Genomic DNA, 208,235 nt, shown 5'->3' with positions numbered 1-208,235 from the left:
ACCCAAAGGTTAAAAAATATAATAACAAGCTAATATATATGTATTAAATTAAAAGAAAACTACGTTAAAAAATAAAATAATCATCATAAAATAGCAAAACGATTAAAAACAAAACTTTAAATAAACTCTCGTAACACGGGAGGATCAAACTAGTTATCTATATAGTTTAGATTTTGTGTTCATGTACACAAGAAAAGTACTTGTTTTGATATTTAAAATTTATTAATATACTTTTTTAGTAACTTGTTTTTAAACAGGCTAGAGGTTAAGACTTTATAGCGGATGGTTACTGTATACAGGCTTGCAGGCTTCTTACTGTAAAAACGTACAAAGAAACCATCACCCTTTATCTCACTTAAATAAAAAACCTTATGACATCCATTTATGATTTGGCTTCAATTTGTGTGTTTTGACATACATTTTTGCGTTTTGGCTTCAATTTATGCGTTTTGTATCCGTTTGGCCTCCATTAATGCGTTTTGGCATTCATTTATGCATTTTGACCTTCACTTATGTAATTTAACACCCATTTACGTAACTTGACATCCATTTATGCGTTTTGGCCTCCATTTATGCATTTTAGGCCTCATTTATGCATTGTTGACCACCCCCTTTATGCATTTCGACATCAATTTATGAGCCTGACCCTCCATTTTTTGTATTATGACATCTATTTATGCGTGTTCATCGGGTTCTTTGTACCCTCGCTAAGGTCACCAAGTATGTCTTGTCATAAAAGAATATTATCTTGTGAGTCCTCATCTTTATAAGAAGCTCACAAGTTTATTTTTTAGCAATGTGAAACAAACCATTTTTCTATTCACAAATGTGGGATAACCCCACTTTTCCTTTGTTTACATTTTGGATTGTCATACCACATTTACGTAATTGTCGATTCATTTATTGTTGTGAAAAAAGTGGTTCGGTTCGTTTATTTTTGTTTGAAAAGTAGTTTGATTCGTTTGCTTTTGTTAACAAAAGTCGTTTGGTTCGTTTATTTTGGTTAGAAAAGTAGTTCGGTTCGCTTAATTTTTATTTCAAAAAGTGGTTCGATTTGTTTACTTTAGTTATAAAATTTTAATTTTAACTTTTTACCAAACAAACAGTCCACATCACTATTTTTGCTGCATCATTTTACACGTCATAAAAAACTAACGAAGTCTAACCCCGTTAATGAAAAGCTCGTTATGGACCAATATTTCGAAACTTGAGACTTTTATGATACGTCTTTTAAGTTTGGCTTAGAGCCGACCAATGGGGGATACTGATTTCTTTCCTGTAGAGGTAGGTCTTCACCAGGGGTCAGCGTTGAGCCCGTTTCTTTTTGCAGTAGTCTTGGATGAGTTGTCAAAGTCGATTCAGGGGACTCTCCCGTGGTGCATGATGTTCGCAGACGATATTGTGTTACTTGCTGAGAAAAAACAAGATCTAAACATGAGGCTTGAGGAGTGGCGAACAACCTTAGAGACAAAAGGTTTAAAGATTAGCCGATCTAAGACGGAGTACCTACACTGTGATTTTGGTGAGATAAACGACAGTGAAGACGCACACATCACAATTGAAGGGCAGGTGGTCCCGCAGGTAACGAAGTTCAAGTATTTAGGATCATTTGTACAGAGCGATGGGGAATTAGACAGTGATGTGACCCACCGAGTTCAGGTAGGATGGTGTAGATGGAAAACAGCCACAGGTATATTATGCGACAAGAGTTTCCCGACTAATCTGAAGGGAAAATTCTATAGGGTGGCAGTTAGACCTGCAATGCTATATGGAACAGATTGTTGGGCCATCAAGAAGGCACAAGTGCGGAAGATGGAGGTAGCAGAAATGAGAATGCTACGTTGGATGTGTGGGCACACAAGGCTAGACAGAATAAGAAACGTTGTGCTTCGCGAGAGATTAGGGGTGGCGAACATAGCAGACAAGATAAGAGAGTGGAGATTGAGATGGTTTGGACATGTAAAGAGAAGACAGACGACGAATCCTGTTAGATCCGTAGAAAACATTACTATAGAGGGGAGGAGGGGTAGAGGACGACCGAAATTGACTTGGGATGAGAGGATTAGGCATGATTTGATAGACCTAAACCTCTCTGAGGACATGGTTGAGGATAGGAATTCGTGGAGAAGTAGAATTAAAGTTAAGGATTTTTAGAGAGAATTGAATACCTTAGGGCTTAGACTTAACTTATTTAGGTCACATACCATAATGGTATTTCCCTTACATACTTTATTATTATTATTATTAGCTTTTATATTGCGGTTAAACTGTGACCTTTTTATTAATATTATTATAATTAGTAGTAGTTTTTTATATAACTGTTAAACTTTGATTTCCTTTTTTGCTTCATACACATGTTCTTAGAGCCGAGGGTCTCTCTGGAAGCCACCTCTTTATTCATTTGGATAGAGGTACGGTGTGCCTACATCCCACCCTCCCCAGACCTTACCTATAGCTCTGCTGTCGGTGGGATTTTACTGGGTATGATTGATTGATTGATTGATTTAGAGCCGACCAATGTGACAAAGTATGAATTATTAAAATTTAATATCCCATAATAAATTACAAATTACATAGACGACCTTGTTTGATAAAAACACACGTTCTCTTGGATTTTAACGTGCCACATATGTATTTCCAAAACTATGTAACTATAACTATTGACAATGTTAATAATTGTAACTACTTGACCTCCCTCACTTGGTATAATGGTCCAAAGAAAAAAAAACAAAGAAATATAGTTGTGATATGTCTAAAGGATATCTACACATGTTTACATGGTAAAAAAAGTTATAGAAACAAATAAGTTGTGATATATCCAGAAGGATAGTCACATGTCTTATACATCGATCAAAAGTGATATAAACAAATACCAGTGATGTCAGTTTCGGTTCAGCTCGTCACAAAATTTATACCAAAATGTCGAGAAAAAAACTTATAGACATATGTGTATTTAACTTTTTAAAGAGTCAAAATCGAAAAATAAATAATGAGGGCACAACAGTTTTTTAGCACGTATTTAGTAACGCTTTTAATGAACATCCATTTTATTGACCAAAGTGTTATTCGTGAGTGAATGGCTAGAATCGCAATATACTCAAAAGTAAAAAAAATTATTCATCTAATTAACTTATAATTAAACGATACACTCAATAACATATTATTTTTTATTTATTTTTATTTTTCATAACTACTCTAAATCTAGATCTATTTTACGATTTGAACTCTTAACCCTTTAAAAAAACTGAATGCACGTTAGTACGTTACCATAAGGAGATCTATTATGAATAAAATATTATTATTATTCAATATCAACTTTTACCTAATAATAGAAGTTTATAAGGCTTTGAGGTATACTTTAACCCCTACATAGGTTAAAGTGACATGACACTTTAAAGATGGATTAAACCACTTCCCACTTGTGTTAAGTGTGTTAAAAAGGCCCATGGGCCATGGGTTATGCTTTTAACGGGTTAAAAGGAACAATATATATTAATTATGTATTAATTACTAGTTGATTTGTTATATTAATTATGTGTTAAATGGGTTAAACCATTTCATTTAGATGACATAGAGTGAAAGAGAAAAAATAACGATGTGAAAGTTATGTGAAATTAAGATATGTTAGAGTATACTTCATAGCCTAACGTTGAAGATATCCAACAGCCGTCAACGGATTGACTCCAATGGGTTATAGCCCACTATACAATAGAATAAGACTATAGTGGGCTAAATATTCGTAATTGGTTGATGTAGTCAAAATTTCTTCACTTTAACATGTTAATTTAAGTGGTTTCAAACTTTCAATAAAAGAAACTTGATACTATTTCAAAATATTATTTCCAAAGTCCACCTAAATTGAAAAATAATTATCATTAAAAAAACACTAAAATAATAATGAAAGTCAATTAATCATTAATAAGGTGGTGGTCAATTGACAAAACCTTTTAACACTAGGTTTGATACGAAAACGTCTCGCGTTCAAGTTTCATGTATGGCTGTAAACGAACCGGACATCCGATGCATGTCCGTTCGGTGATAAGTTCATCTATTTTTTCCGTTTAATAAACGAACCGGACATGAAAATTTTTTTCGTTCGGTAAGCTTAACGGACGAACACAGACAGAAACCATGTTCGCTCACTATTGTTCGTGAACGTCCGATAATGATCCGTTTGAAATTAATATATACTCGCTTATGTTTGTTTGTTCATTAGAGTCGTTATTGTATAATTGTCCATTAATGTTCATTAGTGTCTGTTGGCGACCGCCTGTCCTTAGGGTCTATTAGTAGTGTTCGTTTGTCTTACAATATTAACGGACGACAGATAAATTCAATTTCTTAATTGACGGACACGGACACGAACTTTCGTTCAGTAGAGTGTTTATGAACCGTCCGTTTATCTGACGAAAGTTTAATGGTCTCGTCCGGTTCAGTTCAGTCCGTTTACGACTTTACGACCCTAGTTCCTAGTAAGACGAATATTAAAAAACAAGTGAATAAAAAACAATAAACAAATGAAGTCGGTGTAATTTTCTCACCCAACCGCCTGCTACAAGACGATGACTGCTCAGTCGGAAAACGACTACGAAGATAATTATTATAATTACGATGGATGTTTCCTGCACGTGCTACACGCTTTAAATGTAGCGATAGCAATAGCAGCAGCTGGCTGTCAATAATTCAGGTCTCATTGTCTTCATTCTTCAACATCAATGGCGTCAATGTGGCGTTTACTCGGTATAACTTCACGTTTCATTTATACTAATCGGTTTTCCTTATAACATTAGGCTTTAATGTTTTATGCATATTTTGACTCCACGTATAGTAATTGTTGATTAGTTTCTACACGATTGTGCGTTTGCGGTTTGCTGCCAGCTGGCATTGTAACGTGTACACATTTTAGGTTAATTGTAGCAAAATTTGACTCTATATATGTTGTAGTAATTGTTGATGATTAGTTTCTACACGATTGTGCGTTTGCGGTTTGCCGCCAGCTGGCATTGTAATGTGTACACATATTAGGTTAATTGTGGCTCAGTTTGACTCTATATAAGTATATATGTAGTAATTGTTGATGATTAGTTTCTACACAACTGTGCCGGCTTGTGGTTTGCTGCCATCTGTCATTGTGATGTGTACTCATTCTAGGTTTTATGTTGCACAATTTGACTCAACATGTAGTAATTGTTGACTGGTTTCTACGTGAATGTGCGTTTGCTGCCAGCTGCCAGTGTAATGTGTACACATTTTGGGTTAATTGTGGCAGAATTTGACGCTATATGTAGTAACTGTTGATTAGAATCAACAGTGCGTTTGCGGTTTGCTGTCATCCGGCATCGTAATTTGTACACATTCTAGGTTTTATGCTGCACAATTTGACTCCATAATCCATATGTAATAATTGTTGATGATTAGTTTCTACGTGCATTTGTCTTCATCTGTCATTGTAATTAATACGCATTCTATATTTTCTGTAACACAATTTGATGCCACGTGTAGTAATTGTTGATGATTAGTTTCTACGCTATTGTGTGTTTGCCGCCACCTGTCATCGTAATTTGTACTCATTCTAGGTTTTATGTTGCACAATTTGACTCCAACTGTCATTGTAATGTGTACACATTTTAGGTTAATTGTGGCTCAGTTTGACTCTGTATGTAGTAATTGTTGATTAGTTTCAACCAGAAATTCAATGTGTAATCTTAGCATTCAATGTGTATTCCCGAATAATATATTTCAATTATTGAATCATTTCATTTATCTGTAGCTTAATTTGATTACACGATTGTGCGTTTGCTGTTATCTGTCATTGTAATTTGTACATATTATAGGGTTACTATAGCACAATTTGACTCCATATGTAGTAATTATTGATTAGTTTCTACACGATTATGCGTTTGCCTTCGCTGTCATCGTAATTTGTACACATTCTAGGTTTTATGTAGCACAATTTGACTCCATGTGTAGTAATTGTTGATTGGTTTGTATACAACTGTGCGTTTGCAGGAGAATGCATCTGTGAGGATGCATGTGATTTAATTTCTCCACATGGTCAAAGGATTGTTCTGGATTTTTTAAATTTACTGTTTGTTGTTGTCTTCTATTTGATTTTATTAGTTGTTTACTTAATAAAATACAGGGTAAGTGAGAGTCATGTGAGGAGAAGCAATTGGATTTCAGTATCGGTTGCGGTTTGTTGTTTTGTAACGTGTGGTGGTTATGTTGGTGATTGTTTATGGGAGGTGATAGGTGGAACTAGAAAGTTCAGTTGTTTGGATTGGGGGTTGGATGTTGGTAGAGTAGTTATATGGATAACTTTGACCGTTTCATTGCTAGTAGAAAGGTCAAAATTGATCAAAATATTAGTTTCTGTTTGGTGGATGTTACTGTTTGTGACTCTATCCGTGATAGAAATCGAGAATTTAGTAGAGAAACACAGAGTAGCAATCTTGGAATTCATTGAATGGGTTGTCAGTTTCTTACTTTTCTTTTGTGCCCTAAGAAATGGCAAAGAATTTGTCACTCAACAGGCACCAGAGAGCTTATTAGATCCTCTATTGGCTGATAGAACTAAGGAAGAGAACACAAACCAAGTAGGCGAGCCTTCTTTCTTCAGCAAACTGGTGTTTTCTTGGGTAAATCCTTTGATTTCCTTAGGTTATAGAAAGCCACTAGTTCTTGAAGACATTCCCTCATTAGCACCTAAAGACCAAGCTGTTACTGCATATGAACAATTTAAAATAGCATGGGACTCGCTTCAAGGGGAGAAGACCTCAAACTATGGTAACATAGTCGGCAGGGCATTGAAAAAAGTATATTATAAAGAAATGGTACTGATAGGACTTTATGCCTTGATTAGGACTATTCCGTCATATTTGGTCCGGTGTTGCTCTATGCGTTTGTCAACTATTCGAATAGCGAGATAAAAGATTTTAAATATGGACTACTATTGATAGGATGCTTGATTGTAGTCAAGGTGTTTGAATCATTGTCTCAGAGACATTTTTTCTTTGACGCAAAAAGGTTAGGCATGAGGATGAGGTCAGCCTTAATGGTAGCGGTATATGATAAACAGCTCAAACTTTCTAGTTTAGGGAGAAAAAGGCATTCAACAGGAGAAGTTGTGAATTATATAGCTGTTGATGCTTACAGAATGGGTGAATTCCCTATGTGGATTCATGTGGGCTGGACTTCTTTTCTTCAGCTATTTCTTGCCATTGGTGTTCTTTTCTCTGTTGTAGGAGTTGCTGTTCTCCCTGGGTTGGTTCCTCTTATCTTGTGTGGGATTTTAAATGTGCCGTTTGCAATTTCACTTCAGGAATGTCAGTTACAGTTTATGATTGCACAAGATAAGAGACTTAGGTCCACTTCTGAAATTCTAAACAATATGAAGATTATCAAGTTACAATCATGGGAAGAGAAGTTCAAGAGTTTAATTGATTCTTTCAGAGAGAGTGAATTCAAATGGCTAAGTGAGTCTCAGTATCAAAAGGCTTACGGGTCGATTTTGTATTGGATGTCGCCAACCATTATTTCTTCAGCTATACTCTTTGGGTGTGCATTTTTCAATAATGATTCGTTAAACGCCGCCACAATTTTCACGATTTTGGCAACTTTAAGAACGATGTCTGAGCCAGTCAAATACTTTCCACAGGCTCTCTCAATGTTAATCCAGACTAAAGTGTCATTTGATAGGATTAATTCATTTCTGGTTGAGAATGAACTAGAAAATGAAGGGGTGACTGAAAGTAGAGAAAACAGAAATTCAGACATATGTGTCAGAATATAACATGGCAATTTCAGTTGGGATCCAGAATCTGCCTGTCCAACACTTAGAGACATACATATAGAGGTTACTAGAGGACAGAAAGTCGTGATTTGTGGGCCCGTTGGGGCTGGAAAATCATCACTACTGTATGCTATACTCCGGGAAATAACCAGAAATTCAGGAACTGTGAGTCCACAAACTACTTTTTTATTTTTATTTGGAAACCGTATGTATATTTGTAAATCTTATTGCTATTGCTTGCATCCAGGTGGATGTTTTTGGATCCATTGCTTATGTTAGTCAAGCTTCCTGGATTCAAAGTGGGACAATTCGGGATAACATACTCTATGGAAAGCCAATGGACGCAATCAGATATGAAAATGCAATTAAATCGTGTGCTTTGGATAAGGATATTAATGATTTTGACCATGGTGATCTAACAGAAATAGGTCAAAGAGGACTTAATATGAGTGGTGGTCAAAAGCAGAGGATTCAGCTTGCTAGAGCAGTCTACAATGATGCTGACATATATCTTCTTGATGACCCTTTTAGTGCTGTAGATGCACATACAGCAGCAACTCTTTTTAATGTTAGATTCTCTCAATTCAACTATTTTGGTTCTGGTTTCTTTATTGCGCATTACATGTGAATTATTAACTTCCAGGATTGTGTTATGACCTGTTTAAGGGAAAAAACAGTCATTCTTGTTACTCATCAAGTGGAGTTTCTCTCAGAGGTTGACCACATTCTGGTAATAAGACGGTTATCAGACTTACAATTCATGAGATTCTAGAATATTTTAGTTGTCTAATAATTTTTTAATTGAATAAAGGTGATGGAAGATGGTCAAATTACTCAATCTGGAATGTACAAGGATCTCATAATGGCAGGTACGGCTTTTGAGCAGCTTGTGAATGCTCACAAAAATGTTATAACAGATTTGGAGTCTTCATCTTGTAACAACAAAAATGGTCACTTAAAAGATAAAAATAATTTGAACCACAGAAATGAAATCAATGAGGAGATATCAAAGAAATCTGTTCAGTTAACTGAGCAAGAAGAGAAACCAATTGGTGATGTTGGGTGGAAGCCTTTTCTGGATTATATTGTTATCTCAGAAGGTGGATTTTATTTTTTTTCAAGTCTGTTAACCCAACTCGGGTTTTCTGCTCTTCAGGCTGCAGCCAGTTATTGGCTAGCTTTTGCTGTTAAAATTCCTAAATTCACCAGTGTCACTTTAATCAGTGTGTATGCAATGATTTCAGTCACAAGTGCATTTTTTGTTTTCTTAAGATCTTTATCCACTACCCTTTTGGGATTAAAAGCCTCTAAAGCCTTCTTTTCAAAGTTCACCGATTCGATTTCAGTGCACCCATGCTATTTTTTGACTCTACGCCAGTTGGACGAATTCTAACACGAGTAAGTTCCTTAAGACCATCACACCCCAAGATAACAAGGTGACTTTCTAAAATTACTAAGTTACCCATGCAGGCTTCGACAGATTTGAGCGTATTGGATTTTGACATATCCTTCTCATTTACTTTTGTGGTGACTTCGAGTATTGAACTGCTCACCATAATTACTGTTATGGCATCAGTGACATGGCAAGTCCTCATTGTAGGCATCTTTGCTCTAGTAGCTACTAAATATTTCCAGGTGAATTGAACGTCTTTTTTTAAAAAAAAACTTTTGCTCTACTTTTATTTTATTATTAAAACCTATTATCGCGTGCAGGGGTTATATCAGCCATCTGCAAGGGAACTTATCAGAATCAATGGAACGACAAAAGCACCTGTGGTAAATTATGCATCTGAAACATCACTTGGTGTAGCTACAATAAGGGTGTTTAAGAAAGAGGATCTTTTTTTTGAAACTTATTTAAAGTTAGTAGATATTGATGCACGTGCTTTCATTTTCACGAATGCCACATTGGAGTGGTTGGTTTTGAGAGCAGAAGCACTTCAAAGCCTGACACTGTTTACCGCTGCTATTCTTCTGGTTTTACTTCCAAATGCTTATATTCCTCCAGGTATACATGTTTCTATTTATTATATAAACTTTGTCATAAGTTTCATATGTCAGTTAACTTATCAAAATGATTTGATACTTGTGTAGGGTTAGTTGGGCTTTCACTTTCATATGCACTGGCTCTGACAAATGCTCATGTGTTCTTGACAAGATGGTATTGTAGTCTCTTAAATTACCTTATATCAGTAGAACGGATCAAACAATATATGCACATTCCACGAGAGCCTGCAGCAGTTGTGGAGGGCAATAGACCACCATCTTCTTGGCCTTCAAAGGGTAGAATTGAGCTCCATGATGTCAAGGTCAGTTAACATTTTCTCCTTTTGTTACTTGCATAAAGAGAGAACCAAGTTTGGCTAATTTCTGTTGGGCAACCAACTTATTTTTGTCTGGAAAAAGGGCGAACTGCAAGTAATAGAAACGAACTTTACAGTTTACACTTCTTCCTGATCTAGTACCAATTTTGGTAACAAACTCATTATAACTAAACTCACTTGTAAATTGCTAATATGGCACTGTTGATGCCATGCCGGCCGCCTCATCAGATGCCGCTTAGGCGCATATGCAAAAATAAAAAATAAAATTATATCTAATTACCAGATTGATAAATGATATTTTCTTTAAAGTTTATATATGAAAATAATGATTAAATCTACTATTAGACGCCACACGGCCTGTAAATACACCACCCAAAATTACAAATAAATGCCACATTAGCAATTTTTGAAAAATCAGCAAAAACACCGGAACATATCATATGTTGCTACAATCAATAATACAATGTAACATTTTTGTTAATATATTATCTTGTCTGCATGTTACAGATTAGGTATCGTCCCAATGCTCCACTAGTTCTGAAAGGAATTACTTGCACATTCAAAGAAGGGACCCGCATTGGCATTGTTGGAAGGACAGGAAGTGGGAAAACAACATTAATAACTACACTTTTCCGTTTGGTGGAACCCGATAGTGGAAAAATTCTTATAGATGGTTTGGACATTTGCTCTATAGGCCTAAAAGACCTCAGAATGAAACTAAGTGTCATCCCTCAAGAACCAACCCTTTTCAAGGGTAGCATAAGAACAAACTTGGACCCACTAGAACTTCACTCTGATGATGAAATATGGAAGGTAAGAGTAACAGTTTCATTAATATGCATTAAATGCTCTTAAAATGTGACCTTAGGGGATAAGTTACACAAATAAATGCTTAGGCCATGAGGTATACATTCACGCGCCTTAACTTCACGTAGACACCAAATCACATACTTTACCTAATTTCACTCCACCTCACCCTAAGAAAATTGTTTAACCCCCATTTACCTCTTTTTTTATCATGTAAAATTGATTCTTAAATTATTGTGTGTGTGTGTGTGTAGAGGATTTTAAAGCCCGTTAACATTTTAACCCACCTTGCATTTAACGCCTTTAACCCATGAAAGGAGTGGTATGCCACTCGTTAACCCTTGCCAACTCAGCTTTAATGCACTGGGCGTTAAGGTATAACCTTGGGCCTTATGTGCGTAAAATGTGACTATAAAAATTATATTAATTCAGGAACAATCATCATTTTTTAATAAAACAAATTAAGAAGTTTCTATTTGCATGCACTAAAATACACTTCAAGACTATATTTACCCATTCGACCTTTTTTATTTTACCTGTTTGACCCATTATAGATGAAACATAACCCAAATTAATTCATTTACCAGTAAATGAGCCGGTACACATGACACGTACAACTCAAAAGGGCTCTAAAGTTGATCTCTTTGCTTGCCAAACTTACTATGACTGATTCTTGCAGACATTGGAGAAATGCCAGCTTAGCAGTATTGTTAGCATTCTCCCAAACTGTTTAGATTCTCCGGGTGAGTCAATCGTTAGAAGATTGCAGTTAAATTCTGTTATCTGAATTATAATCATATTCATATCTGGACAAACTGCAAAAACTCGAAACGAATTATACACTTTTCCAACTTTTAGCAATCTACGATGAATCAGGCGTAACATTTCTACCAAGTTACATTAATCCGACTCTCAGCAAACTAAGTAATTTGACCGCCAATTAAAAGTATTTTAATTGAAAACTTAAGCAAGGATCATTTTGCAAAATTGGTTACTAAAAATCAGGACAATTTGTAAACTCTGTTTATATTTCATGCAGTTTGTCGTATAATACTTCAAATTTTAAAATCTAAGATCTTTGTGTTCTTTCGTGTACAATTAGTGAGTGATGGAGGGGAAGACTGGAGTATGGGTCAACGCCAGCTATTCTGTCTTGGAAGAGTGTTACTGAGAAGAAACAAGATTCTAGTTCTTGATGAAGCAACTGCATCCATTGATTCCGACACTGATGCCACTGTACAGAGGATTATAAGGCAAGAATTTTCAAGCTGCACTGTCGTTACCGTGGCCCACAGAATCCCAACCGTAATAGACAGTGACATGGTCGTGGTCATGGTCCTATCTTCTGGTATGCTTTTGCTGACTCAAATATAAAAATACGTTACTCTGATAAAACTGTAATACATTTTAGTTTTTAGTAAAAACATAATTTAGAAATTGTATGGTGTTGTCATGTGCGTGTGTGTATGATGAGCCCTCGAAGCTCATGCAATCGGATTCGTATTTCTCAAAGCTTGTTACCGAGTACTGGTCCAGCTGCAGGAGTAGCTCTGCACCATGATTGTAACTTCTTTTACTGTTACCGGTAACTTCCTCTCAAAGTTACAATTCTATGGCAAATGTCACTAAATAGGAAAACAATTAAGCCCATTTTTTATACATTCCTTTTGGTTTGGTAATTAAAACTTTTTAAACAGGGTATAATCCTTGTTTAAAATGTTAATTACTAAAAAAAAGTATACTTGTGTCACCATTTTTTATATGTACATTGTTTTGAGTGGCATTTGTCATAGTAAAAGTATTTATTATTTTTTTGTTAAGCAGCATACTTATAATTTAAGCTTTATTAGTTTGTACTTTGTAATAAACTTCACTGGTCAGCGCGTTATTCATTCTTATATTGTATGTATTTTTGTATTAAAACAATGTTCAATAACTCCCGTTAAATAAATATAAATCGGCATATGAGATTATGAGAGTTGCATGTAAATGAATTAAATGGGGCATGCTCGTGTACATTCAGTTAACATTAACCGAACAAAACGGACATGAATAAAGTAAACAGACATATTTTTTGGTTCATTTTCGTTTGTTATGGAATTGAACATTGTTTGTATTCATTCATTAAACTTTAATAGAAAAAAAGGCAACATGATAGCCTGATAGGTGGTTGCTATGTTTAATTTAGAATGGGCTCTTGGGCCGATACAAGAAATGGGCTTATTATTATGGCTGATACAGTTAAAATCCGTAAAAGTACAACGAATCTCACTCAATGCTAAGTGAGATACGTTGTACTATTACGAATTTTAACTGTCGTTTTTTGTGTGACATTACTAAACCTGGAATACTTAGTAAGACTCTTTGAATTATTGTGAATTTAAATTGTCGTTTTTTTGCCTTGCTTTGTTTTATTATGTTTCAGTTCTAAACCTGTGATGATTGACTCTTTGAATTATTGATTTAGAGAGATTCGCTTTTGTTTTGTTGGAACAAAAGTCCGACTTATGAGCCTTATTCTGAATACATCACTTGAAAAGTCGGTCTTGGGTACTTCGGCTTCCTTTTTTCTTGCTTAACTGATGCAGTTAGCAAAATTCAAGGCCTACAAACTCGAAGTTTAAAAAGTTTCTCCAAAAGCACTATTTTTCCAAGAAACAAAACGTGACTTGACATATATCTGCATGATTATTACACTTTTAAATTTTACTTTAATATGTAATATTGCTCACCGAAAAATAATTTTAATACAAAATAAAAATAACATTATGCATTAAGTATTCTTCAAGTTTTAAAGTTTTGTCACCTGTTAATAAATTTCATTTTTGTCTTCCTAACACTAAATTTGAAAGTGTAAACGTATATCAGTATATTAAAAAAATTGCATACTAAAACAATTTTGTATACTGATAATTTAGAAAAAAGAAAATAAAAGAAAAGACTATTTTATAATAAAATCCGAAAATAAAAATTGTGTGGGCCCAACAAAAGACAAAAATATAATATACAAAAACACAAAATACAAAATATATAACTAGATCGGTTTTCCATATATATTATTTTAATTAGATCCAACATTTTTGGATGAAATTTGAAATACAATAGTTATCAATTTATCATTATCATGGTACATAGACTGGCTTAGGCAAAACTTCGTGGGCAATTGTCTCAAACTTGCAATCAAACAATTGATTTGTGTTATCAACGTTATCATCGTTCGATATTATTGTCGTGATAAGTTGAATGAGAACTCTCTCGAGGTCTTCCCCATCGATCCATTCGTGAACGTTGGCTTGAAGAAGGTGACAGTTTTTGCATATCAACTCCCACACGGGAAAATCTTTCCTCGGCATCATGTAGTCTTCTTTTGTTAGCTTTAAGCTCGGGCAAAAATCGCCGGCTCCATCTCCCAAATATATGATCCTTTTATTCTCTAAAGTCGCTTCAATTCTTTCTATTATTTTACCCTGATAAAAAGAATTTTAATATTTAAAATTAATAAAAACTAATACACCAATAAAAAAAATAATAGAACATTAGTTATTTCAAATAACTAAAATTCACCTTGCACATGTTGGGTGGACAAAGGTTGCAACCATGAGAGAAGGAGTGGAAATCATGGTATGGTAAAATCCTCAACTTTCCTTCCTCATCAACGAAACCCGGGTTCGTGTTAATCTCAGAGAAACACTCTCGTATCCCGAGATGTTTTAGTATCGTCTCGATGTAGAACAAATTGGCATCACTCAACACCCTCAAATCGCACCTATAGCAAAGTTGTTAAAAGTCACAAACTAATCGCATGCACAAAAAAATATATTTGTGTACATAAAAATTGAAAAGTTGAGTTACCCTAAAGCATATGCAGCTTTAATGGCTGGTACAACACGAGGATGTATCGGGTTCCTTAATGTCTTCAATGCTCTTACCTTGCAAATACAACTCTTTCATCATCATGTCCTGTTTTCAAAATAAAATCATACATTAAAAAACGAACAACATTATATATGTATGAAATAAAATAAAAATCTAAAAAGTACCATGACGGAGTTCCAAGGCATGGTACGGAGAAGTTCGTTAAACAAATCGGTTCCACCCAACTCATCGACCACCCAATTGTCACTATCGATATCGATAATCGTCTTGTCAAAGTCGAAAACCACGACGATTCCCGTCATTTCTTTCGAAGAACAAGTACTTGATTTGATGTTAAGAGTAATGTATGTGCTTGTTGTGGACTATGTTACATAACTGAATCTATTTATAGGATGTAAAATGGAATATGGATTAAATATGCCAAAGGAATATTATTATTACATTAGTAGTGGGATTGAATCTGAGCCGTTGGTTTGGTGTCATGTGACAAGTATTAAGTGATCTAACGGTGGATGTATTTTTAAATGGTGTAAAGTTGATACACCTTTTTAGAATATGAATTGGAATATGACTACGAATATCCATTTATCCGAGAATTGGGTTCATAGACCATGAATTTGCGGATCTGGTTAATAATAATATTAATACCAACCACCAGATTCTAGTGACGTTCGAGTCCTCTCGGCCCACAACTTTCGTGGTGGGTAAGACGACACTAGCACTCTTTGATATAGTTTGTATTTCAGTTAGTTACACGGTGGAATCCGAAATAAAAACTAATATATTAAACATACGAGAGAATAACTAGAGTGATTATGTTATAAAATATAAAACAGTGTAATAATAATTAATTTAGTTCAAAAGTTATTGAGTAATAATAATTAGTATGGTGTTAATATAATTAAATTTAGTTATTTGTATTTGTATTTGATCAAAACTCTATTTTATATATCTTACCTTTTTTATTTGTATTTGACCATGATAATATCTATAGATAAAGGATATAATACAATAATCCTTAACGTACAAAAATACCTATATTCACGAAATTAATTCATGAAATTACATTCCAACGTCTCGGAATCATCAATACATATCCAATTAATCATCGATTCACCGAAAAAAAAACAGATTTGGATCGTTAATCGATTAATTTTTTACTTTTCTTCACGAAACCCGTTTTGAGTGTATTACGATTTTCTTGAGCGTTTTTGTAGTTTGGCTTGAGCATTTTTGTATTTTTGGCTTTGAGAGTTTTGTTTTTGTCTTGTATTTGCCTTTGAGTGTTTTGCTTTTGCCTTGAGCGTGATTCGCGTACGTTAATGTACATTAAGGAGTATTGTACGTTAACCTGACTCAATATCTATAAGTCATATATATAATATGTGTTAATGAGCTTTACTTTAATTGTTATGGTGGGGAAGTGAAGATTTTGGTTGTTAAGTTCGAATTTGATTTCAACCAGGTTTTGTTGGTGGACCTTTAGGAGATGAGTTTTCCCAATAACAGAATATGGTGAGCTTGGGTCACTCAGTGCTACCTACGATGGCAGGAATATGGGGTTGGCAAAAATTATGTATGAATTTCCCCATGTAGCAAGACATTATTCGTTGACCGTTAAGAAAAATCGTACAATTAACTGATTAAGTGTTTTTCTTTTGCGCCTTATCTATTCTAGAATTTAACTATAATTTTATTCTATATGAATGTGTTAGATTAAAATTTTTAGATTCATATTCATGTAACGTGAGAATATGACATCATATATCCTAGCTACTACTACATGCAATGGTTAAGTAGGAACCCCCCCCCCCCCCACCCCCAATTGGCAGTCATTTGAGCATGCACTCCACGCTATTTGTCACATAGACAAGAATAATGGGTGGACCGGTCACAAGTCATAACCCAAATTATCCTTATCATTTAGAGCTATCGGGTTATATCCGACCATGTATTGGTCGTTTAGCAACATACCTCTCCCATTATCTTTAAAAAAACAATACACTTAATTGTAATTGGGTTTTGATACAATAAATGAGAATACATGAGTTACTTAATTAGGTCCAATAAATTTATAATTAGTTTTGCATATAATAAATATAGGTATTTTAGAGAAGAGAGTATAACTAATGTAATTAATATGTTTCACTTAATTAGGTCAATAATTGCAAAGCAATTCATCCCTAAAATCATAAGGATGAAAAGCATATAAATATGATACAATCTTTTATCATTCATCGGCACACATTCAGCTAGACTACTACAATAAGATTAGGAAGACGATTATTAATAATCCGAAGATTCGTTACTGAGGAACATATAGAAATTTAGGCAAAGCTCCGAGAGAGATAGTCTCAAACTTGCAATCAAACATTTGACTTGTATTGTCGTCATTTTTTTTCATATCGTCAATCGAGATCAACGAAGTAATAATATGTAAAAGAATCCGCTCAAGATCCTCTCCATCGGTCCATTCGTGAACCTCGCTCTTAATAAGTTGTCGGTTTTTGCATATCAAGTCCCAAACAGGAAAATCTTTCCTTGGCATCATGTAATCCCCTTCCACAAGCTTCAAACTCGGGCAAAAATCACCCGCTCCATCTCCCAAATATATAATTCGTTTATTGTTTTCGGTCTTGAAAGTGGATTGAATCCTTTCTATGATTTTACCCTATATGAAAATAAAGTATTAATAAACAAAATACACAATTTGATGTATATTTATTATAGATTGGCTAGCAAACCACAACCTCATAGTACCCCAATTTAAAAGGTATTAATAAAAATTTCATAAACGGAAACCTACAAATTTTCATAGGTTTTAAAATCTTGTCACATTTTAATATTAGTGAAAAATCTTTTTTGATACAAATTAGCTAAAATAATAAATAGATATAATATAAATATTCTTATTTTTTTATATTATAAAATTCAAATAATGAAATAAAGATTCACCTTGCACATGTTAGGAGGACAAAGACTGCAACCATGCGGCGATTTGTTAAAATCATGGTATGGCAAGATCCATAACTTGCCTTCATCATCCACGAATCCTGGGTTCGTGTTGATCTCCGAAAAACATTCTCGGATCCCAAGATGGTTTAAAATAGTTTCAATGTAAAACGTATTCGCATCGCTAACTACCATTAGATCACATCTGAAATAATTTCGCACGTTAGATTATACAAACATCAAAAGACCACAAGACAAAAATTATAGAACAAATGAACAATATACTAGGTTAAATTAGTTACCCTAAAGCGTGAGCCGCCTTTATAGCCGGAACAATCCGAGGATGTTTCGGGACACGATTTAGTACTTGTTTGATGTCTTCGATTGTCTTGCCTTGTAAATGTAGTTCTTCCATCAACTTGTCCTGTTTTTTTTTTTAATTAAATTAGATATTGTTCATCTTAATTTAGTAAACCTTAAATATTCTTAAACTACAGGAACAAAACATGAAATGAATCGAAGGTCTAAAAAAACATGTTTGAGGAAACCTTAAACATTCTTAAATTCTAGGAAAACAAAACATGAAGTTAATCGAAGATCTAATAAAAACCATGTTGAAGAAACCTTAAACATGCTTAAATCTACAAAAACAATACATGAGATCTGAAACACAAAATAACTTGTCTAAGAAACCTTAAACTTTAAGAAAACAAAACATGAAATTAATCAAAGATCCGAGGAAAAAAAACATGTTTAAGGAAACCTTAAACATTCTTAAACTCTAAAAAAACAGAGCATGAAATTAATCTAAGATCTTAAAAACTAAAAAACATGTTTAAGAAACCTTAAACATCCTTAAACTGTCTGAAACCAAAAGCATGAAACTAATCAAAGAAACCTTAAACATTCTTAAATTAAGAAAACAGAGCATGAAATTAATCTAAGATCTTAAAAATTAAAAAACATGTTTAAGAAACCTTAAACATCCTTAAACTGTCCGAAAACAAAAACATGAAATTAATCAAAGAAACCTTAAACATTCTTAAACTAAGATAACAGAACATGAAATAAACCAAAGAATCTAAAAAAAACATGTTTAAGAAACCTTAAACATCCTTAACCTGTCCGAAAACAAAATCATGAAACTAATCAAAGAAACCTTAAACATTCTTAAACTAAGATAACAGAACATGAAATTAATCAAAGAATCTAAAAAAAACATGTTTAAGAAACCTTAACTGCCCGAAAACAAAAACATGAAACTAATCAAAGAAACCTTAAACATTATTAAACGACGAAAACAGAGCATGAAATTAATCAAAGAATATAAAAAAACATGTTTAGGAAACCTTAAACAACCTTAAACTGTCCGAAAACAAAAAAAACATGGAACTAATCAAAGAAACCTTAAACATTCTTAAACTACGAAAACAAAACATGAAATTAACCAAAGAACCTAAAAAAGACATGTTAAAGAAACCTTAAACTTTCCGAAAACAAAAAAACATGAAACTAATCAAAGAAACCTTAAACATTCTAATCTACAAAAACAGAACATTGAATTAATCAAAGATCTAAAACAACAAAAAAAAACATGTTTGAAAAACCTTAAACATCCTTAAACTGTCCGAAAACAAAAACGTGAAACTAATCAAAGAAACCTTAAACATTCTTAAACTTCGAAAACAGAACACGAAATTTATCAAAGATCTAAAAAAAACATGTTTAAGAAAACCTTAAACATCCTTAAACTCTACAAAAACTAATAAAAAAAACCTTAAAAAACATAGTACCATCATGGAGTTCCAAGGCATGTTTTGAACATGTTGGTTGAAGAGATCAGTAGCACCCAATTCATCCACCACCCAATTGTCACTATCAATATCAATGATCGTCTTGTCGAAGTCAAAAACCACAATAATTCCAGACATGTTCGCCGGAGTATTCGAATGTACGTTTGATGATCAGAAGTAGTTGTGTTTTGTTGTTGGAATTTCAGGAGTACGAGGAGGTATTTATATATGGTAAGAGAAATAGTGGATGCCAAACGAATATTACTTGGATCCATCCATATTAACTGCATAAGATGTGGTAAAATCTCAGCCGTTGGTTTGGGTCACGTGAGTGATGGTCAGTGATCTGACGGTTTTGGTAGTGGAGTTTAAAAGCAAAACGTAAATTGAAAAGCGCGGGAATATGGTAAAGAATATGCCTTACTAATATTCTTCTATTCTATTCTTTTGTATAGTAAAATAATAACGGTAGCTAGCTAGCCACCCTTTATCGACTTAAACCGAGGTTAAAAGCTAGCCATCCCATGTAATTGAATTCAACCAATAAATACTTTTTTTTTTGTTCGATTGGTTCATTTTATATATTTAAAAAAAAATTATATCTAAAAATTGTTTATTTGACCAAGAATTCAAAATAAGTCCGTTCTAAGGGTGACGACTCGTCATTTTTAATTATTAAATTCATAGTTTTTATAGCTACTCATTTTTCCACGTGTTCTAATATGAGAGTTTTCGTTTCTTATATTAACTGTAGTAGGCGTTTTGGTGGTTGGAAAAAGTCCCAAAACGCCATGGAACATCGCCCCCAAGCATTTTGGGTTAGGCGTGAATCGTTGGTTGGGGGGGGGGGGGTGAAGGGAGTAATGAACTAATGCTTGAAGCCTTGAACATCTTTTTTTTACCACCACAACACTTTTTACGAAAACCTCATTGTTGACTGAGACATCACGTGTCACAAATATTCAAGGTAGGGCTTTACCACTATATATGATCTTAATACTTTTACTTTAAGCTTCTTGAGCCGCTAGTTACTAAAAAATTGACGAACCACAATTATAAAACTAGTTTTCGCCCATATAAAACTATTTCCACCGATATAATACTGGTTTTTCCACCCATATAAAACCACTTGCCGCTTATATAATAAATAAACTAGCGACTCGCCGATGTTAAAACCCGTGTCAGATTTTGGCTGGCTAACAAAAGTCGATTAATAATTAGAAGTGACGGAACGACGGTTTTGGAATGGACCAAAGTAGACAAATTGTTGTGTTAAATTTGTCTACTAGACATTCTGTTCATTTACGCTTTTTAAATTTCAATCATAAAATAACAATGAATATGGCTCCAAATATGAGGTAAATATTGTTATGAACTAACCCGTGATACAACATTACAGCCACTTATGCTAACGTGTCCCGTACAACTATAATGTTTTTATCCGTTGATTCTGTTTACAAAATGTAATGCACAAGGTACAAGTCACTGGAAAAGTGGGAGCTTGAGGAAAGTGAGATACGTTTTCTAGAGACACTTAGGTGCTGTTTGTTTTTCCTCAGAAGCACTTCTCCACCTCTTTTGTCTGCACTGAGAAGAGGGCGCGCAGACGTTGGGCTCTGCAGTGTGTTTGTTTTTTCGAAGACGTTTCATTAAAAAACGTCTGCGCGCCCTCTTCTCCCAGAAGTGTTGGTATTGCTACTTCTCACCTCTTCTAACCCAATTTCTTTCCATCATTCTTCTTATTCCATCAGAACTCCCAAACCCTGATCCCCTCCTCTCTCCACTGCCGCCCAACTCCCCCACCGAACCCCGTCGCTCCACTGCCGCCCTACTCCCCCACCGCTGCAACCCCGTCGCTCCACTGCTTCAGCGCCGCCGCCCCAACGCTGCAACCCTGCCGCCGCCTTTCTACCTCCTCTGGTGCATTCCGACTGTATTCATACAGTAAGGACCAAATAGAAACATATAATAATAATAATAATAATAATAATAATAATAATAATTGTTTCTTCCAGTGCTGAATTGGAAGAAGTCAACGTCATCTTCTTCTTCGTTGACTTACCGGAACACAGTACCTGATGGAGATTGAATGCTTATTAATTGATTTATAGTTTATGTATTGATTTGTTATTCTTTTGATTCAGATTGAAGTTGTTTAATAATGTTGTTGATCAATTAATATGTATGTTTCACTCATGCCATTGCTAATTTGCTAACAAAAGAGAAATTATTATTATCAGCTTATTTTAGCAGTCTGCAGATGTTAAAAAACAAACAATCTTCTTGTTACAGACTGCAGAGTTTTGGTCCACATCTTCTGCTACAGATGTTGGCAGATGTGGTTTCGCAGTCTTCTGACATTTTACCTCTGAAAAACAAACAGCACCTTAGAATCCAAATTGTGTTAGGACATGTGAATTAGGAAAGTACCAAGTGATAACTAGTGGTGTTGGGCGGCTATTCCAGAAAAAAAAATTAATGATAAAGATTGCTTTAAAGGTTTATAATGTGTATTATTTAATGAAATAAAATTGGAATTGGAATTGAATTTGCATAGGATTATTTAGAATTTGAAATTTGGATTTGGAATCTGAACATTCTAGTAGGAATTGGAACTGGAATGAATTGAAATCCAATTTCATTCTTGATGTTTTCGTTTGACAAATGAATTGAAATCTATCACCACAAATGAATTAAAATATATTTTTTAACGAGGATAACGGCGAAAACATTTTATTTTTGTTAGATTTTTTGTCTTTTATATATATATTTTGCGTTGTGAGTTTTTTGAATTTTTTTATGGATTTTCTACTAAGATAAAAAAATCTCTCATAAAAATATTTAAAAATAATAATAAAAAATTCATAGCTCAGTATATAAATTAAAACCAAAAAAAGTAAAAAAAAAAAAAACTAAAACGTTTTATTCGTTTTCCTCGTAAAAAAACTCGAGAGAAGATTTTAATGAATTTTCTTGAATTTCTTCACATTTTTGGAATGATTTGGAATTCTTTTATTTAAAAGAATTTGAAGGAATTGAATTCCAATTCCAATTATTTGAACATAACACACCAAAATGGAATTAAGATTCCAATTTTAACGAAACGAACACGCTATGTTATAGGATTTTAATTACAATTCCTTTGCATTCCCACGAATTCTGTGAAAGGAACGCGTAAAGTATAAAAGAACTCGACGTGGAATTTGTTAAAATCAATTTATTTATTTATTTTATGCATTTTGCTGATTACTTGTCAATGTAATATGTATTGGAGAAAAAAACAGTTTGCATGTATATGGGAAAGGTAGCTTCCGGAACGAATGGAACATATTAATGTATTACTAGCAAATAATAATGGCCATCCACCAAAGACCAAGCCTCGTCACCTCCACCGCTTATTTTGTTGTTATCCTACTAAAAGTATTTTGGTGCCATCTTACTAAAAGTAATGTTTTTTATTATTTGTTTAAGTGTTTAACAGCTAATTTTGATAACTTATGGACATACTCACCCGCTCATCTCCATTTTACGAGCAGTGGCGGACCCAGGATTTTTTGCTAATCGGGTTCCAATTTTTTCGGTTTACAAAAATTTTCGGGGTCGGTCGTTATTCGGGTCGGGTCGAGACGAGGTGAGGAACATAATAAACATGGAAATATGATGTCATTGGAAACGAGTAAGTAGAAAGAATCTAGATTAGAAACTATATAGAACATAGACTTTTAACTCATTTTTATTCATATCCGAAAAACATAAACGTAAGCTATATATATTGTCATACATGCATAACCAAAACATAAATAACTAACTCTAACACAAATAAATAATTAATTATAATATACATACACAATTTAAATAATAAAAGAATAAGCAAAACTCATGTTGCCATTATATATGTTACATGGTGATAATGGCTATATGAAAACATATAGAAACTAAAGAAAAACACAAATACCATAACTAAATAACTAATATTGACTAGGATATAAAAAAAACAACAAAAACATAGTATGATGAGGCTTGAACATGTAACCTCTTAAAGAAAAACCAAAAAACTTTCCACCAAACCAGTTCAACATTAATAGTATGGGTTTCAAGCATTAACTTTTATGGGGTTCTTACAAAATTTAATATAGCGCCTCTAAGTAATTTTTAAAAAACATTGGTGTCCCGGAACCCCAGTCGGGTCTATGTGAGTCCGCCCCTGTTTACGAGTATCATAGACTATCATATATGAGAAAAGTCCTTTACTGAACCTCGTAACTTTTTATCACCTCAATCATTTGAGCTATATATAATTGACAAAATAATTTCTTTTATAATATTTTTTAATAACTTTAGCATTTGAAACTACCCAAATATCGATTTAGCCTAAAAATACATTTTTTTAATATTTAAATTGTGTAATAAACGCTTACATCTAAAAACATAGATAATATAAATTTATAGAAAAGAAAAGTCTATTTTGATTTAAAACACCTTATGGCATCTATTTAAATCTAATAATGTAACATACTAGCCATTGTAAAACTAGCTAACATAGTAAAGGTGCAAGCCTTTTTATGAGACATAAGTATTTTTATATTAAAGGGATGCGGTCCTAAATATTGTTAGTATTAAGTCTATGAGATCAAGAGTACTACTTTCGGATTCGGCTCATTATACACGGGTCATGGGGCTTAGTGACACACGTGACCATTCGGGCAAGTACTACGCTTAATCCCGGACGACATTGTGAATTTTTTACCCTACATCATGCTTCAAACGGAACTATAAGTACTCAAGAGTAATGAGAGGAGAAATCTTAGAACATATATCACCTAACTCTTATATTATATATTTATATGTGTCTTTTACAAACAAATACTTAGATTACCTCATGAACAAATATTCTCTTTTTTCATGTTGTGACGAGTCTAACGATGTTTGGTTTTACAAAAAATACAGCTGACGTGAGGTGTCCAAAGATCCGTACCCATAAGCTCATGGTTGGCTCTTGAGGTGTGCTTGTTGCACCCTCGACCGATGCACGTTTCTTTTGCGGACCAGATTTTTTTTATATATTATATAATATAATTGGATTTTGATCATCTTGAAAATATCGGGTCCAAATTTTTTTTATCCATTTGGTGAAGTTTAGGTTATCGAGCCCCAAAATCCATTTGGTAAGAATTTGGTATTAATGTTAGGAGAGCTTCACGGAAAATCGATTAGCGTTAACTATTATTGTATTTGATTTTATTACTATATTTTTGTTATATTTATTGTTACAATGTTAATGTCAATTTAAAAAGTAACTTATATATTTCGTCACTCATTAGATCAACATGCGGTTTTTTTGTTTGACTCGGCTTTGACATATAAATTGTTGGAAACGGCCCTCCATAAACTATACACTTGCAACCGTGAGTGGCCGTAATTTGTTTCAACATATGTAACTACCCATCGATTGCATGACGTGTCTATATAACAAGTTTGTGTGGTTGGTATCATTTAATGTAAAAAAGACATGGAACAAAACAAAGGTTTTGAAAGCTAGAGATCTATAAGACACGTATTAACAGATCATGGGATTATATCTAGGCTAAGGTCGATGTCCCTATAAAAAGCAGAATTGGCATATTCTTCCAAGTTCCAATTAAATCATGAACTCACCACAATTTGGGCACTTGTCACATTTTATGTGTTTTTTTTTCAAATATTAGATAAATAAACCCAATTTAGCAAATCTATTATTACATGGTTACATTACATGCATATTATCATCTGTGGTGGAGGTGCTAAAAACGTCTATTGTCATGTCAACGTTACTTGGATTCGAGAGCCTTTTCCACTTTTTTTGTGTCATGGTTGAAACGATTAAATTAATTAACCAAAAAAATAAATAAACAGGAAAAGATATGATTAGTCCATTGATCAACCTTTTTACCCCAACCGTTGTCGTGAAATAAACACGTAGGTTAAAAATGATCAAAAACGCCCTACGTGGTGGTGTTAGGGCGTTTACGGTATAAAAATGTGGGGTGATGAAGTCTCACTACGAATGTCCTTAGATAACCTCACTAATCAACAATAGGTTACTTCTATGGCAATATTGTTAAAAAAATGAGATTGTAATATAATCATTTAGAATGTTATAAGTATATTAATATTATGGTTATCAACTCATAATATAGATTAGCTTCTTCTCCAAGTTTTCCTATCCTATATATACATCTCTTTATACCTCTTTGTAAGACACACCATATTAATGAAATCTCCATCTTTCTCCCTACATCTCTTTCTCACATGTTTGGCTATTAGGCTTGTTTTCACAACACGTTATCAGCACGAAGCTGTTTACTAAGCTTTGGCGATCAAAGTTGCTATAAGAGATTCGTCCATCAAGTATGATCGTTTTCCAATTCATGGTGACAAAATCAACGTTGATGCTTTAATCATATAATCAGGTATTTATTTAATTTATGCTTAAATCATTGAAGTTAAATTTACAGATTGTTTTCTCATTAATGGTTGTCTTTAAGGTAATCTATAAAATCCTTTGTTTATTAAAAAAAATTAGAGTTCAATAAGATTTTAATTATTAAGCGCCAACTTTATGATTGGTAATACATTATGATATTGGTATTTAATGTTTGCAATATTAGAGAATTAATATTATTAACAGTTTGCAAATTACAAGTATAAATCAAAGTTTAATTTATTTAAAACGATGCATTCTTTAATTGATTATTTGATTCCTTTGATGTGTATTAAACCTTCTTTTATTATTTTTGACTATATAAATTATGGCTTAAAGTATTATGTAAATATATTATGTAGTTAATTATAGTATTGATATTTTAAAAGATGTACCATGATTATGGTATAAATATGATAGCTATTGTCTATTACAATGGTATTGTGTATCTTTGATAATGTATATTATAAAATAATATTGATATTTTTTGTATTAATTTTTGTTTTTCTAATAAAAGCAAAGAAAAAAAGGATAAATGTGCTAATTGTTCATTCATAAATAATATTGATTGAATTATTGTATTTAGATCATTGTATGTGTGTGGATCAGTTATGCTATTAATCTGTTTGATTAATATAACACTTAAAGAATTAGAAAGTATTTGGGGTATGATGATTTATATTTAAAGAATTAACAAGTATTTGCATATCTTTTCTATGAATGCTTAAATAATGAACAAAATAGTGATTTGAATAATAAGTTACATGAATATCGCTACCTTGTTACTTTTAAGTAAAGTAAAAGAAATTGAAAACCAGTTAAGAAAATAAACTTAACGAAAATCAGAAAAAAAAAATTTATCCGCTTATTTTCATTTCTATTGAATTACGCGTACGTGCATATAAAATTTGTCTATATGGCTATTTGTTTGTTTATTTGGTTTGTTATTATGTGAGCCAAGTTATTATGTGAGCCAAATAAAGATGAGTAGCTATATTCCGTTTAAATATAAAGTTTAAATAATGTATAAATTTTTTATTTGCGTGTTATAGATGAATCAAAGAACATCTCCTTTCATAAAGTTTTAAAATTTGTTTTATATGAAGACATGTTATAAGATCATGTATTATTTATTTTTAAAGTATGAAATATGTGTATGTTATCAATCTTTTATATGTGCAGTATTGAATGGAACAATTAACCAATGTTGTGGGTTATTTCCACTACCATAAAGTATAATAATCATTTTGGGTTATAGTAAAAGATATTTATTTAGAGTAATATAACACATGGAGTGTCATTCTTCCTAAATCTCATTATTAACGGTTATAAAATATCAGTATGATAAAACTTATATGGCTCATTCATGTAGTTACTTCTCAATATTTGTTATATGAAGAGAATATTTATTATGAGGAAAAAATGGACAAGACCATTTTTCTTTGACAAACCTCAAATATGCTCTTGAAGTAGCGTATCATTAAAAGTGCATGAAATGTTTGAAGTGATTATGAATAATCCATGGAAATGGTTTGGTTTTTATACCATTCTAGAAGTGAATTTTGACAAGTGTATTGATCATTACAATCATGAACATAATTGAGAATACTGTAACGATGATTATATTAATGACGAGATCAATCATCAAAAATTATAATGACGGCATACTAATAATGAGATCGACCATCGAAATTATAATGATGGTTATGCGAATAATGAGACCGGCCACAAGAAGTGGCAAAAAGGATTGTTCATATATGAGAACAAAATATGGAGATTTAAGGTGATAGAACGTAATCGTTCAAAATGATAGAAAATTGGTCTCTCATATTTTCTATCATGTGTTAAATAAGCATAACACATATACGATCATAAACCAGAAGTTTATGAGTCATGAGTATTCAATTAGTTGGCATGACGGGTTAGACCATACCGAGTCAATTATGATGTGAAATGTGTTAAAAAGTTAAAAGATTCTTCATAATGCTTAAACATGCATAGTTTGCCCTCAACGGAAATTACTTATTACCAACTAAAGTAGGTTGCGAATCCCTAAGTATACTGGAAATTATAAAGGACTTGAATATCCTAACATGATACCATTTAGTGTTATAAAATCGATGCATCGTCTAAATGGGTATCAAATTCACAACTTGAAGTTTGTGAGAAATGTGGCTTAGCTAATGAGATAGCAAGCATATTAGATTATGATATTTGTTTGGTAATAAGTTAAACATAATGATCATTGGAAAAAGTGTTGAAGTTCATAAAGAGAATTTTCTTACACGAATTGTTTTTGTAAAAGACGATCATTCAACGTCTATAATTTGTTGCAAAGGCAACATCACAAGAAAAAAGTTTCATGTTTGTATTTGAGTACATATGATTTTACTGTCTTATAATTAATTCACATCAAGCCAACATGTTATAACATTTACTCCCCACTAAAGTTGGTTTTGGTCAGAACCATATACCTCTCGTCATATATATTGGTTGTGTGATATGTAATGAAATTAATCCACCACAACACACAATGATGAAACCTTAAAGGAGGTTGAGAATTTATGTTGGGAATGAAACATTGATATACTATTGAATACAAAGAGCCATTAATGAAAATATGTTTATGACTCGTTGGTTTTCACTATAAGTGAATTAACATTCCCAAGGGGAAGATATAAAGCAGTTGAAAAAAGAAAAAAGTTGGAATGAATTATCACTAATCCTCAAATAAATGATGTGAACTAAAAGTTCAAAGGATAATTCATTTGAAAAGATTGTCGAATCAATTACCAGACAAGTTTACTGACCTAAATAGAGTGACTAATTAAGTCAAATAAATCAACTGCTTATGCTCCAATTAATATTATTGTCCAAGAAGGACAATCACGTATTAATAAGAGTCTAACGTACGCATGAAGTGTGGTAGACTAATCGGTTCCAAAGATAAAATTTCCTCGAAAATTGGAGCAAGTGATGAAGATGGTCAAGTCGAGGTGCAGTAAAAGGTCTCTTGAAAGATATTAGACATGATGGTTCTTGAAGAACCTTAGGTACCTGAAAACAAAGAGCTCTCAATAAATTATATTGTATTATGTCAAAGATATATAGAATCGAAATAAAGTCGACGTCGTTATAATTTTATTTATATATATAATTAGCGCTTGAGATGATGATGAGGATTAATATTCTAAATCTGCCTATAAAAAAATGATTGGCCAAAGTGGAAAAACGCAAACAGGGCAGAGTTGAATTCTCTAAATAACGGAAAGTTTGTTGGACCAGCAGTCCATACAACTAAAGTTGTAAAATGTGTTAGATACAAACGGGTCTTGTATATGAGTTATGAAAATTCATCAAGTGATATAAAGCAAAATTGATGAAACAAAATTTTTTGCAAAGACCCACGATTAATTATGAGGATTGAGGAGACTCATTATCCAACGGTGGAAGCAATGACTTTCCGATAACTAAAAAGTCTGACAATATAAAGAGAGAATTGATATACATCCAATAAATATTGTGATTCAGTTGATACTGAAAGTTTACAAGAAAGTTTTTGAAGGATTTGAATTAACAAATCATGTAAAGTAAGTTCTCGAGAACACAATGATTTTTGTGTATAGAGTCATATTTGAATATGTTGAGCATAAATGGGACTCCTGAAGAGTTTTCTAAGATAGTTGAATATTTGAAAGGTTAATTGATGCATCTTAACTATGGAATTCTTGTGCATCAATAAGCATACACTTAGAATAAAATGTACATGATGAGTACAATATCTCAATAAACAAATAAATTGTACAATATGGATTTTTGATATGTGATACAAAATGAAGTGTTAATGAGCAAGTTTATGCAACAAAAATCTTGGAAAAGTGAATGCGTATGCATAATTTTTCAAGTTGAAAAGAAGTCCATGATGGATTGGTAAATGCATGGATTTATGCTTATTAAGTTTGGATTAATCATATTGAGCTTGATACAAATCAAGAGATATTTTGATAAAGAGGGAGATAAGTTGAATATAAATCGCCATGCTTTTTATATAAATTTCACTCTTAAAAGTTTACTAAAAACATACACTGATGATGTAACACATCATCGAGAGAAACTTATGAGCTTTTAAAGAGAAAATTATTTCTCAAAGACCTTGACAAGGTGTGATTATTGCTCGACTTATAGTTCGAGTATATGTGTAATTATATGTTTATAAATCCATCGAAGATCTAAGAAATGTTGAGACATTTTACCATGGACAAATTTAATCATTTTAGCACGTTAAAGGATGTCAAACAATGACTCTATATCATTTCCGATATGAATATGAAATATTATTGGAAATATCATAATGCATATATGCATTATGTCATACTGTTAGCAATATAGGATTATTATTTTCTTGTTTATATTTATCAGCATGTGTCATGCTGGGAGACATCTGAATGAGTTAAAACACATATTTCAGGTATGAAAGATATGTGTTTATATTTTACTAATCCATCAAAACAAATTTGGTTAGTCTTGTTGATGCAGAGAAACACAAAAGGATCATAGTGTTTACCAGATGAAGCAATAGAAGTTTTCACGTGAAGATCATACAACATCATTCAACTTAAGGATTCAAACGTCAACGAACGAAGACGCAAATGATTGACTACAAAAGTTTTGGGCAACTTTCATAGAAGATCGATATTTACCATTTTAATGGATATATAAATCAGGGGAGACAATACGCGTTGCACTCTTTTTCCCTTAGCTATGGTTTTGTCCTATTGGGTTTTCCTAGCAAGATTTTTAATAAGGCAACATCTCCAAGCGTATTAAGTTGATAACCAAGGAGGAGTGTTATAAGTATATTAATATTATGGTTATCAACTCCTCTAATATAGATTAGCTTCTTCTCCAAGTTTTTCTATCCTATATATACATCTCTTTATACCTCTTTGTAAGACACACCATATTAATGAAATCTCCATCTTTCTCCCTACATCTCTTTCTCACATGTTTGGCTATTAGGCTTTTTTCACAGCATAGAACACTTAATGACATTCAATTACAAAACCAATAAAAACATGGGTTTAAGTGTTTAACTAAATAAACAATTATGGTATTGGGCTAAATTTGATTTAGAGCATCCACAGTAGTAACGACTTCAAAAACACAAAAAGAAAACATGCATAGTCATTCGTCACGTCAAAAAAACATAATTATTTAAAAACATCAAAAATACACCAATAAGAAATCTTAAAAACACCAATAAGATATCTTAAAAACACCAAAGAAACATTGTCACATAATTACCACCTTTTACACCCAAAACTCTCCACCCGACCCCACCGCTTGCAAAAGAGCCCACCTCCATCTCGTTTTTTCTAGTTCTTACCCAATAACTTATTCTAAAAATTAGTCCCAAAAATCTTGTCCACATTATAAAAAAACTGATAACGTGTAAAAACCCCAAAAACACAACCCTCAAAAACACCATATTGTGTATGCTCTTATTCCATTTGAGCAAAATGTTAGTGAAGTGGTAATGCCTGAACTCCTGAAGACCATATATGCTATTCTGCTGGGCTATTTACTTTTGTTTTGTTATGTTGGGCTGATTTAAAGGTCATGGTCCATCAGGTTATATGGGTTTAAGTGGACCGAATTTCTAAGCCGCTTTGGTATTTTGGTTGATAAGTCTTGATTCTAGTTTTTTAGACGTAGAAACTGAATGTTACTGAAATACAAATGTTGCAAATTCAAACAGATACATCTCACATGTGTTAACAATAAACTACATTTGAAACACATAGATTTGACTACGTGTATAGGGATAACAACCCCAAAATAACATACCAATAACAAAAAGATATAGTATACTCAAATAAAGACAAAAGGTGGTATTAAAATAGACATGTAACGACCATGATAAGTGAAACCTCAAAATCGTACCCATGGGGACCTCCTAAATAGCGATTATGGGGACCATTGTCAGAATAGTCAGAATTTATATTTTTACACGAAAACAAACATGGTTCGTGTTTGGGTTGAATAAATTAACACGACATAGTTTAAACATGTGTTATAGGCTCACTAAAAAGTGTCATGTTATTGTTACATAGGTAGTGGAGCTTTAACTAGCCCACCATTCCCAAGGTTGTTATGGTTGAACTAAAAGGATAAATAAAATTAAAAAAATTTTAAGAAAATTGGTGCTAGATCTGCAATTAAATCTTCGTTTCTTAACGAAACATCACGATTTTGGTATCAATGGATTCGGAATCCCAGCGCCAACAAACCCTATGTAACACGTTCCTTTACCCTCTTTAAATTTGGCTTAAAAATACTAACCTAGAAAGTACTGGGACCAAAAGTGCAAATTCTGAAAATTTGCACCCATCGCGGTACGCGACGGGGGTAACAGTCAACCCATCGCGTAGCGCGATGGGCTTGGTGAGTCACCGGACACGTGTCGAAAACCGTGTCAACACGTGGCGCAATGTGACAGGCCACGTGTCACCACCGCATAAGGCGGCGCAAAAAAGCGGGCCGCGGTACGCGACGGGTCCCAAGGAACCCATCTCGTTCCGCGATGGGGGTTCAAAAATGGCTATAAAAGGGGGGTGACGGGCATGAACCCCATTCATCCCAAACCACACCTCTCTTTACACACACGTAGCCTTGGGAAGCGTCCCCATTACCGTAACAAGCCGACGTGCTGTTTTTCTCGTAATTAGTGCAAGAAACGAAGTTGTAATCAAGCTAGCAATCGTATAAGCGAGTAGATCAAGATCCTGCTTTTTTCTTATTATCAATCTAAGTGTCCGCTTTAAGGTAGGGTTTACGTTTAAGTTATTTGAATTATAGCTTAGACTATCAATCGAGGCTATGGCCTTTAACCTTGATCATATTTTACAAACATTCATTCACAATCATGTTTTCATGGACGTTACTTTATGGTGAAGTAATGTTAAATAAAAAGATATATTTTGACGGACATGTAGTAACTGGAAGGGGGATATCACTAGTAGTAAGTTTCTTGCCTAAGGAAAAGTAATTCGCATAAATCCCAATCAACTGAGGGACCCGTTTACTTACCTGGAGAAACTTACCAACGTGATAGAACATATTAGGCCAAAGCATGCTATATCAAACGTCACATAAAACCAAGTGTTTTCAATCACAATCAAATATAAACGATTTCAAGGTTAAGCTTACAATCATAGCTTAATCATCATTAAAATCATTCATACAAACCTATTTATGTATAGGTTAAAATCATTCACAATCAATCAATCAATCAGTCAAGGGTTTTCAACACCGATGGTACAGGTGAATACGTTAACCTTTTCAATCAGTCAAAACATGTTTATACTCAATGAGACGAACGGGTGCTTGTCTTAACGAGTCAATCAATGTCTACATGAGATAATGAAATCTCTAAAACGTTATAATACAAAGTAGAGAATAATATCAACTCAGACCGAATACACATGTGTTTGGATCCAAACATAACTGTTAAAGCTCAATCAATCAATCAATCAAAGGCAATGAAGCCGCGAGCTTAAACGGTCATGACCAGTTCTCAGTTCAGGGCCGTTTGGCTCGGGGAATACCGTTGTGTGTGTAGAGCAGTGGTACATATACCGGAAGTAGAAATGCTTCCGCTGAGATTGTCAAGAAAACTACATTTGTATTGTAATGTCATTCAAAATGTTTTATTGAGTCATACGTGTTCACCAGAATATAGCTGACGTATTTTTCCAACCCATTGCAGGTAATTAAGCATAAGTAGCAATAGCAAAGATTGGAGTCTTATGATAATAGAAGCGCGTACAAGATGGCTCCGTTTTTTATAACTAAAATCCTTGTAATATGGAACATATGTTTATTAAACCGATACTCAGGTATTTAATTCCCGAGTAAGTTTTCAATGTAAATTAATATTATATTCAACCTAAAGTCTTCCGCTAAAAATTAACCTATAAACTCTGATATATTTACAAAACAAGTACCAACTTATGGTCACACTCCTAGACCCTAAGTAGCGGTGTGACACCCTAACCATCAAATCATTCATACATCGCTTTTTAGAGGGTGCGATCTTAGCATCTATATACGGGTTCTTTTAGGTTAACAATTAACTTATCATATGTTAATAAATTTCAATAGGACTTGTTGCTTTGGGTACATCTTTACCAAACTCAAACAGATATATGGCTTTTCTAAACGAATCCGAACCTAATGAACAAGTTCTCGTTATAAATGTACCTTAAACGAGTCGAACTACGAACACGAGCTGGTATTTGATGTTGCTTTGGTTCGTCACGACGATCTAGCACCAACAAGCTCGGGTTCTCGTCTTCGGATCTTGGCTCGGGTTATAGGATGGTGTTTGTGTGTGTTTTTGATGGTGTAGGCTAGAGTGTAGAGATAGATAAAAATGGAAAGGTTTAGGGTTTAAGGGGTATTTATACTCCCTTAAGCCCATGAACCTAATGCCCAATTCATCTCTTATTCCATCTTCTAAAGTCCAAGCCCACATTCCATTAGTTTATTTATTTAAACCAACACACGACACTTTATCGAATAAACAAAATGAAATTATTAAGAGGCTCCATGAACCATTAAAATGTGTTTTTAGTGAACAAAGTATACTTTAATCTTTTTACCATACATGTGCTTATTTTTGTACTTGAATTAGGGATAGAAACTACTCTACAAATAGACTAATAGTATGCCTCCACTAAACTTAATAAATCTAGTGAGACAATGTTGCAACAAATCCATAACCAATTTTAATTGTTCATTTATGGTGAGGATTGCTGTCTTACCTGATTAATCTCATGATCTAATTCTAATGTGGGACTAATCCATTAGTAGAGACAGCCGCCCGATGCCTCTTAGAGTTGAGCGCGCATATTTATTATCTTTTTATTGAATATCAATTTTATAATGAACTCTTATGCATACCATTTAATTTAGGAATCTTGTAGAAATATGTCATAAGTACATACTTAAAATCCAATCCAGCCCTACATTCAGCCTGACATTAAATTTCATATATTCATACATAATTCAAAGTCTATCTGATCTCATTCGATTAACCGACGAAAACACAAAGCTAGATCGCCGGTCGTCAGCTCATCACATGAATAAATCAAGCGCAATAATCCAACGTTGAGATTAACCGTTTCCCTTGCATGTATTTTAGCTTCAAGGTCGCCGTCAATCGACATGTTAAGTCCAGTGAAGTCTCCAATCTCGTAATAAACTAATAGTCACTATTCTATAACTTTCATGGACTACCAAGCAACAGTTTCATATCTGTTCATCAATAGAATATCTTATTCGAGAAAAAACAATCTTATTCTGAATGAACAATGTGTGATTTAAAGAGATCGTTCTCCACCCGCTCAAGCCACGTAGGACCACACGGGTTGAGGTGCAAAAAAAACCCGAACCCGAAACCGAACCTGAAATAAAAACCCGAACCGGTTTTTTAATACCTGAACCCGTACCCGACTTTACCCGTAGGGTACGGATAGGGTATGCATTTTGGTAGTAAAACCCGAACCCGAACCCGAACCGGATCCTATTTGTACCCGGTAATACCCGAAAACCCGGACCGTATCCATACCCGGAACCGGGTTTTTCCAATACCCGAAATCGGGTATTTCAAATACCCGATGTATACCGAAAAATACCCTAAAAAGTGCAACATTTTAGAAAATTCAATCAATACCAAAAAAAACACGAAAACCCCTGAAAATAGGGTTTTTTCAATACCCAGATTTAGAATACCCGTTCTATACCCGACAGAACCCGATGCAAAATGTATGGTTTATAGTGACAATACCCGGACCCGAACCCGATCCGGGTATTACAAATACCCGATCATATCCGAACCCAATTCAATACCCGAACTCGGATATTTGAAAAACCTGATCTGTACACCTATACACACGGAAAAAAAAGGAAGGATAAAAGTGTCATTTACACAACTTGACCATGTGTCATCAGTCATCACTAACTCAACCCCGGTCGTGCACAGCTCCTCGAAACCAATGTCCATCTAGTTTATTAACTTTCGGCTACAGTCACTGACTGTCACGCTTATCCCGTCACCCACACCCATCATTCACACACATCTTCCTAAACGACAAATCAACCAAATAAAATAAAAATTAAAAAATATATAAAAAAATGAGAAATGATCCGCTGTGACGCAACGAGTTATGTTGTGTGTGGTCTAGAGAGAGAAAATTAAATTAAATCTCAAAACTATGAATTAATCGATTCGGATGACGATGACGATGACGATGACGATTATTATTAATAGATGAATGAATAAATTCATCCAACGGTTCACAAGCTACGATCTCAACGAATAATAATAATAATTGCGTAAAAGCGATATGTTGATTTGATTTGATTTGATTTGATTTCAGTTACGACTCGATTAATTTGTTGTTCGCTAATTAATATAACGAAGGCGATTAGGTTTAGAAGAAGATTACGTACGAAGCAATGACCGGTGGTGATGTCGCCGGCGTTAAACCAGCTCCGGCGAGTCCTCCGCCGCCGCTTGACTGGAAGTTTTCACAGGTGTTCGGTGAACGTACCGCCGGTGAAGAGGTTCAGGAAGGTAAACCTAGGGTTTGTAGTTAATAATAAGTTTATTGGATTATTATTATTATTATTATTATTATATATTGTTTGTGTTTAGGTTAAGGTTAAGGTTAGGGCTTGATCTAGTTTTCGGATCGATACATTGCTGATTCATTGTTGATTTGTGAATAAGTTGAATAAGTTGTTGACCTAAAGTATTAGTTATTATGTAATGAGTTAGTGATGAAGTTGTTGTTTAGTTGGTTAGCTATATTGTTGAATTTAATTAGCTGCTTGAAATGGATAATTGAATATTTTGTTCTGGTGTTATTAATTGTGTGTGTGTGTGTGAAACTAATTTACTTTCATGTATGGAGAAATCTAACCAATAAAGTCAGGGTAAATCTGATCAAATAATAAATATTTTGTCATTGTGTCATGTATATGATTGTGTATTTAATAACTTACTGTTAATGTTGTATATGTAAATCTAGTTGTTGGTTGATATTTTGTAGATTTGTAGTATCTTTTGTTGAATGTTTGAATTTCATATATTCGTAGGTGAAGGTTTATAAGATATTTTCAAGTGAATAAATCAACGAGGCCTAGTGGAAGTTGCGTGGAGTTCTTGAGTTGTGTTTGAAATACTTACTTTTTTGTATATCAATGATCGTAAAATAAAGTCACCTTATTGTGATGAGAATATGAAATGATATCTATGTGAACAAAATATAGGTTACTATCAAACTTTATGGCATATCAAAGCACACAACTAAAGATATATAATTTAAGCAGGATGTGTGATTCATAACCTAGAAACTGGTAGTTGTTGCATCTTGTGCCGGTTTATGCCTTATTGGTGATTATATCGCGTGTAGTTTTTATTGTTTAAAATATCATAAAAGCTAAAGATATTGAATCTTGTAGGTGCTAACATGAAATCTATAATCGACATAATGACCCGAATCTTGTTGACATAATATTAGTGACAATGGCTAGTTATATGCATAATGTTTATTTAATAATTTACTGTTAATGTTATATATTGTAGGTATTATAGTTATAGGTTGATATGTTGTGGATTTGTAGTATCTTCTGTTGAATGTTTGAATTTTATATATTCATGAGTGAAGATTTATAAGATATTTTCAAATGAATAAAACCACGAGGCCTAGGGGAAGCTGTGTGGAGCTCTTGAGTTGTGTTTGAAATGCTTACTTTTTGTATTTTAATGATTGTAAAGAAAAGTCACCTTAGGTTAGTATTGTGAGGAGATGATATCCATGCAAATAAAATATAGGTTGCAGTCATTTTAAACTGCATATCAAAGGGAATTAATAAAGTTTTAGACTTTTAGTTTAAGTAAGAGGTCGAGGTGTGAGTCCTATAGTTGCTATAACCTAGAAATAGTTGCTATAACCTAGAAACAGAATTATTGCATGCTGATTATGTTGTGTCGGTTTATGCCTTGGTGATTATATCGCGTGTAGTTTTTATTGTTTAAACTTTAAAATATCATGGATGCTAAAAATATTGAATGCTGCAAGTGCTAACTTGTTTCTATAATCGACAAAATGACGTGAATCCTATTGACAAAATATTAGTGACAATGGCCAGTTATATGCGTAATGTTTATTTAACAGCCTTTTTGCACTTATTCTAAGCTGTCTGAGCCGTTTACAACTTGTGTGACAGTTGACATTATTTCGGCAATTGAGTTTGATAAAAGCGGTGACCATCTTGCTACTGGTGATCGTGGGGGAAGGGTGGTATTATTCGAGAGGACTGATACTAAGGAGGTTCGATATGATATGATTTCTTGAGATTTTTATTCCTCCTTTTTGTGTGTTTCATTTTTTTGTCATTTTTTGTATATTGCAATTTATAAATCTCATTTAATTATGTAGCAAGGTGGAAGTAGAAAGGATCTAGAGAAAACCGATTACCCGAGAACCAGGCATCCAGAATTTCGTTACAAAACCGAGTTCCAGAGTCATGAACCTGAGGTATTATTTCTGTTATATATCCAATTGTGTAGTGTGTCAATTTTGAGACATTTACCTATGAATGATTAATTTAGGTTATGTTTTATATCTAACGAAAGTTTGCTTAAAAACAGGTAAAACCGATCTAAAAGTTGCTTAAAGTGTAGTTTGTATGCACAAAACCTCGTGAATCGTTTTATTAAAGAAGTTAGATAACTATTGAAAATTGAAACAATATAGTTTTTGTAATCATATTTATCACACTAGCTGTTTTTTTAAAAGAATTAGGACAAGGAGTTGCTTATTATTGTATCTCAACTTTTGCTCTCAGTTTGATTATTTAAAGAGTTTGGAGATTGAGGAGAAAATTAACAAGATCAGGTGGTGCCAAACTGCCAACGGTGCCCTTTTTCTTCTGTCTACTAATGACAAAACCATCAAATACTGGAAGGTCCTAAGATTTACTTCAATATACTTTGTTTCTCGTTTGTTTCTTTTTGTGACATGCTCATTAATGAACAAAATTTGTTGACATTTCAGGTTCAAGAAAAAAAGATTAAGAAAGTTGCCGACTTGAATCTGGACCCTTTAAAAGCTGTTGGAAATGGAAGTATTGCAAGTTCTAGTATTTCTTCAGTTAGCAATTTGTCAAATACTGCAAATGGGGAGTACAAAGATAAATCTTCCACTAGTTTAAACAAGGACTTTTCTGCAGGGGCACCTCAGTCATTGCGCTTACCCGTGGTAGTTGTACTCAACTCGTGCTTTATATGTTTTACATGTGTTTTCAACTATAGCATTTACAGGTGAAAACGGGCTAGCTAGTGATCGTGATATCAGTCTCAGTCTTTTCATTGATTATAAAGATGTTCTTTAGGGAGTGTTTGGATGTGTGTTTTGAATATGATATGTGAATTTGAGACGGATAATTCAGCTGTAAAAAACAAGCTGAAGGATAAGTGTTTGTTTGGACGAGCTTTTTGTGGTTGGAATTGTAATTATCGGATAATTAGTTGTTTGGGAGTTCAAGAAATTCTGATTTTCTTAAAAATTAATTCATAAATAGACCAAAAAGGATATTCTTGTGAAAAAGGAGTCACATCTTATAAGATGTGAGTAAAAGTGTCCCTAATTAGGTAATTTGTATTATTGTTTGATAGTCAGTTTTGTTGTAGCTAAAATGAGACAGATTAGTATGCTTACAGGTTGCAAAAATCAGATAATCAGTTTCTAAATGCAAATCAATTTTAGCATTGTGATATTTTTTTTGCATGTCTTTTGCTTTATTTTATTTAACATAACACGAAGGTAAATTTTGTAGGTAACCAGTAATGAGACAAACCTTGTTGCAAGATGTAGAAGAGTGTATGCTCATGCTCATGATTATCATATCAATTCTATATCAAATAACAGGTTGGATATTCAGTTCCTTTTCATGTTATTGTCATGTTGATCTTATCATTATCCCAAACATTTTCATGAAGTAAATTTGGCATGTTTATCCCAGTAGTAACTAATAGTCATAGGCTAAGAACAAGCGAATTAGAGTCAATTAAGTACCCCTGATCTACTGACTGCTCATTGTATGAAAAGAACATTGGGCCTTTTCTTATCAGTAACACATAATTTGTAATACTATAGACTTATGGCTATTTACCTTTACATCAAATTATGAAGGAAAAAGGATGAAATGAGTTGTAGATTATTAGTCTTATAATTTGTTAATTATAGTTACTAGTAAATGTTGAAGAATCAAACTAACCTACCTTTTTATTCATCAAACTAACCTACCTTTTTATTCATTTACAAACAAGTGAATAGTAAATATTAAGTCATTCTCTTATATACTACCTAAATTAGTATAACTATATGAACAGGACCTTTAGAGTTTTTCTTTAATAATGATATGCATCATGCATATTAATTTTATGACTCGCCACCTACATAGGAGTAACTAAGACGTGGGCTTGTGAGAATTTCTTTCTGAATATTTACTAATTTTAGATGTGATGTTTATGGTCATATGAACTTAAATCAATTTGAAGATAGTTATCAAGTTTCTATGGAAGTTCAGGATATAATATCTGTTTTTGTATATGAATGGTTGCAAAGCTTGTTCCTATGAGGTCTTTTCATCAGGCATTCATCAATAGTTGTGTCTACTGGTTTTATAATTACTATTTGTTGTTTGCATTAGTGATGGTGAAACATTCATATCGGCTGATGATCTTCGGATAAACCTTTGGAATTTGGAAATTAGCAATCAAAGTTTCAACATTGTGGATGTGAAGCCTGCAAATATGGAGGACCTAACCGGTACATCTTTTAGCACCTAAACTTATTTACAAGCAATTTAAGTATAACTTTCTCTTATTATGAATGCATATGTTCATCAGTTTTTGTATTAATTAACCATTTATGACTTTATCGACTCTCATATTCATATTTTGGCTCACTTGCAGAGGTTATTACATCAGCAGAATTTCATCCTACTCACTGTAACACGCTAGCATATAGTAGTTCAAAAGGATCTATTCGTCTTATTGACCTGCGTCAATCTGCATTGTGTGATAGACATTCAAAATTGTAAGTATTTTGGTGGTTTTTTAATATTCTTTTTATGCAATTCTGGTTGGACAAACTGCCACGAAATAGAAACGCTAACATTACACATTTTTCTGATGTTTGCGACCAACTTTTATTTAGGCATATAATATAAACCAAATTACAGTTTGTTACTGATTTAGCAGCCAACCTCATATTTAGTGACGTGGCACAGTTTGATGCCATGCCGTCCTCCACATATAGTGCATATATTAAAAAAGGTAAAAAGAATAAATTTTGTTTACAAGTCTGGACAGTATTGTTTTATAACAATCACATTAAAAAGTTATTAAATGTCGCATCAAATACCATTGGCAATGTGGCATATTAAAGGCCTACTTGGTTATAAGTTGGATGTGGCTCAATGGTAGAGCACTCACTTTACTAGTGAGAGGTAGGGGGTTCAAACCTCACTATCACCAACTTATATGGGAGATATGAGGGATGACCCTGGCTTGCCAGGGTTCGAGTCCTGATCTCAACCGGTTTTACCGGCTCCTCGCCGTCGTGCCATTAGGCGGGTGTGGGGGTCGGGTTTTATCCGGTGAATTTCTCAATAGGGTGGACCGCTACGGGCTTCGTCCGTCCGGAATAGTGGCCGGCTCGGGCTACATTTGGCCAATGGGGGCCGCGTACGAAATACCCGGCGTTACTTAGTTGGTCGTTAAAAAAAAAGGCCTACTTGGTTGCTAAAATTGGTGATACATTTCAGTTGCCAATATCATGAAAAAGTGTGAAGTTCGTTTCTATTTCGTGTAATTTGCCCATTTTAGTTTCCTTTATTTTGTCATGACGATACTTCGTCCGTCCGGAATAGTGGCCGGCTCGGGCTACATTTGGCCAATGGGGGCCGCGTACGAAATACCCGGCGTTACTTAGTTGGTCGTTAAAAAAAAGGCCTACTTGGTTGCTAAAATTGGTGATACATTTCAGTTGCCAATATCATGAAAAAGTGTGAAGTTCGTTTCTATTTCGTGTAATTTGCCCATTTTAGTTTCCTTTATTTTGTCATGACGATACTTGTGTTTTGCAGGTTTGAGGAGCACGAGTCACCTGGTTCAAGATCATTTTTTACTGAGATAATAGCATCTATTTCAGATATTAAATTTTCAAGGGATGGACGATATATACTAAGCCGTGATTACATGACCCTAAAGGTTCGTAGTTCTATTATATATGTAATTCTGTTTACATATTTGTAACGAGTCAAAAGTTGTCTGGTGTGTATGCTATATTTTTTCCTTTTCTTTTAGACTTATATTAAACATAAATTAGTTATACCTTTGGAATCATCAACAGTTGATCACTAAAAATGTAACTGATTTACGTAGTTATGGGACATCAACATGGACTCGGGTCCAGTTTCAACGTTTCAGGTTCATGAATACTTAAGACCAAGGGTATATTCCTCCTGAATTCACCAAACTTTTTGAAGCTATTTTTATATGTTTTTGCACCGAGATTATTGATATTTTGCAAATGATAATCTCCAGCTTTGTGACTTATATGAAAACGATTCAATCTTTGACAAATTTGAGTGCTGTTTAAGCGGTGATGGTACGCGTGTAGCAACTGGTTCTTACAGGTAATTCTTGTACTGAATTTATAAAATGTTTTTTTGTTACCTTTGCTCACCTACTCACTCGTTAAACTAAATTCCAGTAATCTTTTCCGCGTATTTGGATTGAGTCCCAACAGTACTGAAGACACTACCCTTGAAGCTAGCAAAAACCCAATGAGGTATTATCTTCTATATATTTATATAAAATTGTTTATTTTTCTTATTTAACACGTTAAAAATAAATTACAACCGAATTGGACCAGGCGACAAGTGCAGCAGACTCCTGCAAGATCTTTAAGCAGCAGCCTAACCCGTGTGGTTAGACGAGGTTAGTCGTTTTTTTTATTTATTTGTCAATTAATAATCGAATCGATCGTTTCTGGTACAAAGTTTCATTAACGTGAGGTTCGATGATTATTATTAACTAGGGGGAGAGAGCCCGGGGAATGATACGACGTTAGATTTCACTACAAAGTTACTTCACTTAGCGTGGCATCCAACAGAAAACTCCATTGCTTGTGCTGCTGCAAACAGTTTGTACATGTACTATGCATAAATTACAAATCTACCCATGAAGAAAAGGTTCTAGAAGATTTTAGCATACACACATAAAGGTGTCAAAAAGGTTCTAGAAGATGTTGTCACAAATTCTGTCTTCTTTTTCATCCACAAATGTTGGGCCTTTTGTTAAATCCTGACCCTCCATTATTTCTTTTTGTTTTTTTGATAAAGAAGTTATATTTATAAATTGCAAAAGGGATGTTTTTTTGTTTGGTTGTTTTTGTGTTAAGAGAAACAGATTGGGATTGTAGTTGAGATGTAGTTTTAGTTGGGAAACAGCCATGCAACTAGCTTACTTGCATTGCAGGCTATTAAAGTTTATATATTATTTTCGGGATATTGAAGAATAATTTTGCATTTTTAGTTGGTTTTCTTATTGTTCAATCTTTTTGTACAATACTAAAATTTGAAATTCACATCACCTTTTGTTACACATTGAACATATATGAAACTATGATTTTGTATTAATTGCTAACCAGTATCCACGGTTATGGCTAGTAATAATAAAATTTGATACGGTTATGACTAGTAATAATAAATTAGTATGTGAAAATCTCATTTTTAATTATTGAGAATGAGAATGCGCCATATTAGTTAATTTAAACCATTCCCCCTCATTTGTTACGTTTGCGTCACGTCAATTTTAGCGTTCTCACTCTTCCTCACCCTTTAACTAAGGGTATGTGTCATTATACTCATTCTTCATTTTGTATTATTAATATATATATATATATATATATATATATATATATATATATTAATTTGGAATATAGTTGTTGGTCACAACGGTCACAAAGAATAGAATGATCCGCGTGACGGTGCATAGGGGCCTCCTGTCACTCGTGAGATGTGGGGGTGGGGTGGGGTTGTTCCAAAGCTTTACGCGAATGAGGGGATCTTCACGTAGGACCATCCGTTAGTGTGACGGTGCTTAGGGGCCTCCTGTCACTCGTGAGATGTGGGGGTGGGGTGGGGTTGTTCCAAAGCTTTACGCGAATGAGGGGATCTTCACGTAGGACCATCCGTTAGCCAAGAATAGAATGATCCGCGTGACGGTGCTTAGGGGCCTCCTATCACTCGTGAGATGTGGGGGTGGGGTGGGGTTGTTCCAAAGCTTTACGCGAATGAGGGGATCTTCACGTAGGACCATCCGTTAGCCCCTGAACTATACCCACCGGCCTTAGAAACAACTCAACAAGTAATTAGTATGTGTAAGAACATATAGAGGGTGAATATGCTATTATTTAAACAACATTTGGTCAACCTTTAGAAAATGTTTGAAGATTTGAAAGGAAGTAAATATAACATTTTTCAACCAACTAGAAGAGACGACACCATAGTTAGGATGGTTCACATAGATGTCACCAAATCCACTTTTCGATTTTTAACTAAGAGTTTGCCTTCACTCAAATCTTCTTTATAAGTTGGTAGAGATTACTATATTGACGTCTCACTAAAAAGAATATATCACATCTTCTTGTCTCACTAAATTTGGCCGTGATCACAACTGGTCTTATTACTAATGTTGGTAGCGATCATATCTTTATCTTCTTACAAACTATAAAAAAAATGTTCACGAGGTTTAGAATTTAGAGAACATAATGTCGAAGCACGAAATGAATCTAACCTGATCCATGACGATGTTTCCACGGATTTTCGAGATGAACGAACCACGTCTTGATCTTCTTCTTCTTCGGCAGCGCCGGTGACCTGCAATGTTGAAACCTGCAATGGTTTCGGGGGTGTGGAGGCGACTGCTAAGATATCCTGAGGATTTCTTGTTCACAGACACAAAAAGTGGTGGTGGCTCTTATTGAGCATGACCCTCTAACAAGAAGGTGGAGACCTCCTTATATAGAGAGCCTCATGGCCACCATCATGATACCCTAATGGGCCTAGCCCAGTTAGGGTTACCTCCACAAAACCCCCTCAGCCCAATAACATTGTATTAGTCCATGTAATAAAATAAGCCAACATAATAGATTTAGGGTCGTAGAACCGGGTTTTAGTACCATACCCCTACAAGCCCCCCAAGTCTAGCGTTGCTCCTGGGCGCGCAAGCGTCTAGGTGGAGCGCTGGACTTTATAAGGTGTGAGGCGGTTTTTTCCCTTTTCTTTGGCCTTGTCTTTATTGTCTTTTGAGTTTTGAGAGGTTTTCTTCATGATGGTGACATGTTGTAATAAAAGCCTGCGCGCGAGGCGACTTACGGGCTATATTAATAATGAAGCTTGCGCGTGAGGCGACTTACGAGCTATAATAATAACAGCTTGCGCGTGAGGCGACTTACGAGCTATAATAATGAAGCTGGCGCGAGAGGCGACTTACGAGCTATAATAATAATGAAGCCTGCGTGCATGGCGACTTATGAGCTGTAATAATAATGAAGCTGGCGCGAGAGGCGACTTACGAGCTATAATAATGAAGCTGGCGCGAGAGGCGACTTACGAGCTATAATAATAATGAAGCCTGCGCGCATGGCGACTTATGAGCTATAATAATAATGAAGCTGGCGCGAGAGGCGACTTACGAGCTATAATAACAATGAAGCCTGCGCGCATGGCGACTTATGAGCTGTAATAATAATGAAGCTAGCGCGAGAGGCGACTTACGAGCTATAATAATGAAGCTGGCGCGAGAGGCGACTTACGAGCTATAATAATAATGAAGCCTGCGCGCATGGCGACTTATGAGCTGTAATAATAATGAAGCTGGCGCGAGAGGCGACTTACGAGCTATAATAACAATGAAGCCTGCGCGCATGGCGACTTATGAGCTGTAATAATAATGAAGCTGGCGCGAGAGGCGACTTACGAGCTATAATAACAATGAAGCCTGCGCGCATGGCGACTTATGAGCTGTGAAAGTAATAAAGCTTGCGCGCGAGAGGCGTCTTATGAGCTTTGAGAATAATAATTGAGCTGGCGTGTGAGGCGACTTACGAGCTGTGAAAGTAATAAAGCTTGCGCGCGAGAGGCGTCTTATGAGCTTTGAGAATAATAATTGAGCTGGCGCGTGAGGCGACTTACGAGCTGTGAAAGTAAAGCTTACGCGCGAGAGGCGTCTTATGAGCTTTGAGAATAATAATTGAGCTGGCGCGTGAGGCGACTTACGAGCTGTGAAAGTAATAAAGCTTGCGCGCGAGAGGCGTCTTATGAGCTTTGAGAATAATAATTGAGCTGGCGCGTGAGGCGACTTACGAGCTGTGAAAGTAATAAAACTTGCGCGCGCGAGGCGTCTTATGAGCTTTGAGAATAATAATTGAGCTGGCGCGTGAGGCGACTTACGAGCTGTGAAAGTAATAAAGCTTGCGCGCGAGAGGCGTCTTATGAGCTTTGAGAATAATAATTGAGCTGGCGCGTGAGGCGACTTACGAGCTATGAAAGTAATAATAACAGCTTGCGCGCGAGGCGTCTTATGAGCTATGTGAATAATAAAGCCTGCGCGTGAGGCGACTTACGGGCTGTAAGAATAATAACAGCTTGCGCGCGAGGCGTCTTATGAGCTGTGTGAATAATAAAGCCTGCGCGTGCGGCGACTTACGGGCTGTAAGAATAATAACAGCTTGCGCGCGAGGCGTCTTATGAGCTTTGAGAATAATAATTGAGCTGGCGCGTGAGGCGACTTACGAGCTGTGAAAGTAATAAAGCTTGCGCGCGAGAGGCGTCTTATGAGCTTTGAGAATAATAATTGAACTGGCGCGTGAGGCGACTTACGAGCTGTGAAAGTAATAATAACAGCTTGCGCGCGAGGCGTCTTATGAGCTGTGTGAATAATAAAGCCTGCGCGTGAGGCGACTTACGGGCTGTAAGAATAATAACAGCTTGCGCGCGAGGCGTCTTATGAGCTACTTTAAGTCACGCGCCACGTGCAGATGTTGCATGCGCGTGCGCGTAGACTTTGGTTTTGTGTTATGCGCCACGCGCAGATGTTGCGTGCGCGTGCGTGTAGACTGTGACATGTGTGAGCATGTGATGCGTAATCATGTGTAATATGCGTGAGCATATGTGATGCGTGAGCATATGGTATGAGGATTCCCAACCCCTAAGTTTGGCGCGTAGCCATATGGGATATTATGAGGATTCCCAACCTTGAAGTTTGGCGCGTAGCCATATGGGATATTATGAGGATTCCCATCCTTGGCGCGTAGCCATATGGGATATTATGAGGATTCCCAACCTTGGCGCGTAGCCATATGGGATATTATGAGGATTCCCAACCTTGAAGTTTGGCGCGTAGCCATATGGGATATTATGAGGATTCCCATCCTTGGCGCGTAGCCATATGGGATATTATGAGGATTCCCAACCTTGGCGCGTAGCCATATGGGATATTATGAGGATTCCCAACCTTGAAGTTTGGCGCGTAGCCATATGGGATATTATGAGGATTCCCAACCTTGGCGCGTAGCCATATGGGATATTATGAGGATTCCCAACCTTGAAGTTTGGCGGGTAGCCATATGGGATATTATGAGGATTCCCAACCTTGGCGCGTAGCCATATGGGATATTATGAGGATTCCCAACCTTGAAGTTTGGCGCGTAGCCATATGGGATGTTATGAGGATTCCCAACCTTGGCGCGTAGCCATATGGGATATTAGGAGGATTCCCAACTTTGAAGTTTGGCGCGTAGCCTGATGCGCGCATGCACGGCGATAGAGTGGTGACTCGCGAGTGCGCGTGCATGGCGGAGGTCTCTTGCGCAAAACCCAGATGGTGGTTTCCGCGGCGGCACATGCACGGCTGCGGAGTGAGAACCCACGGGCGTGCGTACATGGCTGCGGAAGTCTGGTAATTTCTGGATCTGCAATTTTAGAGTTAGATCTGCAACTTTAGACCTAAAATCCAGGTCTGTAATCTAGACCTAGATCTGTAAATCAGATCTGGACAGATCTGAAGTCCGGAGCAGATTTAAAACCATCACAGATTCGGAGATCTGATCATTCGAATCACGGATTTTCCTTCTTGCCCAGATCTGGAAGCCTCTTTTTAGATCTATGGATCTTTTTGAGCTTTAATAGAACAAGCTTTGAAGCCTTTTTCTGTAAACTTCCAGATCTGTGTTTTTCTTGGGAGAGATCTGACAGCCGAGATGAAGATCGAAGGGCAGTTCGTTGCCGTCCCACGGATGGCGCCAATGTCGAAGCACGAAATGAATCTAACCTGATCCATGAAGATGTTTCCACGGATTTTCGAGATGAACGAACCACGTTTTGATCTTCTTCTTCTGCGGCAGCGCCGGTGACCTGCAATGTTGAAACCTGCAATGGTTTCGGGGGTGTGGAGGCGACTGCTAAGATATCCTGAGGATTTCTTGTTCACAGACACAAAAAGTGGTGGTGGCTCTTATTGAGCATGACCCTCTAACAAGGAGGTGGAGACCTCCTTATATAGAGAGCCTCATGGCCACCATCATGATACCCTAATGGGCCTAGCCCAGTTAGGGTTACCTCCACAAAACCCCCTCAGCCCAATAACATTGTATTAGTCCATGTAATAAAATAAGCCAAACATAATAGATTTAGGGTCGTAGAACCGGGTTTTAGTACCATACCCCTACACATAATAACACCTCTTCTTTTTTTACCTTTCTATTTTGATCTTATTCCAAATGTTGAAAATAAAAAAAAGTTTAAACACACTTTTAAATAAGAGAAATATGTGATTTTACTAGGTAGAAAAGCTATCAAAGTATTTAAACAATGTTTCTTAAATAAGTAATAGAAAAGAGAGAAGACGTGTGGAAATTTCGTCAAGACTTTTATAATTTATAACACGGTTAGACCGTGCATTGATCGCGATGCTTGTATAAGCTTTTCACTATCACAATTAATACGTTGCAATAGATTATAAACTGATTAACACACTTTTTCATATCTTAAATATCAATAAAATCCAGTAGAAATAAAAGAGTTTTGGCTAACAAAATAAAACAGGAGACATTTCCTCAAATGTAAAACGTCTTTTCCTTCTAACAACTTTTTAAATGTTTGTACTATTTTACTAATTTCCCCCTTTAGATTCTATTTTTCACAATGTTTTCAATTTGAAAAACTTTCCCCTATCATATATTGAACTCATATTTATAATTTTAGTTTTATAATTAAGTTTGGTTTAGCTTGTAGTGGGGTGGTAAAATAGAAACTTATCATTTCTTTTGACTCAGGTTCGATTCCTATGACTCAGGTTCGATTCCTACACCTAACATTTAGTTTCAGCGGCACTAGGTGATAATGGAAGACTATGCATGCAGGTGGCGTGTGATATTCATTAGATGAATCATTGAACTGAACAAGTTTTACCTTACCGCGCTATCGTGCATTCGGACGAGTGTTTACGTGCTTTGGTTTTCCTCGAACCAGAACACGAGTGTATCCCGATGTTATTAATTTTGTCAGGAGCTTATTTGGAAGATTCGTTTTCGGTTAATGAAAAAAATAAAAAAACAAATCAAAGAATTCTCAAATTCCTTCACATATTTTCCTTGTGACGGTATCCACGTTAACCACCACCGTACCAGATTACTCACTCCGTCGCAAAACCCTGACGTCCGGCGATGTACGGCGGTTCCAGCAAGCTCAACTGCGGCGGCGGTCCAATCAAACGGAACATCCACTCGGCCTTCCAACCGTCTTCCGTTCAACGCCGTCAATCCGGTCACCGTAACCCTAACAATAACACACCTACCGAATCCAATTCAGTATCCACAGCCGAAGAATCGTTTAGTTTAGTTCGTAATAATGCTCTCAACTTCGGTATGCTTATTCGGCTTTCGCCTGTTCTCGTTGAAGAGATCAAGCGATTTGAAGCCGATGGCGGTGTTGCGAGGATTAAGTTTGATTCCAGTGCGAATAATACTAATGGAAATGTAGGTTTAATTTATGCATAATAATTTTAATTTGATGCGTAATTAAACATAGATCAGTGAGAATTGGATGTTTAATATGTTAGTTGTTTGTGGAAATGAATAATTTGATGAATTTTAAGTTTACTGGTTTATAATTTAAGTTGCTTTGCCTAAATTCTCTTGCTAGGTAAAAGTATTAGTAATACTCATAATTGAAATTATCATGAGAATTGTGCACATAGAAGGAGAGGATCATGTACTGTATTACATAGAGTTCTAGTGTTATTTGATGAATTTTAGCTTTACTGGTTCACAATTTAAGTCGCTTTGTTAAGGTACCAATACACACAGCTTTTTTGAAATTATGAAATTATCATGAGAATTATGCACATAGAAGGAGAGGATCATGTACTGTAACAATAAACTGTCTGTTGCTTGTTTGTCTTTATTGATTATACTGCAGCATAGAGGTCTTGTGGAGAATTTTTGATGAATTTTAGGTGTACTGGTTCACAATTTAAGTTGCTTTACCTAAATTCCCTTGTTAGGTTAAAGTATGAAATTGTTAAATTACATTGATACAATAGCATTAGGTTTGCCACTAAACATAGCATTAGCTAATATTTCAAATAACACGAGAATTGTTCACATAGAAGGAGAGGGTGATGTACTGTAACAACAGTTCTGCAATTGCTTTATAGGACTTCTGATTACACAGATGGTGTATTTCTGTAAGCTTAGTCATCTCTATAGCATATTTTGATGGATTTTAGGTTTACTGGTTCACAAGTTAAGTTTCTTTGCGTAAATTCCCTTGCTAGGTTAAAATATTAGTACACACAGCGTTATTATATCTAGTTTGTAGGTTTGACGCTAAACTAAACATAATTGTATTTTTCATGAGAATTGTGCACATAGGAGAAGAGCATGTACTGTAACAACAATTCTGCAATTGCTTCATAGGTTTTCTGATCAAACAGATGGTTTTATGAAATTGCAGAAAGCATATATCTTGGTTAGAAACTGTATCTTTATGTTTTGCTCTTAAAATTTTAAATTTATTAGTTTTTTCCTACTCTTTCAGGTCATAAATGTAGGAGGAAAGGAGTTCAGATTTACATGGTCCCAAGAAACTGGTCACCTATGTGACATATATGAAGAACGCCAAAGTGGTGATGGAGATGGTTTACTTGTTGAATCAGGAAGTGCTTGGCGGAAGTTGAATGTTCAACGCGAATTAGACGATTCTGTTAAAAACCATGTTAAAATGCGGACAGTGGAGGCAGAACGCAAGCACAAATCACGAAAGTATGTTTTATGTTTGATATGACCACTATTATACCTGTGATCACTTACGTGCTGCAGTTTGCCCTGTGATTAATTGCTAGGTTATGTGTTTCTGCTGCATCTCACTCTTCATGCTTCTGTTTATGATCTGTTAACTAGCACTTCTGAAATGCTCGCCTACTGAATCTCCTTATATTGTTGCTTATACACACGTAATGGTCTCCTTAATGTTCTCCCATAGTTAAGTGTAAAAGATCCCTTTAGCTGTTCATGTGTAGAGTAATGTATTACTACCACTTGCCCTGTATATGCATGTACTTGTTGCATCTTCAACCTGCTTATCATGGTCAGCTGGTCACTAAAGTTGGAATTAATTTTTGGTCTGACCAAACCTTCAATCTTAGGGTTTAGATACATTCTTCATTTTTTCATAACTCTAGTATAATCATTAATAAACAAGTTATCATGTGGAAGAAGCATACACTACAATATTTACCATTTAAAGTCTTTAATCAGCCCACTCATAACTATTGTAAAAAAGTATTTCTTACAATTACAATCATCACATGATTGATGTCATTCAATAAAAGGGATATTATAAACTTATCTCTTAGGGCTACGGCTAATCGCAGTTTTTTCACAACCCTTTTTAGATTGTCAGTTATTGATAGTTAAAATCTGACACTTTGAGTATTGATAAATAACCGTTTTGAATTTTTTTTTGACAGAGCCATTGTTTTAGACCCAAATCCATCTATGAAGAATCAATTGAAGGCCGCTGCTGAAGGTATCATATCGGTTGCCACTAATTCTCCTTTGTGTGATACATATTTTGTACTTTATGCATGTATTTTGCTCTTTTAGTTTGCACCAATGCATAAAATAAGGTGGCTTGTCAGCCAGATGAGTCTTTGGAACTGAATGCATGGTTTAAGAATTCAGGAGTCCTGGTTCAACTTGTTTTGTTTTTTAATCCATCTCATACATTCGTAGTATGAGGAAACATATTTTATTCTTCACTTAATGTTATTTGTTAAAGAGTCTAATCCACAAAAAGTTTACATGTGTCACTGTCCTTTCTTTCAGGATTTTCTGTTGCCATTCTTATTTTACTATTTTGCTATTCGAAATGCTTGCATATATACGTATAACCAATTAATCATGTCTTAATTTCTGAAGTTTCAAACTTCACGTCTTAATATCTGAAATTTCAAACTTCATATCAAAATTTTGTATTATTAATTTATTGGTTTCAGTAAATAATGCATGGAGAGGGTCATACAAACAAAAGAAAGATCCCCCTTTCAAAAAGATGAAAGCTGAAACTTCTTCAGGTAAGAGATCTTATAATGATATACTAATGATAATGTATATCTACAAATATAAATATGTGTTTTATAGCGAATTTTTGCACTCTTTATAACTATCACATATCTATTATAGCAGTGATTCCTCCTAAATCTGGTGGAAAACCTGGATTCTCGTCAACTCCTTCCAAAATTAGGGCATCAGCTTCACCACTTCTATCGACACCTGATCAGTCTGGTGTACCATTGTCTCCGTTTAGAAGTAACAACCTTAATAAATTACATACAAACAGAGACGATGCTACTTTGACTCAATCTAGTAAAGAGAATGTTAGCACATTTGAGAGAGAAATGTTCAACAAAGTTCCTGCTGGTATTGTACAGAATAAACTAGGGAGCAATGAAAGATTTGGAAACCAACCTACTGATCTGCAAAGTTTGCTAGTTTCTCTTCTTATGGATAAACCACAAGGAATGAACCTCAAGGTAAGAACTCGGTCTCTTTCGTGTGTTTTACATCTCTAACAGGTCCAATTATAAATAAAATAAGTAAAAGGGGAACCGGTCAACTGGGGTTGAAAGTTGCCCAAAGTGCATAGAACCTGCTAAAATCTATTTTTTGTTTAAAATTGTAGAATACAGTCTTATATATGCAGACATGCAGTTTATCTTCTACAAAACAGCTTTTGTTTGTACCATTTTCTTTTATTTAACCTATCATGTGTGAACTTTACATATAAACACTATTTTTTTTCATTCTCTCTCTTATGCATTCTCATACTACCTTTTAGGCTCTGGAGAGAGCTGTTGGAGAAACCATTCCCAAATCTGTGAAGCAAATTGAGCCCATCTTGAAAAGGGTAAGTGATACTAAACTAGTATTTATTATTCAATATTGTTTTCGTCAGAACTGCTGAATGACATTGTTATTTCGTTCAGATTGCTGTGTTCCAAGCTCCAGGAAAATACATATTGAAACCCGATTTTGAGTCACAAAGTTTCAGGAAACCTTTATCTGAAAGTGGAAGGTTAGACTAACTAATGTTTCCATTTTATGTGAGAATTAAGTAATCTTTTTTGTTCTAAGTTAAACATTGTCATTATTACTTGATTATTTATGCCATTTGCTGGAATCTAATTCCCGATACCCCCTATTTCAGTTCTCCAGAGAACAATAATCATTTCAGAGTAACAACTGCTCCTGAATCTAGCTTCCCTTCGAGAGCCGATGATGTGAAGGAATTTGAAGAACCATCTCACCTAATTTCTGAACCTTATGAAGATTTAAATATTTTAGAAAAAAATGATACCGATAATCTCTCCCCAGATGTATTTAGTGATAAAAATGTTTCTCACCATAAGGAAGATCCTGCAGTTAGCTCTAGCAGGAGTGGAAGTGACAGTGACAGTGAAAGTGACAGCAGTGACAGTGGAAGTGACGGCAAAAGTCCTGTTGGTAGTAGCAGTGACAGTGATAGTGATGCTTCTTTAAACAGCAAACAAGGGTCTGACGAAGATGTAGATATCATGAGTGATGAAGATAAAGAACCCAAAGAAAACTTACAACCTTTGGATCATGAATTAGGATATGCACCACATAATATGCCTGATGAAAAGGGTGACGGTCATGGCTCTGATTTACTTGATCTTGAAAAAGATTTGTTTGGAGATAACCACAAAGCTGAGGATAATTATGCTGATGATACCACAAATCACTTCATTGATCATCTTCATTATGATCAAGTGCATGAAGTTCATGATCATGCTAAAAGAGTTGTATCAAGAACCACTACATCTAAAAGGGGATCTGATGAGAAGCATTTTGATGAAAACGAAAACGCGAAAAGGTTAAAGTCAAGAAATCAGGCCCGGTCAAACTCCAGATCTATTGATGGGCCCAGAACGATGGGCCGGACTCTTGGTGACATGCCTGATTATGACTATGAAAATGTCAACAACCGTGACTTTTTTGGAAATTCTACTTCAGATTCCTCGAGATCTGACCCGAGACAAATTGATCTTAATGCACAAGCAAATCCTCCTGATGACCTGGATGACATTGTTGGGTTCTCTGATAGGGGCCCACAAGGAAATGATATGTTTTTCTTGCAAAAAGATAATAGAGTAAACAAAGAAACACGTGATGAAGACGGTCATCCTAAGGATAGAAGACCTCCAAAGAATTCAGGAGGCAAACCTTCGGGCTCTCATCAAAAGAAATACGGTGGTTTAATTGGAAAAAATAAGGAATTGGAGTTACCGTCAACATCCCAGACTAAAAATTTGCCCGCTGACTTAAAAAAGTCAACTGTAATAAACGGACGCGGACCCACACTTCAAAGAGAGCTCTCTGATTTAGAAATCGGTGAGTTACGCGAGAATTGGCATGAAGAAAAGCGTTCTGGGAGAAATAATTCGTTTAAACAGTCAGAGGCCAAATCAAGTTCAGATTACTGGAATCTCGATGAAAGTAAAATAAAACCTAATGACATGTCAAACATACCTAACAAGGTTGTTTCTGAGGATCATGCAGATGATTTCACACGGTTTAATGGTAAACCGTCACTGTCAAAACCAGATCATCTGAAATCTGGTTCTCAGAACAATAAAGGTAGACATAATGAAGCCGGTGCAAGCCAGGGGACTGCAATTGGTTCCGAAGGGTACATGGTCAACACAGAGAGTCAAAGAAAAGGGCATGTGGGTGTGCCACATAAGCATGAGAAGCAAGGGATACCTATTACCACCAAAGATAAGAGAAAACATAAGTCTAAGGATTTAGGAGAAAAAAAGAAGGATTCTTGGATGATAAATGGTAGGAATAACAATGAAACAAAAAGGAGGGAAATGGAATCCTGTTCTGATGACAGTATTGCTTCATATACGAAGTACGAAAAAGATGAGCCAGAGATGAAGGAACCAATACGGGATCTTTCACAGTAAGTATATTTTTAATTCTTATGGTTATTATTATTTGGTTGACATTGTTTATAGTTTTATATAATGATTTGTATACTTGTATTCTGCATGTTTAGGTACAATGAGTATGTGCAGGAGTATCATGAGAAGTATGATTGCTACCATACATTGAACAAGATTCTAGAATCTTACAGGTTTTACAACGTTCATCTGTATTTTGTGTTGTTGTATCTTAACTAAGTCCTGCTTGAATATCATTGTTTAATTAATTTCATCTTAAATATCCAGAAACGAGTTTCAAAACTTTAGAAGGGACCTTGAGCTTGCTAAAGGAAGAGACGTCGAAAGATATAACAAAACATTGGAGCAGTTAATGGAATCTTATCGCCAGTGTGGAACGGTACACCAAATATCTAATTAATTTCACTTTCTTTTTTGAACTTATTCCGTAACAGTTAACATTTCTCAGCTTTTTGGTCTTAATCGTGGAAGTATATAATGTTGCAGAAACATAAACGGCTGAAGAAGATATTTGTTGTGCTTCATCATGAACTACAGGTTTCTATCTAACTTCTCAATCTTATTTGTGCACCCAAATGGGTTGGGCGGGTGTATTTTTAGTGCATGGAAACCTACTTAATCAAATTATTCATACACCACTAGAACTTTTGAAAAGTACAACCTTACCCTTTCATTGTTGTGGTCTTTTTCCTCGTAATTGAAGGGTACAATGGTTAATTTTTGTTGTTTATGGAATATCTTAGCGTGTACAATGGTAACTTAATATCAAAACCATTTTTAAGAAACCTGAAATATTTGGCCAAAAATTGACAAAAACGGAAAAACCTATGAACTTTTGTTGAATTGACATACAAGTCGTTTTATTTTTGAAATGATTAAATTTATTTGACTTATAAACTTAACGGAAAGGTACTTACTGTTAAGTTTTGAAATATATACATTCATAAATAGTCTACGTCGTGTGTGCAAATTCAGCCATTTCTAGATGTACCCATTGTTACTTGTTACCAAGCCCACCCGACCCACCTGTTTTGCCACTATCTAGTAGTTGGTCTCAGTGCCTCACGACCTTTATGTAATCTTTACTTTAGGAAATAACTGGTTTTAGCTTTAGTGAAGGTGGTATTAATCAGAAGATGACGCACTCCATATCGCAACTAATTACAAATTTTTTTTAATGCAGCATTTGAAGGAGACGATTAAAGACTTTGTGGAGAAACAAACAAAAGGATGAAGTATGAAGTGCAAAATCGATGTATAAAATAGGAAAAGAAAGTGTAACATGGAGAAGAAACTCAAATCTTTAGTTTTCTTTGTTAATTATAGTTCTTTTTTTCAGTGCTTTAGGATCTGTCTGCAGTATTGATAAACCAAGTTGTTGGCTGTGCATGAAGGTGGTGACTGGTGAAGTTAAATGACATGTTGAGGGTATGGTAGGGAAAAGTTTTGGATTAGTTGTATATAAAAACTGTACATGTACTTATGTTATTTTATTGTTTTGTTTTTAATAAATGGTTTTGATTTGTAATATGTGTAGTGCACAGTAATTTTTGTTGTATAGTTTTTTAATAAGTGGTTTTTAGTTCAGTTTGTTTGAATTATCTGATCCAAGACTGGAACTTAGAAGCTTTTTTCTCTTTATCCAAAGTAAATCTATTCATAAAAATGTGAGTAGTATCACATCGTTGGTTTTGTTAGGGATCCCCAAAACCAGTGAAAGTTGGTTTAAACCTTAGGCCATGCCTAATGCGGTATCATAGGGGCACTATTAGGCGTTATAGGGGCAGGGCGTTTTTATAATAAAGCCCTACATTGCTTGAATTGGTAATGATTGAGCGGCATTAAGGGGCATTATCTATTACATATGTTTTTAGTTAAAAAGAGTGATAATGTGGGACATTAATTATTACGCATGGCCTTAGTGTAGAGATAATCATGTGGTTATTAGCGCCTTAACCTTAACGATGATAGAAAACTAGTAAAAGCTAGATTTAAACATAAGATCTTTCACCAAAGTGAACTCGAGACCTCCACGGTTACAATTATAATTTGCCATTTGATTTTGTAAGAGTTAGATTTGTTGTTTGTGTATGTTTATGCTACACTCCTACTTTCGTAACATAATGCTTAGATGCATTATGCGTCTTACATTAGCAAACACCTTCAAAAGTACGTATCAACTTAAATGTCAAGCTATGCGTCGTATACCCTTTCGTCAGTGGCGGACCTACACCTGCCGACAACTGTCGAAAGGATTTTAAAAGTATATATATGTTAAAATCATAATTGACCGCTATGAAATTTTGACACCGACTATAATAACCCAAACTTTTGTATTAGATAACAAACGAAGTAATAGCTAGTAAAACGGATCAAATATTAACATCGACTAACTGAATGTGATGTAAAATAAATATTAAGTAAGCCAATATGTTATGATTATAAATTATATAGTTGGTTAATGTATTAAGTACAAGGCTTAGTAATTTGAACCCAAACTAGAAGGTGTAAATTGTAAGTATGTGAACTAAATAAAATAGAAAGATGAAGGACCATTGCTGCCATTCCTTGAAACTATCCCTTGATGAAATTTGAATTTGAAAAGTCTGGGTTACATGATAACGCCGCCGGATAAGATGGCGAAATTGTGGGTGTTTCCAACTCGTTTATATATACACGAATACACAAACAACTTCTTTGATCAAAAAGCCTAAATCCCTATTTATCCCTATCGTATTCGCCGCCGCCGCCGCCTTGCAACTCGCCGGAGAAACGTGGGCACCGCAGCCACCTCGAGTTCTCGCTGACTCCGTGGGTAGTCACACACCACCGTTCGCCTCCGCTCTCTGTGTTTCTGCATTCAGCCGCTGCCACCGGAACTCGCTAAGTCGACGCCACCCGGAAATTAGGAACAGCCGCCACTACTTGGTTCGTCGAAAAACGCGTTACCACCGCTGGCGGAAAGCACCGCTCTGTTAGCCGGAGTCTTAAGTTAGCCACCATCGTCGACACTTGCTGGAAAGCAAAACCCGACATCGCCGTTATAGCCACAGTTGAAGGTAACCTTACATGCAGTTTGAATTTGATAATGAACCAAGATTTTGAAACATGTAAAAATTGATATTTATTTCTCTTTGTTTTTTTTTGGAAGGAAACTGGCAAGATTTTCTATACATAAAATTAATTAAATGAATTCGATTATTTTCCAAGTAAAAGAAGTTTACAATGAATAATTTATATGTTTTCACAAATCTGGTTATTTATATCATGTTCATAAAGTAATATTTTCACCCTCACCTACCACCTTATATGTAGAGTACCTTAAAGTTATGAACCATATATTCCTTTTTGAGTTAACAACACTTGAACTATAGTTAATATTTTATTTGGAAATACGCAAACTGAATTAGTGGTAACTAGTAGCTTAAATCTGTTACTAAACTTTGATATAAATATATAATAGTCTAATATGTAAAAATAACGGGATTATAGGTTCTTGTGGTTAGTTGCGGACGAGTTAGATTGCTTTTCTATTTGGCTTATCAATTAAGGTACGGTTTCCGTTTTTGTTACTCATAGTATTATATTTTGTTCCTTCGTAGTACGGATTCTGTTTTTCTTCACTCATAGTATTGGTTCTAGTCCATTTTATATTCGATGTCCGTCACTTCGTAGTGCGGATTTGTTATCTAGTTCGGTTTATTCGTATGATATGGTTATATTAATTTTATAGCATGCAATAGGTTATATATATTTTGAATTCATTATTGCATGTTCCTGTTTAAATATCTTTTAGTTATACGACTTTAGTTCAGTACTCTGTTACCCGAGCATTTCTGACTTGTCGTTGGGGCGTCAACGACATGGCACTTATCGTGACAGTGCGTAATCAAAGTTCACGGCGTCTCTGAAAGTACTCATGTAGTACCTTGGCCACTTAGAGGCGTATAGATCGATCTTAGCTCTGACTCCTGACTCCTGACTCCTGACTTCTGTTTGAGATGGAACAATGTGTGCACGCCACCCACACCGTCTCCTTGGTGCATGGACTAGCTAGCTGTGTACCCCTCTGTTTAGGCTCTGGGTGCTTCCGTATTACACGACCTATTTATTTTAACATCATCGTCGTGTATTTTAGTAATTATATTTTGTTTCGCTATATTTCTGGTCCGTTTTGATATGTGTATCTGCATTTGATTAAATTTGAGTATATTCAGATTACGTCCCGATCGTGTATCAGATTATGTTTCGCATCTAATTATAGTTCGGTCTAAAACGTGGTTTTATATCCGCAATAGTTTCAGTTTTATTTCAGTATGTGTTTTGTCTTATGTGTGCTTTTACCTATACTATTGTTCTTTCCGTTACTGGGCAATTTTTGGCTCAGCCGTATTTTCTTGTTTGTGTCTGTCTTATTTGCTAACAGGTAATTCGGGAAATCGGGGAGATCAGTGATGAGAGTAAAATGAAGCTCAAGAATAAGGACTTGATTAAATTTTCTTTTATTTAAGAATTTAATAAATTTGACTTAGAATTTCTTTCAGTGTTTTTAACTCTTTTGGTTGCCATGGGATTCTTTTCATTTCATTTAAATGGTTTTTGTTTGGTCTATGATATCTGTAATAGTGACACGTCAGCCTGCTCCGGGTTGGGGTGTTACACCGACCCTCTTCCAACCCCAATGAAATTTTTTTCTAAGTTCACCATTGTTTTCCGTCCCATCATACACGTCAAACATGATGAAAAAGGTCATATAACTCGTATGACTTTGTTACCGTTGTTTCTTTGTCAATAAAAATGATCACATGAACATATGGCCTTCTTCCCCATACCATGCAACCTATGTGACTATCAAAATGACCCGTTTAACCATTTTTCACACACGGCCTATGATGTATACAAAGCCGAAACATAGTGAGGGCCAACGGTGGCCCTGTTTTTTCGTGTAGTGTAAATATATCAATTTTTTCCTTGAAACTTTTTATACGTAATATAAATCTATCCGTTTTTGACAAAAAAATTGAACCACCACCCCTCGTTTATCAAATACTTTTTACATTTTAAGTCCGACACCCCCCTTCTCTTGACATTCTTGTCTATATGCAGTGCAAATTTCCGTTTTCAACCAAAAAGTTTAGCCCCCTCCCCTCTCGTTTATGAAATTCTTTATACGTTTTGAGTCTGACCCCTAACATTTTTATCCAAGCTTCGCCGACTAAACGTATAAATAGCGTGTTAGAATCCCATTTCTGGTAGCGCAAAGATTGGGAAAGGAATATATAATTCACATTTCACACGGTACGTTGATATAAAAGAATAATCTAGAATCCATATGGTTAGGTTAGTCTTTCATTAATATTACTAGATTGAGGCCCGTGTATTACACGGGTAATTAATGAAAATTTGAAACTTTAACCATTAAGTGAATTACAGTCAACAAAATAATCATATATTGTTAATACAATTACAATTTATATGAAAATTACAGAAATTACATAACTAAAATTACACAAATATGTTACAAATAAGTACTCTTTCCATCCCATTATAAGTGTCATGGTTTGAAAAACACAAAGTTTAAGGTAGATTGAATGATTATTTTTCTTGCTTACCAAATGATAATAATGCCCTTGAAAATTGGGTCCATCAATATTGGTTATTAATGTTAATTGTGTGTGTTTAAGGGTAAATTCAGAAATTAACTAATAAATTTTGAAAGTGAACATTTGTAATAGGACAAAAAAAAAAAACATTGACACTTTTAATTGGACGGAGGGAGTAAAACTTTCCTTGTACACTACATTTGTGATTGTATTGGTTGATACAGATCGTTTACCAAAATCAAAATCTTTATATATGTCTACTTATAACTCTTGATATAGCCATGTATAGATGTCCGTGTGACAAATAAGGTTATTCAAGTACAAACCGCGACCCTAGATAAATTATAATATATATCCATGAAACTAATAAAAAAATATTCATACACATAAAATAGCATACTTTTTGATCAATTAATATATATAATGTCATTGAGATCATTTGCTCATGTTTATTAAAAAAATGATTATTCCAAAAAAAAATTACCTTAATTTTGATGATATAATTATTCTTAAAATCTGAAATTGATTAATCATGATAAATTATTTGTTGTTATTAATATTCTGCATATGACAAATTTTAATTAATTTTATATATTAAAATTAACAATTGTATAATCAAGAAACATATAAAACCCAAAATTTAAATATAACAAAATGATTTGTTTTATTTCATATGAACGAAAAATGACAAACTAACCTTAAAGCCGTGTTCAAATAACAGTAAAATTTTTTTAAAAAAATATTAATTTGTATATAGCTTTATTATTTTGAATATAAACTATAATAGACACTTTAATTATGTAATACCCAACAGGTAACACTAATATTACCTCAAATCATTGTATTTGTCTAAAAATAAAATTACTAAGTTAATATAATATTGAAATAACTGATGAAAACGATATTGTAGGTTTTCATATCCTAAATGATTTTTGGAAAGCGAAAATAGTGGAAATGGATTGAAACAATTTTTTTTTTAAAAAAATTGAATGCTTTTAATTAAGTAATTTGTATTATAATGCATATTAAATTAAATATATTTGAATGTATAAAAAGTATAAATCAAGTTATAAAATATGTGTTTCTGAAGCATTTTTGTCTTGAGTTATGAAAGAAAATGTTGAAACTAAATATCGATCTTCTTGTTGCTAACCTTTTATACCACACAAAAAAGTCATATAAATAAATTATAGATAGTTCATATAGTAAATTGCTATTCATATGGATTATAATTATAATATTCAACTTCAATGATTTAACGCTAAACACCGAGATATATAAAAAATGTATTCTACATGTTTGCAATATTTATATAAAATGGTTAGAGAAAATTAAGAAAATACACATTTTCCGGAGTTCAAATACATGAGAAAATTTTAAATCCAAATTTGAAATCAATCTTATATAAAAAATTATGCATTGCTGCTCGAATCTCATTTTAAAAAGTTATATATTTTACATTGATTTTAATTACCTATGATTTTAAAATTTTATTCTAATAGGTATGCAACTTCAATTTTGATATTTCCTTATTTTTTTATCTTTCACCATTAATGTTAATGAATGAATCGAATAGAATTTACATTCAAGAAAAATAAACTTCAATTCATATATTAAAATGACTTAAAATATAAGGATAAATATTGAAAAGTTGAGAAAAAGATGAAAAGAGCTGTAAGAGTGACAAGTGACAAAAATGAGTAGTCGTTTGTTAGAAAAGATAGATTATTATTATTATAATCATTAATATTTATTATTATTATTATTATTATTATTATTATACCCCACCAATTCAATTCATTCACCATTATTATTCTTTCTTCCATCACGAGTCTTCTCAAAGCTTCACAAGCTATGCAGACGACTACCGTACCTTTCAAGCTACCACCATCATTCAGATCCACCACCACCACTCCGATCCGAACCTCAATACCCGTACTCAACGCCGTAACGGGCGGCGGATCAGCCAAGTACAAAGGCACACAGATGCGAGAGAAGAAGCTGACGGAGTTAATTGAGGCCAAGGTGGCTGAAGCAAAGCAGGTGTGTGAGGCTGATCGTGAGTCCGACGAGTGTAAGGTGGCGTGGGATGAAGTGGAAGAGGTTAGTCAGGCCAAAGCGGATCTACGACGGAAGTTGGATGAGAATAAAGACCCCTTGCAGTCGTTTTGTGAGGAGAATCCCGAAACCGATGAGTGTCGGATTTTCGAAGATTGAAACCGAACAGAAACCGAAACCGAAAGTTACCGCTTACGTGTTTACTGGCAATGTAAGTTATGATTATTATTGTTGTTATTTAGTTTATGCTAATTAATTAGTCTCTGGTTATGTAACAATTATTAACATGTTATGTATTTGCTACGTTTTTTTTAATATGTATTTTGTGCTTATTTTGTGTGAACAAATGTTTTCCATGGGAAATTGGGAATTGAAGATGAGCTCTAGAAGCGGCCGTAGCTTTTTAGATATATTTAGATGTTTGATAAAGTAGCTGGAACTTTTAATTAAATGTATAAAATTACTAAAATAGGCATAACTAAAAACAATAATAGTAAATGTATTTATTTTGAAAGATTATTTAAGTAATTTAAAATACTAAAAGCTTGTAGCTCTTCCTAAACGCTACTAGTAGAAGCTTTAAGTTTTTTCTCATGACCTAAAAGTTTCAAGCTTGTTGAATCAAACAAGGCTTTTAATTGAGTAAGAGTTTTTTCTTAAAAGCTTGAAGCTTTTAAAAACTTCCTGCCAAGCATACCCTAAATTTGTTTATGTTAAAATAAATATATAAGCATTAGGAATTGCGTTCGATTAACTAAATGGATGTACAACAGGTAATATATTTGTTTTTGTTTGTTTCTTTATATTTGTTCATTAAAGGTCTTAATATTTTTTTAATGATTTTTCTAATCTTAACATAAATTTAAGCAAAACTGTTAACTATTATTTGATTTATATGTAAAATTGATGCATGAATATGAATGTTAAAAGAAACACCAACATACATTTGATAGCCAAACCAAATCGTTGATACTGGTCATTCTCGTTTAGCCAAATCAAATATAGCATTGTTTGTGTTCATTTGTGTTTTTGAATTATTCGCGAACAAGCATTTTTCTTAAATAAAATGAATGGACATGTTTTGTTCCATTAGGTTTTCATGAATAATTCGCTTGTTCAATAAAAGCTTAGCGGATGAACTTAAGCAAGGCATTGTTTGGTTTGATTTGGTTCTTTTCCAGCACTACTATTCTATGATATTGGTTATTAAGAAAACAATACTATGATAAATAGTTGGATAACTCTCCCAAACACTATCTTATTATTGTATATCTTAAAATACTTTTTTATGATGTTTCTTGATGTGGATGGTAGAGATCAAATTGGAATCCGAATAAGGATTTGACAATTTGTAGTGTCTATGGTAATTCCTGTTTGGTAACAAGTGGAGGACCCCATTGGCCCATTCTAGCGAACATGTTTCTTAGCATCTGGGATTTTGGATAAGGAATCCGGATAATTTTGACTTATATATATATATTTTTGTTTTGGTTTTGTACTATGTTTACAAATGGTGATAAACTTGTTTGAAGTGTTTGGATGGTACTTGAGGCTATTCATGGGTCGAGCCGGACAAACTTGGTCTCGAGCTTAAACGTATATGAATCGGCTCGGCTGCTCGGGGGTGATGTGGTTACGGTGGTTGGAAACTTCCTTTTTGTCGATCCACCCTTACCTTAAATTATGGGGATCATTGGGCGATCAATGCATCGTTGTTGTATCGACCGTGATTCTTGTTTAACAAAAACTATGATATTTGTTTAGTTCTAGCTTGCTCTCAGTCCATACACAAGTCTCTTTTAGATTAATCAATCATTTTATCCTTTCATGCAACCTTAAGCTAATGAAGCCAAGAAGATGTATCGAAAACATATTATTATATGTCAATGTATCGAAAGTATATGATCATATGTTTCATGACATGTATTTTAATTTTATTATCATTAACAATGTTTTGGTTCTTCGTTTCGAGCTCATTCTTAACATGTATGCATCCTATTAGAAGCGAACATAGGAATACCCTATCTGAATCGATGAAATAGAAATGCATGTACGCCTAAAATTTGACTACTTAATGCCTAATTGGAAATATAAACGAAACATAAACGCATCCACATATTTTAACCATCGACTTACATGTCCTTCATAGATTTACCTTGATTTCAACCTTGATCAACAATTCTGTCACCATTTTGTTCCATCCCCAGTCTTCGACTTATATGAGGGTTTGTGTTTTCGGGTATAGTCAGTCTAACTAAAACATCTTTAAGAAGAGTTATAGACAAGACAATCCATGTATTCACTTAATAAATTAATTATAGTATAGAGAGATACTTTTAAGTTTTATTCTCAGTTATATTAAAGTGAGCGTTACAACAACACTATTATGATTATGACTTGATCCTTACCCTTAAAGAATGAGAAAAGACAACTCTCATCATGTTTAGTGATACAAATTGTAAAGATAATTGTGATTTACCTTTTTTTTGTTTTTTTATATATGTACATTCATAATTTGTTATTGTTACAAGTTTCTTTCTTAAATTACAATGCCTAGCCTACTTTGTAATGTATTAAGATTATGAAAGTATGACATCTGACTTTTTTTTAAAGAGAATTTTGACAAATAATCACCATTCTTTTATTCATTTTGACTATAGAATAATTTTTTTTATGTATCCTTTGTTATTATAGTATTGTAATAAGTTTTTAAAATTATAACTAACATATTTGTGACTTTTTTCTTCTTCTAAAATAGAAGTTGATTCGTATACTATTAGGAAAACAATTTATATTGTTTCTTCTTAGGAATACCATTATTTATTTCTAAAATAGAAGTTGGTCCATTTTAACTGATCAGTTAAAATTTCATATTTATATTCTCAAAATCTTATTTATTTAGGCTTCATAGTTTGTTTATTTCAGACCTTAACCTTGTTAACATTGCAAATCACATTAAAACATAGTATTTATAAATTTTAACTATTTATATTGTCAATTCAATTTTAAAAAATGGACTGATTTATTCGACAAATAAACTGATAAGTTTAACGATTTTGAAATTTGAATTGATTGAAACACTATATTCAAATTAACTATTAAGATTTTTATAACTATAGATACTAGTAGTGCTTTTTCTATAAAGACAAGTATTTTTCAACCCTTTATAGCTAACCTTTTCACATTTGACTTTTTACCCACAAAAGGTCTTTTATTTATTGATATTCTGATTTTCATGAAACCTAAACTAAAAGTAAAAGCCTGAAAATCTCTCTCTCTCATTTAGTCATGTGTCATATATAGTGTCAAGTGTCAACAATCTCTTGTTTTCGTATGTTACATCAAAGCCCCTTGTTGGTAGCCAGAGTTTGTAATAACCTTTTTTTATGTCTTAACACACCCTCTAAAACCATCAACCACACCACATGTCACGACACGAAGTAAGAGATTTTCCCACACACCTTAATACCGCAAAGCAACATCCCCTTCAATAAATCAGGTTTAGTAATTCAAACTCTTAACTATTGACCGATAATATTAATATAGCACTCGTAGTTTTTACTCGTTCTGTAGCAATTCACTCTAACTAACAAAGTAACTATTTGTACCCCTAATAAATAACCAACTAATCTTTATTTCAGTGACTACATTACACCTGTTTTAAAGCAACATAAAACGAATAAATGACAATTACAACTTACAGCAGACAAATAAATTATTAATCAGTTAGTCTATCTTAAGAACAAAAACTATGTCATGTGTCACATTCTAAAAGTATGTACTATTATTAAAATTCAATTTTCTGAAAAATAAATAATAATAATAATAATAATAATAATATTCCAATCTTCCACTGCTCTTTGTAGCTCTGTTTCCGTAAATTAAAAAAACACCCAACTTTCTTGAGCTATCAATAACACACCCTCTTACTTTCTTTCTTTCGACAGATTAATATTAATTTTAATATTATTATTATTATTATTATTATTATTATTATTATTATTATTATTATCTACACTTTCTTATGCTTATGATCATCCATCACTGAATCAATCCAATGCTCAATCAATCTTCAATTCCCAGTTGACCCACTTCATTAAACAGTCAACAAAGTCAAACCCAGGTTCTGTAAGTCCACAAATCCTCTTTAATTTTATCTTTATTACGTTTAATTGAAATAAAGTTTCAATCTTTGGGTCAGAATCAATTGGGTTATGCATCTTTAATTGGTCGGATTTGGGTATTGTACCCGAAGCTCAAATTAGGGTTTTTTTGTTGGTTTGTTTGATTAATTGATTAAAAAGATAAATTGGATTAATGGGTATTTGTAAAAAGGAAAAAAATTGAATCTTGAGAAATTATTACTTACTATTATTATTATTTTATGTAGAATAGAAAATAGGGTGGGTTGCATTAAGCTTCAGCTGTGTGTTTTAATCAGTTTCGATGTGCTTTTGTTGTTTCGACTTTCGAGTTGTGATAATCATATTTGATGGTGTTGAATGTGTAAGTTATTCAAGAGTTTTGAGTGTTTGGCAGTTGGCACATTATGATTATCTAAAATGGGCACAGGCAGTGTTGTAGAACTCGCTAGCTGTGCTAGTCGGATGGTGGGGTAGGAACAAACGATTAATCATGGTTAATTGGGATTATTCTGGAATCTGGATTAATCGGATTGGAATTTATATGAAAATTTTCAATTATACTTTGGGAAAATACCATAAAAAACCAATATACTATCTTATTTTGCTCACAAAAGTCCTTGTACAAAAGTTTACATATTAAAGTCCATGTACTTGTTAATTTTGAGTAAAATAATCACTTTAAAAAATAATAATAACATGTTACCGGATCCACAGGTTCTGCTTATATGGACTAAAATTAGTAGAAAACTTATTTTATTTTTATTTATTTTTTTTAAAAAAAAACAATAGAACACAATGTGTTTAACCATCTTCATCAGACTTCAATTATGGAAATCAACACACCCAAAATTGATGGGTTTAAGGATCCGGGAAGGGGAAGAAGGCATCAGAGTCTATCCCCATCACACAGTCCACAACAGACGTCGCAAATCCCGCCGGTAATCAAAGAATAAGCCCACAAACCTCATTAAGGACCCTTAATCGTATTTAAAAGCGTCGTTATGAGTGCAAATGGCACGAATTGATGATTGGACCAGACGTCGGACCCGTACATACAGCTGGTTTTCCCGATCCGTGAATCCGAAACGGATTTTGTGAATCGGCGTGGCGTCGGTTGGTTTGTATGATGAGATTGTGGCCTTGATGGTGAAGTATTTGAGGCAGTGTTGATGGTTCTAGGGTTTGGTTGTGGGGTGAAAAAGAAGAAGAGGACTGACTATCAATAGTGAAACAAAAATCCCATATCAGCAAAATAACCGGTGTATCCGGTAACAAGTAATTTTTTAAAAGATGGTGATGGTTTTGTTCAAAATTAACAAGTGTAAGGATTTTAATATGCAAAAATTTGTATAAGGACTTTTTTGAGCAAAATGAGAAAGTATGTTGGTTTTTTATAGCATTTTCCCTTATACTTTATACATATACATACCAAATTTTATATATAAGTTTTTCAACTTTGACTGATTTTGACCAAATAACGACTAATCGCGCCTAGGCACGATTTTTACAACCATGGACATGGGTATGGTTGGTTTTGTTTCAACTAGGATGAAATTGATTTTTTGATCACTTTATAATCAAATGATTACGTGTAGAATTCGGTTACGTAAAGTCCTAACCACTAAAACTAATTTGATGGGAAAAGAAGACGTATCATGATGGTAGTTGGTATGAGCATAACGGCTTTTGTATGCGTCTCGTTAATGTTCAAACATGAGGATATACACATAAATTTTAGTAAAAAGGCTTGTTATTGTACTCTATATGTTAAGTGTATTTTTGGAATTATCATTATCATTACTCCGGTTGCAATAGATTACATATCTTAGTACCGTTAGATGCAATTTGGGAAAAATCATTATCATCACTTCCTTATCATGACAGTGTTATCTGTGCGACAAGTCACCTTAAAAAGACTTTTTTTTTTATTTTTTTTATTCTGATGTATTTATTTTATATTGCATGTCTTTTATGTCGTCACGCATAATGTAACGACATTTTTTCTTTCTTTGTTGATTGCCATAATCTTTAATACCTTAAATAACATTGGCTATTTATTTGTGAAGCCAAATATTACTAAATTGTATTTATATGCATTTAGATTATTAGTTGTCCGTATTATTACGACTAATTATCTTATTCTAATCATATAAAACCACATAATGACGTTCAAATGTGTGTGGCTGCTGTGAAGTCACTATGATAACACTTTTTTCACCTATAAATATATATCTTTACATTCATACAGATTCAACAAACAGCCCGAGTAGGGATTACACTTGTGATGCTGAATGTTGATTCCAGTTGTCGGGCTAGGGATGGATTCTGCAATGGATGACATCAGCTTGATTCAACAAAGGCATCACTTGGTCGTCAGAGAGCTCGGTGGAGAAATCGATTTAGAAATCGGGCCCGGTGATGACGACCCGACGTTCGCTCACACTCCATTAATTCCCGTTCCGCCACAAGAATCTTCAGCTGACGATCATGATGAAAACAAGAATATGGCTGTTGTTTCACAACTTCCAAGCGATGATCAAGAATTGTTAAAGTCGATTCCCGCCAAAAGAAAGAAAAAAGTGGTGAAAAGGTGGCGGGAGGAATGGGCCGACACGTACAAATGGGCCTATGTGGATATGAAAGAAGGTACCACGAGGATATTTTGCTCGATTTGCAGGGAGTATGGTAGGAAACATAGAAGAAACCCTTATGGAAATGAAGGCAGTAGAAATATGCAAATGAGTGCGTTAGGAGAACATAACAATAGTTTGCTTCATAAAGAGGCTCTTCGTCTCCAATTGGCCTCTAAAGATAAGATCATTGCTGACAAGCCCATATATGTTAAAGGTTTGTAATGACTTTTATCATTAATAAATATGTTCAAGTTTATGTTTTTTTTTATTCTTATTTTATTTATTGATAATATAACTTTTATGACAGCTCTCATGTCAAAATCGGCTGGATCGATTGTTGAAGCTGCACTAAAACGAGATCCTAATGAGCTCGAGTTCATACAATCTGTACAAGAAGTTATTCACTCTCTTGAAAGAGTCATTTCAAAAAACTCAGGGTGTGTTTTCTTAAAGTGGATTGTATTGATTTTATTTGATATAATAGTAGAGGTGCCAGTTTCGACCCGCTCACTTAAATATGTGCATAAAAAAGAAGTAAAAGCTAATAAAGAAGCGGGTCAAAAGTCGCCGAAAGCATACTTAAATGCGTACAACCTTTTAAAATGTATCACTAAAAAGGATAAGATTGTTTTTTTGGTAATATAGTTTTTTAGTCATATTGAATAAGTTAACTATTTTTAATATTAAAGAAATGGACAAATTGTGATCTATTACCGACCCGAACCTAAAAGTACCAATTTTGATCTATTACCGACCCAACCCAAATATCTTGTCACTTTTAATGAGTTTCTTTTTTGATTAATTATTTTAACTTGTAGTTATGTCAATACAATGGAGCGGTTGTTAGAACCCGAGCGTACAATTATCTTCCGAGCTCCATGGGTTGATGATAGAGGTGAAATGCACGTCAATCGTGGGTTTCGGGTCCAGTTCAACCAGACCTTGGGCCTATGTAGAGGAGGCCTTCGTTTTCACCCATTAATGAACTTAAGTATCGCCAAGTTTCTCGGTTTTCAGCAGGCAAATTTCCATCTTTTACCTTCTTCTTTTATCTTTTTAAGTAAAGGTCATGTTTTTCCAGTTCCTGTTATCTTTTTCCATCATGGGTCGTCTTCTTTTATGCATTTCGCAGCCATAGTATTGACTTTTGAGTTTTTCCAACTTTGACTTTCGACTTTTGACTGCAGACGTTAAGGACTGCATTATCTCCTTATCGACTTGGAGGTGCATCGGGTGGAAGTGATTTTGATCCCAAAGGGAAAAGCGACAATGAGGTACTTTTTTTAATCTTTATATAAATATAATCGTTTATGAAGCGTTTTTTAAATAATATTGTGATTTTTATGTTCTTTTTTGTAGATAATGCATTTCTGCCAGAGCTATATGGATGAGCTCTATCGTTACATTAGTCCCGATAAGGTATCCAAATATCCAGATCACGTTTATTGCTTTTTTATTATAATATTTATTAGTATGACACGTGCAATCTTTTTTTCATGATAATATCAGGATCTTCCTTCTGAGGAGATGGGCGTTGGCACTCGTGAAATGGGCTTTCTGTATGGCCAATATAGACGCTTGGCTGGACATTCTCAGGTGAGGCTGACGTGGAAAAATAATATTTCTTCACTTGGCTGGTGCTTTTATTTCTTGTCGTTTTTAATAATATGTTCATGATTTTTTTATTGAACTTTGGATTTTATTTGTGTTTTCTGTATTTGATTTTTGTAATATTTTCGGGCAGGGAAGTTTAACTGGTCCGGTTCCAACCTACGTACTGAAGCTACTGGTTATGGACTGGTAAGCTTTTGCTATTTTCTGCATTTATTAAAAAATGGTTTTAATAAATTGTATTGTTTTTTTACAGGTTTTCTTTGCACAACTTATGCTTGCAGACATGAATAAAGAACTCAAAGGACTAAGGTTTTACACCAAACTATATTGATTTTTTGAATAAATGTATGCGAAGGCCACCCAAGTTCATATTTGGTTTCAACAGTTCCGACAAAAAATGTCAAATGACGAAAATGCCCTTGAAGTTCTTGAAAAGACAACAGTTTAAATGTGTTGCGTCTTTTTAAAACTTTTAAGGGTATTTTTGTCATTTGACATGTTCTTTGCCCGTGGCCTCAACATACGTTATCCTTCAATTTTTTGAAACATGCTTTGAATATGGATTTAGTAATTATGTTATTTATTTATTTATTTATCTTTAGATGTGTGGTTAGTGGGTCCGGGAAGATAGCAATGCATGTTTTAGAAAAGCTTATTGCATACGGTGCTCTTCCCATCACAGTATCAGGTTCTTTCATTTTTCAACACTCATTAGATTTAACTTATTTAACACAATTTAATAACGCGATATTTTGCATCAACAAATTTCTTCAGATTCAAAAGGTTATTTAGTTGACGAAGACGGCTTTGATTTCATGAAACTATCTTTCCTTAGAGACATCAAAGCACAACATCGAAGCTTAAGGTTTTTGTCCCTCTCGAACATACAAACTTCATTTTTATCGTTCTTTACTTGATATACATTCTTTTAAAATATCCAGAGATTATTCAAAGACTTATGCACGTGCTAAGTACTACGATGAAGCGAAACCTTGGAATGAAAGATGTGATGTTGCTTTCCCTTGTGCTTCACAAAACGAAATCGATCATTCGGATGCCATTAGTCTCGTTAATTTGGGATGTCGTATACTTATTGAAGGTGATTTTTTTTCTCTCATTTTAGCCACCTGTAAATCTGTAATAATTATTATATTATTATTATTATTATTTCTATTTTTTTTATTTTTATTGTGGTAATTATTTTTTAGGTTCAAACATGCCATGTACTTCCGAAGCACCAGAAGTGTTGAAAGGAGCCAATGTTCTAATTGCTCCTTCCATAGCTGCTGGTACTGGAGGGGTATGCAACTATGCATCTTATTATATAAATCGACACTAATTTTCTTATTAATGTTTTAATTCCTTTTATATGATATTGTTTAGGTTGTTGCTGGTGAGCTTGAGCTAAAAGAGTACAATCTTAACTGGGCACCCGAGGACTTCGAGTCCAAATTACAGGCAAGAAACTAATTTCATGAAAATTACAAGTTCGGATTTTTTTCGTTTGTTTAAATATGGGTCAATTTGTTTTTTTTTTATTTTTTTTATTTGTATTAATGCAATTTACTCTTTTGTGAGCCGCTACTTTTTTTAATGACAGGAAGCAATGAAACAGACGTACCAACGGGCTCTCAAAGCAGCAGCCGAATTTGGTTATCAGAAAGAGAGTCCAGAGTAAGATTCTCAAATGCATAATTTACATATACAGAAATTAACAATAATGCTTATTGTGTTGGTTGGGATTACAAGTAAAAAAATAAAAATCTTGATCATTGAATTAAAATGGTTACATTAAAATTAATAAAAAATGATTTTAAAGGTTGTGTGCTTAAAAACAGATGATATTTTGTTTGAACTTTTTTTTACTAATAGTTAATACGTTAGTTTCGATTACAGAAAATAAATCATCACAATAGTTATCTAAATCTTTGAATAAAATGTTTTTCCAAGGTTGCATGCGTTACAGTAAACTTTTAAACCGTTTGATCTATTTGACCTGATTTTTTTTTTAAATAGAGTTAAGTGTCATTTTCATATACCTGTGGTTTGTGGTTTGTTCAACTATACGCAACTTTAGTACCGTTTTTGAATTCATTGCAACTGAATACTTCACGTTTCAAAAACATGCCATTTTAGTACTTTTTTCTAACCCTCCGTCTAATTTGCCCGTTAAGTCAAGAGGTAAAACAGTCATTTTGAGTTTTTTTAATTTTTTTAGTTCTTGAGTTAAGTGTCATTTCTGAAGTTTGGCCAAGTACGCAACTTCAGTATGTTTATATAAATTTTTGCATTAGAAATTTCCTTTATTTGACCCATAACCCGCATTAGCAACTCAAAGCGACCCGTTTGAGTAAATGGGTGGACTGCTAACATTCTTCTTGTATTGGTTGGTTGTCTTAGGACTTTGATACATGGGAGCGTAATCTCTGCGTTTTTGACGATTGCTACCAGTATGTCAGAACAAGGATGCGTGTAGATCATCTAGCATTGATCATCCACTATATGCAAGCGGTAATGTGTTGGAAAGCGAAAATCGTTGTGTGTATATATAGTTTTAGGTAACAAGACATTATTATTATTAAGATTATGCATGCTGTTAATCCTAGGCAGTTTGTGTGTTTTAAGATATATGTAGGATTGTGTGTATTGATTTCAATTTAAAAAGTGAAAACTAATAAATTATCATTTGATAGAGAGCAAAAAACATTTCGTGTTCAACACGAGTTTGTGTATCTTTAAATATGCGTGGTGTTGGGGATTGCTCGTCTCGATTCAAGATTTTAACAAGTAAATCCTGAGTAGCTTACGGACAACTCGGCTCATTTACACCCCCAGACAAAAAGGGTTATAAACCAAAATAAATAGTTTTTATCCATAGGTCAAAGAAGTTATAAAACGAATCAAGTGCCTCTATATTTCTTTTCTACGCTATGTATATCTAATTCACTAATTCAGGTTGTTCAAAAATCGCATGGATTGATATTTGCTCGAAAAAAGTTACAAAAAGACAATAGAAAACGCGCCTACGTATTTATGGACGGTTTTTGAATGATGTGAATCTTTCATGAAAAGTCTTTTTGGGTAAAATTAGAGACTTGAATATGGATTTTGGGCTGACAACTGGTCAAGGCGCCGTTGTCTCGAATGGGCCCCGTAATTCCACTTATAGCCTAAGTTATGCCCGTTTTAAGTTTGAACTTTTTAGCCTTATTTATCTATGTCAAGTTGGTAAATATAACAATATGCTAACTAAAGCAAACAACTTTGCGAATATACATAAATAATAAAAGTGCATGTTGATCATGCCACAATGTTAAATGAAGATCATTTAAAAAATTGTTACTACAAAACTTTTCACATGAAATATGTGTTTATATACATCAATAAGAAACACCCATAAACTTTTTCCATGAACTTTATCTTTGACTCCAGAACCATCAAGGCATCAACCATTCAAAACCAATGTGCCTTTTACCATCAACCATTCAAAACCAATGTGCCTTTTACCATCAACCATTCAATGTTAAGTTTAAACTGATTAGAACACTCTATAATAAATTATACGTTTAGGCTCGCAAATATGGGTGTAAACGAGGCGAGTTGAGCTGAGATGAGCCTCAACTCGGCTCGTTTCGAGCTTTTTTTTTTCGTCAAAGCTCGAGCTCTGCTGGTGAGTTGTTTTTCCAAGCTCGGGTTGGGCTTGTTTAGTATTTAGTAATTAAATTATATACATATTTTATTATTTTTATATATTTTGAGAAAAACCTTAAATAAGCCTAAGTTTTGCTCGAGAGTGTGGAACTAATACATAAAAGTCCAAAAGTGGTAAAACTTAAAAATACACAAGACTTGTTAACGTTTGACGATCCTAAACGAGCTTCCCATACAAGGCTCGAGCTCGGACACAATACCTAAACGAACTGTATTTGTGGATTTGGCTCGGCTCAAGCATGAAAAAACTCTGCTCGTTTCGAGTTGTTTTATCAATCTGAGCTTAAACATCGCTCGTTTGCACCCTTATTCGCAAGACTGGCGAAACATTTAGTTTAACATGTCATTATCATATAATTAATGAGCAGCTCGACTCGTTTACACCTCTAGTTGTTACCATTCGTCAACGGGATCCTAACAAAGTTATTAAAAAATGTTTATACCTTATCAACTACTAGAAAGTTTATAAAAGGTTACAAGAATATTATAAATAAGTAGCTGTGGTTGGGAGCAGTTATGCAACAAGTTACGTGTTCATGTTTCAAATTACTTGCTTTACAAGCAAGCCTACAAGAAATTACTTATTCAAACACTTGTATTATCATATTATTTCAATATCAGATTAATATAATTATTTAGGAAAGTATTTAGTTATTTACTAATCAACCTAAACATCCGAACATGTATGATAATAGGTTAACATGTCTGATTATTTGAACCTGTTTATCCGCATCAAAACAAAGTATATAAAAGTATTGTATAACTGAAAAAAAATATAATAAATAGTATTTTAAGTTGTTATTCAAATTATTTTTATTAGAAGTGCCCATGACCATAAGACAACTTAAAGTCCGTTTCTTAGATGAGTTTAGGATCGGGTTTTCAATAATAAACATCGCAACAGATTATTTTTCTTTATCGTATAAAACCATAAAAATGGTATATCCGGGAACGCAATGGATAATAAGTAACGTGCACTAGGTTTGCTTTTATAATCATGTATCAGACTGAGATTATTAATATCAGGTATCGCGACCCATATTTCAACCAACAAATGAACAAATCATAGATAATTTGTACACCAGTAACATCATTTCTAAGTATATTAGTATAATAACATAATCTATGCATTATGATAATGCATTATGATGTGTAAAGGGTAAAGTAATTCAAAACCATCGTACTCGAAATTTTATATATGATATTTGACTGCTTTATTTAAAATATGCATTTTATGGATGACCAACAAATATAATCCGTACTACCTAGGGTAACACAATGACAAAAGGCGACTCAATATGTCCGTGATCGCAAACAACGTTGAGTAGCCCAAACCCATAATCTCCTGTTCCAGACAGAACTCCAGTTGTGACGTGATTTGAACTTGAGACCTTGACGCTTATTCGTTTACGCTTTTGGACCCCTCTAATCACACTTTATCATATAATAATGAATCAAACGTCATCATTAACCTAATACATATGCAAAATGAGTATATTTGAAAAGTCAATGGTCAATAAGATCCTAACCCACACGTTTGTGTAACGATTATTCTCCAAGCAAATTCCAACCCTTTATAAACATTGGTAGGGACTTCAAATCTTAATAAACTTCACCTCCACCACCTTCATATGGAAGCAACCACCACCGACGCCGCCACCACCACCATGACCGCCAAGAAACAACGCTATGACCGATGCTTCTCCTTCATGGAGATATCAATCGACCCGGGAATCAAATCACTAAAACGACTCGATTCAAGAAAGTTCAAGTCCGAAATCCAGAGATGGGCCAAGGCAGTTGTCAGATACACCCGCCAAGTCAGCGATCGGTTTGCTACCCCGCCAAGTCAGCGAAGGAAACTCTCGAAACTCCCGTGACTAGCTAAATCATAATCTTAACCAATAAGACGAACCATTTGCCAGTCTGGACAGTCGTCTGTTATCTGACCATAGCTGACGCCACGTCAGCACAAGTGGCCCAAATGTAAATAGTGTTTGTATTCGTCAGCCTGGACAATCGTCTGTTTTCTGACAACCACATCAGCACATATAACCCGAATGTAAATATAGAGCGTTTGTATGCGTGTGTTTTTTCGAAAACATAATTTGTTAACAATATACTATCCTACAATCTAGAGACTTGGATATTTTTTCTCTTAGATACAAAAATTGAGTTACCTAATCTATTATAGTGGTATACTGATTCTAATATTAACTATTAACACACATTTAATCATCATTTGGTGTACGTGTAATGAGCGTTCCTCTACGAATCGAAATGTTTCTCAAAAGTTGTTTAGAACACATGTTTTGCGCTTGTGTTGCGTTCTTCATCCGGTTTGCTTTTACCCAATCAGGTTCCTACACAAATTGATCTTTAATCTTCAGGATCCTAAATCATACACACACACACACACACACATATATATAGGATCAGGATCATGTGAGAACTATTTAAAAATTGAGAACCATGAGAACCATTTTGGACCACAAAAAACCCAAAAATAAAAAAAAATCATAAAACAAATAAAACGCAAAAATGAAAAAAGTAAAAAAACCAAATTTCTTATTTATCATCCCGGTTTCATTAAAAAAAACACGTCTCGGTTTAGCTAAATTATACATATATGTACATACTTGTTTTTTATACACACATATGTACAATTTAAGGTAAATGATAATGTACGTACATTACGTAACTAGAGATTAAATGAAATTATACACATGTGTATAATACAAAGGTTTTTTAATGAAACCAGAATAAAATATAAGAATTTTGGTTTTTTTACTTTTTAAAAATTTTTGTTTTTTTTTTGTTTTATAATATTTTTAGAGGTTTTTTTAGTGGTCCAAAATGGTTCTCAAAGTTCTCAATTTTCAAATGGTTCTCTTAAGAATTAAGATCCTTACCCTATACATATATATATATATATAGATAAATATACCTCGGGTACGATCCTTGAGAAGCCGAATTTGATGAGAAGGAGAACATGTTCCATTATGAGGATGGCTGCAAGACCGGGAGATATATTCCAATTGCCTTCTCGGTCGTATAAACATACTAGAAGTATGCAGTTGGTGCATATAGATACAACTATCAAAAACTATAAATCAAGATCATAAAATTAAAATTAATATTAAAAAAAAGAAGAAAATAATTGAAACAAATGTCATATTCAAATCAAATAGTACCTGAAATATGTTAAGCCAGGCGCCTATTGTAGCAGAAACTCGAGGAACCGGCCTTCTATACATTGCAAGAATCTTTAACGCGTCTGCTCTAATTTCTGTAACATTGTTCTTTACAAAACCATTTAAAAAGATATATAAATTTCCCGTTTTACAAATTGTTAGTTGTATTTAGTTATAATTAGGGTTTTAGCCCATATAGTTGGCTAAAGCCCATGGGCCTTTTATGGGTTGATAGCTAGGGTTTATTTGTGTATAAATAGATGTAGTTGTTTATGTATTTCTCACACCTTCAAGTAATAAACATTACTTTCACTACAACCATCTTCTTTACATGGTATCAGAGCTACGGCTCTCGATCCAAACCCTAGCCGCGATCTGACCCGAACCTGAGTCTGACCAGCCGTCACCAGCAGCCTTCAGATCTGAAACAAGCTCCTGCCTTGTTGTTCTGTCCTGTCACGAAATCCTTTTTTTTTTCGACCGTGAAACTACTGTTCACTGACGAGCACTGTTCACGCGAATCACTGTTCACCGGTACTGTTCATCGCCGGAAATTACTGTTCACGCCTGAAGTCACTGTCCGCTGCCGGAAAGTTACTGTTCGCTGCCGGGATTAACTGTTTACGCCGGAATCTGTTCCCGCCCTCCACCCGCACTTGTTACTGTTCACAGTCAATTTTCAGTTTCGTGTATCACTATGGGCGAAAATACATACATGTATACATTTACTAAAGAGGAGCATGATCTTATTCAACGGTTTCTTACCTCCCAGTTGCCTCATCCTCAAACCAGCTCGGCACATTCCGGTAAACCTTCTAGCCTTGACTTATCATGGGTGATTGATTCTGGAGCCACACATCACATGACTGGGAATCGGGGTATTTTTTCTAGTATTCAAAATGTTTCCCATGCACCGGTACAACTTGCCGATGGATCTTCATGTCCCGTTCTCGGCATAGGATCCATCAGTAACTCGGAAGACCTAAAACTGTCTTCTATCCTATTTGTTCATAAATTTCCTACCAGTCTTTGTTCAGTGAGTCAGATTACCAAACAAAACAATTGTTCTGTGACCTTTTACCCAACTCACTGCGTTTTTCATGAACTAGGAACAAATCGGGTAATTGGTACTGGTTTTGAATCAGGAGGTCTCTATCGTATATCCCCGTTTTTGCATCCTGTAGCAAACTTATGTGATTCCGCTGTCAGGGAGGTTCACTATCGGTTAGGTCATCCCTCTACAGCGGTTCTGAGGCAAATGCGACCAGATTTACCACTTTCGTCTTTTAATTTTCATTGTGAGTCGTGTCAACTTGGTAAACATACCGGGCGTCCCTATTCCCCTAGGGTGCCCAATCGAGTCAGTTCTTGTTTTGAACTGTTGCATTCTGATGTATGGGGTCCTTGCCCTATCAAATCTACGTTGGGTTTTGAATATTTTATTACCTTTATTGATGACTATTCTCGCACTACTTGGGTTTATTTGTTGAAATCTCGTAGTGAGGTATTTTCCATATTTCGAGAATTTAATGCTTATGTTCAAAACCAATTTAACACCACCATTAAAACTTTACGATCTGATAATGCTAAAGAATATTTTCCACCGACTTTTCTTCATACTTAAAAACCAACGGCATTATTCATGAATCATCGTGTGCTTATACATCTCAACAAAATGGTAATGGTGTGTCCGAACGCAAAAATCGTCACATATTGGATGTTGCTCGCACAATCATGATCCAATCACGTGTTCCTCATCGTTTTTGGGGAGATGCCGTTCTCACTGCCACATATCTGATTAACCGCATGCCCTCAACCGTTCTTCATGGTAAAACACCGTTTTCTGTACTATTTCCCAACGATGATCCATTTCCTCTCGCACCTAAAGTATTTGGTTGCGTCGCCTATGTTCATGACCATAGTCCAAAAACCATCAAACTTGATCCTCGAGCCATTCGTTGTGTCTTTCTTGGTTACTCACGGGTTCAAAAAGGGTATCGATGCTATAGCCCATCACTTCACCGATACTTTACCAGTGCCGATGTCACTTTTCACGAGTCTCCTTACTTTCCCGAGTGTTCCACTCCTGTTTCTGACCCGTTTCCCGACCTCGATATACCCACATCTCCCTTCACCCCACCATTCCTGTGTCAATTCCTTTTACCGATCCAATCTCTACTGATTCTGACCCACCGACAGAATCTCCGCCACTGCTTTTCACATATGCTAGGCGGGGTAGGGGTCAAACATCACCGACTCTTGATTCACACCCTGGCCACGACCCCGAAATACCCTCCGATACTCCGTCTACATCTGAGCAATCCACACCTCTCACTAATACATCCTTACCAGATCCAACAACCTCTGATACACCCGTTTATGATCCTCCTGGTGCCCCACTTCCCGATATACCTATTTCCTTTCGCAAGGAACCCCGGAAATGTACTCGTTACCCAATTCAGGACTATGTTGCCTACACCCACCTATCTCCTGAATCTCATGCGTACACCACTACCCTTGATTCCTACCCGATTTCCAATAATGTGACGAGCGCTCTCGCTCACCCATGATGGAGACAGGCTATGGAAGATGAAATTGGGGCTCTAAAGTCCAATCATACATGGGATCTTGAAACACTTCCTAAAGGGAAGCGTATTGTTGGTTGTCGTTGGGTGTTTACAGTTAAACTACACCCGGATGGCTCCTTACACCGCTTAAAGGCTCGGTTGGTTGCAAAAGGGTATTCTCAGGCATATGGCATTGATTACGATGAAACCTTCTCTCCGGTTGCTAAAATGCCATATGTCCGTATTTGTATCGCTCTTGCTGCCATTAATCATTGGCCGCTCCACCAGCTTGATGTCAAGAACGCCTTTCTTAATGGTGTTCTTGAGGAGGAGGTATATATGGAGCAGCCCCCAGGGTTCGTTGTTGAGGAGGAGGCCTTGAAAGTTTGCAGGCTACGTCGTTCTCTATATGGTCTTAAACAGTCTCCCAGGGCATGGTTTGGTAAATTCTCTAGTGTTATGGGACAGTTTGGGATGACTCGGAGTGCCTACGATCACTGTCTTCTTTAGACACCAGAAAGGAAAGAGGATTATCGTAGTTGTTTATGTGGATGACATTATAATCACAGGTGATGACGAGGTCGGGATTATCGAACTCAAGCAGTTTCTTCAGTCTCAGTTTCAGGTCAGCGACTTAGGTCGATTGAGGTATTTCCTTGGCATAGAAGTATCCCGCTCTCCACAAGGAATACTTCTCTCCCAACGAAAGTATGTTCTTGATATGTTAACTGAATGTGGCTTACTGGGTTGTAAACCTGTTGATACCCCAATGCTTCCTACAAAGAAAGTCCTCCCAAAGGAAGGAGATCCAATGAAAGATCCTGAGCGATACAGACGGTTGGTTGGTAAACTTAATTATTTAACCGTCACACGACCGGATATCTCCTTTACTGTCAGTGTTCTGAGCCATTTATGGCTACACCATACACCGGTCACTGGGATGCTGCCCTTCGTGTCTTAAGATATCTTAAGACCTCACCTGGCTTGGGTATATTATACTCCGATCAGGGTCATTGTCGTGTAGGTGCCTTCACGGAAGAAGGAGATGGTCGAATATCAGGGTTCTCAGATGCAGATTGGACAGGTTGTCTGATTTCTCGACGATCTACCACCGGATATTGTGTGTTTGTTGGAGGAAATCTTGTATCATGGAAGAGTAAGAAGCAACACACGGTTTCCCGGTCGAGTGCCGAATCGGAGTATAGAGCCATGGCAGATGTAACATCAGAGATGACATGGGTTCGTCGTCTTCTCAGAGAGCTCGGGGTTGTTTCTAATGACTTGATGAGGTTATACTGTGATAGTCAGTCAGCCATTCACATAGCCAAGAATAAGTATTTCATGAGAGGACAAAACATATTGAGGTCGACTGCCACCTTATCAGAGATCGAGTAGTAGGCACACAAACTGATCCTCCTTCCATTCAACCAGTTCATGTGAAGACAAATTTTCAGCTAGCAGACATTCTAACTAAACCGCTCCGGAAAGCTCAGATAGATTTTATTTGTAACAAGTTGGGCATAATTAACATCTATGCTCCAACTTGAGGAGTAGTGTTAGTTGTATTTAGTTATAATTAGGGTTTTAGCCCATATAGTTGGCTAAAGCCCATGGGCCTTTTATGGGTTGATAGCTAGGGTTTATTTGTGTATAAATAGATGTAGTTGTTTATGTATTTCTCACACCTTCAAGTAATAAACATTACTTTCACTACAACCATCTTCTTTACACAAATTATATACTTTTTTTAAAAAAAGTAAAAGGTTTTAATTTACCAAGGCAGCAAAAGCAAATGCAGGAGGAAAAGCGCAGGCAAACATCATAACCATTCCAAATTGCAACGCCAGCTCAAGAAATTCTGCGAAACGTTTTTTAATATTATAATCGGGGTTTTAAAAAAATGATAGAAAATAATAAACTTTACCATCGAAGAGCCCGTCTTCGAGCTCATCACCAATACTGGCAGAATATATAGGCTTAAAAGACTCCTTTTCAACTCTAGAATTGAAATAAGATTTTCTGGCTGCCATTCCTTTTTCCCTTTTTCTCTTGTTACTAAACAAATAAACAGTTACCAATTAAAAGCTACAACAAACGTTACGGTGGTCAAAGTAAAGACCAAAGTCAAAGAGACTTACCAAACAGCTCTATATTTTCTATAGCTGTATTTGATGTATGGCAGAGCGTTTTCCATCAGATTTTCGAGCAACTGCAGAATATATTCCGATTAAATACATTTAACTTTGAATAACATAAAAAATAGAAAAAAAAAAGTTAATATTTGACCACCTCTGATATGATTAGACGTTGAGTTATTACTTGACGAAGAGTCATGAAGTTGCGATGCAGAATTGCGTGATATAGTAATCCAATGTATGACTGCATAAAGTATAGCCCAAACACCTACACGTAAAAAAAATTAATTTATTAATTAATAGAGTTAAGATGAGACAATTAACAAGAACATAAAGTTCAGTTCTGACCTTGTAAATCAAACTGTTAGCCCTGTATTCAGAGCTCTCGTTTTTCTCACGCTTGATTAACTTCACCGACACCTTCCCTCCAATTTGTGTGAAATATTGAATGGAAAATAGGTAGATTGCCGTTAACCCAAACCTGAAATGAAGTTAAATTTTTTTTAATTATAGTAGCATGAAAAATTAAAAATATATAAAAATGGTTGCTTACTTCATTATATCAGATCCAATGATCTCGTACAAATGCGCATACGCCAGTTCAAACGGAAGCTGGAGGCATATGATACTTAATATAATGATTGCATCGTTTCTGAATCTTAGCATATGACCGAACCATTCGTCACTTTGAAACTTCTCTTTCTCAGACGAATGTAAAGAACTCCATTCTGAATACATATATTTATAAGCAGACTCTGATCCAACCGAATAACAAATTTGCCAGCTACATTTTGTAAAGCGAAAATTAATAAGCAATTATTTAAAATAAAAATTATATAATATTATATATTACCTAGCCAAAAGTGTAGAGTTTTTTCGCTTCCAAAATTGGAGAAAGAAGACGGCCCATAAAATTATGCATAGAAAGAAAAACGGAAGTATAATGAACTGCAAAGATCTGGAATAAAAAAAACACAAATTATTAGAATTTGAAGACTTACGCAGTTACGTGACTAATAAATAAAAAGTCATAAGTGATCTACCCAAAATCAACTAATTGCACAAGAACTCCTAATGCAGCCGGGAAAAACAACCACTTTGTGTACATTCCAATGAAAGCAAAATATATTGCAATCTACGATGCAAAAGAATATAGTATGATACATGAAATTAATTCTCGATTATTTATAAAAAAAACATTATTTTACCTTTGCTCCATAGTAAGCGTAGATTTCATCAAGGGGTTGATTTATAAAGTCCCGCCAATTCAAAGCCCAACATTTCAAAAGCCGCTTCCTCTTTACTTCATCTTTTAAACAAAATCATGTCACATTGTCGCTTATAATGAACTGTGGAAAAAATATAAAAAAACAAACGAATATAAAACTAAAAAAAGTGGCAAACCATGGATAGGAAAGACTTCTTTAACCATGCCTTCTTTTTCCAACTTCCACAAAAGAGGTTTCCCAGGCTCCCATCTAACGTCTTTACTGTCGGATTTCAAAATAATAGCAGAATCACTCTCGTTAACCTGTACATTTTCATGTATAAATATTAAACGTTTGTGTCATGTTGTGTATAATTATTAAACGTTTCACCAGGTTTAAGGAGAATGCATAAGTTGTAACTCACAATTCCATATATCATGTGATTATAACAACGAAACCGCTCACACCAACTGAATAAAGAACCATCAGACTGTCTGATAAAAGCATCCGCCTCGTCCCATTCAAACTGTAAATCCACCCCTGCAACAATATTATATGTGGGGGTGAGCAATAACCAAAACGAATCAAAATTAGCCGAAAACCAATTGACCAAAAATCGGTTAACGTTCGTTTTTTGTACCCTTGGTTAACCGAACCAAACCTTCCATATTTTCATATATTTCTAGCTTTTATACCTCTGATTCATGTACTTCATGTTTTATACTCCGTTTAATGTATTTCTAAGCAAAAAGTTTAGCACAAGTTTGGTTTTGGTTATTAACCGAACCGAAAACTAACAAACTAATCGAATAAACCAAATCAATTACTTGAAAACCGATTGGTTAATATACGGAGTAATAAATTAACAGATGACTTCGGTTTTGGTTGAGGCTAATAAGTAATAACCGAACCAAACAGAGCCGTGCACAACATAATTACATATGCTCATAAAACCACTTATGTTAACCGAAACTTGGTTTGGTTAACCGAAATTAACCGAACCAAGCCATTCATATTCATATTTTTATATAAATCTAGCTTTTATACTTCCGTTTCATGTATTATACCTCCATTTCATGTATTTGTAAGCAAAAATATTAGCCCAAGTCTGGTTTTGTTTTCTATACGACCCAAAAACTTATAAACTAACCGAAAAAGCAAACGGATTGGTTAACAAAATAGATTAAACGATAACTTCGGTTTCAGTTGAGCTTAATAACCGAACCAAGAACCGGCAAACTAACCGAACCAGCTGACCGTAAACCAATTGGTTAACAAAATAGATTAAACTTCGGTTTCAGTTGAGCCTAATAACCGAACCGTGCACACCCCTAAATATATATAACACAATGCCATATGCTCATAAAACATCTTAAAACAAGAAACCACAAAACTTAGGAGTATTGCAAGTTGTTGACATACCTATATGGGTTCTTTTCTTCAACTGCAATTCAGCAGCTGCCTTCATTAAAACCTCAACAGGAGCTGCTAACTGTTAACATATTAATAATATTATTATTAGGGTTTTAGAAACATAATAATCATGTTGAAAAACCTTACCTTTAGGAATTCATCATTAAGACCAGCAACTCTGTCAACAATTAAACCAATCTTCTGAAACTGGTCAACAAGAAAGTCAACAACGTCCTCCTCAATTTGGTCAACAACTGTTGTCTTCTTACAAACAACCACACCCATTTCAAACGCATCCATTTCCGGCCAAATTATTATTATTTGATTTGGAATGATGATGATGACGTCATGGTTAGGGTTTTGTGGAATTGAGGGTTCGAAATGGATGATTCGGGTGTTGGGCAAAATGGGATTCGTGTGAAATTAGAAACGACAAGTGTCTGAGAATTCGAGATTAAGGGTGGACACGTGGCGCCTGGTGGGCCCAACCGGCGCTGAGTTGTAAATGAATGAACTCAATGAGGTGCACACATTTCAACGATAATATTATTATTCGTTGACGGACGGAAGACGCAGTCGGGAATAAAGTGACTGGCGGACGGAAACTATTGCCGGCGAATGCTGAGTTGGCTTTCCGGTCAACTTATTGAGTTATTGATGACTTGGTTATTAACTTATTATTATTGTTTACTTAATACTTATATATTTATATTTGAGAATTTAAATTTCAAAATTGGTTCGTAATTCCAGGTCAAAAGGTTACCATTTTGGGACCCGTTGGCACGTTGCCGATGTTCAAACTTCCTAGTTAAGGATCCAATGTGTTTTATTTTAATTTTATTTTATTAAGTATCTTTTTAAGTTAAAACTAGTTTAGTATTGTCGAAACGTTTTAACTCACACATGACACATAGGATATGTGTTGTGGATGATGATTAGTTAATTAAAAGTGATGTCACGTAGGCAGTAAGACATTAACTAACAAACTCATCAAACAAACATGTATAATAATTTAACTAAAACATAAATATTTATTTAATGTTCTTTTGATATAAAAGATGAGTGAAGAGAATGCGATTCGTTTGATTTTTAGTGACCCCATACATTGAAACATTTTGTCTTGTTAATTTGGTGGCGTCTAAAGGCATTCATGTATTTGACGCTCCCTGCCTTACTATGTGAAGATGGTCTAATGGTTAAAAGAAGGTGAGGTAGCAAAGAGCGTTCCTCCCGACCTTACCATAACACACAGTCTAATAAAAATAGCTTTTACAACCTTTATATTATGTGCGAGATTGCTAAACTGAAATTTTGAGACGTGTTAATAATAATGCTATAATAGTAAAGAAAATGAAAATGAAAATGAAAATCAGAAGATGTTGTGCAGATAAGTTCAAATCGACAAAAGCAGCCAAATGGAAATAAGAAAGAGTAAATCATACTTTACTATGATAAAGTAGGATTAAAGTTTCCAACTTTTGTAGCTAATGTCCATTTACATGATCCAAGGCACTTATTGTGTCATTTTTATTGATTCTTTTTATTTCCTTTTAGTAAATCACATATATGGGTTTTTTTTTCTTAAACTACAGAATAAATGTCTTATACAAAACTAACCAAGTCTCTTTTAACTGAATTCAATGTTAGGTTCCATATAGTTACAACAAATGCTATGAGTTCAAGGTGAAAGATATTTTGAAGATCCATCTCAATACAAAGGTACATGAAGCCAAACAAACGACCCATCCGAACAAACATTCTCACATACATGTTGGTCATATGAAAGGCAATGAATGCAACCATTTTCAAGAATACGAGAGTATCTGAAGAAACGTGGATCTACTCGCTGGTAGCAGATCTACTTTCCTCGGGTTTTGATTATACTATTTCACCGATGGTTCTTCTGGATCTGTGTTCTTCCACCTACAAAATGAACAACGCCGTTAACTTACCCCTCAGAAAGGGACAGAGGGGTCCTCTTTGGGGTAACCCTCCGGCGTGAGAATAAGTATATGGTGGAGAAGACAATAATAATGTCCGTAAGGGAATCTCAAGAGTATTGCTTAATAGCTGAATACTCTATGATTGTGTGACTGTGTGTTTGTATGTAACTGACTGTGAGTGAATGTAATTCAATATGATTGAATGTGATATCACTGCCTGTAACTGTCAATGATTGAGTATGAATGTGTCCATCAAAGTGGAGTTGATGCTGTATTTATAGTGCTAGGGTTTCCACTGGTTGGGCTCAACCTCGTTGGCCTCCTCCAATCGCACTGCGCCACGTGTCCTCTGGGACACATGGCGCTTTCTCGTTGGTTGTAATCACGTGGTAGCACATGTGCCATGCTGAGTTGTCGACCTTTCATTTGGCAGCTGTCAACATCAGCATATTCTTACTCCTTAAAAAGATGCCTTCTGGAAGGTTGTCTGACGTGCACAATCAAGGTTGCCCTAATCCTGATTTGAATAAGGACGAGGTCGATTATGTGCATGTGTGATATGCGCCAATCCTGAGGATGCGCGAGGTCTTCTCTTTATTCTCACGCGCAGATATTTCATGCGCAGATGTGATATGCACGAGCATGTGATATGCGCCGCGCGCTGGTGCGCCGCGCGCATATGTGATGCGCGAGCATATGTGTGCCTGGGCATATGATGCCTGAGCATGTTTTGTATGCGCCATGCGCATAAGTTTTGGCTTTGTGCCTTCATAATGTGTTTATCTTGTGGGTTGACCCGCCTTGCTCGGTGTTGAGGCGGGTACATACCTCTTCAAGCCCCCCCAGTCTAATGTGTGTCTTATCTCGCGCTAGCGCGGTAAGATAGATATTAGACTTACTGATGGGGTTTTGTCGTTTTCTTGGTTGTTTCCATCGTTGCGCCTTGTTCTATCCATTTGGTTGAAACGAAGGGTCCAAACACGTGGTTGGTTGGTGGTGTCGTGCGCCGTAAACGTGTCAGACGTTTCGTGTGCTCGAGGTGCTACAGTTGCCTTTCATGTCCTCTCGCACAGCTGTCTGGAACACGTGTCGCGCTCTCATTGGTTTGCACCTGCGAGTGGGGGCGCGTATCTGCTCCGTGGCAGGTCCGTTACGTTTTTATGTCCCCTCAACAGTGTTAGGGACACGTGCCGCGCCCTCGTTGGCTTACACCTGCGAGTGGGGGCGCGTGAAATCCGAACAGTTACCACTTTTCTCTCTCCTGGGCCTATAAAAGCAGGCCCTTAGGAAAAATTTTTTATCTTCATCTTCATTGTTGCTAATTTTCGAATTTCTGCCTTTCATATTCCGAGTTGAGTGTATTCATCGTTTCGAATCTTCGATTATCTGCTGCTGCAGTTGTATGTCTGATAGTTCAGACTCCTCTAACCCCTCAATCACCTCTATTGCCTCTCGAAGACGCCGTGTGAAATCTGTGGTGATGTCGACATTAAAGCAAAAGGGCAAGGGGAAGAGGGTTGTTGAGACCACATCGGAGGAAGTAGGGAGGACCAAGGCCACGAAAAGGTGGAATGAAATCCCCTGCAAGTTGAGGCAGGCCGATCTCGACAGCCTCATCTCGTCACAGGGTTTCCCCCCTGTGTTTGGCTGCATGTTGCCTGTGGCCGGGCAGACGGCGGCGGACCCGCCTCCCGGCTATATTTCACTATACACCCATTTTTTCACCCACTGCAACCTTCGTCTTCCGATGACAAGGTTTGTAGGCGCGGTGTTACGTTTTTTCGGGATTCATATATCCCAAGTCCATCCGTTTGGACTTGTGCGCATGACTCATTTCGAGTTCATGTGCAAATCACAGCGCGAGGAGCCCACCCCTCGGCGCTTTCAATTTTTTTACAAGCCCAAGATCCAAGATTCTTGGATCTCCTTTATTCCTCGCAGTCAGAAGGTTAAGTGCAGCACCGTGTCATTTAAGAGCCTTCATGACTGGTCTGAGAGGTTCTTCTACATCAGGGCTGGTGTAATCCCCATCCGCATGTCGATGCGCGCGATCGATTCTGCGCCCGCGGATGCGGATGTTATTAAGAACCCAACCGGCGCTTGGGTTAAGAAACTGACCACCGAACCATCCCCCGCCAAGAAAATTCGCGAGGAGGCGCTGGTGGGGGTCGGCATGAGTAAGCTGTGGACCGACAGCGCGCTTGAGCCCGTTATCCAAGTCGACGGGTTGTGTAAGTTTATTTCATTGCTTTATTTCATTTTCTGCGCGAACATAATTCTTTTTGCTGATATTATTTGACTTGTTTTTGCGCAGTCACCAAGGATTATATCCACGCCGCTTATGATGATCAAGTGGAGGGTGGCTCCGTCGCGCTTGGCGCTGGGGAGGTGGGCTTCCCAGATCGCTTCGATGACATGTTCATCCCTGTCGATCTGGCATTTGACTTTGATAGCGACGCGCCTGGTAAGCCTTCGCACTTATGCTTATTCCTTTAGAATACCAAATTTTGCTAACACTTGTGTTGCATGTATTGTAGATGCGCTGGAGAACTACGAGCTGGAGCTCGCGGAAGAGGAGGATGAGGAAGAGGAGGCGCCCCTACTAAAGCGCAAAGCTAAGGGGAAATCCGGCGCAGGGGGCAGTAAGAGACAGAAGAAAGACGACACCCCTGTCGCTCATCCCCATGCTCAAACGAAGGGACCTGAGGAAACCCAGGTGTTTACCACCAAGGTTTCTTTAGCTTCCCTGCCTGTGAAAGTGGGCCGACCTCCTGTCCACTTGAGGTATGGTGGCGTGACCTCCTCCCTTCGCGCGGCTGAAGAGAGAAGCAGTGCCGCGCCTGCGAAAGGTATACTTTGCTTACCCATAATTCTGATTGAACTTTTATTACATCTTTTCGCATTTGAATGTTTGCAGGACCGGCGTCTGTAGTAGATCAGCCTCAGGCGCAACAAGGTGCTGAGGCTGCGCCGGGGGCTGCTTCGAGGTCCCCTGTTCTACCCTCGGAAAAGGGTAGAATGAACTTTATGGCGATGTTCAACGCGCGAACAGAATTGCGCGAAGGTATGTTTTGCGCCATTGTCTTCTGAATTTTTTGTTTTGATCAAATCATAAACCCTTTTTTGTTGTTGATTTGTTCATAGGAGTTGTAGCTGGCGTACAAGCTGCTGGTGACACTCCTGGCGCCGTTGCCGGCGCCGCTGGTTCTGGTCCTGCTCCTGCTAGTGCTGAGTCTCCCCTTATTGGGATTACAAAGGAGCAGGAAGCCGTATTGCGCGCCGAACTGGCGGCGTCGAGACCTCCCTCGCCTCCTCCTACGCGCAGCCCTCTCCGCGAGGCTGGTTTGGAGCCCTCCAGGTCGCAGGAGAAGAGGCCTATTGAAGAAGATGAGGAGGATGAGGGGGCTCAAGCTGAAGACTCCTTGGGAGACCGCGCCAGCCCTGCGAGGCCACAAGACTTCGCAGCGCAGACTTCTGGTGGGGCTGGCGCTGACTTTTCTGCTTCATCCCCGCAGGTATGTTTTAATTTGTTGCTCCGCTGCGCGTACCTCCATATAAGTATGTTTTATGACTTAGAACATTTCTTGTGTTTTGCAGCAAGGTGACCACTTTTACCGCCCGAGATGGAATATTAATGAAGACAGTTCCTTCCAATCCATGGGCGTATACGAGGACTTCTGGGCTCATGCCGTGCCTCCTACTGAAAGGAGGTATCAGGAGGAGCGCACCCGCGCTGACTTGCTCAACGATCACATTTTCGCTGGGTCAGCTTTCTTTGCTGCCTCCCAAGAGCTTCATCGTGATTATATTAAAGTACGCGATGCTCTTGTGGCAGCCCAGCAAGAGGCTAAGGTGGCTGCCTGGAACCTTTCTGATGCTCGCGCACGAGCTGAGAAACTCCAGGCGGAGCTCAGCGAAAACCGAGCAAGTGCCAACACCGCCTTTATTAAGCGCGTGCATGAGCTCCAAGCTGCGCGAAAGAAGCAGCAGGTGGCGGAGGCCGAAGTTGCCAAGTACGCGCGGAGAGTGCGTGTCTTGGAACAGCAGGTGGAGGCGCGTGACCAAGCTATCGTCCAGAGTATCACTGAGAAATCATCACTGGAGAGCGAGGTTGCGCGCCTGAAGAAGGAGTTGGCGGCCGCGCAGGCTGATAGGGATGAGGCCTTGGCGACGGCAGCGTCTAGCCAGGAAGCACTTGATGCTGCGCAGGCGGAGAAAGAAAAAATTTTGGCGGCAGCAGCGTCTGATAAAGAGGAGCTTAAAAAGACCAAGGAAACTGTTGAGTTATTAAACTCCCAGGTTCCTGCTCTCGAGACGTCTGTTGCTGGCCTCGCGCAGGATCGCCAATGGCTGGTGTCACAGGGCATGACTCGTTGCGCTTTGGCGATGAAATATTCTGCCGAGTTTCAGGCCCTTGTGATGGACTGCAATGCTGCCGCGCGCCTTGTGGGTCGAGCTGAAGGGTTTACGGATGGGTATGAATATGGGATGTTGAAGAAGAACCCATCCGAGTACCCTTACAAGAGCGACGCGGCCTGCGCGGACATGGCCGCTGTGGGGGAGAAGTATATGAATACTCCTATCCCCGTCCTTGTGCAGGTACCTTGACCTTAATGAATTTTTCTTGATTAATTTTCCAAGTTTTTTGTACTCAATCCTTTTCTAATGATTTGCAGATAGCTGCGCTTGCTGACCAGCCCGACCTCGGCGCGCTAAAGAAGTTGCTCGATGAATGCGAGGGGGCTGGTGGCGATGATGGTGGCGCGGGGGATGTTGCCCCTGCCAGCGGCTCTGGCGCGGCGAAAGAATCTGCTCCTGACACCGTCGTGATAGAAGACTCCATTGAGGAGGAAGAACTTGACTATGGTCAGTTCGGAGATGAGGAGCGGGCCGCGCCAGATGCTGCGGGAGATGATGAGGGTGATGAAGTGGCTGACGTCGACGTGGAGACTTGAGAAGCCCTTCATATTTCTAATTTTTTTTTTTGTTTTTTGTTATACTTGTAATTTGTAACTCATCACACTTGTAAATTTCAATGCTATGGAATGAAATTTGTTTTCCCTTTTTCACATCTTGCGCATTTCCATTCATCTCTTCATGTTTGCTTGTATAGATATAAGATATGCTTGCACGTTAAAATAAGAACAAGGTTGTAAGGAAATTATTTACTTAACCATAGTCATATTTTGTAAGTGGTTTCGCAGTATCTTGTTTATGCTGACATGCGCGATGACTTTTCACTACTCCTTTTTTGCGCGTCGTTGTCGCGCGTTTTTTATATGAGTTTTAGCCATTACATGTCAGCATGTGTTACTCAGATATCCACTTTTATTCCGCGCGCGACCTCGACCTGAGACCTTAACAACTATGATTTGGCATGTACTTTGCCTTAGTTGTGTTTAGGGATTTTTATGATCAGGCTGCGCGGGATGTAAGATGGATGTTTGTGAGTGTTTTGAGCTAAGGCTCTTTGTTTTGGGCTAAGGCCCTGACGTTTTTAGAGTTTAGACTCGTTAACGTGTTTGAGCTAAGGCTCGTAGGTTTGGGCTAAGGCCCTGACGTTTTAGAGTTAAGACTCGTTAACGCGTTTGAGCTAAGGCTCGCGCATGTATGTTTTACTTCGTTTTATTTTGTTTTGAAGTCAATATAGTGTTGTCATATTGCTCCAAATTAATAAAGGAAGTGTGAAACATGTATGCAAAGGTAATAGAACAAATATTGAAAGATAGCGCGAATCATCATTCATGATGGCTTAAAAGCCTTGATTACATATTTGAATTTTTACATGAAGCATTTTCTAAGCTGCGCTGCGTTCCACGCGCGCGGTATCTTTTTTCCATTCAAATCTTTTAAAGTGTACGCGCCTTTCCCCAATTCTTCTGAGATTTGATAAGGTCCTTCCCAATTGGGGGACATTTTTCCTGGGGGTATTGCGCGGCTAGCTTCATTATTTCGAAGGACAAAATCATTTTTCTTGAAGTGGCACTCTTTAACGCACTGATTATAATATTTTTTCAGCTTTTTCTTGTATTTGGCTTCATTGATGATAGCCGCTTCTCTGCGCCCTTCAAGCAAGTTAAGGTCCAATCTTCTTTCGCGCTCGTTATCAGTCTTGCTCATCATGAGTACCCTATGGGATGGGCATCCAATTTCTGCTGGGATCATAGCCTCTGTCCCATAGGTTAGGCTGAACGGGGATTCGCCATTGCTAGTTTTGCTTAATGTCCTGTGCGCCCACAGGACATTAGGTAACTCTTCGACCCAAGAATGGGATTCTCCCTCCAACCTTTTCTTCAGCCCATTTAACAAACTTTGATTCGCGCGCTCCACTTGGCCATTCCCCTAAGGGTGGTAGACCGAAGTGAAGATTTGGTTGATGTGCAATTCTTTGAGCCAGCTGGATATCTTCCTGTCAGTGAACTGTTTGCCATTGTCGCTCACAATTTCCATAGGAAGGCCAAAACGGCAAATGATGTGGCTCCAGATAAATTGCTTCATCGCCTCTGCTGTGATTTTTGCTAGTGGCTTGGCCTCAACCCATTTTGTGAAATAGTTTACCGCCACTACCAAAACTTTCACTCGCCCTTGCGCTTGCGGCAGGGGCCCCACAATATCAATGGCCCATTTGTGGAAAGGCTATGCGGAGGTTACTGGAATCAAGTTGTTCTTTGGCCGCATGGTGTTTGGCGCGTAGCTCTGACATGCCTTGCATTTTTGTATTTCTTTTAGCGCATCCAAGTACATGCCTGGCCAATAGTAGCCTGAGCTCATTGCCTTGGCAACCACCATGCGCGGGCCAGCGTGTATTCCGCAGATTCCTTCGTGAATCTCCCTAATCACGTAGCTTGCTTCTTCAGCATCCAGGCATTTCATGAGCGGTCCAAGATAAGAGCGTCGATATAATGTACCATCAAGTAGTTCATAGTTCTGCGCCTTGTGTCTTATCTTTCTCGCCTGTGCGCGATCGTCCGGTAACTTCCCCTCCTTCAGGAATTCCATTATTGGAGTTATCCAGGATGAAGGGGTTGTATGAATTACAAGGACAGATTGCGTTTGCACTGACGGGTTGCTCATCACTTCCACCCTGACATCTTTGCCAAAGTGATCAAAATTAGTTGATGCCATCTTACTCAACGCGTCAGCGGACTTGTTTTCGCTGCGCGAGATGTGTATGATTTTGAAGAAGTCAAACTGCTCAACGAGCTTTTTTGCCTGCTCTAGATATAGAGGCATGGTGTTCTCCTTGGCATCATAAAGGCCATTGACCTGTGCAGCTACCAAGTAAGAATCAACATGGGCCTCTAGCCTTTTAACTCCAAACTTGCGCGCAATGCGCAGACCAGCCAGCAGGGCTTCATACTCAGCCTCATTGTTGGTACTCTTGAAGTCCAACCTAATAGCATAAGTATATTCATGATTATCAGGGTCCACCAGTTTGAGGCCTGCGCCTGACCCTTCGCTGTTGGAGGCTCCATCAGTGAATAGCCTCCAAACATCTTCTTTATCATTTGCTCGCGGAGGGTCTACCTCGCGCTGAGCTTCTTCAATCTTTCCCTCTGGGATTTCCGTGATGAAATCCGCTAAAACTTGACCCTTTATTGCTGGACGGGGCTTATAGGTGATCGTGTGTTCACCTAATTCCAGCGCCCACTTTGTCAGCCTTCCGGAGAGCGCGGGGCGTCGCAAGACTTGCTGGATGTTGTAACCTGTCAGAACTTCAATCGGATGACCATTGAAGTATCTGTGTAGCTTGCGCGACGCGTGTGTTAGTGACAAAACTAACTTTTCCATGATGGAATAGCGCGTCTCAGGGTCTGTCAGCACCCGACTCACATAGTATATTGGCGTTTGGATCCCCTTGCGATCCACCAATAATACTGCGCCGATGGCGCGGTCTCCAGCTGACAAGTACAATGTAAGGGTTTCGCCAGGAAGTGGAGCTGTGAGCGCGGGCAGCTTTATGAGACATTCTTTTATCTCACTGAAAGCTTGCTCAGCCTCAGGCGTCCACTTGAATTGGCTCTTCTTCAAGCAGTTCCTCAAAGTGTTAACGAATGGAGTAGATTTGTTGGCGTGGTTCGCTAGGAACCTGTTGATTGACACCAATCTACCATTCAGCTTCTGAACCTCTTTCATGGTGGATGGTGAAGGCATGTCAAGGATGGCTTCCACCTTTTCAGGGTTCACCTTGAAACCATCCTTAGTGACCATTACACCAAGAAATTTCCCCTCTTCCGCGCCGAAAGTACATTTGCTCGGGTTGAGCTTCATGTTGACTTCCGTTAAGCGCTGAAGAGTTTCCTCGATGTCTTTGAGCATTTGTCTCTCCTCCCTGCTCTTGATCACCAAATCATCAACGTAGACCTCTAGATTTCTTCCGATTTGTTCACTGAAAACCGAATCCATAAGTCTCTGATAAGTGGCGCCCGCATTCTTTAAACCAAAGGGCATTTTTGTGTAACAAAAAACACCCTTGTCGGTTCTGAAGGCAGTCTTGTCTTCGTCTTGTGGTGCCATTTGAATCTGGTGATAGCCTTTGTAGGCATCCAGGAAACATTTGAGCTTGAATGGCGCCACGGAGTCCACCTTTGCGTCGATGTTTGGGAGGGGGTAACAGTCTTTCGGACATGCTTTGTTGAGGTCCTTGAAGTCAATACACATCCTCCATGACCCGTTGCTTTTCTTTACCATCACAGGATTGGCTACCCACGTCTGGTATCGGATCGGGCGGATGATGTTTGCGCGCAACAGGTCCTCAACTTGCTCATTCATGGCCTTCGCCTTTTCATCCCCCATGATTCTCTTTTTCTGAGCAATTGGCTCCACCGACTTGAACGTGTTAAGAGAATGTTGCGCCAAGTCTCGCGGGACCCCAGTCATATCGGAGTGTTGCCACGCGAAGACCGACGTGTATTTTGTGAGCAACCTTTTCATTCTCAATCTCGTTTCGTCTGAAATGGTAGCGCCAATTGTGATCGTTTGCTCTGGGAATTTTGGGTTTAAAATCCACTTCTCTGGCGCATTGTCCGCCATTGGAAGTTTCATTCTCCCTTCCCGCGGCGTACTTGTCACTGCGCACAAATGATCGCGGTAAACAAATGTTACGCCCGTTGGTGTAGGGAACCCCAATGCGCCGTGCGCTGGCGACGGTACAGCATTAAATTGGGCAATCGTTCCCCTACCCAGGATCATATTGTGGCATGACGTGGTGGGCAAGACCAAGAAGTTGACAACTTCGGCTCGCTTGTGCTCATCATCCCCCATAGTTAGTTCAAACTGAATTTGACCTAGGGGATGGATGATTTCATTTGAAACACCACAAATTGGTGCGTTCACCATCTCGAGCCGCGCTTGGTCTGCCGGGTCTAACTTTCTGAAACATTGCTCATACATAATGTCAGATTCGCTTCCAGTGTCCACCAGGACCTTTGACACTTCGTAATGAGCAATGTGTGTGGTGATGACAAGGGGGCTGCTGATTGAAGGGCCTCCCCTGATTCTTGGGAAGATAACTTGCTGCTCGCGCCAATCTCCGTGGATTTGCGCGCTTCTCTTTTTTGACGTCTGCCCTTGTCGTCCCCCCTCAGCCACACAGATTCTTTTGTATTTCTTGCTGGCAGAGGCTCCTTCCGGTTGTTCATCTTCTATTCTTTGGTTTTTTACCAAGTGAGCCAGCCTGCCTGATTTTACATCCTTCTCGATCGCATCCTTTAAATGATGGCATGCGTCGGTGTTGTTGCCCGGGGACCTGTGAAATTCACAATATTTGCCACTGTTTTGCGGTCCCTTGTAGTGTAGTTGCTTGGGGGGCTTGAATTGGACATTCTCAGTACTTAACACCTGTGAAGGTGTTTTAGTGAGGGGAGTCCATATTCTTGGCAGAGGTCTGCTAGGATCTCTGCCGCCCTCCCTCTTGTCACCCTCCCCGCGATTACGAACATCTTTTTGGGGCTGGGGTGAGCTTGGTTGCGTTTGCTTTTCTGTGGAAGAAAAACTTGTTGGTTGCAACCTGGACCATACAGAGTTCTGTTTGGCCCTCTTCTCTTTGCTGCGCGGTGATTCAGCCTGATGCGCTCTTTCTCTTGCCCTATCTTGGGCAATCTGCTTTTCATTTCTCGCGAAGACTCGCGATGCTTCCATTAGTTTTGCCCAAGTGGTGGGCATACCATCTCTGCTTACGAGAGCTCAGCGGAGTTGATCACTGCGCGCGCCTTGTATAAAAGCCACGCGCAGGAGTTGCTCAGTTATACCCCCGATTGCCAAAGACTCCTGATTGAAACGAGTGATGTAGTCCTCAATCGTTTCATCATTCCTGCGCACGCAGTGCATGATGTCATCAGGATCGCGCGTGTGTCTGCGCTGCTGTACGAAGTGGGCTTGGAACTTTTCCAATAGTTCCTCGAACCCATCAATTTGCCCAGTCGGCAAGCTCTCGAACCAGACCCGCACCGCGCCCGTAAGGCAGCGGGCAAACATGTGACACCATGTTGGCATCGTCCAGCTCTCTAGGTTTCTCGTGTTATAGAAACCTTGCAAAAAGTCATCTGGATCTGTTGTACCATCATATTTGCCCAGACCACTTGGCATCTTGGTCTTGTGCTGGATGGGGGCCTTAGCGATGCGCTCAGTAAATTTTGAGTGCTTCACTAAGATGGCCGGCCTGTACGGCGTGGTTACGTCCACTTGCCCCCTCACTGGCGGGCTGTACGGCATGTGCAGATCCAGATCTGCTCTGGCTCCAGGCGCCATGTTCACAGGCGCGCGGAGTTGTGAGCCTCCTGCATGAGTATCTCGCGTCTTCCTCATGCTATGCACTTCTTCATCACTGAACTCAGTGTGTGCAGTGTGAACAGAATGTCCTTCTTCCGGCGCGCGCGGCCTTTTTGTAGTCTGCTTATCAAACGCTTGCCTTTGTGTTTGGTCGGCTAGCTTTTTCTGTTTGACCATTTCATTGTACTTTTCCAGTAGACGCCGCTGCTCGTTTATGAGCCATTCATTCGGATCATTTGTTTCTTCTTCTGGACCCATTGGTCCCTTCAGTTTCGAGCCGGCAAGATTTTGTAACGTGAGATCGTCTGGAGGAGTTTCAGTCTGGCCGTGAGGGGTTGTGATGAAGGGACGGTTACTGGTGGTGCGCGTAGAATCACGCGACACCCTCAGAATTTGCTGTCCCTCATTGACACCCTCACGTTCAATATCCTCCAGAGCTTGATCAGCGTTACGAATGCCAGAAACCATGGTGATTGATTTTTTTTATGTAGATCTGATGAGATCTGATTGCCGTTTGTAACAGTGGATGGCGCCAATGATCGCCGCGCGAAGGGAGGAGGTCAGCGTCTGATAAAGAGGAGCTTAAAAAGACCAAGGAAACTGTTGAGTTATTAAACTCCCAGGTTCCTGCCCTCCCACGGATGGCGCCAATGAAGAAACGTGGATCTACTCGCTGGTAGCAGATCTACTTTCCTCGGGTTTTGATTATACTATTTCACCGATGGTTCTTCTGGATCTGTGTTCTTCCACCTACAAAATGAACAACGCCGTTAACTTACCCCTCAGAAAGGGACAGAGGGGTCCTCTTTGGGGTAACCCTCCGGCGTGAGAATAAGTATATGGTGGAGAAGATAATAATAATGTCCGTAAGGGAATCTCAAGAGTATTGCTTAATAGCTGAATACTCTATGATTGTGTGACTGTGTGTTTGTATGTAACTGACTGTGAGTGAATGTAATTCAATATGATTGAATGTGATATCACTGCCTGTAACTGTCAATGATTGAGTATGAATGTGTCCATCAAAGTGGAGTTGATGCTGTATTTATAGTGCTAGGGTTTCCACTGGTTGGGCTCAACCTCGTTGGTCTCCTCCAATCGCACTGCGCCACGTGTCCTCTGGGACACATGGCGCTTTCTCGTTGGTTGTAATCACGTGGTAACACATGTGCCATGCTGAGTTGTCGACCTTTCATTTGGCAGCTGTCAACATCAGCATATTCTTACTCCTTAAAAAGATGCCTTCTGGAAGGTTGTCTGACGTGCACAATCAAGGTTGCCCTAATCCTGATTTGAATAAGGACGAGGTCGATTATGTGCATGTGTGATATGCGCCAATCCTGAGGATGCGCGAGGTCTTCTCTTTATTCTCACGCGCAGATATTTCATGCGCAGATGTGATATGCACGAGCATGTGATATGCGCCGCGCGCTGGTACGCCGCGCGCATATGTGATGCGCGAGCATATGTGTGCCTGGGCATATGATGCCTGAGCATGTTTTGTATGCGCCATGCGCATAAGTTTTGGCTTTGTGCCTTCATAATGTGTTTATCTTGTGGGTTGACCCGCCTTGCTCGGTGTTGAGGCGGGTACATACCTCTTCAGTATCGATTAATAGAGTAAAAAAAATGTGTATCAAACACCTTATGTTCTATCATAAACTAAAAAACAAAGAATTTTTAGAATTCAATTAATCCCAAACCAGATGTACAAACTTAGATCATAAAGGTGTAGAATAACAATTACAGACAATCAATCGAAGGTTTCATCAATTTAAACAAAGAAGAAACACTAACAAACAAAACCAATAATCCAAGAGATTAGAGAAAGTGTCAGTAGACGAAAACCAAGTGCGACGAAGAATGATTTGATGATGTGTTCTTGATAATCGTTTGATGAAGACAAATCGAGATGGTAACCAATACTGATTGAGACAGTGATCCTAAGATTGATAATCAAGACATCGATGAACCAGAGATGATAAATGAAGACTTGTTTGCTTTTAAGATGTTAAATAATGTTCGTGGTCTCTTATGGATATAATTACATCAAGAACTATATCCCACGAACAATTAAGCCTACGATCAAACAAACTGCTTCAAACACATTTGCATCTATCAACTTCAAGCCTAGTCCACAGCCCATCTCGTTAAAACATACAAACAACTATGAAAAAACCAACAACTAGATTTAGTAAATTCCTTAATATTTGTAATATTAAAACACGTTCCTATGAGTAAAGAATATGAGAAAGATCGAAGAACTACGTAGAAGAAATGATATTAATTTACATTATGAATATCCACTTTGTAAATAGTTGACCAGATAGTACTTGAAGTTGTATGTTTGGATTACCAGCTTTTTGTTACTTTTAAAAGTTGACCAGTTCAAAAAATAAAATAAAAATAAATAAATTAACAATAATAAGGGTGGTTATATTCAAACACCAGTCCTTGGTGTATAAATAAGTCTATACGGCTCGTATAGGGCCTATACAAATCGTATAGCCCCAAGTTATTGACATAAGTAAGGAGGTGCTAGTGTGGTAGCTTTTTGCAGTCTATACGAGCCGTATAGACCTTTTATGAGCCGTACAGGTTTTCTAGCTCGTATAGCTCACTTACCTCGTCTGACCTATACGAGTCGTATAGGGTCTATACGACTCCTATAGACAGCAAGTCAGCCTGTACCTTGACCTGAAATTTAATTAATATATGGTCTATACGAGCCGTATAGATGATATACGACCCGTACATACTAGGTATCGGCTTTTCTTGCTCTAACAATTTAAGATTTGTGTGTTGCTTTGTAAGATTATACGAAAAGTTGTTTGGTTGATTGTAATATTGGGATATAAGCTTAAAACATGATAGATTCGTGTGTTGACTTATGATTTTCTATAGAAAGTTGTTTGCTTGGCATGAAACAAAATGTTTACTTTAAATTACGTGTTTCTATTTTATAATTAACTCGGATATTATTTTTAATATTCTGTAATTTTAAAGTAATCTTAAAGTTATAAAAAAAAAACCTATACGAGTCAGATAGCCTCTATACGAGTCGTATGGCCCTATACGGCTCGTATAGGGGCTATACGGGTACAATGAATAAAACTTGACACTCTTGACCGAAAATGACTTGACTCTACATCTATGCAACTCGTATAGATCCCATACATGTCGTATAAGCTCTTTTAACGTTAGAATAACCTCCTATATAACCAAACCTAATAATAATCTACACATTTAACCTTTGAAAATATCAATAGATGATTTGGATATTAATAGCTAGACACGGATTACACCGTGTGACTCCGGACCCACAAAGCAACGGTCATACATGATACATTCACATTATTATATTTATATTTATAATAATATCATACCACCCCCAATTGAACCTTCAACGAAACACCCAAACACACCAAACCCTAGCTCAAATTCTTTACGATCAATCACCAGATTCATTCCAATAACCAAATTCACTCTCAAACCCTTCAATTCACCACCAAACAAATCATGGGTCAAGCCGAGAAACTGATGAATCAGATCATGGAGCTCAAATTCACCTCCAAAAGCCTTCAACGCCAAGCCAGAAAGTGCGAAAAAGACGAGAAATCAGAAAAACTCAAAGTCAAGAAAGCAATCGAGAAAAGTAACATGGACGGAGCCCGTATTTACGCCGAAAACGCCATCCGAAAGCGTAGCGAACAGATGAATTACCTTCGGTTATCATCCAGGCTCGATGCGGTTGTCGCCCGGCTCGATACGCAGGCGAAGATGCAGACGATTAGTAAGTCGATGGGGTCGATTGTGAAATCGCTTGAGTCGACGTTAGCTACGGGTAATTTGCAGAAGATGTCGGAAACTATGGATCAGTTTGAGAAGCAGTTTGTGAATATGGAGGTGCAGGCGGAGTTTATGGAGAGTTCGATGGCGGGGAGTACGTCGTTGAGTACTCCTGAAGGGGAGGTTAATAGTTTGATGCAGCAGGTGGCGGATGATTATGGTTTGGAGGTGTCGGTTGGGTTGCCGCAGCCGGCTGGACACGCGGTGGCGATGAAGAGTAATGAGAAGGTTGAGGAGGATGATCTCGCTAGGCGTCTTGAGGAGCTTAAAGCGCGTGGGTAATTTAAAGTTTTATGTGGAGTCGAGTATTTCGTTTTATGTTGATTGTCGGATTGGTTATGTAAATTTGACTTGACTTATGTTTGTGTTATGTTATGTGTTATGCTATGTTATGCTATGTTATGTTCTGCTGCTTGAAACTAGTACTTTGCGACTTGCGTATGTTTGAGATAATGAGATCTAATAACGGGTAATGACATTCATTTTAATTATAATTGTACTACGAAATACATGAATGGAGATGATTGGGTGGGTCAATGGACTGTTTGTGAACCAAATTTGCCGTTCACAAAAGAAGAAAAAAGTTGGGAATTACTCATATGCATATGAGTATCCTCTATAACCTTTTGAGCCTTTACGTCTTGTTCTTGAGTTTTTTAACCAAGGAAAGAAAAGGAAATGAGAGGGAAGGATAAGAAAGGGAAGGGAAGGGAAGGAAATTTTTTTAATTAGGTGTGTTCTTGAGTTAGAAGGAAATTAGAGGAAAGGAAAGGATAACTATGTTTATTATCTTTGATACCAAGATGGTTAACTCCTTTAAGCATTACGTTGAATCTTGAGAGAGGTTTTGGTTTGGTTTAGGGGTTGATAAGTAGAACCCGAGTGAATCTAGAAACCACCCGCTTCTTCCCGTAAACCCGACAATATGGTCTCCATTTGTCAATAAATTAAAGGATGTTCCTTCTTCGACACCGAATGGCCCGAACGTTCGTTTGTTGGTCTTGAAAGTGGTCGATGGCCCGAACGTTCGTTTGTTGGTCTTGAAAGTGAGTGACCGAATCACGGGGCTGCCTCCATAGACCACACGACAATAGTGCCCGCTAACACTTGCTAAGATCTCCGCAGGATATTGCAGTTTAATCTGAAATTAATTCATAAGAAATTCCATAAATCAGTTAATTCTAACTTTGAATATAGTGCAAGTTAGTGAAAATGTATTTACCTGAGCCGATTTCATTCCACCGAAGCCACCATGTTTGTCAGCTAGAAAGGGTTTACCGTTATCATATGTTACACAAAGTGAGTCGATGCAACTGCCATATACAAGAGTTATTTCCCTTACTCCGGTGTGTACTCCATCATTCCATTCAACTCCTCCATGTCCTCCCCATGGTCCCGATTGTATGCTACCATCCTACAATATTCAATTATCAGTGAGACCATGTTCATAATTTAGATACAAAGTTTTAGATATTAGATTAAAGCAAGTTTAAAGATGGGATTAGGATTCCATACCATGAGTCCTAGAAGTTGATGGAAGGAGAAGTGCCTACAAAGAAAGATGTAATGATAATTGTGTATCTTGCTCTTGCTATTGCACACTGATTATGGACTACATATATATATAGAGCAAACACAGTACTATAATACCAAGCTCATTCCCATTCTGATTCCATTCTGAGAAAGAGGTCATTCACATGTCATAATCACAATTCACATGCCTAAAACATTTTATGCTAATTCTTATTTCATTCTAGTTTATTTATTTATTTATTTTTATTTTTTTAGTTTTTTTCATGTCCACATATGTAGTACATGTTTTTTTATACCCACATATGTAGAACATGAACTGTAGTTAGTGGGAAAAAAAAGGGATAATGCTTTCTAAAAATACCTCTTGACAATCTCCATGTTTTCTTTGAATATATGCCATAGGTGTAGCATTTCTTATATGCTAGTTGTGACATTATTTTTACTATGAAATAGTCATAGTAAAAAATACACTCTTATATCATACTGCATATATAAAACATTATAATGTTAAATGGTATTTACACATGGCTTAAGAAGCGTCTCAATGTGTTTAGAGGCATAAAACAAAATGAAAATTCAGCACAATTTTTTCAGTTTTATTTTTCTTTATCCAAACTTAGAATCGGCAATAATAAACTAAAATTGGTATATATATTGCACTTGAACCATGGGTGCGAGTACAACCAAACCAAAATTATTATATAGTTTCATTTGCACATACGTAGGGAATCATTTTCTTTCCTTTTGACAAGTATCAAAATGAAAAAAGAAAAGTAAAGAAAAATACAAGACTAAGGTTTACCTTTGAACACTAAGAGGCTATTTGACAATCTTGTTCTAAGTTAGTAAGAGACCTGATTGATTAAGATATAGCTTTTGAATCATTCAACATGTGGCTTCATGAACCATTGATAGGTGACTTTTCGGTGAAACAAACACACTCTACCTCTGACCGATTCTAAGGTTGCTAAATAGATCCAACGCGCATCCAATATTTGACTGAATCGTATTTAAACTGCTGTTTGAAATTAGTACTATGCATATATTTGAGTTAATCATATTTGTGTCATGTTATTCTTAACTACTGTTTGAAACTAGTACTATGCATATATTATTATGAAACATATTGCTGTTTGAGATTCAACTCGTAGTGTCATTCATTTATTTAGAACGGTACTTACTGGATAGAGAACAATGAAATACTAGATAAATTTGCATCTATTGCAATTATTACAAAGAAATTCTTATGTTTAGGGATACTCATATGCCCACCTATAACCCTTACAGCATTTGGTTTTGTTATGTTCATCATCTCTAATAGCAAGAAGGTAAATCATTCAAGCATTATGTTGAAAGAGGTTTTGCTTAGGGCTTGATATGTTGCTCGGATCCTTTATTTGATATATGATCATGATTTTGGATGAACAAGATTATTATGGTTTGGATGAGTATGCACATGAATGTGCAAGGACTCTCAGACACACACACACAAAGAAATAAAATACACACACATTATTATTATTATTATTATTATTATTATTATTATTATTATCACACTTTGAAATGTCGGCACACAATCAGTATTTATACCCTTATATTTAGTTATGTAAATTTGACTAACTTACGTTTGTGTTAAGTTATGTTATGCTATGCTATGTCATGCTATGTTTTGTTGCTTGAAACTCGTACTTTGCATATATTATTATGAAACTAATACATTAGTTGTTTGAGATAATGATATCTAATAACGGGTAATGACAATTGTACAACATACAAAATACATGAATAAAGATGATCGGGTGTCAGTGGCCCGTCAATGATCCAAATTGACTGTTCAACAAAACAAAAGTTGGAGATTACTCATATGCATATGAGTATCCCCTATAACCTTTTGAACCTTTGGTCTTGTTATGTTTATCATCTTTGATAGCAAGATGGTTAACTCCTTTAAGCATTATGTATGCATATGAGTATCCCCTATAACCTTTTGAACCTTTGGTCTTGTTATGTTTATCATCTTTGATAGCAAGATGGTTAACTCCTTTAAGCATTATGTTGAATCTTTGAGAGAGGTTTGGTTTAGGGGTTGATAAGTAGAACCCGAGTGAATCCAGAACCACCCGCTTCTTCCCGTAAACCGGACAATATGGCCTCCATTTGTCAAGAAATTAAAGGGTGTTCCTTCTTCGACACCGAATGGCCCGAATGTCCTTTTGTTGGTCTTGAAAGTGAGTGACCGAATCACGGGGCTGCCTCCATAGACTACACGGCAATAGTGCCCGCTAACACTTACTAAGATCTCCTCAGGATATTGCAGTTTAATATGAAATTAATTCATAAGAAATTCCATGAATCAGTTAATTCTAACTTTGACTATAGTGCAAGGAAATTTAGTGAACATGTATTTACCTGAGCCGATTTCATTCCACCAAAGCCACCATGTTTGTCAGCTAGAAAGGGTTTACCATTGTTATCATATGTTACACGAATTGAGTCGACGCAACTACCATATACAAGAGTTATTTCTCTTACTCCGGTGTGTACTCCATCATTCCATTCAACTCCTCCATGTCCTCCCCATGGTCCCAATAATTTACTACCATCCTGTAATATTCAAATATCAGTGAGACCATGTTCATAAATCATAATTAAGATAAAAAGTATAGAGATTAAAACAAGTAGAAAGATAATAAAGGATTAGGATTCCATACCATGATGAGCTCAAGAAATTGCTTGAAAGAGAAGTCACTACAAAGAAAGATGTAATGATAATTGTGTCTTGCTGTTGCTATTGCACACTGATTATAGACTACATATATAGAGCTATCAAAGCACTACAATGCTAAGCTTCTTATTCTATTTTGATTCCATATTCCAACAAAGAGGTCATTCACATTTCATAATCATTATTCACATGCATAAAGCATTTTATGCAATAATTCTTTCATTCCAGGTTTTTTCACATATGTAGAACATGTTTTTTGTTATTATGCTCGCATATGTAGAACATAAATTGTAGATAGTGGGAATAAAAGTGAATGCTTTCTAAACATACCCCCATTTGACATTACCCTCTGCTTTTCCTTTGAATATATACCATAGCATATTCATTTCTTATGTGCTAGTTGTAAAAATATTGTAATTATGAAATAGGCACATTTGTATACGCGTAATATATATTATGATAGTAATGAATGTACTAGCATATCATATTGGATATATAAAACATTATAATGTGAAATGGTATTTACGCATGGCATTAGAAGCGTCTCAGTATGTTTAGAGGCATAAAACAAAATGAAAATTTAGGGATTTTTTCAATTTTATTGTTCTTTATCTAGACTTAGAATCGAGAATAATAAACTAAAATTGGTGCTGGTGTGAGCACAACCAAATAAAAATTTATTATTTAGTTCCACTTGCACATACGCAGGGAATCATTTTTTTTTCCTTTTGACAAGTAGCAAAAAGAAAAAAAAAAAGGAAGAAAAGAAAAGTAAAACAACAAAATGAAAAAGAAGTGAAAAAAAAATTTAATTTGTCTACAAGACTAAGGTTTACCTTTGAACACTAAGGGGCTATTTGACAAGCTTGTTCTGAATTATTAAGAGGTCTGACAAAGGTAGTTTCTGAATCATTCAGCATATATATAAAACTTAATAATTAAAATGCTTCTTGAATCATTAAAAGACAACTTTTTAGTGAACCAAACACACTCTATCTTTGGTTAACCGATTATGAGGTTGCTAAACAAATCCAACGCACATTCAAATATTTGACTGAATCATATTTGTTTTATGTTCTTAACTGCTGCTTGAAACTAGAACTATGCATATATTTGACTGAATCATATTTGTGTTATGTTCTTCTTAGCTGCTGCTTGAAACTAGTACTATGCAATATATATTATGAAACATGCTGTTGTTTGAGATACAACTCGTAATGTCATGCATTTTATTAGAACTGTACTTTTTGGATAAACAACAATGAAATACTAGATAAATTTGCATATCTCTTGCAATGAATTTCAAAGAAATTCTTATATTTAGGGATACTCATATGCCCCACCTATAACACTTTGAGACTTTGGTTTTGTTATGTTCACCATCTCTGATAGCAAGAACATTAAATCATTTAAGCATTATGTTGAAAGAGGTTTTTCTTAGGGCTTGATATGTTGCTCGGATTCTTTATTCGATATATGATCATGATTTTGGATTAATAAGATTATGATGATTTGGATGAGTATGCACATGAATGTGCAAGGACTCTCATACACACACAAAGAAATAAAACACACACTATTATTATTATTATTATTATTATTATTATTATTATTATTATTATTATTGTAGTTGTTGTTCTTGTTGTTGTTGGCACACTTTGAAATGTCGGTACACAATTAGTATTTATACCCTTACATTTGGTACATGTTATGTAAATTTGACTAACTTATGTTTGTGGTATGTTATGCTATGCTATATCATGTTATGTTTTGCTGCTTGAAACTCGTACCTTGCATGTATTATTATGGAATGAATACATTCGTTGTTTGAGACAATCATAAATAATAATGGATAATGACAATTGTACTACATACAAAATACATGAATGAAGATGATCGTGTAGGTCAGTGGCCCGCCAACGATCCAAATTGGCTGTTTAACAAAAAAAAAGTTAGGGATTACTCATATGCATATGAGTATCCCCTATAACCTTTTGAACCTTTGGTCTTGTTATGTCTATAATCTCTTATAGCAAGATGGTTACGCCTTTAAGCATTATGTTGAATCTTTTAGAGAGGTTTGGTTTAGGGGTTGATAAGTAGAACCCGAGTGAATCTAGAAACCACCCGCCTCTTCCCGTAAACCCTACAATATGGCCTCCATTTGCCAATATATTAAAGGGTGTTCCTTCTTCAACCCCAAATGGACCAAATGTCCTTTTGTTGGTCGTAAAAGTGAGGGACCGAATCACGGGGCTGCCTCCATAGACCACACGACAATAGTGCCCGCTAACACTTACTAAGATCTCCTCAGGATATTGCAGTTTAATATGAAATTAATTCATAAGAAATTCCATAAATCAGTTAATTCTAACTTTGAATATAGTGCAAGAAAATTTAGTGAAAAATGTATTTACTTGAACCGATTTCATTCCACCAAAGCCACCATGTTTGTCAGCTAGAAAAGGTTTACCATTGTTATCATATGTTACATAAATTGAGTCGATGCAACTGCCATATACAAGAGTTATATCTCTTACTTCGGTGTGTACTCCATCATTCCATTCAACTCCTCCATGTCCTCCCCATGGTCCCAATAGTTTACTGCCATCCTGTAATATTCAAATATCAGTGAGACCATGTTCATAAATCATAATTAAGATAAAAAGTCGTCATCATCATCGTATTCAGTATATCCCACCAATAGCAAAGCTATGGTAGGGTCTGAGGAGGGTAAGATGTAGACAGCCTTACATCTACCCCATAGGGTTAGAGAGGCTGCTTCCGTTGAGACCCGGCTCAAATTAAGATAAAAAGTATAGATATTTAAACAAGTAGAAATATAATAAAAGATTAGGATTCCATACCATGATGAGCTCAAGAAATTGCTTGAAAGAGAAGTCTCTACAAAGAAAGATGTAATGATAATTGTGTCTTGCTGTTGCTATTGCACACCGATTATAGACTACATATATAGAGCTATCAAAGCACTACAATGCTAAGCTTCTTATTCCTATTTCGATTCCATATTCCAACAAAGAGGTCATTCACATTTCATAATCACAATTCACATGCATAAGGCACTTTATGCACTAATTCTTTCATTTCAGGTTTTTTTTATGTTGACATATGTAGCACATCTTTTATGCTCGCATATGTAGAACATGAACTGTAGTTAGTGGGAAAAAAAGGATATTGCTTTCCAGAAATACCTCTTGACGTTCCCCTCTGCTATTTCTTTGAATATATGCCAAAGCTTGGCCGGATTGAACTAAAAGGATTGATGTAGGAAAGTAGATTCATTTTAAATATGCTAGTTGTGACATTATTGTAATTATGAAATAGTCACACTATATATAATGGTAATAATGAATATACTACTATACTAGTATATCATATTGGATATATAAATTGTTATAATGTTAAATGGTATATATGGATGCCTTTAGAAGGTCTCAATATGTTTAGAGGCATAAAACAAAATGAAAATTCAGGACATTTTTTCAATTTTATTGTTATTAATTTATCTAAACTTAGAACGGGCAACAACAACATAAAATGGTATATTGTACTTGAATCGCTGGTGTGAGCACAACCAAACAAAAACTATTATCTTAGAGTTTCACTTGAACATGTGTAATCATTTTCTTTCCGCTTGACATGTTGCAAAACGAGTAAAAAATGTAAAAAAAGTGAGAAAAAAAACCCATTAATTTGTCTACAAGACTAAGGTTTACCTTTGAACATTAGGCGTTTTTCTTTTGATTTGCCAAGCAAAACCCAATAATTTTTAATTGCAAATAATGGGTAGTTTTGACATATATAAAAGAAGCAAAATGAGAATTGTTTAAATTTAAATTCGTGGGAGAAATTGTTTGTCTAAAACAAGATGCCATAATTTGTTATTAAAGATACACATAGGTCTAGCAATCTGACACAAATCTAGCATATTACAGTCTTGAATGAGCAATTACACTTAATTATGAACCAATTGCACAATTGAAACAATGAAGTAAATGACTGACAACTTGAATAGGCAATTAAGAGAATGTTTGTTGAGGTGAGTAATCATGGCTGTTCAAGAACTCACTATAAGAATTTGACCATGTGCTCACATGCAACGTCTATAACGACAACAAGGGTGGCTGGCATGAACAGACGTATAGCGACAACATGTCGTCGCTATAGCGTCTCTCAAAATTGTGACTACTCAAACTCTATACCTATGATATGTCACCGATTTAGAGTTTGGGGAGGTGGGAAAGTTTAGCGCCTTAAAGAAAATTAGGGCCGATGACATGTCGTCGATATAGACATAATAGATTTTTTTTCTTCCTTTTAATATTATGTAAATATAAAAAGCCTTTATATTGTTTTCTCTTTAAATAACTTTTATAATTCTAACTTGTACAAATGACAAATCGTTGCTAAAAAGTTATATTTCCTTTTTTTTTTAATTCCTAAATAAAACCATAAGCTTAACGGTGTAAGTGTTGTATGCTCTACTCTATACCAATGACATGTCGTCACTATAGGATTAAGACAAGGCCTTAAATCCAGAGCATATCCAGCGTGCATTCCATTTGATTGAAACTAGCACTTTACATATGTTATTAGGAAACAAATACATGCGCTGTTTAAGATAATGAGATTCATTAACGGGTAAAGTCATTCATTTTAATTAGAATTGTACTATCTTATTGGTTGGATAATAATGAAATACATGAATTACAAAAACTCCTTGCATTTAGTATTGTACTATCTTATGCTACGTTAGAATTACTCATATGCATATGAGTATCCCCTATAAACTTTTGAGCCTTTAGTCTTGTTATGTTTATCATCTTTGATAGCAAGATGGTTAACTCCTTTTAATATTATGTTGAATCTTTGAGAGAGGTTTGGTTTAGGGCTTGATAAGTAGAACCCGAGTGAATCTAGAAACCACCCGCTTCTTCCCGTAAACCCTACAATATGGCCTCCGTTTGCCAATAAATTAAAGGGTGTTCCTTCTTCGACACCGAATGGCCCGAACGTTCGTTTGTTGGTCTTGAAAGTGAGTGACCGAATCACAGGGCTACCTCCATAGACAACACGACAATAGTGGCCGCTAATTCTTACTAAGATCTCCTCAGGATATTGCAGTTTAATCTGAAATTAATTCATACGAAACTCTATAAATCAATTTCTAGCTTGAATATAATGCAAGGAAATTTATGAAAAATGTATTTACCTGAGTAGATTTCATTCCACCAAAGACACCATGTTTTTCAGCCAGAAATGGTTTACCATTGTTATTATATGTTACTCGAATTGAGTCGATGCAACTGCCATATACAAGAGTTACTTCTCTTACTCCGGTGTGTACTCCATCACTCCATTCAACTCCTCCATGTCCTCCCCATGGTCCCAATAGTTTACTACCATCCTGCAATATTCAAATATCAGTAAGACCATGTTCATAATTAAGATAAAAAGTATAGAGATTAAAACAAGTAGAAAGATAATAAAGGATTAGTATTCCATACCATGATGAGCTCAAGAAATTGCTTGAAAGAGAAGTCTCTACAAAGAAAGATGTAATGATAATTGTGTCTTGCTGTTGCTATTGCACACTGATTATAGACTACATATATAGAGCTATCAAAACACTACAATGCTAAGCTCATTATTCCTATTGTGATTCCATTCCGACAAAGAGGTCATTCACAATTCATAATCACAATTCACATGCATAAAAAAGCACTTTATGCACTAATTCTTTCATTCCAGGTTTTTTTTTTATTTTCACATATGTAGAACATGTTGTTTTGTTATTATGCTCGCATATGTAGAACATGAACCATAGATAGTGGGAAAAAAAGGATAATGCTTTCTAAGCATACCATTTGGCATTACCCGATGCTTTTCTTTGAATATATGCCTGAAGAGGTAGGTCCCCGCAAAGCTCAGTTGGACCCGCAAGACACACCTTGATGAGGTACGTCTGCGCAAAGACCAACTGGTTCCGCAGGACCCACCATGCTCAGAGAGATGAAGACCTTACACGCAGTAAGCCAGCTGTTCACGCAGGAAAGCCTCCCTTGGTACAGTACCCGGCCTGTTCCCGCAACTATGGGTACAAGCCAAGAAGGAAGGCTACCCGCACTAACAGTAAGGCTACACGCATAAGGCACTAACTCATACTTCAGCAATGTCACCTAAAGGAATGAGCAAGGCGGGAATATTCCCGCCCAAAAGAGCCAGTCCGTACGCTTCTGGAAGATCTTTTGTACTATACCTGCCAAGGTATGGACAAAATAGACAAGATCTGACCAAAGCAGCCCATGAACCAATCACAGGGTGACAGCTCACTGACAATAGTACGAGGAGGAGCACGCTCCAGTACAAAATGTCACTATCAGCCGCTGCCTACCCACCAACTCCCATCGTGGCACGTACATAGCCTGTAGTTGGTGGAAAAGGAATATTATACAGCTGGCCGTACCTGCTTGGAAACCTACCTTCGGCTATAAATACTCCAACACCTTGGAACGGTATCATCATCATATATCATCTGATATTATCTTATCTTCTCTAGCTATTTCTCTTAATATACACTTATATTCAGAGCAACCTAGTCTGATTCTCACGCCGGAGGGTGGTCACAAGAAGGAACCCCCCCTTCTCAGTGACGAGCTCACGGTGTCTGTTTTGCAGGACATCAGAAGAATAACCATCTTTGCCGGACCTAACCCTCGTAGGAAACATCTATTTAACCCTAAGATTATCCGTAATCTGCCGGGGTCACTTAGTGTTTCTTCATTGGCGCCATCCGTGCATAAAAGCTAGAACTAATTTTTCTCAGTTTTTTCAAAACCTCTGGAAAGATGGTTAAGGTTACTCCGGTGCCAAGGCCAGCGAGTGACCAAGAAACCCCGGTAACCAAAACCCCAGCAACTGGGGGGAACACCGGCGAGTACACAAATTTTACGAACACTACCCCGGTTACCCAAGCCGGGGCAAGTGCAGTAAACAATCCTCCCCTGGGATTCATTGATACCCAGGTGGAGAGGTAACAGACAAGGCTCCCCCGCCAAACACTTGATCAAGTGAAAGCGTGGGCGGAAGCACGTCAGAAGGAATTCCAAGCGGAGTTGGATGAACGTTTGCGTTCATTCCAACAGGCTGACGAATTCGGAAGTACTCGACAACAGCTCAACATGAGCAATGATTGCGAGTACTTGGACGATGATTGGGAGGAGTCCGACAGCGACGCAAACCCTCGTCATAGGGCGAAAGGGAAGCGCAAAGAAACGGACTTCCAACCGAGAAGGAATTTTAGAGAAACCTTCAAACCGAGGAACGCGGGGGGAAACTCACGTGACTTCTCCAAAACCTTTAGACCGACTGTTGCAAATGCGGGAACGTCCAAGTTTGCAAGGGACATTGCGGAAGCAATCGCCCCGAAGAGTGCCAAACAGATGTCCAACATCGGCACTTATGATGGCATATCCGACCCAGACGATCACTTGAACAGATTCATAGTGGGGGCAACCGTCAGCAACTGGACGGAACCCACGTGGTGTTATATGTTCCAGATGACGCTGGTCGGAGCGGCCAGGGCATGGTTTGATCGTCTACCGGTCCACCACATCTATGATTGGGCGGACTTCCAGCACAAGTTCAGCCAGCACTTCAGTCAACAGAGAAAATATACTGAAGAGCAGTGGATGATCCTCAACTGCGTTAGAGAGGAGGATGAATCTTTGCTAGACTTCATCACTCGCTTCAACTCAAAGAAGCTAAGTCTGGGCACCATAAGCGAAGATCTTGTTCGCGCAGCTTTCATCCAAGGCGCCGAATACCCAGAGCTTATCCGCACATTGACGGGTAAAGACGGCATGACATCCACATGGGATGCCATCATGACGGCAGCCAAGCGCTTTGCCGAAACGGAAAAGCAACTAGGTCGGAATCTTCCCCAGAGTACAAATCTCTACACGCAAAGGACCAGAGAAAACAACGTCCGGACCGCCCGGCAAAACAAAAAGAGGAAGCTAGGCATTTGGCAGTCAAGGGTAAACTTTGACACCTCATCCAGCTCTCGCCCTCTATTAGGCGGAAGGGATAACACGCACCCATCAAACCGAAACCCCCTATGGACGCCACTCACCAAAAGCGTCACGGAGATATTTGCCACCGAGAAACTCCCATGACCAAAAGCTCCAATGATCCGGCAGCGCCACAATGCTGATCAGAGCAAATCCTGTAACTTCCACGAGACAAGGGGCCACAACACCGATGAGTGTACATCTTTGAAGGATGTTGTCGAAACATTCGTCAAAGATGGAAAACTTGCGCACCTCGTGGCATCAATCAAGAATGGAGGAAGGAATGATAATCGGTACAAGGGCAACGGACGAAAGCCTGTTGACATCAGCATCCACATGGTTCATGGTAACGTCAGAAGGAAACGACGAACGACAGAACCATGTGCGTGGAAGGAAGCTGAAGTGCGCTTCCCGCGAGTGCCAGGAGGGCCCAACAAAGAAGGCCCTGTAGTCATCAAAAGCCAGCTGGGGCACCACATCACTTCCCGCACCCTTGCTGATAACGACGCCTCGTCAACGGTCATGTACAGGCAGTTCTTCGACAAGCTAGACGACGAAGACAAAGAACGCCTGGAAACGGTCTACGCCTCGATGGAAGGGTTCGATGGCAGCACAAACACCCCCTGGGTATCCTATATTTCCCCGTCACTCTCGCGGACGGGAAACATTCCCGCACAGAAGACGTGGACTTCGTCGTAATGAGGAAGCCATACCACACATACGACATTTTCTTCGGGAGAGACGGGATGGCAAGATTCAACGCCGTGGTGTCTTAAGTCCACGGCATGATGGGGTGGCCAACAGCTGAGGGTGTAGCGATGATCACCGGTATTCCCCAGGTATGCATCGCATCTGTCTCATCTAAACCCAAACCAAAGATGGTCAAACCAACCATCACTGAACCAGAAGAATGGGCCTTCAATGGCAAATACCCTGACCAGGCTGTTACCATTGGTCTAACAATCACCGATCCTACACGCACCTTACTCAAACGCTTACTACAGAAAAACGCTGACATCTTCGCATGGACACCAGCTGACATGACTGGTGTACCTCGAAGTAAGGCAGAGCATAAGCTCAAGTGTGACCCGGCTTTTACGCCAGTCATACAAAAGCGCAGAGTAATGGGGGCGGAACAAGCTAACGCGTGTAGAACCCAAGTCAAGGAACTCCTTGACGCGGGCATCGTACGCGTTAGCAGATATCAAACATGGGTTGCAAATCCCGTCATGGTACCAAAATCTAACAAACAATGGCGCATGTGCATAGATTTCAAAGACCTAAACAAAGCATGCCCCAAAGATTGTTACCCGTTACCCGAAATTGACCTTAAGGTAGATTCGTTAGCACCGTTTCGCCTTAAATGCTTCTTTGATGCGTATAAGGGATACCATCAAATCCACATGGTCGTTGACGATCAGGACAAAACCGCATTTCGGACGCCCGATGGCACATTTTGTTATCAAATGATGTCATTCGGACTTAAGAATGCCGGATCCACATACCAACGCCTGATGGACAAAGAGTTTCATGCCCAAATTGGGAGGAACTTGGAAGTCTACATGGATGACTTGGTCATCAAAAGCCTTGAGCCAGAAGCGATGTTGAAAGACATTGAAGAAACTTTCAACACGCTCAGAAAGATAAACATGAAGCTCAATCCGAGCAAGTGTTCCTTTGGGATGAAAGAAGGGAAGTTCTTAGGAGTCATTGTTACTAAAGATGGCTTCAGAGCGAACCCTGAAAAGGTCGAAGCCATTATCAAAATGGAATCACCTACTACCATCAAGCAAGCTCAGACACTGAATGGACGACTGGTCGCACTTAACCGCTTTTTGGCAAACCATGCGGATAGTTCGTTCCCATTCGTGTCAACATTGAGAAACTGTTTAAAGAAAACGCACTTCCGCTGGACACCAGAAGCGGAAGCAGCTTTTCAGGAAATTCGGTCACGCTTGATCGAACTCCCAACGCTCACAGCACCAGAAGCGGGGGAGGAATTAATCCTATACCTTTCCGCCATAGACAGAGAAACCGGGGCAGTCCTGCTAGTAGAGCGAAAAGGCATCCAGATGCCCATCTACTATGTTAGCCGCGTCTTAACAGACGTAGAAACCCGGTACTCTACTTTGGAAAAATTAGTCTTAGCGCTTGTACAGGCTTCACGCAGGCTAAGACGATATTTCCAAGGTCACCCAATCACCATTCTAACCAATTTCAAACTTGCAAACGTTCTAGGCAAACCCGAGTTATCAGGACGTCTAGCCAAATGGGCAATAGAATTGGGAGAATACGCGATAAAGTACAAACCAAGACCAGCCATAAAAGGCCAGGTCTTGGCCGACTTTATTGCAGAAGTCCCCGCTTCGCGGGAGAAAGAGTGCCAGGAGGAGGCTCAACCCTCTCCAGCACAGGACATTGATGATGTCTGGCGACTCTACACTGATGGAGCAGCCAATAATGAGGGTTCAGGCGCAGGGTTGAAACTAACCAACCCAGCAGGCCAAGAATACACTTACGCTATTCGACTGGATTTTCCAAGTACGAATAACGATGCGGAGTACGAAGCATTCTTGGCCGGGTTGAGAATTGCGCGTAAGATGGGAGTGAAAAACTTGGAAGCCCACGTGGATTCCATGTTAGTAGCCAACCAAATAAACGGGACGTACACGGCCGTAAACGACACAATGGCCCTGTACCTCGCACAAGCAAAAACCCTTATGCGCGATTTTAACGATTGTAAAGTCATACACGTCAAGTGAAGCGAAAACAAATCTGCGGATGCGTTAAGCAAGCTTGCATCGCTAGCCTTCACCCACTTGGGAAAGGACATCCGCATTGAACTCCTTGGAGCACCATCAGTCCCGCACAAGGAAATCTGTGTCATCCAAACCGGCACGGAAATGTGGATGACACCAATAATAAATTACCTTGCGGTGGGTATATTACCAGAGTAAAAAACACAGGCAAGAAAAATACGCTGTAACTATCAACTCGTTGATGACATACTTTACAGGCGTAATTTTCTTGGCCAACTCCTAAGATGCGTGGACAACCAAGATGCTGATTACCTCCTAAGGGAAGTACACGAAGGCATCTGCGGGGTACACGCAGTTCCACGCGCTGTTGTAGCCAAGCTAAACAACGCGGGATTCTTTTGGCCGGGGATGCATACGGATGCGCTGGCATACATCAGAAAGTGTAGGTCTTGCCAGCTCTACGCACCCAACACGCATCGCCCGAAGAATGAACTTGTCCTAGTCACTTCTTCATGGCCATTTCAGAAGTGGGCCATCGACGTGACAGGCCCATTTCCCACAGCAGCAGGGAACGTTCAGTTTCTAGTGGTAGCTATCGATTACTTCACCAAGTGGATAGAAGCAAAACCCTTAGCCCAAACAACCGCCAAACATATCAAAAAGTTTATTTGGGAATTCATTATTTGTCGTTTTGGACTTCCACAGAACTTGGTGAGCGATAACGGCACCAACTTTGCTGACAAGAAGCTACAGAAGTGGCTGGAAGAACTTCAAATCACCCACACCTTTACCTCAGTGGCACACCCGCAGGGTAATGGTGAGGTAGAAAGAGCAAATAAGAGCATCGTCGACGACATAAAGAAAAGACTCTTGGAGCATAGATCTGGCTGGGTGGACGAAGTTCCACACGTCCTTTGGGCAAACAGAACGCTGAAAAAGGCAAGTACGGGAGAAACCCCGTTCAGCCTTACTTATGGCACTGAAGCCATGGTCCCGGCCGAAATTGGTCTACCCTCACCAAGGGTCTTGACTCAGCCAGAAGACATTGATGCAGAAAGACGGTTAGACCTTATGCTAACCGAAGAACGCAGAGACTTAGCCGCAGCGCGTGAAGAGAACTACAAGCGACAAATGCAAAAGTACTAGAACACGCGGGTAAAACTCTGCAACTTCAATGTCGGAGACTACATACTGCGTAACAACGAGAGGCTTCGAACCAAGAGCGAACATGAAAGCTGGCCCCGGTCTGGGAAGTGCCATACATTATCAAAGAAGTTTTGGGAAAGGGCACATGCCGGCTCGAAAGGCTCGATGGCACCCTCATCCCAAGAACATGGAATGGAGCTCAATTACGCAAATGTTACATGTAGATCAATTCCAAACTTGTAAAGAAAGGCCTAGAGCCACTTCTAATGGAAATGATTCTCCCTTATCACATTGTGTTGATAGCCTTACCTTTATACTTATGAACTTTCCACACTGATATGCCGGTATTCACCGCATAAATAAGTGTGCAAAGAAGTAAGTCGTTGCGTGTGGAAGGCGGCAAAACCCGCATAAACATAAAAACGACAAAAATTTCTAAGGAAAAGATGAGAAAAACCTTCACGCAGGTCAGATATAGGTAAAGTTTGGCCATCCTAAGTGAAAGTGACGGTTTTACCCGCACAATCATGATAGAGGAAGCAAAACTTTTAACTTATTATCTACCACGTTGAAAGGTTAACCCATCCAAAGTACTTAGGAAATTGCTAAGTTAAACTAGAATATGCATGAGCAAAACATATAAGGTTTACAAGGCAAGGCATTAACAAAAGATTTATATTCCATAAAAATTTAAGTATTACAAGAATGGCTGGGCACATACCCGCATACAAGAATATAAATCTATACAAAAATAAAAATCTATTCCAACGGTGGAAAGGGATCTAAAGGATCAAGCTTCAGGACCACTCCCACTTGAACCCGCACCATCAGTTGAGTGTGGCGGTTCAAGGAAAGCCTTGAGAATAGCTAGCCCATCATCAGCAGCAGCAATCTCGTTCACCTTCTCCACCACCGGATGCGGGAAGACAGCATACTGGTTCACTGCTTGGTCATAAGCAGCTTCAGTATCCACGTCATATAGAGGGAAGTTGGAAGGCGGGATGCCCTTCTCAACAAACCCTAGACCAAGCAGGAAGCCAGCCTTTTCCCCATCCTCATGAGAAGCGTTGAGGGCTGCGTTCATGGCATCGTCATAAGATGTGTTCGTGAGAGCCCGATGCACAACCTACAAAACAGAAATATATCAAAAACTCTTCTAAGTGTAAGGAAAAGCGTAAAGAAATTATGAAGCTGCGCATACCTGCGACAACGCTTCTCGAAGAAGCCATTCCTTGGTGACCAGAGCCTCCTGGAGGGCAGCTTGAGCTTCATCACGGGCGCGTTCGGCTTCGTTTTTAGTAAGGTTGGCAAGCAACACATCTTTAGCTGCAGCCTCTTCAACGCCCTTCAGCTTACGCTCAGTGTGGTCAAGCATGCCCCTCTGGTCCAAGATCTCTTGGAGCTTCTTGGCGTCTTCCATGGCCAAGGCATCATGAGCCTGCTGGAGCTTCTCTAATTTGGATTTAAGTTCTTCAACTTCAGTGCGTAGAGGCTCAGCAACAGCTTCAGCCTTGGTGGCCCTCTCAGTTGCGTTCCGTGCAGTTTCCTTAGCCAACCGAAGCTGTTTGTTAACAGCTTGGGTAGCCTTAGAACGGGCCTCGAGCCGGGCCTGAACTTCAACCTAGAGGGCCTTGAAGGCCTTCTCCTTTTCCGCAGCAATGGCGGCAAGCCTCTTATTCTCCTCCCGGATAGCCCGCGCCTGAGCCACTTCCAGGCTACGCGCCGTCTTTAGCTTGTCGTTTTCACGACAAAGCAACTCGACGCGCGGCTGCATCCGGGCAAGGAGAATCCGAAGCTCATTCGTCAGCCTACCCTCCTGGTAGCTAGACATGGCTTCCCCCAGCGCACCACTTGGGGCGGCGTGGCGTGCCCACTCGACACAATCCGCAGCAGTCCAGAGGGTCGTTCCCCGGCGGATACTCCACCGAGGAGCGTACACCTCGTTGGAATCACGAACTGCAATAAAACAAAAAACAGTTAAAAAAAATGATAAAAGGGATATAAGGCCAAGATAACCCCACGCACCTGTAGGGTCGACAACAGGCCGATAGCCACCAAACCCATCACCTGAACCTAAGGGATATCCATCCAAAAGGTCAAGGAGACGGGAAGGAGGCAAAGATTGGCTAGAAGCCCCAACCCTGAACATACCTGAAGGACCGGCCGTAGTCGCCGGCGCCGGAGGAGGCATGGTGGAGGCCGCCGCGGTAGAAACCAACGGAGGTGAACTCACAACCGTGGCCGTCGCTGCGGAAGAACCCGCAGGAAAAACCACCGCCGACTCAGAGAAGGATTCCGTGAAGATGGCACTGACAGCCGGCGGGGATGATGTTACAGTTGGAACAGTTGCCTCAACGGGATGAGCAACTGAACCAATACTGCAAACAGGCGTAGCCGCCTGGGTCATCGCCTCGGGTAGTTTGACCAAACCTACCGTCATGGGTCCAGAGCTGCTCCTTCCCGCTCCACTCTGGAATGCGGTTGCATCCACGCCTGCATGAAGACAAGATATTTAAATATAACGGCGGAAAGATATGCAGTTAAAGTAAATGAAATTTATACTTACAAGTTTTCTTGAGCTTGAAGGTTCGGACAGGCGGGGACAAACCCGATGGAGCCGGCCTCTTCATGCCGGTCACCGTCGTCGTACTGGGCTGCTCGGAGGTGACAGCTGTCTCAACCTCCGGAACAGTGGTCTCACCATCACCAGGGTTCCCCGCCGCCTCCTCACTTTCGGTCTCCGAGTCAGACCGGTTCCCCTGATCGGCAGTGGAGGCAACATTCGCCTTGCCCTTCCCGCCAGCAGCCTTCTTCTTCCTCGCGAAGAAAGGACCATCTGCGGATTCCTCATCAGAAGATGACAAAATTAGAGGAATTCCAGCAGAGGTTTGAGCATTGAGAGGGCGAGGGTTAAAGAATCCCTTACCTGGCCGCGTGGCGCTCAGAATCTCGTGGCCGGGCGGGTAGACCTCCACAAACCGATCCGCCGTTTGCTCCAGGATGGGCAACTCGTTCTCGTCAAGATCACGAGTACCCAACCGAGCGGGACCACCGCTCTCCCGCGGCTGCAAAAGAGACTGCAAGTTGTTTCCCTCTGAAAATAAAAAGAAAGAAATGGTTAGAACAAAAACCCTAAATTAGCAAATAATATGAAGCATACCGTAAGGGATAGAGTTCAAACCGTATTCGAGGACGATGGGAATCTGTGGCGCCTCTGCCCCAACATCTTTCCACACCCGTACCGAGCATCACCATCCCAGACTCCGCAAAGCGGTAAACCGGAGTCTGGATCCGGGAGATCTTGGTAAACCATTCCGCCTCCTGGTAGTTGGAGGCGTGAAGGTTGGGGAGTGCTCTCCCGTTCTTGAATGTCATCGCAATAGGGACGACACGGGCAGAGATATAGAAGAACTCCCGCTTCCAAGACCGAAGACTGCGCTCGGTAGCACAGATCTTCAAACCCTTGATCCGAGTGACCAAGGTATACCAGCCTTGGATGCACCTCCAGGAGTAGAAGGTCATCAGGCGGTCGACGCGGGGCTCCACACTCAGAATGAGGCACACCCATTCAAAATGGCGGATCTTGGCGATCGCCATTGGGTGTACCTCCGTCAAGTGCACACCGTGTTTCTCCAAAACATGGTATACAAACTTCGTCAATGGGAACCTGAGATTCCCATAGATGAAGAATGCAGCATATACCCCTATCTGCCTTTGGGGGCATCGTACACCGTCTGGTGAGGCTCAGGAAACTCAGGCTCGAAGGACTCGAGCATGAACTTCATGACGATGTACTGATAAAGGTCGACGGAAAGAGCACACTGGCACTCGCTAGCAGTACTCTTATCGTCCTTGTCAGACGTGGACGTCGGGTTCTCGGAATACACGTCAGACTCTTCAGCAGTAACTTCAGGATCGTGAATGAAAGACATGTTTTAGATGTAAAGAAGGAACGATTTCAGGAGAATGCTTGACAAAAGTAGAGTATTCGCCGGAAATCGCTTAGAAGAAGAAGTGAAAGTGAGTTGAGATGCATCCTCTCCCCCCTTTATATACTCATCGCAATGAATGCGATAAATTTAATGCGGGGGAGAGAGAGAAAAGCGCAGGCACAATGAGACGACGACACATGGAAAGCAAGCTGGCAACAGCTGTCGACAGGACGCGTGCCGTAAAATTCGCGCCCAGGCGCCCTAAAACTCGCCCCCACGCGCCTGAAAAAGCGTCTGGATTGACCATATACTGTCACGTCGCCATAACTTCCTGCACGTCCTGAAACTGTCAGAAGAAACCGTCGGAAGACGCTAACGTCCCTTCAACAGTTTGGACTGTTCTTATCCTTTCACCAACTCTTCGAATTTCAAAAAGATTCAAAAAAGATTCAAAAATAAGAGGGAATATACCCCCTCACCTTGGGAAGCAAAAAACCATAAGACAAGCGCGGGTACAGTGTCAAGGCTAAACCCTTCACATACTTAGCACTTGCAGGGAATTGAAGCCAAGAAGGATCTTATGGGTCATGCTTGCGGAAAGGGTAATAACACCTTCGCATGACGGGAACGTTGAGAACCAGCTTGTGTGAAACTTCAAGGCGGAATTGGTGGTTTAACATAACTGATCACTATGTCCAAAACTACAAAAACCTCGTGAAGAGCCTACACAAATAAAACTCAACGCTCCCGACTTGCGAAGAGGTTAAACACCTACCCGCATCATAACCAAAGATCAGGCAGAAAAGTCGGGAATTTCTGCAAGTGACATTAGGAAAACTGCGGGAAGAATCCCCACGGAAAACCTTACAAAACAAAAACCTCTTTAAAAACCCCTTGCTTAAAGTCCAAAAGTTCACCTCATTAACAATTCATGAGAAGAACAATGGGCTGGGGGGACTTGAAGAGGTAGGTCCCCGCAAAGCCCAGTTGGACCCGCAAGACACACCTTGATGAGGTACGTCTGCGCAAAAACCAACTGGTTCCGCAGGACCCACCATGCTCAGAGAGATGAAGACCTTACACGCAGTAAGCCAGCTGTTCACGCAGGAAAGCCACCCTTGGTACAGTACCCGGCCTGTTCCCGCAGCTATGGGTACAAGCCAAGAAGGAAGGCTACCCGCACTAACAGTAAGGCTACACGCATAAGGCACTAACTCATACTTCAGCAATGTCACCTGAAGGAATGAGCAAGGCGAGAATATTCCCGCCCAAAAGAGCCAGTCCGTACGCTTCTGGAAGATCTTTTGTACTATACCTGCCAAGGTATGGACAAAATAGACAAGATCTGACCAAAGCAGCCCATGAACCAATCACAGGGTGACAGCTCACTGACAATAGTACGAGGAGGAGCACGCTCCAGTACAAAATGTCACTATCAGCCGCTGCCTACCCACCAACTCCCATCGTGGCACGTACATAGCCTGTAGTTGGTGGAAAAGGAATATTATACAGCTGGCCGTACCTGCTTGGAAACCTACCTTCGGCTATAAATACTCCAACATCTTGGAACGGTATCATCATCATATATCATTTGATATTATCTTATCTTCTCTAGCTATTTCTCTTAATATACACTTATATTCAGAGCAACCTAGTCTGATTCTCACGCCGGAGGGTGGTCACAAGAAGGAACCCCCCCCTTCTCAGTGACGAGCTCACGGTGTCTGTTTTGCAGGACATCAGAAGAATAACCGTCTTTGCCGGACCTAACCCTCGTGGGAAACATCTATTTTACCCTAAGATTATCCGTAATCTGCCGGGGTCACTTAGTGTTTCTTCAATGCCATAGCATAGCAGATTCATTTCTCATGTGCTAGTTGTAACATTATTGTAATTATAAAATAGGCACATTCGTATACGCGTTATATATTATGGAAGTAATGAATATACTAGCATATCATATTGGATATATAAAACATTATAATGTGAAATGGTATTTACGCATGGCATTAGAAGCATCTCAGTATGTTAAGAGGCATAAAATAAAATGAAAATTCAGGGAAATTTTTTAGTTTTATTGTTCTTTATACAGACTTAAAATCGGCAATAAAACTAAAATTGGTATATTGCACTTGAACCGCTAGTGTGAGCACAACCAAACCAAAATTTATTATTTAGTTCCACTTGCACATACGCAGGAAATCATTTTCTTTCCTTATGACAAGTAGCAAAATGAAGAAGGAAGAAAAGAAAAGTAAAACAACAAAATGAAAAAGAAGTGAAAAAAAAACATTAATTTGTCTACAAGACTAAGGTTTACCTTTGAACACTAAGAGGCTGTTTGACAAGCTTGTTATGAATCATTTAGATGTATGCCTGATTAAGAGGTAGCCTCTGAATCATTCAACATGTATATGAATCTTAATAATTAAAATGCTTCATGAACCATTAAGAGGTAACTTTTTAGTGAACCAAAACTTTGACTAACCGATTCTGAGGTCGCTAAAAAATCCAACGCACATTCACTACAACAAAAAAGGCTTTTTAGGACCTTTTGTGTGGGACGCATGTAAAATAGGGTCCTAAAATATATTTAATAGGACAAATGAACTTTTGGGGTCCTTTTACAGTATACACTAAATAACCAGCGTCCTAAAAAGTTATTTAATAGGATGGATGATTCTTTGGGGGTCGTAATATTATATAACTTAATAAGAACACTTAAAATGTAGATCCTAATAAAGTTATCTATAATACATGTAGTTGTTGGTGTCCCATTATGTGGTATTGTAATAGGACACTTGATCACCCGGAGGTCTTATTATAACATAAGTTAATAGGACACTTTGTAGTTAAGTCATAAATGTTCGGTGTTATAGGACCCTTTCTAGTCGAAGTCATATAAGAACATAACTTAATAGGACATTTGACACTAGGGTCTTATAACTTTAACCTTTATAAGACGCTTAATCATTGTGGTGTTATTATAATACACCGTATGTCACACCCCGACTAGGGGGCTGGACGTGACGACTGAATACCAACCAAAACACAGAGGAAATAAGGTAAAAAAATTATATTAAGACACTAGGTCAACGTTGCAATCAATGTCTAATACAACTACAAAACTAAAAATTCAACTACCATCTAACTAGGTGAAAATGCTCTACTATCCATCATGGCTTATTCGGGTTACGCTCTACGGTTTGACATAAGTCTTCTAAAAGTATCTTCTATCTCCAAGCGAGCTCTTGTCTAAGGCCCTAAATCTCCATATCCGAATAAAAAGTACCTGAACACATGCTTAAAATAATTTGGTCAACTAAAAAGTTGGTGAGTTCATGAATTTAAGTTATGAAAACATTTATATAAAAATGATCTAAATAGTATGGTGCACATTAAGCAAGTTCACAATCAAACCTATGTCCATGACCCGTGAACATCTAAAATAAATACCCCTTACCAATACCCCTTATTGTTATGGGTCAAATTACACTTATGTCTGCCCAACATAAGTTACAAAAGGCGCGGATATATGTCACAAGATATACATTTTATCATTCAGCGGGTGGTCGTCCCATGATGTAAGCCCACCGTGTGCGGTGGTCTCCCAGATAGTACTACTCATATATCCCGTGGCTCCTTTCGGAGTTAATGATTGTGCTACAAAGTCGGGGATTGTTTAAGGCAGCTAAATCGGTCTTGATTAATAATACACCAATAAGTTAAAAAAAACATATAGCTGCATGTATCCACCCAAAAATTTAAGAAAAAGGGTAGTGCATGAACTCACCTTGAGGTATGCGTGGAGAGAAAATGTATTAAGGAAAATTTGTATGCTATGTTGATAAAACTCCAAATGATAGGTATTCCTAAATCAATATAAATTGTCACTAAAAGTAATATGTGCCATATCATACGTGCTCGTGACCTAAGTAGGTTTACGTATAAACTTATGTTCGTTGAGGTTATGGTTGCATATTGTTGTAATAAAGTTTCCTTAATTAGAAAGCTTTGAATATTAGGTGTTTTAGACTTAGGTTATGATAATATATGGCACCATTAGTCAAGTGACAAGATAAAAAAAACAAGTTATACAAATAATATCTTACCAACTTAAAGTTCCTAAAATTAGGAAGGTTTGAGTTTTCAAATTAGTAGAGTTAATTAGCTTAATAGCTGCATATATTAAGGTTTTGTTCTATTTAGAATAGGTATATATCGCATAATAATATGTTAGTTTAGGTCCAAACGTTGGATCACTTTGTATAGTTAGTTTCTTTGGCACCATAAGGTATGGTTGGTTCAGTTTTGCCCAAAACACATGTTCGTTGGCTTTTATATATTTATGCTTATGAATACTTAAGGATAGGTATTCATATATTTGATATAGTGTGGTTGCTAGCCAGAATAGTCCCTAGAGTATGACTTTTAAGATATTGGCTAAACTAGTTCCTTAGTTATAAGGTTATATTCAAAGTTCAAAAATAAATGTGTTGCTTTTGTTTAAAAAAAATAAAAATTGTTAGAATTTTCTCAGACTATACAAATAAAATAAAAAATACCTTGGGTTTAAGTACTCTATAAAAGTTTTATGGCTTGATAACACACGTTCACCAGTTTCGGTGGAAACCGTGTTTTCAAAGCGTAATCGCGTAATTGGTGAATAGGTTATTGTTTTAAAACTAAGAAAATAATTATAATTATGTAAAGAATAATTTACTGGAAAAAGAGTACATTGTTGTGTAAAAAGCCATAAAAATCATTTTAACCGTAAATCGATTATTACATGGTTTTCAAGAGCATCGGTTTGGAAAATACTTATCTTACACCTATGAGACATATTGTATGGTAGTTTTATACTCCACTCTTGGAAGAATATATGTTTTGGATAAAAGAAAACTCAAAAATATATTTTTATCGGTTAACCGTTGACTATTGGTTTAAACCGCACCGTTAGGTTAAATATGGTTTTTCCACTTATTCCTTTATACATCATTTTTATAAGACCAAGTAAAATGGGGAAACATAAATCTTAATGTTTTTAGGGTGTTGGTTCTGGGTTTGCTTATTTTCCCATTTACGTGTTTTAAGCGGTATTTAATTATAAACATTTATACTTATGGCTTATACTTACCAAAATGACTTGACACTTTATTGTTACGATATAATATCTTAATAATCACTTTTAAATCAGCTAGCTTAATCTCGGGTTTAAAGGTCTGAGTGCCGGTTCGGGGTTCTAGCACACTTTTGTTTGGTTTTACTTTGTAGCAGTTTTAGAGCTTCAATCTTTGATGGGTTTTCTTAAAATGCCTTTATAATAACTATCATACAAATACTTGTACCACTATGACCCATTTTATGTATAGATATAACCTTAAGAAAACTCCATGTCCGAAAATATTATTGTTTGCTATGGTTTCAAGGTTTTAACGCGTTTACTTGGTTTTTACGGTGTGGTTGACTCGTAAGTCAGATCAAGGTGATTCTTTTTGCTAAAACCCATAAATATTTTAAGTTTGCTGGAAAGTTTTAATTTTGGTGTTCTCTAGTAAAAAAAAATGTACCGTTTTACATTTATTGATTTATTTATGTTCATAGTGACAGTTTTATGGTTTTAATGTTGGCGAAACGGATATTCAAACAAATAATCATTATCAACAGATTATTATGGTTATGTTTTCTGGAATTTTTGTGTTTATAATGTTTTGGCTTCTATGGATATCATATGTGCCTAAGTGATGTGTAAGACACAAACTAAACGTATTTAAAGAACGTTTTCAGGTAAGAGTATGTGTACCTCTTGGTAGGGCTGGAACACACAACTCTTAAGGGCTTCAAGTAGGTATGGGTGACCTGAGAAATTCGTGGTCCATATTGGACAGAAAATTTTATATAAAAGGTTTGTGAGAAAAGGATGATTCACATACGAAACGAATGGATTTAATTGGAGTGGGTTTTCGGGTTTACCTTAAGGGTTTCTGTTTTGGGGCTTGACTTGCAACTGATGTAGGCAGAATATAAGGTCACAAGGGCTGCTAACTTTCTGTGAAATCAAGTTATAGGATTATAACTTTAGTATCAGGTAGGTGAAATTAACTTGCAAGTATTGAAGGCGTGTATGATACCGTTTGAAGATGATTTAGTGACTCCTTCTTGGGCTCAATTTCCAGCAGCAAAACAGAAAGGACAGGAGATTCCTGGGAGATTTTATGACTGAAATAATTTAGTTTTGCATGGGTGCATATAATCAAATAGTTAGGGCAAAGAATGGTAATAACCGGAGGCTGATTCATGTGTTTACCTTGATGAACTTATTGATGGTTTTGAAGGGTTCTGAGGATCGATTTAGGCTTTATAGGGGGTTGATTATGGCTGGATATAGAGAGAAATCAATGGAGTTTTGAGGGTATGAAGATTAAAACAAGGACAAAGAAGCATATATATGGAGGAGACGAATTCTTGAAGCAATCTTGAAAAATCTTCTGCTGAAAACTTAGATTTCCAAATCTTCACCTTGGAACCCTAAATATTTTTAAAGATTCGTTGCTTTTGCAGGAGGTTTTAAGATATAGCTAGATTTTTGGTTTATGGAAATACAAGAGTAAATTAAGAAATCCATTTTTAAGTACTTTACAACATCTAAAGCATGAGGTATATGTGTTAGTAAGGGTAGACATGTCTTTTAAACACAATCTATTCAACTTACAAGTTTGGTCCCTCATCTTTAACCATATTATGTTTTTAATTTAACTTGTAAACTAACTTCCCACCCATGATTTCTAAACGACTATAGCATTTTTATACGTTAATATTTTTATAAACAAATTGCACCATAAAAACGAGCATTTTATTCTCTTTAATTTGGATATGATATTGTTGTAATTTTTTTTCATTTTAAATATATTAATAAATTACGTACGGGGGTGTTCAGTGTCGGTTTTGATGGTTTTTAAGTTAAACTTGTGAGTCCAACCATTGATACTGATTTTTTGTCGTCCAAAACCAAACTCAACCATTGAAAGTTGAAACCAAATCGTCACTAGTTTGGTTTCAAAGTTTAAACTTTAATAATAAATTTAGTTTAAAATAATTAATAATTTAAATGTACCATCATATTTAACTAAAAAGCAACATAATATGATACTTGAGATGATCATAAATAAAAAATGATAATTTTATCCACATAAATGGTAAATTTTAATGGAAGATCTAGGACGCAGAATAATAACAACAAAGATTACAAAATAAATCATATTGCAATTAGGTTAATTTACAGTCTTTTATGGTTTCATATGGTTGATTGTCGATATAAACCGCGAACCAACCGTTCAATACGTTTTGAAAATTTTGAAACCGACCAACAAACCGAAAATAAAAAAAAAAAGAAAAAGAAAAAAAGAAGCCAAACCAATGATCGATTTAAACGATTTCAAGGTTTTAACCGAACCATAAACACTTATATTTGTACAGGTTCAAACACCCGCTGTATCGCGCGGACACCCGTCTAGTTTATAAATAATAATAATAATAATAATAATAATAATAATAAAAGAGAAGAGAGACGTTTGATTAAAAAGAATAGTTGGGATGAGATTTTGTAGGGATTATATATCAATTACTTAATATGTCATATGGTTTTATACTTTTATTTACATGTATGCATACACTAACCGACCCCGGGCAGATTACGGGTAACCTGGGGGTTGAATAGATGTTTCCCACGAGGGGTTAGACCCAGCAAAGATGGTTCTTCTGATAACCTGCAAAACAGACACCATGAGCTCGTCACTGAGAAGGGGGGGGGTCCTCCTTGTGACCACCCTCCGGCGTGAGAATCAGACTAGATTGCTCTTGAATATAAATGTATATTAAGAGATTGCTAGAGCAGATATCAGGTATAATATATCAGATACAAGATAAGATGAGATGATCATACCATTTGGGGTATTTATAGCCGAAGGTAGGTTTCCAAGGAGGTGTAGCCGGCTGAATAGTATTCCTGTTCTACCAACTGTGGCCTACACACGTGCCATGCTGGTAGTTGGTGGGTAGGCAGCGGCTGACAGTGACCAGGCCTGCTGTGTACTATTCCTTTTCCACCAACTACAGGCTATGCACGTGGTATGACAGGAGTTGGTGAGTAGGTAGCGGCTAATAGTGATATACAGTACAAGAGCATGCTGCTCGCCATACTGTTGTCAATGAGCTGTCGTATCTTTGGTCAGATCTTTTGCCCATACCTCGTCAGGTACAGTACAAAAGATCTTTCAGTATCGTACGGACTGGCTCATTTGGGCGGGAGTATTCCCCCTCCCGCCTTTGTGCGGGACTGTTCCCGGCTTGCTCATTCCTTCTTCAGGTGACTGCTGAATTATTATGAGAGTTAAGCCTTGTGCGTGTAGCCATGCTGCGCGGGTAGCCTTCCCTGATGGCTAGTATCCGTAACTGCGGGAACAGGCGGAGTACTTGGAAACCATTGGGAGGCGTTTCCTGCGGGGACAGCTTGCGTACTGCGCGTAAGGACGTCACGTCTTTGAGCGTGGTGGGTCCTGCTGATCCAGTTGGTTTCTGCGCAGACGTTCCTTTAGTTAAGTCTTGCGGGTTCAACCGCGCAGACGTCCGTTAAGGAGTCTTGCGGGTTCAACTGCGCAGACGTCCCTTTTCAAGGTGAGTCTTGCGGGTCCAACTGGCTCTGCTGGGACCTACCTCTTCAAGTCCCCCCAGTCCAATGTTCTTCTCATGAATGTTTAATAAAGTGAGGTGAACTTTTGGACTTAAGCAAAGGGTTTTTGAAAAGGGTTTAGTTTTAAGGTTTTCCATGGGGATTCTTCCCGCGGAAGTCCTAATGTCACATGCAGAATTTCCCACTGTTCTGCTTGATCTTTGGGTATGATGCGGGTTGGTCTGTAACCTCCTCGCAAGTCAGGAGCGTTGAGTACCTCTTGTGTAGATTCTCCATGAGGTTTTGGTAGATTTGAACATAGTGATCAATTATGTTAAAACCACCAATTCCATCTTGAAGCTTCAAACAATCTAGTTCTCGACGTTCCTGCTATGCGGGGATGTTATTCCCGTTTCCGCAAGCATGGCCCAGAAGATCCTTCTTGGTTTCATTTCCCTGCGGAGTGCTAGGTATGTGAAGGGTTTTGCCTTGACATTGTACCCGCACTCGTCTTATAGTTACTTTACTCCCAAGGTATTCATGGCGTCAATTCCCTGCAGGTGCTAGGTATGTGAAGGGTTTTGCCTTAACTCTGTACCCGCACCCGTCTTATAGTTACTTGGTTGCCGAGGTATTCCTGGCGTCAATTCCCTGCAGGTGCTAGGTATGTGAAGGGTTTTGCCTTAACACTGTACCCGCACCCGTCTTATAGTTACTTGGTTGCCGAGGTATTCTTGGCTTCAATTCCCTGCGGGTGCTAAGTATGTGAAGGGTTTTGCCTTGACACTGTACCCGCACCCGTCTTATAGTTACTTGGTTGCCAAGGTAAGGGGTATATTCCCGCTTACTTTTGAATCTTTGAGACTTGCGTTATAAACGTTATATGAATTGCGCATGCATATTTTAGTTTATTTTAGCAATTTTCCCAGTGCTTTGGATAAGTTAACCGTTCGACGCGCGGTTGTTAATAGGTTAGTATTCAGTTTCCTCTATCATGATTCATGCGGATAGACCGGCACTTTCATTTAGTGGGATGACTGAACTTTACCTTTAACTGACCTGCGTGAAGGTTTTCCGTTTTTTGGGTTTATGCGGGTTTTGCCGCCTTCCCCACGCAACGACTTTTCACGTACTTATGCGGTGAAAACCGGCATATCAGTGTTGAATAAATTAACCGTTCGACGCGCGGTTGTTAATAGGTTAGTGTTCAGTTTCCTCTATCATGATTCATGCGGATAGACCGGCACTTTCATTTAGTGGGATGACTGAACTTTACCTTTAACTGACCTGCGTGAAGGTTTGCCATTTTTTGGGTTTATGCGGGTTTTGCCGCCTTCCCCACGCAACGACTTTCACACTTAATTATGCGGTGAAAACCGGCATATCAGTGTTGAAAGTTCATAAAAGTATAGATGTAAAATCATCAGCGTCGATGTTCAAAGGAGAATCATTTCCATTAGAAGTGGCTCTGGGCCTTTTCTTTACAAATTTGGAATTGATCTACATATAAACTGTGTAATTGAGCTCCCTTCCATGTTGTTGGGATGGGAGTGCCATCGAGCCGATATGCACCTGGTTCGGGATCTCGTTGTTTACGCAGTATGTAGTCTCCCAACATTGAAGCTGTAATTTTATTCGTGTTTTCCCCAACTGGGGTTCTACACGCATCAGCCTGCTCAGCGTTCATTCGCCACGAGGTGCGCGAGCGTCCCATCTCTGACAAATGCTTCGACCATGTCCTTAACGTCTGTGCATTCTTCAGTGCTGTGGCCTTTTGTCCTGTGAAAGTCACAGTATTTGCTTCGATCAGCATTGTGACGATGTCGGATAATTGGAGCTTTTGGCCATGGGAGCTCCTCAGTGGCGAATATATCGGTGACGCTTTTGGTGAGTGGCGTCCATCTGGAGTTCTGGTTTGACTGTACGTTATCCCTTCCGCCTAATCGATGTTGCAAGCCGGATGTGTCAAAGTTTACCCTTGACTGCCAAATGCCTAGCTTCCGCTTTTTGTTTAGTCGGGCGGTAAGGACGTTGTCTTCTCTTGTTTTCTGGGTGTAGAGGTTTGTGCTCTGGGGGAGATCTCTACCCAGTTGCTTATCCGTTTCCGCAAAGCGTTTTGCTGCTGTCATGATGGCATCCCATGTGGATGGCATGCCATCTTTACCCGTTAAGGTGCGGATGAGCTCTGGGTCGTTCGCGCCCTGGATGAAAGCAGCGCGAACAAGATCTTCGCTGATATTATCCAGACTTAGCTTCTTTGAGTTGAAGCGAGTGATGAAGTCTGGCAAAGATTCATCTTCCTCTCGAATGCATTTGAGGATTGTCCATTGCTCTTCGGTATACTTTCTTTGTTGGCTGAAGTGTTGGCTAAACTTCTGTTGGAAGTCTGCCCAGTCGTAGATGTGGTTGACCGGTAGACGATCGAACCACGCTCTAGCTGCCCCAACAAGCGTCATTTGGAACATGTAACACCACGTAGGTTCCGTCCAACTACTGACGGTTGCCCCCGCTATGAACCTGTTCAAATGATCGTCTGGATCAGATATACCATCGTAAGTGCCGATGTTGGACATCTGTTTGGCACTTTTCGGGGCGATTGCTTCCGCAATGTCCCTTGCAAATTTGGATGTTCCCGCTTTTGCCACAGTTGGTCTGAATGTTTTGGAGAAGTCACGTGGGTTTCCACCCGCGTTTTTTGGTTTGAAGGTTTCTCCCAAATACCTTCTCGGTTGGGAGTCCGTTTCCTTATGCTTCCCTTTTGCCCTATGGCGAGGGTTCGCGTCGGTATCGGATTCCTCCGAATCATTTATTTACATGTATGCATAGAGTCGTGAGATGATGTTTAATTGCCGAGTTTTGTAAAAGTTGTCTTAGAATTAGTTTAAATAAGATAAAACAATATATTTCATATATATCATGTTCCGTCATTTTGTAAGACAACTAAAATTATGTTAAAAAGAATGAATTGCTATAGGGTGTCTAGTAACTTGTGTATAATAATATGTTAGTAACTTATGTATAAGGTGTCTTATGTATACTTATAGTTACTTGTCGTAATATTGGTATTAAATATGTCCCATGCTCTAGTTTTGAATTGAATCGCTATATTAATTGGTTTTGGTACTTTAAGCATTTTATTGGTTTATCAATCACGCTATTTTGAAACATTTGATGGATCCTATATCGTGTTTTATATTTTAATTTGTAGTGTTGTTTATCTACAAGTGTATAGTATCTAACACTAATAATAAATAGTAAAGGATAAGAAAAAAAAATTAGCCTTAAAATTGGGGTTGTTACACCGTAATAGGACATTTGATATTTGAGTCATAAAACATTTGTTTTATAGGACGCTTATTCACTAAAGTTTTATTATAACATAACTTAACAGGACACTTGACACTTGAGTCTTATAACTATAATATTTATAAGACACTTAATCATTGTGGTGTTATTATAATACACCTTGATAGGACATTTGATATTTGAGTCATAAAACATCTGTTTTATAGGACACTTATTCGCTAAAGTTTTATTATAACATAACTAAACAAGACACTTGACACTTGAGGCTTATAACTTTAACCTTTATAGGAAGCTTAATCATTGTGGTGTTATTATAATACACCGTAATAGAACACTTGATATTTTAGTCATAAAACATCTGTTTTATAGGACGTTTATTCGCTAGAGTTTTATTATAACATAACTTAATATGACACTTGACACTTGGGTCTTATAATTTCAACCTTTACATGGCGTTTAACCATTGGTGTTATTGTAATACACCTTAATATGACCCTTGATATATGAGTCATAAACATCAGTTTTATAGTACGCCTATTCGCTAGAATTTCATTATAACATAACTTATTGGTACACTTGACACTTGAGTTTTATAAGTTTAAACGTTATAAGACGCTTAATCATTGTGGTATTACTATAATATACTGTAATATGATACTTGATATTTGAGTCATTAAACATCACTTATATATAACGCATATTCACTAGAATTTTATTATACACTAGTACATAATTCACTTACTTTTGAGCGGTAATTTGGCTCGTTTTAGGTGGTTAAGAGTCCACCCAAATAGATGTCAACCGTCCATAATGAGGAAGATAACCGCTCAAAATGAACCTAAATATAACAAATAATATGACCGCCCAACTTACTAAAGGACCGCCCAACCTAAATATAACCTAAATATTTCTTTACATATATATAATATGTGGTATGCACCGTTCAAAATGTGAGAAATTAAAAGGAAATATATTTTTTAAAAATTCAGCAAATATTAGCTCTTCAAATACCATTAGAAAAAAATATATAAACCTAGCGGAAAAGAAACCAAACCCAAACCAATTCAATAAAACTTGTTTAATACATTAAAGCATACATAGTTTACAAATAGTGCTTGTTCAAATACAATACTAACCCTATAAATAAAATGTCATTTAGTGACACACGTTTTTATGGCATTAAGCTTTTGTGCCACTATTTTAGATTTAGTGGCACTTTGTGTGCGCCACATTTGCTTGACACATACTTTTAGTGGCATTTAATATTTGCGTCACTTAAATATATGTTTTATTGGCACTTTCTGTATGCCATATTTTCTTGGCATACACTTTTAATGGCATTTAGTATTTGTGTCATAAAATTCAGGTAATTAATGACACTTTGCGTGTGCCATATTATCTTTCAAACATTTATAGTGACATTTAACACATTTTTAATTACATCTAGTTTTAATGTCACTAATTCATGATTGTAATACCAATATTGTTAATAACCAAATTATAATTCTTTATTATATTACTTACCGCAAGCCTCATAATTGCTGAACAGTATGTTAAATAAATAAAAGCAATATAAACAACAAAAAAACAAAAACTTGAAAGCATTCATCTATAGAACAATGAGCTTCTTATGATCCTGTGCATTATAATTGTTGGAACAAATGAGCTTGTCTAGATAAAGCTTGAAAGTTAAAAGCATACATATGGGGTTCAAATTATTGTGCAAAAAGTAGCTTACTACTGGTTTATGATATTAAGCAATTTTAATACACAGATTTGACTGTATTAAGACAATTAGTTCTACATACCAATGGTTTCGTACGAAGTCAAAGATAACATTCATATAAACCAAAATTAGTTTTGCAGATGTGTCTTTAGACAAAACAAGTTCCACAAATCTTTCTCAATTTGCTCACTAGTTCTACAAACTAAAATTTCTACTTTCTGATTAGAAAAGAAGACAGAGTAGTTCTATATAAACTCATTCATAAAATGGTATTCCAAACATTTGAGGTCTTTTAAGCAATTACATTTTAAAAAACACATGCAAATTTGTGGCATGAGCACTCAAGCATAAATCTTAAATTTGTAGCCTCTTCCCTGAGGATAAGATATAGGTCTATACTTCTTGTTGTTCTTGTTGTAATGTTGGCAACCTATGTTAGGAAAGAGAATACATTAGTTCAATAAAATTACACCTACATTTAAATAAAGTCTGCAGCTTTGCCTTTTCACCTAAAAGTATGAATTTTGTTTATGCAATTAGCAAGTATTCAGGCTAAATGCAAAGAGAAAGAAAGAAGAGTCATTAAAAAACCATCCCTGAAGTTCGCCGACAACCCATAACACCATTTACTATAAATAAAATAACTGTTAAAATTCAAATCCTCTTTAAAATCAACATGCAGACTTCAAAATTAACTTAAAAGTTTACATATAATTGATATGTTGGACTGAAAAAAAAAAGTGTATATAACAAACTGCCACCAAACATGCAAGAGTTAATCTGCACTGGAAAGCAAATGGCATTGCTTGTAAGTAATGCAAATGCTTCAAAATTTTACATTGTTAATACCTAAACTTAAAAGCATGCTTCAAAAACAACAGTCTCTAATCTAATTATCATCATAATTCCAGCATAAGTTTTATGCCATTCATATTAACAAAAAAATACTATTCAAGTGAACAAATTGAAAACAGAGAGCTGATTCAAGTTTCAATGTAATAAGAAACAAGCGATTCAAGTGAACAAAAAATGACCAGCCAAAACAATCCAGCGGTAGGACAGGGTAATGGGTGAGGCCAGGTTTGAGCCAAAACTGGTCTTAAAAAAATGGTTATTTTGGTTTGGGTCAAAACAAGTTCTGACCAAAATGTGTAAAGGTTAAGACAGGCTATTTAGAAATGATAAATAAATTTAAAATATCTATAGTACTTTTGCCAAAAAGCCTGGCATTGAAGCCAACGGTAGTCACTTGATAAACAAAAACAAAATGTAACACTGTTGTGAATGAATATTTAAGAGCATAAATTCACAAGTATTAACATATAAATAATTAAATTAATTCTTTATGCAATTTTAAACCTATAAATATACAGCAATCATTTGAAACAAACACACTCCAGACAACACAAATAGAATGTGGCAATGCAAACTCCCAAATGGTACATTTATGTGTCCAGAGAGGACTCACTATGTTGTTAGATCGAAAATATTAATAAAACAATCAAATTACCAATTTATGTCTTGAACTCTTGAATTTTAAGGTTGACTAAAACAGTCAATGTGAAGGTCAAACTTGACAGCCAATGCTATTGTGTACAACATGGTAAAAGTCGAACCCCGAACTGAAAATTTATTATTTTGATTAATTTTGTCAACATCAGTAAATAACATACATTGTTGCAGTTTATTGAAGTTAGGAGCAAAATAGCATTGGGACTAATATAATAGAAACTGAGAAGTAGACTGATTTTGATATGCAATTTATATACAAACGACAAAACAATAAAATGTTTTCCTAAGTAAATCTAAACAAAAAAAAAAGGTAAAATAATCACTGTACACTTTGGCATTCTAACTTCAAAAGAACTTATTAGTTACTACCTTAATAATAATTCGCATTAAGCATTCAAACTAGACTGAAAATCACCAAACTTGTATTGAAATCTCTTAACTTTACACGAATATTTTAGACAAAATGTATGCTAAATGGTACTAAACTTCATTAGTTGTGCACTTTGGCTCACGGGGATTGAGGGTGCAAACGGGCCGATCTACTCGTGAGCTACTCGAACTTGGATCAATAAAAAGCTCAAAACAAACCAAGCTTTTTCGAGCTTGAGCCCTTAAAAAAGATCGATTTTTATCAAGCCCGAATTTGAACCTTGTATGGAAAGCTCGTTTAGGCTTGTCAAGCCTTAACGGGCCTTGTAAGTTTTAAAGTTTAAACCTATTTTGGACTTGTATGTATTAATATCATGTCCCAGTTTAGTTACTCCAGATGAACAAAAGGTTTAATTAGTTGGAAAAGCTAAAACAAATGATCAGATTAAGGATGACCAGATAGAATTATTATTCATAAAAAAGAAATCTAAATAGGAAGTGAAGAAAAGAGCTAGCAAATAGGGATTAAAACTGCTCCGGTTGCTAATGAACCTCAAATTCATACATCGTATTGCTTTTCGATTTCAGGTTGTTTTCCTTTTCTTTGATGATTGAAACCTAATTTAATTGCGATCGTCAAAACCTTTTGATCCCCTATTCCCCGCATCTTTCATTATCAGAGTATGTGACATGAAACATATCAAGTATTAAAGATAAAGATTTTGGGGGAATATGAATTATCTAGGGAGGGAGTTTTAGGAGGCAATATTAGTAAGTCCCAAAATTGATAAATTTAGAGAGGGAATTTTATAAAATTTGATAATTGGTGTTTTTTGATGGGGTAAATAATAGCAAACCGATTTGCTATGTGACTCTAAAATCTAAACTTAAAACTTATATAAAGTCAAATTTGTATAAAAGTTGAGTCGCTCATAAGTAATTCGAGATTAGCTTTTAAAATACTTGAGTCGATTCGAACTTAATTGTGCACGAGTTTTTATAATGGCTCATTTAATATACAAGTTTGAGCTCATTCTTCACATATCGACCTCCCTTCAAGCTAGGCCATGAACCTAAACAAGTTTTTTTATTTATACAATATGATAGAAATAATTAAATAATATACATATATAATATATAAAAGTTATAATAATAACATATATGAAAATAATTATAAAAGATGTATAAATAAATATAAAGATACTAAATGAGCCGACCTTGAGTTTGACAAACTACTCGTGAACCAAACTCGATCATTAGGCATACACCTCTAAACAAACCATCTTAAATTAAAAGTAACCATGTCACACCCCAACCTAAGGCGAAAATGCCGGGGTGTGAGCTGATTGCTCACGGCTCTGAAAGTATTATCATGTATTAATTAAAATGACAATATCTATTTATTTGATTTAAATATTCAAACAAATCCAAGTATGTCCCTAAAAAGACATTGTCATGAGTTGGACGCCGACCACTACGACGGGCGTATGATCATAATATTAATGATGGACCTTTCCAAATGCGGTAAGATAAAGCAAGTAAGCAAATAGCAAGTTAGGCTTAAACTGATATACATGATATACAGTTGCAGTTTTGAAAACTAGATAATAGATACTGTAGATACGCATATGTCCCCAGAAATATTTAAAATAAGTAAAAAGGGGAGTGATTACTCAATTTAGCAATTAAGCAAAGCAGAGAATGATTAGATAAGAAAGCGGTGAATCACACTCTTCGGAAATTACTGACGAGAAATCCTAAGTAACAATAATTACGGAAAATATATACGAATTGAATAACAAATCTAAAACTAGATAGAGATTTGGAAAGTTGATGATGACCGGGTGTGTTCTTGTGAAAACTAAATACTACATTAATTTATTATCAATTTTATTATCACTTTTATTTATCAAGATTTTTAGAAAATAGCATATTTAATTATATAAAGTTATAACTATAAGTAGAATACTTGAATAAATAATATTTATAATTTTTGATAAAAAATATAAAGAGATTCGTTTTAAATGGGTAAAAGGGTTAAAATGATTATTATTATCAGATTTTGCTAAAAGGTCCCTCTACTATGAAGATGGATATCAAAAATGGTTTAAAGTATATGGTTAGGGTTAAAATTGGATATATAACAAAGTTATTTTATTAAATAATTATAATAAATAATAATCAAATAATAATTCGATAACGCGATATTTTATTGGTAAGAATTCCCGAACATATAAACAGGTCGGGAAAACTATAAGAATATAAATTTGAAAAATCCGAGTTGTTACAAACCAAGCTCAGGCTCTGCTCATTTATACACCTAGTGATATACACCTATGTTTGACAATGATTATTGTGTTAACACATTATATACTATGCCCGACCATTATTTGACTTAAGTTAACTTTGTTTAAACATTAATCACTTATTGATCATGTTTGATCTCAAGATAAGACATAAGTGTTATAAATGGGTTTATATAAGTCATAATCGATATATATAAGTCACTTTGGGTTTTAATAAACACAATGTGTACATGAATCACTACAAATTATCAAAATTCACCACCACGAATCACTGTATTGACCCTAAAATGGTTATGTTTGACAACTAAGTGTTTTAATTTACTAAGTCTTACCTATTTTGCAATGTCAAACTATTTATAAATAAAAAAACATACATAACATGTTATCCATGTAAAATATACTACATTATCTAGTCTGATTCTCACGCCGGAGGGTGGTCACAAGGAGGAACTCCCCCCCCCCCTTCTCAGTGACGAGCTCACGGTGTCTGTTTTGCAGGTTATCAGAAGAACCATCTTCCAAGGGTCTAACCCCTCGTGGGAAACATCTCTCCAACCCCCAGGTTACCAGTAATCTGTCCGGGGTCCGGTTAGTGTTTCTTCATTGGCGCCATCCGTGCATAAAGCTAGAACTTTATCTCCAGTTTTTTCAAACTTTCTACAAAAGATGGTTAGAGAAATTCCGGTAACCACAACCCCAGCTACTGGGGTGAATACCGGTAACACAGTTTTTACAAACACTACCCCGGTTACCCAAGCCGGGGCAAGTGAAGTAAATTTTGCGAACACTACCCCAGTTACTCAGGCTGGGGCAAGTGCAGTAAATGATCGCCTACTGGGATCCACTGATACCCAGGTTGAGAAACGAAGACTCCCCCGCCAAACTCTCGATGAAGTCAAGGCATGGGCGGAGGCACGACAAAAGGAATTCCAGGCTGAGTTGGACGAACGCCTGCGTTCCGTCCAACAGGCTGACGAATTCGAAGATTACTTGGATGACTCGGAGGAATCCGACTCCGACGAGAACCCTCGCCATAGGGCAAAAGGGAAGCGTAAGGAAATGGAATCCCAACCGAAAAGGCATTTTGGACAAGCCTTCAAACCAAAAAGCACAGGTGGAAGTCCACGAGACTTCTCCAAAACGTTCAGACCAAACATTGCAAATGCAGGAACGTCCAAGTTTGCAAGGGACATTGCCGAAGCAATCGCCCCAAAGAGTGCCAAACAAATGCCTAACATAGGCACATATGACGGTATATCTGATCCAGACGATCATTTGAACAGGTTCATAGCGGGGGCAACCGTCAGCAATTGGACGGAACCCACCTGGTGCTACATGTTCCAAATGACGCTTGTTGGGGCTGCTAGAGCTTGGTTTGATCGTCTACCGGTCAACCACATCTACGACTGGGCAGACTTCCAGCAGAAGTTTAGCCAACACTTCAGCCATCAACGGAAGTATACCGAGGAGCAATGGACAATCCTCAAATGCATACGAGAAGAAGATGAATCTCTGCCAAACTTCATCACTCGCTTCAACTCAAAGAAGCTAAGTTTGGGCAATATCAGCGAAGATCTTGTTCGCGCTGCCTTCATCCAGGGCGCGCATGACCCAGAGCTCATCCGCACCCTAACGGGTAAGGATGGCATGCCATCCACATGGGATGCCATCATGACAGCAGCAAAACGCTATGCGGAAACGGAGAAGCAACTGGGTAGAGATCTCCCCCAGAGCACAAACCTCTACACTCAGAAAACGAGAGAAGACAACGTCCTCACCGCCCGATTAAATAAAAAGCGGAAGCTAGGCATTTGGCAGTCAAGGGTAAACTTTGACACCTCATCCGGCTTGCAACATCGATTGGGCGGAAGGGATAATGTACATCCGCACCGGAACTCCAGATGGACGCCACTCACCAAGAGCGTCACTGAGATATTCGCTACTGAAGAGCTCCCATGGCCAAAGCCTCCAATAATCCGACATCGTCATGATGCTGATCGGAGCAAATACTGTGACTTTCACAAGACAAAAGGGCACAACACTGAAGAATGCATAGACGTAAAAGACATGGTCGAAGCATTTGTCAGAGATGGGACGCTCGCGCACCTCGTGGCGCAATAAAGGTTGAGCAGGCGGGTGCGTGTAGAACCTCAGCTGGGGAAAACAAAAAAATAAAAGTTCCAGCTTCAATGTCGAGACTACATGCTGCGTAAAGAACGAGACCCCGAACCAGGTGCGTATCGGCTCGATGGCACTCCCATCCCAACATGGAAGGGAGCTCATTTACACAATTTGCATGTAAATCAATTCCAATTTGTAAAGAAAAGGCCAAGAGCCACTTCTAATGGAAATGATCCTCTTTAGAACATCGAAGCTGATGATTTTACTTTTCTGAACACTAATATGCCGGCTTTCACCGCATAATTACGTGAAGTCGTTGCGTGGGAAGGCGGTCCTACCCGCACAAACCCAATAATGTGAAAAAACCTTCACGCAGGTCAGTTGAAGGGAAAAGGTTTACCACCCAAAAATGAAAGTGCCGGTCTATCCGCACGAATCATAATGAGGAAACTGAACAATAACCTATCAACAACCGCGCGTCGAACGGTTAAACTATGCAACACTGGTGACGGCACACATTACGTGAAGTCGTTGCGTGGGAAGGCGGTCCTACCCGCACGAACCCAATAACGTGGCAAACCTTCACGCAGGTCAGTTGAAGGGGAAGAGTTCAATTATCCCATTAAATGAAACTGCCGGTCTATCCGCATGAATCATTAAAGGAAACTGAACACTAACCTATTGACAACCGCGCGTCGAACGGTTCAAAACAATTAAAAAGGATGAGGAAAACCTACACGCAGGTCAGATAAGGGTAAAGTTTTGCCATCCTACTAAGTGCAAGTGACGGTTCTACCCGCACAATCACGAAAGAGGAAGCAAAACTTCACACCTATTATCAACCACGTTCAAAGGTTAACTTATCCTCAAAGGATGAGGAAAACCTACACGCAGGTCAGATAAGGGTAAAGTTTTGCCATCCTACTAAGTGCAAGTGACGGTTCTACCCGCACAATCACGAAAGAGGAAGCAAAACTTCACACCTATTATCAACCACGTTCAAAGGTTAACTTATCCTCAAAGGATGAGGAAAACCTACACGCAGGTCAGATAAGGGTAAAGTTTTGCCATCCTACTAAGTGCAAGTGACGGTTCTACCCGCACAATCACGAAAGAGGAAGCAAAACTTCACACCTATTATCAACCACGTTCAAAGGTTAACTTATCCTCAAAGGATGAGGAAAACCTACACGCAGGTCAGATAAGGGTAAAGTTTTGCATTCCTACTAAGTGCAAGTGACGGTTCTACCCGCACAATCACGAAAGAGGAAGCAAAACTTCACACATATTATCAACCACGTTCAAAGGTTAACTTATCCTCAAAAGATGAGGAAAACCTACACGCAGGTCAGATAAGGGTAAAGTTTTGCCATCCTACTAAGTGCAAGTGACGGTTCTACCCGCACAATCACGAAAGAGGAAGCAAAACTTTAACCCATTATCAACCACGTTCAACAGGTTAACTTATTCTAAACACTTGGAAAATTGCTAATTTAAACTAAGTATGCAAGTCATAAGTTTATAAAGCAAGGAACCCAAAGAAGGAAATAACAATCTTATAGGCAAAAAGATTTATATTTCACAAATGAATTATTACAAGAATGGCCGGGTAACTACCCGCCTACGAAAAGAAAAATAAATACATCTGTACAAGACTATCCTAGCAATGGGAAGGGATCTTCAGGATCAGGCTTCAGGGCCACTTCCACTTGGACCAGCACCGTCAGTAGAGCGTGGCTGTTCAAGGTAAGCCTTAAGGATAGGTAGCCCATCATCAGCAGCAGCGATTTCATTCACCTTCTCCACCACCGGATGCGGGAAGGCGGCGTATTGATTTACTGCTTGGTCATATATGGCTTCGGTATCTACATTGTATAAAGGGAAGTTGGATGGCGGGACGCCTTTCTCAACGAACCCTAGACCAAGCAGGAAGCCAGCCCGTTCCCCATCCTCGTGAGAAGCGTTGAGGGCTGCGCTCATCGCATCGTCGTAGGATGTCTCTGAGAAGACACGATGCACAACCTACAAAAGAAAATATACAAATCATTCTATGTACAAAGGAAAGCGTAAAGACATGAAAGCTTACCTGAGGCAACGCTTCTCGAAGAAGCCATTCCTTGGCAACCAGGGCTTGGGCACAGGCGCGTTCGGCTTCGCTTTTATTGAGGTTGGCAAGTTGCACTTCCTTTGCAGCAGCCTCTTCAACGCCCTTAAGCTTCCGCTCTGTGTGGTCAAGCACGCCCCTCTGGTCCAGGATCTCTTGGAGCTTCTTGGCATCTTCCATGGCCAAGGCATCATGAGCACGTTGGAGAGCCTCTAATTGGGCCTTGAGCTCCTCGTTCTCCATGCGAAAAGGCTCAGCAACGGCTTCAGCCTTGGTAGCCCTCTCAGTCGCGTTCCTCGCAGTCTCCTTAGCCAGCCGAAGCTGTTCGTTAACAGCTTGGGCAGCCTTGGAGCGGGCCTCGAGTCGCGCTTGAACTTCAACCTCGAGGGCCTTGAAAGCCTTCTCCTTCTCCGCAGCAGCTGCGGTCAATCGTTGGTTCTCCTCCCGAAGAGCACGCGCCTGAGATACATCCTTGGCGCGAGCTGCTTTCAACTTGTCGTTTTCACGACAAAGCAGCTCGACGCGCGGCTGCATCCGGGCTTGGAGAACCCGAAGCTCATTGGTTAGCCTACCCTCCTGGTAGCTAGCCATGGCTTCCCCCAACGCACCATGGGGAGCAGCGTGGCGAGCCCATTCCACGCACTCCACAGGGGTGCGAAGGGTTGTTCCTCGGCGTATGTTCCATCGCGGAACATACACTTCATTGGAATCCGACACTGCAAAAAACAAAAAAGCAGTTAGGAAAAGATGATAAAAATAAAAGTGAAAAATGGCCAAAGGAACCCTACGCACCTGTAGGGTCTATAACAGGCCGATAACCGCCGAACCCATCACCTGAACCCAAAGGAAACCCATCCAAAAGGTCAGGCAGATGGGAAGGTGGCAAAGACTGGCGAGTACTCCCATGCGTACCTGATGGGCCGGCCATCGGTGCCGGTGGCGGGGGCATGGTGGCAGCCGCCGCAGTCGCTGCCGCAGAATCCGCAGCAATCGTAACCGCCGGCTCGGTGAAGGACGCCGTAAAAATCGCACTCACGGCCGGCGGTGGCGTAAACTCGGCTGGAACAGTCGGCTCAGAATGAGCAACTGAACCAGCGGGACCAGGCGCAGGCGCCTGGGTCGACGCCTCAGGTAGGCTGACCAAGCCTACCGTCATCGGCGGAGAGATACTACTCGGCACTTCACCCTGGAATGCGTCAACATCCACGCCTGCACAAGAAGATAAGTGTTAATAAATTTATGAAGTATGATAAATCTACAAAAAGAATGTTTGTACTTACGGGTTTTCTTGAGCCTGAACGTACGGAGGGGCGGGGACAAGCCCGATGGGGCCGGTCTCTTGACGCCGGTCACCGTCGTCGTCATTGGTTCTCCGGAGGTAACAGTCGTAGCCTCCGGAGCAGTGGTCTTCTCACCACCGGGGTTCCCCGCCACCTCTTCACTATCTGACTCGGTGTCAGATAGAAGCACCGGATCAGCCGTGGAGGCCACCTTCTCCTTTCCTTTCCCTCCGGCAGCCTTCTTCTTCCGCACCAGCGGAGGACCATCTGCGGATTCCTCAGAAGAAGACAGGATGTAAGGAAATCCAGCAGCAGGTACAGCATTGAGGGGTTGAGGATAGAATATCGCCTTACCTGGCCGCCTCTGGCTCAGGATCTCTTGGCCCGGCGGATAGACCTCCACAAACCGATCCGCCGTCTGCTCCAGGATGGGCAACTCATTCTCGTCTAAAGCACGAGTGCCCACCCGCACGGGACCGTCAGCTTCCCGCGGGTACAGGAGCGACTCCAAGTCATTCCCCTCTGAAAGAAAAGAAACAGTTAGAAGACAAACTAATATCAGCAAGAAAGACAAGACATACCATAAGGAATAGAGTTCAAACCGTATTCGAGAAGGATGGGAAACCGGGACGCATTCTTCCATACCCGGCTCATCCCCAGCATCACCATCCCGGACTCCGCAAACCGGTAAACCGGAGATTGGACCCGGGATATCTTCGCGAACCACTCCGCCTCCTGGTAGCTGGAAGCGTGAAGGCTCGGAAGCGCTTGCCCCTTCTTAAACTTCATGGCAATGGGAATGGCGCGGGCAGAGATGTAGAAGAACTCCCGCTTCCACGATCGGAGACTGCGCTCGGTCACGCAGATCTTCAAACCCTTAATACGGGTTGTCAGGGTGTACCACCCCTGGACGCACCTCCAAGTATAGAAGGTCATCAGGCGGTCCACATAGGGCTCAATACCCAGAATCCGGCACACCCACTCGAAGTGTCGGACCTTGGCAATCGCCATCGGATGCACCTCGGTCAGGTGCACACCGTGCCTCTCCAGGACACGGTACATAAACTTTGTCAAAGGAAACCTAAGGTTCCCATAGACAAAGAATGCAGCATATACCCCGATCTTGCCACTGGGGGCATCGTACACAGTCTGGTGGGATTCAGGAAACTCAGGCTCAAGAGACTCAAGCATGAACTTCCTGACGATGTACTGGTACTGATCGACAGGTAGAGCACACTGGCACTCGCCAGCAGTACTCCTATCGTCGGCTACAGCTTCAGCATCATGAGAAGACATTTTGCAGAAAGAAGAAAGTGATTTCGGGAAAATGCTTGCCTGAAAAGGGGAGTATTTGCCGGAAATCACTAAGAAGAATAAGAAGAAAGGTGAAAGTGTGGATTACAAAGAGGCCTCTCCCCCTTTATATACTAATCGCAATTAATGCGGTGAATTTAATGCGGAGGTGAGAGAAATCGAAGGTGCAATGAAACTATGACACGTGGCAAAAAGCAGACTGGCAACAGCTGTTGACAGGACGTGTGCCAGTAATTTCGCGGCCACGCGCCCGAAAAATCGCGCCCACGCGCCTGAAAAAGCGTCTGGAATGACCATATAATGTCACGTCACCATAACTTCCTGCACGTCCTGACACAGTCAGAAGAAACTGTCGCACGACGTTTCAGAGGTTTGGACTGTTCCTATCTTTCCACCAACCTTTCGAATTTCAAAATTCAAAATTTAAAAAAGTAAGCGGGAAAATACCCCCTTACCTTGGCGAACAAGTAACCGTAAGACGGATGCGGGTACAGTGTTAAGGCAAAACCCTTCACATACCTAGCACCCGCAGGGAATTGAAGCCAAGTACCTCGGCAACCAAGTAACCGTAAGACGGATGCGGGTACAGTGTAAAGGCAAAACCCTTCACATACCTAGCACCCGCAGGGAATTGAAGCCAAGAAAACCTTGGCGAACAAGTAACCATAAGACGGATGCGGGTACAGTGTTAAGGCAAAACCCTTCACATACCTAGCACCCGCAGGGAATTGAAGCCAAGTACCTCGGCAACCAAGTAACTATAAGACAGGTGCGGGTACAGTGTAAAGGCAAAACCCTTCACATACCTAGCACCCGCAGGGAATTGACGCCAGGAATACCTTGGAAGTAAAGTAACCGTAAGACGAGCGCAGGTACAGTGTTAAGGCAAAACCCTTCACATACCTAGCGCTCCGATGGGAATTGAAACCAAGAAGGATCTTCTGGGCAATGCTTGCGGAAACGGAAATAACATCCCCGCATAGCGGGAACGTCGAGAACTACGTTGTTTGAAGCTCCAGGATGGAATTGGTGGTTTTAACATAATTGATCACTATGTTCAAAACTACCAAAACCTCACGGAGAATCCACACAAGTAGGACTCAACGCTCCTGACTTGCGAGGAGGTTACAGCCTACCCGCATCATACTCAAAGACCAAGCAGGAAACTCGGGAATTTCTGCAAGTGACAAGGACTTCCGCGGGAAGAATCCCCATGGAAAACCTTAAAAAACCCTTTTTCAAAACCCTCTGCTTAAGTCCAAAAGTTCACCTCACTTTATTAAACACTCATGAGAAGAACATTGGACTGGGGGGACTTGAAGAGGTAGGTCCCAGCAGAGCCTAGTTGGACCCGCAAGACTCGCCGTGAAGAGGGACGTCTGCGCAGAAACCAACTGGATCCGCAGGACCAACCATGCTCAGAGATGTGACGTCCTTACGCGCAGTACGCAAGCTGGTCCCGCAGGAAATGCCTCCCGATGGTGAAGGACTCCGCCTGTCCCCGCAGCCTCGGATACAAGCCATCAGGGAAGGCCACCCGCGCAGCAGGGCTACACGCACAAGGCACTTAGCTCTCAATCACAGTGTCACCTGAAGGAATGAGCGAAGCCGGGAACTATCCCGCACAAGGGCGGGAGGGGGAATACTCCCGCCCAAATAAGCCAGTCCGTACGATACAGGAAGATCTTCTGTACTGTACCTGACGAGGTATGGGAAAAAGATCTGACTAAAGATACGACAGCTTATTGACAACAGTATGGCGAGCAGCATGCTCCTGCACTGTATGTCACTATTAGCCGCTGCCTACTCACCAACTACTGCCATACCACGTGCGTAGCCGTCAGTTGGTGGAACAGGAATAGTATACAGCAGGCCTGGTCGCTATCAGCCGCTACCTACCCACCAACTACCAGCAGGGCACGTGCGTAGGCTACTGTTGGTGGAACAGGAACACTGTTGCAGCCGGCCATACCTCTTTGGAAACCTACCTTCGGCTATAAATACCACAAATGGTATGACCATCTGATCTTATCATATCTTACTACATTATCATCATATATACCTGATATCTGCTCTAGCAATCTCTTAATATACTTTTATATTTAAAGAGCAATCTAGTCTGATTCTCACGCCGGAGGGTGGTCACAAGGAGGAACCCCCCCCCCCCCTTCTCAGTGACGAGCTCACGGTGTCTGTTTTGCAGGTCATCAGAAGAACCATCTTCCAAGGGTCTAACCCCTCGTGGGAAACATCTCTCCAACCCCCAGGTTACCAGTAAACTGTCCGGGGTCCGGTTAGTGTTTCTTCACCATGTAAAATATATATGATTACAATACAAACAAACTTTAGTTACCTGATTGGAACAAAATATTTTATGTATAACCTGATTTAAATAGTTTCAAAACTTTGTTATTATTCTATAAAGTAATCCCTTATTATTAATAACCTATAATATGTAAGTAATAATTTTAAATAAAATTTTATCATAATAACTACTAATACATCAATTCATAGTTACAATATTAAATTATAGAAAAATAATAATAATAAATTATAAATAAATATTAAGTCCGTTTAGAATCACGCGTTGACTTTAACTTGATAGGTGACGCTCTAGCTGGACCTTGTTTATTAAACAAACTTATTACAAGCTTGACTCGTGAGTTTAGTTTCGAATCATCTGTTATATATTAGCTTTATCTTTATATTGATGTTGTCATTTATGTTTATATGCTAATAAATGAAATAATAACCGAGTTATATTATGAAAATTTAATTCTTATATGCTAAATTGTTTAATATCATGTTTTGAAGGGTCTGCTGAGCAGGAAATTATCTCAAATCACAATTTTAGTTTCCCGCATAACGAATCACACTAGAACTGGATACCCTATATCTTGTGGTCGCTTGTGTATCAATCGTCATTAGCGTTCAATTGCCGGTGATCCGCTGTTCAATAGCCAGAGGTTATTCGGGTTCAATCGCCAGTTAAGAGCGGTTCGACGTCCTTGGTTTCATTTTTCTTTAAACAAGTAACAGAGGAATCATTTGAGTTAAATTGCTGATTGGTTGTGCGATTGAGTAAGATCGAATTAGCTGTTTTGAGTTGTTCATATTTGCAATTTTTTTTTTGCTTTGAAATATTTATTTTAATACGTTATTTATGATGGAAAATTGGCAATTGAAAAACTATGCCCCCTTTTGCCAAACCTGGAACTCACATAACAATTAAAACCCGACGTAATCTTCAATTGCACACAAAGTGTTTGATAAAAGTCCCAAGTGGAACTTTTTATAACTTCACCAACAATCATTCAGAAATCACAACCTGCAATTATGGACCGGAGAACACTGTCTACAATTAAATAGCAAAGTTTTAATATACTACGCTATTTACTTATTAGGTTGTAGTAGCATACTAGCATTTTTACTTTCTTCTATTTTGTTGTCTTTCTTTTTGTGCCTTTGAATTATATGGCTTCTAATATCATTTACATGCTTTAATTGTATGATTAGTGAGTTTATCAGTAGTAAGTTTTCTTTATGCAGCCTTGAAGTTGGCTGTATGCTGATGCTTCTCTTTTGCATTCATTTCTGTATAGTTTATACTCTAAGTAAATTAAATGTGCTATATTTTGAAGGAAAGATTCAAGTTATGCAAACAACCGTTAATTTGATCAGTTACATTCTTAGGTTCAATCCCACAAACAACATTTTTTTTTCATGTTATTATCAATACTTTTATTTAGAGATGGAAAATTGACAGTTGAGTCAATATAATTGATAGGACCCATTCTAAGGTTCACTCTCACAAACACCATTTTGATCATATTCAGTTTGGTTGATTACAGTATGGTTAGGCGCCAGGGGCTACATATCACTTCTACCGACTTTAGCAAATCTGTTGAAGAGACCATGGTGAAGTTGTAATGGTTGGACAAGTTGTAATATATCCTTTGTTAATACTCATTTTATTTTTGCTCAAACAGACATCTATGGGACAAGATCTAAGTCGATTGGAAATGTTTCGTGCATTCTTCTGCAAACATGGAACTACAAAAAATGAGGAAGCTGCAAATGCAATTGTAAGTAGTATGCTTATATATTCATATACATATCTTTTCTATGTGTTCTTGATGGTGTTAAAAATACATATCTTATTTTTGTTATTATATCTAATACAGACACAAATGCAACAATTTAGTTCTAATCTTCCTGAGGGTTCGACCGATAATCCTGGGCCAGGTGACGTTTTTTCTAAGGTAATGGGTAAAGGTCGAAATGGTGATGCAGTCATTTATGGTCTAGGTGCTCGTGGTTCTGATGTTTGGGGTGTAATACCAAGTCGTTCAGCATGTTGTAGAGAAAATATCCAACTGAAGTCTAAATGTGAAGAACTTACTAGTACCGTGGTCCAGTTAGAAGCCCAGGTGTCCGAGATGAAAAGGTCGAAGGATGATTCTAGTGTTCCACCTGTTACATCGTCATCTTTCCCCATTGTAACCAGTGGACCTCCACGCTTACGGGTATTTTTCTATATAAATCTTTAGTGCTCCACATTTTGTAAGTTATATTTTGTACTTCATCAGAAATATGTTATAAACAATAGGTACGTCACTATATTTTTCACAAAGTACATGGTCAAAAAGAGGATTAGTATGTAATTTGGATGTTTTGTTAGACTTAGGATATGTAGAAGCTGCGAAATATAGGTAAATCTTTAATTTGTAGACTCATCCAAAAATTGATTGTAAGTTGGTGATTAAATAACGGTTACATTGGGCTACACTAGAAAACAACAATGTCCATTGATGTTTTTTTTAGATTATATTTTCTATAAAATGTTAGTCTGCTAGTGTAAAATCTTGTTTTTTGTAAAATTATTTTTGCACTATAATGACTCGAGTTTAATATATAACTGTTTTTTGAAAACTAAAATCTAGGTCGAAGATGAAGTTTTCCTCAAAAGCATTCTAAACCCTACTGAGCCTGTAGCAAGAGGATGGGTGAAGAGCCTGGACCCAAATGAGCTAGTTGGTGGTACAGAGATTGGACCAAAATGGTGTGAGGTAAATGTTCAAGTACCAATAAAAATAGATGAAAAGATGGTGAGACCATATGGGTTATTTTCCACAATTCAAGATTGTATTGGTGCATCCATCGCATGGCCTTATCCATTCATCTCGGTATGTATTTGTTAAACTTGTGATTAGGGGTGCAAACGGGCCGAGCCGAGCCCGAGCTCGACCAGGCTCGAGCTCGGCTCGTTTAACTTACATAGAGCTCGAGCTCGGCTCGTTTCGAGCTCTATTTCCAAAGCTCGAGCTCGGCTCGTGAATAGATTTTCAAGCTCGATCTCGGCTCGTGAGTAGATTTTCAAGCTCAAGCTTGGCTCGGGCTCGGCTCGTTTACCATTTATAAGTTATTTTTTAAATAATATAATTCTTTTTATATATTTTTTTATAAAACTCTCTCTCTCTCTATATATATATATTAATAACTATTAAATATATATTTTAAAAAATTATATAAATGGCAGGCTCGTTTAGGCTCGTGAGCCGGCTCGAGCTCGATAAGTGAAGCTCGGGCTCGGGCTCGTTTATTAAACGAGCTTACTTTTAGGCTCGAGCTCGGGCTCAGGCTTGATTAAGCTCGGCTCGTTCGAGCTTTTTAGCGAGCCGATCTCGAGTAGCTCGAGCAGCTCGGCTCGTTTGCACCCCTACTTGTGATACGAATAATTTTAATAACATGGAACTTAATGCTTATACATGGATGGTTTATTTGTAGGTAGTCCGTGAGGATTGAGGTCGCATGATGACTCGGGATTTTATGGTGCTTGTTTCTTTTATTGCTTTTAATTTTTTTTGTTGAATGTTACAAGAGTTTATGTTGGATAATGTTATAACTTATTTATGTTTAGTGTTTTCGTTATGAACAAACTTATTTAATATAATGAAGTTTTATTTCTTTCAATATTTAGATGTCCATAAACATATCGTAAAATTGTGTGTGTGGACGTTTAAAAAAGGGTTGTACAATATGATATGTTAGGACTTCGAATTATTGTCCTATTAAACGTTAGAACATTGTAAAAGTGTCATAATATGTTTTTTAGGACGTTGTTTAAGTTGTTCATAGACATATTATGCGACCATAAAATTTAGTTTCGTAATCTTGTTTGGGATATTAGAACCCTTTTCTTGGTACTATAATGTTCCATCATAAGGGTCCTATAAATTAATTTTTAAGGACAGTTGTATGTGTGTCAAAGTTTACAATTAGGTAAGCACATGTCAAAATATTGTAAAAGTGTTCCAATATGTTTTTATTGTGACGCTTTTTGGATTGTTAATGAAGATATTATGCGACTATAAAATTTGTTTCATAATTTTATTTGTGATATTAGGACTTTTTTCTTGGTATTAAGGTACCTATAATGTTACATCATAAGGGTCTTATAAATTACTTTTTTAGGACGCTTGTATGTGTATCAAATAATTAAAGATAGGTAAGCACATGTTAAAACATTGTAAAAGTGTCCTAATATGTTTTTATTGGGACGCTTTTTGAGTTGTTAATGGATATTTTATGCGACCATAAAATTGGTTTCATAATCTTATTTGGGATATCAGGACGCTTTTTGAGTTCCGAGACTTATTACGTCCCCTTTACATGAAACGTTTTTCTCGTTGGTCATATTAAATGAAAGGTCCTATAAAATAGCATTTTAGGACGCTTTTGTGCGTACTAAAAAGCCATTTTTGTTGTAGTGATTCCAATATTTGACTGAATCATATTTGTTTTATGTTCTTAACTGCTGCTTGAAACTAGAACTGTGCATATATATTTGACTGAATCATATTTTTGTTATGTTCTTCTTAACTGCTGCTTGAAACTAGTACTATGCATATATATTATGAACATGTTGTTGATTGAGATTCAACTCGTAATGTCATTCATTTTATTTAGAACTGTACTTATTGGATAAATAACAATGAAATACTAGATAAATTTGCACCTCTCTTGCAATGAATTACAAGAAATTATATTTAGGGATACTCATATGTCATATGCCCCATCTATAACCGTTTGAGCCTTTGGTTTTGCCATGTTCACCATCTCTGATAGCAAAAAGGTTAAATCATTTAGGCATTATGTTGAAAGAGGTTTTTCTTAGGGCTTGATATGTTGCTCGGATTCTTTATTCGATATATGGTCATGATTTTGGATGAATACAATTATGATTATTTGTATGAGTATGTATATGAATGTGCAAGGACTCTCGGACACACACACACAAAGAAATAAAATATGCACACTATTATTATTATTATCACACTTTGAAATGTCGGTACACAATTAGTATTTATACCCTTACATTTGGTTATGTAAATTTGACCGACTTATATTTGTGTTATGTTATGTTATGCTATGCTATGATATGATATGTCATGTCATGTTTTGATGCTTGAAACTCATACGTTGCATATATTATTATGAAATGAATACATTCGCTGTTTGAGACATTGATATATAATAACGGGTAATGACAATTGTACTACATACAAAGTACATGAATGAAGATGATCGGGTGGATCAGTGACCCGTTAGCGATCCAAATTGGTTGTTCAGCAAAAACGAAGTTGGGGATTACTCATATGCATATGAGTATCCCCTATAACCTTTTGAACCTTTGGCCTTGTTATGTTTATCATCTCTGATAGCAAGATGGTTAACTCCTTTAAGCATTACGTTGAATCTTTGAGAGAGGTTTGGTTTAGGGATTGATAAGTAGAACCCGAGTGAATCCAGAAACCACCCGCCTCTTCCCGTAAACCCTACAATATGGCCTCCGTTTGCCGATAAATTAAAGGGTGTTCCTTCTTCAAACCCAAATGGCCCAAATGTCCTTTTGTTGGTCTTGAAAGTGAGTGACCGAATCACGGGGCTGCCTCCATAGACCACACGACAATAGTTCCCGCTAACACTTACTAATATCTCCTCAGGGTACGGCAACTTAATCTGTAATTAATTCATAAGAAATTCCATGAATCAGTTTCCAACTTTGAATATAGTGCAAGGAAATTTACTGAAAATGTATTTACCTGAGCCGATTGTGTTCCATCAAAGCCGCCATGTTTTTAAGCCATAAAGGGTTTACCATTGTTATCATATGTTACACGAATTGAGTCGATACATCTGCCATATACAATAGTTATTTCTCTTACTCCGGTGTGTACTCCATCATTCCATTCAACTCCTCCATGTCCTCCCCAAGGTCCCAATAGTTTACTACCGTCCTGCAATATTCAATTATAAGTGAGACCAAGTTCATAATTTAGATAAAAAGTTTAAAGATTGAAACAAGTATAAAAAGATAACAAGAGATTAGGAATTAATACCATGATGAACTCAACAAATTGCTTGAAAGAGAAGTCTCTACAAAGAAAGATGTGATAATTGTGTATCTTGCTCTTGCTATTGCACACTAATTATAGACTGCATATATAGAGCAAACAAAGCACTACAATGCTAAGCTCCTGATTCCCATTTTGATTCCATTCCAACAAAGAGGTCATTCACATTTCATAATCACAATTCACATGCATAAAGCATTTTATGTACTAATTCCTTCATTCCTGGTTTTTTTATGTTCACATATGTAGAACATGAACCGTAGATAGTGGGAAAAAAGGGATAATGCTTTCTAAACATGCCATTTGACATTACCCTCTGCTTTTTCTTTGAATATATTCCATAGCATAGTAGATTCATTTCTTATGTGCTAGTTGTACCATTATTGTAATTACGAAATAGTCACGTTTGTATACGCGTTAATGTTATGGTAGTAATGAATATACTAGCATATCATATTGGATATATGATCAAATGGTAATCAGAGGATTTTTTATTATATTTTTCGAGTATATTACAAAGGGACAATTATACACAATATATATAGAACTTAGGACCTATACAAGGAAACTAAATAAACCGATTGATAGGGAGAAGATTATGGACAGCCTGTGAACTCTCTAATTATAGTGGTCAATATTTGACCACAACTGTTGCTCCATAATTTAAGCTTTCCAATTTGGTCGAATATTCTAACACTCCCCCTCAAGTTGTGTAGTGGGATATCCAATACCCAACTTGGATAAAACTGATTCGAATGTTCTTGCAGCAACCGCTTTTGTCAGGATATCTGTAACACCCCGACCAAAGGCGGATTATACATCGGGGCGCCACATATTGTTTCATTACTCGTGACACTATTGGGTGTCAATATTTAATAAATACATTCGTTCGCGCACGCGCAGGGTAAACACAAGATAACATAAATCAACATAAATCAATATATTATAAGGCAAAATATTCGAACAACAATAACTTGTCTTGATACATTTTAATCTAGGTCCAAAATAAAGAAAACTTCCTACGTGTCCACAAGCTCCAAAACAGCTACTGCAAACCTGAACATGTGTTAAAATAAAACGTCAAACACTTGCGTGTTGGTGAGAAATCAAGTTTAATACAGTACATAGATAACAATAAATCTGCGCGCAACATGTGTATGTCTGGTTTTCAACAAGGGTGTAATCTGATCGGGACCAACTCTAAGATTCATAAGACTGCCAGTGCTCACAATTGAGCTCACAAACAAGACAAACTGTGCATGTGTAAACAAAAGAGAAAATCATAAACGATAGTTCTCCCGTGTTCATCTAATGGTACCATGAGAACTGCGGAATAGACCGACAAGACGGTTAATGATCCACACATACAAATAAACAGCCAAGTCTACATCCTCAACACATGGGATACTGCGCGACTAAAGTTCATAAACAAGTTTAAGACTCTAAGTTTGTATGAACACATGAACATCCCAAAACATTAAAAGCAAAAAGGGATTAGGTACGAGATTACTCACTTGATAAACGATGCGGTGTAAGATAAAGCAAGAACCAACTTTAAACAAGCACAAGTTAACCTATAAATAAGATTATTGTTTTAATGATTGGTTTTAAGTCTTTGATTATAAGTTAGCATAATTAATAAGTAAATTATTATATATATTACCGGAAAAGCAGGACAGAACAGGGAGGAAGACGGAGGCAGAGAGGGAGGCGGCAGAGAGCAAGGAAAACAGGAGAGATTAAGTGTTTTGTGTGTGTAGTGTTATGAAAATATTACTATTATATATAGGAAAACCCTAGGAGACATAATCCCTAGAAAAGGGGAAAGGATCTATAACAGGATCAAGCAAAAGATATCAAAAAGCATAAGAATCCAAAAGCAAAAGATGTCAAAAGATATGGCAGCTGCAGGGGGGGGGTAAGATAAAGCTGACAGGTTAACAGTAAAAAGCATGGGCGGATCAGATAAAGGTACTGGTCAAGCATGGCAAAAGCAGATCTCAAAAGATAATGTCAGTCGCTTTTTCTGTCAACCAATGGGGTTGGTGCGCATGCTGCGCCAAAAGTGGCTTTTCAGACATAAAGCAGATTAGGTCAACAGCTCAAAAGATAAGACAACACAAAAGCAAACGGCTAGATTCAACAGAAGAAAACTCAAAGGGTTTAGCGCGAGAAGGCTAAGGCGCGAAGGCAGACACAGAAGGTCAAGAGAGCGCGAGCGCGAAGGCAGACAGAACTAACCTTAACGCGTCGCGGAAAGAACTACATTTCTAAGCGCGCCGCGGGAAGAATCACATTTCTTAGCGCGCCGCGGGAGGAACTAAAATTCCTAGCGCGCCGCGGGAAGAACTATAATTCTTCGCGCGTCGAGGGATGAACTACGATTCTTAGCGCGCTGCGAGAACTACAAATCCTTAGCGCGTCGCGGGAAGAACTACCGTTCTTAGCGCGCTGCGAGAAGAGTTACAATTCTTAGCGCGCTGCGAGAAGAGTTCGTCTCGCGTATCGCTGAAACAGGTGGTCTTCACGCAGGATTCCTTGTAAGGAGTCTGGCGCGTGGAGCAGCGCAGACAACCTTAGGCGGGAAGGAACAAAGGACAAGCAAAGAGTTAGAAGAAAAAGAGGGAAACAAGGCGTAAGGGCGGGACGGCGACAAGAGGGAAAAGAAGGCGGAAAGAGAGAAGGAGAGGGACGGGACGGCGGAAAGAAAAAGAGAGAAAGAGGCGGGAAGGAAAATATATATTATTATTATTAAAAGTAAAATATAAGTATAAATAAATATTAAATCATAAAAGAAAGAGATCGGATAAGGGAAACGGGTACCTGGGTCGGGTCGGATCGGGGCAGATGTCACAGTCTCCCCTACTTTAAGAAATTTCGTCCCGAAATTTATCTCGAAGTAGGTTGCGCAGAGAACAGGTGCGGGTACTTGATCTTCATTTGATCTTCCCTTTCCCATGTAAACTCGGCTCCGCGCTTGGACTCCCAACGAACTTTCACGATAGGGATACGACTGCGCTTGGTTTGCTTTACCTCGCGATCCATAATCTCAACAGGCTTCTCAACGAAATGCATAGTTTCATCAACTTGAACTTCATCAAGTGGAATGTGAAGGTTCTCGTCAGCTAAACACTTCTTGAGATTGGATACATGGAACGTTGGATGCACATTACTGAGCGCGGGCGGTAGGTCAAGTCTGTAGGCAACTTTTCCCACACGCGCGAGAATCTTGAATGGACCAACATAACGAGGAGCAAGCTTACCTTTCTTCCCAAAGCGGACAACACCTTTCCAGGGCGACACTTTGAGGAGAACAAGATCACCAACTTGAAATTCGAGAGGCTTTCGCCTACGATCTGCGTAACTCTTCTGTCGGCTTCTGGCAGTCAGCAGATGATCACGGATCTTGGCGATTTTATCGGTTGTCTCTTGAACAAGTTCGGGTCCTGTGATTTGAGTTTCACCCACTTCGCTCCAACAAATCGGGGAGCGGCACTTACGACCGTAAAGTGCTTCAAATGGGGCCATACCAATACTGGAATGATAGCTGTTATTATAAGAGAACTCGATCAAAGGCAGGTATGAATCCCAATTACCTCCAAAATCAAGAACACAAGATCGAAGCATATCCTCAAGAGTCTGAATAGTTCGCTCAGACTGACCGTCAGTCTGGGGATGATATGCCGTACTCATGTCCAAGCGAGTTCCTAGCGCAGATTGGAGAGATTTCCAAAAGCGAGATATAAAACGGCCATCGCGATCGGATATGATGCTCAAAGGAGTACCATGGCGGCAGACAATTTCCTTGACATAAAGCTGCGCGAGCTGCTCAACACGGTAGTTTTCACGAATGGGCAGAAAGTGAGCAGACTTAGTCAAACGATCCACTATTACCCAAATGCTATCATGTTTGCTTGCTGTCAAAGGTAACTTGGTAATAAAGTCCATCGCTACACATTCCCATTTCCACGTAGGAATTTCTGGTTGTTCGAGCAAACCAGATGGGCGTTGGTGTTCAGATTTTACTTTAGAACAAGTCAGGCATCTAGCTACGAACACAGCAATATCCTTTTTCATACCGGGCCACCAATAAGTAATGCGCAAATCCTTGTACATCTTATCAGCGCCGGGATGAATAGAATACCGAGATTTGTGCGCTTCACTCAGGATATCAGCGCGAAGATTCTCATCAAAGGGAATCCAGATGCGATTGAGATAGCAGAGAATTCCACTCAGATTAGGCACAAAATGCGCTTCCGCGCCACACGCTAACTCGGCGCGAAGGTTACCATTACTGATGGATGCGCGCTGCGCGTTACGAATGCGCGATTCAAGGTTGCTTTGGATCGGCGCGAAGTGAAGATGCGTGCGCGGCAAGATACAGTTAAGCTGGCAGGGTTTTCGGCTGAGCGCATCGGCTACCACATTAGCCTTACCAGGATGATACCGGATCTCACAATCGTAATCGCTGATGAGTTCGTTCCATCGGCGTTGCCTCATGTTAAGTTCCTTTTGATCAAAGATATGCTGAAGGCTTTTATGGTCAGTGTAGAGGATACACTTAGTACCATAAAGGTAGTGTCTCCAGATCTTCAAGGCAAAAACAACTGCACCAAGTTCGAGGTCGTGAGTTGTATAATTCTTTTCATGAACCTTGAGTTGCCTTGATGCGTAAGCGATAACCTTGCCTCGTTGCATAAGAACACAACCGAGACCTTGGTTGGAGGCATCGCAGTACACGACAAAATCATCATTACCCTCAGGTAGCGCAAGAACAGGAGCTTCACATAACAAACGCTTGAGCGATAGAAAGGCTTCTTCTTGCTTCGAGCCCCAAATATACGGTTTACCTTTGTGCGTTAGAGCTGTTAAAGGCAGTGCGATCTTTGAGAAGTTCGAAATGAATCGCCGGTAGTAACCAGCTAAGCCCAGAAAGGAGCGGATCTCGGAAGGAGAGGATGGCGTAATCCAGTTCTTGATTGCTTCAATTTTGGATGGGTCGACATGAATACCCATCTTGTTAACAACATGGCCAAGAAACTGTACTTCATCCGACCAAAATTCACACTTGAAAAGCTTAGCATAGAGCTGCTCGGTTCGAAGCTTTTGCAATACCAATCGGAGATGTTGCTCATGCTCGGCCTTGGTCTTAGAATAAATCAGAACGTCATCGATAAACACAATCACGAATTTATCCAAGAAAGGCCTACACACCCGATTCATTAGATCCATGAAAACGGCGGGTGCGTTGGTTAAACCGAAGGACATGACCAAGAATTCAAAATGGCCATAACGAGTTCGAAAAGCAGTCTTCGGAACATCTTCATCGCGGATGCGCAACTGGTGATAGCCAGAGCGGAGATCGATCTTGGAAAAACAAGAGGCACCTTGGAGTTGATCAAAGAGGTCGTCAATACGCGGTAAGGGATACCGGTTTTTAATGGTGAGTTTGTTCAACTCGCGGTAATCAATACACATGCGAAACGATCCATCTTTCTTTTTAACGAACAACACCGGAGCACCCCAGGGCGAAGAGCTAGGGCGGATGAATCCTTTAGCAGTCAACTCTTGAAGTTGGCTTGCCAATTCTTGCATCTCAGCGGGCGCAAGACGGTAAGGAGATTTAGCCACGGGGGAAGCACCAGGGACAAGATCAATACGAAACTCGACTTCACGAGCGGGAGGGATACCAGGAAGATCATCAGGAAAAACTTCAGGGAAATCACGCACAACAGGGATATCGCGAAGCTTCTTTTCTTCAGCAGGTTTAACCACATGGGCTAAGAATGCAATACACTTCTTCCGCATGAGTCTTTGGGCTTCGGCGCAAGACATAAGCTTAAGACCGCGGGAGGGTTTCTCGCCGTAGATATGAAGATCACCATTTTCTCGAGGAATGCGAATCAACTTCTTGGCGCAAATAACTTCGGCGCGATTATTCGAGAGCCAGTCCATACCAATAATAACATCAAAGCTTCCAAGAGGCATGGGGATGAGATCGATCAGAAAATCGTTTTCGTTAAGGTTAAGCGTGCAATCCTTGATCACAGAGCTAATTAAAACAGTTTCACCGTTAGCCAATTCAACTGAAAAATCTTCTTTTAAATCGCTGCGCGGTCGCGCAAGCTTCTGCTCGAAGGCGCGAGAGATAAAACTTCGATCGGCGCCAGTATCAAAAAGTACAGAAGCATAAAATCCGTTAAGCAAAAATGTACCATTAACTACGTCATTATTCGCTTGCGCTTGGTGCGCGGTTATGTTAAAAGCTCGTCCACGCGTCACTTGGTTTGAAATCTGGTTCACCGGATTCGCCTGTGTGATTTGCACTTGTAGTCTCGGGCACGCGTTCCGGAAATGACTGGGATCACCACAGTTAAAGCACGATCTGGGTCGTGGGTTTTGGTAGGTTGGTTGTGGGTTCTGCGGGTAGACTGGTGGTGTTGGCGCAATTGGATTGGCGGGAAGGACTCTACAGTTCTCAGCAGTGTGACCAGTACGGCCACATCGGTTACAAAGTCGACACGGGGTTTGGGTTGGGTGGTGAAATCTACAGGTTGGGCAAAAGGGATGGTTTCCTGTATAAGGTTTCTTAGTTGGCGGGGCAGGGAGTGCTGGATTGGTTAAGGCATAGTTGTGGACTACAGGAGGTGTTGGGTAGGTTGACAGTGGGTTTGGCGCGTAAACTGGTGGTTGATAAATGGGTTGCTGGACAATGGGCGGGTTGGTAAGCGCGTAAGCTTGTCTGCGCCTACGTTTCTGGTTATGGTTTGAGGATTCTGGTTTGGTTTCTGTTGGTTCAGGGATAGTCTTGGTGAGTTTGGTCTTTTCTGTTCCCCGCAGGAACAGGGTTCCTGCTCTGACATGGTTGTCTTTGAGCACAGCGGCCAACTCAATGGCGTCAGAGAGGGTTACTGGGTTTCTGGCCCATACAGAATCTTGAATTTCCATGGGGAGACCCCCAAGGAATTTCTCTATGGCTCGGCGGGAAGGGGTAACAAGGTGAAGGACCAGTAAGCTTAGCTCGTGGAAGCGCGTCGCGTACTCGCGCGCTTCACCGCTGTATTGCTTAAGATTCCAAAATTCTTCCTCCAGGCGCTTTACTTCGTTGGGAGGGCAGAATTCTCGCGTCAAGAGATCCTTAAATTCCTCCCAGAGTATGCTGGAAGCAGCTTCTGCGCCACGCGCATGAGCTACTCCATTCCACCATGTAAGCGCTCTGGATTCCAGGACACTGGAAGCATATAGGGTTCGTCTGTCTGAGGGGCATTGGGTGTGGAGGAAAGTGTTTTCTATCTTCTCAAGCCACTGGAGCATCACGGTGGCTCCTTCAAGACCTGTGAACTTTGGAGGGTTACCCGCGTTAAAGGACTTAATGTTGTAACCAGAGGTGTTGGTATTGTTTTGGCTCAAAGCTTGGGCTATTGCGGCGGCCATTTCCTGGGAACGTTGCTGTCTACGCATGCGCGAGGCTTCTCTTCTCTGAAATCGGCGAGATAGCGGAGGCATTCTATAAAAGTTTTAATTTTAGTTAATATCTTGGTTTTATCGCGAAGTATAACTTTATAAAGCTTGGTTTCACGGAGTTAGATACTATCAAAAGTTAAAGTAGATTAAATGACTTTAAATGCAGACTTAATAAAGGTAACAAATTCGAATCAAGAATCGACAATCCATGTATCACCATGACTTTCCGAATTCCCAATTTAAAATATACGAGCAAACGAGTATTGGAGATTGACGATTCATGTATCACCATGACTTTTCAATCTTCAATATAAAACATACAAGAAAATGAGTATTGGAGGTTGACAATTCATGTATCACCATGACTTTTCAAGTCTCCAACCTCAGAACATAATCGTAAAGGGAAATTGAAAATCAACTATTCATGTATCACCATGACTTTTCGGATTTTCAAATCCAACAAACGAACATGTAAGTAAAATCAATAAAAATCGAAATTCAACAAAAATCGAAATATCGCGAAATAAAACATAAAATCATATACTGCGCAAGCGCGAGCATATTCATAAATAACGAGTAATTAACAATAAGCGCGCAAACATGAGATTTCTCTCATGCGCGAGAAGGGACTCTTAGGTATTCTAGGCCGTTACGTCTAACCACCTATCCTAAAGTCAACGAGCTCTGATACCAATCTATAACACCCCGACCAAAGGCGGATTATACATCGGGGCGCCACATATTGTTTCATTACTCGTGACACTATTGGGTGTCAATATTTAATAAATACATTCGTTCGCGCACGCGCAGGGTAAACACAAGATAACATAAATCAACATAAATCAATATATTATAAGGCAAAATATTCGAACAACAATAACTTGTCTTGATACATTTTAATCTAGGTCCAAAATAAAGAAAACTTCCTACGTGTCCACAAGCTCCAAAACAGCTACTGCAAACCTGAACATGTGTTAAAATAAAACGTCAAACACTTGCGTGTTGGTGAGAAATCAAGTTTAATACAGTACATAGATAACAATAAATCTGCGCGCAACATGTGTATGTCTGGTTTTCAACAAGGGTGTAATCTGATCGGGACCAACTCTAAGATTCATAAGACTGCCAGTGCTCACAATTGAGCTCACAAACAAGACAAACTGTGCATGTGTAAACAAAAGAGAAAATCATAAACGATAGTTCTCCCGTGTTCATCTAATGGTACCATGAGAACTGCGGAATAGACCGACAAGACGGTTAATGATCCACACATACAAATAAACAGCCAAGTCTACATCCTCAACACATGGGATACTGCGCGACTAAAGTTCATAAACAAGTTTAAGACTCTAAGTTTGTATGAACACATGAACATCCCAAAACATTAAAAGCAAAAAGGGATTAGGTACGAGATTACTCACTTGATAAACGATGCGGTGTAAGATAAAGCAAGAACCAACTTTAAACAAGCACAAGTTAACCTATAAATAAGATTATTGTTTTAATGATTGGTTTTAAGTCTTTGATTATAAGTTAGCATAATTAATAAGTAAATTATTATATATATTAACGGAAAAGCAGGACAGAACAGGGAGGAAGACGGAGGCAGAGAGGGAGGCGGCAGAGAGCAAGGAAAACAGGAGAGATTAAGTGTTTTGTGTGTGTAGTGTTATGAAAATATTACTATTATATATAGGAAAACCCTAGGAGACATAATCCCTAGAAAAGGGGAAAGGATCTATAACAGGATCAAGCAAAAGATATCAAAAAGCATAAGAATCCAAAAGCAAAAGATGTCAAAAGATATGGCAGCTGCAGGGGGGGGTAAGATAAAGCTGACAGGTTAACAGTAAAAAGCATGGGCGGATCAGATAAAGGTACTGGTCAAGCATGGCAAAAGCAGATCTCAAAAGATAATGTCAGTCGCTTTTTCTGTCAACCAATGGGGTTGGTGCGCATGCTGCGCCAAAAGTGGCTTTTCAGACATAAAGCAGATTAGGTCAACAGCTCAAAAGATAAGACAACACAAAAGCAAACGGCTAGATTCAACAGAAGAAAACTCAAAGGGTTTAGCGCGAGAAGGCTAAGGCGCGAAGGCAGACACAGAAGGTCAAGAGAGCGCGAGCGCGAAGGCAGACAGAACTAACCTTAAAGCGTCGCGGAAAGAACTACATTTCTAAGCGCGCCGCGGGAAGAATCACATTTCTTAGCGCGCCGCGGGAGGAACTAAAATTCCTAGCGCGCCGCGGGAAGAACTATAATTCTTCGCGCGTCGAGGGATGAACTACGATTCTTAGCGCGCTGCGAGAACTACAAATCCTTAGCGCGTCGTGGGAAGAACTACCGTTCTTAGCGCGCTGCGAGAAGAGTTACAATTCTTAGCGCGCTGCGAGAAGAGTTCGTCTCGCGTATCGCTGAAACAGGTGGTCTTCACGCAGGATTCCTTGTAAGGAGTCTGGCGCGTGGAGCAGCGCAGACAACCTTAGGCGGGAAGGAACAAAGGACAAGCAAAGAGTTAGAAGAAAAAGAGGGAAACAAGGCGTAAGGGCGGGACGGCGACAAGAGGGAAAAGAAGGCGGAAAGAGAGAAGGAGAGGGACGGGACGGCGGAAAGAAAAAGAGAGAAAGAGGCGGGAAGGAAAATATATATTATTATTATTAAAAGTAAAATATAAGTATAAATAAATATTAAATCATAAAAGAAAGAGATCGGATAAGGGAAACGGGTACCTGGGTCGGGTCGGATCGGGGCAGATGTCACAGTCTCCCCTACTTTAAGAAATTTCGTCCCGAAATTTATCTCGAAGTAGGTTGCGCAGAGAACAGGTGCGGGTACTTGATCTTCATTTGATCTTCCCTTTCCCATGTAAACTCGGCTCCGCGCTTGGACTCCCAACGAACTTTCACGATAGGGATACGACTGCGCTTGGTTTGCTTTACCTCGCGATCCATAATCTCAACAGGCTTCTCAACGAAATGCATAGTTTCATCAACTTGAACTTCATCAAGTGGAATGTGAAGGTTCTCGTCAGCTAAACACTTCTTGAGATTGGATACATGGAACGTTGGATGCACATTACTGAGCGCGGGCGGTAGGTCAAGTCTGTAGGCAACTTTTCCCACACGCGCGAGAATCTTGAATGGACCAACATAACGAGGAGCAAGCTTACCTTTCTTCCCAAAGCGGACAACACCTTTCCAGGGCGACACTTTGAGGAGAACAAGATCACCAACTTGAAATTCGAGAGGCTTTCGCCTACGATCTGCGTAACTCTTCTGTCGGCTTCTGGCAGTCAGCAGATGATCACGGATCTTGGCGATTTTATCGGTTGTCTCTTGAACAAGTTCGGGTCCTGTGATTTGAGTTTCACCCACTTCGCTCCAACAAATCGGGGGAGCGGCACTTACGACCGTAAAGTGCTTCAAATGGGGCCATACCAATACTGGAATGATAGCTGTTATTATAAGAGAACTCGATCAAAGGCAGGTGTGAATCCCAATTACCTCCAAAATCAAGAACACAAGATCGAAGCATATCCTCAAGAGTCTGAATAGTTCGCTCAGACTGACCGTCAGTCTGGGGATGATATGCCGTACTCATGTCCAAGCGAGTTCCTAGCGCAGATTGGAGAGATTTCCAAAAGCGAGATATAAAACGGCCATCGCGATCGGATATGATGCTCAAAGGAGTACCATGGCGGCAGACAATTTCCTTGACATAAAGCTGCGCGAGCTGCTCAACACGGTAGTTTTCACGAATGGGCAGAAAGTGAGCAGACTTAGTCAAACGATCCACTATTACCCAAATGCTATCATGTTTGCTTGCTGTCAAAGGTAACTTGGTAATAAAGTCCATCGCTACACATTCCCATTTCCACGTAGGAATTTCTGGTTGTTCGAGCAAACCAGATGGGCGTTGGTGTTCAGATTTTACTTTAGAACAAGTCAGGCATCTAGCTACGAACACAGCAATATCCTTTTTCATACCGGGCCACCAATAAGTAATGCGCAAATCCTTGTACATCTTATCAGCGCCGGGATGAATAGAATACCGAGATTTGTGCGCTTCACTCAGGATATCAGCGCGAAGATTCTCATCAAAGGGAATCCAGATGCGATTGAGATAGCAGAGAATTCCACTCAGATTAGGCACAAAATGCGCTTCCGCGCCACACGCTAACTCGGCGCGAAGGTTACCATTACTGATGGATGCGCGCTGCGCGTTACGAATGCGCGATTCAAGGTTGCTTTGGATCGGCGCGAAGTGAAGATGCGTGCGCGGCAAGATACAGTTAAGCTGGCAGGGTTTTCGGCTGAGCGCATCGGCTACCACATTAGCCTTACCAGGATGATACCGGATCTCACAATCGTAATCGCTGATGAGTTCGTTCCATCGGCGTTGCCTCATGTTAAGTTCCTTCTGATCAAAGATATGCTGAAGGCTTTTATGGTCAGTGTAGAGGATACACTTAGTACCATAAAGGTAGTGTCTCCAGATCTTCAAGGCAAAAACAACTGCACCAAGTTCGAGGTCGTGAGTTGTATAATTCTTTTCATGAACCTTGAGTTGCCTTGATGCGTAAGCGATAACCTTGCCTCGTTGCATAAGAACACAACCGAGACCTTGGTTGGAGGCATCGCAGTACACGACAAAATCATCATTACCCTCAGGTAGCGCAAGAACAGGAGCTTCACATAACAAACGCTTGAGCGATAGAAAGGCTTCTTCTTGCTTCGAGCCCCAAATATACGGTTTACCTTTGTGCGTTAGAGCTGTTAAAGGCAGTGCGATCTTTGAGAAGTTCGAAATGAATCGCCGGTAGTAACCAGCTAAGCCCAGAAAGGAGCGGATCTCGGAAGGAGAGGATGGCGTAATCCAGTTCTTGATTGCTTCAATTTTGGATGGGTCGACATGAATACCCATCTTGTTAACAACATGGCCAAGAAACTGTACTTCATCCGACCAAAATTCACACTTGAAAAGCTTAGCATAGAGCTGCTCGGTTCGAAGCTTTTGCAATACCAATCGGAGATGTTGCTCATGCTCGGCCTTGGTCTTAGAATAAATCAGAACGTCATCGATAAACACAATCACGAATTTATCCAAGAAAGGCCTACACACCCGATTCATTAGATCCATGAAAACGGCGGGTGCGTTGGTTAAACCGAAGGACATGACCAAGAATTCAAAATGGCCATAACGAGTTCGAAAAGCAGTCTTCGGAACATCTTCATCGCGGATGCGCAACTGGTGATAGCCAGAGCGGAGATCGATCTTGGAAAAACAAGAGGCACCTTGGAGTTGATCAAAGAGGTCGTCAATACGCGGTAAGGGATACCGGTTTTTAATGGTGAGTTTGTTCAACTCGCGGTAATCAATACACATGCGAAACGATCCATCTTTCTTTTTAACGAACAACACCGGAGCACCCCAGGGCGAAGAGCTAGGGCGGATGAATCCTTTAGCAGTCAACTCTTGAAGTTGGCTTGCCAATTCTTGCATCTCAGCGGGCGCAAGACGGTAAGGAGATTTAGCCACGGGGGAAGCACCAGGGACAAGATCAATACGAAACTCGACTTCACGAGCGGGAGGGATACCAGGAAGATCATCAGGAAAAACTTCAGGGAAATCACGCACAACAGGGATATCGCGAAGCTTCTTTTCTTCAGCAGGTTTAACCACATGGGCTAAGAATGCAATACACTTCTTCCGCATGAGTCTTTGGGCTTCGGCGCAAGACATAAGCTTAAGACCGCGGGAGGGTTTCTCGCCGTAGATATGAAGATCACCATTTTCTCGAGGAATGCGAATCAACTTCTTGGCGCAAATAACTTCGGCGCGATTATTCGAGAGCCAGTCCATACCAATAATAACATCAAAGCTTCCAAGAGGCATGGGGATGAGATCGATCAGAAAATCGTTTTCGTTAAGGTTAAGCGTGCAATCCTTGATCACAGAGCTAATTAAAACAGTTTCACCGTTAGCCAATTCAACTGAAAAATCTTCTTTTAAATCGCTGCGCGGTCGCGCAAGCTTCTGCTCGAAGGCGCGAGAGATAAAACTTCGATCGGCGCCAGTATCAAAAAGTACAGAAGCATAAAATCCGTTAAGCAAAAATGTACCATTAACTACGTCATTATTCGCTTGCGCTTGGTGCGCGGTTATGTTAAAAGCTCGTCCACGCGTCACTTGGTTTGAAATCTGGTTCACCGGATTCGCCTGTGTGATTTGCACTTGTAGTCTCGGGCACGCGTTCCGGAAATGACTGGGATCACCACAGTTAAAGCACGATCTGGGTCGTGGGTTTTGGTAGGTTGGTTGTGGGTTCTGCGGGTAGACTGGTGGTGTTGGCGCAATTGGATTGGCGGGAAGGACTCTACAGTTCTCAGCAGTGTGACCAGTACGGCCACATCGGTTACAAAGTCGACACGGGGTTTGGGTTGGGTGGTGAAATCTACAGGTTGGGCAAAAGGGATGGTTTCCTGTATAAGGTTTCTTAGTTGGCGGGGCAGGGAGTGCTGGATTGGTTAAGGCATAGTTGTGGACTACAGGAGGTGTTGGGTAGGTTGACAGTGGGTTTGGCGCGTAAACTGGTGGTTGATAAATGGGTTGCTGGACAATGGGCGGGTTGGTAAGCGCGTAAGCTTGTCTGCGCCTACGTTTCTGGTTATGGTTTGAGGATTCTGGTTTGGTTTCTGTTGGTTCAGGGATAGTCTTGGTGAGTTTGGTCTTTTCTGTTCCCCGCAGGAACAGGGTTCCTGCTCTGACATGGTTGTCTTTGAGCACAGCGGCCAACTCAATGGCGTCAGAGAGGGTTACTGGGTTTCTGGCCCATACAGAATCTTGAATTTCCATGGGGAGACCCCCAAGGAATTTCTCTATGGCTCGGCGGGAAGGGGTAACAAGGTGAAGGACCAGTAAGCTTAGCTCGTGGAAGCGCGTCGCGTACTCGCGCGCTTCACCGCTGTATTGCTTAAGATTCCAAAATTCTTCCTCCAGGCGCTTTACTTCGTTGGGAGGGCAGAATTCTCGCGTCAAGAGATCCTTAAATTCCTCCCAGAGTATGCTGGAAGCAGCTTCTGCGCCACGCGCATGAGCTACTCCATTCCACCATGTAAGCGCTCTGGATTCCAGGACACTGGAAGCATATAGGGTTCGTCTGTCTGAGGGGCATTGGGTGTGGAGGAAAGTGTTTTCTATCTTCTCAAGCCACTGGAGCATCACGGTGGCTCCTTCAAGACCTGTGAACTTTGGAGGGTTACCCGCGTTAAAGGACTTAATGTTGTAACCAGAGGTGTTGGTATTGTTTTGGCTCAAAGCTTGGGCTATTGCGGCGGCCATTTCCTGGGAACGTTGCTGTCTACGCATGCGCGAGGCTTCTCTTCTCTGAAATCGGCGAGATAGCGGAGGCATTCTATAAAAGTTTTAATTTTAGTTAATATCTTGGTTTTATCGCGAAGTATAACTTTATAAAGCTTGGTTTCACGGAGTTAGATACTATCAAAAGTTAAAGTAGATTAAATGACTTTAAATGCAGACTTAATAAAGGTAACAAATTCGAATCAAGAATCGACAATCCATGTATCACCATGACTTTCCGAATTCCCAATTTAAAATATACGAGCAAACGAGTATTGGAGATTGACGATTCATGTATCACCATGACTTTTCAATCTTCAATATAAAACATACAAGAAAATGAGTATTGGAGGTTGACAATTCATGTATCACCATGACTTTTCAAGTCTCCAACCTCAGAACATAATCGTAAAGGGAAATTGAAAATCAACTATTCATGTATCACCATGACTTTTCGGATTTTCAAATCCAACAAACGAACATGTAAGTAAAATCAATAAAAATCGAAATTCAACAAAAATCGAAATATCGCGAAATAAAACATAAAATCATATACTGCGCAAGCGCGAGCATATTCATAAATAACGAGTAATTAACAATAAGCGCGCAAACATGAGATTTCTCTCATGCGCGAGAAGGGACTCTTAGGTATTCTAGGCCGTTACGTCTAACCACCTATCCTAAAGTCAACGAGCTCTGATACCAATCTATAACACCCCGACCAAAGGCGGATTATACATCGGGGCGCCACATATTGTTTCATTACTCGTGACACTATTGGGTGTCAATATTTAATAAATACATTCGTTCGCGCACGCGCAGGGTAAACACAAGATAACATAAATCAACATAAATCAATATATTATAAGGCAAAATATTCGAACAACAATAACTTGTCTTGATACATTTTAATCTAGGTCCAAAATAAAGAAAACTTCCTACGTGTCCACAAGCTCCAAAACAGCTACTGCAAACCTGAACATGTGTTAAAATAAAACGTCAAACACTTGCGTGTTGGTGAGAAATCAAGTTTAATACAGTACATAGATAACAATAAATCTGCGCGCAACATGTGTATGTCTGGTTTTCAACAAGGGTGTAATCTGATCGGGACCAACTCTAAGATTCATAAGACTGCCAGTGCTCACAATTGAGCTCACAAACAAGACAAACTGTGCATGTGTAAACAAAAGAGAAAATCATAAACGATAGTTCTCCCGTGTTCATCTAATGGTACCATGAGAACTGCGGAATAGACCGACAAGACGGTTAATGATCCACACATACAAATAAACAGCCAAGTCTACATCCTCAACACATGGGATACTGCGCGACTAAAGTTCATAAACAAGTTTAAGACTCTAAGTTTGTATGAACACATGAACATCCCAAAACATTAAAAGCAAAAAGGGATTAGGTACGAGATTACTCACTTGATAAACGATGCGGTGTAAGATAAAGCAAGAACCAACTTTAAACAAGCACAAGTTAACCTATAAATAAGATTATTGTTTTAATGATTGGTTTTAAGTCTTTGATTATAAGTTAGCATAATTAATAAGTAAATTATTATATATATTACCGGAAAAGCAGGACAGAACAGGGAGGAAGACGGAGGCAGAGAGGGAGGCGGCAGAGAGCAAGGAAAACAGGAGAGATTAAGTGTTTTGTGTGTGTAGTGTTATGAAAATATTACTATTATATATAGGAAAACCCTAGGAGACATAATCCCTAGAAAAGGGGAAAGGATCTATAACAGGATCAAGCAAAAGATATCAAAAAGCATAAGAATCCAAAAGCAAAAGATGTCAAAAGATATGGCAGCTGCAGGGGGGGGGTAAGATAAAGCTGACAGGTTAACAGTAAAAAGCATGGGCGGATCAGATAAAGGTACTGGTCAAGCATGGCAAAAGCAGATCTCAAAAGATAATGTCAGTCGCTTTTTCTGTCAACCAATGGGGTTGGTGCGCATGCTGCGCCAAAAGTGGCTTTTCAGACATAAAGCAGATTAGGTCAACAGCTCAAAAGATAAGACAACACAAAAGCAAACGGCTAGATTCAACAGAAGAAAACTCAAAGGGTTTAGCGCGAGAAGGCTAAGGCGCGAAGGCAAACACAGAAGGTCAAGAGAGCGCGAGCGCGAAGGCAGACAGAACTAACCTTAACGCGTCGCGGAAAGAACTACATTTCTAAGCGCGCCGCGGGAAGAATCACATTTCTTAGCGCGCCGCGGGAGGAACTAAAATTCCTAGCGCGCCGCGGGAAGAACTATAATTCTTCGCGGGTCGAGGGATGAACTACGATTCTTAGCGCGCTGCGAGAACTACAAATCCTTAGCGCGTCGCGGGAAGAACTACCGTTCTTAGCGCGCTGCGAGAAGAGTTACAATTCTTAGCGCGCTGCGAGAAGAGTTCGTCTCGCGTATCGCTGAAACAGGTGGTCTTCACGCAGGATTCCTTGTAAGGAGTCTGGCGCGTGGAGCAGCGCAGACAACCTTAGGCGGGAAGGAACAAAGGACAAGCAAAGAGTTAGAAGAAAAAGAGGGAAACAAGGCGTAAGGGCGGGACGGCGACAAGAGGGAAAAGAAGGCGGAAAGAGAGAAGGAGAGGGACGGGATGGCGGAAAGAAAAAGAGAGAAAGAGGCGGGAAGGAAAATATATATTATTATTATTAAAAGTAAAATATAAGTATAAATAAATATTAAATCATAAAAGAAAGAGATCGGATAAGGGAAACGGGTACCTGGGTCGGGTCGGATCGGGGCAGATGTCACAATATCCGCTAGTTGGTCTTCAGACCTAACAAACGGAAGTTCGACCGTGCCATCTTCAATTTTTTCTTTTATGAAGTGCCTATCTATTTCAACATGCTTTGTTCTATCATGTTGTACCGGGTTCTCTGAAATCTTAATCGCAGCTTTATTATTGCACATTAGCTGAGTTTGACACTTTAGAGGGAATCCGATTTCTTTCATTATCTTCTTTAACCAAAGTATCTCGGTAATCCCCTTAACAATTCCCCTTCTGATTCAGCACTTGACAGTGATACTACTTTTTGTTTCTTACTCCTCCAAGTCACCAAGTTACCTCCAAGAAGAGTAAAGTAGCCGGTAGTTGATCGCTTGTCGTTAGGATTGCCTCCCCAATTAGCATCTGTGAATACTTCAACATCTAGGTGTCCATTTTTCTTAAAAAATATGCCTCTTCCTGGTGTGCCCTTGAGATATCGAATAATCCTCACTACTGCCTCCATGTGGTCTTCTTGAGGATGGTGCATGAATTGACTAACTACTCCCACCGCGTATGCAATGTCGGGTCGAGTGTGAGCCAAGTAAATCAATTTTCCCACCAACCTTTGGTACCTTTCTTTACTCGCTGGTTTGACTCCTTCAATTATTTTTAGTTTGTGATTCACAACCATGGGAGTGTCATTTGGTTTGCAATCCACCATGCCAACTTCAGCTAATAAATCCAATATATATTTCCGTTGGGAGATATAAATCCCTTCTCTTGACCTAAGGACTTCGATCCCTAGGAAATACTCCAATCCCCCAAGGTCTTTCTTTTCGAACTCTTTGAAGAGGTTTTTCCGAAGCGAGCTAATTTCTTCTTTGTCACTCCCGGTTATAATCATGTCGTCGACATATATTATAAGACAAGTGACCAGTTCTCCTCTCCTTTTGTAGAACAAGGTATGATCCCCATTACTCTGTTTGTAGCCATATTGTTTCATTGCCATTGTAAACCTCCCAAACCATGCACGCGGAGATTGTTTGAGCCCATATAATGCCTTCTTTAGTTTACATACCTCATTTTCTTGAAAATCGTCAGAGAACCCTGGTGGGGCTTCCATATACACCTCTTCTTTCAAGTCTCCATGTAAGAAAGCATTCTTTACATCAAATTGATGGAGTGGCCAATCTTTGTTTGCCGCTATTGAAAATAAAACTCTGATAGTGTCAATTTTTGCAACCGGAGAGAACGTTTCGGAGTAGTCGATACCATATGTTTGTGTATATCCTTTGGCAACCAAACTTGCCTTGTGTCGCTCAATGGTGCCATCGGATTTATATTTTATATTAAATACCCATCTACACCCGACTGGTTTCTTCCCTTGCGGTAACATACACTTCTCCCACGTGCAATTTCTTTTTAGAGCTTCCATTTCAGTGTTCATTGCCTCATGCCATTCGGTCATCTTCTTAGCTTCTTGGGCTGTATTAGGAATTTGTTCAGAGAGGACAGTAGCTGAAAAAGCCTTTGCAATCTTAGCCATTATTTCCCTGTTAGTATTTACCGGATACATAAAAGCACGAGGAACGTGTTCCGGTGAATACCGCTTAGGAGGAACCCCTCTATTTTTTCTTTGGGGAAGAACCGAAGTTTCAAGTTCATCGACTGGACTCCCTGAAATGTCATGATTAAGTGGACTCCCTGAAATGTCATGATTTGTAGCATTTGGTGAATTATGACATTGTAAATTGTTTACCTCTTCGGCTGATTCGTTGGTTGTATCAGTGGCATTTATCTCTGGTCGGACATCGTCTTCAGGAGAATCATTGGTGGTGTAAGCTACCTCGCCAGTCTCTTTTGTGTTGGAAGAAGAGAGTTCGGTGGCACCATCTACCAACTATGTTGGAACATCCTGAGGGCAAAACTTTCATATAGCAGCCAATCGGGTGATTCACTTACTTTCTCCCCCTGAGCACGAGATTGGTGGTCATAAAAGTAATCAGATTCTAAGAAGTCACAATCCATGGTGACATGGACTCGTCGAGTGACCGGATTGTAGCACCGATATCCCATTTGATGGACACCGTATCCAACAAAGATACACTTTTCTGCACACGGACTAAGTTTATTTCGACTAATCTTGGGGATATGAACAAACACCGAACAACCAAAGACACGAGGTGGTAAAGTCATAACAGATGGAATTTTTACTTGAGTGGCAAGCATTTGCAATGGAGTTTTATTTCCAAGAATTTGGGTTGGGAGACGATTTGCAAGATATGTAGCTGTAGCAAGAGCTTCTGGCCAAAGAGAATGAGGGACTCTAGATTCAATTATAATAGCACGAGTTTTTTCGAGAAGCGTACGGTTTTTACGTTCCGAGGTGCCGTTTTGTTGAGGGGTGTTAGGACAAGTGGTTTGATGGATAAGGCCATTTGCTTTGAAAAAATTTTGCATTGTTTGGTTGACGAATTCTGTTCCGTTATCAGAACGGAGGATCTGTATTTTCTTACCAAATTGAGTCAAAATCATTTTGTAGAAACAAAAAAAGATTTCTGGCACTTTCGACTTATGTTTCATGAAGTATATCCAATTCATTCTTGAGAAATCATCCACAAATAAAATAAAGTATCTGAACTGACTATTAGTGGAATTTGGTGCTGGACCCCAAACATCCGAATGGATTAACGAAAAAACAGACTCAACTCTAGTATTACTTTGATTAAATGATACCCTATGATTTTTTGCAAGAATGCAGGTTTCACATTTCTCATGAATGGTGTTATTAAAAAAAGACTAGGAAATAAAATTTTAAGATAGCCAAAAGAAGGATGACCAAGTCGCCGGTGCCATAACCAAAGTTGCCTTTCGGTTGTTCCGTGAGCAAGCATGGCATGTCCCTTGTGAACTACCTCATCAACATAGTAGAGACCTCCTCATTCAGTACCACGCCCAATGATCTCCTTCGTACGAATGTCCTGTAAAATGCAAAAAGTTGGATACATGAGTACCACACAGTTGAGTTGTTTTGTCACTTGACTAACAGATAATAACTTTGAGGATAGTGAGGGAATGTATAAACAATTTTTAATTTCCATTTTTTTCGAAAAAGTAATTGACCCTCCCCCTTTGACTTCTACCATTTCTCCACTAGCAGTCTCAATATAAGACTTTCTTGGAGAAGACATGTCACCAAAGTCTTTAAGATCATAGGACATGGTGTCCGTAGCCCCGCAATCAAAGATCCAGTTCTTTGATTTCCTAGATTGGGAGTTGGGGTGAACATGGCAGGCTTTGGGCATTTAATAGGTTTCATTAAAACCTTTCGGTCAAGCCTGTTAAAGAAAGAAGCATCTGGGGGAAAATATTAGAAATTAATAACAGAGGGGTTTGTGATGCAACTCTCAAACCCTTTACCTCCAGATTTTTCATCGGAGTTCGCTGCCATTCCACCAAACCCGGTGCTACTTCCTTGCCCTTTTACAGCCTGGTCTTCACCACCACTAGCAGCCCGAGCCCATTTGACATCAGATCTGGAATGCTGGTTATTTTTTTCCTTGTGACCGTTCTCCCACCATTCTGGATAGCCAACTAGTTTGAAACATGACTCTTTAGTATGTTTCTTCATCTTGCAGTGAGTGCAATACAACTTGGATTTATCTTCTTTCTCCTTGGGTTGGAATTTAAATCTCTGTGCGGAATCTTTGGCACCCAAACCCATTCCAATTTCAGTCGAGTCACTATCGGAAGGGCCCGATTTTAGTATATTAAGCCTGGCCACTTCCCTTCGTATTGTGGCATATGCTGATTCTACCGAAGGAAGTGGATCCTTTTTAAGAATATCTCTCTTGACTGGTTCCATCTTGTCATCAACCGCTGTTAGCAATTGATAGAGTCTTTGTTCTTGAGTCTTCTTGTTGTAGATCTGAATGTCTTCTGGATCCTTCATTGGGTTTGGATCTCGCCTATCTATTGACATCCAGATGTTCTGCAGTTTGTTCACAAGTCTTCCAGTGTATCGGACCCTTGCCTTAATAAATTAGCCCTTTTATGAAGATCAAATACTTGTAACGAATCTGTCCCAGAGCCATATGTGGTGGCTAACCCATCCCAGAGGGCTTTTGCAGTGGGATATTGTGAGACATTATTCACCAAATTGGATTCAAGATTCTGGATAATCCAAGTGAAAACACATTGATCATCTTGTTCCCACCTTGTATATGTGTTATCTGTTTTGGACGGAGGTGACGGCTCCCCTATAATGTGAGAACCTCTCCCCCTTCCTTCGATTGCTTTCTTCATTAGGGTTGCCCATAGGGCATAGTTGTCACCACCGAGTTTAATCCCCAGGGATAAATTCTTGGGTTCACTGTTTGTTGTTGTGCTCCGAGACCATTTCTTAGGAGGGCAGCAATCTGCATCGTTAATTCATCGGGGATTTGACTGGCCAAGGCTTCATTATTAGTCATCTTTTGCTAAGGATGTTCAGAATTACCAGGATCACACGTGCTCTGATACCATGATCAAATGGTAATCAGAGGATTTTTTATTATATTTTTCGAGTATATTACAAAGGGACAATTATACACAATATATATAGAACTTAGGACCTATACAAGGAAACTAAATAAACCGATTAATAGGGAGAAGATTATGGACAGCCTTTGAACTCTCTAATTATAGTGGTCAATATTTGACCCCAACTGTTGCTCCATAATTTAAGCTTTCCAATTTGGTTGAATATTCTAACAACATATAAAATGTTAAATGTTTAATGTGAAATGGTATATACGCATGTCTCGAAGCGTCTCGATATGTTTAGAGGCATAAAACAAAATGAAAATTCAGGCCATTTTTCAATTTTATTATTCTTTATCAAGACTTAGAACGGGCAATTATAAACCAAAATTGATATATTGCACTTGAACTGAGGGTGTGAGCACAACCAAACCAAAATTATTATCTTGTAGTTTCACTTGCACATTTGTAGGGAATCATTTTCTTTCCTCTCGATACGTTGCAAAATATAAAAAAATGTAAAAAAGGTGATAAAAGAACCCATTAATTTGTCTACAAGACTAACGTTTACGTTTACCTTGTAACACTAACCGTCTTTCTTTTGATCTGCCAAGCAAAACCCAATAATTTTATGCAAAAAATGGTTATTTTTGACATATATAAAAGAAGCAAAATGAGAATTGTTTAAATTTACATTTGTAGGAGAAATTGTTAGTTTGAAACAAGATGCCACAAATTGGTATTAAAGATAGAGACATAGGTCTAGCATTAATCTGACACAAATCTAGCATATTACTGTAAACAAATGATTTCTAATGATATTTTTCATTTCACTTTTATTGACATATATACAATCACAGAAGCTAGTTTACAAGAGTAATATAAGCTATTAACTAGGAAAAGCTAATAAAGAGAATAATTACAATTGAGTAGGAAAATAAATGTGAAGAATGTGTACTTAGAAAAATGTGTTGACTAATAGCTTGAATAAGCAATTACACTTAATTATGAACCAATTGCACAATGAAAACACATGAAGTGACTGACTAGACAACTTGAATAGGCAATTAACAGAATGTTTTGATGAGATGAGTATATTGGCTGTTCAAGAACTCACTACAAGAATTTGACCCTATGCTCACAACGTCTATAGTGATGACATGAAGTGAATGACTAGACAAGTTGAATAGGCAATTAACAGAATGTTTTATTGAGGTGATTATCATGGCTGTTCAAGAACTCACTACAAGAATTTGACCCTTTGCTCACAACATCTATAGCGACGGCAAGTGTCGTCAGCATAAATAGACTTGTAGCGACAACATGCCGCGGCTATAGCGTTTCTCAAAATTGTGACTAGCTAGTCAACCTCTATAGCTATGATATGTTATCGATTTAGAGGTTGGGGAGGTGGGAAAGTTTAGTTCCGTAAAAAAAATTAGGGCTGGCAACATGTCATTGGCATAGACAAAATAATTTTTTTTCTTTTTTTGCCTTTTTTTATATTATGTAATTATAAAAAGCCTTTATATTGTTTTTTCTTTAAATAACTTTTTTATATCTCTTGTATCAACGACTAATACCCTATGCCGAAAACATGTCGTCACTACAAGGTTAGACGGGCCCTAAATTGAGAACATGTCGAACGCACATTCCTTTTGAGTGACACTAGTACTTTGCATATGTTATTATGAAACAAGTACATGCGTTGTTTGAAATAATGAGATTCAACTAGTAATGTCATTCATTTTAATTAGAATTGTAACTATTGGATAGACAAGAATGAAATAGTAGATAAATTTGCATCTCTTGTGCAATGAAGTACAAAGAAATTCTTATATTTAGGGATACTCATATGCCCCATCTATAACCTTTTGAGCCTTTGCTTTTGTTTTGTTCACCATCTCTTATAGCAAGAGGGTTAAATCCGTGAAACATCTTGTGGAATCTTTGAAAGAGGTTTGGTTTAGCGCTTGATAAGTAGAACCCGAGTGAATCCAGAAACCACCCGCCTCTTCCAGTAAACCCGACAATATGGCCTCCATTTGTCAAGAAATTAAAGGGTGTTCCTTCTTCAACCCCAAATGGTCCAAATGTCCTTTTGTTGGTCTTCAAAGTGAGTGACCGAATCACAGGACTGCCTCCGTAGACGACCGGACAATAGTGACCACTAACACTTATCAAAATCTCATCCGGATTTGAAACTTAATCTGTAATTAATCCATAAGAAGTTATTTTAATATAACTCCATATAAATAAGATCCATTAGATTTTGCAAAAATATACCTGAGCAGATTTGGATCCACCATTGCCACCATGTTTTTCAGCCAGAAAGGATTTACCATTGTTATCATATGTTACACGGATTGAGTCGATGCAACTGCCATATACTAGAGTTATTTCTCTAACTCCAGTGTGTACTCCATCATCCCATTCAGCCCCTCCATGTCCTCCCCATGGTCCCAATAGTATACTACCTTCCTGCAATATTCAAATACCAATGAGACCATTATATAATTTAGAAAACATATTAAAATAAGTATTAACATAATAAGGGATTGGGATTCCATGCCATAATGAGCTCAAGAAATTGCTGGAAAGAGAAGTCTCTATAAAGAAATTAGATGTAGTGATAACTGTGTGTATTAATGCTCTTGCTCTTGCACACTAATTATAGACTACTTATATAGAGCAAACAAAGTGCCCCTGATTCCATTCCAACAAAGAGAAGATTTTGATTCCATTCCAACAAAGAGGTTAATTCACATTTCATAATAAAAAATTACAATTCACATGCATAAAATATGCACTGATTCTCATTCCATACCAGGTTTATTTAGTGGGGAAAAAAGAGCAGTGCCTTTTAAATTAAAACACCTATCACACCTTTCTGCTTTTTCTTTGAATATATACCATATCTTGCCAAAGATTGCACCTGAAGGAATAATGTAGAAAAGTGCCACCAATATTCAATTTTGCACCGTCGAAGTCATTGAAGTGAGTAGAATTGCTGATTTGCTGTAACATTATATATTCTGGTAGTAATGAATATATTGCTATATTAATGTATTCTTGGATTTAAAACGTGCCTAGGCATGCTACAACATAAGGCTCTAAGGTGGCCCTTCAGGCCACACGAGTAAATATACATACACAAGTTGTGCAATTTAGCTATCAATCCGACTGGACAAGAAATTGTAGAATTGAAGTTCCTATGATATAGTCGGTATTAATCCCAATGAGTTAGTATTAGTTAGTAATGTTAAGGGTTAAATTTATAATCTTTAGTTTTAGTACGTTTAGTAAGTAATTTATATATGTTTTTTCCAAGCTAGCATCGCTCCGAAAATCATCATTTCGGTTCAAGAAACAATTGCCGGCGTTGTATTGATCAATTTCAGTTTAGTCTGATTCAGAGTTAATCGAATACATATTTTGAATTTCATAGTTTCTTCTCAGCCTATATATAATTCAGTTATCACATATCAATTTTGGCGCAACAATACAACATAATGCTGCCGGAGATTCAACTGATAATATGTACTACTCATTTTATTGAGTCATTGTTCTAGTTTTGACGGATCGACGACCATGAATAATTAGTTTCTAGATTTTTGTTTAATTATAGATGAAAATTTGACAACTTGTCATGCAACAAACTGCGACCCTGTGAGAGATTCTTTTATTTAGCATATATCTCCTTCTACAAGAAAATAACTTGCAAGGGACATGAAATAACACAATGACTCAACTAAATGCACACATAACAATCTAAACTAACATACTCAAATGCCCCAACTATGACCTTTTGAGCCCTTGGTTTTCCAATCTTCATCATCGTCCACAACATGGCGGTTATATCTTTTAATCATCATCTGGATCCTTTGGAATAGCTTTGGTTTATGGGTTGATAACCGGAACCCGATTGAATCCAAAAACCACCCACTTCTTCCATAAAAACCTACAATGTGGCCTCTATTTGTGAAGAAATTAAATGGTGTTCCATCTTCCACGCCAAAAGGCCCAAATGTTCTCCGGTTACTCCTAAAAGTAAGCGATCTAATCATTGGGAAACCCCCATAGATCACAGGGCAAAAATGCCCGCTGACGCCTACCAAGATTTCCTCAGGAAATTGCAGTTTAATCTGAAATTCGACCAAGAAAAGTTTCAGAAAATGTATACAATAAATTCACCTAAATTCATCTAAGAATATTTTACCTGAGCACTTTTGGTTCCACCCATGCCACCATGTTTTAGTGCCAGAAAAGATTTACCATCGTTATCATATGTTACAAAGATCGAGTCAATGCAGCTAACAATACACAACTGTGATTCCTCTAACTCCACCGTGTACTCCATCATCCCAATATTTGCCAACATTTCCTCCCCATGGTACCAATTGTAGGTTTGTATCCTGTTCCATGTATTTCATATACCAGTTATGTCATTATTAAAATAAACATAAGCTAGCAAGGGAGCATAGCTTGGGTTAAAACAAATTTAAAAAATATTAATTAAGCATATATTAAGGATTTGCATACCATGAAGAACCTAATTACTTGTTAGAAAGATTAACTCCAAGGAAGATGCAAAGATAATTGGGTATAAATGTAGCAAACATAGTAATACAGAGATTCTATTTGAGTTTTTAATTATTTTATATTCTACATACGTAAAACATGTTCCGACTTCTTTTTTTATTTTCATTCTGATTCCTTTTCGGTCCCACCAACGGTTGATAAAAAGAGCAAGAATTTGCTAGAAAAAAGAATATATTGTACACAAATTACCGTTGATATAAAGAGCAAACAAAAGGTGTTAGTTGTTTAATGCGCATATATAAAACATTCAAAATTTGTGATTCCATTCTAACACATTTTTTTGTACATAATTATCATTAATTTGTCTGGAAAATACAGCTAAAAGATTATATTATCAATAATAAAGTAATTAAAAATGATAAATCATTTGGTTCTATATATTAAAATACATGTTGAATTATCTTAGGTTATTGTCAAGGTTCGACGGTCGTCACACGACTCGATACAACAATTGGTAAGGCAATGCGCTCGATCGTCAAGTCGCTTGAGTCAACGCTAGCCAGTTTGTGAATATGGAGGTGATCAGCAGACGGATTAACTATCAATGAATTAGATTTGGGTATAGTACGTATGAGAAAGTGCACAACAACAATTGGTAATTATATATGAAATTGATAACAAGGATACACAACAATGGATAATGTAAACGATGTTTTATTGATAGAAAGGATCTTTCAAGGATCAGATAGATCGATTTTTTTGCTGAATTAGGTGGTTTTACAAAGAAAAATAGTTTTAAGTGGCTGACTAAATTTTAAGTACTTCTTTTCCGAGCTGTGGCAATCCAAGTTATCCAATTGTGACATGTGGAAGCCGCTATCTGAAATAGCGGATTACGCAAACCACCATTTTTGGATGATGACTTGGACTTGGACGATGGCATGGATTACTACTTGAAAAGTTTTAGCTGATGTGTCTCATAATCCGCTATTTGATATAGCAAATTATCTAAAAGCACTTAAAATTTAGTCAGCCACCTAAATTTACTTTTATTTTTGTAAAACCACCTAATCCAGCAAAAAAAACATAAAGATCTTGGTAATCACAATTATCACATTTACATGATATATATACATGAACAAGGGCGGGTAAATAACGGTTTTCTCAACCTGTGTGACTTTTGGCGCCAGTAACCATTTGTAAATTGTAATGGTAGTGTTGCAGCAGTCATTTAATATGTCACAATCATATCCGTCCCTTGTACTAATCCTAATAATAATAAGAGTAATATAAGTACATAAGTTATAATTACAAACGATGAATAAAAAATATGATGTTTAATATTCTAATAGTTTATGGAGAGTTTGATGGCGGGGAGTATGTGCTTTCGACTCCGGAAGGTGAAGTGAACAGTTTGATGCAGCAAGTGGCGGAGGATTATGGTCTCGGGGTGTCGATTAGCTTGCCAAAACCTACGGGGGCACGTGGTGGCAGCGAAGAATGATGAGAAGGCTGAGGAAGATGACCTCAAGCTAGGCGCCTAGCCGAGCTTATGCTATGCTATGTTATGTTCTACTGGTTGAAACTAGTACTTTGAATATATTATTATGAAACACATACATGCTGCTGTTTGAGATAATGAGATTCAACTAGTAATGTCATTTATTTTAATTAGAATTGCATGTATTATCTTATTGGTTAGATAAGAACTAAATACAAGATGAAAGACTGATTGCATCTCCTGCAATTATGAATTACAAAGAAATTATTCTGTGGGGATTACTCGTATGCATATGAGTATCCCCTATAACCTTTTGAGCCTTTGGTCTTGTTGTGTTTACCATCTCCTATAGCAAGATGGTTAAATCCTTTTAACATTATGTTGAATCTTTGAGAGAGGTTTGGTTTAGGTCTTGATAAGTAAAAGCCGACTGAATCCAGAAACCACCCGCCTCTTCCCGTAAACCCTACAATATGGCCTCCATTGGACACTAAATTAAAGAGTGTTCCTTCTTCAACCCCGAATGGCCCACATGTTCTTTTGTTGGTCTTTAAAGTGAGTGACCGAATCACAGGGCTACCTCCATAGACCACACGGCAATAGTGCCCGCTAACACTTACTAAGATCTCCTCAGGATATTGCAGCTTAATCTGAAATTTATCCATAAAAAATTCCAAAAATATAGTGCGTGGAAATTTAGTGAATGTATTTACATGAGCCGATTTCATTCCACCAAAGCCACCATGTTTTTGTGCCGGAAAGGGTTTACCATTGTTATCATATATTACGCTTGAGTCGATGCAACTGCCATATACAAGAGTTATTTCTCTTACTCCGGTGTGTACTCCATCATTCCATTCAACTCCTCCATGCCCCCCCCAAGGTCCCAATAGCTTACTACCGTCCTGCAATATTCAATTATAAGTGAGACCATGTTCATAGTTTAGAGAAAAAAAATATAATAAAGTTAGGGATTAAATCAAGTATAAAGATAATAAGGGATTGGGATTTCATGCCATGATGAGCCCAAGAAGTTGATGGAAAGATATAGTGATAATTGTCTATTAAGTATATTGATCTTGATCCTGCATACTGATTATAGACTACGTACATATTTATAGAGCTATAATGTAGGTTCCTTATTCCCATTCTGATTCCATTCTAACAAAGAGGTCATTCACATGTCATAATCACAATTCATAATTCACAATTCACATGCATAATTGCATAAAACATTTTATGCACTATTTTTAAAAAAATTATTTTCACATATGTAGAATATGAATTGTACGTAGTTAGTGGGAAAATTACCTCTGATATTCAATTCCCCTCTACTTTTTCTTTGAATATATGCTATCAAAAGATGGAACTAAAAGGAATGAGGGCCACTAATATTCAACTTTGGACCATCGAAACTTATTGTAATGGAAAGTAGATGCATTTCTTATATGCTAGTTGTAACATTATTGTAACTGTGAAATAGTCACATTAGTATACACGTTATATGTTATGGTAGTAATGAATGTTTTAGTGTATCGTATTGGATGATCAATAAAATGTTATGATGTTAAATGGTTTAAAAGCATAACAAAATGAAATTTCATGGAGCTTCTTTTCATTTTATTGTTCTTTATCCGGATTTAGAACCGACAATAATTACAAACTAAAAATAGTACACTCGACTTGATCCGCGAGCGTGAACATAACCAAACCAAATTAGTATCTTACAGTTTCACTTGCACATTTGTAAGGTATCATTTTCCTTTCCTTTTAACAAATAGCAAAATGAAAAAAAAAATGGCCAATTTTTTTTTTCAAATGGCAACTTTCATATCACCAGAATTTGTTAACAAGACTAATGTTAACCTTTTTTAACACTACCCGTCTTTCTTTTGATTTGCCAAGCAAAGCTCAGTAATTAAACGAAAAAACCGGTAATCTGGACAATTAAAGAAATGACAAATTGCAAAATGAATAGTTATATTTCATCGTCCCAACTATTTTGATGACCCTAAGCAAATAAAAAAGTGAGGGCATTTAAAAAATAACTGGATTCTTCTTTTCAATGTTTTTTGCTATTGTGCTTCACATTTAATTAAATAAATAGGTTAAACATATAACCAAATTAGTCTCACCAACTCATTATAACATAAGCTTGACAATATTTGAATTTTTTTCATAAAAAACCAACTAAAATATAAATGTGTTAGGACACGACATGAAAATAACTTTATTGGAGATACTTCAAAAGATAGTGGACAATACATGGACAATTTAAACATGGACATTTACAAGTATAATGTAAATATATTATCAATTTTGAGAAATAATGAGTGTCTTCACTTATATAGTGTGTTCTAAACTTATGTTATGTATTTTTCTTGTATTTTTTGCTATAATTGAAAACGATACATTCAGGTTATTTATTTAATCTTTATTTGAAGATAAGCGAAATGTATGTACTTGAAGTACTACAAAATAATTAGTGAAACCTTCAAAACACTAAAATTGTATAGAGGAAGTGAGATTTGATCGCTGGTTTGCCAAAAACAAGCATCAAGTTCTACCATTATGGCATATAACTTTTCTAAGAAGTCGGGCCCAAAATTTTTAGAGGCCCAAAGCCCTAGCTTGGGTTTGTTATACAAACGGGCTGGCCATGAATATAATTCATGTTGCACATGTGAATTGTTTAAATTCACATTTGTAGGAGAAATTGCCACTTTTCTCATTCACAAGCAAATGACCAAGAACTAGGGGGGTTAACAATATTGTGAATCGCTAATCAGGTTTGGGGTTTCATATGCTCATGGTGCAATATTCTTCCTATTCTTGTTTTCACGGTTCTCAATCTCCTCGATATACATAAAATTGTCTCGTTAAGCAATAAAAAGTAGAAGGCTCTACATGGAAGACATTGGTTTATCTGGGAGGCGAGAAACAAGGCAGTCTTTGAAAATAAAGGCTAATTAATATTACAGTGCATAAAGTTATGGAAGCCATTAAATCTTTAGGCTTATTTAAGAATAAAAACATGTCCTCGTTTATAGTTTTAAATTGGGAAGATTGTTGTAGTTTTTCTTTGTAATTCGTTTGTAAGTTGTTTTTTCTTTGTTGTTGCTCTAGCGTCTTCCTAGTTTGCCGGTTTAATGTAAGTTGCCATTTGAAAAAAAAAAGAAAAACATATTAACCAATTTCACAATGGAAACACATCAACTGATCGAATGATCAATATTACACAACTTGAATAAGAAATTAATATAATGTTTTGTTGAGGTCAGTATCATGGCTGTTCAAGAACACACTAACAAGATGGTGGTGGGGGTATGTGTGGTGGTAAAAGAAAAACGTTTTGCTTCTTTTTAATATTCTTTAAAAATAAAAAGCCTTTATACTCTTTACCAACGGCAAACGTCGCTAAACAGTGTCGTATGATCCACCATATACCAATCACGACAGCATGCCATTGCTATTGGGTTTGCCTAAATCCAGTACATGTCCAGCACGCATTCCATTTGCCTGAATCATATTTGTGTTATGTTCTTCTTTACTACTGCTTGAAACTAGTACTTTGCATATATTGTTATTAAACATGCTGTTGTTTGAGATTCAATTGGTAATGCCATTCATTTTATTTAGAATTGTACTTATTTGATAGACAATAATGAAATACTAGATGAAATTTGCATCTCATGCAATGAATTACTATATATTATTATTATACTTAGGGATCATCATATGCCCCATATTAGCGGAAGCCGTAATCATCGTTAACATCATTAGTGAATTCGTGTTGTTCATGCCGAATGTGTGTGTAAACAAACAAAGCATGCAATCGAATTCTTGTATGAACGAATGGATATTTTATTGAATATCTTGGTAACCATAAAAGTTTACAACATGTGCTTATATATACAACAATGAAACGGTTTGACGGGAGCATGTAACCGTCAAAATAACGGTTGTAATTATCAACCTAAATTAATCCTATGTCCCGACATCCTTATCATAAGTCTAGATATAATATAATATAAATTGTCATATAATAATATATGTTTAATTTAATATCTAATACTATCCCCTAAATTAAACTATCATCGTTGAAGTCTTTGACAGATTTCCTTTTTCTTTTTCTTCGTGTAGGGCTTCTTCTTTACTGCATATAAACCATGAACATTGCATATTCCTTTCATAATTGGTTTCTTGTAGTTGTGTGACTTCCATCCAAACTTTTGTTTGAAATTATGGATGCATGATCCTTTTCCATAAGTTTGTAGATCTTGATTAAGTACCCTCGTATTCGATATTGTTCTTCCCATGTGCTCATTTTAATGATGACCACCTTATAACCTTCGCTTTTATATATGTTCTCACGTTGAATGCAAACATTCATTGTATCCTTTATAGAGGCAATTAATTCATCCTTAAATTTGATAAGACTATTATGAATTGTATGCCCCGGTTTTCGATAACAAAAATGTCTTTGTGGTTCCACTGTTTCTTGGTCGATTCTTGATCTTCTTGATTTCCGGAAATTTTCGTAACCAGGATCACTAAATTTCCTTCTTGTCACAAATTGTCTTACTTTTGTCACTAAAGCCTTTAATCTTTGGTCGCTAAAGTTTGTCACAAAATCTGATTTTCTTTTTCTTTTCTGTCGATGCAATGTTTCTTTTTCAATTGGTTGTAGTCTATCCCTTGTATGAATTTCCATATCTTCTTTGAAGAACAAAGCATCGCGATTCTTGTCGTTCGATTCCTTTATCATCGTCGGTGACCGGTTGCGTTGGTCACTTGATTTCTTTAGGCATGCAATATTTCGTGCCTGATAATCTTTTTGTTCTTCGTCATCGCTGCATGTTCCTTTCTGGTGTCGTTGATAACCCACCAAATTCTCTATTGATTCCGTATCCGTATCGTCCTTTTTATCATCATAATCCGTATCACATTCATCAATCCGTCCGGGTTCAGATGTATCACCGTCGGAATGTTCAATTATCATTAATTCCTTTTCCAATTCTAAGATTGCAATATCTTGTCTCAATTTTGCAATCGCGCGTAATCGCGGGGTTATACGATCGAGATCATTGTTGATTTCTCGCCCGTATTCGTATCCGCGTTTTACCGTCTTCATTCTTTTCTTCCCAAGATCATGTAAATTTGATCTTTTCTCTTCGATTTTCGACCATGGCTCTGATATCACTTTATTAGCGGAAGCCGTAATCATTGTTAACATCACTAGTGAATTCGTGTTGTTCATGTCGAATGTGTGTGTAAACAAACAAAGCATGCAATCGAATTCTTGTATGAAACGAATGGATATTTTATTGAATATCTTGGTAACCATAAAAGTTTACAACATGTGCTTATATATACAACAATGAATGACGGTTTGGCGGGAGCATGTAACCGTCAAAATAACGGTTGTAATTATCAACCTAAATTAATCCTATGTCCCGACATCCTTATCATAAGTCTAGATATAATATAATATAAATTGTCATATAATAATATATGTTTAATTTAATATCTAATACCCCACCTATAACCTTTTGAGCCTTTGCTTCTGTTGTGTTCACCATCTCTAATAGCAAGAGGGTTAAATCCGTGAAACATCTTGTGGAATCTTTGAAAGAGGTTTGGTTTAGCGCTCGATAAGTAGAATCCAAGTGAATCCAGAAACCACCCGCCTCTTCCAGTAAACCCGACAATATGGCCTCCATTTGTCAAGAAGTTAAAGGGTGTTCCTTCTTCAACCCCAAATGGTCCAAATGTCCTTTTGTTGGTCTTCAAAGTGAGTGACCGAATCACAGGACTGCCTCCATAGACGACTGGACAATAATGTCCGCTAACACTTATCAAAATCTCATCTGGAAATTGCAGCTTAATCTGTAATTATTTACAAGAAGTTACTTAATATAATCCCGTATAATAAGATGCATTTAGATAAATTTGGTGAAAATATACCTGAGCAGATTTGGATCCACCAACGCCACCATGTTTTTATCCAAAAAGGGTTTACCATTGTTATCATATGTTACATGGATTGAGTCGATGCAGCTGCCATATACAAGAGTTATTTCTCTAACTCCAGCGTGAACTCCATCATCCCATTCATCTCCTCCATGTCCTCCCCATGGTCCCAATAGTATACTACCATCCTGCAAAATTAAATACCATTTCATGATTTAGAACAAAAGAAGGATTAAATCAACAAATAGTAACATAATAAGGGATTGGATTCAATGCCATGATGAGCTCAAGAAATTGCTGGAAAGAGAAGTCTCTATAAAGAAATTAGATGTAGTATAATTGTGTATAATGCTCTTGCACACTAATTATGGACTACTTATAGAGAACAAACAAAGTGCTCCCACAAAAACAATATTCTGATTCTATTCTAACAAAGAGGTCATTCATATTTCATAATCACAATTCACAATTTTCATGGATTCCAGGTGTTTTTAATGCTCACAGGATATAGAACATAACTGTAGCTAGTGGGGATAACAGTGACAATGCCTTCTATAAAAGCATCCTTGGCATTTCCTTTGCTTTTTCTTTGAATATATGCCATCTTTCCAAAGATTTAACTAGAAGGAATGATGTAGAAAAGTACCACCAATATTCAGTTTTTCACAGTCGGAAAACGTTGAAATGAAAAGCACAATAATTTATTATATGCTATCGGTAACTTTATATATTCTCGTAGTAATGAATATATCACTATATTGTATTCTTGGATTAAAAAAGCGTGCCTAGGCACGCGACGAAGCAAGGCTTAAAGGATGGCTCTTCAGGCTACCCAGTACTTACGTGATAGCGATCTTTTTTGTCCTGAAAGAATCTTGATAGGCGTTAGCATACACTTTTGTCCTGAACAAGCTATCGTTCAAATTTCAGCAAAAATTCCCGCTAACGCCTACCAAATTTTTCTTAGGATACTCAATCTGACAGGACAAGATATCGTAGAATTGGAGTTCTTATGATGATGTTGGTATTAAGTCGGATCAGTTAGTATTAGTTAGTAAAGTTAAGAGTTAAACTTGTAATCGTTAATTTTAGTTGGATTAATATGTAAGGTTGTATCGCCCTGGCAATCATCATGTTAGTTCAAGAACAACTGCGAGCAGATTCAAAGTTAATCAAATACATATTTTGCAAATTATGATTTCTTCTTTATAATTCAATTACCACACATCAATTTTGGATAGGATACAATGCTACATACTGCCAGATATAGATCGAATTGTTCTAGTTTGGAATTTGGATGGTTCGGCGACCATGAAAAGTTAGTTTCTGGATTTTGTTAATTTATTGCATAATATAGGTGAAAATTTGACAAGTTGTCATGCAACAAACTACTATAGGTTCTTTGATTTAGTATATATGTTCTTGTACAAGAACATAACCCTTTGAGCCCCAACTAACACAATGAAATAACACAATGATTCAACAAAATACACACATAACATAAAGATACTCAAATGCCCCAATTATGACCCTTTGAGTCCTTGACTTTCCAATCTTCACCATCGTCCGCAACACGGCGGTTATATCTTTTTATCATCATCTGGATCTTTTGGAACAGCTTTGGTTTATGGGTTGATAACCGGAATCCAATTGAATCCAATAACCACCCACTTCTTCCATAAAAACCTACAATGTGGCCTCTATTTGCGAAGAAATTAAATGGTGTTCCGTCTTCCACACCAAATGGCCCAAACGTTCTTCGGTTACTCCTAAAAGTAAGTGATCTAATCATTGGGAAACCCCCATAGACCACAGGGCAAAAGTGCCCGCTGACGCCTACCAAGATTTTCTTAGGAAATTGCAGCTTAATCTGAAATTCACCCAAGAAAAGTTTTAGGAATCTATATAATAAATTAACCCAAATTATTCTCTTAGAATTTACCTGAGCACTTTTGGTTCCACCCATGCCACCATGTTTCACACTTTCACCGCCCGAAAAGATTTACCATCGTTATCATACGTTACACGGATTGAGTCGATGCAACTACCATACACAAGTGTGATTCCTTTAACTCCACCGTGTACTCCATCATCCCAATAGTTCCCAACATTTCCTCCCCATGGTCCCAATTGCATGCTTGTATCCTGTTGAACGTATTTCAAATATCGATCAGTGAGATCACAATTAATATACATATAAGCTAACTAGGGGGCTTAGCTTGGGTTAAGGATTTGCATACCATGTTGAACGCGATGACTTGTTAGAAAGATTAACTCCAAGGAAGTTGTAATGATAATCACACACATAAATGTCTTATAAAGAGCAAGCATATATAGTAATACAATATGTTAGGCATCCTGTTTGAGTTTTGATTCCATCCCAAAGAGTCTTCATTTTATATTTTACATATGTAAAACATGTTCCAACTCCTATTTTTTATTCTGATTCCGTTTCCGGTCCTAGCTTACACAGTTTTTCATACCATGAAGAGTCCAAGAAGTTGCTTGAAAAACTAAAATAAAATGATGAATCAATGATTTGTGTGTGATAGAATATGTTGTACACATATTATCGTTGATATAAAGGGCGAACAATCAACAAAGTACTACCGTGCTAAGTAACTGATTCTGCTTTCAATCACAATTCTGTTCCATTCTAAGATGGTTTTTGTACATAAAACGTGTACCTTAGCGAGCGGTTTTAGACATTAAAATAAGAGAAAATTCTCAAACTAGCCATTTTTGACCCGCTAGTTTAGCCCAAGACCAAAACAAATTTCAAAAATAGCCAAACTAATCCGACGGAATAATGAGCCTATCAGGACGCGCCACGAAGCATATTATTCCATCGGATCCGACGGTTTTCCGTTTTGTCCGACGGATTAATGAAACAACCCCGCGAATTAATAAACAGTCGGATCTGACGGTTTAGTTCATGCTTCTGTTGGATCCAACTATTTAATTTGTCCGACGAACCCTAGATTTTTCAATTCGGGAATTTTTGATTTTGAGTTCTAGAGTTAGATTGAATACTATGGTTGTGTTCTCCTCGAAAAACTAAACAATTTGTACTATTGATTTGCTTGATTCTGTAGAGAAATAAGAAAGATGGAGATCGAGGTTGGGTAATGGAGGTTTAGGGTTTGAGAGGTAGAAGATGAATAATTCCGACAGACCCACTAAAAATCTCGGATGCATTAATATGTTAACACGTGGCGTGGGTTTGTAAAGGTCCAAAAATTTCGTCGGACGGTATTAAAATTCCGTCGGATCCGATGGAAAAAATAGACTATTTTGGGGATTTTTTGTAAACCTAAGTTATTTTTGAAAAAAGTTGGTCAAGTATGGCTATTTTGAAAATTTTCCATTAAAATAAATGCATGATGTCATAATTAGGAATTAGAAAATTATGATGAATATCACGCAGAAACTAAAGAACACGGCAATAAAGAACACCACAAGACTTGCTATGAAGTATGAACAGATGGCACACAACGAAAACTATCACACAATTGCACAAACGAATATCACGGAGAAAAGACAGAAAATAAAGAACATGACAACATAACGTGGTTCAGTCAAGACGGCATGCGCCCGCAGCTGCAACTATAGTTTCTTTATTATCCGAGACCAAGAATTACAACTACATATGCAGGTATATATAATAAACAAGACTAACGTTTATTTCTTGGTGACCAAGAAATATGTAAATGGACCCTAATATAAAATGTTAAAAAATCGTCCCCATGTAACTTGTAATTCTTGGTCCAAGTTAATGAAGAAAAATCCTAGTTGCATCCGTGAACATAGATCACCTTGACTGAACTGTCTTTTATGCGTAATATTCGTTTGTGTAACTGTATGACAGTTTTCGCTGCGTTCCACATGAACATGTGTGTAGATGGTCAACTATTGTTTGAGAAATATTGAATCAATAGATTTTATTGAGTGAGTACGTGTAAAGGAAATAACCAAATAAATAAATGTTGATCAACTATAACTTCAAATATACCGAAAGAGAAGAAACGAATATTTTGATAATAAAAATAATATCACTACATGCTCCACAATTGCAGACGAATCATGTGATACAAATTAGTTTTATACACAACTTATTTTAGGTTTGAGAAATATTAAATTACACAAACAATTTATTTTATTTTAAGGCTAGCTAGAGTAGTCATATTCCCCGGTTTGGGTGTCTTTATACTCGGCATTCAAACCCTTGTACACATCATTAGGATTCTTTGGAATAGGCTAGGTTTTGGACTTGATAAGCATACCCCAAGTGAATCCATAAACCACCCGCTTCGCCCATAAGAACCTACAATGCGACCTTTGTTTGTCGAAATATTGAAGGGTGTTCCTTCTTCAACCCCAAATGGCCCAAATGATCTTTTGTTGGTCTTTAAAGTGAGTGATCGGATCACGGGACGGCCTCCATAGACCACGCGACAATAGTGCCCGCTAACACTTACTAAGATCTCCTCAGGAAATTGCAGCTTAATCTGAAGTTAATCCATAACAATTTTTTTATATCAGTTTCCAACATCAAATGATTTACATGGAATTTTTTTGAAAATTTACCTGTGCGGATTTAGTTCCACCAAAGCCACCATGTTTTTCAGCAAGAAAGGGTTTGCCGTTGTTATCATATGTTACACGGATTGAGTCGATGCAACTGCCATATACAAGAGTTATTTCTCTAACTCCACTATGTACTCCGTCGTCCCATTCGTCTACACCATTTCCTCCCCATGGTCCTAATTGCTTGCTCTTATCCTTCGTATATAAATATCAATGTATTTTAATATAAGTAAAAACTGTAAGCCTGCTAAATAAGCTTAGAGTAAGGGTTTCATACAATGATGAGTTCAAAAATTTGCTATAGGATTAAAGATTTGTGTGTATGATGGGTTATCTTGCACACAAATTGTGGTATAAATAGGTTAAAAAAAATAAAAAGATACTACTGTGCTATAGCCTATAAGCATCTGATTCTGATCCTAATATTAATTCCCATTCCAGTTTTCTTTTTATTCCATTACACTATAGTGCGCGCATATTATGTATATATGTGTAAACCCTCGGGTGGGCAAAAGTGAAATTGCACTAATTTTGACGTTATTTTACTAATCTCGTGAAAATAACGTTAAAAGTGGCGGAAGGTTAATCAGGCATCATGTGGTGGCGTTGATAGCCGAAAGACGAGGGTACATGCACCATTCAGCCGGTATCCCGATGATTGAGTGCTATGTGCTTTATGTCCAAGGCTTGATGCAAAACTACTATCGAGCCGGGGGTCTCACCGGAAGCAGCCTCTCTCTCCCTATTGGGTAGAGGTAAGGCTGTCTACATCTTACCCTCCTCAGACCCTAACATAGCTTTGCTATTGGTGGGATATACTGAGTACGATGATGATGATGATGACTATAGAAATCTTTGTCTTGTGCTAACATACATAAAACATGCAACATTTTGATTCCTTTCTAAGACAGTTTTTGTACAGAAGTACATGTACATCAGTTTGTGACCTAAATTAATAAAACCTTCGGGCCTATATGGATTTTGCTTTTGTTTTTGCATTAGAGGTGAAAAACAAATATAATACCAACTCAATTATAGCACGTTTTGTCCGAAAGTGATGCAGCGTGATGATAAAATTGGAAGACAAACACGTTGATTCTGCAAATACCCGTGTGATTCTTCCCCGAACTTTCAGAAAAAATGTAGATCGTAAATAAGATAAATAATTAAACCTGTTGATTCACATGAATACCAGGATCAATTCTTCCAACTATCATTGATTCACAAAGAATACCGATAATTAGGTCCTTCACACACTAACACACACTGTGATAGAGAGAAAATGATTTTTTTTCATATATTCCAAACCTTATTTTTTTACATTACAAAATCTCAAGTATTTAAAAGAAATAGAAAACCATTGGGCTTCCAATGATTAAAGCCAAAAGACATAAAATATTAATTTTAAACTCTTGTAATTTCATGACTCATGTTGTCATTATTTGGTGAACGTTTGATCTCCCCACATCATTCTCTCCACCTTTGAAAAAACTCGCCCTCGAGTTTTTGTCTTTAAACCGTAGACACCTGGGTCAAAGGGACCATCCATCCGATTCCGATTTATAGATATGATGACCTGCTCAAATAGTTCAACTTTACTTATCTTCTTGTCCGACTCTAGGCTTATACCAAATGGGTAAAAGGGACCATCGATACGCTTTCTTTTTTCTACAAGTTCATGTGATCTTGATAATATTTTTTGCTTGCATATTTAATAATTGGCTCCATTATATCTTGTGCATTTTTAAGATATAATTGATTGATTTCTAACCTTAGAGTGTTGTCTGTGAAACTTGCATACAAATCTTCATAAATGACATTGCTAACCATATTAATATTAGCATTTGGCAAAAATCTCTTCGAGTGGTTTTTTTCTTCTTGAGTAATATTCACGCCACCTGAATAAATTGTAGACCACTCATGTTTTCTTTTTGAACTTTCAAGAACATCACCAGTTGCCCAAACATACCATTCCTCGTCCTCGTATTCATCAAACACGGGCCAGGAATCTTAGATATTGCCCCCCCCAAGCCATATTGAGCCAGGAATTCGGCTTTGATATCAACTGATGCAGCGTGATGATAAAATTGGAAGACAAACACGTTGATTCTGCAAATACTCGTGTGATTCTTCCCCGAACTTCCAGAAAAAATGTAGATCATAAATAAGATAAAATAATTGAACATGTTGATTCACACGAATACCAGGATCAATTCTTCCAACTATCGTTGATTCACAAAGAATACCGATAATTAGGTCCTTCACACACTAACACACAAGAGGAAATGATTTTTTTTTCATATATTCCAAACCTTATTTTTTTACATTACAAAATCTCAAATATTTAAAAGAAATAGAAAATCATTGGGCTTCCAATGATTAAAGCCAAAAGACATAAAATATTAATTTTAAACTCTTGTAATTCCATAACTCATGTTGTCATTATTTGATAAACGTTTGATCTCCCCACATCATTGCAGCGTGATGATAAAATTGGAAGACAAACACGTTGATTCTGCAAATACCCATGTGATTCTTCCCCCAACTTCCAGAAAAAATGTAGATCGTAAATAAGATAATTGAACCTGTTGATTTACACGAATACCAGGATTTACACGAATACCAGGATCAACTCTTCCAACTATCTTTGATTCACAAAGAATACCGATAATTAGGTCCTTCACACACTAATACACACTGTGATAGAGAGGAAATGATTTTTTTTCATATATTCCAAACCTTATTTTTTTACATTACAAAATCTCAAGTATTTAAAAGAAATAGAAAACCATTGGGCTTTCAATGATTAAAGCCAAAAGACATAAAATATTAATTTTAAACTCTTGTAATTCCATAACTCATGTTGTCATTATTTGGTAAACGTTTGATCTCCCCACATCAGAAAGTTTGTAATTTTTATTAGTTAGTGTGTCGAATACTATTGGAACGTACAAGAATTTTGTTATTCTACCTAGGAATGAGAATTTTTTTTCTGAATACCCGTACACGTATCAGTAATATGGCCATATGGGTATCGATACCAAGATTTTAGAATTTCAGTATTCAATATTTATGGGTATGGGTATTTCTGTATTTTGTACGATATTTAAAGGTTTTTTTGAGAACTTCAATATTTATCTAAAAAATGGGCTCAACCGATTATTAATCATATAGTCCAACACGTACTCGTACCAATTTAGCTAATTTGGTAATTGTACCGATTCAGTTTATTTATGTTGCTGCTAGTACCTGTATTGATACTAAAATCATTGGAGATTTGAAAAAAAAAAAACAAAGCGGGTACCGTACCGAGTAGTTACCTTTATCGATACCAATACCTTAACCTATAAAATCTGGTATGGTACTCAGTACTAGCTTTATTGATTTTCGGTATGGGTACCGGTATGGGTACGGTACCAATCTTTTTTAACGCCCAACGAATCCTCTAAATAAGCTACTGGCTAAATTCACCACATCACGATACACTCGTTTTAAATCCGGGGAAAACCCTCACCTAAGGCCACTCCCATGAACACGTGTATGTGTGTGTTGGGTAAGAGTAAGAATATGGAGGAGAAGAAACTTCCTAAGTCTAGCCAAAAGCTAGTCCAAAATATGAGTTTATTGTGAGTTCATAATGAATTTATGGATGAACAAAAACTGAAAATTCTTGTTTATTTGGGTAACTAATGACTCAACTAAGTGTATAAGTAGTTACATCTCACAAAAGTCTATAAATGATGAATGGCTTATGACTTATGAGTACGTGCATGTTTTGGGTTATGACTATACTAAGCAAGATTTATATAATGGGTGAAAATTGGCTAAAATGTAAAAACATCTCCTTACATGAATATTATTTATTGAGCATAACCATTACGATGATTCAGTTCAAGATTGAGTGTCAAAGACCTCACATACATTGTGTTTAAATAAATTGAAATGGAGTATAGTGTAAGATACGTTGTAAGCTGTATAATTGGTTTCTTAATCACTGTGTTCTTCATCTATTGTTATGTATAATTGGGATGTATATATGGTCAATTATTGTTGAGAATATTGAATAAATAGTTTTTTGTTGAATCAAATAAATAATAAATAAATAGATGTTGATCAATTATTTCTTCCTTCAAGAATTACAAAATTAGAAGAAATGCAATGGTACCACTAGTTTGATCTAGTGGCAAAGGTGTATGATATTCAACTAAATAGTTATCGAAAATAGTCTCAATTGATACATGAGGATAAAATAAGGTGGAAATTTTGATGATAGAAAAAATATATCATTAGTTGCACCACAAATCGCACACAAATCATCTGATACAAATTATACTAATATACAACTTATTTTAGGTTTGAGCAATATCAAAGTAAAAGAAAAAAACAATTTATTTTATTTTAGGACTAACTATGATTGTCATGTGCATCAGTTAAGGCCTTTATATATTTCTCTTGGTTATTCAAATCCTTGTAAACATCATTAGGATTCTTTGGAATAGGCTTGGTTTTGAACTTGATACGTAGACACCGAGTGAATCCAGAAACCACCCGCTTCCTCCATAGAAACCTACAATGCGGCCTCCACTTGTCGAGATGTTGAAGGGTGTTCCTTGTTCAACCCCAAATGGCCCAAATGTTCTTTTGTTGCTCTTTAAAGTGAGTGAGCGGATCACGGGACTGCCTCCATAGACAACACTGCAATAGTGTCCGGTGACACTTACTAAGAATTCCCCATGATATTGAAGCTTAATCTGAAATTATTCCATAAGAAATTCATGAATCAATTTCCAACTTTATATACAATGCATGGAAATTTAGTGAAAATGTATTAACCTGAGTGGATTTCATTCCACCAATGCCGCCATGCTTTTCAGCAAGAAAGGGTTTACCGTTGTTATCATATGTTACACGGATTGAGTCGATGCAACTTCCATGTACAAGAGTTATTTCTCTAACTCCAGTGTGAAATCCATCATCCCATTCATCTCCTCCATTTCCTCCACATGGTCCCATACTACCATCCTGTGAATATTCAAATATTAGTTAGTCCATTTTCATAATTTAGGACAAAATATGGATTAACACAAGTATAAACATTATAAGGGATTGGTATTCCATGCCATGATGTGCACAATGGCACAAGAAATTGATGGAAAGATAAGTCTCTACAAAGAAAGATGTGATAATTGTCTATAATGCTCTTGCACAGTAACTATAAGCTACGTATACAGAGCAAATAAAGTGCTCCTGATTCCATTCTAACAAAAAGAAGATGCTCAAGGTGTGAACTATAATCAAATGTTGAAAACAAGAATCACACATTCACACACAATTTCAAATCAACTCTCCAATATTATTGATTTAAAAAAAATAACTCAAAAAATAGATCAATCTCACAGAACTCTAAGGCCACCCATAGTGGGTGTCTTGTTTGGCGAACAAGACGAGCACCGCCCCCTGGGCGAATTGTAGGGCGATAAGGAGGGGGGGTGCTGGGTATTTGTCGCTGCTTGTGTTGTTTTGTTATTATTATTATATTGTGTTTGTGAGATATATATATATACTAGCTTTTGAACCCGTGTATTACACGGGATTTGTCAAATAATAAAAATAAATTAGATCATTTATTTTAATTGTGATTCTCAAAATACTTATAAATTGATATGGAAAAAACAAACGGGTGGTTAACAAAAAATACTAAAATAGCATAGTTTTAATGGAAACGTCAAGAAATGTTAAAAAAAGTACTAAAGTTGCGTAATTGATCAAACCTCAGAGATGAAAATAAAACTTAATTCAATAATGAATAAAATCCACACTATGTTATAACCCACTTGACAAAATGGTTTTGACCCATGACCCATGAATAGCTAGAATGAATGAGATGATAGATTAGGAATTAGAAGAAATGTAGGCTTGACACCTAAGCTTCAACATTTTCTTTTATTAGTATTGTAAGATATATGGCTACAACACCATTACACCCAAAAAACAAAAACCTACCCTTTGCTATCACACGGCGCAAATCGCCTCATTTTGTAGCTCCTCCATTACACATAACCTAACATGTCTTTAGGGTTACATAGAGAACCAGTTATAACTAGAAACGAACAAAAACTCCGATTTATGTGATAAATAAAAATCTGAGATAATTAACTCAAACTGTAATAATAATCAATTAATTAATGAGATTGATCTATTAGTTCAAACCGGCTCGACCTCATTCCTGACCCATAGCTCGGGTTCGGGAATTACCTCCAACAAATTCTGATTCCATTCCAATAAAGAGGTCATTCATAATTCACAACTCACATATATAAAACATGCACTGATTCCCATTCTTTCCCAGGTTTTTTTTATGCTCGTATATGTAGAACATGAACTGTAGCTAGTGGGAAAACATGGACAATGGCTTTTAAAACACCCATGTCATACTTCTGTGCTTTTTCTTTGAATATATACCATCTTGGCAATATTGAACTACAAGTCTACAAGGAATGATAAAAAAATAATAAATAAATAAAAAGTGCAACCCATATTCAATTTTGGACCGTCTAAAGTTAATGAAAATGGAAAACAGATAAATTTCTTATATGATAGTGATATCATGTAGGCATCATCTAAACGTATTTTGTGATCACGTTTACACTAGCAAAGGGGTGTATGGCCTAATGGGATGCTGCTCATTGCTCATAGTGACCTGAAAAGTAAGAATTTTATGATGACTGACATTATTTAATTATTGGTTTATTTTTTAATACTATTGTTTTAAGAAAGTACATTTTTTTTTACTTTTTCTAACCACTATAAAAATAAAAATACAACGCTTCAATCGTTGTTGATAAATATGGTCAACCAAATCCGCTTTAAGATTATAGTGTGCCTCACTATCGCGGATCATCGCATGGTTGATTAGTCTCTCATGTAGTCATGTTGGCTAAGCTAAACAGTAGGCGGGACGTTGTTGGGTTCATAGTATTGGTATATCGCCCGGCCTTTGTCCCATATGTTCATGTTACATAAACTATACAAACACACATGGTATTATCTCTTTTTTCTCAAATGCATGTCAGATAACAATGATGTGCCATTTTTGTTGATGCGCTCGATATCGTTTCTCACGGAATCTTTAACTTTTTGGAAATGGCATCGTTTATCACTTTCGTTTGGACATGAATATTTTCACAAATGTGGCATATTCAAGATAAATACTATCTGCAAGATAATAATCATACTTGTGCCCGTTCCCATTTACAATAAACGAAGAAGTTGATGCAACTCCATTGATGAGGTCGTTGAAAATGGTCATTTGATTCGTAACATTTGTATTGTTGTTTATTGCGCAACACTAAAGTACGCATGTCAAATCCAAAGATCATGTGACACCTAAAATATTTATCTTCATACAACGGTGGCCCCAAAAATATATAATTTAATTAAGACAAATACTAAAATACATGTGAATGAAGGTGACGCCAAGAAGTAATCATTCACAAGACGAGTTTTAGCCTCCACATGGTCCCGGTTAGTATGAACGTGTCTTTTAACCCAACTCTTAGAACTCTCAACTTGATGGCCTATGAAGGTCGTGCTACTTTCTACCGCGCGTATAACGTATGAAACATTCATCACCCTCGAATGAGTCGGGAGAATAGTCTTATATATGGAATTAGAAATATGATAGAAATATATCATCATCATCGTACTCAGTATATCCCACCAATAGCAATGCTATGGTAGGGTCTGAGGAGGGTAAGATGTAGACAGCCTTACCTCTATCCCATAGGAATAGAGAGGCTGCTTCCGGTGAGACCCCCGGCTCGATAGTAGTTTTGCATCAAGCCTTGGACATAAGGCACATAGCACTCAATCATCGGGACACTGGCTAATTGGTGCATGTGTCATTGTCTTTCGGCTATCAACGCCACAACATGATGCCTGATTAACCTTCTGCCACTTTTAACGTTATTTTCACGAGATTAGTAAAATAACATCAAAATTAGTGCAATTTTACTTTTGCCCACCCGAGGGTTCACACATATATACATTATATGTGTGCACCGCAAGCAGGGCGCTGATAGAAATATGATAGAAATAATATCATTAAATGCTCCACAACTTGCACAAGAATCATTTGATACAAATTATTTTAATACACAAATACACAACTTATTTTAGGTTTGAGCAATACAATTTTGGGTCTTTATATCCCATAGTTTTCTGATGTTCGTTCAAGCCCTTGTAAACATCATCAGGATTCTTTGGAATAGGCTTGGTTTTGTACTTGTTAAGCAGAACCTGAGTGAATCCAGAAACCACCTGCTTCGTCCATAGAAACCTACAATGCGGCCTCCATTTTGTCGAGATATTGTAGGGTGTTCCTTCTTCAACCCCAAATGGCCCAAATGTTCTTTTGTTGGTCTTGAAAGTGAGTGATCGGATCACGGGACGGCAGTGGCGGATCCAGGAATTTTTTTTAGGTGGTTCCCTCTTAATTTATAAGGTGGTTCCTACGCGTCTTCTATATATCCGTACACTATTATTTCGAAACTCGGGTGGTTCCGGGGAACCACCCGTTTGTATGCTGGATCCGCCAATGCGGGACGGCCTCCATAGACCACACGACAATAGTGCCCGCTAACACTTACTAAGAACTCCTCAGGATACTGCAGCTTAATCTAAAATGAATCCATTAGAAATTCCATAAATCACTTTCCAACTTTATAAATGTAGTGCAAGGAAATTAAGTGAAAATGTATTTACCTGAGCGGACTTCGTTCCACCAAATCCACCATGTTTTTCAGCGAGAAAGGGTTTACCGTCGTTATCATATGTTACACGGATTGAGTCAATGCAGCTTCCATATACAAGAGTTATTTCTCTAAATCCACTATGTACTCCGTCGTCCCATTCGTCTCCACCATTTCCTCCCCATGGTCCTAATTGCTTGCTCTTACCCTTCTGTATATAAATATCAATGTATTTAAATATCAATGACAAAATTTAAAAAAAAATTGCAATCCTTCTAAATCAGCTTAGAGTAAGACTGTAAGAGTTTCATACCATGATGAGTTCAAGAATTTACTATATGATTAAAGATTTGTGTGTATGATGGATTTTCTTGCACACAAATTGTGGTATAAATAGGCTAAAAAAAAACTAAAAAGGTGCTACTGTGCTATAGCCCTATAAGCATCTGATTCTAATCCGAATGTCAATTCCAATTCCAGTTTTCTTTTCATTCCGTTACACTATAGAGATCTTTCTCTTAAGCTAACTGAAGAGGTATGCACCCGCTTAACATCGAGCGGGGCGGGTCAACCCACAAGATATAGACAAGAGGCTTGAAATCAGGATGTCATGAAGACATATAGCCAAAACCTAAGCGCGTGGCGCATATTACATATGCTCACGCATATCACATATGTTCACGCATCACATATGCTTACGCGTATCACATATGCGCACGCATCATATATGCTCACGCATATCACATCTGCGCGTGGCGCATCTGCGTGTGGCGCGTATCACATATGCTCACGCATCATATGCTCACGCATATCACATCTGCGCGTGGCGCATCTGCGCGTGGCGCATATCACATATGCTCACGCATATTACATATGCTTGCGCATATCACATCTGCGCGTGAGAATAAAGAGAAGACCTCGCGCATCCCCAGGATATGCGCATATCACACATGCACATAATCAACCACGTCCTTATCACTTTCCAAGGTTGGACCAATTTTCTGTTAAACATAGTAAAGGAACCTACAAGATTTCTCCAAATGATCTATGAACTACTGATGTAATTTTTCCATGTTCAACCAGGAGGGACGACTGTAGTTGATTTTCTGCTACTAGGCGCTGAATAGCCTGGGTACGGATAAGATATATCCTAGATTGCTCTGCCACGACCCGCTCTAGTGCAGCTATTCTTTCCGAGTCTGATAGGGTTGCATCGAAATCGAACCTCATGTGAGATATGGCTTGAGTATACTGAGGAGGGATTTCGAATGAAACCGGGACATCAGAAGTAGCTGTGGACGTAACCGCAGGTGGTATCGTGACCGACAACCCTGCAGTGTGAACCACTGTCGACTCAATAACCTGTGCAACAACCTCCGACGGAGTAAGCGTTGGAGGCGGCAACGATACAATATCTGGAGTCGTCAGCTGGAGTGTGATGGATGGGAGGCCAACAGATGATGATGTAGCCACCATGGGAACGTCCGTGGCGCTTGGCCTTGTGACCTGTAATGGTGTAGGGACAATTGACATACCGGACAGTGCGGGCGGAGCGAAACGTATGACTCTAGAGCTCTCACCAGCTCCCCTACCTGCACCTGTCCTGTCCCTTCTTGAACGTCTGATCAACTTATGAATGTCTTCTTCTTCTTCTGACTCACTGTCGTCATCTGTCCTCTTTCTCTTCCCATACGTCATCTCTTGAGTTACCATCATACGTCTTGCCTCATCCATTACATCATCAAAATCTGAGTCATCCACCGTCGTAGCTGCTCTAGTAACATTTACTCCCGTACTCTGTGGAACCGAGACCTGTATATTTTCTTGAAGATCAACTCGGTCCATGTCAAAAAATCCTTGGCCGCCAAAAGCAGCGTCAAGGTCTACCTCTTCTTCAGCTGACACAACAGGCGCAGCAGGTACAGCTTGAGGTGCTCCCGCCTGTTGTGTTTGAGGATCTCTAAACTCGTCCCCATTAGCAGGAACATACTCCGGGTTGATTAAATACCCAAACAGTGGAGTATGCCTAGGACGCAGTTCAGGCTTGCTTCTAGCACTCGAAGTTCTACATTGAGCAAAGATACGCTTGTTCACACTCTCCACGTATCTGATAGGGCGACGTTGAGGCAACGTGGGAGCAACATGATTCAAGATCATTTGGAGAAATCTTGGATACATGATGAATCTCTCACGCCCCATCGCCCTTCGCTGTCGATCAATCTCATAGAAGACCATCTGACTCAAGCTGTAACGCTTGTTATAAGTCAGAGCAGTCATCGCCGACTGCAAGGTCGTGCCCATCCCGTCAGTGCCCGCCTTCCTCTCTGACATGAAGACAATCATTACGTGCATGAGGAAGCGCCACTGATCGAGCAAGAAACCTTTCCTTCTTTGTGTATCCCCCAAGGGACCAGAATATCCCATTCGTAGAAATGCTCCATCACGGAACGGAGCAACAAACTCTGTCGGGTCGTCCCTCGTTTCCTCTCCGAATTGCAAAGCCACCCGGATTTGTTCAGACGAGAACTGAACATCCTGACCATTTACCGTTGCACGCATCACCGGGGGGTCGACGCGGCAGTCATATTCCACCGTCTGCCAGAAATCCTCAATGTTGGGCAAGGAAATCGGCAGAGTTGTCGTAATGGCGTGGAATATCCTTGAGCGTAAAAGGAAGGTGATGATTTCGCGGAAATCATCAACTCCGCTCGCTTCCGGGTCTAAGGTGATATACATGTTGTGACCCGGGAAGAACTGTCTTTGTTGATCACCTCCGTCATCACCGCCTGCACCACCTGCTCCAGCAACAGTAGCCATATCTGCAACAAACAGGTTAAGTTAGATAAACATCAAAGCGAATCACAAGTTCGCCTGTTACCATGAGCGAAGTTGTGATCAATTCTGTATAGGCGAAGTTAAAGGTGAGGCGAAGTTGGGAAACAACTTCGCTTCAACTTGAACTTCGTCTGATAATAGTTAAGTAAAATGATCCAGGCGAAGTTACGGATAACTTCGCCTAATCACAACATCGCCTCATAAACTGTTTCAAAATCAATAATCAGACGAAGTTAAACCTCAGGCGAAGTTACGGATAACTTTGCCTAAACTGTAACTTCGCCGAATTTGAATCAGCAACAGTTAGGGATTTAGAACGATGTGTAGATGATGATTTCGGAGATCGAGGACTCCGAAATACATGATTTTATGAAGTTATAGACGTTCATGCAAATTACTATCACGTAATATCAAGTTTGAAAATCGGGTGTTTAGGTTTCAAATAATCGAGGTCACGAAACGGTTCGAATCGACCTGTGATTAACATTAACGACCATGATTATACGAATATAGAACCCTACACACCTTTAATCTGATTTGAATCGAGGTAAAAAATAACAGATGATCGATGATATAAGTTCGCCGGTTGACAGGAAGTTAAGTTCGCTGGGTTTTTGAAATTATGATCCTGTTTGACCTTAAAACTTCTTTATATAGGGTCAAAGTTAGTACAGGCGAAGTTATCGACAACTTCGCCTATTCCAGGCGAAGTTATCAACAAGTTCGCCTGTATTTACAAAACACACCCCTATACTTTTAATAATTTTCAATAAAGTTTTAAAAACATCCTTTAAAGCGTTAAATGATACGATCAAGACCAAGTAACCAGGTATAAAATCAAACAATTACAAAAGTAACAAAAATTTGAAAAATTAAAGTACACAGGATCAAATTTCAGTCTCGACAGGGACTACCATGTTTTAGAAAAGATCCGAACAGGAATCATACTAATTTTGTGACTGTCACACAGATCCGTGTTCAGCTGTATTATGACATAAAGAAACAGGTTGTAAGCAGGTAATCTACTTAGAATGGTTTTCATCGTTTCTGTTATACGAGTTAGGTTCAATTAAGCTCAAAACTTAAGTGAGCAACAACTCAGAGATTATGATGCCTCCTATCTATTCTCAAAGCGTATTTGGCTTTCACCAAGTCACCCCGAATTGACCTCAACCCATAGTGTCTGATTAAGTTTGTAAGTACTCTTCATCTGCTTCCCGTTCTCTTTCTTACTCCATGATTGAGAAGTCTTGACATTGTCAGCTCTAGAATGTTTCAATAACTCATAAGGTTTTTTTTATTTTTTTTATTTTACGAATCTAACATATATATACACAACTTCAAGTAGAAAATAACTGCAAGTCCCGAATCTGGATCACTGCAGTTTCTTCACACACTATCTTTACGGGAATCAGAACACTTACGGGATCGTGTATGACTGGGTAATCGCTTTTCTGCCTATCATTCGGAAAGATATATATGAAGACATGCAAAACTCTTAAGGAGTTTCCACGTAAAATCGAGTAGATTTAGTTTGTATCACATCTACTTTTACGCACCATAAAAAGCTACCATGACATACAATGACTGTTCTAAAGACTTTTAAGCCTAATAACTTCACTAGTTAAGCACACAGAATCAGTATATCTATCACTTTCCAAGGTTGGACCAATTTTCTGTTAAACATAGTAAAGTAACTTCTTACGAAGTAGTAGACTTGAAAAATAATTTCATCTCCCGAAAAGAAAAATTTAACTTCTATCGCCCCAACCAAATCAAAGTCTTCAGGTTAACGGCTATCCCGAAGATCCAATGGATCAGCTGGACCGACCACATACTAGTATATGTCCTTCTAACTAAGTATGATCGACTAATTTTCAGCGAAAGAATGAAAACTCATCATAAACCGCCCCGGTCACTTTCAGTCATCTGGTTAATGGCTATCCTCATATTCTACAAGTAGAAATAAGGACCAAACATATCCTAAGACATGTCCTTCAAACTGAGGCAACCGACATAATTCTAAGCGATAGTGACGTATTTTTTTTTTTTAATCAAAAACATAAAGCATGGTTACTCGGGATTGATCATCCCATTCAGCTCAACAAGGTTTTGAAATCT

At 38.0% G+C, this 208,235-nt stretch overlaps 9 protein-coding genes, 1 long non-coding RNA gene and 5 pseudogenes across 18 annotated transcripts; 7 read left to right on the top strand and 8 right to left on the bottom strand.

Annotated features, from left to right (window-relative positions):
- Window positions 1-4,712: 4,712 nt before the first annotated feature.
- Window positions 4,713-12,973, top strand: LOC143534360 (ABC transporter C family member 8-like; annotated as a pseudogene). Its single transcript, XR_013135539.1, has 12 exons — window positions 4,713-4,740; window positions 6,010-7,957; window positions 8,040-8,360; window positions 8,436-8,522; window positions 8,604-9,190; window positions 9,263-9,427; window positions 9,506-9,800; window positions 9,887-10,101; window positions 10,624-10,929; window positions 11,603-11,666; window positions 12,026-12,282; window positions 12,386-12,973. The product of XR_013135539.1 is annotated as an ABC transporter C family member 8-like (transcript).
- A 993-nt stretch (window positions 12,974-13,966) lies between these two features.
- LOC143534312 (inorganic pyrophosphatase 2-like) lies at window positions 13,967-15,212 on the bottom strand (annotated as a pseudogene). Its single transcript, XR_013135529.1, has 4 exons — window positions 14,964-15,212; window positions 14,776-14,883; window positions 14,488-14,689; window positions 13,967-14,390 (listed from the first exon to the last, which is right to left on the bottom strand). The product of XR_013135529.1 is annotated as an inorganic pyrophosphatase 2-like (transcript).
- A 1,832-nt stretch (window positions 15,213-17,044) lies between these two features.
- Window positions 17,045-19,701, bottom strand: LOC143534359 (inorganic pyrophosphatase 2-like). The gene is made up of 4 exons (XM_077028864.1): window positions 19,545-19,701; window positions 18,054-18,175; window positions 17,755-17,956; window positions 17,045-17,470 (listed from the first exon to the last, which is right to left on the bottom strand). The coding sequence occupies exons 1-4, from the start codon at window positions 19,680-19,682 to the stop codon at window positions 17,105-17,107; spliced, it is 828 nt and encodes a 275-aa protein (XP_076884979.1). The 5' UTR covers window positions 19,683-19,701; the 3' UTR covers window positions 17,045-17,104.
- Window positions 19,702-36,124: 16,423 nt separating this feature from the next.
- LOC143534357 (serine/threonine protein phosphatase 2A 55 kDa regulatory subunit B beta isoform-like) lies at window positions 36,125-43,701 on the top strand. 2 transcript variants are annotated; one of them, XM_077028863.1, is made up of 14 exons: window positions 36,125-36,643; window positions 38,302-38,405; window positions 38,514-38,612; window positions 38,923-39,042; window positions 39,132-39,335; window positions 39,913-40,004; window positions 40,789-40,907; window positions 41,054-41,177; window positions 42,229-42,352; window positions 42,527-42,595; window positions 42,689-42,780; window positions 42,858-42,935; window positions 43,020-43,084; window positions 43,185-43,701. In XM_077028863.1, the coding sequence occupies exons 1-14, from the start codon at window positions 36,526-36,528 to the stop codon at window positions 43,310-43,312; spliced, it is 1,536 nt and encodes a 511-aa protein (XP_076884978.1). In that variant the 5' UTR covers window positions 36,125-36,525; the 3' UTR covers window positions 43,313-43,701. The 2 variants fall into 2 exon arrangements, with proteins under 2 accessions (XP_076884978.1, XP_076884977.1); XM_077028862.1 differs by having other exon boundaries at window positions 36,127-36,643; window positions 39,132-39,338.
- Window positions 43,702-49,763: 6,062 nt separating this feature from the next.
- On the top strand, window positions 49,764-57,213 carry LOC143534356 (uncharacterized). Of its 2 annotated transcripts, none has more exons than XM_077028861.1 (12): window positions 49,764-50,186; window positions 51,250-51,473; window positions 52,181-52,239; window positions 52,709-52,786; window positions 52,899-53,245; window positions 53,551-53,619; window positions 53,699-53,787; window positions 53,920-55,698; window positions 55,795-55,872; window positions 55,967-56,078; window positions 56,186-56,236; window positions 56,883-57,213. In XM_077028861.1, exons 1-12 carry the CDS (start codon window positions 49,875-49,877, stop codon window positions 56,931-56,933), a joined length of 3,249 nt encoding a protein of 1,082 aa, XP_076884976.1. In that variant the 5' UTR covers window positions 49,764-49,874; the 3' UTR covers window positions 56,934-57,213. The 2 variants fall into 2 exon arrangements, with proteins under 2 accessions (XP_076884976.1, XP_076884975.1); XM_077028860.1 differs by having other exon boundaries at window positions 52,896-53,245.
- A 5,903-nt stretch (window positions 57,214-63,116) lies between these two features.
- LOC143534311 (calvin cycle protein CP12-3, chloroplastic) lies at window positions 63,117-63,539 on the top strand. Its single transcript, XM_077028824.1, has one exon. It carries the CDS (start codon window positions 63,157-63,159, stop codon window positions 63,517-63,519), a length of 363 nt encoding a protein of 120 aa, XP_076884939.1. The 5' UTR covers window positions 63,117-63,156; the 3' UTR covers window positions 63,520-63,539.
- Window positions 63,540-67,218: 3,679 nt separating this feature from the next.
- Window positions 67,219-74,462, top strand: LOC143534355 (uncharacterized). Its single transcript, XM_077028859.1, has 16 exons — window positions 67,219-67,488; window positions 69,754-70,352; window positions 70,446-70,575; window positions 70,957-71,158; window positions 71,326-71,412; window positions 71,498-71,557; window positions 71,648-71,739; window positions 71,872-71,938; window positions 72,006-72,061; window positions 72,355-72,440; window positions 72,527-72,617; window positions 72,694-72,851; window positions 72,961-73,052; window positions 73,136-73,210; window positions 73,353-73,426; window positions 74,153-74,462. The coding sequence occupies exons 2-16, from the start codon at window positions 69,797-69,799 to the stop codon at window positions 74,226-74,228; spliced, it is 1,902 nt and encodes a 633-aa protein (XP_076884974.1). The 5' UTR covers window positions 67,219-67,488; window positions 69,754-69,796; the 3' UTR covers window positions 74,229-74,462.
- Window positions 74,463-77,694: 3,232 nt separating this feature from the next.
- Window positions 77,695-86,292, bottom strand: LOC143534310 (anoctamin-like protein At1g73020; the record flags this gene model as incomplete). Its single annotated transcript, XM_077028822.1, has 16 exons — window positions 77,695-77,826; window positions 78,411-78,569; window positions 78,658-78,765; window positions 83,000-83,082; window positions 83,149-83,279; window positions 83,363-83,433; window positions 83,514-83,627; window positions 83,708-83,840; window positions 83,913-84,143; window positions 84,213-84,317; window positions 84,403-84,494; window positions 84,568-84,668; window positions 84,764-84,890; window positions 84,992-85,107; window positions 85,990-86,059; window positions 86,128-86,292. Coding segments are annotated over 16 exons (1,938 nt in total), but the record flags the coding sequence as incomplete, so codon positions are not given.
- Window positions 86,293-102,095: 15,803 nt separating this feature from the next.
- LOC143534353 (ESCRT-related protein CHMP1A pseudogene) lies at window positions 102,096-102,913 on the top strand (annotated as a pseudogene).
- Window positions 102,914-103,365: 452 nt separating this feature from the next.
- Window positions 103,366-106,843, bottom strand: LOC143534339 (jacalin-related lectin 19 pseudogene; annotated as a pseudogene). The gene is made up of 3 exons (XR_013135536.1): window positions 106,787-106,843; window positions 106,485-106,679; window positions 103,366-103,683 (listed from the first exon to the last, which is right to left on the bottom strand). The product of XR_013135536.1 is annotated as a jacalin-related lectin 19 pseudogene (transcript).
- Window positions 103,769-104,073, bottom strand: LOC143534354 (uncharacterized). The gene is made up of 3 exons (XR_013135538.1): window positions 104,058-104,073; window positions 103,885-103,956; window positions 103,769-103,805 (listed from the first exon to the last, which is right to left on the bottom strand). It is a non-coding gene; the product is annotated as an uncharacterized LOC143534354 (long non-coding RNA).
- A 1,984-nt stretch (window positions 106,844-108,827) lies between the features above and the next one.
- LOC143534338 (jacalin-related lectin 3-like) lies at window positions 108,828-185,087 on the bottom strand. The gene is made up of 9 exons (XM_077028846.1): window positions 184,683-185,087; window positions 184,251-184,619; window positions 182,600-182,685; window positions 182,146-182,341; window positions 181,732-182,071; window positions 180,213-180,418; window positions 111,613-111,951; window positions 109,218-109,412; window positions 108,828-109,106 (listed from the first exon to the last, which is right to left on the bottom strand). The coding sequence occupies exons 1-9, from the start codon at window positions 184,695-184,697 to the stop codon at window positions 108,828-108,830; spliced, it is 2,025 nt and encodes a 674-aa protein (XP_076884961.1). The 5' UTR covers window positions 184,698-185,087.
- On the top strand, window positions 150,285-153,682 carry LOC143534309 (uncharacterized). Of its 4 annotated transcripts, none has more exons than XM_077028821.1 (3): window positions 150,285-151,521; window positions 152,380-152,622; window positions 153,224-153,682. In XM_077028821.1, exons 1-3 carry the CDS (start codon window positions 151,366-151,368, stop codon window positions 153,239-153,241), a joined length of 417 nt encoding a protein of 138 aa, XP_076884936.1. In that variant the 5' UTR covers window positions 150,285-151,365; the 3' UTR covers window positions 153,242-153,682. The 4 variants fall into 4 exon arrangements, 2 of the variants coding, with proteins under 2 accessions (XP_076884936.1, XP_076884935.1); XM_077028820.1 differs by lacking the exon at window positions 150,285-151,521 and adding an exon at window positions 151,558-151,962; XR_013135527.1 differs by lacking the exon at window positions 153,224-153,682 and having other exon boundaries at window positions 150,285-151,525; window positions 152,380-152,641.
- A 4,405-nt stretch (window positions 185,088-189,492) lies between the features above and the next one.
- On the bottom strand, window positions 189,493-190,154 carry LOC143534336 (jacalin-related lectin 19 pseudogene; annotated as a pseudogene).
- A 1,298-nt stretch (window positions 190,155-191,452) lies between these two features.
- LOC143534335 (agglutinin-like) lies at window positions 191,453-200,957 on the bottom strand. Its single transcript, XM_077028845.1, has 8 exons — window positions 200,907-200,957; window positions 200,740-200,796; window positions 199,363-199,551; window positions 199,050-199,280; window positions 194,530-194,739; window positions 194,166-194,450; window positions 191,926-192,087; window positions 191,453-191,812 (listed from the first exon to the last, which is right to left on the bottom strand). The coding sequence occupies exons 1-8, from the start codon at window positions 200,955-200,957 to the stop codon at window positions 191,453-191,455; spliced, it is 1,545 nt and encodes a 514-aa protein (XP_076884960.1).
- Between the last annotated feature and the right edge of the window lie 7,278 nt (window positions 200,958-208,235).

The sequence above is a fragment of the Bidens hawaiensis genome, unplaced genomic scaffold, assembly GCF_021521415.1.
Source record: "Bidens hawaiensis isolate Kalapana, Puna unplaced genomic scaffold, B.hawaiensis_p1.1 tig00010132_1, whole genome shotgun sequence".
Lineage (NCBI taxonomy): Eukaryota > Viridiplantae > Streptophyta > Magnoliopsida > Asterales > Asteraceae > Bidens > Bidens hawaiensis.
Note: the sequence above shows the minus strand (reverse complement) of the source record. Positions and strands in the feature narration are given on the sequence as shown.

Bases quoted from the DNA above. Each gene is read 5' to 3' on its own strand.
- LOC143534359 (XM_077028864.1), bottom strand. From the start codon at position 19,682: ATGTCTGGAATTATTGTGGTTTTTGACTTCGACAAGACGATCATTGAT. The intron at 18,176-19,544 runs GTACTATGTTTT...AAAAAAAAACAG, and splicing joins TGCCTTGGAACTCCATGATG to GACAAGTTGATGGAAGAACT. The intron at 17,471-17,754 runs GTGAATCTTTAT...ATTTTCATATAG, and splicing joins GTCCTCCTAACATGTGCAAG to GGTAAAATCATAGAAAGGAT.
- LOC143534357 (XM_077028862.1), top strand. From the start codon at position 36,526: ATGACCGGTGGTGATGTCGCCGGCGTTAAACCAGCTCCGGCGAGTCCT. The intron at 39,043-39,131 runs GTCCTAAGATTT...TTGACATTTCAG, and splicing joins AAACCATCAAATACTGGAAG to GTTCAAGAAAAAAAGATTAA. The intron at 42,596-42,688 runs GTATATTCCTCC...GATAATCTCCAG, and splicing joins ATGAATACTTAAGACCAAGG to CTTTGTGACTTATATGAAAA.
- LOC143534356 (XM_077028860.1), top strand. From the start codon at position 49,875: ATGTACGGCGGTTCCAGCAAGCTCAACTGCGGCGGCGGTCCAATCAAA. The intron at 51,474-52,180 runs GTATGTTTTATG...TTTTTTTGACAG, and splicing joins CGCAAGCACAAATCACGAAA to AGCCATTGTTTTAGACCCAA. The intron at 55,699-55,794 runs GTAAGTATATTT...CTGCATGTTTAG, and splicing joins CCAATACGGGATCTTTCACA to GTACAATGAGTATGTGCAGG.
- LOC143534311 (XM_077028824.1), top strand. From the start codon at position 63,157: ATGCAGACGACTACCGTACCTTTCAAGCTACCACCATCATTCAGATCC.
- LOC143534355 (XM_077028859.1), top strand. From the start codon at position 69,797: ATGTTGATTCCAGTTGTCGGGCTAGGGATGGATTCTGCAATGGATGAC. The intron at 72,062-72,354 runs GTTTTACACCAA...ATTTATCTTTAG, and splicing joins AAAGAACTCAAAGGACTAAG to ATGTGTGGTTAGTGGGTCCG. The intron at 72,441-72,526 runs GTTCTTTCATTT...AAATTTCTTCAG, and splicing joins TCTTCCCATCACAGTATCAG to ATTCAAAAGGTTATTTAGTT.
- LOC143534309 (XM_077028820.1), top strand. From the start codon at position 151,573: ATGGTGTTAAAAATACATATCTTATTTTTGTTATTATATCTAATACAG. The intron at 151,963-152,379 runs GTATTTTTCTAT...ACTAAAATCTAG, and splicing joins GTGGACCTCCACGCTTACGG to GTCGAAGATGAAGTTTTCCT.
- LOC143534338 (XM_077028846.1), bottom strand. The intron at 180,419-181,731 runs GTCATAGTTGGG...TCATTGGTATTT, and splicing joins GAAAACCAAGGGCTCAAAAG to GAATATTGCAGGAAGGTAGT. The intron at 111,952-180,212 runs GTATATTTTTGC...AATTAATTTCAG, and splicing joins GTGGATCCAAATCTGCTCAG to ATTAAACTGCAATATCCTGA.
- LOC143534335 (XM_077028845.1), bottom strand. From the start codon at position 200,957: ATGGGTGTTTTAAAAGCCATTGTCCATGTTTTCCCACTAGCTACAGTT. The intron at 200,797-200,906 runs GTTCTACATATA...GAATGGAATCAG, and splicing joins TCCCACTAGCTACAGTTCAT to AATTTGTTGGAGGTAATTCC. The intron at 199,552-200,739 runs GTTTGAACTAAT...GAATATTCACAG, and splicing joins TCAGGAATGAGGTCGAGCCG to GATGGTAGTATGGGACCATG.